General features: G+C 43.1%; 11 protein-coding genes across 23 annotated transcripts; 6 read left to right on the top strand and 5 right to left on the bottom strand.

Moving 5' to 3' along the window:
* The first annotated feature begins 4409 nt into the window (after positions 1 to 4409).
* On the top strand, positions 4410 to 61646 carry pde10a (phosphodiesterase 10A). 6 transcript variants are annotated; one of them, XM_070977044.1, is made up of 23 exons: positions 4449 to 5269; positions 5372 to 5545; positions 36397 to 36528; positions 45680 to 45708; positions 46980 to 47103; positions 48112 to 48161; positions 48281 to 48421; positions 48956 to 49111; positions 50257 to 50307; positions 50875 to 50933; positions 51232 to 51283; positions 51976 to 52118; positions 52530 to 52622; positions 52829 to 53015; positions 53947 to 54089; positions 54299 to 54382; positions 54474 to 54624; positions 54722 to 54877; positions 55256 to 55428; positions 55579 to 55690; positions 55904 to 55984; positions 57174 to 57262; positions 59163 to 61646. In XM_070977044.1, the coding sequence occupies exons 2-23, from the start codon at positions 5476 to 5478 to the stop codon at positions 59260 to 59262; spliced, it is 2376 nt and encodes a 791-aa protein (XP_070833145.1). In that variant the 5' UTR covers positions 4449 to 5269; positions 5372 to 5475; the 3' UTR covers positions 59263 to 61646. The 6 variants fall into 6 exon arrangements, with proteins under 6 accessions (XP_070833146.1, XP_070833145.1, XP_070833151.1 ...); XM_070977045.1 differs by having other exon boundaries at positions 4410 to 5545; positions 46983 to 47103; XM_070977046.1 differs by having other exon boundaries at positions 4471 to 5545; positions 54722 to 54878; positions 55260 to 55428.
* Positions 61647 to 64295: 2649 nt separating this feature from the next.
* Positions 64296 to 67433, top strand: LOC139341514 (uncharacterized protein C6orf118-like). Its single transcript, XM_070978069.1, has 6 exons — positions 64296 to 64535; positions 65930 to 65989; positions 66369 to 66493; positions 66589 to 66650; positions 66938 to 67122; positions 67281 to 67433. The coding sequence occupies exons 1-6, from the start codon at positions 64296 to 64298 to the stop codon at positions 67431 to 67433; spliced, it is 825 nt and encodes a 274-aa protein (XP_070834170.1).
* A 2464-nt stretch (positions 67434 to 69897) lies between these two features.
* Positions 69898 to 71169, top strand: pla2g12b (phospholipase A2, group XIIB). The gene is made up of 3 exons (XM_070977052.1): positions 69898 to 69927; positions 70724 to 70889; positions 71051 to 71169. The coding sequence occupies exons 1-3, from the start codon at positions 69898 to 69900 to the stop codon at positions 71167 to 71169; spliced, it is 315 nt and encodes a 104-aa protein (XP_070833153.1).
* Positions 71170 to 72393: 1224 nt separating this feature from the next.
* On the bottom strand, positions 72394 to 84249 carry oit3 (oncoprotein induced transcript 3). The gene is given in 9 exon segments (XM_070976939.1): positions 72394 to 72552; positions 72724 to 72823; positions 73652 to 74064; positions 74175 to 74335; positions 75359 to 75481; positions 75582 to 75704; positions 77281 to 77391; positions 77541 to 77915; positions 84201 to 84249. Coding segments are annotated over 9 exon segments (1614 nt in total).
* On the bottom strand, positions 82470 to 139504 carry mcu (mitochondrial calcium uniporter). Its single transcript, XM_070976942.1, has 9 exons — positions 139359 to 139504; positions 114890 to 115003; positions 91962 to 92025; positions 88879 to 89049; positions 88416 to 88520; positions 88106 to 88266; positions 87361 to 87564; positions 86542 to 86658; positions 82470 to 86340 (listed from the first exon to the last, which is right to left on the bottom strand). Exons 1-9 carry the CDS (start codon positions 139473 to 139475, stop codon positions 86260 to 86262), a joined length of 1134 nt encoding a protein of 377 aa, XP_070833043.1. The 5' UTR covers positions 139476 to 139504; the 3' UTR covers positions 82470 to 86259.
* On the bottom strand, positions 129725 to 209594 carry slc29a3 (solute carrier family 29 member 3). 2 transcript variants are annotated; one of them, XM_070976941.1, is made up of 8 exons: positions 209458 to 209594; positions 207718 to 207831; positions 207195 to 207624; positions 206384 to 206466; positions 205597 to 205823; positions 204864 to 205026; positions 203821 to 204448; positions 129725 to 129740 (listed from the first exon to the last, which is right to left on the bottom strand). In XM_070976941.1, the coding sequence occupies exons 3-7, from the start codon at positions 207516 to 207518 to the stop codon at positions 203824 to 203826; spliced, it is 1422 nt and encodes a 473-aa protein (XP_070833042.1). In that variant the 5' UTR covers positions 207519 to 207624; positions 207718 to 207831; positions 209458 to 209594; the 3' UTR covers positions 129725 to 129740; positions 203821 to 203823. The 2 variants fall into 2 exon arrangements, with proteins under 2 accessions (XP_070833042.1, XP_070833041.1); XM_070976940.1 differs by lacking the exon at positions 129725 to 129740 and having other exon boundaries at positions 203042 to 204448.
* On the top strand, positions 145197 to 176350 carry micu1 (mitochondrial calcium uptake 1). Of its 2 annotated transcripts, XM_070977093.1 has the most exons (14): positions 145197 to 145342; positions 149920 to 150084; positions 151854 to 152049; positions 153907 to 154069; positions 156790 to 156833; positions 159931 to 159942; positions 160583 to 160585; positions 167634 to 167751; positions 169101 to 169183; positions 169546 to 169746; positions 171605 to 171742; positions 173291 to 173399; positions 175196 to 175285; positions 175454 to 176350. In XM_070977093.1, coding segments are annotated over exons 1-14 (1488 nt in total). In that variant the 5' UTR covers positions 145197 to 145340; the 3' UTR covers positions 175618 to 176350. The 2 variants fall into 2 exon arrangements, with proteins under 2 accessions (XP_070833194.1, XP_070833193.1); XM_070977092.1 differs by lacking the exons at positions 159931 to 159942; positions 160583 to 160585 and having other exon boundaries at positions 167637 to 167751.
* Positions 182545 to 189335, bottom strand: nolc1 (nucleolar and coiled-body phosphoprotein 1). Of its 2 annotated transcripts, none has more exons than XM_070977966.1 (14): positions 189168 to 189335; positions 188803 to 188858; positions 188209 to 188372; positions 187976 to 188085; positions 187775 to 187874; positions 187546 to 187670; positions 187301 to 187409; positions 186597 to 186722; positions 186429 to 186518; positions 185964 to 186332; positions 184357 to 185622; positions 183958 to 184085; positions 183738 to 183821; positions 182545 to 183629 (listed from the first exon to the last, which is right to left on the bottom strand). In XM_070977966.1, the coding sequence occupies exons 1-14, from the start codon at positions 189333 to 189335 to the stop codon at positions 183471 to 183473; spliced, it is 3054 nt and encodes a 1017-aa protein (XP_070834067.1). In that variant the 3' UTR covers positions 182545 to 183470. The 2 variants fall into 2 exon arrangements, with proteins under 2 accessions (XP_070834067.1, XP_070834068.1); XM_070977967.1 differs by having other exon boundaries at positions 187775 to 187862.
* On the top strand, positions 189697 to 192132 carry mrps6 (mitochondrial ribosomal protein S6). Its single transcript, XM_070977965.1, has one exon. It carries the CDS (start codon positions 189829 to 189831, stop codon positions 190159 to 190161), a length of 333 nt encoding a protein of 110 aa, XP_070834066.1. The 5' UTR covers positions 189697 to 189828; the 3' UTR covers positions 190162 to 192132.
* psap (prosaposin) lies at positions 192928 to 202663 on the top strand. Of its 2 annotated transcripts, none has more exons than XM_070976938.1 (14): positions 192928 to 193050; positions 196424 to 196557; positions 196741 to 196815; positions 196928 to 197053; positions 197890 to 198108; positions 198207 to 198350; positions 198468 to 198524; positions 199571 to 199756; positions 199879 to 199971; positions 200077 to 200260; positions 200608 to 200771; positions 200852 to 200932; positions 201141 to 201248; positions 201892 to 202663. In XM_070976938.1, the coding sequence occupies exons 1-14, from the start codon at positions 193017 to 193019 to the stop codon at positions 201925 to 201927; spliced, it is 1641 nt and encodes a 546-aa protein (XP_070833039.1). In that variant the 5' UTR covers positions 192928 to 193016; the 3' UTR covers positions 201928 to 202663. The 2 variants fall into 2 exon arrangements, with proteins under 2 accessions (XP_070833039.1, XP_070833038.1); XM_070976937.1 differs by having other exon boundaries at positions 198468 to 198530.
* A 5154-nt stretch (positions 209595 to 214748) lies between the features above and the next one.
* On the bottom strand, positions 214749 to 259796 carry unc5b (unc-5 netrin receptor B). 4 transcript variants are annotated; one of them, XM_070977716.1, is made up of 17 exons: positions 258964 to 259790; positions 227473 to 227703; positions 226999 to 227142; positions 226435 to 226538; positions 225148 to 225328; positions 224797 to 224964; positions 224137 to 224301; positions 222159 to 222191; positions 220134 to 220328; positions 219355 to 219720; positions 219155 to 219242; positions 218560 to 218734; positions 218237 to 218476; positions 217094 to 217243; positions 216373 to 216537; positions 216104 to 216282; positions 215029 to 215311 (listed from the first exon to the last, which is right to left on the bottom strand). In XM_070977716.1, the coding sequence occupies exons 1-17, from the start codon at positions 259049 to 259051 to the stop codon at positions 215146 to 215148; spliced, it is 2838 nt and encodes a 945-aa protein (XP_070833817.1). In that variant the 5' UTR covers positions 259052 to 259790; the 3' UTR covers positions 215029 to 215145. The 4 variants fall into 4 exon arrangements, with proteins under 4 accessions (XP_070833818.1, XP_070833817.1, XP_070833815.1 ...); XM_070977717.1 differs by lacking the exon at positions 222159 to 222191 and having other exon boundaries at positions 214749 to 215311; positions 258964 to 259796; XM_070977714.1 differs by having other exon boundaries at positions 216104 to 216537.
* Positions 259797 to 261063: the final 1267 nt, after the last annotated feature.

Here is a 261063-nt window from a genome sequence, read left to right as displayed (position 1 = left end):
CAACCAGATCTCTGGCCAATTTATTCCCTCCTTCTATACAGTGTCTGGCTATGGACTATGCTCCAGTGGGCATTTTTGTAATTACTATCGGCACGAGTGGTTCACAAAGTCAGGTCCAGTGGAGGCCCCCACTAACATAAATGACAGTTTGATTTGAGTGTTCATGGGTTCCTTGGGATATAAAATTGGGTCAGTGGTCTAATTACAATCTCATTAGCAGTTCTTGATAAGATTTCCATTGTGTCTACAGAAATCACTGGGTGTTAAGTCCAAAGCACCTGTTTTGTTAAATAATCAGATTAAATATTAAAAACACACACTTTAAAATCAACTCAGACTCATCCCAAAAGCCAGTTCCTGCCTTCTTATGCCTGTTTGTTGGCTTTGTCTCTCTTTGTAAGGAGCGTTCAGTCACAAAATGACTCCTCTCTCCAGCAGTAGCTGAAAAGAACAAAACAAAAAGATCAGAATTAGAAAATGCACTTTAAACTAAAGTGAACATGATTTTCCAAAAACAGCACGTTGTTCAGTGTTTCTGTTTTTCATTTCAACATAGGCTACTACTATTTCCGTATGATGTTAAAATGTGAAAATGTATTAAAAGTGTAACTCAGCTCCTCCTCCTCCTGCTCCCTCTCTGAGAGAAGAGGAGTAGAGAAGGAATACTTTGCACACATGGGTGAGAAATGACATCCATGTACATCTGAGGATGGGGGAGGGCTGCTGGAACTGTATAGACTATGTTTGGATGTCTGGGTGAGAAACCCCAGAGATCAACAGTCAACTTTGGCCCTCTCACCCTGTTTCCATTCACACCTCCTTGACATAAAAAGCAGTTTTCCCCTAAAGGATGTTGGTGACACAACGTATGTCAGATTCTTTCTAAAGCTCTCTGTGTACGTAAATATCTTCACTTCACACTATTTTTAGCACTTTTCACAAACACTATGCATTCAGTATCTGCTTATCCCAAATCTAATTGACATTTTTATGACTGCACAGTTTATACTATATGAAACACTACTGATAGCTTTTGCATCCCTGCAATTAAAACGTCCATTCTGCACACTTTTAACATATTTGAAACACCGTCACCTTAAATAGAATTTCAAATAAAGTTAATAAAATGCAGGAAACGTACTCACTTGAAGCCTTTAGTCAAACAAAAATAGTGTTTTAATTTGCAAAACTATTTACTACATTGAAATTACAGAACTGCACTCTGTCCTATCCCCCTTTCAGTTTGCACAGAGATGTTTAGCACCATCCTCTCATAGTGCGAGTCCAGACATGCATTTTATTAATTAGGAGAGAAAAGTCTTGTTAGTACTGGCATAACATGAAAATGACCTCAGACTTACTACAATGTGTTTTTCATGTTCTACTGTTATTAAACTGAAACCTCTGACACATTTTAAAAAGTTTTCTATGTAAAGTGGATTCACAACAATATGCCTTTGTCATTTACTAAAAACTAGTAACTTAATAATTTCTGAGCACCTACAAATTCTAACTCTAAAGGGTATGACCATGTCTTCATCTTGCTGTTGCATCTTTAACTTTGGGTGAACTGTACATCTGGGTCATCTGCAATATCAAATGAGAAGCTTCTATAATTTTGGCCTTAGAAGTTATACTAAGTTTGCTGTCACAGCAGGATCAGATCATTTGGAATTTCTTGCCTTAAGTTGAGTCTGCAGTTCCTGCTTCCTTTACTACCTTCTTTACTACAGTTGATCCTTAACAAAACCATGGCCATGATACTGTGGTAGCCTAAAGGGTAGACAGGTGAGCTTGTGACTAGGAGGTCATCAGTTCATTCCCTGTATTGGCAGGATCAGTCTTGGTGCTCAAAAAAAAAAAAAAAAACAGCGCTTGTTTATTAACACTGAGGTGCCCTCGAGCAAGGACCTCAATCCCAACCGCTTCATTGTACATCAGCAGATCAGACTGTGGTAGTACTGGGAAGCTTCCAGGAGTAACAGTGTTAATGTGATCAGGGCATTCCTGAAAAAGATAGGCTTACTCTCAGTGAAAACTTCCCTGAATAAAAAAAAACAAAAAAAACTAAGCTAACTAAGTTTAAACACCGATAAACTATACACATACATAACCACATTAACAGACTTAAATAGAGGCTGTACACAGCTTGACAGTACACAAATTGTGCACCTCTGACTAAATTATATTTATACCATGAAATGCACAAAGTTATTGGTACATTATGCACAAGTCCTGATTTTCTGTAAACTGCTGTGTTGTCTCCCATACAGACGATATCCATGTACATCTTCATGGTGTTTCTGATGGCGGACCTTATATACCCTCAAGTGACTGGAGATGTGACAGGTAAGTTATTTACAGGTAATCCAAATTGTTAGCAGCACACTACGATACAAGGTAGTCTCCTTCCTCCTTCCTTCAGCTGAGGTGAGCTGTGGGAAAGAAGTCTTAACCATAGACTGTATAAAACAGTATAAAGCATGGATGTGGTCTCTGTGACAAGGTTTCTCCAATATGGGAGTCTATGGGGATTGATTCCCTTTTGGCGCAAGCCTCAAGTGGCCATTGGAGGATCTGCATTTTTTTAAACGTAATTTTTATGTGCAGGAGGTTGCTGCTTGGTATTAGCATAGCATCTTTTAAATTAGTGCCGTCAAGCTCAGGACAATGATCCAAGCTCGTGTCCCAAGTGGTCATCATTGTCTTTCAAAATGACATTTTAAAAAATTGGCAGTGTATATGTTTCTGCGTCTTGCCAAGAAAAATACATCATTTTCAGATTTTTGTCATTGCTTGGAAGGTTTTGTTTAATTCCAAGGAAATTTTATTTTAAAATTTGTCTCTTCTTGCTCTTTTTCTATTATTTTGATTTGTATTTACACTTAATTGAGCTGCCCCTACCATAGAGGTTTTTTTTTCTATACAATTACTTAAAGAGGAGACTCAACGTACATTGTACGTGCAGACTACATAATCTGAATATTAAGACAGAATGACACAGAGTGCAGTTGAGCTGAGAAAGTGTACAGAACGGCATTATGGCTGAAGTGACGTGAGACAAGTCAACAAGCACAAGAGCCCATTCAGCCCAGAAGATCAAGGTCAGTGTGTAAGGACATCATGACATCCTCCCACTTGTACAAGCAGCAACAGACTGACAGGAAGGAACAGACATCTAATCTGCTAAATCAAATACACAACCGACTGCCTCACTGATGTCTCACTATCAACCCTGGAGTCTCTTGCTATGTATATAGACAATAAATACGCATCACTGTCAAATAAATCAGCAGACAAGGTGGATTATATGTCTGGTGATAACACCAAACAAGGTACTACTTTCCTCAGTTTTGTGAAGATTCAGGTCTATAAACTCTTGTTTAGATAAATGCAGGATCTTAATGGCCATTGGTGTCATAAACTAATACAAATGTAATTGAAAAATTGAAGGAAAAAGCACCATCGTCATATTGTGGAATGATATACAGTCATTCAGTCCCTGTGATGTGCTGTAAGAGCCAATTATATGTCTTAGCTCCTTTTCTTATTAGAAGGAATAATATTTAAAAGCAAGAAAAGATAATGGGACGTCTATCAAAAAGAAAAAAAATCTAAAAAGCCACGAAGGCAGGGTATTTCTCTAAGCCTAATAATCCCATTATGATCCCAATGAAAAAAAGCTCTCTGTCAAAGCAGGGAGCATTGACGCAAGCATGTCTTGACGTCAGTAGCTGCAGTGAATGAGGGATGGGGAGGGGGGGCGGAGAGAGAGAGAGAGAGAGAGAGAGAGAGAGAGAGAGAGAGAGAGAGAGAGAGAGAGAGGCGTGTTTGCCTTCAGAAAATACCACGAAATACCAGCGTCACTGGCATGAATGCAACTGTAGCGCTTTGCAAGAAACCCGCCGCGGATGTGCGCATAGACGCACAAAAAAACCCTCGTCTTTTTAATTTCAAAGCTATTTGCCTTGACATCCAAGTGACACATTCTGGAGAAACAGTATAGGTGGTGCGCTGGAAATCTAAACCAGATGTAGTAAATGGAATATGATCCCCTGACCCGGGAGTGTCCATAAATAAATCAGCATATGAGAGAATGAAGAGAGGAGGAGGGGGTGGGGGGATAGAAGGGGGGTACTTTTGCTCAACTGGTGTCAGGCACCCATCTGTGACTCTCCTAAGAGAAAAATGAATGTGTGAAAGCAGAAGTCATTGATAATCTGAGGAGGTTTCTGCAGCTTTATCTCACTGGATATCTCTTAAAACTCCCCAAGCATGCACACTCCTCTGCTGTTTTTTTCTTATTCTCTGGCATTCAGAGCTGAGTCGACCGGAGGGGAAAACTACCATCAAGCAGTTTGTAAAAGCCAGACCGGTGGCGTCATTGCCTCCTCTGTAGTACGCGCCACACGGCGACTCTCCTGCTGCATTTATTCAAAGCTTATTCTCAAGTTGCTCTGTGGCTCCCGCACACTGAAGTGAAAGCAAAGCTATTCCTCCAAGACTGGTCCTCATAACACAATGCGTGTTTGTTCGATTTATGTCACTCTGGCACTTGGATTCGGAGGTTTTGCGCAAGAAGTGTCACAGACAAATCGAGTGTTTTCTTCTCGTCGCTGGACTGATGGTGTAGTAAAAGAGAAGGTACTGTACTGCGCACTCCCCCTAAGATACTTCTGTAGTACAGTGTCTCAGATTTTGCGCCGGGGAGGAATCCTCTCCTCCGTCACAGATGTTGCCGGAGAGCATTTTCTACCAGCAACTTAATGCGCAGCTCACGTTGCTAGAGGAACGCATGCTTTTGTGCACTTTAACGGGCAGATCACGTCCAGATAATCTCCGTTTACATTGGCCTATACTCTTCAAGATACTCAATAGTTCCCGCTGGGTCGGCTGTGCGTCATCCACGCCTGATTAGACTTATAGTCTGACGTCGCTGGGAACCGTTCAAGTAAAACACCTCATACAAGATTGAAAATCTATACTGGCTTCTCAAAGAAACAGCCGGGCGGACGGAAACCACTTTTATCATTAAGATGTGGATCAACAAGTTGTCTCGAGTGCGTAATTTCCATCTGAGCGGGGTGCAAGCATAATCCGCGACGCACGTGATCGACAAATCACTCAGATGCAAATATTTCTCATCTGTCAAGAGAAATAAGCCTCGGACCGTCCGTGAAGACACATCTAGTCCGATTACGGTGGGAATCGTGAGGAGACCGGCTCCATGCCTCACTGCGTCTCCAGATGCTCGGCTGGCCACCACATGGTAACTTTGCGCACACAGCACGCTGGAAAGAGGACATACAGAGAGGGGATCTGAATGAATGGGACTGAGATTTATTCGCATTTCTCTTCTCGCCTCCCGCAGACTGTTGTATGCGTTGTGTACCCTGCCGGTTGAGGGTGTCTCACGTTATCAGCAGATATCGATTCAGCGGTGGGTAGATCCATCACTCGAATAGGGAGCAGCAAATGTCGAAGAAACGGAAAAGTCCTGACGACCAGGACTTTGAGGAACCGCCTGCAGGATGCAGCGACCAAGGTAGGAGTCACGTTCAGAAATGACAGTCTGAAAGTTGAGCTGTTGCCAGAGTGCAGGGGTGTGATTTCCTCAGGGACTGTTTGATGGACTCCATCTTCACAGATTTCTACGGAGCGTTTCAGAGTAGGAACCACTGGTTTATGAAGAAGTCAGAGGCACCAGGGCTTGGTCATGCCCCCAGAATGCACAGCCACTATAGCTGCTGCATTGATTCTGAATCCTCACAGTATTAAACCTGTGCAGTGACATGACCATGCCGCCATGCAATCACCTCTCAAATAAGTATTTTTATCCCCAGAAAACAATCTTGTGTGTTGCTGCGGATTACTTTCTATAATCTCTCATCAGTTCCCAGTAGAGTCACATTGTGTGACATTAGATGTGGTTTCACCACAGACTTTCATTTTCAGCTACAGACGGAAATCTAGGAAATGCAAACTGAGGCATCAGAGTTACACACACTGATGGGTGAACTCATCTTGGTTTGTAGTCTGGCTGTCATCACTCAGGCGAAGGACCTGTTGATTCAGAAGCTGGATTATACACATATGCAGTATAATGGTGGTTCATCAAGACTGCTTTTTCCAGTCCAGTTGTAAAATGGAGTTGATTTATTGATATGCACAGTGTGAATTCAGAGGGGTTGTTTTGCATCTCTTTCTCTTTATTTAGAGTTTGTATCTCAGTGTCTTTGTGGTCGTTTTCTGTCTCTTTATGGTCATTTTGCATCCGACTGTAGTCATTTTGTGTCTCTTTGTGGTCATTTTGCGCCTCTTTATGATCTTTTTGCATGTCTTTGTTGTTGTTTGACTGGCTTTCAGACAAGATATGACAATAGTCACTTTGTACAGAGGCACTGGTCCATAGGTACTGGACTTGTAGGTCTGTTGAGTAATTCATCCATGATACTAATAAGTCTACTACCTATCACCTTCTGACTCTGGCAGGGGGCTCACCCTAATCAAGGGGCCTGAACAGCAGCAAGATAAATCCCCCATGGAGTCCAGACATTGGTGGTGTTGGTGGCTGTTGACTGATAGGCTTATGAGGATGATGAAATGAGGAAGCTGAAGATCTGGGAGGTGATGGGAAGATGGAGGGGTTGGCCTAACAGCAGCATGAAAGAATTAAGGCAGAGTGAGAGTCCTATTTAAAAAGACAGCAGCAAGATGATTGGCTAACAGTGAGCATGTGTGAGGGGAGTGAATGCAGGATGGTACGAGAAATACATAAGAATAGTTTTCTTATTATTGTTCAAATATTTTTTATTAATTTTTCATATTATACACTCACAGTAGTACACAATACCCCAAACAAGAGGGAAAGAAAATACATAAATAAATGCATAAATAAATGAACAATAATAATAATGAAAAATAAATAAATAAAAAATCAGGAGAATAAAACCGAAAAATTACCCAGTATACACAAAGTAGCTACACGTACACACAAACACATATACGCATATGCACACATAACTGCATATACAGAGTTACATATAAACACAAGAAGGGGAGGGGACTTTGGCTACACTATATTAAGGGAAGGGAGTTCATCCACAAAATACGATTGAAATGGTTGCCAAACTATAATATCTACGGGTAGTGCCCCGAGCAGTGTATTTAAGTTCAAGTTTGAGACATCACCTCCTCCACCCATCGCCTATGAGAGGGGGGTGTCACCTTCTTCCAGCTAAAAAGTATTAGACGTCGAGTCAGTAGAGTAGAGAATGCTATAGCCTCAGTCTGGTGCCTAGTTATTGGTGTCTGATAACTTTATTACACATATATGAAAATGTATCAAATATGCCTGTCCAAAATAGAACCAGTTTTGGGCAAAACCAAAACATGTGTCTGAGGCTCACTGGGTCCTGCCAGCATCTGATGCAAGTTGGGTCTAAACCAGGGCAGAGTTTGGCTAGCTTACTTGCAGATAAATGTAACCTGTGCATACCCTAAATTGCAGCAACTCATGTCGAATACATATTTAGGAAGAGTGTAGCAATGTAATTGCTGCCTGCCCGTTTACATCTGAAATGGTAGTTCTTAATTCTTCCTCCCACAGCCTTGCTAAACGGTTAAGTGATATGACAGCAACCCTCTGGATATTATCATATAACACAGACACCAGAACTCTGTCAACTGGGTCCATGTTCAAACATTCATCTATCCATGCACATGTAGGTATCTAAAGAAATGTGACTGAGGGATACTGAAGTCTTACTTTAGCTGTTCAAAGGAAATGAAGTGCCCTTCCTTAAAAAGGTCCATCATACATCTTTTTGTCTTTCCAAATATTCCTTCCGTATTCGGGGTACTTTTTTATTCTGAATAAAAGTAGATATGAGCTTATTTAAGTCCTTAAAAAAGTATTTAGGGATAAAGACTGGTATTGCTTGGAACAGAAATAAAAATCTGGGCATGATAGTCATTTTTACTGAGTTTACTGAGTATCCTTCCGCCAAGTGACAATGGGAGGGTTGACCATCGCTCCAATTCCTGTTTGGCCTTGTTAAACACCGTTTTGAAATTGCTGTCAAACAGATTCCTATACCTGTAAGTGACACAAACATCCAGGTAAGTAAAACTATCATTACTAACAGAGAAAGGAAAGTCCTAGAATGACATCTGGTGTGCTTTGTCATTTATGGGGAATAAAACGCTTTTAGTTAAGTTCAGCTTATATCCTGAAATTTGCCCGAACTTGGTGATGAGCTCAAGAGCAATTGTTATAGTAGTACATGGGTCTGAGAGAAAGAGGATAAGGTCGTCTGCATAAAGTGAATAAAGTGAATGTCCTGCTCTTTGCACTCCAACCAGATTAGTAGACTTCCTTAACATTATTGCCAAGGGCTCAATGGCAATATCAACGCTAGCGCTGTGAACAGGTAGTTATTCAATCCTGTCGAACTTTTTTGTGCATCCATGGACAGTATATGATGTTAAATTCTCAGCAAAGATTGCTTGATAGTTGTCTGCCTACAATAAAAGCCGTCTGATCTGGATGAATCAGTTTAGGCATAATTACCTCAAGCCTACCAGCCAGTACCTTGGTTAGAATTTTATAGTCGCAACATAATAGGCTGACTGGACAGTAGGACTCACATATTAGCAGATCTTTATTCTTTTTTAATAATAAAGAGATAGAAGCCTGTGTCATAGTTGGAGGAAGACTTTTTTTAACCAGGACCTCTTCAAATACCTTTTATAGTAATGGTATTAATTTAGGACCAAATGTTTTAAAAAAAATTCTTTTGGAAACCCATCAGGGCCGGGTGCCTTTCCGGGTTTCACTTTTTAAATTGCGCTATTGATCTCTGATTGGGTTATAGTCCTTTCCAATTCTGATTTATTTGATAGCCATGTGCCCTCTTGACTTTATGATGACTTGTGCACTAATGGAACAAGTACAGGGGATATAGTACAGTACATTCCTGTTATTAGCCTGCACAGTTACATTCAGCCTTAGACTGGGCTATGCTATTAGGGTAGAGTCAATACATTCAAAGGCAGATGCACAGTAGGCTACAGACCCTCCTGACAATATTACCAACATACGCAAGAAAGTGCAAAGGGGTTTTAATTTTTGGCCATGTAAGTGTCCTGTAACAAGTTACTTGGTTCAGTACGTAACGCTGAAACGTAACAAGTTACTTTCCCATAGCTGTAATCTTGTAATTTAATGAGTTACTTTTAAAAGTAATGTTACTCTACCCCTGGTCATGCCTCTGGACCTGTCACTGACAACAGACTGTGTTGTTACAGGCCAGGTCTCTTTAGGGGGCAGGTAGAAATCTTAATCCAATCATGGAGATGATCACAGTGAGTAATTGCAATATATAAATGTGGGCAAATTACTGCATCATCATTGGATGGTAATCAAAAGGCAGAATAAACCAAAATCAGTCCTGTTCTTAGGAACGTTATGCTTTACTTTCCTCAAAGTGCCTGTGGTCTGCGACCTGTATAGCTGAAAACACTGGTTCAGCTCATCCTTCAACTTGACCTCCAAGCATTCTTCTTTTCAAGAGGCAGCTTTTGAAATACCTTGATCGGAAGTATGGCTGCTATTATGCCTGCAAATACACGACAGGAGCTATAAGTTCAAGGCCAAGAACAGAATCACCTTCACAGAGTCGTGCCTGCCTGCATGAATAGTGCTGTAGCAATGGAAATAGCTTACATGAGGACTAGGCATGCGTGGTGTTTCAAATTCCTGATCATATATGTGTGATCATGCAAAACTGCATTTGTCATGGTTAAATATGGAAAATACAAAATCACATACTTACCTCTGAAACTTACTGAATCTACTCTTGTTTTGTCCTACGACACCTTTAAAATACAAATGATGAGTTCACCCAAATTTCAAAAGAATCAATGTATTTTTCAGGTTTTTAGATATCCATCTCTGAGATCTATGCCTCTGCCCCAATACAATGGAGATAAATGGAATGGAAATGCTTTTTGCTGTGCTCAAAGCACTGAATTTCTTCGGTAGAGAGAAATTCCAGTAAAAACTGTGTGCAGTGAAGTATGTGGATTATCTTGAGAAACATTTATTTAAGAAAAAGATATTGCTGTAATAATGCTTAATGTAAATTTTCTGTCTTTGGATGGAGGCAGAAATCTCATGAATGGACGTCTCAAAAATAAAACCACTTTTATCTGCAGGGTTAGAAGCCACTGGAGGTAAGCATTTTGTAACTTGCCCCCCTAAGACCTCAGTGTAAACTCACAGATACAGTGCAGGACTTACAGTGAACATTATGGCTTCCTCAGGCATGCAGACTTGTTTGTTTGCACTGAAGATGTGACCTGTTTGCATCACAGTCTTTGGCTCTGCATGTTTTTGGGCCGACGCCCAAACGAGAGTTTCCCTCGGCTAACGCGGAAGGAGAGCCGGGCGCTTCCTTCCCCAACTGTGCCTGGCATCTGTGACTACTTAGGGGGTACACACCCACTGAACCCCTCCCACTCAAGATTTTGCCAACCTGCATGCTTTTATGCACGATGGCAGAGACACGTTGCACATGTTCAACGCAAATGTAGATTTGGTCACAAGTGATTCGTGAAGGAAGCAGAGAGTATACTGTAGCTTCTCCAAAAATCCTCTTTTTGTAAAAATCAGGCATAATCATTTGCATTTATATATTAAAAAAAGAGCTTAATACCACAAATTACCCATCCGGAGGATCTGGCTCTCAACTATCTGTCAGATAAATGCTTTAAACAAAATCATCCTAAAATGAAATTGAAGTTAAACCATTTCATGATACAATTGTCTGTCCAATACAACAAGCAGACAAAAGCAATAAAGCTGTGGTATATTTGTGCATCATGAAGAGAATCTGGAAACTAGCACCAGTCACTATGGTACTGATATTGCACTGCTCCGTTCACTGTTGCCTCTGGGTGCCTGAGCTCGTATTTTCTCATGGAGATCGTTTTTGTTCGCTCAGATATCCACAGTGAGGCCAGAAGGGGAGGTGTAGAAACAGGGGCATTGAGATTCATATCAGGACCACAAAGCATTTTTTGTCTTGCCTCTTGGTGTGCGGCCTGGACCTGTCGATTACAGGGCCACTCCTGGGTGCCCCCTCCAGCCCCCCTACCCGCCAACCACCACCACAGCTGGTCAACAGCCTTGAGCTGTGGAAATGGTCAGCTCTTTCCATTACAGTATGATAGCAGTGCAAAGCGAGGCATGAACCTTGATGTCTGAGTGTACTGCTAATTTGAATTGTTCTTTTTTTCTCTTCCATTGTTCCTGGTGAAGTAGCAATGTGGAAAAGCAGAGCTGTAATAAGTATTAAGGTAATAGACAATAATGAAGACAGTAATCATAATGATAAAGAATATATATAGCTTATGGACTGGATGTCCTGCTTCTATGTACATTAATATACTGTAAATACAAAGAAATATGGAGATTTCCTGTAGTGTTTTTTCTAAAATAAGTCATGAAAGAAACAATAAAGTCATGCGAGAAAATAAATTTTACCCAAACAGTTAAGAGGTTATTTATGTATTTGTCGTTAATTCAACTGCATTGCTAATTTAATGCAGCACTTGTGGGTGCAGCGGAACAACCTGCAAACACAACATTGACATATTATACTGTGTGAAAGTTTTTACGCCATACCTGTTAGCAAACAGCGTCCTGTTTACGCATCCAGTAGATAGACATTCATTTGGAGTCATGTCTCTGGCAGTCCAATGAATATAAGTCCAATATCTACTCTCTTTTTAGCTCTGTTTTCGGTCTCCACCAGTTACCCAGTCATTAACTTTGTCTATATTTGAGCTTTTTTACTGAAAACAGCTGTCTGAGAGAGATGAGAGTGAACCAGGTCATAAAATCAAAACAAGGAGCTGAAAGACACTAAAATGCTTAATTTATCTGTAGAGTTTGGTGATATTTCTCTATATGAATGGCCCCTTTCACAACAGAGATAGCAATTTAATACATGTTGATGTGAAAATATTGAATAGTGCATCTTTAATGGTTTTTATATCATTGGATGTAGTAGTACAGTAGTATAATGTAGTGCATAATAGGTTTTATACAAGTTTCAACTGAGATTCATCAGCTTTACACAGAACTTTATTGATCAATAAAATCAGCAGATTATTTTTCTTAAAAGGAGTTTATATGCTGAGTAGTGGTGCTACTGTCATCTTTGTTTTCCTCCATCAGAGCCTGTATAGAAAATAGTTTCCATATAGCCTCTCCATTGTAGCAATAACGCCACTCCCACCTCATTAACAGTACGTCAAGACGAACATTGCAAAATGGCCTCCACTCACAGGAACAAGAAGGCCCCGGTCCTGTGAGACAGGAGATCAGCGTGGTCAAGGCCCGTTAGAGTTCCTCTTTCATCTCTTCAACAGTCCCAGATATTGTGGAATTGTTTGTTCTCATAGATTAAACTGAGGAGCAGCTCAGCGTCATACACTAGCATGGCTTTCCAGCGGTGCGCCATGTGTGTCTCTTTAGCTTGGCGTTGTGCCTCTGACACTGACAGACTGTGGAAGCGCAGCCGTGGCTCACAGGGTTGTTTGCCACTCTTGTGACGCCACAGAGCACTTAGTGTATAAACCCCATGCAACCTCACACACGTTCAAACACTCACATATCCCCATGAATATTCTCATCCATGTTCTTCAATGTTGCACAGCAGCATCACTCTGAGGGTCATAGCTGCAGACTGATTGCAACAAGCTCAACTTGTACAAGAATACCACTTAGTGGTCTTAATGCGTATTACAGGTCACAAAAGGGCAAACAGATTTGTACAAGGAGAGATGACACAATTTCTTCATTTTGTTTGTTACATTTTTACATTTATACCAATTTGACCTCTGTCCTCTCTTTAATTTGACAATAGTCTCCAGATACCTCTCAATGAGTGTCCTCAGACAGACAGACAGACAGACAGACAGACACTAGGTGGGGCTGAAGTACAAAGATGGAATGCAGGGTGCAGCGTCACAGAAATTAAAAATGGAGCACACAACCATTAACTCTGGATTAACATCTTTTTTTAATTTCTTATTATTATGTGCACACGTGATAATGACCGCTGAAAGGTTCCACAAAATTATAGATTCATGTGATCCTCTGGTGTCAAAAGAGGTGTCAGCATCACAGTTTTATGTGAAGTAGAAGACGGCAGAAAAAAAAAAGGAAGAAAAACAATTGAATTTTATTGCTGAAGTGAAATCATTGTTGTTGCATTATGATGAAGTTACTTTCAGTTTGACTGCAGACTGAAAAAGGTGAACTCTTCCCATGACATTTTTGAACAGAGCAGTTGCATCATAGAATACAAGAAATCAAGAAAAAATATATATTGAGCATGACTATTGTGCTACAGTTTGTGTGTGTGTGTGCGTGCGTGCGTGCGTGCGTGCGTGCGTGTGTGTGTTCACTTCATGAATGGATTGTGTCTATGTGTTGTCAGTAAACAGGCAGACCTGACTTCTGGCTGCTCGGCCGTCTTGGCCTGTTCTGATGTCTGCTGTGCAGAGCGATTGACAGGTCTGTACGTCAGCACCCATATTTCTCACCTATGATTCATACTGACTTTGTTTGGCTTCTGATGAGGGCTGCAGGCAGCCACTTACACTCCCCCCACCCCCCTTCTCCCAGCCACTCCCCAAATTCTTTTAGCTCAATGTGGAGCTCTCTCTCTCTTTTTCTCTTCTTTTCTGTGGCACAAAATTGATTTATGTCAGCCCGTACACATTAACAATAAAGTCAGCTACATTTCTTTTACCTTCTTTCATTCTTGCATTAATCACTGTCTTTTCCCCCGTGTGTCTTCTATTAAGACTGAATGAAACTGAAAAAGAAGAAGAATCAAAGCACATTTTTATTTCGCATTTTACATGAGACTCACAGCGTTTGCACATTTTGTATGACACGTTTATGACAATTTGATATTTGTTAAAGAATTTAATTGTAGTTTGCACCGCTCTTATTCAGCTTTAATCATATTGTTGAAATATTGCTGAAATAACAGAATAATAATTCTTCTTTGTCCTAGCAACATAAAAGTTTGGGGTAAAATCAGACAGGGTGAGTACAAAAAGACCAAACATTAAAAAAAACAAAAAACAAATACTAATATCTACATTTTTTAAATTTTGTTCCCTCTTGGTGTGGCCGTGTGCTTGCACAAGGAGCAGAGTCAAACAGTCAGTCGGCAGCACCTCACTGTACACACACTGTCACAAGAAACACACACTGACAGGCTGTGTGACATCACTCAGCTGTAAGTAATGATCCAGCCGTGTGTGTTTAAAAGGCTTCGTTTTATCAGGGCGCTGGTAGCATGTCAGCTCAGAGAGCAGCACACGTGTGATCCACAGGCAGAGCAATAGCATCGTATGGCACTGAGGGTGTTTGCCTTTTGTAAAGCCAGCAATGACTCCACATTGTGTGTGTGTGTGTGTGTGTGTGTGTGTGTGTGTGTGTGTGTGTGTGTGTGTGTGTGTGTGTGTGTGTGTGTGTGTGATGTAGAGAGCAGAGTGATGGTTTGATGGGGAGCTGATGAGGTCATGGCTCATGTCTCCTTGCTTGCATCATCACCTATAGGATGTGACTCCCGCCAGCAGAGCTGCAGCTGCTGCTCTCCTTGTTGTGACAGAGTCAGAAGCACAAAAATACGAAATCTGAGTCATATTTTGGCCCTCATATCGATAAAAATCATCACACAAGCAGAGCTGCGGCGGAAAGCAAAATTTCCCAGATGAAAAGAAGCTGAAACAAGAGAATTCGTATTTATACATTTTTGTTGCAGTTGGACAGCATTTGCAGCGGCCCGTGTGTCTATTACACACGTGCCTGCTCTCATGTGCACATGCAAAGAGACACATTTGACCTCCTATTTTGCCTGCAGTTTTACAAGATTGCACAGTGAAGCGTTTAACATGGCTGAGTGACGTCAGCAATGAGCAGTGTTTGTTTTTGTTTGTTTCTTTCCCCTCCACAGACCTCTGACCACATGCTCATCATCATAGTCATCCTCTGAAATTACGGTTGTGATAATCTAGGTCAGAAGTGGTGCCAACGGAAACACTGCCCGCTAATCTAAATAACCAGGATTTGCATGTGTGAGAGATGCATGTGTGTGTGTGTGTGTGTGTGTGTGTGTGTGTGTGTGTGTGTGTGTGTGTGTGTGTGTGTGTGTGTGTGTGTAAATACTGGGCTGTGTGTGTGTCAGAGAGAAAATATAAAAAAATCTACTGTATCTTTCTGTGATTTTTTTGTGACAAAAATACAGCTCTTTGATCAGCACTGCCCCTATATTTCTTTTTGATTTTATTATCAAATTCTACAGTAAATCTGCATTTTCTGGAGAAATCCCTAATTAATCATTTAATATTTAAGTACACTTCAGAGCCAATCCTCACAAATACAATGTAATGCTATAATAATATGGCATTAATAGAACACATAACATAATTATATATATTATGTGTTGCTTTATTTGAAATGCATCCTTTGGTAGTGATGCAAGGAACCCATTTGTTTCCCCTGGAAAAATTAGCACTTGCATCAGCTATCAGGCTACATGCTGCCTTTAATGAAATACAGAAACATTAGATTGATGGTGAAGAGCTTTATGTTATATAAGGTACAAAGAATAATGCAGAAAGATCTTCCTCCATTTTCAGCTCTGTGTTGTTGTTGTTTTTTTCAGAAATAAGTCAAATCTGACTTAGTCAGATTTATTTGGCATAAAACTGTTGTTTTATTTTGAAGGGAATAAAATAAATATCTGATGGTGCTAATTTAAATGTTATTAAATGGCACGGTATATGTGTGTAATGCACATAAATTACATTTTACTGTGTGTGTGTGTGTGTGTGTGTGTGTGTGTGTGTGTGTGTGTGTGTGTGTGTGTGTGTGTGTGAGAGAGAGACAAACATTCAGGCAGGCATAATTTGTGCCAGCTCTGTGACGTAGAGGACATGAGGCCCAGGCGGGTGCTGTGAGTGGCAGTAACAGCGTCTCCTGCTCGAGCCTGCCCCATCTCTGACTTCATTGGCTCCAGCTCTGACGCAGATACACCCACCAACCCCCTTCCTCTCCCTGCACACTTCTTTCATCACATTTTTTTTCACCCATTTAAATGTTTTTTTTTATTCATGTGCTTTCTGCAGTTCCCTCCACTGCAGCGCTCCACACAGCTCCACATCACATATCTGCACCACCTGTCCGTTGTATGCTCTCTGCATGTGCTTTCTTTGTTTTCTCTCATACATTGATAGAAACCTTATCAATATTTTTTTAATTTGTTTCTCGCCATATTATCCAGGTTAATCCTCTTTCCTTTTGAATTTAATTGTGCAGTGCGAGGTCTGAATCGCAGTCAGCCACTGAGAGCATTAGAGGTGTTATACGGTGACATTAAATTTGTCAGCGTGATGCACAATGCAGAAGAAGGCTTTCGCTGGTTCATGTGCTGCATTAAAACTGTTGAAATGTACAATGAAATATGATCATCATGGATCATATCATTATGTTTTCTCCACCAACTGAGCAGTGTGGTTTTGTTGAGTGCAATCATGTAGTAAACAAGCTTTAAAAGAACAAAATACTGGAGAGATTAAAAAAAAACTAAAAATATATATAATTAGGTAACAAAAACTATACTCTAAGATTAAAATGCCCTGGCAAGCTCAGGCTTTAAGAACTGTGTTTTTATTCTGTACGAGTCATTTAGCATGATACCATTTGGCTTGAGTTGCATTGTAGCACATTTGTCCACACTGTCTGCTAACAGTGTGTCTGACGCTCTGAATTTAGGCAGAGCCATTCTGGCAATGCTCCGAATTTACAAATGCTTCATTTTGCAGTAATAAGAGTAAGCTTTGCTGCTCGGAGTGCTGCCTCACAAACCCACGTCATTCATGTTTGGATGTGATACACAAGAATACCCATCAGCTTCAAGAGGCACTACAGTTTGCGTTGATCTCTGACCTCCATGATAAATGTGAACTTATATAAGACCTTCCCTGCAAATTTGAAATAATTTAGCATTCAGAATAATAATTGCTAATGAAATCATCATAAAATTAAACATTTTGTTGTTTTCAGAGATAAGAGTCATTCTTCTGGTGCTACACAGTACAGTAATAATTAGGTTACAGTAATCATTGTTGAATTATTACAAGAAACAGTATGTTATACATTATGACAGTGATATGGTGCCCTTTTTTCTGCCCTTTCTTGTTCTGACCTGTACACAAATAAATACTGTTTTAACGCATATTTAACTATATTTTTTGTAGCTCTGGCCATCCACTCTCTTGGTTACAACAAAATTGTATTCCCCAAGCTAATTGCTGCAATCTGGGATAAAGTCCCACTGACCAATAAACACAGCCCTATAAAACAATGTCACCATGTTCAGTGGTCATAGCAATTACTTGATTGAGTGGTGGAACTGATGGCCAGAGCTTCAAAGCTGTACTGGTGCAGGGACCAACCAGTAAGAGTCGCTAGAGCAGCAAAAAGGACATGATCATTTGCCATCATTGACCAGATTCACTGATTAGGCATATATTAGGCACATATATTGTGTAATGATGAGTGTCAAGACTCTACCTGACCTGTGCTAAAATACTAGACTTAGATACTAGTACTTTCAAACTATGTGTTGAGTAAAATGTGGACATCACTTCTGCATACTCTTGATCAATACATTTGTTGCCAGAAGCAAAGATAATTTTGCAAGAAGTATAATTGCTGTTGTTTTTTGCTTGGGCTTGACTGATGAATGATGGACCAGTCATGCAGTTTTGTCCTGAAACTCTGGGACACCATAGGCAGATAGAGGGTAGCAAAGATGGAGGGAGTCCAGCTCTGTCATTTTGGGGATCCAGACAGCCACTCTTCATGTTACCATGTAAGCTGTGCTGGTAGAGCAACACAGGAGTCTTGTCATACTTGAGCTGCTGCATGTTTAGAGGACTGTTTCCTTTGGCTGCTGTACAGGGCAGCACAATTGTTTTGTGTTTAAGATAACTGCAGAGGAAGCAGAGCAGCCAGCAGAATCCAATATCACATAATAGACCATAATGGGAAGAACAGGACAATATTACAAGTAAGATCAGTCATTCAATCAGCTCCACCCCAAATGAAAGTTAGGACCATCATCCTCCTCAGGTTCCCTGAACATGCTGTTACTGTCAGTGAGTCCATAAAAGGCAACCCTCACCAGATCAGCCTGCTTCCTGTTGACAAGCCAGTGCTGCGCCTCTTCTGAAGGGACATGCAGGCAGCTGAAGAGCCAATTTTTATTAGCAGATACTTGCCCTTGGGGACACACCATATAATCCCTGCTGTGCAATCTACACAGTACTTCCACTGACGTGACAATGCTGACAAAAAATCAGCCTGTCTTTAATTGGTTCCATTGCACTAATTTCCTGCCACCATGTTCACCACATGGAAGGAAGTCCTCCATGACACTGTAGACAAGTAACTACATGGACTCCCACCTAGAGGAGATGGAGCTTCAGAGATGCAGTTGAACTTCACGGCCCTCATAGAGCGGACCTTTCGCTGGACAAGATAGCTACTATAGAGTGGATTATTTTGATCTATTTCTGATAAGGATTGGATGTTGCACTGGAATAGGTGGAGCATCACCTATAAACGCCTGAGTTTTTAGATTTGGGTCTCATTGAGAGCTCGGATCAAGACTCAAGGAGGAAATAATCAAAGCTTCTCTTGCACAATTGAAAGATTCCAAGAATCATCTTGTTGAGCAGAAAATCATTCTAGTTCAACCAACAACTGTTCCCCACTTTTCCTCTCTCATCACAGTCAAAAGCATCACACATGATAAATCTATTGGATACACATTTGCAGTTATCGTACACTCAGATCGCTTTGACACTTTCTAAGGGACTTGTGTGTACTTGCCCTGTACAAGATGGACCAACCAGGTCAGCGCCTGTTCAGGTAACCTGATTGATGCACCATCCACATCCCCCTGGCAATAAAGACTGTGATAATCCAACACCCTTTGAGTGGACTTTCAACAGAAATGGATGCCACTATGCTGACATCACACCAATCCACATGCACCCAGACAGGCTGAGTGAGGAATCATCCCAGGAGACATGTCATGCATAGAGACGGCTTGCCACCACCACATTCACACTACCTTACATTCTCCCTTTTAGTTTCGATTGCCATTAAATTTGAGAATCAATAGCAGCAAATCACTGATTTAGCCAGCAAGCTAACAAGCTAATGACAAACACTTTGAAACACTGGCAGTATGAAAATAGTGAACAAGTGAGGTGAGACATGAGCGTTTCACTTCATGCACATGAATACAACACGTTATGCTTGATATACTGACTGGCTGATTATTTTAAATATCATTTAATTGGTTCATTCTGATGAACATCATAGGGCCAGATGTGGTTTTTCAATCGCTGGTGCTGCAGTGAGTAATTCAACATTTTTGAATTTTTGATTATCTCATCTGACAAAGTTATTCATTTGGAGTAAAAATCCAAATGTACAATTTAAAACCTGTTCAAGTATTTTCAAAGGACAGCCTCAGTATATTTTCTGTACTTTTATTCATGATTAGTATATTCGAGACATAACCATACTTAATTTATATTTAGCCCCTATTTTTCCTCTTACTTTTGTGATATCTAAACACACACACACACACACACACACACACACACACACACACACACACACACATAGACTGATCCAAGAACACAGCTAAGACCACAGCAACACATACAATATGTGGTTACCGACAGACGGTAACTACGTTACATAATTTTGCTATAGACAATCTCTGAAAAGGTGAGAGGAGGTGGACGAGAGAGAACAATGAGATTAATGCCTGTGATTTCCCGTTGATGTCTTAGAAGATGAAAAAAAAGCAAAAGGTTCAGAACATTGAGCAGTAAACAAAGATGTCATTTTTTTCTCCCGGGACTGTGAGGATGTCTGAGCGAGCAACAAACCTTTCCTCTGGGTATGTCTAGTATACTACAGTCTGACAGCAGTTATTCAACATGGCAATTATTAAGACGACAGAGGGCAGCTAATGATGTGCTCTGATTTGTATTTCCATTAACCTAAATTATGCACCTATCTCACATTTGTCCCGATGGATCACAGTGCAATGACGTCCATTGACGTCACGTTTCAGATGATCCGCATTGCAGTCGCATGCAAATTTGTGCATGCCAGGCTTTGTGTAAATGGAACCTCTTTATTATTATTATTGCATTTTCCAACAAATAAGAGTAAAGAGAGGCAGTAATATGCTCATTGGCTGTTGAACTAGTTGCGAGCCAAGCTGTGAAGATGTGCATAACTCCCTCAGCCCCCCAGGGACCCTGTATTTTCATGGGCCTGCCTCTGACGTCAATGCTCCGGCTGTCCTGTGGATTGTCAGAACAGACTATTCAGTTGGGGGGAGGGGACTGGAAGTCTCTGTGGTGTGTGTCTGCCGCATGTGATGTGTGTGTGTATGTGTGTGTGTGTGTGTGCCTACGTGGATGCAAGTATGCTCCGGTGTGTATACGTGTTCATGTTTGCGTGTGCTTACATGTGATCTGTAAATGTTTCACTTACATCTGGGGTGTGTGTGTGTGTGTGTGTGTGTGTGTGTGTGTGTGTGTGTGTGTGCAGCGTGCAAAAAGCTCGTACAGTGCCTTGAATCAGAAATGTGCTTAAGTGGATGAGGTCTGTAATGTGGGGGTAGGGGGTGAGGCTCCGTGTGTGAACAAGCACACACACGTCTGAAGATGTGCAGCTCTTATGTTGGGAGACAGAGGCCGTAGTCATCAGGAGGATGTTTGCTAAAAACAGCCGAGAGGGCAAGAACAGTTAAGCATGGCTGCCGACCACTTCACTCTTCAGTCAGCTGTTGATCCCCCAGCGGACTATACTAAAGCTGCTCTTTCACCAACAGCCATAGGAACCTGCTGCATGTGACACACACACACACCTCCCATTATTAAGACAGATGAGATTTCAGCTTCTTTCATCATCACCTTTTTGATTTCCATAAATTTCCTTGTAACACACATGCTATCCTTTCACAGATGGATATGGGATTTGGTGGCAGGGTAATGTTGACAGAGAAAAGAGTGCGCACTGCCTGTCCAAATTGATACAGATCAAGCCGGAGAGAGCCCTGGCGGACATTTTGAGGTTTTCCTGGGTCTGTGGTGTTTGGTTCATTTATTTCAACTGTGCCCAAAATAAATAAAAAGATACTGTGATACAGATTTAGCCACAAAATCCATCTGCTGACCTGCATGACTGCCGATGATCTATCCTTCACTGTAAAGCCATATTCCTCAGCACAGTCACCCAGGACCAGCGGTGGAATGTCACACAAAACATTTACTCAAGTACTACGCTTAACTAATACTTTGAGATAGTTTGCTTGAGTATTTCCAATTGCACATTGTTCTTTTACTCAATGACATTTCAACAAGACAGACAGTACTTTTCACTTCAATTATTGGACAGCTAGAGTCACTTTACGTATGATGGTCTTATGAAATATGAGTAGAAACCACCCGAGCTTCTAAAACATGAGAATGAAGCTGCTTCTCCTTCTCTTTAACTGAATAATTTTGGGAGTTGGACTATTGGTTGGAATTAACCAGCAATCTGAACAGTGGAAGGCTGCTTGCGCATGAATTTATAAGGCATAATAAAGCTTTGGATACTTTATGTACCATTGGATAATAACACTTACGAACTTGCACTGAGGTAACTATGCAGGACTTTTAGTTGTATAAGTTATTATTACATTGTAAAATTACTTTAGCTGAAATAAAGTACCTTAATGCTTCATCTTCTATTGAGGTTAGAATATTACAATGATTTGGAATTAAAAGTAGTTGGAAATGTGTTCATCAAAATCTTAAAATGTCAGGGTCAGAGTAGCGATGCCTCCTTCACTTGCCCACCAGAGATGCCAGGCGGCTCCCCAGCAACAATGTGTCCCTAACAAAGTGCAGCTTGCTTTGTGCACTTAAAATAGTACAGGAAACATCTGACAGCTCAAGTTTTGCTGGAATCGTTCTGCTGCTTTGGTATCTTTTCCAAACATAAGACTCCTGTGTCTCACATTAATGTGTTTAATTGTGCGTAAGGGCAACAACTACAGCTTTCTGTGTAGATAAAACCGTTGCAGTACATCAGTACAATTCATCTCTTTTTCTCTGAGAATTTGTCAGTGCCTTAGGTATATTTCTTACCAAGTGGACTAATCTAAACATAGTCAAGCTGGTCAGTTACTTCCTGTTATGTAATAATTATTCAAACATCTAAAAAACGGTTGCTCCGCTGCTTCGCAGAGCTGCAGATCAGTAGGGTTCACTGATGGGTCACAGACAGAGTTGTGGCATCCCTTGTGATCTGCCGCATTTCCCCAGAAGTTCTTCATCCATAACCGTCTCACATAAGCTCATAAACTTCCAGTCATGAACTTTGCAGGGAACGATTTAAAGCATTTGTTTTATATCTAAATTTCCATGCATAAGCCACTTGGAGTGCAGGGTGGATGCACGGAGGTGAGCCCTGAAGGAGCTGACAGAGCTCTCTGAGCTTCATCAAGCCAGAGCTTCTTCTCATTGGTGTTACATTTGACGGCAACTTTACAAGCTCCTTTATTTATCTTACAAGTGTCATAATTCAAAATAAAATAGCATTAATGTTCATATAGGATTAAAGCCATGGAAAAATGAGTTTTATGTGAATTTTCCATATCAAAGTGGTAAAGTAGGTAGGATGTGCGTCTATACTCAAATAAAGGCTGACAATATTTTGCATGTTAATTGCTTTATTTCACATGTATGCATGCTCAAGTGTGATATAAACTGGTGTAAAATGCAAGTTGTTTCCTCTTTTAAGGGCTTTTCTCATCGGCCTAAAATGGAAGGAAAAGCGACAGAGTGTGTCAGAGAGAATCCATTATGTTATACATGACCTCTGAATGGGCCAGCTGCTCGAGAGTGAAGGAATGCCAGTGATTGATAGCGCACATGCTGACGTAACCCGCCACAGCTCCCACACCTCTCTCGCTCTCTCGATACGATCAGTATGTAGTGCTGCAGCCGTGAGGGAGTCTGGCACACTTTATGCTGTATCATGTTGCCGACTCAGAGCTGTTTAAGTCCACCGTGCACCGATAACACAAGCACACATCTACAAAGGTTGTAGCGATAGGGGCCTCACTTAATTTGTTACTTGATGTGAGATCCTCACTTAAATTATTCACACAGAAAGAGCAGATTAGCTATTTAAACAGGAATAATTTACATGCATGTTGATACCTGTTGACATTTTGTGCATTTAATCTGAACAAAGGTCTTTATTTGTGCTCCATATTATGTGTAGTTTTGCAATTTATGGCACAAATGAGTCACACGTCCCGACTGTTTTGCTCTACAGTGTCTTGTAAATGAATTATGTGTCTCCTCTCTACATGGATATTATTAGTGGAAATATAAACATAAGTGGTGATACATTCCTTGGCGAGCTTTAAGGCAGAAATTGTACAGTTAACAGGAACTAAATGTGGCCTTAAAGACGTCAGAGAATGCTCAAACTGATACAGGAAGTCCTCTGACTAACACTAATAAAATGAAGAAGAGAAAATCTAGCATTGTGGTAATTCTGTGGTTCAACATCTTAATTGTGCCAGTTTCTAATTCTAACCCTGTAGAAGCCAAATGATTGTTCAGCGTTCTTGTTACTGTGCATCTGTGTGTTCAGCTTCCATTGTTTTTCCTCCAGTTAGAGCAGAATGTAAAATATTCATCTGGTTGACCTGAATTTGAGGTTAATTAGATTACATTTATTATTATCACTATGGGACTGGATATTATTATGATAGGATTATAACTCCACGATTCAGTTGAGTGTGCCTAAATATTTCACTTGCACTGCAGATGTGCAGTCTTTGCCGTTGTTTGTAGAGTTCGGCCTTTGCTAAAGGAATGGACTACGCTGATGTATTTTATGGTGCCAATTCAAAGCGATATTTACAATTATAATTTATGCAAATGTACAACTGAGTTAGCCTGGTGAAATAAATCACTTCAATACATTGCTGTAGTACATGCAAGTCTGCAGATATTTGTAGTCAGGAGCTTAAGTAGCAGAAACAGTGATCCAGAAAAAGGTAGGAATCTTATTTACTTCAGACAAAAGAACCTCATGTAAAATCTCCATTAGATAAGACATGAATTAGACCTTGGTATGGTCAGTGTTAAGGCTGTTGTTTAGCCTGCTTGCTTGCTTGCTTGCTCGCATGCACACACATTGTTAAGTGTTTTCTGTACATTATATAAGCTTCTCTTATGCTGCACAATAAGGAAAGGGTGTGTTCAAATGGTTGACATTTATTTTAACCTGATAGATTGTGCTTGAATTCATTAATGGTTCTCTTGTTCAGTCTAATCTGAATGAAGGTGCCTGCTGGACAGGAGCCATTCATAAAAGGCTTTGCTCACACTCAATTCAATTCAATTCAATTCAATTCAATTCAATTCAATTCAATTCAATTCAATTCAATTTATTTGTATAGCACCAAATCACAACAGAAGTTGTCTCAGGACACTTTCCATATATAGCTGGTACAGACCAAGCTCTTTTATCTACAAAGAAACCAACAAACACTCGACCTAACTCTGCAGACTGATCCCTGTTTTTGATCTTTCTCTGCTCAGAAGGTCAGAGGTCATGGTCGGCTCTGGCACCTGAAGCAGGAAGGAAAGCCCGCACAGTGCCTTGCTAAAGGGCACGACGGTAAAACAGCAAAGACGCTTAAACCCGGGATCTGTGCTGCGCCTTTTCAGTCACTGCGTGCGACAGCTGACGCTCCATTGCTTTGTTCCGTCCTGCTGCGAACGTGGAGGCTCTCCTCCTTGACCACTCAGTCGTGGATCAGGAAACAGCAGCGTGTCTCTGGAGAGTGCCGGGCATGTGGCTCGGCCCCTTTTACGCAGCCAAATTCAGGAACAGGAACAGCAGCTCAGCAGCATCAAGAGCGCGCTTCTCAGACGCGTCAAATGCGCAAAAACACCGGAAATACAGAAGATTAACTCTTCAAATTAAAATAACTTGGTGGGAAAAGAAATGATTGAATGAGTGTAATCTTTGGAGATTTTGATAATATGTTGATTTGTGAGAAGATTACACATTTTAAGTGCTCTGTCATGGTGTTTGGTGTCTTTGTGAATATTTACAGGAATATGTCACATGTAATGTGTGCCATAGGCATCAAGGCTGTATGTCTGTTTAAAAGAAAATTGACTGACAAATATTGTTTAATGTACTACTGTACTGTACTGTATTTTATAGCACTGCGTTCATTTGATAATCACCACATACCGCGTGCGGCCTTTTGGTTTTTATTTTGAAAATTACAAAGGAAGTCGCGCTTGATGGTTGTGGCTAATATGACACTGGCGCGCTCCTGTCTTTCCCTCTCTCCCCGTGTATGTGTGTGTGCGCGCGCGCGTGTGTGTTTACTCCCATTTCTCTGTGTCTATGCGTCGTCGTCTGTGCTCCACCAGTCTGCTGCTGCACATCCACAACGGAGCCACCACGCCGAGGAGGCGGGCCGACTGTAGCTACACCTCGGCCAGCGGTGCTGGGTCATAGCGCTGGTGGAGGGGCGGGGGTGGGGGGGCAGCACACTGCTCTTCTTGCCCTTCCTAAACCGTGCACAGCCTGAAGCACTGAGGACACCATCACCTCAACGCGTACTGGAATAGTTTTGTTTTTTCCCAGACGCACCAAGTTGCAGCTGCAGAGGCGCACTTTTCTCCGTGGCTCCTCTCTCCTTTTGCGCTCACAATCCGAAATGGAAGATGGTCCGTCTTCAACAAGCTGTTTCAGAAGGTTAACGGACTGTTTCCTGGGTGCAAGTAGGTATTTTTGAATAAGACTGTAATATAATAAAACAAAAATCATCGCTTCACTTTACGCAAAATTAAAAAGGCTTTGATTTTCAGTAGCAGGGCAGGACATCGCGAAACATGGACAGATTCTGGTCCTGCAGGCGTTCGTTATTTGCCCATGTGTCTCCCCAACTTTATGAATGACAGATTGATAGCTGATCTGGATGGGTGGGGACTTGATTGGAGGGGGACCGCGCCGGATTGCGATTAGGAAAATGTCGCGTGTGTCTCTCCGGTCTTTTTTTTTATTTTTTATAAAGCATAGATCGGCTTTAAGAATCCCATCTCGGACATGAGTCGGTCCGATCTGTCATGGAGGGGACAGTCAGCAGTGGTGCAGTGAGACATGGCATCAGGGAGCGAAGCGCCGAAGTGAGGATAGAGAGTGTAAATTCTCTTTTTTCGGAAAAGAAATCTTAAGAAATATTCGGGTAGACGTGTGAGCTCACGGTTATTATTCCAAGAGAAATGAGGATATTATTACAATCATATTCATTATTTTTCGCATTTATTCCAATATTCCAATAGATTCAAATATTCATATAACGCTCACAATATTCATTCATATTCCATATCTGTGATATGTTTCCTATTAAATTTCATTATGGCTTTGCTCTCAGCTTTTTTGTTTGTTTGTTTGTTTTTCAGCACAATATGATTTTAAATGTCAGAGGCAGGTACAATCCACAATTAAACATTTTTACTGAAAAAATAATTATATACATATTATATTTAAATAAGTTATTATTCTAAATTGGTGCCAGCATAAAGAAAAAAATACAGAAAATTTAGTGGATGTGTTTGAGATTTTCTGTCACTGCAGTGACTATCCTCTATTCACCCATAATAAACTTTTATTTCCTTTGCATGTCTGTGCTACTCAGTGGTAAATGTACAGTCTTTGTTGCATGTTTTGGCATTTTCTCTCTTTTTTTAATCTCTTTGTGATATTGCTGTGGGCGCTTCTACTTTAGGAATTAAAGTCATTTTTTATTTCTGTGATCGTAACTGGCACACTGTGTCTGCTGCATGAATAACTCATGTCAGTGATTCCAGTTGTTTCAGTGGCACCTAAAGTGACCTTTAGTGGCAACCCTGTAATAACAAGTTAGCAGTTTGGGGCCTGGGATACTGAGTGATGCCAAAGTACACACATAGCAGTAAACTGCAGTCATGGAATGTATTATTGAGGTACAGTTAAGTATGTAGGTATCCCGCCCTCGTGCTGACCAAAAAAGGACAAGAATTTCAGATTTCACAAAGCTTCCACACTTTTTGAATTTACGAAACAACAGTAGATGTGGGTGGCTGCAGCTGTCAGAGTCAAGTACCACCAAGTACCTCATATACAACATCTACTGTCGGATGAGCTGGAATATTCAGCTTGTTTTTATCAACAAGTCATTCACAAATAAGTTGACCTGAGAAAAAGTCCATCATGGATTTCCTGTTTTGCTATAATTGCTATAATAATTGCTAAATTTGCTATAATAATGACCCTTATGTGAGTATCATAGGTCACGTTTATGCTGCTCTCTCTTTTTTTTTTTTTTTTATCCCGGATGTTACAGCTGTCAATTAATCTGGGTTAAATGCAGGATTAACTCGACACACTATTTGCCTTCTCACTGCATGTTTCCCTGTGGCTGGTGTGAGATCAGGGAATAATTTGATTATGCCTTATCTGGGGCTTTTTGACACATGAACACATATATTTCTGAACTTGAATACGTGTGATTATCTGCTCCACGTGTTTTTATTGCACTATTTACATGACTGCTCTCTGCAAATATCACACATGTGATAGATCAGTTTGAATGTATCTGACACACAGGAGTGGAGGCCTTGTTTTTGTGGTTAAAAGAACTGTTTTTCTTTCTTCTGGCAACTGCTGGCATGTTTGTCCTCCTATCACTGTTTGTCCTCTCTGACTGGTTGCTGGACTGTCCAGCAAATCCAGTCCTCTCCAGAGGAACAGACTCCAGTTTGTGAAGACAGCACGCTGGCTCGTTCACTCCCTGGTTGCTCACATAATTCTAAGCAGTCTGGGATGTCGTAGCCGTTTGTAGCCTCACGTTGTGGGAAACTCAACATGCATACGTGTGTGTTTGCGTGCATTGTTTGTGGATACTTCTGGTCAGAATCGGAGGACAGTCTGGGTGAGCCTAATGTGATCTCTCAGGCATTTTCAAAACCCAATTGGTTGTCGACGAATTGCTTAACTCAGTGAAGAAGGCTGCATTGTCAGGCAGGAAGTGCTCACGCTGGACATTTCCTGCCCTACCGCATGCCCTCTGTCTCACACAGCGAGGACTTCTCTTGGCACAGTCAATGAATATGTAAAAACATATACTGCTTGATATGATTGGAATATGAAAATTAAAGCTTGATTCCAATTTGAATGGCTAAATAATTCCAGACTGGGCTGAGCACATGCCAGATAGTCCCTCTTTGCGATTTGTCTTTGGTGTTTATTTAAACTCTCAGGAAATTCAAGCCAAAGAAAATGAGCTTGTTACACCGTTTGAACCCTTTTTTATGACGAGATCTGTGCAGGACTGGATCAGTGCCAGGGCACAGTGCACAAACTGAGTGGTGAAACAGATGACATTCTCCTCAAGGCGTCCATTGACCCCCTCGTCAGCTTGTCGTGGGTTGGTATCTGAGGGGATGGGAAAAGGCCACATGCATGTAGATTTCTTTACAACTTGTCCTCGTGTCAAGGCTCATAAAAGAGCGAGGCACTGGAGAAGACGCAAGGATCTGTGGTTCTCATTACCGGGTCCCCACTGGCTCCTCTGCAGAGCGGCTGCAGAGTTCAGCATCAGTCCAGATGTGGAGCAGGGAACATGACCCCTGATCACTGATGTGGCTCTGGGGATGGAGAAGTCGGGTGGGGTGGGGGGTGGGGGGGTCGTATGGGCAGACGCAGCAATACATCAAACCACCAGTTCGGCGAGATGCTGACTCCCAGGCAGCAACTGCAGCTTTACTGTTAACGCTCACAATCATCGCTGTCGTAGGCCATGTGATCTATCACCTCTGGCTGTCGTTCAGTTTCCTTTCGCTGGAGGGAAATGCACGAGAAAGTTTGGAGTTCATAACTCAAGTTTAAGGTAAAGGGTGACCCGCTATGTGTCTGTATCTGCAGTTTAAGTGTAACTGCGTGCCTGTGACCAGACTATAAGGCTGTGGATCAAGGGACATGCCTTATCTACATCTCAGTTTGCCATTTATAGCCCCTACCCTTTACGTCTAATGACCTGGACCATGGAAGTGGAAATAATGCAAATTACATTTCCATGGAAATCTCTCTCTCTCTCTCTCTCCCTCTCGAGTGTGAGGTGTGAGCTCGCATGTTTGTGCAGCAGTGTTTGTTTTCACCATGTGGGGGCGTGTCACTGGAAGTGATGGGACTGCAGTTTTTAAGTCCAGTGTGAAACAGCGTTTTCTTCATTTGATACCTTTTCACCGACTGGTTGTAGCGATTTAGCCGCACCAGTCACCTCACCGTTGGCTGCTGTGGAATGTGGTGAGGGGTTTATACAGCGTGTGTGTGTGTGTGTGTGTGTGTGTGTGTGTGTGTGTGTGTGTGTGTTCACCTGCATAAGGGGACACTCACATACCCAGGTTCACAGGCTCAGTGAATAAATGAGGTTAGCAGTGGGAGAGGAGTCAAAGCGTTTTCATCTTCGGCGTTGGCTCTTTTTTTTCTTTCTTTGCCGCTCGCTGAATGTCAGTATTGGACGCTGTGCTCCAGCCCTCTCATAGATAAGATAAGAACCACATGCTCTTCCCACCTCCTGGCAAGGGAGTCCCAGGCGGACCTGCTGACGCACGCACCCTGCAGCCCTCCCCCCTCCCCTTTCCTGCCTCAGCCTCATGTCAGGAAAGTGAAAAGTAGTACCTTGGCAGCTTGCCCTTGACTCTCGGCCAGAAGGAGTGCGCTTCAAGAGAAGTGGTCTTTTCCCTTTTTCTCTCATGTGCATTTTTCATCTATGTGTTGCAGAGGAGGAACATCTTGCTCACTAAACATCGGCACTGCCGGGGTCGGCCTCTGCTGTCGACATTGCCACTCGACAGCGTCTGACAGGAGCTGGAGACACACGTTCACTTCTGCTCAGGCGCTATCACACAGATAGCTTACTGCTTCGTGGGGAGCAGAGATGAGTGATGGAGATAGGGCGGAGCTGGCTGTTGTTCTTAGCATATCTGAAAATGTGCTTTCATCTGCACGTGTGAGTTCGTTTCAATTAAAGCAATACTTTCCTTTTTGCAGTCCCTGCAGGAATTTGAAATCTTGCAATACAAGAATTAAAAAATCAGTCAGTCCCCATATCATTGGACAGAACTTGCACTTTGGTCTAATACTTAAAGTTTGGAAGCAAAACATAATTGCAGAGTTATCAATTTTTGCCCTTTTTTGCATAAAAAACTGGTGACCCAAATAACAACGCAGGTCAAAGGAAGTCACACCTCACCCTCAGCTACAGTAACCACCTTCCCTCCAGCTGAGTCAATGCCTCATCAACTCTCTCTCAGCTGAGAAGCCTTGTTTAACAGCCCCTACCCCCATGTTGTGTAATGTCTATTGTTGGAAAAGAGTCTCACCTGAATTAACCTGACAGGCTCAATTCAGGGCAGAAAATATTATGGAACATTTTCAACTCTGCGGCCAGCTCATGAACGGTTCATATTTATAAATCAAATATTTTTCTGCACTAAAACCTGAAAAGAGAACTTTTATTAGATTTAATTAGTTTAATTACATGTTATGATTATCATACCAATCATTCTTTTCCAGCCGAAAGAGATGTTTTAAACACCACCGCAGCAATGAAAAAAATGATACAAAAATATTGCAAATTGCATATAAATTTTCATTTTGGCCTCCAGGGATTACAGTGGACAACAGTTTTGATCGTCCAATACCAAAATTATTTAAAGAGCAACTGAACACCAGGCATCACTGATGGATGGGTGTGCTCTGAAGCGTGCACCTGTAACCACACCAAACACTGCACACCTGTACAATAGGATCAGGATGCAATAATGTCATAATGTAATTTCACCTAAATTATAGTGAGATGCCTGCTGGGGACTGCGCTTTGTTGTATGTGAGTTTCCCCTCATCACAGACACTGAACAGAATCCTTCAGGTTAAAAAGAAATAAAACAGGAAGTTTGAGGGCAGTTGAAGGCATCCATCTCTGTTCCTCAGCTCTCAGATGAAGACTGAAGTGACGACATTAAGCGTGGTGTTGCATCAAAACAGTGACAGAGAGGTTGTGCAGGCTTGGATCAAACCAAATGTACATGGTAAAATAAGAACAGACGTGTGGGTACAGAGAGAGAAATGAGACCTTGCTTCACAGGGTTTTTTTTTTTTCCTAATCTCTGAAGGAGATGTAACGTCAGAAATACTCTGGGGCCTTCCCTCATGTGTGCCATTGATAAATGTGAACCTGCAAAAGTCATATTATGACTTTACTTGACTCATATATACGATATCTTATCGCAAATGACGCAGTTTCAATGCTGATACTTGTTTCAATACTTTAAAGTTGCTATACTAATACAAAGCATGAAAAATATTAATTGAAAGCACATTTTATTACATGATGGAGTGAATTACTTAGTTTGCAGCATCTCTACAACCCATTTACTTTTCCATATAAAATCAGGCCATGCCTAATTGATTTCCTTAATAAAAATGCTCATAAACCTGAATTGTAACAATGAAGACTTTACTATTTTGAAGCATTTTCAGGATGTTTTGATGCCTGAAATTCCAAACTAGCAGCACAAACTGGTGCTGACACATGCAGGTATTGCTCCCCAGCCCATGCTGTAAAGACATTCCCCGTCAAACAGGAGCGTGTTCGTACTGAATGCTGGATGTGAGACCCAGACAGACTGCGACTGGTTTGGCCTTCCCTTCCCAGTCCCAGGGTGTGGTGTGCTGTAGTCAAGATAAGTGTTATGCAACAATACCTCACTGCATGAACTCAGGCCTCAGTTTTTACACAGGAAGCCCAAGTGTGAGTCAGACACCCAAATCTCTGCCAACTGGGCTTCAGCTACTCACAAACAGGCTGCACACCAAACTGCTTCCTGCCTAAACGTTAGTTTGAATGAATGTTTCACTCAAACTCATGGAAGCACAGAGTTGGCAAGTAACTATGCCCATTTACATCAGTACTGTATTTAAGTGCAATTTTAAGGTACTTGTACTTGAGTCTTTCTATTTTGTTTTGTACCTTTACTCCCAACCTTTTTGGTTTGTGGCCCCTCACCAGAAGTAGCTTCTTGTGGGGGCCCCTTCTCACAATTTAGATGTCTAGAGAGATTTTACCTTCAGACCTCTCAGATCCAAAATTTCTCAAAAAACAACAAAGAAAAAAAAAAAAAGCAAACTCTGAATACAAATTTGTAAAGCAAAGCTTTGTTTTTTCTTCTTCCTGCTCTGTTAATCATCTCACGACCCCCCAGATTCATCGTGTGTCCATTTGAGGGTCTGACCTGTGGCGTGTCTAGACTTTTTAGACTGGGGTGGCCAAAGTGGGTCACTGATGTATGATGATGTGCACGGGCACACACACACGTCAGAATACCATTTATTTACCATTTCTCATATCTGCTTTCAATTAAATGTTTAAAAATGAATTTATTGAGTGTATTGAAAAGATTAACCAGATTGTCCTACCAATCACAGCACAGCGGAGTGGCACCAAACAAATAGTAATAGTATATATAGTATATAGTATATAATAGTAATAGTAACAATAGTTCTCATGAAGAAACTGCACCTCTAAAAGTTATATACAAAAGAAAGTCAATCAAAATACTCAACAGTCGCTACAAACTCAGGTGCCACCTCTCACTGGGCAGGTAGCCAATCATATTTTAGGATAATGGATGGCACTTGGGATGGCCAATCAGATTTCATGGGGGACCAGCGCCAACGCCCCTGGACACGTTCCTGGGTCGACCCCAAAGTTGGGAAACACTGGACGAAACAAAACAGGAAAATGCTACTTTTGCATCATTAATAATATAATAGTTCCATGCATAATAATACATCAGTCACAGGGGACATTTTTCTGCAGAGCCAATACTTTTACTTTACTGACATTGTACTTATTAGAATACAATTGAAAACAACTAGCAGTGTTAGCTCTAACAGGAAGGAAAATGTCACAGAGGTTTGACAAAATAAAAGAAAAAACTCTGGTCAAACCAGTGACCAATCCATTACTTCCACCACAGCTCGCTCTCTCTCTCTCTCTCTCTCTCTCTCTCTCTCTCTCTCTCTCTCTCTCTCTCTCTCTCTCTCTCTCTCTCTCTCTCTCTCTCGCTCGCTCGCTCGCTCGCTCTCTCTGATTGAGTGAGCACATGTGGTTCCCAGTGGGGTTAACCATTCTGGACCACAGCATGTGGGACAGATCTGGCTGCACCTTTGATTAGCCGTCATAGTCTCAGGCCCAGGACATTGACGCATATCCCGCAGCTCTGAGTGTCACTGCGGTCACATTAGGTTGAGCCGTGGCTCGAAAGATTTCAGAAGGAATCAGAGGGAGAGTCTGTAAGGTCGACAGAAAGTAGCAGGAATGCTCAGAAAAAAAGCACCATCAATCACTATCATGCGCCATATATAGCGGCTATTGGTTCAAACCAGGCATTCCTCTGGCATTCAGAGCGTTTTAATAGAGATTGATGATATTTACATTTTTGACTTTTTCCAAAAACCAGTCATTTCTTCTTCTAAACTGGTACATTACTGTGTCTAGTTGCCACCAGTGGAGTTCACCTGAGTGAACTGTGAAGCTTACAGCAGATGCAGACGCTGCTTTGCGAGCATGTGTTTTGAAGTGCCTGCACTCACTGAAAGAAAGGTTGAAAACATGTAACACTGATTTAACACTTTCAAACATCTTTGCTCTTACATTTACTCTGGAGGAAGTGGACCCTTGAAGGCTTTCCTGTCATGTGCTCTGCCTTCCGTTAATGCATCAGAATATTGTATTACTTGATTCCTCTGTGCAATAGAGCTCCACTGTCTTCACTGTAAAAACACATGAGTGAGCCACACTGTGGCAGGGGGTGACGTGTTCCTTCATTAGGATGAACATGGACCGTAGTTTAGTTTGAATCAATCCCAGAAACACCATCCTGCTGCCTGAAGTAATCAGAGCACTCGATGTATATTAATCCGCAGCTGAAAAGAGTTCCCAGCAAATGCACTATTTACTGCAGCATATTGAGAGAATATGTTGTTGGTTTTGGTCTTTTTGTGTGACTTGTTGACAGTAACAAATATACAGAATAAGGCCAAGTCTCATCCTTTAAGCAAGCACTGGACTGGTGCTGATTAGCTGACAGATATAGTGAGGTCTCTACTCTCAAAATGTTTGTAATCACAAATAAGGTCATAATTTGACATTCATCTCAGCTAAAGCAAAGGTTAAGGGTTGAATTCGGAGTCAGAAATACAAAATTCTTTGTCAGTAAGGCTTCATGAAACTCCCTGTTCTATATAATTTTTCAGTCAATGTAAGTAAATGTAAGCTCACGGTTGAACCCTGAACACCATTTTATCAGCCACTATATAGCCATTGCAAAATTGTAATCACTGCAGTATGTTTTTACCCCGTGGAAAGAGGACATTTGACTATTTTTGTTCATGTGCACACATATGATAGCTAAATAATTTTCAGAGCCCCGTCGACACAAAAGTTGTATTCATAAATTGATACAGCGTCCTTGTTTTTTCATTTTTTTTGTAGTGTCACTAACCACAGTGCCTTCTTTGTGTTTCAAATAGGACAAAGTCGCAAGGGTCTTTTGCAGCGCTCCCATTTTACTCCTCTCTGTGTGTCTTTCTGTCCCCTGCAGCCCCCCCACCCCCACCCCCCACTCCAACTTACTCTGATTTATTAGGCCGTATTCTGCCGATGTGCGTCAGAGCTGGCCAGGAGTCTCGTGAGGCGTTCCGCTCCTGAAGATCTGTGTCTCGTGTCTGGACAGCATCAGACCGCAGCGTCCTCCACCCCCCAAACCTACCCCCACCTCTATTTGCCTTATTTGCTTGCAACCAAAAGCCTGCTCGACCTACAGACACGCACACACGCAGCGAGCAGATGATCCATCGTAACTGAAGAGTCAGGAGCGCTTTGATTCTAAAATTAAATCAAATTAAAGATAAAAGTAATTCTTCTAATGCAGGTTTTAAACCCTTTTTTATAGACGTGCAAGAGTTACCTGCCGCTGAAGTGGATTCTTCTCGCTCCCTCATCTGGTTATATTTTGTCATCTGACCAAGCAGACAAGTCTGTGCTACCCTCCACACACTGCTGTCTGAAAGTCTAACCTGATATCAGACAGCATTTCACACACCTCAGTTATATTTTCATGCTGTGTGTGTTTGTGTGTCTGTCGGCAGAACACATGCCTTCCAGCTGCATGTCCTCCTATGATTCATTTTTGAAGGGAGTCTACACAGATGCTGCTGATAACCAGACATTTCGTGAGAAAGCCGTATTAAAAAAAAACAAAAAAAAACGAACAGGTTGTCTAAATTCAACGGCCCTCTTTCTACTCTTTGACAAAGATTTAGTTTCTGTGTACCATACCATAGAATGTAAATTTAGCGCTGCCTTAAGATATTTTTTTCCTTTTCTAGTAAGAATTACTTGTGATTGCATTTCATGTCAGCGAGTTCAAGGTCTCATGATAGGATGACGTCTCACGGCTGAATTTAGACAGCTACAAGTCTTTGTTTTAGACACACACTCCATTTACTTGAGTGACCTAAACATGATGGTTTCCTAGTGCATCATGATGGTCTGTCAGACGCCAGCGGGCATATTAGAAACAACTTTCCCTCAACGATGGTCTGGCAAATGGCTTTTTTCCCTGACAACAAAGACAGTAAACAGCAGCACTTAGCGAGCTCTCAAGAACCTAATTGCCTATTAAGCACATTCAAGTCCTCCTTTATCCTGCTGCCTCTGTTGGGGGCTCCTATCCCTGGAGACACAGCTTTACAGTAAACATAAGTGAGCTAGCCCAGCTATCTGAGAGCTTATGCTGGAACCTGCTGCTGCCGCTCTCACCTCACAATGCAGAGAAAGAGATGACCTTCGGCTGTTTGTGGCCTGTACATTTGTTTGGGTGACTGTTGGGAACACCTCGCGCCTTTGGCACAGTGTTACATGGCGTAACTTCCATCCTCTTATATCTTGTGTTTCTCACTTCCATACTTATACCCAGCGTCATTTTTTTATTTTTTCACTTTGCTCGGTCATGAATAAAGCTGTGTGGCGCATGATTTAAAAGATGCCCTGTTTCTGCACTCTCCAGGCTTGACAGATGAGAAAGTGAAGGCCTACCTCTCGCTGCACCCGCAGATGCTGGACGACTTTGTGTTGGAGAGCGTGAGTGCAGAGACGTTGGACAGATGGCTGAAGAGGAAGACCAGCAGCAGGCCTGCAGGTATACCCACACACACACACACACACACACACACACACACACACACACACACACACGGACAAACATGGAAACACAGGCTGCAGCTCTCTGGATCACTGACATAATGATTGGATCAGCGGATTTCAGTATATTGACGCAGAGTTGTAATTTCAGTAATATTTTACTTTGGTTAAATGTTTGTACTTTTTTGCTCACATAATCCCATATGAGTTCCCGACTAGTCAACCACAAATACAGGCTGCCCTGAATATCTGCAGCCACGTCAGGCGTTTGCTTTTATTGCACTGAAAAGCTAAAACGCCGAGCCGAGTGTGCCTCTGTGGTTTCTATTTATTATCCTGGCCATTTGCAGTACAAATCACTCATCTTCACATGTGTCTCCTTTAATCGTCAGTGTGTGTGATAGACAGAAGAAAGGCAGAGGGAACAGGCCTGTTGGGTGTTTACGGGTCATTAGATGTGTTTGAGCGGGCCGAGTTGAGTCTGTGCCGTGCGCTCCACACACAGCGGACTGTTTCTCAGACCAACCGCATCCATCAAGGGCCCACAGGGCTGGCACTCTGCCCAGTCGAGCTGCTGACGTCAGAGGCGACCTCCAGAGACATGCAGTCGACTGAAGGGGGCCCAGGGGAGGGGTAGGGATGGTGGTGGTGGTGGGGGGTTGGGCTGGCTCAGGGTGTGGGTGTGTTGAAGTGAAGGGGGAAACCAGCGGAGGATGGATTTGTGACATTTTGGAGCTGCTTTCTACATGAGGTCCACAGACAGCAGTGTTCGTTGCTGCCATGCAGAGACGTCGATTTCACAAGTCTGAGCCTGCATTTGAAACCATTTCCTGTGTACAGCGTGTGTGTGTGTGTGCGCGCGCGCATGTGTGTGCTTAGGTTGACAGTTACCAAACAGAGGCCCTCATGTTAATCATTCTTGCTGGCGCCAAGTAGGAATAGCTAATTTCACTCATGTAGTCAGAGCAGATGAAGCTGAACGCTGATTCACAAAACTTTATTGCAGAGCAGAGAGGCGAAAGATTTTCGGCTTCGATTTTTTTGTTTTCAGGCATCATACGACTCATGACACTAAAGTCCCTCAGTAGTTTAATTGATTTCATGATTTAAGGAGCCATTTTTTAATTACAAATTGCATATATTAACATATCTGCTGATGCATGTTTGTAGCATTTCAGATTTTTTTTAATCTCGCTTTTATTCAGCCACTGGTTTCCATTTATTTCAGATGGGTAGTAAAATCGACTTTTAGGGACTCGACGCTTGCTTCGGTGGCCCATAACCATGTCGCTGGAGACAAACTCAGAAGTGCTGATTGATCTGAAAAGTCTGCACTGCATTACCACACAGCCATGACATAAATCCCAAAAAAGGCAGACATGAATGGTCTTTATGATGGATTTCATGTTTCAACCAAGTTTCAAACTTCATTGTTAGTTGTTGTGGTGCATGCTGACCACCGGCCACCTTCCGGCCTTGAAGGTGGAGAAAGACTGTCTTCAGGAGAGGAGGATAAATTTCCTCAAGTGATGTCATTCGAGTCAGCACCAGTTGGGGCTGAAAACTACAAGTTAGAAAATGAAAAAACTCTGGATGGGTGGAGTAATAAATGAAGTGAGCTTACCTCTGTAGCTGACTCCTCATCTCGACTGGAGGCTAGCCGCTCCAGGCTACATTAGCTGCTAGCAGGACATTCACGACTGTTGCATTTGTAGTCATCAGCTACTCCCAACAAGGAGTCAATCAGTCGATTAATCATGGGAGATACTTTTTTTTTCACACAATTATAATTCTAGTCAAAAATCTCTCAAATACAACCAGTAAAGGGTTAACTAATGTAGGCGGGACCAAACTGAGGGTACGTGAATTAGCACTCCTTGATTGGCTCTGAGAGGCTGTTTACAAACAAGCATTCTGATTGGACTAAACCCCCATTTGACGGCAGTAATAATGCGACTGCTTTCTTGCAGGGATAGCCAGAGTCTTTCCTTCTGTAAATACCTTAAATTCTGTTTGTCAAACATGGCATAACGTAGAAAATGATTGTTCAAACAAATCTATGTTCTATGCTCTGATGAAGCATTTCCTCACTGTTGATTGTAGTTGAGCACAGGGACATGCAGCCATGTTCCTTTCTGCCTCTTGCTCTTGCTTCATGTCTTCTGCTTTAGTGCTTCACTGCACAGTGTTAATGTCACGCATGATGACTGACTTGTCAGCAACCACTTCTGACAGCGCCCCCAGCTGCATTGCTTTATTACTGCACCTTGCTAAAACCACAGATGCACGAATAGTCTACAACAATGCACAGTGTCAACTAGTGGTGTTAATAGTCAGTTAGTTGAGCATTCTGTGTAGTGGTTAGCGGCTACTAGCAAAGCACACTCAAATCTCAGACCAAACTGTTGCTGGTTGAGTTGCCTTATGGGTAATGCAGGTGTCATGCTTTGACAAGGACAAAGAATGTGTGGAATAAACTGTACGTTGCAAGTTCAACAATGGTAGAGGAGTGCAATACAAACTCAGTGCAGTATTCTTTTAAAGGGACTCTTTTTCTTCTAAAAACACAAGGGTATATTTCTATTCAGTGTTCTGTGTCCTTGTGTCAATCCTACGTGGACTTGGTGTTGAGTGTTAAGTTATATATAGATTAAAAAGACTAATAGTGACTTACAGTAGCCATATTTTCACCCTGCAGTTTTGACCGTCACATTATTAAAATGGCTTTTATGTATTCTGTCGTGACCACCCCAGACTCACACTGGGCTTGCTGAGTTGGTTGAAAGTTGTTGGAGTTCTCAGTAAAGTGCAGGTGTTGAATAGTATGCAGCCATTAGCTCAGCGCAGTTGGGCTCTTGAGCTGTACGAAAGGCGACCAGAGTCAGGGTGAAAACATCAGTAATCAGCCTTACAGCTCTCTCATTATGCCACACGTCTGTCTCTGTCTCTCTGTGTTGATCTTTACATCACATAAGTAATATCACTCTGAGTCCACTTCCTCAGTTGGACCACTGTGAGCAGACACTTAGGCACCACTCCGAAGCCTCTCTCCATCTCCCTCTCAGTGGCTGTATCCACTCAAATGACAAGCACTGTCTAATTTCTGGTTCATCACACAGGCTGAATGGTCACTGTGTTGCAATGATGGCTGGAATCTGACTTGTAAATTTTTATATGACACATTGTACTGTAAAGAAGCTTGTTTTTTCTGTGCATATTTGTGCTGATAAAAGTAGCTTTTTATCGAATTCAGTGTCCATTCTTGCAGTGACACCTTCTAGAGATCAGATAGGTCTTATAGTCTTTATGAGTGCAGGAGCAGCAGGACCTGTCATCATGTGATCATCAGGGAGATAACTATTGCTTCCTGGAAGCAGTCCCTACAGCCAGTCCCGTTCTCACTTATCATGTGATAGGCTACACTGGATAAGTTTGTTGGTACACATACACACAAGTGTGTGTGTGTGAGGGTGTGTTTGTGCAAAGGTTGTGTTACAGCCTTTAGTTTCAGAAAAAAACTTCTTATACTTACACAAATGAGCCTTGTCTTAATTACAGGATTGTTCTTTTCTTGTAGCTTTCTCTTCTTTTTTCTGTACTTTATTGCTTCATAGATGTATTTATATACCAAGCCTAGCTTACAAGGCAGGTGTTGGAGTGTCATAACAGTGTGACAGCAGCATCTTACTGAGCACCATGTACAGAACACAGTTTCCCAGAATCCCTGCTGATTTCATTTGACCATCACACCTCTCTTGACCACTGTCCCACTGGCAGTGTTTACTTCACACCACACGCTGTCACGAGATAATTAATATAAATCCCAAATCCTCTGCTGTCTCCGGAGGCCCCTCGTTACTCATCTACGCATCTGTGTCTTCTGCAGTGTACACACACACACACACACACACACATGCACACACAGCGCACATGAAACAACTGTGGCTGTTGGACTGTAAAGCCTTTTTAAATTTCTGCTAATGCAAAGAGAGTTGTGGATGAAGGCTGGATAAAGTCTGCAGTGTGTTAAAGTTTTCTGCTAAAAGTTGCACAGATTTTCCATGTTGTGTTTCATTCATGTTCTCATCGTAAATTTCTTCATTCCCAAAATTTGTGAGCAAAGAAGAGCAATTCAGACACAGATTAATCTGTGAAAATTAGATTACCTCTGAGTTAGGACTGCAACTAATTAGTATTTTTATTGCTGATGAAGATATCAATTATTATGTAAATAAATCAATGTCACAAAATAGTAAAATATAACAATTTCATGTTTCCAGAGCCCTGTTACATTTATATATTACTTCATTTGTCCAAACAACAGCCACAATCCTTAAGATATGCAACTTAATCCCCTTTTTTTAATCTTTAATTTAATCTAATTTAATCTTTGACCAATTCTGTTATTATTATTGTTAGTAGAGGTAGTAGTAACAACAGTAATAATAATTTTGTTAATAATAAAGTTGAGTATCTCTGACAAGTTGGGGCTGCCTGTCCGATTAATAAGGGAGAACTTTGTGGAGGAAGTCTGACTGAGTCTCTGTGTCTTTCTTGCTTGAGCTCCAGAGGGCAAGAGTTGGGCTGAGCTGTAAAGCAGCTGATACTGTGTCTCAGATGTGTTTGGATGGCAGTGGCAAGCAGACAAAGATGTGCTTGTGTAGCTGAACCTCATACCCCATCACTGTGATAAGAGCACTGTCTCACCTGCAGGGCTTTCCATCAGGAGGGGGCAGGAGGCCCCCCTGCACAGCACTCAGTGGCTGCTGGTTAAAATACTGGGAAAAAAAAACAACTTTTAGATTTGCTGTTGAAGTCTGTAAAACAAAAGGTTTTGGCTCTTAAACAGCTTCTTCTCACCCGAATGTCGGAAAATATCTTTCTCAAAGTTGTTGAGAAGTCTCCAAGATGTATAACCACCTGACAGGAAGTCTCAGTGATGTCTCTATTTAAAGAGCATTGGGATAAAAATAAACAGTAAAAATGCAAGTGGAGGGCTAGTGTGGGGGGAAAACAGGGAGCCGCATGTCCTCTACGGAGCAGGTTGATGCAGCACTGGGTCAACGCATGTTGACTGCTGAGTCACTGCTAGCTGACCGTCGTGTGTGTGTGTGTGTGTGTGTGTGTGTGTGTGTGTGTGTGTGCGTGTGTGTGTGTGTGTGTATCTGTGGCAGCAGATCAATAAAGTGGCCATCAAGTATCATGCACATTAGACCCAGCTGACTGGGGGAGAATTCCCCAGTGGAGAGCCTCAGCTCAGGGCCGCTGATATGTTGTGAGTGCGTCCTCAATTCATTATCACCATCAGTTCACCAGACCTCTGTGCTTGTAAGTGAACTATTATTATGATTATCATGATAAAAGTCTTAAAAGGTTTTTTAAATGTCCTCACGTTTTGTTGTGGGTATTTATGGAATTAGGTGAACAAATTCTCACTCTCACTCTCATAACTATCAGAGCGACGGCAGCAGATCTTGTTTTCTTACTTACAACCACACAAGCAGTGTAATAAACAGTAAAAACAGCATGTCAGGCCTCTGATAAGAGATGACAAAGAATCAATATTTCAAAATGATTTATCTCCTAGCTCTCCACAGTCAAGAAAGTTTTGGTTGCAGACTCAGATGAGTATCAGAATTTATTGGTTAATTTCCACAGATATTCTGATGTGGTGCTGCTATTATCTTGGTGTTGGAACTAGAATAAAATTCTACATTGACACTTAAGAGAAGGTTTTTCCTGTCTGATGTCATGCTGATCCATTTATTTTAACTGCTGTTTGTTCTGTTTTTCCAAAAATGGTCTGTGCGAGGGTTTTCTCTTTCCAGCCATAGCTGCCTGCTCCTCTGTGTTAGCTGTTAACCTCGTGCGAGATGAGAACAACTGATGTGCCAAGACAGGACTAAATAATGTGGAAATAGTATGCATAAAAAAAAAACGAATTATGATTGGTGATTAACTACATTAACCATGCAGCCCTGTCATTCTGTGAGCAAAGGAACTTTGCCCACAGAGCATTGGTTTACGAGTAGTAGCCCATATCCAGAACTGATGCTTGCCAACATAAAGCTGTGCATCCCATGGCTGCACGCCTGACAGAAATTTTCACTGAGGTTGTCCCGGTTCAGAAAAAGTTTGGATGGAGTGACAAAGTTCCTCGATGAGGTCTGGTTAGCCTCTGCTGCTCTCAGGAGTTGCTCGACAGTTGTGTTCAGTGTTCACTGCTGAGTGAGCTGGCAGTGTATTTTCTAAGAACATGTCGGCCCTCTCCTCCTGTGTTTACTGAAAGCACAGCAGTGTCCCTGAAAGTATGGGATGGCATTAGAACAAGCTACTTGTCCCTGTCCCTGTGATGACGGCTGACCACATTGTATGGTGATAAAACACACACATGCACACACCTGTAGACATACAGCGCCTTCCCTCTGCCCCAGGGGTAGCTGTATCCTTATGGTTAATCCCCAGACTAGTACCTGATGAAACAGAGATGTTTTTGTTGCAAAACATTAACGGGACATGCAAATTGTCATTTTTATGTATTCTGGAGCTTATTTTATGTTAGAGCTGCTGGACCGAGAGCATTGTCCCACCAGGAAAACCAGCAATATGAGAGTCTTGCTGGACCTGCGCCTGCTGAACATGTGCGTGGCCATGCACGCTTACTTTAAAGAAACTACAGGAACTGGTCCAACCCAGCAATTGGTCAAGCACAAGAGATTTAAAGGGCACTTGCTTTGGTATCTCTGGTGGTTCCCAGGCGCAGGAGTGTTCTTTTCATCTTTCATTTCATCTTACAGGGTGTAAAGCCTGCGAGTACAACCACTTCCTCTCGCTTTTTGGCCCCTTAGATATTTTCAGTGTGTGGACACGGTGCTCAGTGCTCTCCCTGCGGTTCCACAGGGACTGCTACACATGGGATGCCAGGAGAGAAAGAGATGGTTTGCCAGACTGTAATTGGACCTGCAATACCACAAACAGTGGCTCGTGAACGTTTCCTTCAGGAGGGACTTTGAGTGCTGGGGGGGACCCACAAGCCTTCGCAGAGGGAATACTTCTGTGAATGGGAGAGCTCTTATGTAGGAGTGAGATATGTGATTGAGATATTAGTAATGATATTTGTCTAATATGCGGTGCCCCCCCTGCACCTGTGCCATTCAAAAAAGACCAGATCCTCCTTATAAGCTGTAGTAATAGCATGTTATATTTTTGCACTCTCTGCATCACATCACCTGTTGACCGGGGTGTTTGTGTTTTTGCTTGCTTTTGGTTTTGAACTTTCCTCCACCCTCCTCTCCAGTGAGCGCTCACTCCCGGGGGCAGGTGCTGGTGGGTCAGGCACTGGTGGGGCAGTGCTGCTTGTCCCTTTGACAGCCAAGTAGGTGGGGTTGGGCGTGTGGGGCATGAGGCACTGTGCACACTGCATACTACAAATGAAATAATGTGGAATACGTAACAATCCAGTCCAAAAGAGTGAATATTAAATGCCCTAATGTCCTCCAACATTAGTCACTATGCCATGTACACATCATATACTACATCACATATGAAATTGATAGTATAGTATTGATTGTATATAAAAAATGCAGACCAGGTATCGTACTATATTTGTAAAATTTATCTGTCAAAGGGGTTCATGTGCATCAACAAGTCATTATAAAAGAGATTGTGCGTGTATTTTTCCTTTTTTTCAAAGGGGTTTGAAGTCTTTTTCAAGTGCAGCTCCCTGTCCTCTGATTGACGTCATGCCTGGCCAGGGGTTCACACTAAAATAGCTCTCATGGCTAAGTTAGGAAACTCAGAGCATACTGGAAGAATGTTTAAAACAACAAACAATGTAGCTGGCTGTGATATCTCCCTTCACATGTACAAAGAGGCTCATTTCAAAAGAGGGTCAGCTCGAGTCAGCACTTCAGGATATCTGCCCACTTTTTTTGCATGGTGTGATCACATGAAAAGTTCCCAAAGAGATCTGAGCAGTCACTGTTCTCGTGTGCTGTTGATGCATGTGTCATGAAGAGCTGCTTGAGCTGTGTGAATGGCTTTATTTTTCATCCCAAGTAGCGCTGCCAGACCCGCTCCCAGACTTTAGATCCAGAAACTGTTACGATTGGCTGAAGTTTCATTATTATCACATACTTTAGTGTCTGCATCCAAAGACAATAGTCATATGTCTGCTGTCTCTCCAACAGCCTGAAATCACACCAGGAATTTGACCTCAACACCACAAAATTTTGCACTTGTCAAGTTAAATTAAAGCTTCTCTTAATTCTGTTTTTTAAGGAACATAATTTAAGTCGATCAAAAGTAGATGAAATATTCCTCCACACATCCGTGCGTAAAAAATATTAATGGTTTGGGTACTGCATATCTTCTTGTGTTTGCTCATTTATCATTCACCTGACGACTGTTGAGGACAACATATGGTTTTGTTTATCCACCCAACCTTCAAACAACCAGGACAGATTACCTTCTAATTTTGCCTCCATACGCTGTTTTATAGTTTATAGTGTGTATTCTTTTATTCTTTTAGTTTTCTGTACCTCTGTTATTTATTTATTTGACTTTTCACTGTTACCTGTACTCATTTCTGTCATTGTGCTGCAGCTTGAACCGAATTACCTGCTGGGGATCAATAAAGGTTTATCTTGTGTGTGACTCACCCTGTTGCTTTTTAATGCAAAGTTGATTCCGTCTCTGGTTGCTTATTAACACAAATAACACTTGTGTAAAATCCTGTTTGCTAACCACTATTAATTAAAACAAGACTACAGTATGTATTGTGCCAAACAACAGCCACTGTGGTCACATAATGAAGTAATTCATTAATTGTAAATGGAAAAACATAGTGTAGCAGCAGATAGAAGAGTCCTCAAGTCTGTGAATGGACTCTGTAATGTCAGTTATATTGCAATATCCATCGAACGTTTGCCAACATTAGCCACCATAAGCTGCTGGTCATACCAGACCAAGTAGGCTTGTGCCTGAAGTATCCTATCCAAGTATACTGAATACTGTCAGGATGCATTTTTATTTCTAAGCCATTAAAGTTTTGCAAAAACAGTTTGTACACAACTTGATTCTTCATGCCTCAACCACCTGTTAGCTTTGTTTGGAGTTGTTTTCTAACTTTGTGCTTTTTCTCTTTACAGATGACACATCAGCTAAAGAAGTCAGCAGGGTAGGTCATTGCTCAATTTTATGTGTACGTATTTATGTGACAATGCACATTATTATTATTTTTATTGTTATTATTATTTTGTTTGTTTATTTATTTATTACCTTGCCCCTTAATTCCCAAAGCTAACTTAAGTGACTAACTGAGTTCTTTCTCAAGAATGGACACTATGGCTGAACTAATTCAAGGACAGCACAGCACATAATGTCCTTCAATGACTGCAAAAATGTCCTGGTGTGCTTCATTAAGATGCAGATTAACTATGCACTTTGACAACACTTTTGATTGTCCTTGCTGCTGTGGTGCTTACTTTCTTCAGAACAGTGCCATGGCGACTTTGTCACATTTACTGGAAAAATATGAACAGCAGCGTGAAGTAGTCCACAGATCCATACCTGTGCATTCTTTGCAGCACAGTAGTGATGCTTATGCCTGGAGTTGTCCAGAAAGGCTCTGTGAGTGTTGAGGTCAGCAATGATTAACAAGATTTGCTTCACTCGTCATGTGTGAGACAGTTGGCAAGAAGGTCATAGGAGAGAGAAGATCTCCTGTGCTCCACATACATATGTTCACACCTTTGTCATCTTAACACCATCATGCCCTTAGGAGGCCAGGTGTCAGTGCCCACAGCAGGGCCCCAGACCTGGGACTTCACACACATACACACAGACATGGGAGAAAAAAAAACAACAAAAAAAAAAAACGAGGGCGACTCGACCCCTCAGTGCGTCATCCATACGTCTGTGCAAACAGGATGTGGGAGGATAGAAGGCATCCCGTGGGGGAGACTTTCTAGTGCACCACTCTCCCTGCCGTCCTGTCCTCACCCTCTCTGCAGGCGCAGAAATAGACGGCTCTCTGGCCCCGTATGAGGCAGGAGGTCTGCCTCTTACATAACCACACTTTTAAGCTGAGGCTGAGAGACAGCGCTTGCCAGGGCTCTAATCATAGCTGTGGGGCTCCGGTGGCCTCCTCTCGGGACTGTGAGGGGATCCCTGGGCTAGAATGCAGCAGTGAAGGGTGGGATGGAGGGTAATGTTGTGATGAATGCCTCTGCCTTTGTGAATGGCAGTGAGATAATCCGGTTTCATTCAAAAAAAATTCTTTTTGAATCAGTAGCAAGCTGCTGCAGTAACATTAGACCAGATGCGGTACAGAGCGCAGGTCGTTGTCACGTTTTTGTCTTTGCCGTAGCACTTGCTGAATTTTGTAATTCAATCTCAGTATTTGCCGCAAGGCTGTAGAGTTGCAATTTCTGTGTGTCTTGTGTCCAGCAGTACCAGGACACAAATATGCAGGGTGTGGTGTACGAACTCAACAGCTACATGGAGCAGCGTCTGGACACTGGAGGAGACAACAAACTCCTGCTCTATGAGTTGTGCAACATCATCAAAACAGGTAAATGTAGACTAGATGCAGCGTATTGATCCTCTCAGGTTTGGTTCACATCACTCCGGTGCTGCAACCCAAAAGTGGCACTGACAACATCTATTTTTATTTGGGGAAAAAAAGCGTCATAATGACAATGTTTGTATCAGCATCTCCCTCTGAGAGAGGGGCCAAAGACTCAAAATACCATTCACATTAGATTTATTTAAAGAGGAGCAGTTGGATTCAGTTCAGTGAATGATACAAGAAGAGTAGTTTTCTTAGATCAGCTGAGCTGCCCGCTGTGGTTAACCCCACCCATGTGCTGCTCCAATAAGAAAAATAAATATAAAAACTTATAAATAATAATGATAAATATAAAATCTTCTTCTTCTTATAAAACATAAGAAGCGAGAATTATGTTGAAATGAATGGTCATAGTTCTTCTCTCCGTTCAGGTTGTTAAACCAAAATGGAATTAGTTATAAAAGGGTATAAAAAAACTAGGAAACTGGATCATATGACCAAACAACAGTATAATATTAGAATCTTTCTTAATGCCCGATATTGATAAATTTGAACTGGTCCAGGACTTGTCTCAGACAAAGTCTGATATGTTGCATTTTATGCATTGGTCATGCTGTCAAAGAGTTAAACCAAAGGATCATTTCACCCAAACCCACTATTCATAAACTCGATCATCTGGCTCTCCACCAGTCTCTCCGTTGTCACAGTGTATGATAACATGACCCATATATCAGTGTGAAATGGGACTGGAAAGGCGGACTGGGAATGAGATGAACTGGATGGCAGTCAAAGCCCTCGGTCAGAGTGCCCTCGTTGTTTTGTGGGACATTGTTAATAGATTATTAGATTGTAACTGGATTGTTGTCTCCTTGTCACACTTTTCCTCTCAGTTATACCTGCCATTTATTTTTGGACAGCATGAGATGATGTAACATGCACATGCAGCTAGCATCAGGTTTTACTGGACTGTATTTAAAGCACATGTGACCTGTTTGCCTCTTATTTCTACAGCAACAAAAGCTGATGGATTTGCACTTTACTTCTTGGGAGAATGCAACAATGTAAGTGCAGAGGACATTTGCTGAAGGTGTTTTATACACTAATGTTTTTGGGTGCATGTATTTCTCATTTTTTTCTGCGTTTCTTTGCTCTCTCTGCTCTTGTCTATGCTTCTCAATAGAGTTTATGTTTGTTCACTCCAACGGGGGCCAAGGATGGCCCTCCGAGCCTCATCCCCTCTGGCCCCATCGCATTTGGGACAACCATTGCCGCTCATGTTGCCAAGACTCGCAAAACACTGCTAGTAGAGGACATCATGGGGGTAAGGCTGTTTGCACGCAAGCAGCGCAGATTTACTCATCATAGGAATCTATCAGTTCACTGCATAGCTGTGATGTTTGACTGCAGATCTCTTTATGCCCTCTGTGTACTTCATGTTTCATCAAATCACCACCTGGTTCGATGCACTTACGTAATAAGTGAAATAGGGACTTTTCAGACTGGAGGCCCAGTGTCCTCTGATGCTTCACACTGTGAACAGGAGGAGATGTCCAAGAAAAAAGCTTGAAAAATCTCTGGAGGACTTTGAAATTAAGGAAATTTGGAGCAAGGTTGATTTGCGGAGAGAAACATCCAAGCCTCAAAAAAGCGAAAAATCAAATATAAAACAGTAGTTCAAGTTTTAATCACGCTACAGCTGGTTAGGAGATACAGCTTCAAACGCAGAAATGTCTGCCCTGCTGACAGGCACATGTTGTCTTCTTTGTCATCTACATTAGTGGAAGTACTACCTACACTGACCTGCTTTATGAAAGTCCTGGTGATAGCGACCTTCACTGACCTGTGTGTGTTGCAGGACGAGCGCTTCCCCGACGGCACAGGGCAGGACTCAGGGATCCATGTTCACTCTGTCCTGTGCCTCCCCATCCTCACTGCCATCGGGGACCTCATTGCTATCCTGGAGCTGCATCGGCACTGGGGCAAGGAGCCCTTCAACCTCAGCCACCAGGAGGTCAGTCTGACCCAGACAAAACACACCAAGAATGGGAAGCTGGAGCAAGGCTCACAGAACTACAGTTAGCCTGGTATTCACCTTAATCTGGATCTGTTTAAGATCTCTTTTAGATTTGCGGGGTTCGGTTCAATGTGAAAAATAGTTAATAACGCTGTTGTCTTCAAGGACTTTCCACTTTGTGCAAATGAAATACATTCTCTAAAAAGACATTGTGCATTGAGCTTGAAAATTACTTAATATACAGGTTGCTCGAGCAAGTCTGTTCATGTTAGCTTTCCAATAAACAAACCACCTCTTGACAGCATTTTCAATATTACATAATGATTTCCTGATTCTGTACTATTTTTACATATGTTGCAGCATTTTTGGTTAAATCTCAAGCAGGTATTACTATAAATAAATGTCAGGTTTAGAGGAAGAATACATTTAGAATGCATTTTAGACATTTCATTTAATTTTATACAAACCTGCAACAACTGATTTCTTAAGCTACTTGGAGGTGTTGAGATGAAGTGATACGTCAGTTATTTACACTTAACAGCATAGGCAGAGCAGCATTAGCATTAATTCTCCTGAGGCTCTTTGCATTGTATGTTTCCCACTGTGTTCACCAGCTAGTTGCTCACCTTGTCTGCATTTGGTTCTGCAAGTGCAGTGTGTTTATCAAACAGCTGCAGGAAAAGAGGTTGATGAGATCAGTGAGAGTGAACGAGAACCTTTAAGTAAGACCAGGCCATAAAAACCAAAGTGAGCTGAAAGACATGAAAACGCTCTTTAGAGCTGAGGGGATGCAGAGCTGTGTGGAATTCTCTGTGGCTTTATCAATGGGAGGGCCCCCTTTCACATTTCACATTTTTGCTTAAGTCTTAATCCACAATACTAAATACAACTGAATAGCAGTGTTACAGGTGTGAGTCTGTGTCCATAGAGGGGCTCTGATTCTGTAGGCTAACTGGCTGTTCTGTGATTATGAGAGTGTCTGGTGTGCAGAACAGATAATTGTGTTGAAATACACAAAAGAGGAAATTTCATGAGAACCTTAAAAATGTGTGATAACTTGTGTTAATTGGGATTTCTTTTTCTTTTCTTTTCTTTTCTTTTGGCTGCGGTTCTTTGGGGCTAACCTTCGCTTTGTTTTTCAGGTTGCAACAGCTAATTTAGCGTGGGCATCGGTTGCCATTCATCAAGTACAGGTGAGCAAACTTCCACTGAGAACTGATTTCAATCTGAAACTGCACATTGTAGCCGCTGTACTGCGCTGTAACACATTAAAGACTTGGAACAAGGTTAAGCCTACCCGTCCCACTTATTATGCTCTTGGATGACTTTGTTTGTTCTGGTTCTGCACTGGTGTTTTTAATGGGGAAATCCACTGTGTACAGGAACTGGGTTGTCACTGGGCCCAGTCCAATCAACTAAGCCATAGATTCAACAAACAGCTCCCCGAAGACGTCATTACGCCCCAGTGCTGTTCTTATAAGAACAAATAGCACAACACCTCGGAGAAGCAGCGTCCCACTGCAGCACTGGCCACAGTGGACCTGAGGCCCAGTGAGCGGTACAGCACTGCAGCACACTGAACTCCTGGGTTAGCTGCAAAACACTCTGTTGTTCCTGAAAAACATGATGGTGGCCCAGAGCCAAGTGTGTCGACAGCAAGTCGGTTTGTTTACAGTACACGCAGGATGCTGTATGTGTCCTGTGAGAGACGTGTAACACATGTGAGTGCCGCATTGTTACCGATTTTTCTTCGTTTCTAGGTGTGCAGAGGCCTCGCCAAACAGACTGAGCTCAATGACTTCCTACTAGATGTGTCAAAGTAAGAGCTGCTGTTGAGTTTTCCTAACACCAAATTAATGCTGATGAAATCAGGTTAAAAGTGTATTTACACCATGTTCTTATTCTTATTTTAGTCTAAGTGTAACTCTGAAGTGAGTTAGTGTCTCATCTTTTCTCGTGTCAGGTCGAATGTTACTGTAAATACAACTTTTTTGCTCACAAAATAGGGGAAATGACTGCATTTTTAGGCAACGTAGCCTTCATGTCTTGAATGTGAACGTCATCAGAGCTTCCCATTTGTCAAACATCTCAATGCGCCATTTCTTCTTTTCGCACAGAACATACTTTGATAACATTGTGGCAATAGATTCTCTACTTGAACATATTATGGTGAGTGTGATTTCTGCAAGTATGTGTTCATTCACATTGTCTTCAAGGCTACACATCCTGGGAGTGTGTGTTAGGTTATGTGTGTTAAAAGGAGTAGCAATGCTGCTGCTGTAATACAGGCACACACAGGCCTGCTCGTGTTTCCTGACAATACATGCTTGTAGGCATTAATAATATGTAATAACAATAGAAGGACTACCTCTTATGATAATTATTCATTATCAGTATGACAGAGACACAGACATAAGAAACACATGTTCAGATTTGGCTTGCAATATTTGTTCTACTTTGCAAATCTGAAACAAATGTGATCTAGATGAGTGTAAAACATGATTTTTCTGTTTCTTTTCCTAAAACTGGCCTCTCTGTTTATGTGTACATATGTTGCCTTGTGACTGTGGTGTCATCTCAGGTCATTCAAGTCATCTGGTTCAAACACTGAATAACTAGAACGACCTGTAGTTATACTGTGTGTGTGTGTGTGTGTGTGTGTGTGTGTGTGTGTGTGTGTGTGTGTGTGTGTGTGTGTAATACTCCACATTTAACTGTTCCATGCAAATGAAACAACTTAAACTTCAGTGATGTATCTGATGTAATGAAGCTGCTGGTGCTAGATTTAATTTCAGTGCTTTTTCAAGTCTTTCAAACATTAGTGTTGCTGATAAGGTTCTGTCCCTGGTGTTGTTTTGCAGATATATGCAAAAAACCTGGTGAATGCGGACAGGTGCGCACTCTTCCAGGTAGATCACAACAACAAAGAACTGTACTCTGACCTGTTCGATATTGGGGAAGAGAAGGAAGGCAAACCTGTCTTTAGGAAAACCAAAGAAATTAGGTGTGTACGTTTTATATTTTTCTCTGATGTGTGCATAATGGTATGCTCTTTTCATTTTCAGTGTCTGTGCTCTTCATTGACTTACATCTTGATTGAGTCTCACATGTTTCAGTCAAATACTAGTTTATTTACATTATTTACTGTAGTGTGCAGCAGAGATGGTCATCTTGTGACAAAGACAGCAAACAAAAAATGCTCTGAATAATTGAAAATCAATACAAAGATGGAAAAATTCAAATGACCTGCTGATTCAGAACATTGTCATTTTTCTCTCTGTGTAAAAATGGTCCATCTCCACACTATTTGTGCTGTAAATAGCATTTTTTTAAATCAAGTTTTCACATTATTGATTTAAAATAGATTTTTCACCCAGCACAAACCCAACTCCTGTCCTCTCTTCTCTCCCTGAAGGTTTTCTATAGACAAGGGAATAGCTGGCCAGGTGGCTCGGACAGGGGAAGTCTTAAATATCCCAGATGCCTATGCAGACCCACGGTTCAACCGGTAAAACTCCAGCAGACGCTGCAATAAGCCATTTTTACTGCTCTTTTCCATCATATGTGATTATCAACGAACAGGTTAACTTTCTTGAAGTTGACTTTTTTATTCTGCTGCGCTTCTTTTGCGTACTGCACATTCTAAACTTTAATGAGCCTGTGATGGATGTCAGACTGATCTGGTCTCATATTTTTGGATGTCTTCCTCAACAGAGAAGTGGACCTCAAAACCGGCTACACCACGCGGAACATCCTGTGCATGCCCATCGTGAGCAGGGGGACCGTTATAGGTGTGGTGCAGATGGTGAACAAGCTAAGCGGAAGTGCCTTCACTAAAACAGATGAGAACAACTTTAAGATGTTTGCTGTCTTTTGTGCTCTGGCCTTACACTGTGCAAACGTGAGTGAACTGAATTATTCTTAAAATCCTGAAACAACTAATTGATCTTCTTCAACAGCAAAAACATCATCCATTATCTGTCTGCACAAGCCTGCTCTTTATCTTTTGCAGTGTATGTAGATGACGTGAAGATTATATAACACCTCATGGCCATGAATGCTGGATCCTGATTGGCTTATTTTCAGATAACTGCACCTTTGACGTAGTGGCTTCGCCCTCGTCCTAAATTCACCCTTATAGCTGGAAGGCTTGTTTCAGCTGTTACTAGGCTGAGGGCTTCCCTGTTTGTCAAAGTAGTAATTTCTTTTTTCCTCCGAGGTTGACGAAGATAGTGCCAACAACTTGTGCATTGCTCTAAAATATGAATTAAAGCTTACTTTCTGGCAGTGGCGATAATTCCTTACATGGAACACGCAGCCGTTTTATGAATCATGCTAACTGTGGAAGCTTGCGCTGTGTGGTCTGTCTGTCAGAGCCTCTCCTCTCTGTGGGGCCTGACTCACCATCATCTCGTGCGACAAACTTACGCAAGAGCAGCGTCACAAAGTTGGTTTTAAAATTGATGAGGCATGTTAATATTTTAAGACAAGCAGTCTGCATCCGTCCCCTGACAGGATTTATGTTTAGCTGTAATTTATGCCTCGTGTCTCTAGGAAACTCACTTAGGCCCGGCTCCTGATTTATGGTGATTTATGGTGGAAGGTGTGAGGCTTGGCACATGTACCTGACTGTTTTATTCCAGCCTGTCTGGGATGGGGACAGGGATAAAAACCAGATGTGGAGACATTTTTTGGAGATAAAATAATATCTGTTGCAGATAACTTTGTCTGACCCTTTTGGAAACTCCAACAGTGATACTTAAAGAATTCAACATAAGATGGTTTTTAAAGCGCTAAGCCTAAAGACTAATATTCCCCGTCCATCTCTGCAGATGTACCACAGGATCCGGCACTCTGAATGCATTTACAGAGTGACAATGGAAAAACTGTCTTATCACAGCATCTGTACGTCAGAAGAATGGAAGACCCTTACCCAGCTCAACCTCCCTGCACCCATTTATAAAGAGATCGAAACGTGAGTGCCCTTTCAGGTGCAGACTCAGAGCAGTGTGTTCTGTCGCTATCTCTGCTGCGACCCTGAGTGTAGTTGGAGTGCAGCCACGTGTCTGTGAAAGGGACGATGACAGAGTCCAGACCTGGCCGCGTCCCTTCTTCTGTCCCTCTGTGTGCTGTACATGCTAATTTAAGACTCTCCTCCCACCCCCACCCCCACCCCTCCTCCAGGTTCCACTTTGACATTAATCCCTTTGAGGAGATCTGGCCTGCTGTCTTTATCTACATGGTTCATAACTCCTGTGGAAAGACCAGGTGAGGTGTCGCTGGGCTGTGGCGATGTCAGTGTCAGTTCCTCATCAAAGATTGGGATTCATTGTTAACCGTCCTTTCTTTTCACGCGTAGCTTTGAGCTGGAGAAGCTGTGCCGCTTCACCATGTCTGTACGGAAGAACTACCGGCGTGTGCCCTACCACAACTGGAAGCACGCAGTGACGGTGGCACACTGTATGTACGCCATCCTGCAGAAAACCTCTGGGATGTTCACGGAGCTAGAGGTTTGCTCCTTGTTGGGACCAGATTTACTGATAATAGACAAAAATAAGTGAAATTCTTTGTGATTTTTTTTCCCTGTTTTCCCACTCTGGTTTACAGAAGAAAGGTCTTTTAATAGCCTGCCTGTGCCATGATCTGGATCATCGGGGGTACAGCAACACGTACCTGCAGAAATTTGACCATCCGCTGGCCGCTCTGTATTCCACCTCCACCATGGAGCAGCACCACTTCTCACAGACCGTCTCCATCCTGCAGGTAGAGCTCCACAATGCAGAACTTACTGTAACATTACATTTCTTTCCTTATTTGTTGTCCTTTAAGTGACGTCACTTCATCAGCAAAGAAGAAAGCAGGTCACAATTTGAAGCCTCACAGTTAAGACAGATGGCCACAGATGGAGCAATATGATGCCCTCAGTTTTTGCAAAAACACATAGCTTTAAAATCTCCTTCCTCCTTCTTCTGTGTAAAATAAGTAGCATTTCACTCACCCTCTTGTGTAACGTCCAGGATCTGCTGACAGGGCGTGAAACCCTGACATGAACGTAAGATTGCAACCTGTTGTAGTCTAGCTGAGCCGAACGCCTCATAAGTGGAGCTTTTGCTTTTTTATTGATCTCTTTGTTTCTCATAGCTGGAAGGGCACAATATTTTCTCCAACCTGAATTCCAGCGAGTACGAGCAGGTGTTGGAGATCATCCGGAAGGCCATCATCGCGACGGACCTCGCCCTGTACTTCAACAACCACCAGCAGCTGACGGAGCTGCTGACCTTGCATGCGCTGGACTTGAACAACCAATCACACAGGTCAGGTCACGACGACTCGCACCGGTGAACAGGTCAGGTCAGGATCATACCGGGTCTTGTAGCGTCACACAGAGAAACATAGGCCTGGCACACATAAATGGCACATTGAGTTTCTCCACACAGCTATAACAAGCCTTTGCTCCCCTCCAGGGACCGTGTGATTGGTCTGATGATGACAGCATGTGACCTGTGTTCTGTTACCAAGAAATGGCAAATCACACGACTCACAGCCAACGACATCTATGCTGAGTTCTGGGCTGAGGTACAGTGGGATACTGCTGCAGCTGAAACAGTTTTAGTATCATAATTGTGCCTCCAGTACAACAATCAGAGCTCTGTTAGCACTTGGAAATGCTGCTACACAGCAGCATTTCCAGTTTGTGAGGTGTAAAATAGTGCCATCAAGCAGTCAGACGTTTTGGCACGTAACGCAAACATTAGAGGAAACTTCTCTTTTCATTTTGTTCCTCCACAGGGAGATGAGATGAAGAAGATTGGGATGCAGCCGATTCCTATGATGGACCGAGACAAGAAGGCTGAGGTTCCTCAAGGCCAAGTATGAACAGCGCTTTCACTGAGCCTCTAACTGTGCTTACATTGCCTCACATTCTGACGGTGTAGAATCACGACTAAAGGGAAACTAGTGGTCCTTTAAAAAGTTTGAGAAGAAGAAAATAAGGAAAAGAAACTACAGATACCAGGGTGGAAAGAGAACGAGAATATCCTGCTTAAGGAGAATTAATAGTTGACTTATAGTATAAATAATGAGTCAGTCACTAATAAAATATTATGCATTTTAGCATAGCTTAATTTTTACCATTCTTATAAAAACATCACACAGTGTAAGCGGCCCCTACAGGATGCTATGGGTATATGTAGTTTAATAAACTTTAGCTGCCATAGTAATTACAGTAATTTTAAACAATAGCCTGACAAGGGTATTGTTAGAATAACAACATAATAGTGTTACAATATAATAATGAAGTTATAATTTACATTTTCAAACTAGCAAGGTAAAACAGCAAAAAAGCTACACACACACACACACACACACACACACTGACATACGCAGTCCACCCACACAGGTTGCCTGATGAGACTTCTTCTCAAGTCTGCGTGGGCGTGCACACACTGTTGATTGACAGCTGCTTCACTCTCTTGTTAGTTTTGTAGCACCTGTTTGCAGCGTGACAGTTTATTTGATGTCATCATGTCATTTCCAGCAGAGCTCCACCTTCAACGGCCGCAGCTCTAATCTAACTGAAAAACAGTGGGTGGGTGTGCAGGGCCGTTAACTGTAAATCAGTTAATGTACAGTATGAATTTTACAGTGACATGCAGTTTCTAAGTTTCCAGGAACGCTGTCCTGCTAATAACTAAACTGCCATTTGAAACACTTGATCTTTAAGGGTTTTTTGTACCTTTTAAAACAAAATCTTCTTTTGTGGGAATTTCAGAATTTTAGGTTTTAAATAAAAACTTGCGTTTTTTATCAGCATTTGCTGTATTTAAGAACACTGCCACACATCATGCAGTCGTAGGGCCACAGTTCCTCATGGCCTAATAGCCCCTAAACACGGTTCTTGACAGTCACAAATAAGCTAATCACCAACACATCATGGACAGCACTGAAAATGATGTGTTGCATTTCTGATCTGATTCTTAAATTGTTTCATAATGTTAACACAAACTGCATATAAACTTGCTCCTTCTGCCTATGTCTGTTTTTTATGTCTTTCTTTAAGGTGGGATTCTACAATGCTGTTGCAATTCCATGTTACACAACACTAGCGGAGCTCTTCCCTCCATCCAATCCTCTTCTAAAAGCCTGCAAGTGAGTATCCGGAGCTGCTGGGGAGGGCTCATCTTTCATTTTGTGCTTTGACAAAAAGCCAAGCAAGACTTGGAGGTGACAGAGATGTCGAAGAGATATGTTTAGGAATAAAAAAACCTAAAAAAAATATACTTTACACTTCATGTTTTTGAAATGTTTCAAAACATAAAGCGTGAGTTCCCTCACACATGCTGATTTCACATGATATGATATGACTTATTTTTATTTTTTATTATTATTTCCTTTTTAATTTTTGTTTTCAATTCAGTTTAGATTCCAGAGTGGGTTTTGTTATTTAAAATGTTTAGTTTTAGTGTAGTTTTTATTAGTTCCACTATTACTTTTATGTTGTTTTATTATGATATGGAGGGTATAAGAAGTTCAGTATCCCAATACAAACACAGCACTTTGTGAAGGCAGTTGACTCACAGTCATGTAGACATCCCAGTCTTAATAATCTTGTGCAGCAGTGCGTCCTCGTGTTTGTTGTATTGATAAATTTGACCAATTGATGAGACTGAAACTAAAAATCTGCTGTATAATTTATTTCATTTCATTTTGAAAATATACATCAGTTAGTTTTCCCTTTTTTGAGTTTTTTCAGTTAACTAAAATGTTTTTTCACACCTATTTTTATTTTTTGGTTGAGATTTAATGAACTCTAATAACCTTGTGCTGTACAGATATTGGATTAAACAAACTTGTTCTCTGAAAACATTCAGACACATTTCAGGATAGAATACAATGTTCTAATAGGAAACTGTTGCTCTTCCTAACTCATCCATATGTGTGTGGGGTGACACTGTGCGTTGCATTCGCTGAGAGTATAAGAATGTATTTATATGTGTATTTTCTCCTGGCTAACAGCATCATATTGCTCATTTGCCTGCCCTTCCGGGTTAATCAGCTGGTTTTTAAAATGCTGTGACCTTGATCTGCAGGGAATGCAAAGAAAGTGAGCAGTGTAATATTTAAGCCCCGGCTGTACGTCAGCACTGGGCTCTGGGTGGGCAGCAGGCCTAGACCCCGCGGAGCCCGGCTGCTTGTTGTGGGATCTGCCACAGACGTGTAAACTGCATCAGGCAGGCTAATTGAATGGAATGGCAGCAAAGGGCAGCACTTTCAGCACTCGTGTGTCAGGCTTGATTATAGCACAGAGGGGAGAGGTTACCTTCATGACAACAAGAACTGATGCGACCGCAACTGCAGATGACTAATGTATTACACTGCTGCTGCCTGGCTGTGGTGACGTGGTTACGTTTGTGTCTTGAATAAATCGCCAGTGTAAATCAATTGTATTTAGCAGTTTAGTAAAGTTTTGTTTGATTTAAGGCAGCTTTTACGTAGTTGACTGATAGTCAATTTGTTGACATTTGCTATGGGTTTCTTCAGGACCATGATCATGCTGGTATTTCCGGGTTTACATCATTGCTACATTTGCACATTTTCAGTCATGTATTTTAAAGTGTCGCTGTGTCCAACAATATCATATCCATGCCGTTTTAACACCAGATGCACACCCTTGTGGCAGCAAAGTGGTATAATGTTGTGCGCTAACTAGCCAGCCCCATCAAGCTGCAGATGTACATTTAATGTTCATTCAAACAAGAGATGTAAAACAGCAGTGGATAAGTAACAAATATATATCTGATAATAGCTGAATCAAACCAAAAGGCTATTATTAGCCTAATATAATTAGCATTTAAAAAAAATCTGTTTCATTCACATTTAATAACTTGTAACTAATTTTGTTCATGCTGACACGATCTTATGCTCCTCTTTCAGATTTAAAGCCATGTCTTTTTAGTAATAAATGAAGTGTCTCAGTTAGTAGCACTGCCCTGATTGTAACCCACAACATGCAGAATCTGAAGGTGATGGAGGTGCGCTGTGTTTGCAGGGAGAACCTGGGCCAGTGGGAGAAGATATCTCGGGGAGAGGTGGAGGACATCATGCCCAGCCGGCCTTGTGATTCGGGCCCTGTCAAGGTGGACAACTGACTACCAAAGGGGTTGCTGGCTCACCAAAGGAATACAACCAGAATCCTGCCGCAGACCTGGTACTCTGTAGGGGGAAGAACCCACATCCTGTGTCAGCAGGAGACGGATCAGCTAAAGGCAACTTGACTTTGAAAACACACAGTTACCTCATTGGGTGACGGAGGTGTCAACACTGACGGTTTCACCGATCCCAGAGACTGACAGACAGCTGATGGGGAGGGACTTAAACCCATCACCCTACATCCACTCAGCTTGGGAATTCATTTGGTAGAATGGACTTGCGCCATTTTGGTTGTTTTATTTTAGCTGTTTTATGTTATTTTATGATTTCTTTTATATTTGAGCTGATTCTTTTATGGTCTTGTATTTGCAGAGGCCTTACTCTGAACCTTTCACAGGCTACAATATGTGAAATCTTGTTGTCGGTTCAGGCTTTTTTTTTTTAATGGTACTGTTTGCCTTCTGTGGTAGGTTTATCGTATGTGCACTACTTCAGCAAGGTATTCCCAGAGACAGAAGGAATGTGTAGAGCAGACGTATGGTGTAATGCCACCTTACTGACAAGGTGGATGTCAGAATGTTTTTTTTTATTACTTTTTGAGCAAAAATCCTTTGCAGTACTTGAATAAAGACATACAGCCTATTTTAGGTGGAGATCCCTCGCAGCATATTTTCTACAAAATATGGATGAACTGTGGCGAGAGGAGTTAGATAATGTCGACACTTGTGAACACAGTCACGAGAGAGTCATAGCTTTTCTCCCTGAAGTGGACCCCACAGCACTGTCCTGGCCCCCGGCATTTAGGAACCTGCTGCATAGTACAGAGACTCCCTTCTGATTAACAGGATCTGATCCCAGGCCAGCAGAAACAGTAACGAGTTGAATTTCCACTCTCATAACGATTTTCACGTCACTATCACATCATGAATTATTTTACACCACAATCTGGTTCCTCATTAATCAGTAATCATTTCTACTCTCATGATTAAAACACAAGTAAAATGAGGTCCCAGCGGATTTTAGAGAGTATAAAGACTTGTTTGCAGTGACACAACAAACTTTACAGGTTGACTACTTTATGTAACATCCAAGCAGCACCATCATTTATGCCACATGGTGAATTATTGAGGTATAAATGAAAGAGTGAAGTGTGGAATAAGTCTTGGCCTATCTCTTTGAGAGAGATGGGCGCGTTCAAATCCGTAGTGATGACACTGAACTCATTTTGCTGGTGATGTCAGGAACAGCAGCTCAACAGAAGTCTCAAGAGCAGTCGGCTTCATATTTTCCCACAACGTCAAACCTGTTAAGCTAAAGTGCATCGTGTCTATCTCTGGGATTGCAACTCAAGAATGTTGGCTGACTTTTTGCAGGTGTGTAACACAAGTTCCCCTCACATCCTAAACCTGTGGGAGGAAATAGATCCTCCTCCTTTACGCTGGCTCTCCAACATCATGCACGGGGGTACATTTGGACTCTTCCAAATGAGTTTCCGAGATCTTCCAAAAGACAATAGTTTTGTCTGAAACTGTCATTCCAGTGGACGTTGTCCCTCCAAGACTGAAATTACCGCTCAAATAATTTGTTTTTACGACTGGTACTGTGGCCCCCAATGGTGTGAATGTACATTTTGATGAATGTTTTGTTGATTGCAGATCCTCGGTGGTGGCAGTTTTCCATGATGTGCTCTGTCTTACTTTTCAGAATTGCTTCCAGTAAGCTTCAACCAAGAGCAACAATTATCATGCACCTAACCTGAAGTTTATATATAATTTTGCATATACGGAAATAGGTGTATACTGTGTACAATCTAGGAATTAGTTTGTACGGACTGAGATGTATGCTCTGATGGTGCTAAACTGAATGGCAGTCGTGCACTTTCTGACTGGGTGTGTACACTGTGGGTGGGTGTGTGTGTGTGTGTGTGTGTGTGTGTGTGTGTGTGCGTGCATGTGTGTATGCGTATGAGAGATAGATAGAGAGAGAGAGAAAGCTTTGACTGTCTCTTCCCCCCCTCCAACCCCACCTGAGAACATGGTTAAGTCCATAACACTGCACTGTCCCTTCTACTTTTCAGCACCAGTTATATCCCATTGTCTGCACTATGTTTAGCTTTTGATCTCTATCATCATTATTATTGATGATTATTATTATTGCTATTATTACTATTGTTATTTTCTTAATTAGAGTTAAATTTAAATTAACTTATATTTTTTATACAAAGAAAAATAATGTTGGCCTTTTTGTTTTGTACAAAGTAAACATTAAGATAAACAAAACGGTCTAGACATGTTACTGTTATCCAGAATAATTGCGGAATGTCTCAACTGTAAATGTAAGAGCAGTAGCCCAAATGACTTTTATTAAATACCTGAAAAATACACCTCTGTGTCTGATCAGCCTTTATTTCATGTCTTCTTTTTTTTTTTCAGCTATTGCACTTAATTCAGTTCATTTGTCTAATTATCCCAAAGATATATCACAGTCAATTCTTAATGCATTTTTTTTTAAGTCAGGATATAAAAATCATAATAATTAATTTATGTTGAACAAACTGAGGGGACTGGAGTCTACTGGAAAATGTTTAGCAGTGTACATGTAGGATGTAGAATATAGAATATCATCAGTGAAAACAAGTGTTTTAACCCCCATTATGTATTTTATATGATGTTATAAATTATAGGCAATTCTAAAATAGCAGCTCTTTGATGCTTTATGGAGTTTTTTTTTTTTTTTCTTTTTTTGTCCAATGGCATTCAAGCCACCAAGGTGACTGTTTTTGTATTTATTCATTTTTTAAATGCTTTTCCAATGGAAATTGGCATTTATCAATCTCTTTTGGCTCTATGGCTTCTCTGTTGTATAATCATCATCACTCACCCTCTAAAGAGATATTATCTAATTTGTTATGTAATGCATAAATCTGGAAATGAACCTTAGTATTTCCTGTTCACTGTCATCAGCAGCAGTGCATTATCAAACTTATTATAAGCAAACTTCGGGGATATTCATCCATCCTCCGCTGCATTATTTTATTTAACGTCGTTGCCACAAACATTAATGAAGGACACAAGGATGCAAATTAATGCAAACTCTATTGTATGGTCCTACTTGTTTCAATGAAGCATAACATGTTACACTGTCTCTTCCCTCATGCTCAGCTTTGCCATCTGGGTGCTTTCCTATTCTGGCCACTCGAGCCCGGAGGCCGACTTTCACTCGCCTTCTCCTCCTCTCTCTCTTTCACTCTGTAGGCTACACTCACTGCTGTGTGTTTACTTGCACACGATAACCCAATTATACTGAATAACCAGATTAAGATGATAGTTTAATTAAAGTATTTACGGGAGTTTTGCAGTAACCAGATTTCCCCAATAACTGGTTTACACAATTTGTCGGGTAATTAAAGGATTTGTGTGAAGCCTACAGGAAACATTGAAGTGTCACAAAATAAGAAAACCTGAGGAAATAGAAAGAATTTGTTGGAGCTAATTATTTTCCACAGTTAAGAATTTATAAAGCACAGTTCTGGTATTTGCAGCCACTTTTCAGCAAGGTCAGACACTGTCTCTGGCTCATTACTAAATTCATCATGATCAGCAGCAACAGTGATGAGTCAGCCGACATGCAGACCAGTTTTTCAATAAAAAAAAAAATAATGTAATGACATAGATAATTAAGATGAAACCTTGTAAGTGATGTAGCGTTTCAGTCTCACAGTATTTGGGATTAGCTTCATTCTTTTTTTCTTTTTTCTTTTTTTTTGTCAGACCACATCCTTACTGTAAATGCATAATCCTCCACTCAAGGTAATGGCTAGGGGAGCAAAATAGAGTGGAATGGGGTCATGGGAAGGTTAGGCTTGAATGAACTGGGATTTGGACTTCAGGAAAGCTGTTGCTATCTTTTGCTCATGGCCTGCAAATATTCCAATCCGCTCATATTTTGCAATGAATCCAACACTGATGTTCACTTTGCACAAGGTCAGATGTCTGAACTCGTCACCCACACGTATTCTCTGCCCTGATAAGTAATGCAAACTCATTTCTCTTTTTAATGTTTGTGGTTTTGGTTTATGTTTACTGACAGTTTGGAAGGAGAAAAAATCCACGGGACAGAAAACGGAAACTGAATGACTATCTTATGAGTCAGTCTCTGCTTTATTAAATGATCTCACCTTTGTAGTCAATTACAAGGACCGAAGTCATGTCCATGCAGATTATTTTATGAATAGGCCACAGCTGTGACATAGATTTTTAGTGCTTGTCTTTCCACAAACATGAACCTACCGTAATGTCGCCATAAATAAGTGTTTATGGTCGAGTACTGTCTGCTCTGTACACTTTAACGTCAGTCATTTGCATCAGAATGTACAAATGAGATATGGCCGCGCCTCATGGAGAACCGGTCCGATTATTACCAAGACCCTGAACGCGACGCAAGCAATACGCGCTTCAGTCTCCATGGTGACCGACTCAGGAGCAGACAGTAGGAGCTGTTGTGAAACTTTGTCACTTGTTGCGATTCCGCTTCAAAGTACAGTTAGCTAAGAGGTGAGCTTATTATTTAGGTTAGTTTCTGTGTGTCTTCTTTGTCCACATGCGTCAACCACGTATTCGTAATATATTAAAGTGATATGAAAGTAAAAATACTAACTTGCACTGTTGGGTCTTTGCTAAGTGCTTCACGGTCGTGGAAACCGAAATTAGCGTTAGCTGTGAAAGATTGGTGTGCCCACTGTCTGGAGTTACAAAAGTTGACAACAGTTCAGCATTACTTTTCCACACTCTCACAGAGTCGTATTTTTAGGACAGATTTTTCTTTTTCAGACACACCAGGTTGTTGAGTTCACTGTTATTGAACGTGCTGTTCAGTTGTGAAGAGCTTCGGATAACAGCTAATTTTTGGTTCGGTGTATTTAATCGCAGTTCTGCTGTGTCATACGGGAAATGTACTGTACTTGAAGTGAGGTCAGTCGCCTTGTGTGTCTTTTAACAAAGTTCACAGTAGTATGTGTTGTGCCTTCGTAGCCATGTCCGGCAGCTGTAAGCCAAAGGCCAGCTGCTTCGGGAGCGACATCCACAGGATGCTGCTGGCTGCTGAAGCTGGTCAGAAGGCCGATATCAAGACCTACTCCTCAGGTCATCTGGGGCCCCGCAGCCTGATCCAGAGTCAGCCTCAAAAAGAGAAAAAGCAGGCTTTCTGGGGGATGTCTCAGTGCCGAGAAGAAAACCCAAACCCTCTGACAGTCCAGCAGACTCAGCGGACAAAGGCACTGATCTCCATAAAGAAGAATGAAATGAAAGCATATCCCTCTTTGTCCACTGGCACGACTGTTTGCTCATCACATGCAAACAGAAGAGATAGAAGTCTTCCTGAGATAGTTTACAGTTACTCAAACTCTTTGCCGGTCCAGCTGAGAGCCTTACCCCTGAAAAAGTCCAGCCCGTCATCTCATCCGGAGGAGAATCAGCAATTTTGCTCGAGCCACTCCGACCAGGAAGGCCTGAATAATGAAGGCCAGCAAAAGGCGAAACAACAGTTTGGCAGCCAAGTCATAGCCAAGCCGGACCTCTGGGCTGGAATAAACATTGCTGAAATGCATGAGAGGAAACTACAAAAGGTGACACAAACCAGAACATCATGCAACAAGTTTTGTAATTGCACTTTTCTTGAATTTTCAGACTTTCTAATACATTTTTCATGAGATGGCAATTCTGAAATGCACTCTCAACACTTGCCTTGCAATGGCGCATGAATAAAGACACACGCAGACACTCACGCACATCTTAACTTTCTTACGTTGTGTGTGTGTGTGTGTGTGTGTGTGTGTGTGTGTGTGTGTTCATGTCAGGAGCTGAAGAAGCTGTCAGCGCAAAGTTGGCCCAGCAGAGACCACCTTGTGGTGTTCAGTGACGTCTTTGATGATGTATGTGAAGGCTCCCCAGTATTTGGACGCATCCTGAGGGAAATTAAGGTTTTTCCATTTCCTCTCTACCCACTAGCACATTTTTAGCATGTGCCGTCAGACGTATTAGAGCCAAGAGAGTGAGTCCCTGGTGTAGGAAGCGGAAGTAGAGCAACCACTGGAACCTGGTCATGATGCACCACGGGGCAGGTCATTAGAGGGCAATGGCTGGATTAGTGCTCATTCATAAGAAATATCTTAGGTCGTCCATGCATGTATCTTTTTTGCATTTTCTGTGCACTATCGGTAAAATTCACCTTCATTTATTGGAACAAGTAATTTATTGTAATGTGTTAACAGTGACATTAACATTGTCATGCAGCAGAAATCTTGGTGTTGTTTGACAGCATAAAACTAACAGTGAGTCATTTTGATTATACTTGATGAGGAAACAAATACGCTATGAACATAGCATATATTTTGACAAATTAAAAATATCACAGTAACTTGGAAAATTGTATTCTTTGTCAAGATAGCTGGATATCTTATACACAAGATCTGTAGTACCGCCTGTAGTACCCTGGCGGTCATCTTCATTGTAAATGTCTTCAGCTGAAGCTTGTCTTAAAATAAAGCCATGTCACAAGCCCGTGGGCAGTAAATTATTAGTATACGCTCTCTCCAAGTACATTGATTTCATACAATAAAAATATCAACAGAATACACAGAGTGAAATAATGTTTTCTTTTTTCTTCCAGACAGATTATGATTTATATGTCAACCACCTGATGGCTTCCCAATCATCACTACACGACACGGTAGAGCACATGAATGTCTTTTCATACTGTGTAAGGATCGAAGACAGCAGAAAGTGTCTTCTCAGATGAGAAACATTAGGACAAGTATGCCATTGTTTTTTTTTTAATACAAAATCAGTGTAATGCAACAAAAGTGCACCTGGAGTTAAGTCACAGTTCAAATGGTCAAAGGTAATTCTTATCACAGGGCCTGTCATTCATTTTCATGGTCACTTTTTTTAAATGAAAGAGTACAATGTCATGTATTTCTAACAAAGCAGAATATGTTTACTGGACTCGGAGAGTTTTGCAATAATCAAAATGATAATTTCTCTCAAGCATATTTTGCATTTGTGTCAAACAACATAAGTCTTAATATGTTTCTGTTGTTGCATCACAGTTGCTGAATGCTTCACTCAGAGAACTTGGCAACGGCAAAGAAAGGGAAATGGAGCTGGAGGATGCTGAAAAGGAGGTTTGCAGGCTGGAGCAGGAGGCCAGAGGAGCTCTAGAGGAGAATAAACGGTACTGCAAGAATCTGTCACACGAAGAAAGTCTACATTTTTATATACTGTACATTGTCAGCAGTTGAAGCAAGTTTGTTCTTTTTTTGACCTCAGAGCCCGAAATGAATTACAGAATGTTCCAGCTACCCTAAGCCCAGAGGACAGCATCATGAAGAGTAAGTCTAAAGACTACAGTGCTATATTTAATCATTGGTGAACCACATCTCAGCATTTGCTGTACATTATCCTGCAGGGCAACAGCACATGCTAACTTTGAAATATTTGGTGCCGACAAACTGAACAAATAATCACTTTGTCATGACAACGGGCATAAAGAGAGTTTTGTAGCGTCAGTAAGTCAGCTGTGAGTCAGTAATGCCTGCAGAAATGTGTACTGTATGTACAAGTACACATCACTCTTCACCTGAGTGCATTCATACTAGGCTCCTCTGTGTTTGGACAGATACATCTCTGTCAGGGCTGCAAGACGTGGGGAATGCCATTGGGCATACCAGCAGTATCCAAGCCAAGAGGCTTCAGGTGTCGAACACGGGGAGGGAGATCCGACAGCTGGAGGAAGAGATTAGAGAGAGGCTTGTGTCCACGGCCACAACCACAGCCACCGAGAGGCACATCAAAGATCTCAAGGTGCTGCTATATTAACTTTCTGCTTATCCGCACACATGTTCTGCTGCTAAGACTTTGACTTTTTCACCACATTGGACATCAGTTTTGCCTTTGCTGTCTCTCAGAAGCACGCATTTTGCTGCAGTTTTTGCTCAGCATGTTGTTCTGTTTGCTTCCAGACAGAGATAATGAGACTGATAGCCTCAAATGAGCGTCTGAAAAGCATCAACAAGGCAAGGGAGTTTGACCTTTACCCTTCCATATCATCATTTCTGAAGCATTATAAATGCATGTCCTGCTATGTGATAGTGGGTCTTGCTTTTTTTTTATAACTCTGTAATTTTCCCTCAAGGATCTGGAAAAGAACATCAACATGGTGTTGAACAGAGAGAAAGCAAGCAAGGCCATAAAACGGTACATGTTAAATTATAGCATATACTCTGTGTGTGTGTGTGTGTGTGTGTGTGTGTGTGTGTGTGTGTGTGTGTGTGTGTGTGTGTGTGTGTGTGATGCTTGACTGGGAGAGTCGTGATAACGTTCTTACTGCTGCTTTCCTGTGTTTTTACCACTAGGATGTTGTGGGACGAAATACGTTGTGATATACAAACAGATCGAATAGCTTCATCGGCAAGTAAAGGAGCATCTCTTGAGATGGATGTGTCAAAGTGAGACCATATACACCAGATAAATGTGTCCAGTGTGCCATAAAATGATGGAATAAGTAATTAATACACACATCTTTGACAGCCAGGAAGCAACTCCATAATGAGATGGTCTTATCCTTGTTGTAGCCCTTCAAGAACACTAGATCTCAGCTTAAAACTACCACTGGTATCAGCAAGCAATAACACGATCTAAAAATACTCCACCACAAGTCGAGATCATAGATCATAGCAGTATTTTGATGTTGGAGTTGACATGAAGCTAATATTATACACGGTTGGATAGTTTGATCTATACTGCATCCTATTTTAAAAGATGACCTTGTGTTTTAGTAACATTTTGATTTGCATATTAACTTGCATTATACTTTATTGTGCTAAAACTATGTCAAATTAATGCAGTAGAAATATAACATATAATAAAATGAAAAGACTCAGAGATTACTTACAAAAATACTTGACTTACTTTAATACAGTTTTAAGTCATTGGATTTAAATACTTTCTTCTACTGTTAGCTTTTGCTGCACAACCGTCAACAGTCTCAAGCCTTAAATTATGAAAGTGCTTCGGGTGCAGTGATCACATGCACATGTGGTGTTTCATAATAGAGGATGTCAGGTTTCATAAGTTTGCAGTTAGCGGTTAAGGAACAGCTGTGAATTTGACACTTTGCACATGTTGTTTCTGCGGCCCGAGGCAGCGCAATTAGTATTTGTCAATATGAACAACTTAAGGTTGGAATCGGAGAAGTTGTGGAATATGTACAGCCTGGAGCTCCTCGACTGTTCTGAATTGCAATGAGTTTCAAAGCAGAAATAAAAGACCTGGATATTGTGTTTTTTTCTGAGTTACACTATATGGAGCGATGCGTGATAATCATACCACAGAAGATTGCTCTGGCTACAGGAGACAGTAGTCAGTGTTCATTTGTACAGACTAAATAAGGCATCAGAAGGAAAAACATGCAACGCCATATCATTATTCACAACAGACACAGCATTGGAACACATTATGCTTCAAACACAAGAGGGCAGCAGTGACATGCTAAATGAATAAGATAATATTTGGGCTTATTCTGCTCAAGTGTCAGTGTGTGACCTTTATCAAAACACAGTGAAGATTGTGTGAAGTCGGTGATGTCCTGAAAAAGGTCACAGGCCTGAAATGCCAGCATTAGATATGTCAGATGTTAAAGTGAATACAAAGAGGGGTTTTCCTCTAGGCTCCAGTTCCATGTGACTTTTGACTCATAAAAATCCAATTATAGCTTTGTGAATAAAACTGTGATGACATTACTCATTTGATGGGTTCAAGAATCACACACACTGAGAAGATTAGAGGATTTATAGAAGCTTTCTTTGAATTGATATGGAAGTGACCTTTGCCCCCAAAATGAGAGTGCCTTGCTGTCTGCTCCAGCCTAATCAGAGGTCAAAGTCTGCTCTATGGCTGGCAGAGGCAGTAGGAGCGCAGTGTTTTTGTTCCTCACTCTCCACGCTCTTCTCACCCTGTTAACAACACCTCGCCTTCTGGAGAGCTTCCTCTGCTCGGATAGTCACCACTTCAACACCATGCTGCTTCGGACTGTGGTCCTGCTCCTCCTGAGCATCTCTGCGAGCACGTGTGCCACTTTAGGCCACTACCAGACTCAAGCAAATGAGGACGAGGCCCCCACGGTTACTGATGGTGCTGTGGCAGCTGCCTCTCTAGATGCAGCTGAAGAAGGTGTAGCTCCTGCAGATACTCAAGCGGGTGATTCGCCTGCAGCTGAGGAACCTGCAGTTAATTCCCTTTTTGGTGACAATCTACTAGCTAAAATACTTGCAGTGGATAAACCTGCAGCGGATGTCCCTGTAGTAGATGGCGCAGCAGCGGAAGAGCCAGGGACAGACAGCGATAGGCCTGCTGGAGACGGCCATGCTGCGGAGGCTCTTACTGCTGAAGCTGTCACCCACCAGCAACCTTCCTCTGAGGAGGAGGAAGGGAATGACATCAGACCAGTCCAGACAAACCGCTCCCTGAACAAACCCTTGGCACATGAAGATAACAGCTGGAGCCTCAACTCAATTAGAAATAGTTTCCAGACTGCGCACGGATACTTTGACTCCCTGGTGGAGCTGGTGGGGGGGCACAATGGTGTGTGTCAGTACCGCTGCAGATATGGTAAGAGCAAATCTCTTGAATTAACATACGTTATGTTACTGAGTCTTTTAGTCCGGGGTGGGGGAGGGAGGAGGTCAGGGGTTCAGGGGTAGCTGGAGAGTCAGAGTTGTTGTCGAGCTGTTTTCAGAGGAGAAAACAATTTTTATCAGTTCATCTGGTCGCCAATAGGTTTTGAAAAGATCATTATGTTGTCCACATCCACTACTCCGTGTGTTACTATATGTTTGCTGAGCTCACTTTAAATCTCAAATCAATCCCTCTGCTGTCATTTTATTAGCTACACATGTTTTGAGCCAAGATAATGCGTTAGGCACTCAGGCTGCTGATAACGAATATATTTTGGTTATCAGTCTAAGAGGTCGGCCCACAGTTAGGTAATCAATACAGAGTTCTCAAACAGAAGTTACATCTTATCTGTGACATGACCCCCATCCAAGAACAGAGATACTGTATGCTGTGGATTCTTGACTCATGAGCTCATGATGACATTAGTCTGTTCATATGTCTCCACTGTAGTTTAACAATTAAATGGAGCTTCTCTGTTTTTTGTTTTGATTGTTTGTTTGTTTTCCAGGAGAACCTCCTCAGCCTCGCCCTGGCTACCAGCCCTCAGAGCCTGATGGCTGCAGCTCCTCTCTGGTGGGATTCCAGGTGAATGCAGCTGTAGGTGGCCTGTTCATAGCGCCCACAGTCCAGAAGCATCATTAAACTCATATAATGGAACAAACCACAACCATAATGGCTGGTTCTGTCTTAGGAAACTGTTGTGACATGATGCAGCTCTTTCTCTTGACAGCTTGACCTTGGGATCCCTGCTATGACAAAGTGCTGTAATCAGCTTGACGTGTGCTATGACACTTGTGGGACAAGCAAGTACGACTGCGACTCCAAGTTTCGCTCGTGTCTGCACGGCATCTGCTCAGACCTTAATAAGAGTCTGGGCTTTGTGTCCAAAGTACAAGGTGAGATATTTGCAGATATTTGCAGATGTTCAGATATTTTTCTCCTTTTCCTGGCTGTTGTGCCATGGCAAAATATATGGGATGCTATGAATACGACCACCGGAAACACCTCACGTGCTTGTTACTCTGCCTCTCTCTGCTCGTCTGTTGTCTCTCCTCAGCCTGTGAATCGATGGCAGACACTCTCTACAACACAGTGTGGACTCTTGGTTGTAGACCTTACATGAACAGCCAGAGGGCAGCGTGTGTCTGCGAGGGAGAGGAGAGGGATGAACTGTGACACTGAACACTGTGGACTCCTGCATGCTCTCATAGACACATAACAGAGCCGTGGGTATTTGTACAGATTATACTGTATAGTTATATGCTTTTTTTTTTCTTTTTTTTTTTGTCAAAAGAGATACTTCACAAGAACCCTCTGAAGACTCCTGAAGCCTGGGAGTTAAAAGACACATAGAAGGGGAATGCAAATGAACAGTTTCTCAGGTTTTATTCGTAGGCGGGAGTAACAAATATCAGGTATATGAATATGACTTTCAGAATCTTAATTAATTGCTTATGCATGTTATACTCTCCTTACTCCATTTCATTTTTGGCCATTTTTAGGCCTCCATGACTCCATTACCATAAATTGCTTTGATGACTCCAAAGAAAGTGCCTGATGGGAAGGATATTGTACTTAGATTAATTTCCTTTAGATAGAAAGACACAAGATAATTGCCGTAGCGCACACGGCTCGTCGTGGTCTGCTATTTATCAAGATTGCTTATCTGCTCAAACTGCAAGTCAGTGTCATGTAAATGTAATGCCTATTACTACTACATTAATATTTGATCTAAGTTATTTGGCAGTTATTGGTTATTTTTATGAATAAATGCATGACTAATTGCAGTTTAACTGACATGATTAATTCTAGATTAATTGTCAGAGCGATGATGATTTTCCACGACACACTGATGCCTCATTTCCACCACGCTGGAGTGTGTGACGTGCTCCCCAGCCATCGATTACACAGACCAAATGAGACAGAACACGTCACTGGATGTTCCACATGTGTTTTTCAAGTCAGTGATGGTGTGAAATATCAGCCGCTTTTACAAGTCCACTACCATTCTCAAAGCTGTAATCAAGCCCGAGGAATGCCTGAAAGTGTGACCTAGAAAAGCATCCTGCATGTCGTAGTTGTTATAAATTAACTGTGGCCTCTCGAATGATTTCTAATAGAAATGTCATTCGTTTTAATGTCAGTGAAATGTGCTGCCAGGCAAAGACACACAGACTTGAATGTATTAACCAGAATTCAAGGGATCTCCAGCACTGTGACTGACACGAAGAAGAGTGTACATACTGCATGTATATATGTGCAGCACGACCGACTGCTCTGTGTATGTCTGGTGTTTTAAATAGTAAATAAACTGAAATGCTCAGATCATCTTTAATCTAAATGCTACTGCATATGTTTGGCGTTCTTCTGGCTGTTTGTGTTAATGCCTTTACATGAGCGTCATGGCTCAGGCAGGATGAAGATGGGGCCTCCGCTCAGCGTGTGCTGCTCCTGAGGTTCACCGGTCCGAACCTCTCGGCGGACACGTCCTCGACAGCGCTGAGCGCAGCGGGAGTCTCCTGCCCCACATACCAACACCTGGCAGTGGAGGAACACTTGCTGTGAACAGAGGAGAAAGACAGGCTTGTTTTGAGCAGAGACGGAGAGGAACACCATTACAGTGTGCCGACACCGCTGATGCTTTGAATGCAGTCCTCACAGTATAGTGCTGCATAGACATAAGCCCACACACACTTGCCAGCTGGCTCCCAGCATGCCTGCTTTACTCACTCGGTTGTCCTTGCCGATGAACTTGAAGACTGGGACCTGGTAGTGCTTAGAGAGCTGGTCCTTTGACGAATACTGTGTCACAGTTTCATCAGAGATGCACCTAAAAAAAGAAGCCCAAGAGGGGAAATAGAGTCACACATGTGGTTGAGCTCTTTCACACAGTACTCAATGATCCACATTTCTAATGAGCCACTTCATCAGGGTTAGCTGCACTAATGTCCTGAAACTCTGTTATATCTTTAATGGGAAATCGGCAGAATAGATTGTAGCCCTGCTCTGTTGGTGTCCATAGAATAGCGAGAGAAAATCTCAGTTGAGAGGAGAAACGGTGCCAAAAATGAGCCTTCCCCAGATTATAAGGCTGATCTGTTCGATTTTCCTCAGCAGAATTTTCTTGTTTTCTTTCCACATTAAGAATGCGAGGCCAGTGGCATTTTTCAGTTGACATTTCCTGGAAGCAGTGGAGATTTCCTGTCCTATAACTGTCAAGCAGCTGATGTAAGGCTTTATGCAAACACAGCAGCAGCGTCTGATCCCGCTGACAGTAACCAGCCTATAAGGACTCTTCATGTTGCAGGACCAAATATGAGCCTCATGTTAATGAGACAATATTAAAAAGTCAGAATTCAGCAGTTTTCATTGTGAGCGTGAGCAAAACACTTTAGTTCACCCAAATTCCATAACACAGTACCATACATCTTTGTTTTCATTCACCCAGGTTATTTGCAATATCTTTCACTGAGATCTCTGCCTCTACCTCTGTACAGTGCAGGCAAATGAAATTTCATCAGTGGAGCTTATAGCATCAAAAAATTACATTTTAAAGATTTATTAGGCACATAGGACTCCAGGAATCATTTTCGCAGACTGTGTCACGAATCCAAAGACCTCACTGTCAATAAATTGATGAAACACCCCTATTATTCACCCGTCTTTTATGAGGAAATACTTGAGGGCCTGGTCAGCTTTGGGCCCTGGTGTCGCGAAGCAGCTCTCCACCAGTGCAGAGAGGCCCTCCACTCTCTCCTTTGGCTCCACTCCAAAGAACAAGGAGTCGTGGAGGCGGAGCTGGGGCGGGGTGCGGTACGGCTCGGAGAACTCTGAGTTCTTGAAGAGCTCCAGGAAGAAGGGGAAGACTCCCTCGCTGTGGCCTGCCAGCTCAAGGGCAGAGCTCCGCAGACTTGCCTGGTATTCGTCTGACACATGGTACTCCCTGGGGAACTCACAGGTGACGGGGAGCACTAACTTGCTGGTGCGGACTATCAAGTCCCTGCTGCTTCCTGGGCTGCTCCTTGGAAGGCCTGTCACCAGGTTAGTGCCCACAATTTTGTCATCTGTCACCTGGGGGACAACATGCAGTTTACATCTCTTTAACAGCTGGTGACAAGCCATTTTCAGGGAAAACACCCTGAGCACATTCAGTCTCAAAAAATTATCCCAATGCCTCTGACCTCCACCACTGTACCACAGGTCTTGAGGCTGAAGCTGAGGTTGATGTGTGTGCCATTGGAAACACCTCGACAAGAGGAGTTGGTCAGGGAGAGCTCCAATCCTCCTACAAGGTCTTTAGGAACTGACACGACAATAGAGCTGGAGTCACACTGGACTGGCACTGCAGGAAAGGGAGGCAACAATGCCATATATTATTATGGTCCCACAAAATTACACCAGCCATGAAACAGTGCACAGATATAACGACAAAGAGCTGCATCATCATGCCAAAGTCATGTTTATTGGATGAAACATACGACTACTCCCACTGGTAGCATCATTAGCAAACTGACTGATTCATGATTTCAGTCATTTCTGAAACAAACGTACAGTACCAGCTTTCACTGGCTACAGCTTCTTACATGGTTCACTGCTTTTCTCTGGTTTACATGACTGCAATTTGGAAAGAGTTGAAACAATTAGTTATTTAATTGCTTAGTCCAAGAAAACTAATTGGCAACTAATTTTGGTAACGTTTTCATTATTAAAACTAAATATTTACTGCTTCCAGCTTCTCCAGTGTGAATATTAGCTGCGTGTTTGTTTTTGTTATATGTTATCTTGTCCTGTTGGTCAGACAAAACAAGATATTTGATTTGAAGATATCATTCTATCAAATTCGCAGACTAAATGATTGGTGGATTATTAAGAAAGAAATCAAAATGAATTAATCAATAATGAGAGTAATCAGTGGTTGTAATGGTAAATTTGAATATCTGGGTTCAAAACTGTTCTTGGTTGTAAAGAACATGTCACCTGGACGTTTTGCACTATTTCCTGACAAACTGTAGAACAAGCTGTTATCATGCAGATTTTGCCACACGAGATATAATCATTAGTTGCAGTCCTGTACAATCAAAACAGACACTGACATTAAAAGTCTGAAAGAAACATTTGTTTTAACAAAACAAGTATTGGCCAGTCATGTTCATCCACTGCTAATGAAACAAATAACCCTGCAATGACATATAAAAAATATAACTCATGACCTGAAGAAATGCATTTTGGTCAAACCTCTACATCATCTAACATCTTCTCAGATTAAAGCAAGCATGTGTCTCTGTGTCAACTCGCCTTGCTGTCTGACTGATTAACTTCAAAATCTACCATTCTCTTACACACATTCACACATACTGGTACTCACCCTGACATGTGCGTTTATCCTCTGCCAGCTCCAGCCCTCTCGGACAGTTGCACTGATAGGAGTCCTGCAGTGAGGAGCAGCCATGGCTGCAACCTCCATTGTTAACATGACAGCCTGCTATCTCTGCATGAGGCAACACAGAGTAACGGTAAAGATGAAGACCACCATGTAATTCCTTGGTTCTCTGCACATCGTTACCTGGTGTGTCAGAACATGGATGTACCTCTGCAGTTGTGTCCATCTTCGTCCAGCACACGGCCTGGCCCGCAGTCACAGCGTCTGGAACCTTTGGTGTTCACACACACCTCTGCACAGCCACCATTGCTCTTCTCACATTCATTCACGTCTGAACATAGGACACACACCACCCCCCGAGTCAGACATTATTATTTAATTGACTAAGAACCCAGTGGGTAGGGTTTATCACCTCAAGAGAAGGCAATTCTCTTAGTGGTCCAGGGTGAGGGATAAATTGAGTTTAAAGGACTTTAAAACTGCATTTACACTGAGAGGACAGGTTAAAAAAACAAGGTTAAAAAAAAAAAAACAAGGGATGAAATTAAAAGAGGGACAGAAATGAGGGTGAAGACAGAGAGTGACTGAGGACGGCGATGTGAGGAGTGTCATTTCTGAGACAGGGAAAGCCAGATTTGGTTAATCAGTGATAATTAACACACACACACACACACATACACCTCCACCATCATACAAAAATCAATCATGTAAAACTAGTAAGAAGTCTGCTGGAACAGTGATCTTTAAATACATCCTGCATATACTCAGGAAAAGTCAAATAATTAGATTAAATGGCTGGGACAGCAGCCACAGGGCTGCGGTAAACTGCGGTCAAATTCTTGTTTTTGTGTTATTTTATTGGCACAAATCAGATTCCATAGTTTAGATGTTCTTTTGCAAACTTCTGCTGAATTTGTGGTGAGGAGGCAAGACAGATTTTCTTCTGATGACTTTTCCATGAAGGTCATGTTTGTGCAGGAGTCACTGCACCTCCAGTCCAGAGTCTGCTAAATTTCCCTGAAGGTCTTTTACAGTCAAGTAGAGGTTTGATTTGTCAGAACAAGTTCTTTCTGAAAGTTTTCTTGGACTTACAGACCTCAACTTGACCTCCACGGTTCCTGACATTTCTTAATTACATCACAGACTCAGGAAAGAGCTACTTCTTCTTACAGCCTTCTCCTGCTTTGTGGGCTTCAATTATTTCATTTTTCAGAGTGCTAAACAACAGCTGAGAGGAAGTTTGAGGAGTCACAGTATTTATAAAGCATGTGCATCACCTGGCCTTGTCTAATGATAAGTTTGAACGAGCCATAGACTTAACAAAGTAATTAAGCTCAGAGACCTTGGTAAAAGTTATCTGAGAGCTCAAATCTCTTGGGGTGCCCAATCACACACACACACACATACATATTGAATTACAATAAAGGTGAATCTAATCTAAGAGGACATTCAGTTAAAATACATTTTTGTCAAACTTCCATTTAAGGTCAAGACTAAAATAAAGGTAAGCCCCCTTCAACATGAATGAATGCAAAGCAAGTTAGCTATCTCTGAAGACAAAAGAAAATGTATAATACAAATGTACAGTATAATACAAATTTAAAGTGAAATTCTCCTGATGAAAGACTCCATCCTATAGGGTTTTGCTGTCTCTTCAGACGCTGCCCCATCTTCTGAATATCCCATTAAGTGAACTAGATATGGATATTTTAACAGCATAAAAACAGCTTATCCAGAAATACGAATGTCAAAACAATGAATGAACACACTGCAAATCCTGTCTGATTGATTTCTCATGTCATTGTTTTTCAGAAGCCATTTCCAGCTTATCCATCCTCCGTGTTCTCCTCATTATCAGTTGAACAACTTATCTGTCCCCTCTCTTCCTCCCTCTCTGTCTCACTCACCCAGGCATGTTTGTCTGTCTGGTCCCAGGACAGTTCCAGGTGCACAGCGACAGTCAGACTCAGGACATCTGGGACCTGCACAGTCCACCTCATCACAGATATCATAGAAATCTGTGCAGCAGCACACACACACACACACACACACACACACACACACACACACACACACACACACACACACACACACACACACAAACAGTTATCAACACAACAAAAGACAAAGAAAACGAGAAGTAGCTGTATGTGGTATTCTGACTCACGGCCGCAGTAAACATGGAAGCAGACTGAGGGTTTGGGCAGACGATAGACAAAGTATCCTCCTGTACAGGCCTTCACATCTACACTGGCGTTCCACTGGCAGCAGTTGTCATTGAAGCTGGCACAGACAGGCACGGTGACAATGCCCTCGTGGAGCTCAGGGTGCCTGCCGTTGAGCCAGATGGGAGCATGGGTGCCACAGTGATTCTCAGAGATGCAGAAGGTGGGCATGGCATCCCCGGCCATGCCGGTGAAGCGGTACCATTCTCCAGACACGTGGCTGTCGCACAGGGGCACGCCAGATGACTGGTTGACGTGGTAGTCCGTGTTCCTCCAGGGTTCATTCAGGCTGATGTAGGCAGAGCAGGGGTCCAGGGCTGAGGCATGTGGGTGCGGTGGCAAAGATGAACAAGACGTAGTTGCACGTTTGCAAAAAAAACATGAACATGATGTGAATGTGTGTTTTAAGGAGGATGAACCAGAGAGGAAGGAGTTTGGGCTGGATAGTGTGCAGAGTCGCAAAGGGCATTGGTGGAAAGTAACTATTTACCCAAGTACATTTTCTACATATTTTACTTGAGTATTTCCATTTCAAGCTTCTTTATATTTCCACTAAATTTCAGAGCTAAATATTGTACTTTTTTTTTTTTTTTACTTTTTGGACTAATTTAAAACTTTAGTCTCTTTAGTAGAGTTTCTTTTCAGTTTAGTACTGTACATACAAAACATATGATGTTCACACATATATGCTATTGGAGGAAGGAGGTATTGGAAATTTACCAAAGGATTTTCCACGATTGAATCAGGCTTTCAACTTCAGTGTTGACAGTTTTAAAATGAAGCGTGAGGATAAGTCTGCCCATGTGAGACCAGACATTCAGTATCTAAAGGTACATGTATCTGCATCTATAGAACAGCCAATAGGAACTTTTGATGCTGTAAGCATATTGTGCCACTAGTACTCAGACTTAATTAAAATTATGAATGCAAAACTTTTCCGTCTATAGGAGTATTTTCTATGGTGGTATTGCTATTTTCACTTATTAGATCTACCAGCAATACTTCCTCCAAAACATATTTTGTCACTAATTTTTGTACAGCCATATACTACAGATCATTTTTCAGGTTTTGAAATTTCTCCCTCCATATCAATAAAATGTAGGTGAAATTAATTTTTGCTTCTGTTTAATGTTTTGCTTCTGGTGCTCACAGCATTGAAAAATCCCATTTTAAAAAAAAACAAAAAAAACAAAAACAAAAAAAAACCCCCACCACAACAGCCCTGGTCTAAGACCATTGGGGACCCTTGCTGCCAGACCTCACCTCCAATAGCTCTCATTAAGGCTATTTCTTTAGTTCAAAGTAAGTTCAATGAAAACAGAAATCTCATAAACAAAAAATATCTGCATGGCAGGGGAGTGCCTCTTTAGCATTGTGCACATTCAATACCATTAGTTACTTGAGCAAAGGCTCCAATTCCTGCTGTCCATAGACGAGCTCTATGTCTTTTATCCCTGCCGTGTATCTGTACTGGCTGCTTGAGCAAACTTGTTACCATGGAGCCAACCTTTGAACAAGATAAACTGTAACACTGAGTCAATTCTCATTGAACTAAGAGCCAACAAGGCATCAAGAAACCCTTTATCCACTGAGCTCTGTCAGTGGTGACTCCTTTCAGAACAGCCAGCTTTGCAGAAACATGAGAACAACTGAACAAGCAGAGTAAACAAAGAGCAGCAAAACAATCAATAGTCTCCCCTCCCTCTTCATGCCTTCTCAACAGTGTAATTAAGAGGTAGATGTAAAACAAAAGGAAAGGAAGGAAGCATGAGGGATGATGGGAGTGGGCAAAGTGAGCAAGAGTGAGAGTGTTAATTACTGAGAATCAGCAGGAATGAAGAAACAGCAGGAGGCTGATCAGCCCAGCAGTAAAGCATCTTCAGTGACAGGCCAGAGCCAGGAAACATGATGGCTGACAAGGCGGACATAACAATTTAGTGGGGCAGTAACCAGCACTATAACCAAACTCCAGCCTTTGCTTTTAGTTGGATTGCTCTACATAAAATAGCCACCTTTATGCTTTCCCATATCTTGAATGAAAAGTGCTTTCTGTGTGACCAGAGACAATAACTGTTCCTTTCCTCAAATCTGCTTTTACAAGTAAATAAGAAAACACACAAACACGTACTCCCAAGAAATATTAACTGACTGGACCTCAGTGTATGGGAGCTATGAAAAAATATTTGTGTGAGATGGGACTAATATCGTGACTATAAATGACATCACCTCACACATAATTTTCTCCTTCCATCCACTAATGGACTGTCCGTCTTGTCACTACCTGCTGCTCGAATAAAAGCAGAGGGATCAATCCCTGACCGGGGCCCGCTGACAGCATAAACGACCCGTTTTGGAGATGTACGACTGACCGACAGTGTTCCAGCTCTAGCAGCACAGAAGGGGCAGAGGACAGAGCTGACTCATGTGGGTGTATGGTAATGGGAGCGTTAAATCTTCCAGATGGGGCTTGAATAACTTAATATGGTTATTAAGGGAATGTGGAGCCACGCCTGACCTGAGTCAGACTCCAGCCGCTCATCTGTACAGATGAAGATGAAGGCTAACAGCAAACAGTGTCCACCCTTACTGTTCTCCATAATGAACATTATTTTGTAAAGCTGGCAATATCCTATTTTTTCTACCTTCAAATAAAGCCAACAATGAATTAAACCTACTAAAAAATGTACTCCCTGTGTGGCTGAAGTCTGATACATCTTATTCTAGACCCTAGTATTGTCCAAAAAGTGTCAAAAACAAATGAATGAGCCACACGGTTGCACTGGGTGACATATTCCCTCATTATAATGAACCCACACACCAAGAAATTTACCCTGCTGTGAGGAACAGTTGAGTTTTCTCAAAAACTGAATGATCCACCGTCCAGCTGTTTAGAAAATGATTGAGCTTTTTTTTTAAATTTTTTTTTAAAGAAGTATATTTGTGACCTGTTTTTAAAGATTTCATCATCATTTCAAATAAATAGGTTAGGTAAGTCAAAAAGTATTGGAAAATGGACTAACATGTTAGTTTTGGTGTTTTCATTGGATTTGTTGACAATAACGCAAACTCATAGCTATAGAATACTTCAAATATAATCTTATTGTTGGAGATACCTGCTTATTTTTGGGAAAATATAAGAAATGCCACACTCACCTACACCAGCAACCCCAAAAACCTCCTGCAACAGACTGGTAACCAGCAAAAGCATCATGATGTCCCTTCTCAGTTTTGGAATGATAGTCCAGGTCTGAGTGTGTGTGTGTGTGTGTAGCTCTTCTGGTTCACCCTTAGGGGAAGCCTGTCTTTAATAGGTGCCTCTTATCTGTATGTGTCATATTGTCATGTGTTGGTCTCACCTTGACCTCTTGACCTTCTGCTCCACGGGTCCAGTGCCAGGACCATCCTCCCATTGTTTCTGACAGTCACTCTTCTCACTCTCCTGCCTCCATCCTCTTACACACAACCTTAAACTACTACAAACATCAGCTTTTTTTCCCGCCATGCGGTTAAAAAGCCCGATCAAGGCTTTTAATACTTTTACATTTCTTAAATCTTTCCTTCCTCATCAGTCTTGATTTAAAGGGCATGGAAAAATGGCCAGTGATCTAATCTGCTCCAGCATTAGACCAATATGATTAATCTGCTTAGTGTCGTGTTGGACCAGTTTTCACTGCGAGGCGATGCTGAAGTTTGCACACTCAGGATTTACCGCAGACCCACATCAGGGACTCACTGCCAGAGTGAATATGTTCTCATCTAGCTCATTACTTGACCACTAGTACAAGCCAGAAAACATCTAAAGCTTGGCCCATTCCATTGAGAAACCGCGCAAACTAACCTGACGCTTGCAGTTTTGGTTTCTCATATGTAATTAAGTCAATGGAGACATTAATCCACAAGGCTGTTAGAAGAAATGAAGTGGAACATGCATTTTTTTTCTTTTGTGATTACGCCTGGAAATAAGACACTGTGGTACTACTGGCTGCAAGTCTCTATGGCACAGGCAGATTGAATCAGCACTTTATTACATTACTGCCTCACCATAGCGTGTATAGGAAACCCATACAGTGTATACAGCTTTTTCACTTCAGTCACCCTCATTCTCTAATTACATGTACATTTTAGGTTGTGTTGGAGTGTCATGAAGTGCGGAACAGAAGTTCACGTTGTCCTCATGATCAACTTTGCTAATTGCTTAACTTTTCATAAAGGTCATCAAGATCAAATTTTCAAATTGTCCAATACACTGAAAGGAGGCTAAATACCTGCACAACCAATGAAATTCCCCTCAGCCTCAGCTGTACTTTGTGATTAGTGCGAATTACATAATGTTAGCATGCTAGCACTCTAAGCTAAGATGGTGAACATGGAAAACATACTTGCTAAACATCTGCATGTTGGCAGTCACTGTGAGCAGATTAGCTGATGTTAGCATTTAGCTCAAAGCATTGCTGTGCCAGCTACCAGCATGTCACACTCTGCATATGTTAATGATTTCTTCCCTGTTCCAATGATCCAACCAAGACTTAAGAATTGTTATTTTTACAAATAAGTTTTAAACATCAGATCTTTTCTTTTTCTGTTGCATGTTTTATAAACATTGATATTTTTGGAATTAAATGCCGTTTCAATGGACCACTGTAACCATGTGTTGTTTCATGCAGCTACTGTATACAAACAGTTTTTCCACACGGGCCTATCTCATAGGATGTCCTGTACAGGAAGAGCTGGAGGCCAAGGAGAGCCGGAGGAGGTGGACAAGACCTTGACAAGCTGCTTCTTGTAAATCTCTGTAATGTGTCCATTAATCACTAAGTCTTCACTTCCAGTGAGAACAATAAAAAACCTCAACTGGACCACTGGCTCCAAAAACTGGATAAGGATTTTATTGATAATTGAATTACATATCTCTTTTATACATATTTCATAAATGATACAGGATTTTACATTTTTCTTTTTTGCCAACATTACAGCATCATATGTCAACAGAAGAAAAAAGACAAGAAAAACTGAACAAAACAAGAAGTCAGAATGGAGTACAAGATCATTTCAATCCTATGTTCTGCTTCACTCTTTAGGCATTTTAAACATATCTTATCGTAAATGTACACAAACAAGGTATTCAAAACATAACACATTCAAAACGTAGAAGAAAAACGTGACTTTGGAGAAAAAAGGCTGAGAGTGGATGAAAATGACAGGAGAGAGGGACGAGAACGGGAGGCGTTCCCCGATATGCAAACAGAGTGCGCTTGACGCTCTCCCTTTGGACTCAAATCCAGGACGTTTGAAGCTGAGGTCAAGAGGTCTCCTCCTTTACAGGTGCATCGAGGATGGAGGGTGGTTTTCCATTTACTGGGGTACTCCCCCAGATGCACACTGAGGAAAGGGTTTATGGGAGTAAATAAGGTAAGGATGAAAGTGGGGTCTGATGGGGTTTGAGCACTTGGTTGGCTGGGACTGAAGTCAGATTTGGCAGGGCAGATTCTAAAGACGCAGCCCTGTCCACTGCCCCTTTATAACTAGGAATCTCTACAAACAACGTTCTTAAATTTTCTTTGCAGTTTTTTTTTTTTCTTTTGATAAATCATCTTTTTTTTATTTTCACGTAATTTCTCATGTAAACATACATTCATGCAACACCCTCTTTATAATAAAGTTTCCCTATATTTGATATATTTTGTTGTTAGAAAATAAAGGAGAAAAAAAAGGCAATAAACGGTGGAAGGCGTGAAGAAAAAGGAGGAGGTGATGATGGAGAGAAGTGTAGAAACGGCAGAGGGGAGGACTGGACTGCAGACAGAGGCCTCAACTCTCTCACCTCCCACAGTACGTCTGTGGAAACACTGCCATCACTATGTGTGTGTGTGTGTGTGTGTGTGTGTATAAGGTGGCCTGTTTAGGAAAAACAAGTTTAAAGCTAATGACTGCAATGAAGTGGGATGTGGACGGATTGATTTTTTTTTTTTACCTCTATTGACAATGTGGTGACTGGGGGCAAAGGACTCATGAATATGGGGATGTGACCTTTGCCCTCAGAGCACCTGCTTCTGTCAGCATGTGGATTCACCAAACACGCATGTTCACAGACGCACAGCAACACTGACTTCAACGTCCGAACATTCAAACCGAACCCTCCTTTATATGAAGGCGGCATCCCAAATAAGAGATGAACTTTCTCAATGATCTTATCATTTCTGTTCACCAAATTGCTACATTGTCTGTCCCGTTAACATTATCAATCATCCAAAAGGCACCGTTTCCCTTTGAGATAAAACACACACACACACAGCAAAAGATTAGACCGAATCCTGCCTTGAGATCTGCATGGCTAACTTTTAATTTGACGTAAAATCATGCATTTTAATAGAAAATCTGCAGTCAAACACAAGGATCTCTCAAGTAGGATTCAGCTAACTGTCCGCATGAGACACACAAGCAGGAGGTGATCTTGAACTGAGTCTACGTGCAGGGATGTCAAGTCGTTGTGCTCCCCCTCTGCAGAGGTGATCTACAGCGGTTCAGAGTGAAAATAACTGGCTTTGAGACCTTTTTTTATTCTAGATATCATTTGGGCCGGAGAGGGGGCCACCAATTCTCACCCTGAACAGAAATCTAAGTGATGCTGACAAAGATTTATTCAGTGACCATCCCAAAAAAAGGACAACATAAAGATATGGCTTCTACAACCTTTGGGGGGGGGGGGGGGGGGGGGGGGGGTGAGACTTCAGCTAGATGCGGCAAAGAAAAGCGTCCAGTTAAGTACAAAGTTGCAATAATGCTCCTACACATTCACAAATTTCTACTGAGGGCATACCACAGCATGCAGTCTACCCTGCCTTGCCATCGCGGGAGCAGGGGGGCATTACAGCAACAGTGGGAGGAGAAAACTCTGACTTTGTTTCAGGGTGAAAAAGCCTCTGTGAACCAATGCCATGATGCTTTTTTTAATGTAAACCTTTTGTTTTGTCTGAAAGCTTCATGGGGACAATTAGAAAGAAATCTGATAATTTACACCAAGGACAGGACTCTCAATTGGAAAAGGAAACAAAAAAAGCCCATGATACTGGGAAAAAGGGATAATGAACTGCAGGCAATTCTCTCAAACTCTGCTCCTCCTGTGTACTGCAGCCTTATTTTTTTTTAAAGCCATTCAGTTAATCAGATATATTAAGCTCTAACATGCTCGGGGGTTTGTCTGAGGCAATGATAATTAAAAATTTGAACCCCTTCATTATGTTAAGCATTTCAGCAGCAATCTCTGTATTCATGAGATGATTACAGAGGTGGAGCATGGCGTTATCCACATACATATTCTGTGTGGGTCAAAAACAGTCAATTCCAGTCAAAGCCATTTTCACCCTGATTTGGCTTCAACATTGTTCCCCCCCTATTTGGTGCCCATGCGCAGGAGCCGTACTTCCAAGGTAGTAAATGTGTACAGAATAATGCTCTTTGTGTGTGCGTAAGTGACATGGCGTGCGTCGGACTGTTAGCCGGGGGTCTTTCATTTCCAGATCTTCAGAGGATGTATATGGGTTTCTGATGAAATGATGTTGTAAGAGAGTTCCTCCCCCCACTGAAAAAAACTAGCCTCTGGTCATCTGTTTATTTGATTGTATACATATATATATTTATATTCTTTTCATAACAAATATACTATGGCTTTCAAAATAAAAAGTGCCAAAATATTTTTTTTGGAATAAAAGAACACACAGTGATGTTGTTGTCGGTAGTACTCTCAGACTTGCACAGACAGACCGGGCCGCTACAGGACATCAACAGGAAGAGGAAACGAGGCGTCGTCATGCCTATATCCTGCGAGTCGAGACAGGCTCCTGACAAAGGTCACGCTGGGAGGGACAGCTGTCTGTTACCTGGAGAAGGCGCGGCCCAGGGAGGGGGAAGCAGCAGAGTTCAGCCACAGGAAGACGACGGTCCCCCCGATGGTGCGACTGCAGTTCGGACTTCCTTGTAAACTTTAACATGTGGGATAGAGACTCTCCCTTGAGCCTGCCCCAACCATGGGTAGGTGTGTGTGTTGACAGTTTGACTGCTAGAGGAAGCAGGACTACACTGCTTTGTCGAGCTGCAGAGTGGACCAGGGTCAGTGTCCCAGAGTGCCCTGAAAGTCCCACACATACACACACACAGACACACACACACTCAGCAATGACTGCCCCTCTGCATGTCCTCTGTTCTGGAGTGTCTAGAGGTGTGATAATTCCTGTTTGCCCCCTGGAGTTCCTTGCAGGCTGTCCCTCTGGAGACTTGAGGCATATCCATAGTGCCCAGTTTCATCCCATCATCATCATCACTGTCCTTTTCAATCATCCTCGCCATCCTTCGGCTGTGAGAGTTTTTCAGTTCCTGCTAGTCTCACCATCCTTCTTCGGTTTTTCACTTGCAATTCCAACTGGAGATTTCAGTCAGGAAAGTAAAAAAGAAAAAAGGAAACAAAAAAAAGAAAAAAAGGAGAAAAAACTAACTCCCACAGTCAAGAAAGGGGATGGGATTATTGGGTGTGGGAGGGATGGGGAAAGGAGGAGTCTGAGGAAATAGTTGGGAGTAAAAGGGAAGGGAGAGGGTTGTTGGACATCAGGAGGGAAGAGAGGAAGCGGGGGTTGTAGGAGCTGAGAGAGGAGGGAGTTGCTCTTCCTATCAATTTTTACTGGAGGTGAGCTGCTGAACTGGGAGCTGGAGCTGCAGCGGGTCCCGAAGACGCTTCAGATCCAACTCCACCTAGAGAGGGTCGATAAGGAGAGAGAGGCAGGCTGGAGTTAAAAACACGAGAGGAAAGCAAGCGGGGAATGCTATGAAAGTGTGTCTACGCACAGATGTTATAAATCCAAGTATTGAACTGTAAAATGTGTGAATCCCCAGCGTGTCTACGGTGCTCATTTTACACCACAAAAACATCCAGCTTCCACTGAGCGACTGTACCTCAGCAATATCATCCTTCAGCTTGTTGTACTTCTCAATGTCGAAGCGTGTCCTTTTCACCCCCTTGTGGAAGAACAGCAGATACTGTCTGTCTCTAGCGTCGGGGTAAACATACTCCTGCAGGTTATTGGGAGACACAGACGGAGCACTTTGTAAGAGGAGCCAGTTTATCAGATACCCTCCATGTTCTGCCTTCAAGTCCGCAGGCCAAGTCACACTGGTGTGAAATCCAACATCAAATGGACTCCATGTCCTTGGAGTTAAAACTTAGCGGTGATTTATAAATATTGGATTCAATTCTGTGGGGCTGCAGTGTCGCCAGCACAGCCTTTTTAATAGCTAAAAAGATTACAATTTAATGCAGAGTGCTGCAAATAGAGGATAACCAATAGATTTTGTGAATGTAATGCTTGGTTCTCTGCTTGCTAAGAGTCTCTGCATAATGTTAAAAAGGACAATTTGCCTGAAAGCATCAATGGTCACATTATTTGTGACAAAAAAAACACAAGCACAATCAGTGTGCCCACTAGAGATAAGGTTATTAATATAATTAATCTGGAGATAACTTGTATAATTAAACATTGAATTGTTTAGTCTACACAACATCAGAAAACAGTGAAAATCACACACTCCTTGAGTCCAAGGAAATATCTTCACATTATTTACTTTATCCAGCAATAGTCCAAATGTTAATCAATTAAAATACAAGATACATAAAAGAGGGAAAATCATGAATACTAACAAATAATAAACACACTTTCCTTTGAAAGAATTTCTGTGTATGTATTTGTATATTTGCTGCGTTTTGCTGCGTCTTACCTGGCGTGTAAGCACAAAGTAGGCATACATGGCCATGGCTGTGCCATAAGTGATAAAGTAGGTGACGGGCTCCATGATGTCCCAGGAGTACTCCCACCAGGTGAGCCTGGCCAGGATGCCAAATTGGGTGGCCATGTACGCCATGCCGCCCCACAGCACCCAGGTAGTACGCCGCTCTGCCTTCTTACTCAACTCCTCTCTCACCTGCACAGAAGCCAGGAAGACAGCAGACAGTCAGCCAGTTGTGAACATGTCCTGAGAATCTGATGAGGAAGAAGGGCTGAAGTATACAGGCTGAGAGCAGCTGTGATAACTGTTTTCAGACCCTTTTCTCCAGATTAAGATGTGCTTATTATGAAATTAACTGCTGTGTTGTCTGATCATTTGTTGTACTCACATATTGTACTCACATATTATTTCATTACTGAGATAGTAAACTCATTATTTTGCCAAGTTCCCTCCTTTACAGCTCTTTACCCATAAACAAGATGGCTGAACTGGTCAGAACTTTCTTAAGGTCTGGTATCTTAAACTAATTATCTATGTTTTATAAGATTATAATATAACAGGTTGTCAAAATTCAGAGCAATGACAGCTCTTCTTGGCTTCCATGGTAAAGTATGAAAGAATATTCCTATTATTTAATTTCAAGGTCACACATGTTTTACTGGTCAGTTCTTGGTTGGAAAGGTAAAAACCATGAGGCGATTTGTGTTTAGAGTCAAACGTGTTCAGGAAGTTATACCTTCTCCAGGGGGCGGAGTTGAGAGTTGAGGTCCTCCAGTCGTCCAATCAGCTCACGTTCTTTGCCGAGTTGGTGCTCCTCGATGCGCAGTGTGGTGTAGAGCTGCTGCACCAGAAACTTGACGTCATTCAGCCTTTCTGCCTCCTCATGGGGCAGCAGCTCTGAAGCACAAACACAATGCAAACAAATAAACAAAGACAGGCTTTAATACAATCCACTTTCTGGCAGTGAAACCATTTCTTCTTCATACTGTAAGGCCGTGACTCAGAGCAAACAGCGCAGGCTCTGCCTTCGCTCTGCCAGGACTCACCTCTCCTTGGTGGCCGCACTAGGTGTGTGGTGTCGTTAATGACGAGCTTGAAATCATCCAGCAGCAGGATGTCGATGCCTGTGGAGGAGGCGACCCTCGCTCCATCTGGAGAAAGAGGCAAATGGGAGGGGAGGCAGTAAGAGAGATGGAGGGCTGATCAGTAGTCACTTCAAACGCCACTGACATTGCTTGATAATCAGGCTTGTTGCCATCTGACTGTCATCAGATGTAAAAGCAGATGCACTTAGACACACAGAGTAAGATTTCAAGTATCAGCTGTTCCTGTATAATGAATCCTCTGTGCTGAAAAATCATGTCATTGTGCAAGCAGTGGTATTAAATTCAGAGCTATGGGAAGACTTAACAGCATCTAAATACAAGCACTTGAAAGCATGTAAGAACATGCATATATATAGCCTGCAGGGGTAAATGCCTGTACATTATTCTTTCTTTGTGAACGTACCCATAGAGTAGATGGCTACCCGGTCGATGCCTCTGTCCTCTGCCTGGAGCTGTTGCAGAAAAACTCCCACACAGTCACTGAGAGGCTTGAGGGTGAACTGACAGCGCTCTCGCCTGGACGGCAAACTGACTGAGATTACCGGCAGCCCATTCTGATACACCACTGTCACCTCTGTGAGGGGGTTGCAGGCAAGAAAACAACAGTCAGATAAATGTCACACAAGCAGAAAATGTACGATGACAGTCTTCAGTGAACCAAAGAAATGCGCTTTCGTGTGCTCTGCTCCCTCTGAATGAATGCCATAAGGATGCATAAGGGGCAGTATGTTGCTCATTTTGTTCAGTACAAGTTAGTCTTAGCATCTCCCAGATGAAACACAAACTGAACCGACATTGTCCACAACAAAACACAGCTGTTTGATATTCTGATGGTTTTATGCTAACTTTAAGCTAACTTTTCTTGAAAAAGTAAAGCCTTATTTTGTGTGTGTGTGTGTGTGTGTGTGTGTGGTTTGAGTTCCAGTAGGGGGCAGTATGACAGCAGCTCCATCTGTTGCCAAAAAGAAGTTCCTTTTCCACTGTCAGGTCCTGAAGATCAATAATGTTGGTAACCTTTGGTAACATTACAGAACTGTTATGTTGATTTGTTGATGCCATCTGTTGATATTTCTTAGTCTTACAGAAGGGCTAAAAGACCTCTGAATGATGCTTGTGTGGTGGGACTGACAATCAAAAAGACCTTGAGGTTTACATTGCAATTTCTTCAGGTTTTCATAGCAGCGGAAAATAAGCAAAATAGAATGAGTCAGTGCTTCTTGGACTACAAAATACACTCTGCTCACTCTACAATAGGATCTATTTTGCAGTTCATGGTGATTTGGCGTGTTTCAGTCTTTAGTGTGCTCTCATCTATACTTCGTTTCATAATAAAAATTGTAGGGCTGGGCGATATGGCTGAAACCTGTATCACGATATAAGGGTTTCATATCTGCCGATATCGATAATTATTGATATTTTTTATTACCTATTTAAAATAAGGACCAGGAGAAAAATTTTCAATTCAATTCAATTTAAACATTTTTATTTTAAATTTAACCTTCCTCTGATTATAATCCCCTCAGCTATCAAGGCAGAAAGGAAAGGAAATGTCAACACAACCATGGAAAACACTCAAATAATAAATGTAAATAAAAGTGTAAAAATGTAAACAGAGAGAAACCTGAGAACTTTTTTTTCTGCAGGTTTAGTGCAGGAAGTTCACAAGCTGATTCACCTTCTGCTGAATAAAATGTTTTCAAATATGTGCAGTGTTTTGTAAACATAGCAGAAACTGAGGTAGACATGACATCTGTAACATACAAACAAACAAACATGATAGACAGTACAGTAACACTGACTGAACTATAAAACCAGCCTAGACATATGAATAACTAGTCATTTTTCTTACTCTAAACATACATGAACTATTCAATTCTATTTTTATTGCAAGTGTGTTTAAAAGAAAAAAAAAAAAATGCCGCTGCCTCCGTTATACCTTCATGCCTTTTAGATGATCTGTCATCAGGCACTGAAGCAGATACCTCTGCATGGTGGTCAGCTGCTTGTGCGGTGGTGCTGTGGTTGGCGGACGTTGGCGAATACGGCTGCGCTCCAAAGAGTGAGCACGGCTAAGGTGGTTAAATAAGTTTGTGGTGTTACCGGTCTTGGTGGGGACGAAAGTCTTACATAAGTTACAGACCACATTGGTCTGACTACGGTCCGACTTATAAAATCCAAAAAACTCCATACTGGCGAGCTGAATTTCCCTGTTTAATCAACAATTTCTTTGCTCGCTGCAGGACTTTCTATTTCTCATCTCGCAAAGCATCAAACACGAGACGAGATGGCGCAACCGAGCTTGATACTGTTACGTGATTGGCGTGTTAGCATGTCACTCCCACTGATCAGTGATTACTCCCTACGTTGCTCGGTTACCTGAGAGTGAGTGCCTTTGTTCATGCAACCAACCTTGCTTCGCAACTGTTTCTTCCGACGAAGAAAAAAATTATCGAATGTTTTATCAAACGCATTTTTTATTGATCTTGATTACGTGTCTATCGCGAGACATATCGTTATCGTTTTATCGCCCAGCCCTAAAAAATTGTCATATTTGTCCCAAACAGCTGAGCTTCTGGTTCTGCTCAGTGGGACTTTATTTTTCTAGCATACTAATAAAGGTCTGTAACCGAGCTCTATTAGTCCGTAACCAAACTCTGGTTATAATGAGCCTGTGCAGCTTATACCATTACAATCCTGAGTGGCCTCTAATGGTAGAGCCATCAATGCAGAGGGCTGTGAGTCCACAGCAGAGGTGAGGCAAGCTGCCTTGTTGCTGCAGCTGCACCCAACAACCTCTGCCTCCTGCTCAGGACCACTGCAGTGAATCAGCAGATCTCTGCTTGGGCTCGCACCAAGAAGTGAAGGATCATCGGCTGGTGCAGGTTGCACCAGCCCGAGCTCGGTTTCCACAGTGTCTTGACTGTGTTCAAAGAGGCAGAGGTGCAGACATTTTATTTCACACCCATTTCCTCATTAAAGTGACAATTTGAAACCTTGCCCTGAGTATCTGAGCTGTTCTCCTCCTGCACCTGCTCCCTTCGCCCTCCACTATCCTGTCATCACAGGCACATTGCTAAAAGTGCCAGGATTGTGTGTTTTTCTCTGCTCCAACCTCACAGCTATTAAAGCCCTCTTTAAAATCAAATCAGCATCTTCTGCAATGCCGCTGCCTTCTCCTCTCAGCCTCCCTACCTTTCCCTTCCTCGCTCTGTTCACGCTCTCCAGCTCGCTCGCCTCTCGCACAGACGAGCAGATGCTACCCCGAGACAGAGTCCATATATTAACGACTACTGGCTGTTGACTCCAAATGAGCCTCCCCTGTCTGATCAATGCAGAATTCCTCGAGGTGCAGAACTCATTTGTCTCAAACAAAGCAGAGGCTGGATTTGTGTTTTTCTTTCTTCTTTTTTTTTAAAGGGGAAAACCCCGATACAGCACATATGGTCAGGAATAAACTGAAAGAAGTGAGAGGAGGTGAGGACTTACCCTCTGGAGCAGCGGAGGAACACAACAGTCTCTGGCCATGCCATGAGGGGGCGCCCCTCCAAACCTGCAGACAGGAAGAGAAAGGGCAACAAAGTGGTTATTCCACTTGTACACAGCTTTCTCTTATCTACCATTTCAGTAACCGGAGGCCAGTCGTGTGACACTCAGCAACATGACGCTACCCTCATCTATGCCATTTACTTCTCTAATTGTTTGTTTGTAAGACTGACTAAGTATCATGTTACAAAATGGCTCCCTCTGTTCCAGGTTCTAGACATGTTGCCATATACAGACTGAAGCCGCACCCAAGAAGCACAGACGAACAGATCCAACTGCAGCTTCCTGGTCATGGAAATATTCTACAATGGGATGACGCATAAAAACACACATGGCCCCTCACATCCAAACACGTCAGTATCCAGCAGCAACAGCCACCACTTAGAGGAAAACACCACAGTGGGAGACACAGAAAGAAGGCAGCCAATGCAACTATGTGGTTCAGCATGAATTCTCCAATTGTGTCACAGTCTGGAGGGAGGGAGGGAGGGAGGAGGGGAGGAAGACGAACAGAGGAGCAGAGCTTGGGGAAACCCTCATTTTTTTTTCTGTTGCTACAGTATGCTGTTAGCCCAGCAAGGTAGGAGTGTCCATACGCACTGCATTTGTTTCAAATTACATAGCTCGTCACGTTGCTGCTGAGACAAGGCAGTCGAGCCTTTTAAGGCATGAGACTGCCTGTCAGATCTCCTCACATTTATACAGAGCGCACAGGGGTGAGGATGAGACATCGGAAATCAAGCAAGAAAGAGTGCCAGGGGGCAAAAACCGGGCTTTTGTGATTTAAGTTTTAGTTGTGCACACACACACACACACACACACACACAAAGAAAATATGCTTCTTCTGCACCACAAATAAGCCTCTGTTTCTCTGCTGATTACATCCTCACATGCAATAACTGCTGCCTGAAGACGTGAGAGTTGTGCCACTGTAGTATTGTATATTAATGTGCCCACTGGATATGCATATACAGTATGTTCTCCTGAATCCCACACACATTCATTAATCTGTCAATCTCTGGAGGCACAGGATGTGTTTCGCACTGCCACGGCTTTCAAACAGACCTGCTTGCATGGTGCTCACTGTGTACGACTGCTATATTACATTTACGATATGCACACAATCTCTGACCCTCACTGAGCCTCACCACAACGACAGAGGTTCGAAGCTCTCACAACTTCTCCTTTATGACTTCACACTGATGGTTATGGTGGGAATATCTCAGAGGAGAGCAGGTGACTGTCCAGTAGGCGTGTGCATTTATGTGTTTATGGCATCGCAGCAAACATTCTCTCTGGATCTGCAAGGCTACGATAAACACAAGAACAGTGGACGTCTGTCTATTAAATCATTTCTAGGCTGTTACCCAACAGTTCAGATATCCTATATGCAATCAGTACACAATCAGAACACGATCACACAGAGTTCAAATTTAGAGATTTTAAGTCTTTTCAGTCAGATTTATGGTAACTGATGGCCGTCTGAACTTTACCGCCACAGCCTCACTCATGCCGGCAAAAGAAACGCTGCAAAATGAAAATATTATTTTGTGAGAGGACTGGGCGAGCATCAGAACTACCCGTAATCTCAGTATCGACCTGACAAACACGGCAGCCAATCCCTTGATTAAATGTCCCAGCTGTCAATCAGGGAATGTGACCACCAATCACTTCTCCGCAGTCATCTAATCCAGCTTCCAGCCTGACAGTCGGAGTCAGACCGCTGCAAGCAGTCACAATGTTGAAGGGATAAATGTTTCGATTAACACTAACAATGACAGTTATCCACCGCTTGCCACTCCGAAAATTACTGTGGATTGTGGTTAGCTGAGCATGACTGACATTAATTAGTGATGAGGTGCTAACCAGTCTGTTGTCAGCTCTGGATCTCGGCTGCTGCCTTTGTTATAAAAGCGAGTTTGTTCCCTTCAGGCATGCACAGCAACACTGACTACCCACCACTCAGAGGCTCAGCGAGGGTCCACAGATGGAGACCACGCTGAGTGTTCACTATTCTGCCGTTCTTGCTCAAGCCCCCAGAGGAACTAAAAACTTGAAAACTCAACTTTGTGTTCTATTTTTCAACATCTGCAAATACAGGGGGTGGTGAGGAACAAGTTAGAGAAGCCTGAAAACATTTAGGAGAAGTAACTGCTCCCACTGCAGCAGCAATGCAGGACCTGCACAATGAGTTCCTCTGTAAACTGAACACCACCACAGGAATCAGAGGGGTGTATACGTGCTTGTGCGTCTACTCATCAGGACTGTAAAACTCTTGTTTATGGCACCACCGGGCCAACGATGAATGATTGCTTAAGTGACCCCATGGAGAAATGTGTGTGTGTGTGTGTGTGTGTGTGTGTGTGTCCTAAATGAGAACACTGATTACTGTCCCATGGTCGTAGGTAGAGCCCAAACACTGATTAGGCTGCTGATCAGATGACATGCTGAGAAAGGCCTTTTGGCTGGTCTGGAATAACTGCACAGTCTGCAGAGAGCGGTCCAGCTTGGCTCATTCATTAACTTTAGCTGCTTGAGGCCAGGAGGAAAGATTTCACAGCGATACCCACATCACCACCAGCACCAACCCACGCACCCTGACACAGGGCGGCATCACAGACATATGCAAATATAGCTCTGGCATGTGTGTGCAGATCCATCAGTGGAATGATATGTACGTGTGAGTGTACCTCCGTGTCTTTGCAGGTTGCATGTGTGTATGTGTGTGTGTCCACCCGTCTGTTCACCAGCCTGTTTGCCAGCGGTAGTTGCAGAGGGACTGAGCGAAGCCCCCACCCTCCCCTCCCCTCCACTCCATTCCCCTCCTCTCCCTCGGCACACAGCCACTGAAACGCTGCCTGAAATATTTAACAGCGTAGCAGCAGTCAATAGCACAGCAACCTTGGAATCAATGTCATACTGCTAAGAGAGGGAGAGAAAGAAAGAAATGGGCATCGAGGATGGCTGAGAAGATGGACGGATGAGCTGGAGGAGAGAAAGAGGTGTGGAGAGGCATGGAGGAGGAGAAAGAATGCCAGGATAAATGGAGGAGCAGCAGGGGAGCGATAGAGATAAATGAAGGCTGGAGTAAAACGGCGTGAGTCACGAGGGCGCTTGCATTTTTACCCATGTGCTGCATATACTGTACCCTGCAGCAGACAGTCCCTCCCAATTGAAACGTGACTGCATGTGTGTGTGCATGTGTGTGTGTGCGTGTGTGTGTAGCAGGCATGGTGGCTAGAAAGAGAAAGAGAGAGGAGGGAAACAATGGAAGGTGGAGAAAGAGAGGGAGATAAGAGAAAGCCATGAGCGTGAGGAAAGGTAGAGGGAGGGGGAGGAGGAGAAGAAGGAGGAAGGGGAGGAGGAAGAGGAGGTGGGGTGAACTGCTGATCACTGCAGTAAAGGAATCCCTCGTCTAGAAAGGGGGGTTGCCCCTCGACTTCACCCTCCCTCCCTCCCTCGATCTCTGTCTTACTCACGCTGAATCTTGATGTGCTGGTTTTGATCTTCTCTCAATTCTCATCTGCACTGCGCTTTAACTTCAGCTGCGTTTCATCACACCACGTGTGCATTTTCCCTCAATTAAAATAACCACTCCTCGGTTTAAAATCTCGCCTTCAGTGTGGCAAAGGCAGGGACCCAATAGATCACACAGTTTACTGTGGGAGATGAAAATAAATTTGATTCACTAAGGAAAATATAAGGCTTCTTAGCAGCAGCCCAGGCTGTGTGCTACATACTGAGTCCTTCCCTGCTCTCCCATAACGTAGTAACACGTGCAAGAGGTATGATATCGACCTGCAGTGAAGATTAATCATCCTCACACAGTATCACTGTAACAATATCGCAAATGCGTGCCAGCCAAAAAAGAACACCACGCATTCATAGTGAGGGAATCGACACACAACCTTTGAGAGTGTCTGCCTACTATCAATACCTCTCCTATGAGCAGCCCTTTGCTGTGTTGCTGTGTTGACATTCTTGTTCTCCTTTCAGTCCACATTACGCATGTGGAGAAATTTGCAAAATGCTAATCCTCGCACAAATTCACAAACTGTTAGCAGAGCTGCTATGGGGGTGGATTAACACTACTGCCAGTGTTGTTCAGCCAAAGCACTCCAGAAAACTAAAGAAACTGGGTTATTTTAAGAGTTCTGTGCAAGTGACAAAATGACGTCTTATGATCTTCATTTTCTGTCTGACTCCACAAAGAAACCACTCCGCATACAGTACATCAATGGAGCCGACCTCTTTTGTCTCACGTACCTCCACAGCCCTGTCAGACGAACTCATTGACTCCACCCGTCACGTTCCAAAAGTGTTCATCTAAACTGATCTTATAGCGGATGTTCTCTAACACCAGGTGGTAATTTGTTACAGAGGTGGTTTGGTGTATTTTCAGCAGCACAGATGCTACTGAATGATCATAGAGATGTTATAGGAATATAATAGGAGTCCTGCAGGCAGCAGTGTGTCTCTATGATCCTCTCGCCTCCTCGACTACACATTGTCACTTTTATTATGAAGATAACACTGCTCTATAAAGCACTTTGGCTGTAATATAGTACAAAAATGAGTATTTACAGCATATAGTTTGGAGAACATTAGAGATCCAAGATGAAACTGACAGAAGGGCGGGACTGGGAGAAAAAGGCCCAATAACGAATCCATCCACTACTTCAGCACCACGGACAGCACCATGGATTTCTCCATACACAGCACAGATAGGCTGCTGGTACTTCAGAGCCGTGGTCCGGTCCATAGATTCTAACTTGCACAAACCTCAGTCAAATAAAGCATCAGTGAGTCAGACAGACTAGACTAACATATTCAACTAAACAGCCCCTCTGCCCCTGCTCTCTCTCTGGGATGGAGAGGGGGGTGGCAGGTTAAGAAGGGTGATGCGTTTTTGTCATTTTGCTGACAAGGGCGATGGTATCTCTACTAAAATGGTCTACTACTCGATGCCAAATATAGAAGTGGATATCTTGTTAGCTCACAATAATGTTTTCATAAATACTGCATGAAATATATCGACAATCCCCGGTTGTTGGGCTGATGGTGGCTAAACACTCATCTATTTCGTTTAATTAACTATTTCAACCAGTTATCTATTTGCTAACTAGTTAATTCATCTGTCCATTACCTTTAGCTAACCACCAACTGTTTACTCATTACTTTTAGCTGTTTAATCCTTTCTGTTCAATTACTAATTAGTTTTTACTTACTGACCACAAAATGACATTGCAGTTTAAAAATCTTTCTCAGAGCACATCCTCCTGACTCCAGACACACCATAGTGAAATTCTGAGTACTGAGTATGGCATGAAGTGTATCTGCGGTTGACACCAGCACTGAGGAATAATGTCACTGACATAATTCCCATTTCATGGTGCCCTCCTCCGGGAGTGGAACCTAACTCTTCATTTATCTACACAATGACTGCATCCATCTATGTGGTAATGTGCTGTCCTGGGCTGCTGCTAAGGACCAGATAGCATGGGTATTCATACAGTCATTCATGAAACCAGTCATGGATAGACATGCTCGTATAAACATCACCTCATGTCAGTGGAGTCTATAACCATGCACTCATTCTAGGCATCATTGCACACATGCATCTCCATCTTTTAATAATCTGCTTGAAATCTTTTTAATTATCTTTTTTATTTCCAATTCCTTTTCCTGGTAGAAGTCGTAACGTATGGAGAGATTTGCAATCAAAGAAGCTGTGATCAATTTCCCAATGGCCCAGCCATTTGATAAGGGCTAGGTTCAAGGAGAGGTACAGCACTCCATCATGCTTCTATGACAGACAAAGCTGGGAGAGGAGCACATGGTCAAGGTGGGGTCAGTGGGAGGTTACTGTGTGTGGAACGACTGTCACGCTGGTATTGATCAATAGGAATCGAATCTCGAGGACAGGACAGACAGGGGCCAGGCAGTGAAAGTAGCCTTCCTTCATCCAAGAGGTGTACCCAGAAAGACTCCAGGTCTGGAGAAGGCAGGGCGAGGGGTCAATGTGTAAGAACAATGAACTGAAATGAAACCGTTCTAAAACTGAACACAGAAGAGTTTACAGTACATCACCAATAATCAGCTGTGACACCCTGCTGACTCAACTTTAAGGACTATTTCCACGTGGATTGTTGGCGTAGGCAAATGAGGTTTATGAGCTATTAAATTGGAAATACGCCGTGTCTGCTATATTATCCGCTGCTGGAAGGAGCCTGTGTGGACGATGCTCTCATTCATTAGCCCAGTGAGATATCTGAGTTTTTTTGTATCCTTGTGTTTCTAGCTTTATTACTCTTTTATAGCACATTAAGAGTCTGCTGAGTGAGGCAGTTTAAAAACTCTCAATTCGAGTGATGTGCAATACATTTTATTTTCTATAAGAAATAGTTCAGTATCAACTAAATTATATGAAAGCACCATTTATTAGACTTGTATTCTGTTAGTTTAGGTGTATTTTTACTACCTTGCAAACAGTAAGACATGTTCTAAAATATCTGTTTAGATTCAGTATTATGATTAGTTTTAATTAGCGATGCAAATACAGTCAATTCATTATGATATAAAACAAAGAAAAGCAGCAATTATTATTGATTTTATTTTCTGTTGACAAAGAATGGATTAATAGACGACATGCAATTTTTGATCTGTAAAGGTCACATTGCAGTGGTGCAGTGAAGCTCATATGTCCATTATTCTATCTATTGGCTGTGCTGCATATCACCTCCTGCTCTGGGGGGGACAAGGTCCTGTCCACTCAGCTCCTTGCAGCCCACACTTCCCCACTGTGGGCTTAACAAGTTGAAAAGCACAGCTGCGCCCCCTCACAATCCCTGGCACGCACACACCCACATTCTCTGTCCCCTCAGAAATAAGGACAAAGCGCATGCACACCTAGATAAGACGGGCACTCAGCAATTGCTACAGAAGAAAGTGGATTTGAGTACAGTGTGACAGTAATCATTGTCATTTTTTCCGCCTCAGCGCCGTCGAGCTTATGTAACGAAAGAAAATGCTGCCTTTTCTCTCGGTTGTGTTCCTCGTCTCGTAAAAGCCATTAACAGATATGAAATCTGCAGTCATATTCTTGAACGTCACAGTATTAAGTAATCTCCGCTCACACACTGGGAGGGAAAACCGTGACAAAGCACAGCGCACCCCCACGGAAGCCTGTGCCAATCTGACCTCTCCACTGCAATGCAGAGCTGATAGTGAAAACAACCTTCCCCCGATTAGGGCTATTTCGAACATCAAAACCCCACACCAGTTACAGCAAGATATAAATAATTCCAGCTTAATCTTTCATTCCATTTCAATAAATTGCATTTCAGACCCTGGAAATGCTTTGATTAATTAATGCAAGCTCGTGGCTTGCTTAATCCATGGGATAAGATCTCAGCTGGGACTGAATCCGTTTCCATGACACGTGATCTTACTTCAGAAGGGCCAGTTGGACCCTCAACCCCTCACCAGCCCTGACACCAACCCCCCAACCCCTCCCTGGGACAAACAACACTTGGACCTGATGAATTATTAAACAGCAGTGCAGGCTTTTGTGCCTGAGCTTAGAAGACGACCAGCGCTCGGCCATTGTGCCTCACAGCTCCGCTCCTTGACAGATTCAATCTGGCCGAGGAGCGGACTCCGCATTTTCTAACTTACTTGTGTCACTTTTGAGATCAGAGCCATGCAGAAAAGGAAAATAACGTTTGCATGCATAATGTGTATCTGTACAGTGTGTGTGTTTGTGGGGTAAGACCCTCTTTGATTGCTCATACAGCAGATGGCACTGGCTGCTTGTGTCAGTGTTCATTTCAGTGCAGGTCACGCAACACTCAGCTCCTCACCTGGACGAGACAAAGAAACTTCTCCTTGCTCTCCTCTTCTTTTTTCTCCCTCCCCCTCTCCTTGACTCCCTCTAGCTAGTTTTTTTTCTCTTGAGAGTAATGAGACCCCACTGACATTCGTGTACATGCATCGAAGGAAGGCATGCAAATCCAGCCTTGCGCATGCATACTATGCAAGCTCACTCGCCCCACACTGGCCCTGATCTGACTGGTGATCCTATAGGCCTGATTAAACCTCAAGAGTGTGAAAAGGTGGAGGCCCGCAGAGCCTTCACATCACACAGAACACACACCAATCAATGCTGCTGAATAAGCACTGTTTACTTGCATTATCCTTGCTTTCCCTCTCTTCCCACCGTCTCTCGTATACATATGCTTGCGACTATCATAGTTATCCTCTTTGAGAACACACCTCTGAGAGCAGAGCCACATTTTGCGCCAACATTTGACATTGTTTTTGGATTCATTAATTAGACTCGATGATAAAAGACTTGAGTTGAGAATTAAAGTGCCTCCCATTTGTTCTCTCTAAGATAGGGCAGTGGTCCTCTGTGACCACTGCACCACATGTTCCTGCTGCAGCTGCTTTAGGCAAATGGAGAAACGATGAAATTCTTCAGAGGTTTATCCAAATGCTTGGCCTGGGGATGATTTCTAGGTGTGAGGTATGACTGGTCCATTAAAGAGGCCCGAAAACAGTCTTTCAAAGGATTCCTGTGGTAAAAAACATTCCCAAGTTCGTGATCACTTTTATTAAAACCCACGTTGAATAAAATATCATGTTCTGAGCATGCACATTAAGACCGGCTCGTCACCAGTTTATCTCTCATCTGTGACACTGAAGGGTGCACGATGCTCCACTTTTCCCTCTCCTGCTTCATCTCTTGCCTTGCTTTCATAATCTGACCCTCAAGATATGTTTCAGCAAGGAGTGAGATACACAAACTTTGCTCATTGTGATTCATTTAATCATTGCACACTGACATACTTTTTCATTTTACAAAACAAGTTTTAACATCATACTGTCGAATCACAATTCAGGTACATAATGTTGCGTATTCTAGGTTATTAAGTGTTTCTCAAACTTTTGCACGAATAAGTTTGAGTAGCAAAGAAAGGTTTAGGTTTGAACTTATTTTTTGTGAAGAATTTAAGGCATCATTGTTTTTAGGCTGCTGGTCAAAGACTGCCATAGTATCAGTCAGTATGCAGGATAATGCAGAGTTTGAACAGACTAAAGATACAACATAGCAGCAAAGCTCAGGTCAGCTCAGGTTAGGTCACATCAAGCACTGCCAAACTTCAGGAAATAGTTTTGTGAATTTCATTTGCAAAAATAAGCATTTTCCATCTTAGCAATAGACAGCATTTGCTTGAGCCACCTCCTGAAACATGAGAGCCTGCTTTTGATGGGAGGGATGGGCCCTTGTTCAGTCGGAGCAAACAAATATCGGCAAATCACTCCAGTATGAAGTGCCTGGCTTGAAAGTAACTGTAAAAATGTGGTGGTCTTTAGTTTGGAGCTGAAGGAATGAGGCAAATTTATTATTATGTATGTAAAGACAGCACAGTCTCCTCTGGCCCCCGTCCAGCTATACTCGATCCATCAGCGCTGGTTTGAACAAGTGACTGATGCTACAGGGGTGTGAACGGAGACATTTGGCAGTCCAGTTTTTTTTTATTCAATTCAAAATCTTCATGGAGTTTCTGAGAATGAAGTTATGAGAAAGTGCTTTGTAGGAAAGCTGCATGCACCAGAGCGGAGGTTTCCAAAACTGACGTCCATGGAAGGGAAAGTGGGTGGTAACTAATTTAAAAGGACAAGTCAATAGAGTGTTAAACAACTACCTGGATACCTGGGTGACTCCTGCTTCCTGTTGCGAGAGCTTCTAAAGCAATATAAAGAAAGGAAGGGCGAACACGGATCACACTGTTTAGTATTTGTCTGTATTAGTGAGAAAAGAAGATCCGGGATCAGAATAAATTGCTTTGACAAACTCAATAAAAATCCTTTTTTTCATTAAGTGAATGTAGTGTATTTAAAAGCAGATGAACATTACGAAATGAAAATCTACCAGGGATAAATGGGCCAATCAGGAGGTGCAATTGTTGAGATATGATGAGCCAATTTTGTGGCCAGGACTTAAGTTATTACCTTCTAATTGTAATTAAAAGAGCAATGGGTCTGTAACTTGCAGCGTCACTTAAAACACACAAATTTTTGCTTCGTTTCGAGCCTCTTAATTTCACTGAACCATTCACCATCCTTAACATGAGAGGGACTATTTTTTTCATGATGAGTTCACAGCCAAAGCCATCTGGGCCTGCTGCTTTTCCGGAGGGGAAAGCTCGAATGCCATCCAAAAGGTCAACCTTAGAGACGAGGGCGTCAATGTCACCTCTCGAGTGGATGCTTTCATACGGATTACTTTGATATGGAAGAAAAATTATAAACGGATCATTCTCAGGCAAGTTCGGAAGTTATGAGGAAAGTCTTTTCTCTAAAATCTCCAAGCAGTTTTATGGATGTTTAGTCACAACAGATCCTTGGAGTGACGCTGTCGCACTGAAAGAAAAAAATATGTGCATCATGTCCGTCTGTTTTGGACTGAAGTTAATCTGAAGAGTAATCAATAGATGAATGAATGAAAGTAATTGCTGGTAACAGTACTACATTTAGGTTTGCTACAATACAGCCTTTCTATTACCTTTCTGAAAGTTTTTAAGGGTTACACAAATGTCAGTCACCTTCCAGGTAGTCTCAAGTCTTTATTTGAGTATTTGAAAAGGTAGAAGAAAGAGGTGCAAAGCTTTTCACTGGGCTTGTTCAGTTGAGGGACTGACTAATTAAATGTCAGCTGAGACAAAACATGCAGTAAAATGTCAGATTTAAATTTCAAGGCAGGCAGGTGGCTATTAATCTCAACTGGGGGTGCTGTTTTTTTTTATTTTTGTTGGGTCCTTCCTCCAAACTTTGTAGTGAGCGATTTTCTCTAATTAGACAGAAGAGCTGTGACTGTGCTTTAATCTGCAGGTGCTGAAACTACTCACACAGTCAGACTAAGGGTGGATGGAAGAGAGTGATCTGAGGACTGGTGTGATATGGTCCATTTTTCTGGTGTTTGTAAGGACTCATGCAGCCGCATTTTGAATCAGCTGTAGTTGGGTGAAATGCACATGGCGGATTGATAAATCATGAAATCACTGTGGGTGTGTGTTCTTGGCTGTATTGTAAATAAGCTCTCCATGAAATTTAAGAGATGGTATAATGACATCATTCCTTTCATATGACTACAGATACATTCTCTCCCTGCAAACTGAGAACCATGAGAAGACTTGGGGTAGTCGGGATAACCTGCTAATTGTTGGTTACAAAGACAGCTGCTACCATAAATAGTCAAAAAGCAGCTAGTAGAATAGTTTCCCCACTGTTCCCATGATGCCGAGCTGACCCTGGATGCTTGTGTCTTTGCTCTCTGACAGCATGTGAGGTGACCTTCAGGGCAGCAGCTGTTATTTACGGAGACGCAGGCCTGGGAATGCTCCCTTTGAGGAACTCTGACAGTGCTGCCCCTCTCCAAGCGTTTGTACTATGGCCCTGCATGCCTTGAACGCGACCATAGGAGGTACAGATTCTACGAAAGCACAGCCTAAAACTGGCCAGAATATCAACGCTTGATCATAGCGAGCTCAGTGCTCATCTACTAATTTGCAGCATTAGTTGTCTAGCCTTATCAGCGGTCCACGGAGAGGAGGAGGAAATCTGGAAAACTGAATCCACAGAATTGTAACTCTGTGCCCTCTTGGCTGCGTCAGCAAGTCTGTCTGAGTTTCACTCTGCTGCGTCCACATGGACATATGGCATGCAGACATGCCAGAGCTAAAACTGGGCTAATGAATGCCACTCAGAGACAGACTGGACCAGACACTGCTAAGGGAGCTGAGGGGAGGCTGCAGCACAACAACTGACTCATAGAGAGCATGGGTACACACAGCTCCACTCATGTGGACATTTATTGTAGCGAGACCTTTGATTTATGGCCTCAGTTTTTCCTCAGTACGATGACAGTTTGCTAGTTTAGAGCTACAGAAGTGGTCAACATGACAGACAGACATGATTTGGATTGGATGGATTTTTTTCCAGGATGTATGAATGACAAGTCTCATCAACTGTTGCTAGTTTTCACTCAGTACCACAACACAATCAGTCAGTGTTTCATATCACTACCTCTTCTATATGCATGAATAATAAAGAAAAAAAAAAAGCTTCCCCTCACAGAATAAATAAAACCAAACCTTTGACTGCTAGTTTGAAAATGGAGTGGAAAGTGTGGGAATGTTTCACATCTAGAGCCAAGTGCACAGCAGTGTAAATGTTCCTCCACAGCAGCATTAAATCAATATTTACAGATCTCACAGATGTCACACAGTAGTTGTAAAAGGTATTCATCATACCTGGCTTTCAGGGCAGAGTAACTTATCTTGACTAAAAGCGTCAAATTCTGTATTCTACATACAAAACTCCCATTTATTCAGATAGAATCAATCCCTGCAGCACAAACAGAGTGTGAAGCAAATCAAAGTAGGACATGTGATCACTTTTACTTGTGGTATGTCATAGAGAAGTAAGCACAGTGTACTGCATCTTTTTCTATTACGTGCTGGATAAATAAAGTTGTGATATTACTATCTTGTAAAGGTAAAGTGGCATATAAAAAGTGCACATTTTATAAAAGCATTAAATGATCTGAGGAAATCATCTACGGTGATGTACAACAGTGACAGAGATTTCACTGCACTCCCGATCCCTGTTAAATTAACCAGTGATGATAGAGGACAGTCACATGCAATGAAGAGAAGTCACTTTTATTCAAGAAGATAAAACTTTTCGGCCATTTTCTTCTTACTATTCTTAGCAATAGAGGGTACATGGCTAACTTAAGCACTGGCCTTTGAGGGAACTGAGAGCTGGCGATTCCAAGACAAGCTAGCATAGCTTATTAGCTGGATCAACCACAGACTTTCACCCAACATACTTTCGCATGGGCCGGGCACCATTTAAGGTTTATGTATCCATAGAAAAACAGTGCTGTTTGTCATCTGTATGGGAGTAGCCTTATGTTGTTATTTAGCATTTCTCAAGCTAATGCAGTTTAATCAATGAATTCTATTGCATGAACATCTGCCCTCTTGTTAGTTAGCATAAAAAACATCCCACAAAAAGAAGCCTTATTTCCACACAGTCATGATACAGAGGTTGAAGGTTCAAATATGTTTCTTTAGTAAACAGTGTTAACTTTTTCGCCCATTAGCAACCAAGCTAGTTCAAAGGGTGATTGTGACTCATTAGCGTTGTGTTCATATTCTAGGCTAGCTTGTTAGCGATTAACTCGCCACCTTCAGTGGTTGACCAGTGAGCCCTGTGAGCCATGGATACAACTTCTGGTGTGGCTAAGGCTTTATTCCTCAGTTACAACTATCTAACCACAGTTCTACTAAATATCAAATCAAAATGTAATGTAATGTTTTCAAATGACTACAAATATTGCACTGGAAGACGGTTCAGTGAATGATTTTCAGATACACTGTATTCTTAGGAAGACAGGATTTCTTTCTGTTGGGTCCTATTTGTCGGGTTGTTAATAACAACAAACGCTTCACTCCAGGCCATTCACAACAAGCATCAAATATTCACAGGTCCTGTGCCATGTGGCCTTGGAGGGAGCAGCCCGCTCTCCTGCAGACGAGGGACAGAAAGTGTGCCAGAGTCTGTGAACCGTCCATCATTCTGCCCACCTGCGGGGACGGGGGAATGGAAGTCAAATAAGCAGACAGCCTCGACTTTCTGATCTCAAAGGCGGCTTGTCATAGACTCCTGCCAGCGTGTGATGGGACGGCCCCTGCTCCACCAGTTATGACAAACACCACCCTGACTCAGACCACACAAGGCGCAGAAGAAAGGACAGACAACACTGAACAATGTCTAATGAAGTCAGCTGATATTAACACTGGATCACACTGCAGGGCTAAAGACAACCTTGTTCAAGACTGTCCCGATCCCCTCGTCTCGCCTCCAGCTCTTCCTCCCATCTCTGCCCTTTCATCTCCCCTAAATGACATCGTGGCCTAAAATTAAAGTGAGCTCATCCGGCTTCCTAATGCTCTAACAAAAACTCTGTCTCCATATCTCTCTGTCCCCATGCTCCCATTCACCATATCTTAATCCTCATCATCAGAATGCTGCTCATTGTGCCGCCCTGCCTCCTCGATTCCTTCCAGTTTGAATATGATTTCGTTCTCCATCTTTCTCAAGGGCTTACCCCATCACTCGACCCCCCACCGCTATTGTTCCTGCTCACCCCCCCACCCCCGCAGGACTCAGTCGAGCTCGTGTGTTGACGAATGAGCTCAGGCAAGGGCACCCAAGTACCCCCGTCATGTTGCCTCCCACAGCGGACTGGCTGCTGCAGCGCTGCTCGCTCCCAATGGCTGGTTCCAAGATAATTCAAGTGATTCAGGCACCTTGAAACAAAACATTGTCCCTTTCAGTAACAGATGTTAATAATATGTATGTTCAGCTAATCTCTAAGGACTACTACTATTACAAATTAGAGGTTTAATAGCTTTATTGTGATCACTATCTCTTAGAGTAGTGCCTTATGGTGTCACCTCTGGCAAGCTGCCAGACCCAGCACGGCCCCGGCATGATCACCCATGTTAACTGGAATGAAGAAAGTCCTTCGATCCCACTACAGTACACCTGTAAATGCTTAAAATACAACATTTTCAAAAACTATTTGCTGATAAGGAATTCATTTTTGGAGATATTTCCTTGTTCGTTGTATTTTGGACCTTCATTCAAAGCTGATATGTTGTCAGACTATACCTTAAGCAAAACAGTGAGCTTAATAGATCCTAGATTTTCGTTGCTGACTGAAATATCAGCGGTAAAAGTCACCTTTTTCTCATCAGTTTCTCAAACACAAAGTAAAGGCCAAGGCTCTTCTGTAGACTCATCTTTTTGCAGACTGTGTCTACATTTACACACACATAAATAATCTAGTGTTAATGCTGTTAAAGTGGTAATGAGGGTAAATACCATACTCTGACTGTGTGATTAGCGTATAAAACCACTTTCGACTTACGTCAAACGCTTCCAAAGGGAAGTTATTCATATTCAGATTGCTGCTGCAGCACATCGCTACGCCATGTCTGGGTGGCACATTTGCATTACAGGAATTCTGTACTTTCAGCTCACACCTCTGAGGTTGCCAAGGAATTCTTGTGTTAAGATTATTGGGAAGCAGGCTTGTCCTTTCACAACATAACAAGGCCTTTAATCCCTGAGACTGTGGTTAAGAGAAAAAAAAAAAGAGATCAATAAAGCAGCTGTGTGCGGCATATGCCTTTTATTGCAATATAGAGAAGATGGGCAAAAAAGAGATGAGGTGAAGTCAAATAAGAGAAGGTAAAAACAAGAAAGTAAGATGCAATTAGTAAACCAGAACTTGTTAAGGCAGTTTTAAATATATTACACTGAAAAGATAATCACATTAAATGACCAACTCAGCCAATATGGAAAGCCTGAGAGAGAAAATAAAGACAGATGGACGGACGAAGGGCTGAAGGCACAGTAGATATAGTGAGGTGAGTGACTAAGCTTAGCTGGAAATGCTGATAATATGCAATGTTACACATCTAGGATTGAAGAGGTATAACTGTATAACTGCTACAGGGCTATTTGTGTATTCATTAGTCATTTGGTGTACCAGCCAATAAATGACTCTCCTGCATAATCGTTGCAGGGCATTCATTTCAGCTAACAACTGTCTTTTGATATTCTCAGGCCAGAACAATATGTGAAATATGGCATCCTTCAGACAAATCCACCTTGATACAACAGTACTGACACCGTTAATGTTGAAAGATTTCACAGGATGAAAGAATTGCACAGAATGTGGTTCCAGCTTCAGTTTCTGATTGAAGCATAAGATCAAACTTCTGTTCATCTTTTTATACCATGAAACACATTATAGTTTCATGGATACCACCAGCACCAGTGTATGTGGTGCTGGAAAGTTCATCTTCATTGCTGCATCATCCATCTTAAAAATTTAAAGATCACAGTTCTTAACTTAATGGATTTTTCTCCATCCCTACTGAACAAGTGTAAGAGTGCCTGAGGGAGCACTAAGTCGATGCACCAAGCAGCAGTTTATCATGAATTCCTGCTTATTCTTTTAAGACTAAGCATAAACTTTTATACAGTAATGATGACTCTGATGAGTTAAGAGCAGGTTACAATCAATGAAAGTTTAAGGTGTGAACATCAATGGGCTTGTTCAGCTCTGGCAGAAAGTGTCCAGAAAAGGAAATCTGCTTTCTTCTTGAAATTCTTCATATTGATTTTGTGATCAATCACAGAAATTCACTGAGAAGCAAGGAAAAAGAACAATCTGATGTATCTGCAGAAGAAATATTGACAAAAACACCATTCTAATAGTTTCATAAAGTATTGTGGTGAATAAGACATCAATTTGCAAGTTTTTATAGAGGTTGTAGGTGTTTTGCAGCCTAACAGAGTGCTGATATTTCATTTGGGAGTCACACCATCCTCTTCTCACCCTTCTCACCCCTGTCTTTTATATTCCAACTTCACTAGGATATTTAGCAATATTCAGGCTGCCTTTCTTTACCTTCACCCTGCAGACCCACCGTCTGAAAATGTAAGCCAAAAAAAGAATCTCATTATGAAACAAGCTCTCGGTTTGCTGCAATCTTATTGGTGCAATATCTGCGAAAAGCAGTACACAGAGAAATAGATCAATAATGTAATTAGACACAGTGATAATATCTCAGGCTTACAGGCTGTTTTAAGCTTTAACAAGCCAACCAGTATCTGTGTTTCATGATGGAATATCAATTTGATTTGAAGGCAACAAACTCAGCAATGCAAGAATTCGTCACTGCACTTCTACAAAGCTTTTGTTTTTTTCATATCAGCTGACAAACGACACTTGAAATCTGATAGCAACTGTGATGACTCCTCTCGCTTTGCACTGCCACTCAAAACAGACAATTGCATGAGAATGTGCTGAACAACATCCTAATTAAATGCTTGGTTAATTAAAGCTAAACAAGTCTGCTAGCGCTTCCCAGCTGTTCAGGTGGAGTGGAGGATTACACTTGAGTTTGCACTGGGTGAACTTTGGAAAATCCATCTGTGAACACCAGTGGGGCAATTTTCTAAGATGCAAACACATTTAGAACAACTGTGCTCTTCCTCATTTAATTCTCTTTGCCTTTTACCTGCCAGTCATAGAAAGACGAAGAAAATAAAGAGCTTTGAAACCACAGATTTAGCTCACTCTTCCTTCTGTCCCACTGGGAGAGTCAGGACTGTACAGACCAATCAGGACAGGCCTTCAGCACAAGCAGGCAAGTCCCATCAATCTTTTGTTGGTTTATCAGCTCCCATTATTGGGCTTTGAGGCAAGCTGTACACGCCTTTATGTGCAGACTCTCTAATGTATCATGATCAAATAGAGAGCTTTGTAGGCAAACGTTTCTGGCATTAGGAAGGGAGTGGGAGTGTTTTGCAACTCCGACGTAGTTGGTGACATGTGAGGGTGTGTTTGTGTGTCATAGGGCACAGTTAAAATAACAGCCACTTAGGTCTACAGTCTCCTTCTGAAGGTGCAGCTAAGACAAGAGACAGGGTCAGTTTAAACCAGGGGTTTACAAAGTCTGACGCTGTGGACCCCCCCAACCCCCCACCCCCCCACCCCGAAAAATCAGGACAAGCACGCCCCCTGCATGAAGGGATGAAGGGAGAGAGGCAGTGTTCCAGGAGTATAAGAACAATGGCGATGGGACTATTGATAGTGCAGCATGGACAATATTCTTATTAATGGTTTTGTCACACTTATTGTTCTTACTTCTATTTGGGGGAGTAAGTCTATACAGTCCATATCATTTTGGGGGAAGTAAACAGGAAGTATAATATTGTCATGAAGTCAGGATGTGAGCGACAACTTCAGCCCTGTATTTGCTAGCCTCTAGCTGTTCACAGTTTGACAAAGTGTCAACATTAAAAGTATGCTGAATTATCTATTAACACTTCCTCTTTGCAATCCAACCACGAGTATACAGACAGCTGTCACTGTATCACTTTGATACTGAAGAAAACATAAAAACATGATGATCCTCAGGCAAGTTCTGGAGTTCACCTCTTTTTTTTCCCGACAATTTCTAAACGCATTTATTGACATTTATCCCTGATGGGGATAATGATATCCTCGGGAAGTGTAACTCACACTGCATCTAAAAATACGAGTATTGTGTCTGTGTGTTAAGATGTGACTGAGTTATGACTCAGAGACGGAGTAAGGATTTTGACTCATATTGCAGCAATTCACCTCAATTCACCCGCAGAATCTTCCACTCATGTTACACACTCCCTTTCTCCGTTCCCTGCAGTGTCGGGGAGGCACGCCTTACACTTTGAAAACCTCTGATCTGAAAACTAGGAAAAGTAAAAGCGGGGCGGTATATGGGCCTATAAAAGAGGATGATTGTTGATTTGTTTGGAGTGAATATCTGAATCTCTGAGAGCATGGGCAACTAGAGCAAATACCGTTTCTATACTGCTCTATACTTCTTCGTCACATTATACAACTAAAAATAAGACAGGTTTTCAAACCACAAATGCAAACTAAATCCCTCTGTGAGTCTGACTTTGGGGCAATGACATACAAGGTTGGACTAGCAACTCCACACAGTTCATGGCCAATCAAAACAAATGGACGGTATGGCACAAACTCCTGCTGACCCATAAAAGGAGAGGGAGACACAGAAACAGATGCACCCTGACAGAAGTTAAAGGGAACTCGTGCTTCAGAATGAAGCAGTTTGTTTAAGGGCAAAAGGGTGTTGGGCAGTTCAGCGTGTCATTTAAATAGAGTGACAAACTGTTCTCATGGCTCTATTCGTAACACACCTGCCTGCTGGTGAAAACTCAAGACATTATTTTCAGTAACTGGCCATTTCCCAACTCCTCACCGCACTGATGCAAGCCTGTACATTGAGCTCTTAAAAACGGCTCATTCTGCTCTTGAACTACACCCACCTGCCAGAGATTGGACAATGCTTGATTGCACAAGTCAGTGTAGATTACTGACAAAATTCACTTTAGAAGAGAGAGGAAAGAGCAATAAACACTTGAACTGACTGAACAATGTTATTTTTCTACTGATCAATGTCTTCCCTGCCTTCAGGAGGAACATTAGACAGGCCTGATGCTTTCTCAGGCAAAAACTGAGATCCTTTTAACACAGACATGGTTTGGTGAGGACATGAGTCAGGGAACAGGTTCAAAGTGCCTGTCAAGTGTGAGTTGCTCAAGAGTTCAGTCACAACGCCACCTCTCCCTGCACTACCTTAATACTGCATCCTTATCAGCCGCAATCCTGACAATTTCTCCTTATTTTATTTCACATCTTTGCTGCTCCGTCTATCTTATCTCCAATTCATCCACCGATGTACCCTGCAATTTATTCTTGCGTACTATTACACACTGAGTAATATGAATTGGCTGGTTTCCAGCGAGGAACCAACAACTTGTTTTCCTCCTCATTTAGATTTCTCTCTTCATGCGTCAGCGTGACATTTGACAACTTCTCCACATTGCCGCAGCTCCCATCTGTAGGAGGCTGAGTTGCAGATGGGTCGAGAGGTCCATGCACGAATAGTGCTGCCGAGAATGGCTCTGTGTGTGCGTGCCTGTGTGTGTGCGTGCCTGTGTGTGTGCGTGCCTGTGTGTGTAGCCGTGACCCATCAGTCCTCGTGGGAAGCTGCAGCTAAACTGATGGATGCCAAGGAACGACAGAGGGAGGAGGGAGGAGCGGGGAGAGGAGGGAGCGCTGGCAAAGCCAAGTAGAAGACAAGTGCCTGTACTGCAGCAATGCAGGAGTGAGGGAGAGGGATGTCAATGAAATGAGGAAAGAAAAAAATAAGTGGCAAGAAAAGAAGTGCTGACTGAAAACAACGCAGCACACAAATGTCACCGGCGGGCGCGGCGGGCAGGGTTTGAGACGATGCGTACAAGGCTAACAAGTTTACACAACCTGATTTTCATTCTACTGGAGTTTCTGTACGTTTTGCTGATGTATCTTCCAGCTTGGACAATATCATCCTGAGACCTACCTATCACAGACAACAAGCCCTGGCAAAGCAAACAGTCCCTGCTGAGCCCCCGTGTCTCCTCCCTCCCCAGCCCTCTGAACAAACAGCTCTCCCTCTGGAGACTGCGTGGCAGGGAGAGGGACACTTGGGACTATCGACTAGCTCCTCAGTGCTGCTGTTTCAACCCGTTGTGAACGAGGCCTCGCTAGGACAACCCACTGCTGATGTTTTTACTTCCCAGCAGCGAAAGTAATGTATACATTTCCTCTGCTCTCATTCTCCGACCTTCCCCCAATGCCTCGCTGTGCGGCCTGCTGCAGTAAAATGTAAACACAGTACAAGGGAAACCTCTGCTCATTTTTCACCGTACAACCCCCCCCACCCTGTACAAACCCGTGCCTGCCTTCTCCATTTCATACAGCCCAATGACACATAAATGCGCATGCACCCACCAACACAAACAAAGCGCACTGAACATACACTCGCTCCGATGCACGTAACTGCACAAACACACACACGCACGGATGGAAAGAAGAGGAGGTGAGCTAATGCACTGCTATCCACAGCAGAAGGATTGCATGCACTCAAAGAACAAATATCCTGTTCTCATCATAAAATTTTTATCCCATGCAAGCTTGCTGGTGGGCAGAGCGCATTTCCTGGTGAAAAATATACACACTCAACCTTGAGCTGATCTTTTTAACATAATGCGTCTGCTTTATTGGATTCTAGCTGGACGTTACTCCCAGGAATACCAAGTGAAAGGACTTATGGTACAGCCAAGCCAAGTTGGAGAAGAGATGAAGGACAAAGTGGCAGCGCAGAGAAGTCCTTCAGCAGGATCTTATGACTGGACATCATGTTCTACTGGAAGGACAGTGATAAGACACCTTGAGTCAAGAATACTGCAAGTGTTGTACGAACCAAGTGAATTCTCACGTATGTACTGTATAAAGACATGCAGACATGCACGGGGACACGCACTTGAAGTTTACTCTTTATATTGAATTCAGCTGCGGGTCGGAGACACTCAATATCACATGATCATTTTCAGCAGTTGGAGTCATGTTGTCATGAGTTTCAAAGATCATTCTGACCTTGGGAAAAAACACAGAGGGCAAAACTCCACCCGCTGATGAAGATGATGTGACACGATCAAAAGCTCCAGAAGAGGCTCCTAAATTCACCTTGTCAATTGCTGCTTCCGAGGTCATGAACGGGCTATAAAACTCACTTTCGCAAGCACTGCAGATTCCAAGTGAGACCAACAATAACATGTAACATGTCGATATCATTGGTATAAACCACACAGACTACGCTGACTACGCAAAGCAACAGACATTAAAGTACTTTCAACGATTTGTTGCAACTCTGTTACTGCACCACAACCCTGCAGAAAAACAACAATGACACAAATGAAACTGGATTGCACCACAATGTGATCTAAACACAGCTGGCCATAATCAATCAGATTTATAACTGAGGAAGGAATTAATTTGGCATTGATGTCACGCTACCGCGCCCAGCAACACAATAACAGACTCATCTATTACAGAATTCTGTCAGATAACAAATTCTGATGTGAAAGCCCTCTGAGTACCAGACAGCGGAAAGTCAAATTTGCTGAAGTTAAAAAAAGAAAAATAAACTACTACCATGTGGGATTAATTACTATTTGCAGCACACACACAGCTAATAGGTTTCTGCCTCCCACACGCGGCAGTGCTGAGGTGAAACGACACGGTGGGACACTTTGGATAAGTTTGCTTTCACATCAAAGCCGCATGTCACAGAAACAGCTTGCTATCCACTATTGCATGGCACAAAGCATTTGCAAAACTTGCTGCCATTATAATCCAAATGCATACTTGTCAAAGTGTTGCTTTGCAAGCTGCATTAAGGTTTGATGGGAAACTGGCTTCATATGGCAGCACACAATGCTTCATGTCAACAACAGTGTGTCAAAGCAACGACACGACACGGTGCTGAGTTTGCTTTGAACGGTGGGATTTTTGAATACATTTGAATAGATTTCTCCTGGTAATGGCTTTATCAAAATGCTGCCGCCCAGTGACCTCATCAACCTTCAAAGGATTCTCCGCTAAATAGGCCTCTCATGCTAATCACTGGTAAACTGAAAATGATAGAAACAACAACAGATCACTCCCTGCAGCCAAAACGGGGACAAATGGCAAAGGATTATTTGGATTTGGATGACAGGAGTTTTAATAGTCACTATCAATCCAAAAATACATCTAGACTGAGGCTGCCAGCAGACAGCATTTTGAATTGTGGAGGTTTAGTTGAGTGTTATTTTTTCAGCCTTTAAAAGATCACATAGGAATAAGACTAACCGTTGCTACTGAAATTCTCAGGGTAGTCGGCAGATTCTTAATCCAGAGTGACGCAGGTTGCGCTGACGGCCAGCGTCCGGGTGGCCATTATTGATCAGATCTCGACAACAATCCGAAATCTTGGCCTCATAATGACACAACAACATTCAGACTGACCTTTCCAAATGACTTTAAAAACTCCAACAGGGTGATGAAGGTGTCAGAAAGTGCTGACAATGCTGCTCCACATCAATAAGACACACACACACACACACACACACACACACACACACACACACACACACACACACACACACACACACACACACACACACACACACACACACACACACTCACACACACACACACACACACCTGACCCCTAATGACTACGGCTTGCTCTAGAGGACGCACGGCACAGAAATCATTCAATGAATCTGATTATTTTCTGCTGCTTTACGATGCACACATACAAGCATGAAGGCGCACTAACCTGTGGAGACAGGGCAGTGGGAGGCTGGGTGAACAGTGTGGAGTGGGCTGATGACCGTAGGCCATGTGCTCTCCTGACAGTCTGACGGCTGAAAGGAGCAGACAGTACCTCCTGCTGAAGGAAAGACACAGACAGACAAAAATGTCAAGCTGGGGAACATCATCGCAAGCTCAAAGTGAGATAATCACAACCCAAATGGAAAAGCCTCACGCTATTTTCCAAACAGCCAGCGTCAGGAGCTACAGTACGTTACTATGAGCTAAAAAGAGGCTTAAAATAATGAGGCGTGAAAGTGCTGGTTTTATTTTTCTATTCCCGTCAGAGGCCGGGGCAATTTCCTTTTCGTGATTCCAAACTTCCTGTCCGTGCCGAGCCTCTGCTGCTGCGGCCGTCAATCACATGTGAAAGATCTGACCAGCCTGCAGCTGCTCCACACCTGACCCTGGATTAGCAGCATGCTATTTATTCACTATCCATGAATCAGGTCGCTTACAGGCTGACTGTTATCATAGGAAAAGCACAAAATACGGTTGCTTTGATATTTCTGGATGAGAACGTCTGTGGGCTTGTTTGGGGAAAAAGAGAAGCGATTTTCGACTCTGCGGGTGTGTGCGTGTGCGTGTGTGGGCAGGTGTATGACAGAGGGTCACGGTAGACTGGAATGACTAAAATACTTTCACCTTCAAGTTAGTGCGTGCACTCAGATGTTCCCTGCCTCCCAGCACTGAGGAAAGATAAGATGGAGATGAAAGTGGGATGCTCTTCCATTATAAACACTGAGAGCACCTTGACTGGACACATTTTCCAACAGCCCATTAACTTCTCATATTAGACCCATGTATGTAGACTTGTTCAGCCTCTGGGGGTGGTCTGACCACTGACACTTTTACAATACATGCTGCTTAGCACTTTTACCACTCCACAGAACTGCTCCTGGCAGTCTACAGTAAGCAATAACAACCAGAAAGGTCAGGCATGAAGATTACATTTTCAAAACCAGCCACCATGGAGGCAACGCTGTCAAAAATGAAAGCGTTACAACCAGATTTACTCAGATGCAAAACAAGATGAGTTAAGCAGAGTTTGAGAATAGGTGGAAGACGGCAGATGCAAACGATAAAATATGCAAATACATAATTTTCTGCACCTGCATTTAAAAAGGAATCATTTAGTTTGTCTGAGCAGATATGAGCTTTGACTTGTCTTTTCTTTGGCATACTGTGTATTTGTCAGCTGTTCATAATTGAGTCACACTGGGATTACATGTATGATGTAAAGGAATAGGCTGACATTTTCAGAAATACTCTTATTGCTTTCTTGCTGAGAGTTAGATGAGAGGATCGATAACACTCTCATGTCTGTATGCTGAATATGAAGCTGCAGCCATCAGACAGTTAGTTTAGCAAAGACTGGCAAGAGAGGAAACAGCTAATCTGGTTCTATCCAAAGCAAAAATAATCTGCCTAACAGCACTTCTGAATCTTGCTAATTTACATATTATATCTTGTGCAAAAGCATAAAAATACTGTTGTGATGTTCTGGAAGTTGTTTTTAAGTGTAAGCTGCTTTTCGGGATGGCGGTAAGACTCCCACACACATGAGGAGAACATGCAAACTCCACACAGAGAGGCCTCGCGCAGCTGGTGGATTCCAGCTGTGACGTGACAGGACTAACCACTAAGCCGCCATGCTGCCATTAAATGTAAGCTATACATTATTTAATCAATAGTAATCCTTAAAATAGCATGAGGCTGGCACGATACGCTCTGGGGTAGCAGTGATTGTCTAATGACATATCTGCTGTGTCCTTCCTGCTATCAGAGCTCCAGTCTATGAATGGACGTCTGCGTAATGTCTTCCCTCTCTACATGTTATTACACACACAATTACCTTTCCCTCTAATGACTGTCAGAATCTCTACATTACGTTTGTCAAGCAAAGACAGAGGTTGTGTTATGCCAGACTGAGTTTTTATCAGAATCATGAAGATACTGTATCTTTAAACGAGGAACACTTTGGTAAATTAGCTCTGTGGCTTCTCTCTGATAAATACTTTCCCTAGAAGACTAAAGTGTGCTTTAACTTTTTTTAATTTCATTTTTTCTTCTCAGCGTGCAGACGTGCAAAGGTTCAGGACGAGTCAAGCTCTCACGAGCCACCCTGGAGAGGCTCTGTGATAAGCAGCAATGAAGACATTTCTGTCCCTCCGGCTCTCAGTTTTTACAACTGCAAACAAGCAGAATTAATTCTTGAAACGACCATTGAGGGCAATGAAATGCACTTTCTATTGTTAATAATTGTCTCACATAGACTTTTTTAACACAAACTAGAGCTTTCAAAGACTTTCAAACACAATGTCCACACCATTAAGGCAATGGACTTTGGTGCTAAGATAGCATGTTGCAGTGGGGTTATTGCCTCTTCCTTATCAACTCATAGGAGTGGTCTGTGATCGAGACTCCAAGAGAGTCTGCTCAGGTCTGTTACTGTGGAGGAGGAACAGCATTTGTCAAATTGTTTGAGGCTGTTATGTGGGATATTTACTGAAGCTAGGTCCCTGCCAAGCAACCAAACTGACTCATTTTCATTCTGGCAGTGAACTCAAGCTGCAGCATTACAATCACAGACTATGGCTGTGTGGGTCAATAAGCTCCCGTTAAAAAAAAGAAAACCCTACAGGCTTTACTTATTGTGCAATAACTGTGAGCCTAAGGTGTACAAAATCAACATGGCAACATTAACACTGGAAAAAGAGAATTTTTGGACCAACTTAAGCAATTACCTCAATTGGTAACAAACACAAACGAATTTCAATCAATTTCAAAGCGATTGTGTTAACCTAACTTGTTAACCTGATTTGAAAACAATTCATTTGTGTGTTACAAACACACTGGAGCTGTCAATGAATATTCTGAATTTGAGTATATAATCAATTGTTAAAGAAACAAAACAAAACAGATTCAAATGTGAAAATTTGAATCTTGGAAAAAAGCAGAATTACTGCAGCCGCTCTTGCATGGGCCTACCAGAGTTTCTGTAATCAGGTTATTACCACGTTTTTATCTGGAAAATCTGTTGAAGTCTGACATATTTAAATCTCTTCGGTCTGTCCAGTGAAAATAATTCCTGAGCTACATGTGAAAACATGTCGGCTCTACAGGCTGTTTTTGCTGCTTCTCTGCTGTCCGCCCTCTCTCTCTCGCTGCATTTCAACCAGACCAGAGTTGGTGGTGATTGTTGGAACAGCGAAAGACGAACCAAGAAAGGTTTGACGAGTTTCATTTTGTTTCTGATGAATTCGAATGAGGAGTGTTTTATGATGATGAATTACTGTTTCTAGAAATGGAGTCTGGTGGCTTTGGTGAGAGCGATGTAGCAGCTCTTCCTGGTTAAGCGCAAAAACACCAAAAACATGGAAAAAAGGTCCATAATCAAATGATATTGGGATATTTCTTCCCATTTGTCCAGGATGAATGGGATGAAATCTTCCAGAGCATGTAAACCAGCACCTCTGCACACACTTTCATTGATTGAAAATGTAATGTAGGTCAAGCTGAAACACGCAAATAATTCAACATAGGACATTATTAATTTATTTTTTTTAATGTGTAGATCACAATTCAAGGATTCAAGCATTCAAGCATTCCCACAGGCATTGATATCATTAAAAAAGTGACAAATTCAAGATTTTCTGAAACTAAAAAGAAGAAAGAAGTTGTTGTGACCTCTCTGCATTACTGGCCTGCAGCCCGGGGAGGGGAGGTCCCGTCTATTTCTGTTGATTAGATTGCCACAGAGGACAACAGCTGCTCTCTCTAGATACCAACTACAACACACCCAGTAGGATCATACAGAATGTATACGCAGTCAAAAACACACTTTATTCTCCTGACACGAAAACACACCAGCTGCTTAAGCCCCGACTGACAATGCCTTTTCTTTGTGGATAAAACACAATAAACAACAAATAGGTGAGAAGACTTATTCTCTGCCTGCAAAGCAGCAACTCAAATGGAACAAAAAAAGGTAGCATCCCATAAGTTACCCAAGCAGCAGAAGAGTCCTTTTCAAGTATTCACTACTGACTGGAGTCAGACATACAGTATGTAGCTTTGAGTAACTAAAACAAGTGCTGGCTAATTAACCGGCAGCAATAATTAGCAATGTATGTATGTATGTATTCTTCTCTATTTTAATATATAATCAGTTAAGTATACAGCTATATTTTCACATGAACCAGTGTGACCGACCCCATGCTGCATAAGCCAAAGCGTAGGATGAAGGCCAAGTTAGAGAGTCGTCCCTGTCACTGCACCAAGTGTCAGTTTCCCATCAATTCAATCAATGAAAAAATCTGAGATGAGGGCGAAGATTCACAGACCTGGAACCAGGACAGCATGTCAACAAAGACAGAATCACTCAGTTTCGTGGTCGGGTACTTTTAAATCTGTTTCTAACCAATGTTTTAAAGTAAAACTGAACCCTCTAAACTCCATTAACATCAGGATAATGGAAAAAAGTGTGAATTCAGAGACAAGCAATGCACTTCAAAGCAAAGACTGTGAAATGTAAGTACAAACAGAATGCAATCATATGTCACAAACATTAGCAAATGATCACATTATGTTTTAATTGTACACTAACATTTTACAATCAGGATTGTAGAATAAGTGGCATTTCCCTCATTTTAGGTGAGATCAACGTATGTATGAAAAGTTGAGCCACATCATGTGTGACGCTTCCAGGCCTCACTCAGACAGGCTGAGCTTCCCTCATCACAGTGAGAAAATAAGCAGCGACTGGCTGCCACGTATTGATTTACCGATTGACTTATGGCATGGTGTGTTATGGCTTGCTGCTGCTCGGGGACCAATCTCCACCGATCACAGACACGTCAGACCTAAACTCTGCAGGGCTCGCAGTCTTCTCAGGTAACTCAAATCACACCAGCTCTTTATCTGTCATGCTTCACATGTTGTCAGTCTGCTGCTTTTGACACCTGAGCATCACCTGATCCGCAGCAGCAAATAGTGGGGTGTTTACATGAGCTCAGAGCCAGACCCCAGCATTCTGTCACCTCTGCACATTCCCCCGTGCCTGAACCCACATGATCCTCAGCAGCTTTCATTACTGGAAAAGACTCATCAGCAAGCAGCCACAAGACTCAGATGTCCCCTCATGCAACATATCTCACAGCTCAGATCAGCTAATGGTTAATCTTAGGTGTCACAGATGCTAAGTTAAGTGGGCCTCCATGCAAGAAAAGGCCTGTGGGTGCGCTCATCACGCTGTGTGCTTTCAGTGCTGTCTATCCAAGAGCCAATTAGCCATTTCATTTTTAAAATGATTCCCTACACAGTTGGTAATGTCTTGTATTCCCTTGACAGCTCAGCTGAGCGAAAATTCCCCCCAAATTTTATTCCAACATATAAAAGCACCAACTGAAGTCTTAAAATACAAGAGAGGGCAGAGAGTAGAAATGCTGAGCACCTGATAGCTACTTTATAAATGGCCAAAGATCCAAAAGCCCAAAAATCATGCATTAAATCAATTCAACACACTGCAGCACTTCAGTGGATCCAGAGGGAGAATTATGTATAAAAAGCAAAAAGAGAGCAATCCACGAATGCCTGGACCACAATCTTACAAAAAATGTCCTCATCAACACCAGCTCAATGCTTAAGCCTTGTCTAGTACACGGTGAAAACTGCTTTTGAGGTGAAATAATGAACACTGGTTCGCCATCAGCAGGGCTTTAACAAGCTTCTCGGTTATAGAAATAAAAAATAACATCACAGAGGGGTCAGGCAGGTGTCAGAACATGCTGTGTGTGTTGGTGTGTGTTGGTGTGTGTGTTTTCACACAGCAGATCACATCAGCCCAGCGGATGGGGGAAGCTGCTGAGAGATAATTAATAGCAGGCGATGTAATGCTGGTAATGCTATCTGCTCCCAGTTAGTTTACCAGTACGGCAGATGGTAAATGAGAGACATCCCATGGAGAGAGGAGTGTATTTAGATGCACAACGGCCATTTCTACCTACATCATATCCTCTTGTCCTCACGTGTTCAAATGCACACAGCTATTAAATATTGCATGTTGAGTAGTACATAGAGAGAGCGGCATGCAGAGGCCGTCGTCTGTGTGTACTGTGGTTTCTCTTTGAAGTCCTTTGGTCAGCAGGCAAAGCTACAACTTTTCAGCGACCCTGCACCAACATTTATTGTCAATCCAAGTGATTCACACTCTGGTCCTGCCATCTCTCTCCGTTCCCTTATCTTGCTCTCTCAGTTCGTCTTCCCACCTTGCTCATTCACCCTCTCTGCATCTCTGTCACTAGCAGGAGAGAGGCAGTCGGCCCCAGGGAGGTGGGGGGGTGGAGAGTGGAGAGGGAGAAAGTGGGGAGGCTGCAGGCAATCACTGTCCACCGAGAGGAGAGATGAAGAGAGGGAGATGGAGAAGAGGGAGAGGAGAGTTAAATGAAATCGCAAACACATTAAGCCCTGTTACCCAGTGCCTGCACATATAGGGTGAAGAGGGGTGGAGGGCTGTCCACTGGAAGCCGGACTGATCCAGATGCAAAGGGTTCCCCTGGATGTTCCCTGATGATATGCAGAAATATAAAGACAGAAGCTCTAAGATAGACACAATCACGCCCTGTAAGTGAAGAGGATGTGAAGGACTCGTCACATTCACAGTGAATCCAAACATCGACCTCGCCTCTCAAGGACGTGTGTGTGTATATGTGGATGTGTGTGGTTGTTTCTGCAGAGCTGGACAAAGGTATTACTGTGGCCACGCTGCAGGGTTTCTGCGAACCAATAAAAAGCAGAGACAGGGGGAGTGGGCTGAATGGTCAGCGTCATCACCATTTATCACCCGAGAAACATGAACACCCTCACGTATACGTGACGCAACCATGCGCTACCTCCTCTGCCCTTTATCCACCGTTCATGTGGGATACACACAGATACGCAAAACGGGGTCATGAAGGCGGGGTGCTCGGAGAGTGGGGTTGACAGCCTGGTGTCTCCTGCTGCAGCAGAGATGAATGGGCGGGCTGAAAACTGTGACGAAGGCTGCTGGAAGACGGCAGTGAAGCAGCTTCATCCCCAGGTGTCTCGGGGACTGTACAAGAACAGACAAAGAAACAAAAGCGGGGGAGACTATAGGACAGAATGGGAAGGCTGTGCAGGCAGCACGAAGGCTGATACACACGAGAAAAAAGTCCAACATCTACCATGAAAATATTTTCCTGATTTATGGCCCCAGGTGTTCCCCAAATAAAGCTTAGGAGGGCAGAGAGAGCAACGCCATAACATTGCTGGTATTGTTGGAAAGCGGGACTGGCCTGGAAATGTCAGAACAAACACTGCTTACTTTATCACACTTTTAAAGATCTCGCTCTTCCAGCTAGCTTTTAAAGGAAGGACTCAAGGTCCTGTAAACAAGGCTGAATATGGATAAGTAAGGAAGGACAAAAAGGATTTAGGACTGCGGTGACAAGGGTCGAGCCAGTGGGTGGAGGGGAAACCAAAAGTGCTGTTTGAATGCTGCTTGCTGCTTTATTTCATACAAAAGACACATATTGTACATAAAGCGATAAAGCTGATGATCAGCAGCACAGCGTAGCAGCGTGGGCGTGAGGGGAGGAAGCACAGGCTCATGAGAGAGAGAGAGAGAGAGAGAGAGAGAGAGAGAGAGAGAGAGAGAGAGAGAGAGAGAGAAAGAGAGAGAGAGAGAGCATCATCAACATCAGAGAGGGGAGGAGGGACTGTGCAAGAGTGTGTGTCCCTGTGTGTGTAATCATAATAAATAAAGCACTCACTCATTGCAACTGCGAAAGCTGTAAATAGCAAGAAACACCTACCCGCACAACTCTGTAAGGAAAGCTGTATTAAATCATAATACTGGAACAGAAAAGGGCACATTTTCAATCTTTAAAATGTAGCAGTCAATACCAACAGGCACTGTTTGCACAATTAGGTATAACATCGAGTAATACAGCCAAAAGTTGTATATATTAAAAGAAAATATGACTTATACTCACTACTGGCAGGTTCCCAAACTAAGTGGGCCGAATTCTACACAGCCAGCAGAAAAAGCTACGAGGGTCTTTTAAAGTAGTTGCTTACAAGAGTCAGCTGCTACATGGCAAGCGCACAAGACCTGCACGCTGTGTGTCTGCAGGTGAGTGTCACACAACCATCAGCCCAGCATGCAGCTCAGCTTTGACGACAAGTTCAGCCTGCATCGAAACTCTAGTCAACCACATCCATCACAGTTTTATGGGTCGTTTGTCTGCGGTGAAACTTGCACATCACGCTAACGCATACAAACATAACCAGTCGAATTTAGTTAAAGGCAGTGTTTGGTGAGAATCTGAAGGTGTCTGTGAAATACACTGAGCCGGCTGCATCAGCTGTGAAATTCAAAACGCAGGGTCACAAATATAGTATCAAGGCATGTGGGTGACATGACCTGCAATGCTAACAGCACATGTTGAACTGCTTACACAACCCAGCAACCCTTTTAAATAAGAATCACATTTACATTGCAAAGATTTAACTGGTTTACTTTGGCTACAGGATTACCCACCACTTCTACCCACACCACTTGACTGAAGGGTTTGTCCTCTCACCCACAGTATATCCTACTTAAAGCAGCTTGTTAACACACCTGAGCATGTATCATTTCCAATGCACCCACACAGCAGGGAGTAACTGTGCTGACCTGCAACACTAAGGCCCAGAATAAGAGCAACTGTGCGCTAGATGTTATTCGTGCAACCTCAACACTTTCTGCCGCTCCATCAAAAGTTTTCCATCAGCTACCCACTGCAAGGCATTTATTGTGAAGCAGCTTCTGGAAGTAATGACGTAGTCACCAAGGGTGCTGACTCGGGGTGAGCAATATGGCCCTAAAATAACATTAAGATATTTTAGCGCATTTCTGTGCTGGTGGTATTCTTGACGATATCACAGAACAGAATTAGCCAAAGCTTTGGCAATGTTATGCTGAGTCAATGCAGTTTGTCTGCTTGGTTTAGAGCTCAGAATAGCTGTTGAGCTCCACTCTGGGGATTTTTGGCTCTCCTCGTACTCAGTCAGGCTCACGCTTGAGGTGGTGAAAAAGGTTTCTTGTACTGCCCCCTTTTGTAGCTGCTGTTCTTCTTCTTCCTCTTGCACTTCTCACATATTACTGTGTTTTTTTTGTACATCTGATCTTTTGAAACCAAACCACTTCCACTCTCGTGTAGTGGTTCCCTCTTTGAAACTTCTCCACTACAGAGCCAGTAGTAATGTTACTGTTGCTTTCCGCCATGCTTGCTGTTGCTGTGTGTGACGGTACAATGTCATCATGGCAGTAAGTTGGAATATTTCCATTATCACTATGTGAATTTTTTTTTATCATATTATTGTGAGCGATATGATACAGCGCACCCCTGGTGCTGACTAACCACAGGTCCTGACCACGGCTGCCAGTGACACGGTACAGGTTTCATAGTCCAATCAAAACTCTCTCCCATTTTGTCCATTTTTTTTGTCAACAGCAGCAGCTCCACCGGACTCCAGGAGGCACAGTATTGGTTATTCTGATCAATGAATTCCAGTCTGTTTGTATGAGGCTGTGTGAGGGGGACAGATTGCTGAACTTAACATACTCCAACACTCCCACTTCCTTAGACATGCAAAATGAATTTTGGTGTGTAGGAAGATGTCAGCTGAACACAAGGTTAGGAGAGTCATGAACTACATGGAAATAAAGCACCAGACTGCATAAATGAGACTTCATGCATTTTTTCCCCCTGTGGGTTTTTGTGACTATTATAAAATAAGATAAAAATTGAGCAGCAGCAACTCTCTCCAAATTATATTTGGCAAAATGATTTATTTTCAATTTTGCATTCAGAGGAAGTATAAATTTGAAGGAAAGCCTTATAGGCACTTCAATAATTCAAGACTGGGCTGAAAACTGCCCGAGCATCGTAGTGTTACATCTACTCCAATGAGGCGACTGAATGGAAGGAAGTGAGGAGTGCGGCAGCCCAACAGCCGAGTTGTGAAGAAGGCTTTCTACTGAGTACATGTCTGCACAGAGAAATGTTGTACTGTATGCTGCTAGATGAGATATGTCACGACTGGAGTAGTCATTTTTACATCAGAGGCAGAGAGCAGGAAACAATGAGATGGACAACCTTCAATTCTCTGTTGGAAAAGGGACATTTTAAAAGTGTTACCCAGGCAACAGCAGCGCCCGGACTCTTGAAAAGCTCCAGTAGCCTGTTTGCTTCCCCTAGCCTCTGTTAGTCACACGCATGTGCACATTGTGGCCTTGACTTTTGCAAGGAGACTTTCTCACATCTTCCTAATGCCGGTGTGAAATACCTGGATTTACAAGACAGCTCAATACGTTGTAACTTTAGAAAGGCTGCCTAAGGCTGAAGACAAAAAACTTCAATTGTATTGCTATTACCTACCGAAAAAGGAGACACTCATAACCTCCGCTTCAACTCCCACATTCTCCCCCTCTCGCCTCTCCATACCTGCTTTCTTCTCCCTCCACCCCTTTGCCTTCCCCTCCAGTTCATGACCAGGATAGGATTTCCCCAGGGTTCACCTCAGGACCCTGGTCGGTAAAAGCTCAGTTGCAGGTACATTACTGATCCGCTCTGATGCTAAGCTCAGCTCATCTGCCTCCTCACTGCCCAACTATTTTCCCTGGGAAAACCACAGCCAGGTAACTGTCAGGCTGAGTGACAAGCATTTGATCTTCATGCAGCGGCTGTTAGGAAGCATAACTCGCAACCTTTCTCTGACAAGCAGGTAACTGTCTTCTCCCGGCATATAACTGGGAAGTTGTGGGGCCTTGCTGCTGATAAGCAAAGCACCACAGAGGAGACAAAAATAACAGGATCAGAGAGATGTGTATCAAATGAGTTTTTCCAGAGTGGAAACACAGAACCTTTTTTATTCTAATGCCTCAGGAATGAAGAACAGCCCCACCCACCCTTTGATCGATACCCCGGAGACAGCGGTTACACTCGGTTACACACATTAACAGAACAAGGAAACAACTGAAGCAAAAGCATTCAAATAATTCAATATAGCAAATGCTGGACATGTGACCACATTTAAACACCTTAAGAGCAACATAATGGAGCACAATTATATTGAGGCAGACACATTCACACGCCTCCTGCAGGCTGCCAGTGGGACGTGATTGCAGTGTGATGCAAAAGCCTCAGAGACTTAATCTGTGCAGGTGAGTCTGAAGATATTTTACATGCATGACAGGAAGGACAGCACTATATTTGCTTTGCATATGTGCGTGTGTGTGGCTTTAAATGAGGAAGAGTGGTGTGCACTTTATGAGCACAATGGTTTGCAGGAGCTTCAGTTACATGATGTTTCTCAAGCAAAATGGAGATGCTGCTGCTGCAGTAGTTGCAGAGTTGACTCATGTGCAATAAGCAAAGAACAAGCTTGTTCTAATTTGACTTTCCCAGCCAGATATGGCAACACTGTCCCAACAACTGGATGGGGAATGCAAACTTTTAGCTAAGCTAGCCCAGAATCCTGTCCTCCACAATGGCTCACTGACTGCAAAGCCAAAGCCCAATGAAGGCTGTCTCCATGGAAATGCATCCTCCAACAAAGTCTCCCCTCCACCATTTCCTCAATCCTATTTATAGAATGGTGGCGCACTAGCTAGCTGGCAAACGATGAGTAACAGTAAGAGTGAGAATGGAAATGTCTAGTATCTCCACCACTCCGTGCTGCCCGTCTTTTTGCTCACAGCTTTATTTCAAATCACAGGCTCTGAACGAGCGTTCACACACACACAGCTGACTGACAATCCCCAGCGCCACAAGAGAAAGCAGATTCTATGTGTGTGCTGATGCAAGGCCCGCAGCGTATGTGCACACATCCATGCCATACAGCATTGTGAAGACAACAGGCAGCTGGGTCATTGCTAACCTTCTCTGGCAGAAGGTCATGGGACCCTGCAGTCTGCTGCTTCTTGACCTCCGTGTGTGGAATGAGGATGAGGAAATCACAGGTGTTTCCGAGGTCAACAGCATCTTCCTCAATCTCCGTCACGAAAAAGACGGGTATGCACAAGCACACGCACAAAGAATAATCAAATAAAGGCAGACATTTCTCATTTCTCTCACAGGCTGGACTGGCATACCTATAGCACACTTGAACTATAACATGTGCCAATTAAGTGAGCAACAGAAAGACTTGGTGCCCTGAAAGAAACAGTCACAGTTGAAAAACGCTGTTAGAGCTCAGGGGAAAAGTCCTCCCCAACCATTCTGATCATGCAAATTAGTATTAGCCTACTTGAATGTCATACTTATTAATACCACACTGCAGCTGCACCATGAAGATGAGGTCCTGCAAACAGCTTGGCATTAACTCAGTGACGGAGAACAACAATTATGGCTGTTGGCTTTCATTAACAAAGACACTCAGTCTCAATGACTGCTGACAAGACCACAGGTCGCCATCATTTTAACGCTGCTGCTGCTGCTGCTGTTGTTATTATTGGATATCCCTTGTTAAACTGATGCACTGATACCACTGCTAGTCAAGAGTTAAGCACTCTTTTAATCCAAAAACAAATGAATTTCAGAATCTCGGACTGTCACGTCATCAACAAGGGATTATTGCAGCAGAGCTATTTACATAAGCAATTTACTTACTGCCCTGCTTCGCAGAGGTGCCTTTGAGACAAGATTGTATCTCTCACACTTTGTCCCCGCTAAGTCCTCACTGACTTTCTCGCACAGGAAGACAGCGCACCACAATACAAGGCAAGTCACAGAGTAGCCCATGATGGATTGCCTCCTTATTATATTGGGCCAAATGACAATATAAATTCAACTGTAAAAGATTTTTCTAAATGCTTTATAATGGGTACGAGCGATCCCTTTGGTACAGCATCTCTGGCTGTTTTGTGGTCAGCGTTGAAAACAATGGGTAGGAATGCTTTATGCCAATATTTGATTTGCAGCACAACAGTACAAATTACCTTCATTTTTCAGGTGGCTTTTCCAATTGATTTGATAATTCACAGCCTCTATATAATCACTACACAAAATGACCCATACCATCATCCAGTGCCTATAGTAGAGTTGACATTTTGTCATTCAACCAATGAGCCATTCGTCAAAGGAAAAAACCCAAACAGATATACTGCAGTACAGTCCACAATAATACCACATAACATGCCTTCTATATAGTCAAAACTGTGATATGATCATTTGTCCATATTTCCCAGGCCTCGCAACATTTGCTTCTAATAGGATTATCTGGTCAAAACCTCCAATCCTCACAGAAATATATGGAATATCATTAAAATGAGTGGTTGGTGTGAATAAGGCTCCAAAGTGCTGAGGCAGCAAAAGGCAGCCTTAACCCCCAGCACCACGATAATGCACATTTGACCCCTCCCCACCTCTTCTCATGGCCACACAAGCTTAACTCGGCTCTCTGAAACAGGCATGCTCATACCATATATGTCTCAAACCATTGATCCACTTGCGCTGATATAGGAGTTAATTAAAAGAGACAAGGCTCAAAGCCCAGATGCCTGATTCATTTAGAACCAGCAGTTAAGTCGTCAGAGGCCCCTATCAACAGGAAACCTATTAGAATCTCCAGCTTGCGGAGCATCAAAAAACTAATTCATGCACACTTAAAAAGAAAACCGTGAGCTATGTTATGGATACGTTAGTTATGTTTAAGCCTGACCTGACATGTGCCAGACATGTTTGTCTTGTCTCTCTGGACTAGATAATCATTACCAAAAAAAAAACAATGAGACTTAAGGGCTTATGGTCCATTGTTGGACAGAGGTGTGCACCTTTGTTTGTTTTCTCCACAGTGAATCCCCTGTGTGTGCTTTTGTCTACCGTGGCCCTGCTACAATCTGGGTAATTACAGAGCAAACACACTGGGCGTGAGGCCGAAAAGACAGTCGTGCCTTCTGGGCCTCATTGACTCCCTGGATGTGCTCAGAGTCTGATCAATCTCCGTTCTTGACTTCTGGTTGTGTAATGAGGTTGTCACAAGCATCATTCAGAGAGCACAGGCGGCTCATTTTAGGCAGAGAGCGGGCTGGTGCTGGAAAAGTGAAGAGGGACAACCAGAGATGGTGAAGTTTTGGGAGCTCATGTAAACAGGCCTTGAAGCTCCTGGAGACACAACAAGAGACGAGAACAGCTGAGGCGGTTTTACTCTGTGCATTACGTTGTCTGCGGGTGGCAGATATCTCTTTTCCTGTCATGAACTTTCAGACCACACGCCATCTCTGAGCAGCTGCCAGGCAACCACTTGTTCCTGTGGCCTCACTTACTTCATGTTTAAAGGGCTCATGAAAAGCAGGCAGCTTCCTCAAACCTGGTAATATGTTTTTTTGTGACAAGAGCACTGAATTTTCACGACTGAAGCTATGCAAATCCTTGAAATCATTGATGTCAGATCAAGGCACCAGTGTCCCTGTCTTTGCCCCATATTGTGTTTCAGCTGTTTTCAGCCATTTTAATGCCTACATGTTGCATCTGGTGGTCAGCCACAATTCATAGATCCTCAGTTATATACATAAGTGTTGCTTTAATGGTTATACCTGTCAGTAACGGCTTGAAGTTAATAGTTGTGGTTTACCAGGGAACATCACTGATTATTCACAGATATTTTCTTTAGACTTTCTCTGGAAAAAAGAAAACAGTCTTTGTTTTAATGAACACGGTAGGCTGGGAGCAGGATCAACTGACAGTGACATAAAGTGACTGTACACACAGTTTGCTCACTCAAAACAGTGAATTTACTGCTTAGCTGCTCTTTAAAAGGTAGCCTGTGGCTTTGTCCTGTAACTGTAACTTGCAGTCTTCTTCTTCCCTGCCCAATACTTCACTGTTTTGGCACATTACTGCGACCAGTGGATGAACGGTGAAATAGTATGAAACCACAGTAAAGAATGTTCATCATGCACACACAACTTCAAACAACAGCAATTATGCTACTGCATAAACAAATGTACATTTTTAGTAATTCAACTACGCACTGATCAGGGAAACTTGTGATGACAAGTTCAATATCCTCAAAATACCCTTTAAGGAACCACGTCAAATCTGCATGCCACTTTGACTTGCTCTTGGCACAAAGCGTGGAGTGGTAATATATGCATGCAAGTTTAAACAAGCTCCATTTTGACGGCTGTAACTAATGTGTACCAACCACCCAGGGTAAAAAGGGCCAAAGTGAGCTGATGCTAAATGGGAACAACAAACAGCAGCCGGCTTGGCACCACGCCTCACTAAGCCACCATGGAGAGAGAATTCCTCTTGAGTCGACACACACTCCTCCCAAAAGCCACAATGACCTCAACACAAAGATGATGTCACAGTTCTCTATACATCCTGTTTGACCATGACCGGTGAAGCCTCGTGTCTCTGGTAACCCAACACCAGCACCTTTCACCACGCAGATAAACTCTGAAATGCATGCAGATTTCCCTCCAGCAGAGCAGCCACATCTGTCTACACTTCTGAGATCAACTGGCTTTATCAGAGGAGACAGTGGCCCGTGCTCTGAAATCACCAGGACACAAAAGGCGTAACGAACTTGAAAATGCCAAGTCCTCCTGCATTAACCCAGTACATCGATCGAGCAGGAATAGGATTACTTATGAACTTGTGTGTCTGCATGTGTGCGATTAGAGAGCCATTAGCATTTTTAAATTTGCAGGGGTCCTCTTTTGAAAGTGAGCTGCTTTGCAATTTGTGCGTTTTATTTGTTTTTCACGGTTCGTCTCCAACAGGTTTGTCTCTATTTTGGTTAAACCATAACCTAATGGAGCAGACTTGTGCTCTTAAATGCTCAGTAATGTATTACTAATTCTTCCAACAGAGTGTCTAAGCGACTTGTATGCATGCATAAATAATTTACGGAGCAATTATTCTCAAATCAGTTGTCGGGGATCTTGCATGCTCCCATCATACATGATAGCTCTCATTTAAATGTACGCCCGTGCTCATTATGTTTTGGTGCTATTCTGAAATTAGTATCAGCAGTTCTACCCAGTAAAAAGAGAATAATTTGATCGGGGAGTTTTCCCTGTGTGTCGACTTATTTTGCCAGAAAGGGGGTGATGGTTTTCTGAGTTAAAAACTCCAATTTCGAAGCAAACTGTGTTCCGTGGTTAGACAGATGCAATAATCCTTTTGGTTGTGCTGGCAGTGAGATGGGAAAGCTGTAATGAGAAGCAGTCCTTCTCACCCATTTTCGCTTCAGTGAAAGAGGTGAGCCTGAGGCCGAGGGAATCCTCACATCACACAACCCCAACATTCCTCTGAACATCTTCCCAGCCATTAATCCAGCAGTAAAACAAGACTCATTCATACATAATGCTACCAATTCCAATTATGAGCCGCCTCACTGTTGACAGCTAAGCCGGTTTCTTCTCTCCTGCTTGCCTGTCTTATAGTGATGCTTCTCCTTGCTGCCCTGCCCTGATATGATTGTCTTCTGCTTTTCACTGCACAATTGTAATTTATGGATCCGCCAGATTCAATATACCATACTGTTTTCAATTCAATAAAGCAGCGCAATGTAGATAAGTGGGAGCATGGCAAGAATACTGCTGCGTAGAATGCAGCTGATAGGAGCTGTATACACAATAATCTGCTTTCACTGTCATTAGGATACAAAGTCTGTCTAATCTTGACTCAGTGTGCGAGCTTCATCTGCAGCTTGGGAAAGTTTAAATGAAAGGGCCAAACATTCAAGTCAGAGGGTTTTACCTCTGAGTAAAGGTATGGACAGACCTGAATTAGCAAGATGATTTTTTTTTTTTTGCATGCTTTGGTAAAAAGGCAGGTAAGACAGAAAATAGGGCTGGTAAGCAATAACTAGTTGCATGTATAAGTTGGCAGTGCTAGCATTCACAAGTAGAAAATGATGTGTGGACTGTGCAGGAGGACTGTAGAGGAGGGGCCAAAGCATTTGCACCTGCTAAGAAGACAGGTCCTTTGGAGTATGTAGGACACTGTTAAAGACATTGTATGGCACATGTGATGGCACCTGCAGTTTTCCATTCAGTGGTCTGCTCGGGCTGAGGAAGCCCTGAAAGGGACAGAAAAAGACTCACTGGTCAGGAGAGCTGGTTCTGTCCTGGACCGCCCTCTGGACACCATCAAGGAGGTGGGTGAGAGGAGGATGTAAGCCAAGCTGACATCAATCATGCACAACCTATCCCACCCCCTGCATGAGACGGTGGGGGGCTTAAGCAGCTCCTCAGTTACAGCCTGCTGCAGCCAGTGTGTAAGAAAGAAAGCTACTGCAGGTCCTTCGTCCCAACAGTTGACATCATGTCATGTAGCACTGTGTTGATGCTGTCTTTTCCCAAATTCTACATCATAAACCCACCGTTTTTTGCATTACTGTTATCAATGCTAATATATGCTCACATTATCCATTACATCTGGTGCAATTTCTAATTTGCCGTATGTTTTTCTAAACTGTGTAATAACACTGTATTCACTGTCCATTTTGGCAAAAGTATTTCTATAAACTGTTTGTTCTATATCCTGAATACTTTTAATCTTGACCCTTTGGTGCCACTGTTTTTGCTTTTTTAATACTTTCTGGCTGCAATGACTTAATTTCCCCAGTGTGGGATCAATAAAGTCTTATCTTATCTTATCTTATCTTTATTCATCAAAGCTTAACTGACACTAGCCACTGTCAAAGTCCCTGCACTCAGCAACCGTCCTACTCTGCCGCTTGCATTAATTCACCGTGAACTTTTATGATCAATCAATACACCCTGACAAAAAAGGCACCACCCGATTAATTATCAGGATATTGGAGAGTCTTGATATTTTGGGGGCCAAAGGTCAATCAAATTGAACTCTACACAGCAAACTAGGGGGAATCAATTTACAACAGCAGAAAGGGACACATCCAGCCAAAGAAAGGTCAACAAACACACAAGTGCACTCAGGTGAGGTATTAGCAAACTAAAAATCAGAAGCATGTGCGGTTACGGCTGTCCTATTTTTAAGATTGTCTGGCCTGCAGATACAACTGACCCTGTCATATTATTCCCTCATTGTTCTTTTGTTGTGTCTGCGTAATTTCCAACTGGCCAAGGTTTTATGTAAATGAAGTACAAAAACGTAATAAATGAATAAAACATGCTTTTCAAGTCCAAAGGAGACCACAACACAAATATTACAGTATCTGAACTGCAGAATCAATACTCAGACGATGATCACAAGCAGCATCATATATGAGGCTGTTCAGACTTTGCCAGTAGATTTGCAGTACTTTCACAACTGCCATCAAACTGAAGTGCAGTATGTTACAAAAACAAAGCCATTGTCATGCTGGTTTAGGTGTGGAGGAGACAAACCTCAATTTGGAAATGCTTTCACATAACTGTCACACATTCTTTGACAGATTTGGGCATGCCTGACCTTCATACAAGCTAAATATGCGCAGTCTGATTCATACTGCTCACTTGGACCCATCATTGCCACAGATTAGTGTTGCTGCCACATAATGAACCCAATCCCAAATCTAATAGCATGAAAGGCCAGGCTGAACATGACCTTCATAGGTTGTAGCAACAGCCTCACCTGCCCTCCTGGCAGAGGACGCCACCAACCCGCATCCTCGAGATGGGGGGTAACCAAGCGTTGCTTCCATCCATCATCACATTACACACGTTGGCCTAGTTTAATGTCCTTTTCAGACTTGACTGGAGACACGCTGGGCCACACAGAAACATGGGAAGCAGCTAATTAGTCTATGCCAACAGCAGAGGTTCACCAGCCATTTACCACTTCAAGGGTGAAATCTCCTCTAGAGTACTAATGAGGACTTGGTTCATCATAATAATTTCATCCATTACAAAACAGAATCTCTATATTGAACACTGTTCATCAGAAGCATGTAGCCCCTCGGCCTAGTAAGGATTTAAAGCATGAAAATAATACTGTACAAACAAGGGGGGTTGGGGACATTTCAGTTAAGTGTCTAATACTTCCAGGACGGTGCTTTTGACCACAGGGCAAACAGCTGGTGAGCATGAGAAAGTTACTGAACTGAGCAGGTGCTGTAATGTGATTGACTCAGAGAGCACGGGGAAATGAGGAGAGGAAAGCACAGGGGAAACACGACACGCACCAGCATATGTGTGGAGATCTAGCAGAACCTTAGAGGGAGAAGCAAGGAGAAAGTTTTTCTCCCCATTGCTATGAATTAGCTGAAAATACCTTTTTTTCCATATAGTGACTAACTACACAGCTGTTCATGGAGCGCGTGTCTAAATACCTGCAGTAGACTCTGTTTTTAAATGCTGTCCCAAGAGGGGTACTTCCAGCTACAGCAGCACATCAAGAAGTACCATGAAATTTTATAACATGATTATCACTGTACAATACCCAACACATGCAATATACTGAACCACTTTAGTCAATAAGATTGCAAAAGACAGTTGAGAAATGTTAGTTGTTCCTCCAGTCCGATATGAAATACTGCTTCTTTCACCAATAACTGTGTCAACACTCCGATGTGATGAATCCCATCTCAGGCTTTAGCTCAACCACCTCCCAGACTTGTCAGCCTAATTGTAATGGAAACAGTGAGAAGTATGATGGAGACTCTGTAGAAAACTGTCAAAAAAAAGGTGGAGCTGAACAAATGCACCACTCTCAGTTTCAGAGCAGAACGCCTGCCAGGTCAGCCATACAGCTCCCGGACCGTGGCAGATGTTGGAAATTACTCTGGCTACTGCTCGCCGGGTTGATCGCCACTTGAGCTGACAGAAGCTCTGTCAGAAAAAGAACCACTAAAGCAATCAGCCTTTCATCACTGCACCAAGATGACAACACACACCGAAAATGCAAGTCTCACAGGTACAAATGAGACAAACGGCTCTGTTCACCCAGATGTTTAAGGTAGTAACGGCCTGAGTACACTCCCAAAGGGACGCATACAGTACATGGACAGCTGCACATGCAGTGGTTCTTTTATACTCCTTTGTTGAGTCCTCTTGGAGGACATATTCCCCACGTGTGGAGACGTATTCCAAAGGTTGTTATAGCGTAGTAGACACAATTTTAAACCCCCTTGAAATTCTTGGTGAACATCAATTGAGGCATGCTGGCCAATTAAATATCAGCAGGATCTTGGTTGTTTCTTGACACAACTTTAAAAATAGTGTTGGAAAGGCAGAAATAATATGATTGTGTGCTTAGTGTACCAGCCAGGTTGTTCCAAGACAGATAGCAACAAGAAAAGAGTTTTGCCTCAACAAATAGTAAATGTGAGGTAGATGGAATTTAAAAGCCTTTTTTCTGTCATTGCTGCACATTTAGCAAGCACCTGTTTTTTCCTCACAATCTTACTTTTCCACTGCTGGTTGCTCATTTGATTATCAAATGACGACTATGTTCTAGGAGTCCACCTTTCGCCTTACCTTTTACCTTTATCCCCTGGCCATGCACAAACAAATGAGAGCAAACAGCAGTGTTAAAAGGGACACAGCGCTTTACTAACAAAACAAAGGATTTAACGCTGTGGCAACGTGGCCTCGTCTCCGGAAAAAACGTTCCCTGTGCAAACAATGCAAACACATCGGTCACAGCTTGTGACAAATTCAAGATTTTACTGGCCACTGGAGTCCTCCGCAAGGGCAAATACATCAAGGGGCAGGCATTCTGTATCTAGACATTGGTCTAACTAAGATAGGTTACCACTGACGCAGAGTGCCTGGCCTGCTTGCTTGTACAAGATTGGCTGCCTCTCCTCTATTTCCTGTTCATTGCTCTACAGCTCACTATCTAAAACTAATTCAAACACTGGAGAAGGAAGCAGTCAGCAGTGGAGTGAGCGACTCTGTTGTTTGGCTTTTAGTGGGGATAGATATAAAACTGGCACTTTAACGTTTTCTGATTTCTGAATGATCATTGGTCCGAGAGCAGAGTTAGCAGACCAATGTGCAAATTGTTTCATTCAGTCTTCTTAATAGTGATATTCCGTTTATATATTCCATTTCACTTTCTTTTTTCTTTTTTTACAGGGGGTCTTTTGGAGTTTCTCCTTGTCCTTAAGGCTTGATACAACTTCACTGAATTAGTTCTTCATGTCTTTTACTATAAAGCAACTGCCACTGCCTAAGCCAGTTTATGCTAATGTGGAAATTGGGAAGCACATAACGATCAACAGCAGGGTGCGGGGCATGATATATGAACTGAATGAAATATCCAGCAACAAATCAATCTTTTTTTTGCTTTTTTGAAACTATACCTTTGGCTGCCTGAAATTCTATATCTCATATTATCTCGCATGAGTGTATGAATCCCCCCAGGGAATCTCAGATCAATTTTCTCACCCACTAAAGAAAACCCTCTAAATTGCACTTCATGCCCATTAAAAATGCCTCAGTGTACAGATAGTAATCCAATATCAAAGGAACAGTACAGCCATGCTGACCAGAGCTTATTAAGAGCTCCAGCAGAAGTACCAGATATGATCAGATCTGAGAACAGACATGCAGGTTGTCCTTTCCCAATATCAGGAAACACTTGATGTAGCTTCTGCACAGAAATACCATCAATTATTTTCCACACATGAGAAGAATGCAATCATTCATGAATCTTTCCCACGACTGACAGCTAATGTGACAGGTCATTCTTCATTTCATGTCAGAATGTCAGGTCCTCCATGCAACAAGCCTGCCTCCACTCTCAGTCATACATGTAAATGTGAGCTCATGAATGGAGTAAGACACCAGGTTGTCCATAAAGTGCAGGATCACATTAATGAAACCGGCAGCGTGGACAGGTTTATCAATCATTCAGCCATCTTATCATCTTTAAAGCACACCACAGCTACAAAAGCTGACAGTCACTCTCTTATCGCACTAATCCGGATAACTTCAGCACTGAGCCCGAGAAGGCAGCAGGGATAAATTAGTTTACTCCTCCACTGATTGGATTAAAAGCTGGGAGTGGGCCTCGACCCCCTGGCCCCCGAACACTAGGGCCACCAAGTGTTCAGCTTTAATGAACATGTTGACTTAAATGGACATAAATAACCAAAGAAAGCATTATTTCATTTCTCACTGTGAAACCCTATATTTTAGACACAATATTTCCAATAACATGGAAATATTCACTTGATGTGCTCATTCCACAGAAAACCTGTGATTTATAACCCTTTTACAAGGAGTGGTTATTTGCAATGAAACAACTCCCCTGCCACCGCATTTTATATGACAGCTGACTCAATAGTAATCCAGCACAGGTTAAATGTGAACCTTGGAGCTCACTGTCTGCTTTGCACGCCTGGGGAGTTCACCCATCATGTCTGCACCACGTTACACAAGAAGCAGTCAGAGCTGTGACTCTGCGGGCTGCATGAAACTGAGCTCCGGAGAGCGTTACTTGTGTCTTCTGGGGAACACGTCCCGATAAGAGACACTGCATGTTTAATGGCAGTTCATAAAAATGTGTCCCACTGCAGCTTTATAGACACAAGTCAAGAAAGCGAGAGTTCCCACACTGCAGTGAAGGGCTCACAAATGAACACAGAAGCTTGGCTGTCACACTGTGACAGGGCCGCGTTAGGAGCGGCAGCAGCAACGCTTCGATGGACGAAGACACAATATGACGGGCAAACAAAACTACAACCTGAGTGGACTGACATAAAATGAAAACTTATTTGGGCCAGCTCTGCCGAACACAGAGAGCTGCAACTCACTCTGGAGAATCACTTAAGGTTTTAAATAGGCCTACCTATTTTAGAAGAGGGGAGAATATTACCTCTCCACAGGGGTAATGTGCTCTATTGTAATAGTTCACAGTGGGCGACAGCACCAAGGGCCAGTGTAAAGATGTGGACCAAGTGAGTGTATTCTGACAGCTACTTAACCTCCAGGGCAGCCTGTCTCACAGGAAGGAGAGCCTTGTTTAACTTCCTCTAAAGTCCTGTGGGAAGTGTGTTTGTATAAGGTAAAAGTAAAAAGGGGAAAACATGACGAAGACAGGAAGGTTACTGCAAAATAAATAGAGATTAAGTAACAGAAGAGAAGGAGAGAAAGGGAGTGGATCACGTGTCAAAGGGAAGTCTCACAAAATATCACAGCATTCCTAGCTACAGCGAAGGGGGGCTGGTCTCTCCCGGCCTGCAATGACTTCCTCATTCTTACGGATTCAAGTCCATCCTGTGCCTCACCTCCCTCCTCAGGCAGCTGCTGTAAAGGCTTGCAGTGTCACCCGAGGGAGTGGGTCACAGAGGCGGAACAAGCTGTGCAACTACTGCATTGTAGTGATAGTTTTGGAAACACGTTTTTCTTCCTCTTATTGTGAGCATTTTTGTGACTGCATCAATACTGTGTAAAAGACCCGCATCAGCTTGCAGGAAAACCCAGGATCTCCCAGCTGAATGGGGAAACACCCGCAGGGAGGGGAGAAAGAGCAGGCTGGCTGGAGAGTCTGACATCATCCAAGTGTGGACTTCCATGTTTCTGTTAAGTCCCCTATGTATGTGTGTGTGTGTGTGTGTGTGTGTGTGTGTGTGTGTGTGTGTGTGTGTGTGTGTGTGTGTGTGTGTGATATCTCGTTCTTTCTCATGTGGTCACACAAGCACAACTGTAGTTTCCCTCTCAAGCTCTGGGCAGACATTCATTATTCTGAGTTTCTGCTACTGCACCACCACACAGACGCTGCAGCTCACACACCGTGCAGAGGCAGAGTGAGATGAGGGGAACCATCGGTCATACGCTGTCAACCAAACCATCAGGAAGCTGCAGCCCGAGAGCTGCTCACACCACACATCCTCACTGCAACAGCGCAAAAATAAGACACCCATCCCCGGCCGTCGGCAGTGAAACCAATCCCAACATCTGCTGCAGAAATAAAGCAACACCTTCAACCGGATCGCGTTCAGATCCAACACAACGATCACAACCAGCGCTGCCTGGGAAAAAAATATGCACGCAAAGTTGAAGGACGCGGGAGAAAACATGCGATATGAGGCTTTACGTGAAAGCAGGGCAGAGTGTCTGAGGGCTAGTTACAGTAAACGGCGGGGCAGCGCCAGCGGGGTGTTGATGGGCTTCAGCCAGCGCTCAAAAAAAAAAAAAAAAAAAAAAAACTGCATTGCCTCTGTCAAAGCTCCACGTCCCGCTGTGGATTAAAACAACAACACGATCCCGGGTTGGGGTACACATCATGACTCATCCCGTGCCTCACCTCTTCCGTGAAGCGCAATCTGAAGAAAAGACATGAACGGAAAATCTTGAGGCTAGTTAGCTTTACTTCCTTAGCCAGCCCAGCCCGCCGCCGCCGCCGCTGCTGCTTCTCTCCCTGGTCCAGCCCGCCTGCCTGCCTGCCTGCCCGCCTGGTCCTACACCTCTCTCCTGCGCGCACAGATGTCCTGGGACTTACCGGTCTTATGTGCTGATGATGTCGCTGTGAAGAGACAACAAGTGCGGGGAGGCTGCCGGCCACCGCTCCGCTGCTCCGGGACAACAGGAGTACTGATCTGCACACTTTCGCAGCCATCTCTGTAGTGAAACCTCGCCGGGAAGGAGACTGCTGCGGGCGGACCGAGACGCACCAAGGGGAAGAGGGAGGGTGGTGGGCGGGTTGCGGGGCTGGACTACGGCTTCATACACATGCCCAGTGCTGCACCAGTACGCAAAACATAAAACACTTTGTATGCTGGCTTATTCAAAACATGCACAGTCTGCATGTCATTTGCCGCAACAACAAACACATGCATCACTCAGTAATGCTACTGAAGGTCAGGAAAGCGTGATTGTCATATAATAAACCAGAGCGTGCCAATGGGCCAGTGGCGTGTTTGGAGGGGGGCGAGCTACATGAGTGAAAGTGTGATTTCACCACATTTCAGTTTACTCGAATTATTCAGTCAAATCCACAGAGTGGAAGAAGAAACTAACCAAAGCTTCCTGACATCATCTCCATTACAATCTCTATTTACATTATCTCAGCGGAGTAATACAGTGAGATAAATGTGTTGAAGAGTTTAAGTAGGCATTACAGTGACACAACAGGAGATTAAATAGCTGTCACTCCCAATAGTAAAGGATATATAGGAGATTAGAACAGCCTACTGTAAACTCAGCATTGAGTTACTCCTCAAATTAATTCTCAAAGTCTCTGTTGGATTATAACAGTGACTTGTAACAAAAAAAAAAAAACATGCAGACTTAAATTCCTTTGCAATAGAGCTATAGTCACGGGTGTACAGCTTCCTGATTTCTTTTTATTGTTTGTTTTGTTCTTTAGCTTTTGCACACTCTAATTAAAACAAGTAATCATGGGTACAGGTATACAGTATAGGAGATGATGCTCAACCATTACTGCGACAAAAAGGCATCCCTGAAACTGCAGAGCCGACTTACACTTCAAAGATTTCCTGCTTTCTTGAAAGAGGCAGACACAATATCACTTGTCTGAATGTCTCTGTGTTAGGGCACGTCTTGGCAGACTTGCTGTCACTGGCCACACCATCCATTCCCCAATAACTGTGTCTAATATTAGCTTGTCCTTCAGTCACTCTTGTGACTATGTCCCAAAAGAGCAGCGTACAGGATCAAATCTAATTGAACTGATCTTCAGTGACTTTTAAACAGCACGGGCTGCTTCCTACAAGCACTTTGATGCATTTCAGGGCTTCTGTCCCTAAATGGCAGAACATGAGGGCAAGCATTCAAGTATGAATGGTTTTGTTTTTACCAGAATCACTCAACTAGTGCAAAGGTAGGTAATAGGAGGGGTAACGGGTCCATTTGGTCGATGAATGTCAAGGAGACTCCACTCTGTGGAATGTGGGAAACATGTTCTCTCTCATCTGTGACCAAGCCTGTCAAATAACACAGCCTGACACACCTGTATTGGTCAAAGAGTAACCAGATAACATGCACTAAGTCTTTAATTGTTCACATGAAAGAGCACATGCAAGCACACCTTCACCGCAGTAATTCATATGACAACATGGCTTCATGAGATAAGAAATTGAGATTTTTTTAATAGAGATTGTTGTTGATTGTGCTTGCCTTCTGATATGTTATTGCTCCAGAATTCATCCCAGTTTCTTCTGTACTTCCTCAGGTGCAGTGCATCAAACTGTGTGGGCGATGCAATTTAAATGCAAATTCTCAGCCATGGACAAGGACCTGCTTAAGGCCTCACGGCTGCATTGATTCACAAAGCAAATCTTTGTGTGGTGCCAAATACTACTAGGAAGCGGTTTCCATAAACCTTAACAGTACTGCTGTAACTACACTATGACTGTGCATTTGCACATGGTGTGTCGGCTGCGTAAACAAAAGAAGCTACAGTAAACTGAAAAATACCTGGATGTATTAGATTTCATCAAGTCATTTAAGTTATGAGAGACTTTCCATGGTTTTGTTTGTACTGTGAATTGTGTTTACAATGTTAAATCAGTGTAGTCATCCATTGGTAAGAAAGCTATACAAAGGCAATATCAGGTTTATCTTATCTACTCAACATCAAATTATCATAGTATTTTTTAATGGGTATATTTAACAGGATTCATGAAAACTAGCAAAACTTTAATACAAGCATCAACTGCATGACTGATGTTGTATGAAACATAAAATATGAAATAGGTAGAGACAGTACAGATGCAAGACAGTAAGATTCCGTTCTGGTGTCTCTATTACTCTTAAATGTTGTTGAGTCAGTAAAAATACATCCTAGAATGGTCGCTTTCACCTGAAAAACAAACAAGAGTAATTCACATTTACAGTCCACAGTTAATTTTAGACAGACGCTGATTTTCATTTCAAAATGTGCCACATAAACTCCAATTTCAATCATAGCAATGTTCTGAATTCGGGCATTCAAGTTGAGCGTGACGAATTTAAACAAATCTAAATGTAAGTAATTCACATATAATCTCTGCAGACTCTAATCTTTTTGTGTACAGTTGTCCCCCATCTGCAAAATCAAAAAACTTAAAGAGAGACAGAACTGCTTTGAAAAGCTCCCTGCCCCCATATCTCAAGGTCAGAGATGAATGAATTTAGCAGGGTACAAAAAGGGGTGTGTATGCATGCTAGTGTGTGCATGAGTCTCCTAGCAGCACAAAGGAGCCCCTCCCATGGTTTTACGAAAAAGGTAATGCTCAAAGCAAGCATGGGTGTGTAACTCCTATTTCATCACAATACCAGCACATACTATAAACACAGGCCTAATTAGGCAGAGTGTGCTGCCTGTCTTTTCTTGCTTACCCTTACACACACAACAGCTCACAAACGCCACACAGCAGTATGACTGCTGAAACTGGAGCCAGCTTTTGTCTGCAGGTCTTCACCTGAGCCATCTTTCACCATTACACAGAGGCGCAGCTTGTGGATCAAGTTTCATCACAGTTTTTATTGTGCAAATCAGCTCAGCTGGAACTTGTCTTGAGTGCACAGAATTGGCTGTGGTCTGCATAAAACCAGTACTCCACTATGGATTCACAAGTGTACTCTTAGCGTAGCACTCAAAAACTGTGACACCCTCTTAAACTTAACACAAGTCACAGCGGTAGCAACACTGTCGTTATGTACTAAAAACAGTTGAGCTGTGGAGGCACTCTTGTGGGCCTGTCTTATCTCCTGCTCCACCTTTGCACTGCCACAATGGCAGGATGAATGGTACGCACAGCTATTGTATTGTGTATTTCAGTACAAAGGCTGCAAGACAAATAGTTATCCTACACACTTAACCTTCAGCCCTAAGACTGACTAAGCGGGAGCGCTACGGTCAGAGAGTGGAATGTTGACTAAGAAGAAGACTTGATTCTTTTAAGGTTTACAAGACTGTTAGATGGTCCTTAAAGATTCCCTCCAAACATGTTTTAAGATGTATTTAAAAACTGTATTTGACTAATAATGTGTTTCTGACATGATTTATGCACAGAAAAGTTCTACTATTTTGTTAAAATCCTTAAAATCACATCTACTTCTTCATTAATTTTAGAAGACAGGGACTTCAAGGCCTAATGTCTAACAAGCATGGACAGTGAACCCTACACCACAACCAGACAACTCCAGACATGGTGACAGATCTAAAAACAGTCCGGTCATAAGCTATTTAGCAGCTATTCCTAACCAACTGGTTCAGACTGCTTATTAGTGTGTGTTTTGAATGACATTTGAATGTGTCATGTGTCTATTGTGTGTGTTTTAGGTGTGTACTATAGGGCTGGCTTTTGGGGAGCAATTAGCTCCAATCTCCATACTGGTCTTTTGCACAATTTAAAGAACTTATTTGCATGTTTATGAGAATATTAAAAAACTGACACAGAGTTTGTGCACAAGATTAATGGCTTTGAATTAGAGACATAAGCAATGCCATTGTGGACACCTGCACTGAGATTATTACTGTTGCAAAGCTATTCAAATTCAATATGAAATTTCAATAGCTGACAATTACATATTGCAGGCTCGTGATAAATTGCTCGCATTAATGAACCTAGCGCTGAAGGCACAGTCATTAAGTGGCCTCCCTTATTAGTGAAAAGGGGGAAGGGGGGGGTCACTTAAAGGAAAGATGGTGGGAAAAGACTAAGAGATTAGTATGGATGATAATTTGCAACAGAGAGGGTCAGTGGAGATATTAGCTGTAATGTGTGTATTTGGTATTACACTACCGAGACAATGGGTGCCTCAACTTCACTGAAACTATATTGAAAACAGTAACTCCTGTGTTACTCTATGAAGCAACTATAAAATGACAAACAAGTTCACAGAAAACAGTGACAGGGAACTCCAGATGCCCCCAACCTTTTGGACCACAGGTCCATTTGTTATTGTAATTGCTGTGTTGATTAGGCAATATATTGACAGGATGCTCAGATTCTGGCCCGACTTGTCAGGACAGAATTCCATTTATAAATGCATCATATTGTGCTCACTCATGGAAGGGGTATCCTCAAAGGGGAAACATTTGTCTCCATTTTCACTAAGTCATAGCTTATGAATCAATCTAAAACCACTAAAAACTTGTGACATTCTGCACTGCAACGAAGTGTCATGAGAATTTGATGACCTGATACTGCAGAGTATTGCTGTATTTACATTATGTAGTTTCAGAGAAGTTAATATTAGAGGGATGACGTTTAAAGAGGGTGCTGTTATAAACAGAATGCTAAACAGTGTGCAGCTGGATGCACACAGAAGAGGAGACTGTGAGCAAACAAGGCATGTGGCTTTTTCCAGCATGCCTCCTCCTGTATATGGACTGAGATGTCTTTGTGTATTCGAGTGTGTCCAGTCATGTCACCTCGCCAAAAGCTAAGGGGTAAATATTATCAGGTTGGAACCAATGAGAATACAGCTTGACAGGGGCAACTGAGGGTGCTCAAAATGTTTCTTGTCGATTGGAACTTTATGGAAAATCAATAGGTTTTTTCACCTTTTGTTTGAGGAACATGAGTATGAATAACAGATAATGATTTAAGAAACATGAATCTATACATCGATCTCATTGTACTCATCTATGTATTCTGTCTATCTTTACTATAACCTCTTTAACACCTGCACTATGACTGGATGTGACATGTTCCTGCACCCCTCTGTCTTCTATGATACGTCCCACTTGGTTCAGCAGCTTCTCAGCTTCTCCTTTCACATTATGCGTTCAGTCCAGCAGATAAGCATTCAAGGCAAAAAGTATAACTGGCACATTGCAAAGAAGCAAGTCATTTAGTGCTGATACATTTTTATGCTTGAGCTCTGTCGAGGCATGCATGGCCGACAGCGGAGACTCCCTATCTCCCACTTCAGTTCAGTTCCTTTATTGAAACGAATGTTTAGAAAACAAATCAGAAACAGACATGCCAAAGCTGTAATCACATGGTATATATTCTAAAAAACCACATAAAGCGGTTTATTCATTCAAACCATACTGAGATGCTAAATATTCTATATGTGAACCTGTGACATACCACGAGTTTCTAATCAATCTAATAATCTAATAATCCTATTTAATATGTAATAATAATGTGATCTGAAAAAAAAAAAAAAAAATTGGTCAAACCCGTATAGGTTAGTATTAGACTCTTGTTTATGGTGAGAGGCTGTGCTGAATATGAGCGTGTCGTGCAGCTGAGCAATAATATGATATAAAATGTGTGATAGGCATTTGATTTTATCTATTTATACAGAACTTGCGTCCCCAGCAGAGGTGAGGAGGACCCCGTCTGAACTGCATGGGGCGGGGTGCTAAAGCGTTGCCCCACCCCGCCGTCTGCACGGTTGTTGCTGAACACGGAACTGCTGCCTGCGCTGTGCTCCATCTCTACAGACACAGGAGGGAAAGACGTACTCTGAAACGCCGAGTACATTATCATTTTGGACTGACTGGGCGTTTGTGCTACCACTAATGTGAGTAAACCCGCCGCTCATTTGCAAAACCAGCTGTCTAACGCAGGAGTGTGTAATGTTAGCTTTACCGATGAAAGTAGCTTCCTAAGCTAACAGTGGACATTTATCCTAACGTTTACTGTTAGCTTGCTAGCTGGTTAGCATTATCTTCCCTGCGAAGCAATTAAATAACTGCTGGAGTCGATAGCTTAACATGTCACATTGACAGTAATTAGTAAAACAAAATTAGGGCTGACGTTGAAAATATTTAACGTCAGTATACACAACCTACTGCCGTATTACTGCAGGTTATCAACGAGGGCAGTTTACGGCTAAAAACAAAACATTGGGGTCACTTGCGCATCATGGGAACACGTTTTGGGGTCCACTTTTCGGCTCTGACAAGTCACACATAGCGCTAGCATTAGCTAACATGGCGTTTTTTAGCCCAGTGTATCTGTCAGATAACCCAGGCTGTTGACATCAGTGTACCGTGTTAAATGTTGATGACAGAGACCCCGACTCACCGGTGGGAACCATAGAATCATGTCAGCCACACCCCACGTGAATAAAGAACGATTTTATTATCTTGGGTGCTCATCTGGGGATGTTTTTGCTAACGTTATATGATTATAAAGGTGACAATTGGGAGAATAAAACTTGTGATCACTGATGGGCAGGCGTGCTAACTTCAGCTGAAAGTCACTCCTCACATGAGGACGCTAGTAGTCTTGCAGGTGGATCTTTGGGTGTCTCTGGACCCCAGTTTTCGGGAATTCTTGGGGTCTGATCGCACTGAGCTGCCTCGTCAGTTCAGGCCATCATGCCACTTGATTTACCAATTTGTGTCACCTTTGCTCAAATTTTGTACCATCTCAAACCCCTTTAGGAGTAGTTCACCTGCTGCACACACTCCATCTTAACTTTGTCTTTTTTAAAACTGATAATCCATTTGAGCAGTGAGAAATAACTTAGTGTCTTTTGAGTCACCACACTGTCAGAATGCCCCAATCTTTGAGTATTATTGCTGGTTGTCTGTCTGTCCGATACACTTCAAGTAACGATCCCAGACAGTGGATAGATTGATTTTTCCTCATTTTTCTTTTTTCAACCTTAGTTAATGAATTAGCTCATAAACTTGTCATAAGCCATAAGCAAGTCACCGACCTGCTTAGAGATATATGCAATATCTGAATGTTTCCAGATGAGATTCTGCAGGTAGAAGGTGGACATGCAGACTTTTCTTCATTGTGCTCTTGGTGCTCCTCACAGTAATCCCCTCTCTCTGTTTATATTTACCGCTCAGAAGCTGAAGACTTCCATGAGCTGCAGAGGAACTGCAAAATTTTGCGTCTTAAAACTGCCAAGTTTACTGTTGTTTGAGAGGAATGCCTCACTAGTTTCAACTGAGGGCATAAAACATCATTTGTAGTGCCCCAGGCTGCTGAGGTGACACTGTCCTCTCATTTTTTGTCCTGTTTGGTTTTATTAGGATGCAATCGTCCAAGTACCAAGTAGTGTTCACATAGCATAAATACTTATGTTTCTCCTGTTGGCAGTTCAGCATGTCACTGTCAGGAGGTGGAGACTGTTGATGACAAAGAGTGATGTTGATTTATTAGGTCCCAGCCAGGTCAGCAGGTCCCAGTGTACCTTGTCACCAGATTGAAAGGGCTGAATGTGAGCCTGGATTGTGCTGTTGGACTGGCTGGACTGACTGCCTTTGTGATAGAGGAATGTCTTTAAACACTTGGCTCATTGTGAAAGGATACACCCTGAGACATCAATATGCTAAACAAGGGTCCTGCTTTCTTATGTCAGGTAGGCAGCATTGGATTTGAAATATAGGCCTACATGTTGGAGTCAACACAACCTTTGTAGGGTTCAATGATTTGGACAATATTTTAATTATTATTTTGAAAGCAATTAATAAAAAAACTAATCAAGAGATGCGGACAACTGCAAATCTGTATCATAAACTGTTGGATGATATTTTAATATGGCAAAGTGTTCATGTTATTATTAAGACTTAAAATGTTGCACAGTGCTTCATGGATGTAGAACAAAGAAGAAAGTGTGGATGCAAGTGACTTGATCATAGCTGGGTGTTGTAGGGTCAGGGACATGTGAAATTTTTCCAACCAGTCACATCAGCCCAGAAACCAGTGATTGATGGTTTTACTGAGGCAGACCATTAAATTCGTGAAATGAAATGACAAAAATCCCACAAGTTTTAACACAACAAATCTTATCTAGTGATGCAGTTAGATTTGGTTAGGCCAGTGCTATGTAATATCAAATCGTCCATCTTTGCTCACTACATCTTCGCCTGTGCATGTCCTGTACATATGGCGTAATTGACAGTAAAGTTGATATTGACGTTTACATAAATTACAAGTTATGAACTTCTTTTTAAGATAGAGATGTCTCCACTGAAGGAAGTGAGTTACCATACCACATGCATGCATTTATTAAACTCATAACATGGTCCTCTCCACTACTCTGCAGCTGAGGGTCTGAAACTGTAGTGTGACTCACAGCATTTTCATTCAGGATAAAAGCTTTCAAATTCCCAGTGTCCCAGTTGATGAGAGCAAAGAGAGCATCAGTGTGTCTCTGCTATAAAAAAATCTATTTTCTGTACAAGCTCCAAGCGTGCCAACTGGGGTTTTCACACATCATGGGGCAACTGTCACTTTGAAAATGATTAATTTCAGCTCGGGTGACATATTTTAAAGGCCCAGGAAGACCTTAATTACACTTACCTAAATGGGTGGACCTCAGCTTGCAGCTCGGAGTCAAACGGATCAAGAAAAACGGGTCTGTGTTTTGTTTTCGTCCCATTTCTTCGTCTATATGTAGACTTGATAAATGTGTGTGTATTTATGTCACGCTTTTGTTGGGACAGAGGTGAAAAAAAACTTTCTGGACTTCCAGTTGAGCAGCCATGCAGGTAGCAACGCCCTTCAATTAATATCTAAAGCTCCTATAAGTTGGTCAGAATGGTTTTTACTGTATTAAAGTTATAGTAGGGCCACATAATATGTCTCAGAGCCAGCAGAAGAAGTTGCTGTGTAGTAAAGATCCCGACAGTAGAACGTGAATGACAAAGCCCTGACAGACGAGTGTAGGGCTATCACTAGCCAGCTAACCACAGACAGGCAGCAGGCAAAAGAAAACATGGCCAACTTGGAAGTGATCCTTCAAGAACTGAGAGACTTTTGCCAAGAAAACAGTGAAACACTGAGGGAAATCAAGGAAAAAAAACTCTTTTCAGTCAAACATAGAACATTTGAAGACTGTTGAATAAGATCTGATCAATCAAGGCTTCAACAAATTCTCTTGGGTCAGTATTTGAGACATTATTAAGAAATTATGGCCTCAATTCTTTGTTTAGTTATTTACAGATATGACTAATTGTTCATTTTGGTATGTAATTATATTTCATTACATTACATTTATTCGGTAGATGCTTATGTCCAAAGTGACTTACAGGAAATGCATTCAAACCAGGAGCACCAGGCAGGAGCAAGAGCGCGATATCATCCAGAAGGGGGGAGTGAATCCATTCTAAACAAATAACTAAAATCATGTTCAGCTCTACAGGACAAGTGCTTAAAGATTTTTTGTCCTGTCGACTGTCATTGAAGTTGTTCTGTTGCACTGAACAGATTTTCAGTCTCCCTGGTGTCTAGAATATCTTTGGCACTGGGCTTTTAGCATCAGGCTGTCCCCAGCTCCACAGAAATGGTGTGCATGCACGCTTGCTGTTTCCCTCAGTCCCCATTGTCAGGGGCTGCTGAACACTCCAATTAGCATATCCCATGTCCTCTTTTATCTCTCTGCAGAATCAGTTTGACAATTGGTGTCTGAATTGTTAATAGGATATTGACAGGTGGCAGCTTCAGGCCTCAGTGGGATGAACTCCTCCATCCTGTCCTGTGTGCACACACGGGAGCTACAGATACACACCAGTAGCCCCTTACTTAATTGTTAATCATCTTTCCGTGACACAGATGAATTAAGCAACAGTCTGGTTAAAAATGAAGTTCTGGAGCTTAGCTGCACTGGTGGCAATTAGTTTTATCCTTGATTTCTGTTGTTTATTAATAGAGGTGTGAGGATTCCAGGACATAATGCATTGACTGCTGAAGGTACAGTTTTTTTCTGCAGTGCAGTATGAAGAGATCCCACGAGGGCACTGCTATTGTCCTAAGCTTTGCCTCTTGAGATGAGTGTTAATTAGTTTTATGGGCAAATTTTCCAAATCCTTACCTAAGATTTACATGGCTTATGACTGGAGTAGGAATGTGCTTAGCACGGTGTAAGCAGTGTGCCCACTTCTTCAGGCTGTCAAAATTGACCAAATGTTATGTTTGATGGTTCCTTCTTAAAAACACACACTGTAGGTTGGACTCATTCAATATCTATCGGCATTATGTTCATAAGAGGGCAAACATATCTACTTGTGTAGGTATATTTATTTCAACATAAACATGTCTCTTAAAAGATCTACGTACCTACACTTTACAAAATAAAGAAGTAAAATCTGTCATCACATTCTGCTTCATCGCATCTTTATTCTTTCCTTTCTGCAGGATGTTCCACTTGCGGGTGTTGTCCGCAGTTTCGGTGGGGCTAACGCAGTTGTCCCGGCGTTACCACAGTGGAGCGGTGCGAGGGTCCAGTCGTAGGAGGCTGATGCTGGCAGCCTTAGCTGGGGTCACTGGTGCGTCTGCCAGTGCTGGGCTGCTCTGGACGAGGTGGGACTGTGTGCTTCTCTGTACTGAGAAAAAAATAATGGCCTTCTGATACTTCAACTGAATTCAGTTAAAAATACTTTATTTGCCCCTCAAAGGACAAACATAAAAACACAAGAAGGATTCATTCGTACTCATAAACTAACCAAAACTGCAAAATATGTGAGTGTAAAGATTTTAAAGAGCAGGGTATCTTGTTCACGTCCCGCAAACAGCGATGTCATATGATTGGGTTTTGACTTTTATCATCTTTTGAGCTGCATTTTTCAGTTTAAAAACACACCTCTCTCTGGAGTTTGCCCTCTTGTGCTTTTCTGTAGACAGTTGCTTCTTTTCACACCATGACTTACAAGCTCCTCTGTGTGGTGTGGTCCCCATTAAATGAGCCTGGACCATGACCTACATCGAGCAAACCTGGATTTGCTTGCATTGCAGTATTCAGCAGCAGTTTGACTTTTGAGCACATGCCAATTTTGATTCCCCAGTTACACAGCTGTTGGGAAAACCACCCCATCAAGTTGCTGACCTGCATTTCTGTCAACATTCAAAGTCACCACCATGGTTGGAAATCACTTTTTTGTCCACCAATCACTGTGGCTAAACTGATGAGACAATTGCAGCATTCCTAAACCGTATGCTCATCTTCTCCAACTAGGCCATCTTCAGGCTGATTCGTGCCTTCATCTTCAGCTGTATCCCCTGAGGCTGATTTTCCCTGTCTATATTTTTACCTGGATGTGGCATTTAGACAATTTGTGGTATTTTCTGGCTTCCAATTTTAGCTTCGTAGTCCCAGTAATGAAATTGTTAGTTCTCTCATTGCCACCTGAAGCGAACAGAACATTGCCTGGCTTGTCTCCTCGTGTACTGACTAATCACGGGACTCTCCATTGTCAGTTTTTCTCAACTTCTCATTCTGACAAAAAAATGAAAACATTTTTGTGACAATCGCCTTTTTGGCCTTGGGACATCCTGGGAGTAGTGCCACATTGTTTGTCTGTGTCTCCTCATTAAAGTGTACAACTGCAACAAGCAGACTCGTGATTCAATCTGTGTTGTGGAATTTCACAAATCGCTCTGTTATGTTGCTTTTATTTATCTGCCACTGTGGCTGGTAGGTTGAGCAAATTGACCCGCTGCTACACAAAATAACCGCATTTGGCAGGTGGCGGGTGCTTGTTTCCAACTCTGGCCACCACCCCAAGGGTGTCACAATGTTTTTATGGCTATCCATTACTAAGGAGGCTGGTGTTTAGTTAAGGTAAAGCAGTGGAGAGGGTGTTGATGTGAGAGCTCTACGGGGACAGAATGACTGTGCTGCAGGAGGCAGTGATGGATGGTGCCTCAGGGCGTTTGAGACTGATGGGACGAGACTGTTCCAGGCCTTCACCCCAGGCTTCATTCTCCTTGTGTCTCATTAAACTGAATTATTCAGCCTGCCCCAGACAGACTCAGCTATTTATTATTATTATTCCAATTTTCAATTTAGTCAGAAAAATGGTCAAGTGGGAGTTTGCCATGGTAAATCTCCTTGCTTTGCACAGTGCAGCACATAATCCCTCTCATTTGCTCATATAGCCACAGTACATACTTAGCTGCAAACACAGTCAGCTACATACCTCTGCTGATTCTACTTGGCACCAGAGAGAAAACAAATACACACAAATATTGCAGCTCTAAACTTTCTCTTTTCTTTATATATTACATAGAAATGTCCCCCAGGTGTTTATCTGTTTCTAATCTTTTTTTTTTTTTTTTTTTTTCTGAACTAGAGCGTATGCAGATGCAGGGCCTTCCGTTCAACACTCTGAGCAACCAGGCAGAGAGGAAGCGGATTTTATGAGGGATACGGATTCTGAGTCGGAGTCAGAGAAATCGGTGGAGGCCAGCAGTGGAGATGAAGAAGCAAAGGATGAAGGTGGCGAGGGGAAAAAGAAGAAGCCACGCTCTGGATTCCGTGACCGCAAGGTAATCAATAAACAGTAAACATTCAGCCGTTCAGTCAGTCCAGCATTTAATTCACCTTCAGAATGGTGTTTTGAAAGCCCTCCCAATCAATGTCCAATATGCAAACGCCGGTATATTTTGACAGAATATTTTACGGAGACACACAGAGGAAATGAGCATATATTGCTGCTGTCATAAACAACAATATACCACCTGTAAATTTTATTGCTGTTAATTAGTCAGCAGATGAGAAGAGAAGCAGATAAAGAACAAAGGGTTTGATACGATGCCAGATAAACAGTTTGCAGCTCTGCCTATTGTGGTTGCAGAACGAGGGAGAAGGAAAGAAGAGCTTTGAGCAATAGAAGGAATTTTTTCAAATGAAATGTAATGCAATGGTACGTCTGACTCAGGGCTATAGATGGAAAAATTACACAGTCACTCTTGCCTCAGCAGCAGCCATGTCTGCTGAAGCATAAAGATTTCTGGGAAGCAAACAGTATTAGTCAATCACAGCACCACAGCATTCACTAGCGTGTTTGTAAAAATATGTTGTTTGTGCCAGCTCACTCACTATGTCAGGTAAAGAGTCTACGTTTGATAGAGCGCACTGAAGGAAATCATGTGTGTGTATACAGTATGTGTGCAGATGTCCTTACAAGTCCATCAGTGCTCCAGACCTCCCTTGAATGGTCATATTTTGAGTTTTCAATCTAATATATGTTTCAAAACTCAGTTCACCTTCTTGCTTTTAAACCTATTTGCCACTCTGGTCTCAGATGTTGCACAGCAATCTTTAAAAAGCGTGAGGGGAAAAAATGAGTAAACAGTTGGTGTGACTTGAATTTTACCCCACGGCTTGTGTATGTGCATTTTTTTGTTATGGAAAGAGAAAGCATAAATGGCTGGAAGCTCAAAAGAACAGGCTTGACTCTCCATCAGTGTTGGTGACGCTGAGATCAGTAGCCTGTAAATCTGAGGAGATGAAAGCCAGAGAGAGATGACAGCGCAAAGCACCCAGGGCTTTCCATCACTCAGGCTCTCCAGCATTTCCACACGACTGTCCTATAACCTCTCATCCATACGCTGATGGTTGCCTCTTCTGGGGGACATGCTCCCGGTGATTTCCCTAAAGACCAATATGGTCTGCTAAAGAGGGAGAACCAACATGGAAGCACGTAATCATAGCTACAGGATCAAGACGATCTGGTTTGATCAAAGTCCGTGTTTCTTTCTCACTCTTTATGTTATCAATTTAAAGTAGATAATGGCGTCAAAAAGTTTAAGCTTTTTCTGCAGGGAGCTTGTTTACAGTCGCTCAGCGTCACATGAAATAACCGCCTGTGTGGATTACAGCTGAGCACAGCTCCCAAACAGACACCGCTCTGTCAATTTCTGTTTGAAACTCTCTGTTGAAATGCAGATGGCAGTGTCAAGGCAAACATTGATGTGGCTAATGTGTTTATCAGAGCTGAATAGATGAGTTTTTTGTTGTTAGTCTTTGCCAAAGCGTTGGCCTTTGGCATGTCAGCGGTGCCATGCTGACATCCAGCTTTGTGTGGCTGTGAGAGTGTTGCAGTTGCTCTTCAGACTGATCCTGAAAAACACTATTTCCTGTTTTGATTATGTGGTCGTTGTGGTAGCCAGGAGGTTAACACACCTCCCCATCAGGACTCACATCCTGTTTTCCTGCCGCCGCTTACTTCTTTATTCTAGTCAGTCCTTCACCCTCTCCACACTCTTAACTCTCCCTCAGATTATTTACCTCTCAGGACTGGAATACTGCTGGGTCTTTGATTTTGATTTGAGTTGAGTGGTGCTCGTGCCTAATGTGTGAGAAGTTGTGTCATTAATTGGTGTTTCCTGTATGGTTGGCAGGTGATGGAGTATGAGAACAGGATAAGAGCATACTCCACTCCAGACAAGATTTTCCGCTACTTTGCCACACTGAAGGTCATCGGCGAGCATGGAGATGCCGAGGTCTACATGACGCCCCAGGACTTCATACGCTCCATCACACCGAACGAGAAGCAGCCTGAGAGTGAGTCTCTTCCCTTTCCTCCTACCACCTTTACTTCATCAGTGACTTCTTCACCCCCACTGGCAGTCTCCAGTTGTTTTCTGTGATTTTCATTCCCTTTTTCTTTATTTATTGGGTCTGGTTCTGGAGACTCAAGTAAATGTATGCCAGTTTCCAGTCACTGTGGTATGGAAATTGACAGCTATCATACAATGTACTTTTGCTAATCTACTGTATTGAATTCTGCTGTATTAGTGTCATAAAATATATTGAATTTTGCAGTATTAGCCTTATTATAAATATATAGGACAGAATATTGTGTGAGATTATAATAAAGTGTTAGTTCAACCAAAAGCCCTTCTTTTTTTCATCCCTTTAAGAGTCATTCAAAGTACTACTACTACTAATAATAATGGTAATTGCGTAATACTTGCATGCAAGTAGTTTATGGTCATCACTATCCAGGGTGAGATGTTTCCTGGTAGAGCATTACCCAGCACAGCCCCCTATACCGCTACAGGGATGGTTCAGGACTTACGACAGTTCCTGGTACAACGATCTCAATGACCATGTTCACAAGTATGAAGCGAGGTGGGGAGGGAGTGGGAATGACAGGGCTGTCCGATCACACTGAGTTGAGTGAATCACAGCACAGCAGTTGTATCAATTAACGAGTTCAAACCAGAGCAGATCTCAGGCGTCACGCATGGAGCCAGTGAGAGATATTTGATCTTCAGCCATGGGAGGGGTGGGATGGCAGGGAGCTTAACTTGGCATAGACATGTTTCAGCACCACTCTTGTCTTTATCTGTCACTGTCGTCTGGTTATTCAACACTAAAGTACACTTTGTGTGACATTTTGTCGTATGGTGGTATGTTCACCTCCAACAAACACTTGTGGTTGAATACTCAGCGTCTGAGTACTATTACATTCTGTGCATTCGTCCACAGTAAAGGAGCCAAGCCTGCTGTTAACACTTAATAAGGACTTAGCTGGGCCTGTCACGTCTGCACTTCCTCTCCTGCTCACCTCAGCACTTTCATCTGTTAACCAAGACTTGGCCTAGCTTGGCCCCCATTGGCCTTCCTTTCTTAGACCCGGTACCTCTCCTCCTTCTTGACAATTGCATAGTTCCTCCATTTTTTATCTTGTCTTCAGCCCTTCCAAACTGGATTTAAAGTAATGATGAGCTGAGATCTGTTGGACAAGAGAAGTTTCAGCAAAGCAGATGAAAAAAGTCCAAGAGAAACTGCAGTTCACATCATAGGCAGCCATTTGAGGCTCCTCTCAAAGCCACCAACCCAAGTGAGGTCAAACAGCAGACTCTCTGGTGAAGTTGTTTTAATGCTCTGCAGATTTTCCTGCCCATTGATGATGAATAACCCATGGATCTCATAAAAAATGTATAAGTTAGTTTTGGCCCCTGTTTTGTTTTGAATTTTCTGTTTTGACAGGGTCTGAAAATGCATACACACATTGATGGATAGAACAACTGCGTCCCGGTTCAGAGGCCAGATGCACAGAAGGACAGGGTACACATAGCTTCTCCAAATCTGTCAGTCCAGTGTCTGGTCCTTATTAACTTAAGTTAAAAATGTGAAATTTAAGACTAAATTGTTGTCCATTAAAAACATAGATTGTGGAATAGTAAGGCCTTCTGGGTAAAGCAGTTGTGTCCTTTCAGATTTAAAACAAGGCTGTGCTTTTCAGGTGCATTTGAAATGGCCTTAAATGGGACAGACCTGGAAGTGTGGGCGGAAACTCAGGGATCATCCCCTCAGTCGGGAATCTCTGGTGATTTTGGTAACTGACCTGAAGTTAGAATATTAATGACTAAGCAGAGGAAGGTGGTCGGCTGTTGGCAGAGGTGATCTGTAATGCTGATGAGGACGCCTTCATACAGAACAATGTTAAGATACGATGTTCACTTAATTATTGTTCAGTTTAATGAGATCATACCCAGCTGTCGCCCTCATAGTTAATCTGATTTGAGACCGTTTCAGTAGGTCAGTGTGCTACTAGTCTTTCATGGTGATATTGAAAGCCTGCCTGACTCTTGAGATATTTCTTTGCTTCATTTAACTGATGAGAAGTACTGCCTCACACGAGGGTTTATTTGTTTGAATTACATTAGTTTGGAAGCAACATTGCCATTTTATGTAGTATATATTATAAGTATATTCGATTAGGTTTTGTAAAAAGTGGAGAAAATCACATTTCATATCATCTTTGCTGGGAGTTGAATCGTACTCTGTTGCAATATGAATTGATGCCTTTTGCATACAAAGACATGATAGAAATAAACCTACAGTAAGACTGACAGGACAAAAGACCAGAGCACAATGAAGACTGCTCATCTGCGTGCGCTTCATTGAAGTCATTCATTGTGGTAGCATGATATCGTGGTGTTGATTTCAGATGAACTCAAACACTTCAAGATACATAAAATATGTAACTGTGGAACTGATGATCAGAGGAGTCGAAGCTGAGTGCTGAGGATTGTGTACTTTAAAGAATATGCAAAATGGAAATGGATCATTAATGACTAAATTAATCTTACGCATGTGTCAGTCATTACCACAGATACAGTAATGACACCAAGTAAATACATTTGCACTGCTTCATGATGGGCATAAATCTTGATGCCCCCGCTGTGTAACCAGTCTGCCTCACATCTCGTTTGTCATAATATTTGTCTCCTAAACTGTACGTCTGCTTATTTTCTCTCTCTCATTTTCAGATCTGGGTCTGGATCAGTTCATTGTGAAGCGCTATGATGGGAAGGTAAGAAGTGGGCACCTTTGTGGTAAAGAGGATGCAGGGTGAACTTAGCAAACATTGAGGTCAGCAGCAGGTTTTTCCTTTAATTCTCTCTTAGAAATGTTAATGTTGATGGATTTCATAAATATACTGTAAACTCACTGAATGTTGCATTTCTCCAGAGAGCCGTGTTCTGAAACTCTAAGAGCTTATTTTATTTAGATTTATTTTTATTTATATCAGAAATCTATCCTCTCACACTTAAATATCCTCATCCTATTTTCATACAGAAAAAATGACATCTGCACTAGAAGATTACAGTAACAGTTTCTGTTCATTGCTTGGATTTGAATATGCATGACCAGAGCAGATTACGAGTGAGGCCTTGAAAAGTGTGGTCTTAATTCAGTGCATTCAGTGCTGAACCCCGGTCATATTGAATGTGGTATTTTATGACGAATGAAATCCTTCTCTGAAATGCAATATAAAGAGATGAACTGCCGCATTCATCTCATCTTCCGTGCTGAAATGATATTGACAAAACTGGATAAATAGAACTGGAATGATGTATAAACTAAGGTGATAACTCAGTGTCACAGAAATAAACAAATGCTCATCAGGGGCAGCGGGGTTACAGCATTTTATCAAAATATGGAAAGACATAGTGGAGAAAATGGAAAACATCATCATGTTCTGTTTGCAAAGAGTGTAGAAATTGTTAGAAAAAAATCCAAATAAGACAGCCATGAGATTGTTAGCTGGCGTTTCTGGGTCCACTTTGCTGTGTGTAGGTGTATTTTACCTATTTCTGTTGATATTTGGCTAAATATGCACAAGCTGCTGTCTCACTGATGTTTCCATTCCAGGTGCAGGTTTTATAGGAGAAAAAAATGTGAATGACACTGACCATCCACAATGAATATTTTGATATTCATATAATATTTTGTTTTGTTTTTCACAAATCATACCTTGTATACTATGTTTTTATTTGCTTATGTCTTTGCTTTGCTGTCCCTTTCTCAACCATCAATCATAGTAAAGGAAATAAGAGCAGGTGACGAGAATATCCTGCTTTCCAAATATTATTGGAGCTCAGAAAAAGGTTTCTGTGATACTAAAGAAGTCTGTTGTTTTTCCCTTAACTACCTGCCTTCGATCTCAAAGCATCCAGCTAGTCAAACCCAGATCAGAAAAGCCTTCCTCTTTAACAGAGCAGCTCCACACTTCATCATTACGAGGGACTTGTACAAAGTGGGCCTGTCTGGTGCATAATGACCTATTTAAAGACAATGATAGGTGAACTTAGAACAGGCCAGCCCCCCAGCACACACAGACATATTGACTTTAAAAGGAGCTGGTCTCTGTGCCTTAAATGCCACCATTTCTGTGTCCACAGTCAGGAACATAAAGGCCATCAATATCAATCACCAGCATCATTATTTTCATTACTGCATTCCTTGATATTGATTTGTGACCATTACTGCCCTCTCTCTGATACCAGGGACCACCTCTCACACCCAGTAACCAACCATCCTCATTCATTCAGTATTCGCTAATCATCATTGTGGTGATAGAGGTTTCTAACCTCATTACAAAAGCCCATCAGCCTCCAGGCTTGTATGTATGATGAGGAGTATGTCTGTCCCCCATCTCCATGTTGTAGTCAGACGAGCCACACCAACCGAGTGAGGATAAAGGGAGAAGTCTTTCTCACGACTCCATCTTTTACTGCCTTCTGCAGCTCAGCCTTATGTTATGTGAGAGTCCCCAGTATTTCACTCGTATTTCAAAAGCACATTAACCAAAGAGCTTGGGCTATACATTAATCAAGATTAAATGTGAAATTCTGTGGCGGCCTAAAATCGAAACGGAGCACTCTTCATTTATGGCCCTTGTCTGCTTATGTAAATAGGGTCCCTATCTCCAGGGCTCGTGTTTCCTTTATTTGCCAGGCAAATCTCAGGACACGTGGTTTCTCTGATGCTCTATTTAGCTTTGGTTGTCCCCTGAGATTTTCCTGCCATGGCCAGAATGGCTTGAGTGCTCCCCTCCCTCCTTGGGTCTGCCCAACCCTGAGACACGTGCCTCCTCCTCATTGGCTTAATAGGCGCCCATAGCTAGTTGTTAGGAGAAATAAACCAATGCTGTTTCCTGCCAAGAAGCCATGAAATCTAGTTCACATGAAACTCAAATGTGCATTGAATTATTCCTAGATGAAATGGTCAAGGCCTGTACAGCGGCGCAGTATCTGTAGAGTGTAAATCAGGAAGTTGATGGAGGAAGTATTTCAGCTGGAGGATGGTTGGTAAACTGTGATGAAGGCTAAGGCTGGTGGCTCAGAGGATTACAGTATTGTGTGAAAATAACAACAGAGCTCTCTTAAAATGCCTCTGTGTGTTATTTCCCATCGAAATAGCCAAGCCGACCAAGAGATTGGTCACATACGTACTGTTTGGCCGCTTCAAGTGCTTACAAATGTTGGTGTTATAAACTTCTGACTTATACCCCCCTTCCCCCACCCCCTCCTGCTGACACTAATTTGTTCCAGGTTCAGTCTGTATGTACACATTACATGCCCCATATGATTGTTTAACAGCTGTCGTTCATATTGGCTCACCCTGTTTGTTTTCTTTTTATTTTCCTGTCCAGAGGAACATGGGTATTTCAGAAGTCTTTAAATGAGATTGCTTGTATTTGTTCAGCTGATTGTTTCACTGGAAATTTCTCTGCTGTTGTTTTACTCCATCTCTGTGTTCTCTCCTCCCACCCGAGTCATGTGGACATGCTTTCAGCTGCTGTAATCTTATGTTGATGTGACCTGACGTTGTCATTGTTAGCTGTTGATGATTCTCTCGTGCTCTGAACAGCCGTCGTCTCTCATTCACGTAACAAGTAATTCCTCCATTTTCTCTCTTTTCTCCTCCTCGTGAATAACCATCGTCCTCAACGCCCCGTCTCCCAAAATCCCTACTTTTGTCTGTCTCCTCCCCCCAATCATTCCATCTACTGAATCCCATTGTCAACCCACATACTCCCCGTCCCTCCTCGTCCTCCTCCTCCTCTCTTCTTCTGTCTCCCTCCCTCCTCATCTCCTTCCCGATCTGCCCCTCCCTCTCTGCAGGACTTCTGGCAGGTATGGGGTGTGTGCCGAGCAGCATGTGTGCACCTGAATGAAAAACTGCACTTTGTAGTCACTATCTACTCCCTCCCTCTCATTTCTACTTTTTCCTCTTCTTCCTCTTATGTCTCTGTTATAATCTTTCAAATACTCACTTCCCTGTTGTAATATGGCTATTCACTGCTGTTAGTCCAGGGGAACAGCTTACTAAGTCCTTTTTCTGTATTTGCCACATCTCGGCTTCAGCAAGTGTGACAGAACCAGACTCAGCTCAGTTTACGACTGCAGTCGATAGGACATCAGCTAACTGTGGCGTTAAAGTGTATATTTTCTAACCAGAAATCAGTAAACTGACGATAAAATGTTGAATTTACATCTGGCTTTTCTCTCACCGTGTATATATGTGCTGTAGGTATTACACACAGCCTGATGGGGGAAGTCAAACAGTATGAGCAAGGAAGTAGAACAAAACACCACCGTTGTATTTTCTTGTACAATGAGGCAGATTATATCATGGCCACAGAAAGAACTGGTTGGCTGGTCAGTAATTTAACCACAGTGCCAAAGTACATTAAAACTACAGATAAGCTACCTGTATTTATATTGCTAACCAAGGTCTATTTGATTGTCAGCCATTTTTAAACAAACTTTAAAGATGGTTGATGGTAAGTGGCCGTGGTATAAGCACAATAGTTACGCTCTGAGATGTCCCAATATGGAAAATAACAGATTTGGTCGAGGAAACGGCACCCATCTTGCTGGTGTGGCGTTCTTCACCTCTGCTTTATTTGTTAATTTCATATACCAGGACTCTTAAGTGGCTTCTGTCACTTCATAAATGTGTTTGAGTTTGTTCATTTTAGCATTTACGTGCTCCAAGTTTCCAGCGATGCTCCAAAATGTTTCACCAGAGTATATGGGAGAAACCTTTTGTCATTCAAATGTTCTGATGTACACATTTATGTTGGTAAATGTGCTAAATGGGCCCTGACCTATGAGCTTTATCGACTAAATGATCTGGTCTGTAAGCAGGTCTGAATGCCTCCGTCAGTCAGGATGACGTGGAGATAAGCCAAGCGCAGTAAAGGCAGGTAACAACCTGCACACCCTCTAATGACAGGGAGTGTCCAAAACCGAAGCAGGCACACAACCCATTGTGTGCACTTGTATAAAATATGCAGTCATACACTGTAATATTATCAGACGTTGTGTTGGAGACTGCCCCAGTGCCCTTTGTATAGCTTGAGACAGCTGCTTGCCGTGCCCTCCCTGCTGAATTATTGAAAGTGAGGACTTAATATTTTGCCTGTACAGGGATTAGTAAACGCTGCAGCACTGCTACAGAATTTATTTTACTTTACTAGTCAGTACCTCAAAGTAAAGTTCATGCACATTTACAGTCAAACTTTAAGGAGAATGTCAAGTCTTACAAAGCTGAGATGCAAAGATCATCTGAAATGAGTCACTCATAAGGAACTTGTCTTGGTCAATGCCAAATCATAGCAGTGCTGTTCCCCTGCGCTCCCTCTGTCTTGCTTTATAAACCTTTTCTCCTCATCCTTTCATCTCTTCTAAGAAATATCAGCTCCAGCTTTCCACATGCTTTGGCACTCTAGCCTTTCTCCCCAGCATGCACTGCTCTACTGCTTGTGTCTCACAGAGAAAGTAGCTGGTGGTGGCGCCCCCTCTCTGCGCATGGTGGCATCACAGGGTGGTTTTGGTCCCAGAAAACGGCTCTGTTAGCTAGGCTGTGTTGATGTGCTTGATAACCTTCACAAATCCATCCTCTGGATTGTCCGGATGTCAGTGCTGCATGATTTCTGTAGAGCATGGTTTAGAGTCACTGAAGACAGGACTTTCTCTGTGCATCTAAAATGTCTCCAAACTGTTCCTCCATGCTGTGGCCCTCTCTGTATGTAAAGCTACAACGTCTGCCATGTGACCTGCTGCGACTGAGAGCGTACACCTGTCACTCAGAGGGAGTGGGGAGAAAACAAGCCTCTGTTGTCATGTTCACTCTTTCTGATTTCACAGGAAGCTCCCAGGGGCTGCTGTTTGGACTGTCACTGCCCTGTTCCTCTCTTCTCCCACCGTCTTCAATTCTGACACACTTTCTTTGCCCTCTCTGTCAGTGTTCGTCTCTATAGAAGCTCACACACACTTAATCTTTCTCTATCTCCCCTCCTGATGGACAGTAGCAGAGGTTGGGTTGCTTGTACACCTGGTCAGCTAATTCGGTGCCGTCTCTCCTCTTGTGAGACAGCTGCTATTCCTCAGTGCAAAAATTTGTTGATTGAGCGTTCCACATCAGGATCCATTATTCTGATTGTGCTCCCAGAATAATTAGGAGTTATTAACGGTGCACCTGCTCTGCGTTTACCCCTGGGACTAGAGGTGGAAAGCCAATATGTTAGAGTTCTCTCCACCCGCACCCGCCCGCTTGCTCACCTACAGACTGTGGTGCTTTGGTTCCAAGGCATCATCATAAACAAGGATATGATACATCTCTGCCTCTCTGGTGGTCTGGGATGGACTTTGGGTATGTGTGTATGTTTTCTGTGGTGTACCTACAGAGTTCCTACAAAGTCTTGACTGCTTCATTTTAACTGTTATGTTTTCAAGGTTAGAAATATGCTTGAATTTGAATGTACTCCTTGAAAAATACTAAATTTTCAACAGAATCCGGTGTTTCATCGACACAATCACTCATGCGACCCATACATTTTTAAATATTTCAGATGAAAAAATCCTGTCATATTTGTTTGTCTCCTGGTGTCAAAATAGGCAATAGTAACAATTTAGATTTCATGATGAAGGCTTTGAGAGTCTGTACATGTTTGGCTCAGGTACCTTAAAGTGCTTAAAAAGTGTTTGAATTTTACTCTCACAGAGCTGTACAAACCCTGCACCTCACATAGAATCAAGCAGTGTGTGTGATTTTCTGTGGGACTTGGATGGAGACGGTGCCCTACTTGTATGTGTAGCAGCACAGGTGCACTTGCACCGTGACAGCTTTGAGCCACCATTGAGAAATGTCAGGCTCAGACGCGAGCTGACTTTACGCCTCAAGCAGGTCATCCGCAATTCTCTTTCCCACGAAAGTCACGTCTTTCATTGTGCCTGCCAAAGTGACATCAGCCCCCAGAGCTACCCCACCACACAAAGCGGCATAAAGGTACTGATCCATTTTTAATGCATTCATCTTGGACCCCCCCCACCCCACCCCATCTGTCACACTGTACATCTCTCTTTTTGGGGAAAAAAAAAAAAAAAATCAGCATAGCCCCACTGGTGTAGCTCTCTAGTACACCAAGTTCCATTGAGACTCACGTGTACAAAAGATGAGCGGTCGCTCGGGGACAGGCATCACTCAAGCGCGCACACACACCAAACATGAACGCACTGACAAAAGAAGTGGGCACAGATTTCCTCTCTTCACAGCTTGAGCATTTCATAGTCAGCAGCAGGTCGCGTCCCAGACCCATAAATTCAGATCGTTGTCGTGACCCTCAGTGGAGACCGCGTAGACAACAGAGTCACATGAAAAAAGTCATTTTGTCTTTAGTCTGATGATTAATGTTTTAAAGCTTTAACACAGACTATGCGGCATTTATCCACGTCTTTCATCATCAATCAATCAATCAATTTTCCTCACTCTTGTTATCGGGCGTCTGCAGCTGCAGTGTTGGACAGGGTCACAGATCTAATCAGTAACAAAGCACTACAGTCAGTGCAGTGGTATTGCAGAGGGCCAATCTAAACTGCCATCAGCTCTTAAGCCAAGTGTATGGCCACACAAAGTGCTGCTGGAGCAGCATAAATAACGCCGACACTAGCAGAAAATGAATGGGTGGCACATGACATATTTGGAGTATCCAAATGTTCACGTCTGAGGATTACACTATAGTTTGTCGAATTTTGTGTCATCGCAGTCGCTTTACCAGCTGCCTGTTTTCTTTCATTACGACATGATAATGCGAGATGTCAGAAATGTGTGCCTCCTCATCAGCACAGCTGTGATATAATTGAACCCATCAGAGCAACACTGCCATGTGGTTGATTTGATCGTTTAAACTTGTTTATATCCTATATTTGTTTGGAATTAAAAGAAAGTAACAAATGGAGATCATTTGTTAAAGCGTTCATCGTTTGTTGAGAATTTTCTTCACTCAGCGTTACAGTAGTTATAGAAGCTAGGCATATGTATAATGTGTCGCTACAAGCATATAACGTGTCAGTTTAGGGTTTTAACGATGAAATGTGAGAATCCTGAAGACCTACTTATGCATTCCAAGTTTTTAAGTATGTCGCTTTTCCATTGTGTGCCTAGAAAGTGTTTCTCAGCGGCTCATGTCAAATGAGCAGAAAGAGCTTCAGCCCCATTTGCATGCGCGCCTCTGGCTGTGCTTGACTTACATGAGTCTCATTTGTTGGACTCTTTAAGCTTGGGCTAGTTGAAATTTGGCCAGGGCAGCTATCAGGGCTGCTCTGTACCCGGGTGCTCTGGAGAGATTAGCCCGGACCAAACCCTTAACCCCGCCTGTGTGTGTATATGACAGCAGTGCGTTTGACTGCCCCGCCGCCAGGGCCGTCCAGCCGGCAGCTCTGTCAGCACTGCGTTTCTGCCTCAGCTCACAGGCTAGTTGGTTTGTTCAGCCCGTCATCTGGACGCAGCCCCTGGACTTTGCCGCTGCGTAGCTGACGCGCACATACATCTATGAACACATGAGCGGGCTCAGGGGAGAAATTTAAAAGGAAATCATGCTCACATGCAAACAAGCCGCTACGAAGCTGACACTGATCGACAGACATGCCTGCTGACAGAGCAGGCTTTAGCTGTTAATTAAATTGACTGCTGCAGCAATTAGGATTACAGTCATTTGAAGATCAGTGCTGTGGGAAAAATCTACGATGAGAGTTAAATACCGGCTCCAACGTAGTCAGGTCATTTTTAGTGATTGCAGCAGCATGTTTTATTGGTGTAATGTCCTTTGGGTCGATGAATCAAAACTGATGAAGGACAAAACTGATGAGACACAGAGCCTAATTCTGTCAGGGGAATTAAGTGACCTAGTAGGTGCCTCTTGAAGTTAAAATGTTTTTACCATTTATCTGAATTTCACATGTATTTTCTTACTGTTGACTGGCTTGTTGCTGGCGCACCCAATATGGCACAGCTTCAGTGTGATGCTGAGGTTTTCACCGGTACCGTAAAGATGGAGGATGATGATAGCACACGATCTTACAGCAGAGCCACAAGCTCCTTTGAAGAAAGCCCAAAAGCCGAGATTAAACCCACAGTGCAGCTTGATATACACACTTGCCATACCTCTGTGTCTGCTAGAGAGAGTGCACAGTGTTACATCATACATCTGTTGGAGAGATGTACAGTGGGATAGCACGTTGTGTATGTGAGCGAGTGAAAGCTGTATTGTCGGCTCAGCAGTGAAGTCGGTGGATCCCAAAAGAGAATTTTGTTCTCTTCTGCCTGGGACACAGGGAGCATCAGAAGAGACTCAAGGCTCCGTGTCAGTCTGTTTATTGGTTAGTGTGCCTGTGCACACTCTCAGGTCTCTTCTTTCATCAGCCAAACATGCATCTGCTTCCACTCTTCAGCCACTATATTTGGACTTCAGTGTCATGTTGGCTTTTTTTGTGGGGGCATTTTTGTCCTTGAGTCAGGACGCTGTAAAAAGTGAGTTAATATGCATAATGTGCTCTGTGCCTCCGTTCTGATCATCATAATGAGGCCCAATGTGTTTATGCCTCTCATGTGTGTATTTGTGTAGCAGTCTGTGTGGGCATGAGTGCGTGCCTGCCCATTGAAATACGCACTTTGTGTTTTTTGGACTGGCATCAGGACTCTGGCTCACCTCAGGCCCCAGAGGGCTGAGCGTCATCGTCCAAAACTCAGGGACCAGTACCAACCTCTTTTACTCTCAGCCACTGTCACGTTCTCTTTTTACTCTTCCTCTATGTTCATACCTGTCCCTTTCTCTAATCTCTCTCAAACACTTGAATGCCCTCAACTGTTATTGCACCAAGAGTAAAATTTTTGCCTTTTTGGTATCTCTCTGTTTCCCAACCTTTTAGCACTGCTCCAGAAATAACTCTCTCACCTCCTCCTCTCTCTCCCACTCCCTTCTCTCCTACTGTAAATGAAGATATTGTCAATAATAAATGTTACAGTAGAAACCACTATTGCCTATATTTGCATCACTGACATTTAACAGTCCAGAATTGGGGCGAGTGGTGTGTTTTATGAGGTTATAACAGTTGTCTTTAGCAGCCATTATACAGTCTGTATCTCATGAGGAGGGAGTTGGTGTATGGGGAAAGAATTTGAAAGAATTTGGTCATCTTATGCTATGAAGGGGGATGCCACTAAATTTCAGTCTTCAGATATGTGTTTTTTCAGAGTTTAAGTCTTTGTCCTTTTCGATAGACAACAATGGACTAGCTTTCATATGCAGCATGCACTCAGCATACAGCTCCAATTACAATAATAGGACGACTAACAGGAAAGATCTAAATCTAAATATAATATAAATGATTGCTATGACAGCCTTTTTGGTGGAGCTGCATCATTTTGTATTTTGGGGAAATCACTCTTTCCTTGACTCCTTCTAATTTTGGCAGACATTGTTCATGCGTGCTGAAAGGTAATTACAGACTGCAGGGAAGGCAAGACATATTTGAATCCTTAATTTGAGTGGTGTCCCCCAATTATCTTGTTTTGAGCAAAATGTTTTTTGTGTGTGTATATGTGTGTGCGTGTGACAATGTGAATTCACATGCTTGTCTTTGTTGTCCAAGGCCCTGCTAAAGACAGCAGGGGCCACACTGTTCTCTAACGGTTGTTTCTCATCCTTCCTCCTCCTCTGAATTGGACCTCTTACAGACGGAGGTAACTCCACGTGGGCTCAGCGTGGCCCAGTACCCCCCACCCTCCCCACCCCTAAAGGCATGCTCTGTCCGTCTGTCCACTCTGTTTGATGGAGCGTCCTACCAGCGGGACACTGTCTTTCAAGTCTCTATCGCTGACTGTATAGTGTGCATGTGGTTAAGTCTCACTTTCATGCAATGCTGCGAATATACACATGCTAACAGGTGAAAACGTCAGTTAAATGTGTGTCTGTGTGTGTGAAAGAGACAGTTAAAGTCTGTTTTTAATGATTAATACATTTGAGGTGTATTACAGATGTGGTTCATCAATAGTGTGTGTTTGTGCTACAGTCTCTCGTGATGTTTTCCCTCTCTTTGTGTGTCACACTGTGAGTACAGCCTCTGGTGGATAACGTGTTTTGCACTCGAACTGACCACAGACTAATTGTTCATCACTACCACCATCCTCACCTGCCTGTACGGCTCCATGTGTATGCAGCATGTCTGTCTGCATGACTGTTATTGTGATGAGACATCTTTCCATTGTCATCCTTATGCACCAGGGCTACTTTTAATGTGCGTTTGTGTGTATGTGTCTGTGTGTGTAGGTTTCTGTGTTTGAGCACAGCCAGTCTCTGAATGAGCTTCACCCTCAGACACATACACACACACACACACACACACACACACACACACACACACACACACACTTGTTTTCTCACACACAAAGCCACACCTGGGGCAGCTGTAAAAGCTATAGGGCTCATGCTGAATCATGTGAAATGTTTTAATTTAACTTCTCCCTTTTCTTTTGGGATGAGCAGAAGATCGCCCAGGAGAGGGAGAAGTTTGCAGATGAGGACAGCATATTTTACACACTGGGAGAATGTGGCCTCATCTCCTTCTCTGACTACATCTTCCTCACCACTGTGCTGTCCAGTAAGTATATTGTCAAAGTGTACAGACATCCTGTTCCTCATCCTTAACATGAACATGAAAAGGACATAAATGTTACAACTTGATACTGTTAGCCAGGCTATGAAGCTGACTGGATGATGTCCAGCTTTGTTAATAATGTACCAAGCTAGCTGGCTTGGAGATGTTGTGTTTCACAGAATCAGTTTGTTTAAGCTGCTCCTGGAACTGGTGGTGGACACAGGAAGTCAATTTCACATTAACGCCTCCTTTCTGAATGTGTCAAAGATCATGGTAATGAAATTGAAGCTTTGACTCCTTCCTCGAGTAAACTTTTATCCCCCAGCTTAGCTCCAACATTTATTATAATCCGTTCATATGGAGAAAGCCTCTGGGGACGTTTTCAAGGACAAGTCATTTTTAAGCAGACAGGGCAGGGTGCCTTATGGTTGGTTTCAATCCATTTAACACAGCCACCAAAAGGAGGAGGACGTATTTTGCCTTGCAGGACTCCTGGTGGTACATACTGCTTTTGTACAGTCTGAATCCTCAGACTTAAGAGAAGACAAGATTAATCTTTAATATTTCCTTTGAAGGAGTTGGACTGTTAAAGCAGCAAATGGTTATGCTGTTGCACTGTTGTAAAAAATGAAAAGAATTTAACAAAGAGATTATATAATGTTGTGTCGCAATATTTTTTGGCTCTGTAAATTATACGGCTGTGTGCACAGTCCCACAAAACCACAAAGAATAGAAATATGTGAAAATGTAACAGAACCTTAAATATGATGACGTAAATTAATTCTTAAGTGCTATCTAAGGTGTAAATGTAGTAGCAACATGAAATGTATGCAAGTACTTAAGGGCCATCCTCCACATGAGTGCTACGCGGCTGGCGATTGATTCCCATCAGAGAAGGGGATCTTCGTCTGTGTCTGACATGCTGCCAAACTGCAGCAGTGGGGTTTTTTTGGGGACCAGTTCGCTTGCGTTCACCATCTGTTGTTTCTAATTCTCCCTTTTGAGGAAAAGCTGTCGCATGATGCACAATTACGATTGGTTCTAACTAGTTAAATCTTTTTTGACAGGTTATTTTTTTTGACAAATGACATTGTTTAAAAAAGTTCTGTCATCAGTTCCAGCAGTCATGTAGCAATCATTGTGCAGTCTGATGGCAATTTGACTCCAAAAAGAGTTTCTTTATCACCCCATGTTGCACCACTGGGGAGTAAGATGAAGGCTGCTGCAGTTTGTGTGTAATGTCTGAGTCAGTATTGAACTCCTAAACTGTTGTTTGGGTAAATCCAGTGTGACATTGACGTTGTTTTAATATTGTGTTGTATTGATTTCTGAATTTGACTTTTTGTGTCCAGCTCCCCAGAGGAACTTTGAGATCGCCTTCAAGATGTTTGACCTGAACGGTGATGGAGAGGTGGATCTGGAGGAGTTTGACCAGGTGAGGCTGTGATCAGCAGTCACTCACAAACAGACACAAAATCAACAGATTAGAGGAGACACAAGGTCAAAAGAGCCAGCCCACACTTTTTTTATACTGTGCTTTATTATCTGAAGTGCTGTGCTCTGCACTCCATCTGATAGGGTTCATTACATGTATAGTATTATTTAGATCGATAGATTTGATTGCTTTGTAAAATGAAGCAACCAAGTAAATTTGTTTGTATTTTATATCAAGTTAATCTTCCACAAACCTGATAATTTTTTTTATTGTGAGTAGTTTTAAACTTTTTTTAAAACAGTTTCTCTGACACTTTTAATGACTTCTACACCCTCATCCTGGTTGACCATCCTCATCTTCAGGTCCAGAGCATCATTCGTTCACAGACCAGTATGGGCATGCGACACCGCGACCGCTCCACCACAGGAAACACCCTGAAGACAGCCGGCTGCAGCTCTGCTCTCACCACCTACTTCTTTGGAGAAGACCTGAAGGGAAAACTCACCATCGGCAGCTTTCTTGAGTTTCAGAGGAAGCTGCAGCATGATGTGCTCAAACTAGAGGTAATGGAAAAGGAAGGGGAATGAGTGGAGGTTATTCATCTTGAATGTTACAGCTTTGCTGAAATCTGAAATATTAGCCTCCTCTGCACCCACACAGGCAAATTGACAGCTTCTCAACACAGGGGAGGTAAATTAGTCCCCCTGTAAACAAACAAACAAATAAACCAAAAAATGTTCAAGAGCCAGGGGAGACGCAAGGAGACAGTGACAGGTGAGCTTTATTCACAATACAACGGAAAACAAGGGCAGGAGATGACAAATGTGCTGCGTTGATTGTCTGTCAGCGCCGGTCAGTGTCACTCTCTCAAAACTGTGACAGTGAAGTATAAAAGCCATCGTCTGTCTCTTCAGAGTGCCACCAGAGCCCCTCCCCTACCTCCACAGTAACAGCAACTCATCAGTGTAGTTGAGCATATGGTTTTTCTAATCTATTTAATCAGCGTGGGTGGTGCCAAACTGATACACGGAAGCCTAATGAAGTGCCATCATCTGAAGCTCCAAGAACAGGACTCAAGTTGGAGCATTTGCCAGAAAGAAAGCGCTGTCTGTCAGGTCTTAATGATACCACAATGAAGAGAGGGAAATCATCGCAGCACAGACACGGCTGACACTAACATTGGTAATCCAGTTCCCCAAGTGTTACTGTCACATGCCGGCCCGCACTCCTCTCTTTATCTGCTGAGGTTGCAGCTCACCCTGGGCTATATGTCACCAACTGGAGCTGTTTTATCAGCAGTACCAAACTCCTTTTCTCACTTACTTCTCTTATTCTTGTTTTTGTAACTCTTACTGTACCACTTGCTCATGAATTCCCCAGAAAAGGTGGAATTACAGTCTGGGTTCAGAGCATAATATACAGGTTATACCATTTTCAAAACACAGGGATGGACAATTTTATTATTAAGCCTGTATGTCCAAGCATAATGACAGAAATGTCAGAATAACCAAATAATCGATATCTTTAGACAGATGTAAAAAATGATCATGTAACAACAATGTCACAGCTTTACTGAGCTTTATAGTTTAGCTGCCCAGACCACAAATTTACTGTTTTGGTTTGCTCTCACCGTCTCATAGGGCTGTTTTTAGTAGCTACAGACAGCTGTTTTCAGCAAAAAAACCCACTGTGCCCTCCCTGCTCAGCACCAAACAGCAGACAGACACAGTTAGCGACTCGCTGGTGAGCACAGTGGAGCACTAAAGAGCCCGATATTTCCCTCAGGAGTTGGTGGAGACCTAAAACAGAGCTCAAAGAGAGTGAATATTGGATTTACGCTCGTCAGGTGTCCAGAAACACCAGTTCGCCATATCAAGTGAAGAGATGCAATAATGTCAGTTTTGTGTTCACAGCTTGTTTCTGCCGCCTACAATTGCCGAAAAAATCAGTTATTGCAGGTTCAAAGTGACTTCATCTCACAAAAGGAAGATCCTCTGTAGGTGCATTGAGTGGTAAGGTCACCCCTGAAATATTCACTCCAGGCGTGTTTTGGCCTAGTCATGAGCTGCCTCTCGCAAGTGGAACAAATTAACATTTTGAGAGGTCGGTACGTTCAGAGAGGAAGAAGGGAGGGGAGCCGTGTGGCTGTTGGGACAGTCTCAGACATAAATTGACTGGATTGACCTGACACAGCCAAGGCCCACTGCTGTTAAGCCATGCTCCAGTGGGACATTGTAGTAAAAAAAAAAACATGCAGATTTAATGTCACCAATGCCAGCTCCAAGCATGATTCAACTTGGAGCCTGATGCAAGTATTTACTGTTTCCCATCTCAACATGCCCCCCTCCTCCTATTAATTTGTTTGTCCCTCTGCATAGCATTCAATCTTCATCATGTTTCTCTCCCCCTTCCCCCCTCCAGTTTGAGAGGAACGATCCTGTGAACGGCAGAATCAGTGAGAGACAGTTTGGGGGCATGCTGCTGGCCTATAGTGGCGTCCAGTCTCGTAAACTCAAGCAGATGCAGAAGGGCCTGAAGAAGATGTTTAAGGATGCACAGGTAGATCTCTCTCTGTCTGTGTTCTTATCCCCGCTTTCCTACAGCTCTGAGATAAGTGATGGGTGCTCTGTGGTCATGTGTGATGCTTGATATGGTGATGTGAGTCTTTTAACTAATTGGCCTACATGGAAGGACGCATGACAGACGGCTTGTGCCTGAGGGAAAAGTGCTGACGGCGTGTGCCGGGACATTGAGTGTGTGAGAGACGGGATGAGAGATAATACATCACCGGGAGAAGATAGCACATTCGAAGGCTGATGTTACCCACCTGACCAACACTCACTCTCGCTACCATCCGCTATCTCTGTTTGTAGTGATCAAATACAGAGCAGCCAGTGCTCAGCTACAGGGCGTAATTAGTCCTCTCTCTTTGAGCCTTTTAATAAACAGCTTCGTAGTCTGTGATTGTTTCAGGCTTTGTCCTCCTCATTGGCTCTCGAATCAATCAACAACTCCTTCAGTGTAGTTTACCTCAGTTTGTACAACTCCATTGCAAGATTTCCTACAAAAAAAAGAGTTCTGACTCTCCTTCGCCTTGTTAGTCTTTCACCAACCACCACATGACTTACGCAAGTCAAATTTCTCCACTGGGACAGACCAAACGGAGGAAGAATGGAAAAATATTCAAGATGCAGAGGGCTTGAAGCCAACTTCAGTATATACCTATTCCTTTCCTATTTCCATTGAACCTTGCTTCCGTGCTGGTTCTGTCTCAGTGTAATGAGCCCCATCAGTCAATTGATTGAAGTTACACCCATGCATATTCTAACCCCAGAGGTGTCGCAGCAAAATACCTCCATTTTCTTTTTTTCTTCTTTTTTTTTTTTTAAAGTATGCGTCACATAATAGCTTGTTGGTGTATATTAAAGCACAGCAGATGCCAGACTGAACTATGATCAGGCAAGTTTGATGGTTAAATGCAGTGACTATCCGAGAAAAGAAGCTGAAAGCAGGACGCTGCTGTTCCTCCCAGGCAGGAGGAAAAAGAAATGAGGCTGGGTGCTGCCAGAGTTTTTGTTTTCCTCAAAGGAATTGAACTGCAGTAAGCGTCTCTCTCTCATTCTCTTTCCCTCTTTTACTGTTTACCCTCTCTTTTCCCATCCTGCCCTCTGTCTCTCAGCATTGGCATAACCTGTAATGTAAATGCGAAAAGTGTTATTTACAGCCTAAGACCAGCTGCTCACTTTTCTTTGCAAATGAGCTCATCAGCAGCGAGGCAGCTGTGTGTCTCTGCGTTTGTTGATATGTGTACATGTGCACGTGTGTCTTAGGCCGTCTGTTCTCCTTCCCGTGCACCCATGTGTGTCGACCGCTTCTGCCCACTTTGTGTCACACTGCTGAGCTACTTCCAAAGTGTCATTGTGTAGTCGCAGCTCTTGTCATGACAATATGTGGTCGATTTTTTACAGGATTGCGGTGCTCCAATGGCTCAGGTGAAACTGCAGGAATGATTTGCTCCTGATTTGTCACTGGCTTTCTCACCCAGACTCTTTGTGTTTGTGTGTGAATGTGTGTGGCCGCGTATGTGTATTTTCCTGTCTTGTGCAGGGCATCACATTTGAGGAGGTGGAGAATTTCTTCACTTTCCTGAAGAACGTGAATGACGTTGACACAGCCCTGAGCTTCTACCACATGGCTGGAGCCTCCATAGACAAAGGTACACCCACGTTTGCCCTTTTCTTCTCACATTCTCTCTTTCCTCCTAATTACTCCCCTTAAGACTTAACTCTTGTCACTTTTGTCTTCTCGGAGCTGTGAACACTCAGCCAGCCAGATGCGCTTCCCTCATCTCTTTTTGCTAGGCTTTTGGCCATCCATCCATTTATCTGCTGCCTCTTCCCTCATGCTTAAAATCCAAGAACCATCCATCCATCTATACACATATTTCAGTGACTGTAGAGTTTAACCAACACAAAGTACCCTAAATCAAGACGTTAGAATTGGAATTGAAAGGTTTTCTTTACAATAAAAGCCACCTGCTGTTTAGCCAGTTGAACGCTTTAATGTGAAGCAGCTGCAGTCGGACGCTCCATTTGCCTTAGCAGTAACTGAATAAAACATGTTCAGAGAGAAAACACTGAACTGAATGTAAATGCAGTGAATGCCCACTGCGGAAAAAATGCAGCTCAGAACGGGTGTCATAAATTGGGTTGATGAAACGTTAAGGATTATGATATCAGACAGATAGTGGAGTGTGGTTGACCCTGCATTCTCACCCCTGAAGAACGGTTATTCAACAAGACAAATTACTGAGTGTCCAATCAGTCATTAAATTAGTATGATGTCATTTATCTTCGTCAACATTCACTTCTTTTTTTTTTTTACCGGATTCATCTGCCTGTCTGACCCTAACAATGAAAGTCAATTGAATGTGAGAGCGGCACAGGCAGTGAGGACCTGTAGCTTTTATAGTATGGCAATTGCTTGATGAGTCAATGTTTTCTTTATTTATGGCAGAGATTCAGCCCTTCAGTAGGCCTCCATATGTTATCTGTCAGCACATCCATTAGTTCTGACTCACTGATGAAACAGCAGCTGCTTCAAGGGAGCGTAAGGTCGACCCTTAGGTGCTTGTTTCCAGCAAATGGTTTCAGCTGCATGTCTACGCCAACTGTCTAACAAGCCTTGTATGTGTGTGCTGTGGAGGGGTTTTGAAACATCAGGCTGCTGTGTGTTCGTAGAGAGCTGACAAATTATGTGCGTTGTCACAGTGAACTCGTCTCCCTACTCTTCAAACCTAAAGGAGCTCTCATATTTCTTCCTTGTCTTTTCCATCTTGGTTTCTCTTTTACGTCTCTCTCATCTCACTCTCAAGTCTGATGTTTTCATACCCTTTTAGTACACTTTCTCATATGTGCGTGTGCGATCTGGAACCGCACAGTCTTTCTTAAAGGTAGGCAAGAGGGCCGCTAATGAGATTCTTGGTGGAGTGATTCAGCTGTTTTGTTTTGTTTTGTTTTGTTTTGCCATTTGCAGCAACATTTGGTCAGACATTGTTCTTTTCATCCCAGCCCTCTCCTCTGTCTCCTACTCGTCTGTTTCGCTTTGCTACTCCACTTGTTTGCCCTTTGAAGTCTGATAATCAGTCAGTCTTGTTGTTCATTTTTCTTTTTTGTCCTCTCCTCAGTCCCACTCCTTTTCTCTTAGTCTCTACACCTCCATCCCCTCCTGCCTTCGAATTTTTTTCTCATACCTCTCAGCCAGTCTCATTGTCAGCTGGATGTCCTCAGCCTCGGCCCCTCAGCCCCTTCTTTCTCTTTCTTATGTTCATCAGATAAGAGTCTCCCCGGTGAACGGGAGCCCTGTCTGCTATTGATCGCGAGCAGTTTGGCTCGCACACAATGTCCTCCACATGGGCCATTTATGAGCTGGCTTGTGTAATTCGCACCTCTATTACTCTGTCCCACACATGGTGAATCTCTCTATCTGTGCTTCCCTCCCTCTGTCTCTCAGCTACCATGAAGCAGGTGGCCCGCACCGTGGCCAAAGTGGAGCTGTCGGATCACGTGTGCGACGTGGTGTTCGCTCTGTTCGACTGTGACGGTAAGTACCTGGCTGGCTTGTCATCGCTCTTCTCTGGAAATCATCAATAAACACAAGCCTTCTCCTGCTCTTACTTACTCTTCCTCTATTATTTCATCATCTTTCCCCCTGTCCATCGCCCCTCTCTCCCCTCTCCTCTCCCTCCCTCTGTCTGTCTGTCTTCCTCAGGGAACGGCGAGCTGAGTAATAAAGAGTTCATAGCCATTATGAAGCAGCGGCTGATGCGTGGGCTGGAGAAACCCAAGGACATGGGCTTCACTCGGCTGGTGCGCGCCATGTGGAAGTGTGCCCAGGATACTGCATGGGACTTTGCCACACCAAAGACACAATAGAGAGCAGGAGAGAAAAGGTGGCATGTGAATAAAGCAACAACACCAGGAGCATCAAAGACACTCTCCTTCAACAGATGGCGAGAATTTAAATAGACAATTAATGCAACAGAGTCATTAGGACTGCAGTGCTGAGGGGCATCATCAATCATTAAGGCATGTCGCTGCAGTTTAAACTATCAATATAGTGACTGAAGCATGCTGACGCAGCGCCGTGTGTCCTGAAAGGCTTTGCTAGTTTGCCTGTGCAAGACATCATGGATATTTGTGTATCTTCAAATATGCAAAGTTTGTATGTTTATTTTTGCCATATTCAACAGAGGAATGCAGTGCCAGCAGGTGAGTGTGTGACCCGCGGTCAAACGCTAAAAACAACACTTTTGTATTCATATTAAACACGTTGTACTCCAAAAGACAAGACAAGATGTGGAATAGATTTTATTTGACCTCCAGCTGTGTAAATGCCGCGGTATGTCTGTTCTATAGCGACAACAGACTCTTAGTTATTTCTTTGGTCGGGCAGCGAGCAGAAGTCTGCAATCTTGTTAGCATCTCTTCATTCAGTCTGCTAGCGAGCTGCGTCTTCACTCCGAACATTCTGTGTCCAGAAAAGACCAATGATGCTTGTCTTGCTCTGCAATGTACTGTTCAAAGTGTGTATCCTAATTATTGCTCACTGAAACACTTTATATATGTTCAAAGAAATGCTCTATTAAAGATGTTTTGAATAATGTAAGCTGATGGAGCTCTGTGAGCGACTGTGTTCTGTTTGACTTGTAAATGGGATTGTTGACCCGTCGTGTTTTCATTTTTGCTCCTTGGCACAGCGGGGCACTAGCGAGACAAATCAAGGGCCACCAGAGAAGTCATTTGTCATGTGTAATGGAATGGGGTCTAACATTTTTTGGCAAAAGTGCAAAGCTGATTGTATGCAGGGCCTCTGAGTGTGTGCCAGAGGAAGAAAAAGATGGTAATGTGTGTGTGGAAGAGCAGTCAGCAGTTTTGTCTAATTGAAATGGACAGGATGGCCAGTGCTCGGCATCTGCTGCCCCTTCGTACACATTCATTGGCTTGCTCTCGTGCACACACTGTGACTGACAGACCGAAGTGGTACTCTGGAGTGATTGCAAGGCAGGAGATTAGGTTTCAGGGCCTCTCATCAGTATTCCTCAGCCGTGTTCTTTCCAGACCTTAAGTCTGGCATTAACAATCACATGCAACCCAAAATAATTTAAAAATGTGTGAAAACCATCCATCTCCAGAACACAGAGAGGAAAAACAAGCTTGTTTCATGAATGCATTTTTCTACACTATTCAAATGTCGTTTTAAATGGTTTGTTAATTGTAATCGTGAAAAATGCATTCCTTTTTATATCCAACCATCAGTCCAAAAACCAAAGAAAAGCAATGTACAGTGATTTAAAACACAGAAGAGCCGCAAGTAAGACCACTGAAGAAATGTTTGTCTGATCCGTGACTTTAACGATTGCTTTGTGATAAGAAATGCTCATTTTCTTGTAGATTTCAGTCTGCCACCATGCAGTATAACCTCTCCACAACCGTCCTATCTGCACTGAAAACTTGCCCAGTAACAGCTCTACAGTGGCTCTCAGTTCCCTGCTTGGTGAGCACTGAAGCAATGCTCACCTGTTAGCTGACATGGAAGGGGGCCCTCAGTGTCAGACTCGGGTTTGGGGGGGGCAGGGGTGAAAGAAAACTAAAAGGGCTCTAGCTGCATGTGATGGCACGCAGAGTTGTGTGCGGAAGCCGCTCCAAACCCTGGTAAAGATTACATTTGTTTAATTTTGTGACTCAGATTTAAAGTATGACTGCCACACAGGGAGCTATGAACTATCTAACCGTGTTAGGAGGCCAACTCATTTTATTGACAGCCGGTGAGCCTCATGAATTTAGTAGATTCTGACTGAATGAGTTTGACATTAACACGCAGTCAAAAATGTTGCAGTCAACTGTATTGTGTACACTTCAGCTTTATCGGTGCTGACTGTGTGCTTATGGGCTTAATAACTTGATAGCAGTGTCAATGTGTGCTTTCACACCGTACCAGCAACATATGTTGAAAGTAAGACATGAAAGAAATGCATATTTGCCACTTGACTATTTCCTTTTTTTAATACATTGTACTTATTTGGAGTTGTTTATTTTTGTCATCACTGGGCAACAATTCCACAATAATCTTTCAGCATAGCTGAGAGAAAACTGGATTTCTGCACCTCCTCTCGGTTCTGCTTTTCAGGCTTCAGAAAAAGTAGCAGTCACTTCAGAGAGAGGGAGTTCCTGTTGGCTATTCTACACACGCAGATGGCTGCGCACAGACCTTCAGATAGTGAAAGCCCAGTGTCACATAGCGAGACCTATCCTATCCCCACACCTCGTTTTAGCCCCGGAGAAAGTAAAAGCTTCAGTTAAAGGTGGAAAATCCTGCAGCTTGTGATGAATTTCAAACACCTCCTTTGCCTACAATGGTGCATAGTACAACACGTGTTTCGGGCTCATTATGGGGGCTGTGTCATAGCCTCTCATACTGCTGTTAGACGCTATTGCAGCTGCCTCTGAAGCCTGGGTCCTCTGCCCTGGGGCCATGAAACATTGCAGGGCTCTGAGAAGACCAGTTGCGGCTTGAGGGACCGGGGTCTTTCCAGGGCTCACGCCATGGCGAGCGGGCCCTATGAGGTGTGAGCAGCTGACTCCTGCTTCTGTTTAAACGTATGGGTTTGGTGGAAGTTTTTCGGTTGTGGCCTACTGCAGCTTTCATGGAGTATTACTACATTAAAGTATTAATACTTTCAATTCAGTATGTGACATGATGACTTTTCCAGAAAGTTATAAACAGTTCATACATGGTGAGGAGAAGTGGTCTAACAGATGTCTTTGTTTCGACCTTCAGATGGACCTGCACTACACGTGAACAGCTGTCCTCATCCTCTGTAGGATCTCAGCACCAACCTCCAGCAGCAGCTCCTCACCCCTCTGACCCTGACTCCTTCACTCGCTGTCACAGCTTTTCCCCTGCCTTCTCCTCCAATTCTTCCTCCTCTCGCACCTCCTCCTGTAGTCCTTCTTCTGGCACCTCCTCTCACTCTTCTTTTAGCTCCTCCTCTTGCTCTTCCTCAACATCTTCCCCCTAAGCTTTCCCCCTAGCTCTCCTATTCCAGGGTCAGAGGAGGAACACTGGACTCGTGTGCCATCAGACGATCTGACCAAGGTCACCCTGTGAAAGCTGCAAAGAGCAGTTTCCTCCATCCAACCTCAGGCACGCAGTGAGCCTTTGACAGCATGCCCTCTTAAAACACCTCAGGCACCCAGTGAGCCTCGGCCTTTGTGGAGCAGCCCTGAGCCAGCGTGGGTGAGGAACATGAGGCTTTTGAAGAAGAGACTAAATCAGTTTTGCAGCAGGTGGCGCAAGAGAGCTGCAGAAAGCACTTCTGCTCTTGAACTTCAATTTGAATTCAGTTTTTGCTCCTTGAATTGAATTTCTTAGAACTTATTGAATTTTATTTGAATTGAATGCGTTTGAATAGCTTTGAATTTCATTGATTTTGTACTAAAATGATTTACATTGATTTAAATTGATTAGACCTTCATTGAACTGAATATTTCATGTCTAATTGGACTAAAGGTCCATGTTCTGATGAAAATTCTGTCCTTGCCGCTGCACCATGACTCAGGCAGGGTGTCTACACAGTGAGTGAGTATGATCTGCAGGGTGTAACTCCCTCCTGAAAAGGCACTTCAGTGTGTCTTAAGATTTCGTTTAAAGGTGTCTCAATAGATTTAGAGCCCTCAGACCTTCAGGAGGCTGTTTTGGGCCATAATCAACAAAGGCGGCCCCTTGCATGCCTTTTAATTTTGCCCTCTGGAACAATCAAGAGGTTTGAGTCCAAGGATCTAACAGGCATATGTCTTAACCATGTCGGACAGATAAGACAGGGCAAAGCCATTCAGTGATTTAAAAATCAATAAATTAATTTTAAAATGAATTCTGTGACAGACAGCTAACCAATGTAAAGATTTTAAGACTGGAGTAATGTGGGCTCCCACGAGGCACTTAGCAGCATTGTCTAAATCAGCGGTCAACCTCGATTTAGCATCTTGTGTGCTCGATTTAGCATCTCTTGTGAATTCAGAAATAAATCTGAGATTGTTCAGAAAATTAAAGATATGCCCCTGTCCACAAAGACTGTGAAAGACAGGGCCATAAAAATGGCAGCAAACATCACCAGTCAATAAATCGAGGACATCAATTCAGCTCCAGCATACTCAGTTGCCTGTGATGAGTCAAGTGATGTCAACGGACCGGTACTGGTCTGTGGCCCGGTGGTTGGGGACCGCTGGTCTAAACCACCTGTAGAGGCCAAGCTAGAAAGTGAGAACTGTGACGAGGCCACAGGATGATCAAACAAGAATGCACGTGTCCCTCAGGGCTCCCTTTTCTTCATCTTTAGTATCAAAGTAGACATTATAGATTTCCAAATCCATTCCATTAAAAAAAATCTTGGATCCTGGAAATCTTGGATATTTATCATGCTGGGAGCTGACTGAAGGAAGGAGGTACTAGCAGTTTATTTGGAGTCTATTCTCAAGAATGAAGGCGTTACTTTGACCTCAGAGGCGGCAGTAAACACAGTGTAGTCTGGGTTTTTAAGACAATCCTGTTTGAGCTGCTGGGCCTTGGAGCCAGAGAGCAGGGTGAAATGTGTGCTGAGGTGGGCTTTCTGTTTCCAAAAATGCATCAAAGCAATGGAGAAGAAGTGTAAAACAGCAGACCCAGATGCTGTTAATCTGTGGACACTGGAGAACCACATAAGATTAAGGTCAGTGCCCGTAGCCTGACATCCTCAAAGCTCTACGCACTCATGCATTTTTATCTTATTTTACATGATCTAAGACAGCGCTTGGAGTAAGTGTAGAATTTGTCTGTGGTGGATCAGCCCTGGGCAGGACCATGTGCATGTTTCTTGAGCAAATTCTGTACAGCACTTGTTAAACATTCGTACATCTATAAAATGATAATTTGCTAACTCTGTAAACATGTCATGAGAGTCAATATCTAGTTTAAAACCTTTATTCATTTAGGTAACATGATGCTCACATGCTGGATATTCCTAGTTAAGAATGAATTTAATGGGAACTTTAAGGCAAGAGGACAGACACGTCGAGCAGAGGGCGGAAGGTGGGGGTTGTTAAATTGTAGGAAGGCTGCATGTAAAGCCACACTCATAAGGAGCCGTTCATATAAAGACTGAAACCAGACATTACAGCAGACAGGTTGTATTTGGAGCGACTGCAGACTTCCCTAGCTTTTTATGTGCAGGCACAGAAATGTGCACAGCGTTTCCTCAGTGTGGGCACATAAATGTATGGACTATATGCTGCTTGTTAACTGTGCATACAAATGAAGCATTTTCTGCACAGTGAAGTGAGTGGATGCTTCATTAGGCCATGTGTCGTGTGCCATCTGTCATGTAAAAATAATAAACCTTATTATCTGCGGCCAGGCATGAACCTGGAGGGGATCGTACATTTGGTCATGTGTGTGCATGTGTATGTGTGACCATATATGTATCCATCCACAGCTAATGTCATACGACCGGACCCATCAGTCATCTAAAATAATTTCACATTTGCCTCTGCTGTGCTGTAAAATGATCTGAGACATCCACTGAACATCCCCAAGGCAAGGCTGGTTGGGCTGGCAGGCTTAGTGGGAAGCAAAGCTGAGACATCATTGATGTCAAACTGAAACAGAATTTTGAGATTGACCCATATCTCAGCCTCTGCTTCACTTTCTGTTTTCAATTTGTCTTGTCACATCTCCCAGTGTTATGGAAGTGCAAGCTAAATTGGCTGAGTGTCCTTTTTAAATGAGTGGCCTTTTGCCATCACTGCTCTACCTGCAACTCCTGACAGGCCTCTGCCTTCTTTATTGTGGAGCAGAGCATCTGTCTCAATAGGCAGCGTGCAAGTAAATGTCACTTACTGTACTGTGAGTTTTTCAACTGCGACTGAGGGTCAGTCCGGGAGCGAAGGTACCTGACTGCCATCTAGTGGTTTGAATGAAAATTTTGCTCGGGTCATTGTCAAAAGCAACTTTCAACCCGATTCCAAAAAAGTTGGGACACTGTAAAACATCAATAAAACTGAATGTGATCATTTGCTAATCCTTTTGACATATGATTGAAACTCAATTGCAAACAGTGCAAAGACAATATGTTTAATGTTTTATTTCATCAGCTTCATTGATTTTTGTAAATATCTGCTTATTCTGAATTTGATGTTTCAAACAAGTTGGGACGGGAGCAACTAAAGACTGGGAAAGTTATGGAATGCTCCAAAAACACCTGTTTGGAACATTCCACAGGTAAACAGGTTGATAGGTAACAGGTGAGAGTGTCATGATTGAGTATGAAAGGGGTGTCCTGGAAAGACTCAGTCGTTCACAAGCAAGGATGGAGCGAGTTTCACCACTTTGTGAACACATGATTGTATTAAAGGATATTACTACATAGACTCAGGAACACCGTAAAACCGCTGCCAGTAAACAGTTCATTTACAAATGACTGAATTGTTTTTATTTACATTTTACACAGCGTCCCAACTTTTATGGTATCGCGGTTCTATTGACAGTCTGTTTTATACTTAAGATACGTGGATTGGACCTTTCCTGCACTCTTACTGTTTGACAGTAGGTGTGTTTGTGACAACAGATGGACAAAACAGCTTGGAATTTGTGGAAGCCTACTAAAAACATTGACTTTCTCCACATTTCTGTGAAACACTACCATCAACTGAGTGAACACAGCTCAGCTGGAAACTGCCCCTGCTCCACCAGATGACAAATTAGACATGTCAATTTGTCGGGAACAGCTTACAACAAGCCCCAAAATCACTCCAGTCACACCAATATTTAATCTGTTAGGTCTTTAATTACCACTATTAGAATCAACAATAAAAAAAAGAGGTACTCAAAAGCTCATACAGTAAATTCATACAATTGAAACAAACATGGCTCTGTTACGTTTGTGAATGATAAATTTCACACCACTGATGAACAGATCAGGTTTGACAGGGCTGTCCTAACATTAGAAGAAACAATAGTTTCTATGCAAAATGGATCGAGAATAACTTGAGATGGCTTGAAAGGTCCTAAAGGATGAAATGGAATAAAACTTAATAAATACACAGTATAAAACTCACTTTCACTCTCCAAATGTTGTGTAATGTAATGTAAAGACAGAAACCCCAGCATAGACCCTCTCCACATTCAAATGTGGCCAAAGAAAAATCAACTAACAACCAAACAAACCTCAAGAATCCATGTGATTCAAGAAAAAAAAACCATCAGCCTTTTCTTAACATAAAGAACCTGCTGGGAGGTGTGGCTGTCATTAATACACAGAAATGAAAAATTTCTTGTACAAAGAAATGACAAGACATTGACATTAAAGTAAAGTTAAAGGGGGGAGCGGCAGCAACATGTTGGCTGGTTACCATTACAGGTGGCCTGCAGCCACCTAGTGGCTATAAGTGGTAATGTCACATGGATGTCAACCTTACACCTGCAGTCACAGCTGGAAAATGCCTCTCCTGCTGTCACAGCTCCATAAACTGTAGCTTCAGATCAGAGATCAAACAAATGGTCTCATTACAAAATGAAGGGTAACTAACTAATTGCAAGTGCCGGCTCAGCTCTATGGGTCGCTTTCCTCTGTCAGTGTGCTGCTGCTGCTGCAGCTGGGTGGTAATGATGGAGGGACTGTTTAAAGTGGGAGGAAGCAGACAACTGATAGTCCTGATCACACAGCTAAAGCACAGTTCACATAGTAGAAAGGTCCTCAGTCACTGTCAAACTTAATGGAGTTGACTGTGGTGGAGATGGCTCCGCCACGGTAGCTTCCCCTCTTCTTCTTCGTCTTTTCATGGCGGAATGACTTGCCTTTTGTGAACTTGAGCACATCATTAGCTTTCTGGCCCCAGTCCCCCACGGCTCCATGCTGGAATAGCAAAGACAAATTAACCCGTTGTTAAATTACTGGATCAACCTCAGCAATCTTAGTGCGCGGTGCTGCTGCAGCAGTGATCGCACCTGTCCCTGAACTCACCTTTGCATCAAAGGAGTTGTCTAAAAGACGGGGATCCACAGTTACTTCTTCCTCTCTTATTCTACGGAATGGTACGTTGGAAGACTGGAAGACAAGTTATTTCTTATCAGATTATGGCTCTTTACCCTTCAGGAATACAATCGCCTTTATCCAGCGGCCATCAGTACGACATCTGACACTCACTGGCAACTCAGGTTTAAGACCAGCTTCCAGCTCTTACCTTCTTGTTGGCTTTAGGAAAAGTCTGTGGTGTGTTTGCTGCTTTCTTATTTTTGGGTGTCTTGACTTCTGTCTCTTCCTCATCACTTTCCGATGAACTTTCATCTCTTTCTGCCTTTCCGTTGGTACCTGAATGAATCAGGGGAGAGAGAGTGATTTGTACTCATGTTAGAGGAGAATAATTGTGTGCCAGTCACTGCTACAAGTGCTCCATCAACCTAAGATGCATTCAATTACATCACACTTGGAAAACCAATGAAGTAGCAAAAATCTCAAGTAGTCATGATTGGAGATGAAAATAGGAACAACCTGTCAACCGTAAATGGCCGTGGGATCCATCATGCCGTTCACTCATGAATGTTAAATGCCTACATCCCGTTCAGTACTTGTTGGGACTCACCATTTGTTGCAGGGGTGGTGGGTGCTGTGGCTGCTTTGCGTGGTGCTTCTTCCTCATCTGATGAACTGTCTGAGGAGCTGCTGCTCTCTTTAGCTTTAGCTGCTGAGCCTTTCTTGGCTGTTGCCGGTTTTCCACTACTTTTTGGGGGCTCTTTTTCCTCTTCAGAGCTGCTGTCACTGGATGAGGACTCCGCTGGGGCCTTCACTGCTGGGGCAGCTGCCTTGCCGTTGGTGACAGCAGGCTTAGCAGGGGTAGACTTGGTCTCCGTCTCTGAATCAGAGCTGTCCGAGGAGTCTGAGCTGCTCTCCTCTGCCTTTTTTGTTGGAGCTGCAGGCTTGGGTACCGCCACTGCCTTCTTGGGTTCCTCCTCATCACTGGAGCTGTCATCACTGGTCTCTGCAGGGGCCTTGACGACAGCAGGAGCAGATTTCTTGGCCACTGCTGCCGGAGCTTGTTTCTTGATTGCAGGTTTGGCTGCCTCATTCTCAGAATCTGAGCTGTCGCTGTCAGAGCTGCTGTCTGCTGCTGGCCGAGGCTTTGCTGCAGGCTTTGCTGCAGGTTTTGCCGCTGGGGTCGCTGGTTTAGGTGCTGCTGCTTGCTTTGCTTTCACGGGTTCTTCCTCATCCTCTGAGGACGTGTCAGAGTCAGAACTGGACTCTGCTGCAGTAGCAGCAGGCTTCGCTGCAGGAGTGGCAGGCTTTGAGGACGGTGTAGCTGCTTTAACTGCTGCAGGTTTAGTCTTGACTGGTTCTTCATCTTCAGAAGAGGAGTCAGAATCTGAGCTGCTATCTGCTGCAGCAGCAGGCTTTGAAGCTGGGGTAGCAGGTTTTGAAGCCGAGGTAGCGGGTTTAGCTGCTGTTGGTTTTGCTTTAGCGGGTTCTTCCTCCTCAGAAGAGGAGTCAGAGTCTGAGCTGCTCTCTGCTGCTGCAGGACGCTTTGCAACAGGGGTAGCAGGCTTTGAAGCTGGGGTAGCTGGTTTAGCTGCTTTAGGATTAGCTTTAGCTTTAGCTGGTTCTTCCTCATCCTCAGAGGAGTCGGAGTCTGAGCTGCTCTCTGCCGCAGCAGGAGGCTTTGAAGCTGGGGCAGCTGGTTTAGACACTGGCTTGGCTTTCACTGGTTCTTCCTCCTCCTCAGAGGATGAGTCAGAGTCAGAGCTGCTCTCTGCTGCCTTGGCTGGAGGTTTAGAAGCAGCAGCAGGAGGAGGTTTGGCTGTAGTTTTGGTGGCAGGCTTTGCTGGAGCCTCATCTTCAGAGCTGCTATCTGAATCTGGGATGAAAAACAAAAAATACGTACTTACAACATTTTGCAGGTAAACAAATGAATGTACACTCAGTTGCCAGTTTATTAGGTACACCTGGTCCTGCAATAAACCATTGTCATGAAGGCATGGCATGAAGTGTTCATTCAACTGCACTGGACTGAACTGAACTGGAAACAGAGTTTGTAACAAAGCAGGGATAAGAATAGAATACTAGCCTTGATCCCACCACAGGCTGGTAGAACAGGCATCAAGATTCACAGGGATAGAGTAAATCAAGGTCCAGCAAGAAATGATTCACTTTTACAGAAATGCTGCGCTCACATGCTAAAAACCCAGTATGCCTTACCTGAGCTTGAAGACTCGTCTTTTTTAGCTGGGATAGTCTTGGCAGGTGCAGGTTTAGCTGCGGGCTTCTTTGCTGTCTCCTCCTCCTCCTCTGAACTGGAATCCTCCTCTGAGGATTCTTCTTTAGCAGGTGCAGCTTTAGCTGCAACGGGTTTAGCCGGAGCAGCCTTAGCAGGAGTCACCTTTGCTGCAGGTTTCTTCACCTTCTCTTCCTCCTCTGAACTTGATGAGTCTGAGTCTGAGTCCGAGTCTTTAGCAGGTGCAGCCTTGGCTGGGGCGGGTTTGACTGGGGTGGGTTTAGCTGGGGTTGCTTTAGCTGGGGTGCCTTTGGCTGCCGGCTGCTTTGCCTCCTCTTCATCTGAACTTGAATCTAGAAAGACATGGACATGAATAAAAACATCTGTCTCGTGTCTGGCGCCTGATCATGCTGGCATAGAACATGAGTGAATGGGATTGTGATCGTTACCTGAGCTCTCAGAGCTGGATTCCTGCTTCTTTGCGGCAGGTTTGGGAACACCAGGTTTGGCAGCAGCGGTCTTTACTGGTGCGGGTTTCGCTGTGAAGATTACAGTTCGGTTAGACGTGCCATTAAAAACACTGACACTTCAATTTGAGGAAAGTGGGCACCTCTTACCAGCTACTTTCTTCTCCTCTTCTTCATCACTGCTGTCTGAAGAATCGCTGTCATCGGCCTTGCTGGCTGCTGGTGCAGCCGGAGCTTTCTGGACTGAAGCAGGAGGTGGGACCGCGCTGTATGCTCCTTCCAACACAAAGGAAACTGATCAGCACCATAACACGCAACAGAGGCTTTCGGTCAATTTTATAATATTTTAAGCAATCAGGACCAGGAGATCAGCTCCGTCTTGATGTCTTTGACTTCAGATAGAACACACAGGTCAGGGACATGGATGTGAAATGCAACTGGGAGGAATGAGCAGTGTTAAGGAGAAGAGGCTGTGATGTGTCAACATAATCATGGCCTCCAAGAAGTGTTTCTGAAGAACATTATGACCGTGAAGTTGACCTTCGGGGTATATAAACGGTAATTTTATCCTATTAAAAATGTGTGTGACCTTTTGTCATTATTAGCGTATGAATTCTTGAATAATGACCACAAATGTGTTTTATGAGGACACAGTGACCTTTGACCACCAAATTCTAATCAGTTCATCTCTGAGTGACCATTTCGGCCAAATTTGAAAAACTTCCTTTAAGGCGGTCCAGAAATATTGCCTTCACAAGAATGGACCGGACATAATGGCTTGTATCCAAACATTGTCAGGGTGTTATTCTATAGTGAGTGGAAACAAAAGAGTGGAGGCAGGTATAAAAACACACCTGCTTTGGCTTTTTTGCTCGGCGGAGCCTCATCTTCAGATGACGAGTCTTCACTGGTTGATTCAGCAGCAGCTGCAGCAGCTTTTACCGGCACAGGTTTGACTGGAGCCTATCAGGACAGGAGAGCAGTTAGCCTGCTATGCACATTTAGTCAGGATGACTGAGCTCATTCTGCATTATTCTAAGCTATGGAATAAAGATGAACAAAAACATGTCATAACATTATCTTATGGCCAGATTCATACCTTGGCTGTTTCTTCATCTTCAGAATCAGAGGAACTATCTTCACTGGTGCTGTCCTGCTTCTTCTGCGCTGCACGTTTAGCAGGAACAGCTGGTTTGGGTGCTGCGGCTGCACCTGCCTTGGCTTCTATTATTCAGGGGTAAAACAGATAAAACATATTTTGTTTTGAATTCTATTTTAGTTTACAATGAAAGATTTCCATTACACAGTAATAATGGCTGTAAGCTCACTGGATGCAGGGGCTTTGGCGGGCTGCTCATCCTCAGAGTCAGATTCTTCACTGCTCGAGCTGCTGTCTTTCTTCCTTGCAGCAGGCGACTTTACAGGAGCCTACAATACCAAAATTTGATTTTAAGAAGCGGATAAGCGTCACAAACATACCAACAATGACTAGATCTGGGATGGATATGTAATTTGAAATTTCCTCCTACCTTTACAGGAGCCTTTGCAGGTGCTTTCTCCTCCTCAGAGTCACTGGAGTCGTCACTGGTGCTGGACGCAGCTTTAGCAGCTACTGCTGCTTTAACAGGCGCCACCTTGGCTGTTATAACAAACATTAAAGAGAAAGGTGATCTGATCATGCTGATGACTTTTCAGAATGACACATTACTAACAGAAGTCAACCAGATGTGTTACTTTACTGTGTCAAATATGTGGATGCTACCTGCAGGGGCTGCCTTGGTCGGTTTTGCAGCAGCTTCCTCATCGTCGCTGCTCGAATCTTCGCTGCTGGAGCTCTCTGCCGTGATTTTTGCTTTCTTGGCCGATGGACTGTTTGTATCTTCAGCATTGTTGGGAGTTGCTTTTCGTTTCCTGGCTTCGGGAGACCTAGGAGGACCAAACAGTGACATTAAAAACGTAGAATTTGCCTTAAATGTCATTTGTAAGTCCTGGAGAATGGAAAAAGCCTGATGATAACGGGACAGAGGCAGTGGTGATTTTACATACTCATTTATATCTAGAGGGAAAACGCACAGGGATTGGCATCACTTCAAATTGACTAGTTTTAACTGTTGTCAAACGACCAGAAGTTAAATTTGCTATTAAAGAGCATTTTAATTGGATGTGAGGATATTTTGTTTGGGCTTTGCGGATCAAGTGTGTGTATAGCCAACAGTGCAAGCAGCATTTGATAGGGGAAAAAAAACCATAAAGTCGACTTGGTCGTGTTTGCAAAGTTTTTTTTTCCTTAATATTAGAAGAACCTACATAAGCTTAAGCATTTAAAAAGGAACGAAAAAGACAACAAGCGACTCACTTCACCCAGAAGTTGAAGATGTTCACAAGGCTTTCTTCATTTTGATCTTGTTGAGTCTGTAGATAGACATGGAGAAAATCCAGTAGTTTTTATTTTACCTTTATAGAATTAAACAATCGTTTGCAATTCCCTGCAATGCACTGTGTGATTCCCCTTCACACTCCATTAATGGGAACATTAATTTATTAGTTCTGGATGAACAGCAGCTGAAACACAACTTGTGCTCGAGCCCCGGACGTTACACGTGCTAAGTTCACCGGCGCAAGTAGCTGTAGGTGAACGCAGTCCTCGTGCAGTCCGTCTTAACTTCGCGAGACAGACAGCACGTCCAGTGGGTTGTCAACCATACAAGGTGAACCTCTTACCACTTTAGTCTGCTTCTGGAACTGCTGAGCCGCCTTGGTGAACTTGTTCTCCAGCAGAAATGAATACACGCATTTGAAGAGATCACTTGGTGTCGACTTCGACGCCGCCATCTTCACCACGCTCCTTCTGGAAGGGAAGGAAGTGAAAAAGATCCCACTTGTGGGCATGTGCAGGGGCGCATAATGATGACGCCACACTCGTCACATTTAATCGCTAAAGAAATTGCCAGATAGCAACTAAGTCCACCGACTGTTTTCTCTAAATGGCGTTTGGCATAAAGAAAAGCTACAGCTCTGATATTAGATGGATATTTGGGTTTGGTGTCACCAGAAACTCGTGGAAGAATTACTTTAATTTACTCTCGGGATTTAAACAACAATGAAATGTTATTGTTCAATCAGTCCAGTAGTGTACTGATTAAGGTATACGTCGTAATTGGTTTAGCGCTACGTTTGCTACACCGCTCATCTCATTTTAAACGTTTAATTATCCACCTATGTCGTTGTCAATATAGGCGCGTGATTTATACGTCATCACTAAAGACCTTCCTGTCCCTCGTGTCATAACATGGTCGTCTTTCAACTGGGTAATCTGGCATTGACACGAACCTAGTGCCGGCTAAACTGAACCGTTTGAGCGGAGCATTTGTTCGTTGACGCCATGCCTCGTTACGAGCTGGCCCTGATCCTGAAGGCGATGCAGCGGCCGGAGACAGCAGCTGTTCTCCAGCGGACAGTGAGGACTCTGATGGAGCGGGGCGCGGTGGTGAGGGACCTGGAGAATCTGGGGGAGAAACAGCTTCCCTACAAGATAACCAAACACAATGAAAGGCACGTCCGAGGGACTTACTTTCTGGTCGACTTCTACGCACCCCCCAGTATCGTCACAGGCTTACTGGATCACCTGCACCGAGATGTGGACGTGGTTAGGCCCACTGTGCTGAAGAAGGACGCCCAGGGTTCCGCCAGTAACTGCTGTGGCCTCCAACAGTGATTAAATGTAAGGATTGTCTGGTTTGGATGAAGCCAAGTGCACCTAGTACCACTCACCGTGCACCTGCTGAGAAATGAAACCCACCGCTTCTGTATGTCATGTTTTCACCCATGTTGGGATTCTTGTGTCTACACATGCAGCTGTTCCATGGATGGATTTGGGGCTTCAACTATAGATTATTTTCATCATGTATTAATCTGCCTAATGGATCACTTCATTTCTTTTGTAGAAGAGCTCAGAGTGATTAATATTCAATGTGTGACATAAAACCAAGATTAAACAACACATTACGCTTGTGAAGTTGTGATATCCAACGTTTTGCTGCTTTTTAGAAATCAGTTGTTAAAAACACAGTAATTGGAGTTAACAGATTTTCTGTCAGGGGACTAACCAATTAATTGACTGATCATATCAATACATCCTGGGTTATTAAGAAGCAATGCAGAAGAATCCATCATGGATCCACTATGGATGATATCAGGCAGCAAGGCTGTCCATGAGGGCTGCCCCTCATGCAGGTGTTTATTTGCAGCCAAAGAATTTTAACACCAACAGATTAGATTGGATTTACTATTATGTAAAAATCTGTGATTTTTTTTTTTTTTTTTTTAATTTCCAAGCAATAATATCCATTAAAATATTTGTTAACATGCTAGAACCAAAAGGAGTGCAGTCCAAAACTACAAAAGCAGTTGTAAAATTAGACAACTATAGAGACAACTATATAGGGGTGAATTTATTATATAACTCACTTTTTTGAATTAAATTGAATTAAGGGTCAAAGTTATGTATAAGTATGGGCATGGCCACTGTGAGTGACAGTTAGCCACTTGGTTTCAGCAACCAGGCTTCATTCAGTCTGCCTCAGCTCCACCCATGCTCCACCTGTTCCCATTAGATTAGCTCTTTGGCAGAATCAGGCACTGGCAAAACGGTGACAGCAGGAACCACTGTCACTGAGCTTCACAATGACCTATGGGTGATGGCTTGGAGACTAAGTCCATGTTTTATACAGTTAATGGGCTCAGCAATAACTTTGAAGTGGTTGCCAGGCTAGCAGCCAAGTATCGGCTTATTGTTGCCCAAACTGATAATATGTTTGTTGTATTTAGTCACCTGTTAGGTAATCAAGATTCTGTGCAGTTATACATTCTGTCCTCGACCTGCCTGCTCGTATTGCTTTGAGCTCCAGTGCTTGTCTATCCTTGTGCTCCTATACGATGTGCCACCTTGAACTAGTGAACTAGATACGTCCCTTATTGAGGTGTGTGTGTTGCATAATTTTCCAAAGATTCCCTTTCCTTTTAGTTTTTAGCTCAGGTTAGCATTATTTTTTTGTCAGGTCATCAATTTGCACATTTGTTCATGATGTTGATGCATTATTCCAGGCAAAAAAATGTGGTTGCCTGTTTCTCAGAATGGCTGCCAATGACAGCATGGCAACAGTTAGTGTGGAGCCACTATCAGCACAGGCCAGTTCACAAGAAGTTGCCGTACAGAAATGGTACAGCTGTGTTTATAATATTTTATTTCGCTATTACCTAGTTTGTCCACCAGAGGGCACTGTTTATTTTTCAGCCGTAAGATTTCATCTTTGTCACAATTCTTTAAGAAACAGCAGCAGAGCTTTAACAAAAGCTGATACATCATTATTGTATTTTTTTTGTCAAATTCCTAAGTATTGATGTTGATATCAAGCTCTAAAATGTCATCGTGCAACCCTCCAAAGATTTGATGAAATGTGTTCATGCCGCCGCTGTCCTTTACCCTCTGTTTATGGAGATCACAATGTGCTGACTGTGCTGTAACTTAACCCTGTGTAATGGTTGTTCCCTTTGTTTTACAGGTTTTCACAACTCCACAGCACATATCCAGAAGATGTACAGTGTGATGCTTCCCTGTTTGACATACGAGATATTTGTTGGCCTAAATTTGGATGTTATGTCATAATAAACAACTTTTTTCTGTCTTGGCTGCAAGTTTTTCTTGACTTATTTAAACATTTCAGACATCGTGCTCCACATGATGTTTGATAATGTCATGGTGATTTCAGTTCCTAATTTCATTCCAGACCTCAGTGTGGTTTATGCAGTTTTGCATTTCTTAAGCGGTTAAGTAGTAGCCAGCTTGGTCACTGTCCTCTGAGAAAACACTGTTAGTAATACACAGCTATGACACTGCCACTGAGCTTTTAAACTTGGTTGAGATGTCCTCAGTGGATCAAAATGAATGACATTTTCTAAGAGATCAGGGTCACTGATGTTTTTTCCACAGACTTGTTGATCTTTGTTAGTTGGCTGAAATGGCTTTTATATTGTGGAAGTCCAAACACACAGTAATCACAGCATGCGTTTATAGACGAGGGATCATTTAAACAGTTTTAAGTGGGTAGAAATTAGCACTGAATCTCTTAAGTCTCTTAAATGGCTTTCGATTTAGATACTTAGAAAACATGACATTAACCTGACATTAGACTTGATAAGCTAATCAAGTGTAATGTAAATATCCTGGTGTTCAGTGTGGAAACATAAAGCTGTAGAATAATTAACCCACAGCTCTCCTCCAACAATGCACAACGATTAAAAACAACACTCGTCTCACAAGCATGGTACTTAGATATTTGTGCATTTGAATGAAAATGTCGTTCGCTTTGAGAGACTCTTGAGTCAAAGCCACTAATTGATCATCAGACAGCAAATCCGAGGCAGAGTCACATGTCTCGTTGAGGAGTCAGCTGACAGTGAGACATAAAGGCGTCAACAAGCGTCGCTGCCTGCATTGCAGTGCTTACCATTCTCCACTGAACACCATCGGCCACCGAAGAACAGACAGACGAGCCCGGAAACAGCGGAGTCATGCTGCTTCTAGCCCTACTTTTCGTGTCTTCAGGTAATGTCAACACGCAAGGAAAAACCGAGTGGTGTTTTGTAATCCGGCGGTGATACGATTCAGACAGCTGTCAGCTCACACAGTAAAGGGTCTTTGCTTGTGCAACTAAGTGCGTTTCAACATGGAAACGCGGAAGCGTTTAAAGCAGCGTTAGCTTTGGTAAACATTAAAAAGTCGGCTAACGTTAACTTAAACAGGAGACGCTGGTGTATACCAGCTAGTATTCAAATGGAGACAAACTCTGGTTTTGTGTCTATAGATAAATGTACTAAAGTGGCAAAAAAGTTGTGATTCCTGAATCTTGACCGTTTGTCTTTGAGGGTTATAGGCTTTATTGTTGGCCCGCTGGCTCGCCTCAGTCAGCAACGGCTCGGCTAACATTAGCCTGCTAGCTAATGCGAGTTGGCTAACTAAATATTACGACAACGTTAGCCTGCAATTAAAATTTTGGCTGCATTGAGTCAGTATTTGTTCTTGTAGATATGTATGAACTGATATTGAAAGCATGTTACACGAGCCGCTAGCTAACTAACACTTTCATTTCGGTATAGGTTTGTGTTTTGTCATCAAAACAAATCTCTCAGATCCGCCCTAATTTACCTGTTTCAACCACCTAATGTGTGTTACTTTAGCGGTGATGTTGACTATTGGTTTGGATGTACGAGGAAGTCCAGATAAGATTTGCTAAACCAGACACATTCATTTCAGCTTTTACGTAAAATGTCGGTTGTTCTCGGTTTTTGTTCCTCTGGATTTGAGTAGTGATACCTGTTTCTGTCTTCATGCGCACTTGTGCAACAATTGGCCTAGCTAGCTTATCTTTATGGTCAAACAAAAGTGGGTCAGTGAAATCGACAGAAGTTATTGCTGAAATGAGGTAATGTATAACTTGCATACAACAAGCTTTTCTATACGATTACATATTGGCTTGGCCTTGATGACATGGTGGAGTGAATGACATTTTATATTTCTTATCAGAGCACAGGCGGTGGTTTCTTGCAGTCTATTGACAATACTCTTTTCTTACAGTATGTGTGCTTTGTGTATTTACCGCTTATCTTCAGTTTGTCTTCTGGTTAAAAAGGATTTTACATAATGTTCACCTTTGCACTTTCACATTCTTACACGTGCTCGATGCAGTCATTTCCAAATAGTTCCTATCACAAGCTTTGGGCACAATCATTGCTCAACAAGTATGTATACTCTCTGCTAATCCGTAGCTGTTGAGTTAAACTGACGTGTAGCTTGCTATACTGAATGTGTTTCATAGGACGCTTGCTGTTGTTGAACAATGCGATCTGAATCCTATTTACAGCCTCTTGGGCAGAGGTGTGTCATGTGATGCTGATTCACTCACATTATCATGAGTTTTCTGTTTCAGAACCAGTCACAGAAAGTGAGTCAAAGATAGACCTATAGATGTTATAGCCCTTTTTGCTGATTTCTCAGAAAGTAAAAATAAACTTGTATTCTTTAATGGATGACTGTTTTTTCTTTTTTGGATGATTACAGAAAGCCAATAGAAATATACAGCACATGACATATGTGGCTGTGTACTGCCTTGATAGCTGTAAATGCTTTACTGCAGTGCTAAAATCTTGTGCAGAGATGTCCTCCTCATTGGTACATTGTGTCTCCTTGAGGACAGCTTGTTATTTTGTCTGACTGATCATGTGACTGAAGAGGAGGGTGGGAGTGCCCTGCCTGCACTGTAACTCTGTTGGTAAGAATGATAAGCAGGGGGGGTCTCACAGTGGTGTAACTGGGTGATATGAATGTTTGTCAGTGCCAGCTCTTGATCGTTATTGCCAGAGGCTATTCACTGGACTTGGGTGACTCCTATGCTGCCCCCCCACCCCCCTTTAAGCAGGCTTTAAAGAAGTGGTCGTGAAAGCAGGAAACAGTGCTACGCACTATTAGGTTCTTTTCCACTTCAATAAAATGGAGAACTGTGAACAATTACCTCTTTTTTGCATTTACCCAGAAGATAATATGTACACTAACATCTGCAACTGTGATGCATGTGTAAATAATAAATTTCCCTGTGGTGGTTTGTCATGGTCTGTTGCTTTCTGATTTGTTTGGACAGTCTGGTTTTGGGTGGTGGTGAATCATACTAGAGAGGCATATGCTAATGTGACTTAGTGATTTGAGCTGATAGGATTTAGGGTGTTTTCCTTTGGTGCAGTTATGAAACAGTCAAGAGTATTTATTTATCTATCTATCGTGTTCAGTGTTTGAACAACTTCTAGCTTTGACAGGGCAAGCCCCACTGATTTTTCTTGGGTGGAGTAGGGCTGGAGCATACTGACAGGGCAGATGATTGAATCTGTCTTTAAGTGACCTTAATGCCAAATTTAAGAAGTTCATGTTTATCAGACTTGGTAGCTCAGAGGTAAAAGTTCACTTTAAATAATTGAAACATCTTAAAGTTCAGTTGACTTTGTTTCGGTTGACCTTTTTGCCCTCCTTTCCTGCAGAGGTTTTTTTTTTTTTCTCAGAAATCTGCAGAACAGAGAGTGGTCATAGTTGAAAGTGAAATTTTATCAACTTCCTCCCATGTTAATGTTTTGAGGAAGTGTGTTTGCCTTGAATTTCCCCATCTGGTCATCACTGACATTAGGTTTGATAAAACCATCGTGTCCACTCTTAAGAAATTCATTGTGATAAAATGTTACATGCTCTGTTCTTCTTCCAAAGAAAAGCTGGGACGCTGCGTGAAAAGCAAATAAAAACAGACCACAGTCCTTTTTATACGAACTATGTCCACTGACACAGTGATGAACCTCTCTCCATCCTTGCTTGTGAACGACTGAGCCTTTCCAGGATGTCCCTTTCATACCCAAACGTGATGAACCTGTTCACCTGTGGAATGTTCCAAACAGGTGTTTTGGGACCATTTCACATCTTTCCCAGTCTTTAGTTGCACCTGTCCCAACTTGTTTGAAACATGTTGCTGAGATCAAAAAAATCAATGAAGTTGACGAGGTAAAACTTTGAATATATTGTCTTCTTACTGTTTTCAGTTGAGTATACAGTATTTCAAGAAGGTTTTGCAAATGATCACATTCTGCTTTATTTAAATTTTATACAGTCTCAACTTTTTTGGAATCCGGGTTGTAGATAATCTACAATCTGGATGACTTTCTAACATGTCTATTCTAGATACGTCAAACAAAAAGATGCAGTGCCTCCTAAAGGAAGAAACGGAACTTTCAATCTGAAGAATCTGCTTTAACCTTATTTTCCTCATGATGGAGTAATAACCTCTCCAGGAAAGTGGTTTTGTCATGTGATGGTTTTCTGACCTCTGTAGTAAAGGTCTTCACAAATATGAAATTTGACTATTGAAATTTGACTGTCTTCTTTGCAGCTGTAGCAACCCCTCTGCTTGGCACAGAGGAGTGCGCTCGTGGTCCCCCCTACTGGTGTCAGAATGTAAAGACTGCGTCTCTGTGTGGAGCTGTGACTCACTGCCAGCAGAACGTGTGGAACAAGCCCCAGATGGTGAGACTTTTTTTTTTTTTTTTTTTTTTTTTTTTTTAATACCAAAGTATCATTGAAATGTATAACTGACAGAAGGCACATGCTTCTCTCTCTGTTTCACAAATTTACTTGTGTTCTGGATATTCTGTATATTTAATAAGTGGAATTGTTTTCTTATATGCACACCTAAATGTCTGCTTTCAGAAATCAGTGCCATGTGACTTGTGCAAAGAGGTGTTGATTGTGGTGGAGCAGATACTGAAGGACAATGCCACTGAGGTAAGATTTTAAAAAATAAAATAAATCTCTGAACATTGGGATAGCCAAATGAGTTGCCAGCAAATATAACAAGAATGTGGAAGACTCATACTGTTTATCTCTGTGAGTGCAGGCTGAGGTTCTTGGATACCTGGAGAAGGCCTGCCAGCTCATCCCTGATCAAGGTTTGACTGCAGAGTGCAAAGAGATGGTGGATAACTACTACCCCATTCTCATGGGAATTATTAAAGGAGAACTGGTGAGCACAATCAACCTGTTGGTCCAAGTCTTAGCCTGTTGTCAGTTTAAATGTAGATCAAAAACCTGTGGTGGAAGGTCCAGTGTCGCAATAGTCAACCAAAGTATCAGACCAGGCACATGAAGATTGCTTCTTTTTAATGGTGCCTTTACAAAGTTAGCATTTAGTATCATATTAAATGCTTTCAAATAAGTTGGAAACAAGTTTTGACAAAGATTTTATTGAAAGTTAATGAAGTTCAGCTTCATCTAAGACTCTTTAGTAAATGGTTCATCTGCAGCTCTGTGTCAAAAAAAGGCAAAAGAAGTGGCTGTGAGCAAAGTGCAACGAGCTGAATAAGAGCTATTGATGGGGAAGCCAGTCCAAGTCTAGTGGGAACAGAGTCGTCGTTGTGCAATACTGAACCTCATGACTTGGACCACTTGCTGTGGCTTTGTTTCACCTCTCACCTGCTACAGCCACTTGGGAAACAAAAGATGCAGTTGTTCACAGATCCTATCAATACACATATTTGACCAATTGAACTTTGCGCATCCTGTTGTATACAGTTTTTTCCAAATTCAACTTGCACATCCTTTTGTAGCCAAATTGACTTTGCACATCCATTTGTATTACTTTGCACACTCATTTTGTATATACTTTTATGATATCTTGTTCAAGCTCAATTTCTTTTTAAACGCATTTGACTATATGGGTCATCCAGGCTTTAAAGCAAGGAGTAGTGTATTTGCTTCAGGTTACAGCTAACGTGTACAAGACTTTTTAAATACAGCATGATAATGTAACTTTAAAAATGTGCCAATTATTGAAGTAATTTTAAATTGTGTTTGTTTTAGGAGGATCCCAGTGTGGTGTGTGGCGCCATGGGGCTGTGTCGGTCTCAGCAGGCAGCCCTGGCTAAGGCTCATGCCCAGGAGCAGCTCATGTCCAATGAAATCCCTGCCATTGACCTTTCCCAGAGAGTGGTGGCTCCCTTCCTCCTCAATGTGCCTGAGCTCCTCTATCCTCAGGAGAGCCCCAAGGAGGAGCCCCCCAAACCAGAGTCTCCAAAGAAGGTACACTGCTTAACTTCCATCTGCACCAGCAATATGCTTCCCACCCACTGATGATGCACATCGTCTTCATTTGTCCCTGAATGTTACCTTTCCTGTAGGAAAGTGACACTGTGTGTCAGGACTGCATCAAGTTCCTGACTGATGCCCAAGCTGAAGCAAAGGCCAACTCCTCATTTGTCAACTCTCTCATTGAGAATATTGAGAACCAGTGTGACCTACTGGGGCCAAGCTTGTCTGCAATGGTGAGAACACCACACAGGTGGAGGAGCTTTGGTTAATGGATGTTTTTAGTATTGTACTTTTGATAAAATATCCCCCATCTGAAAATGCTGTGTATTAACTGTTCTTCTTCACTGTAGTGCAAGGAGTATGTCGGCCAGTACGGCGTCCTTGTTGTTGAGCAGCTCATGTCCATGGTGAGTGTTCTAACCCTCCCACTTCTTATTTTTAAAAAGTTCCAAAAAGCCTTTTTTTGTTTGCATATTTAAGCCATATTATAACATGAATGGCCATTATGTTACTCTAATATTCAATAATGAGCTCAATGAACATCCAAACTAATAAGTCTGTGGTAATTTGTGCGCTTTGGTGGTGCTAAGCCCATATCCAGTCTTACAGCACCACCTGGCCTGCTGACTTTAATTTATTCACACCTTTGAATCACTTTCTGTCTTGTAATTTTTTTTTCCTTACTTTCTGCTGTCTTTTTCGCCTGTGTTACGTTTCTCCCCTCCATTCATGTTGTCTTGCTCTGTTTTCTCCTGCTCTGGGTTTTGTGTGCCGCTCCCCAGGAACAGGTAGGTCTCTCTGTGTTCAGCCTGTAGCCTCTTAACCCTTAGCTCTCGCTTCTTGTGCTGTCCGCTCCTAGCGCTACTCACCTGTCACTGTACATACTCATGTACATGATAATCTAATTAGAAGTGAGACGACTTTACTAAACCTGAACACTCTTGTTCATCTGGCTGATGTTTTGACACTTATGTGCCTGTTGGATCACTACAGCGAAAGGCCACATTAAGATTCTCTCTCGTGCTCTCACATTTAAAGAAGGCTTGTGATTAAAGAAGGCAGCTGAGGGATGTATTCGTCTTCACCAACACTGAACAAAAAAAGTACCATCTTGATTGTGCTGTATGTGGCTGTTCTTTCTATAACAATGTGGCTGATCTTGTTGGATGCCTCATAGTCAGGGCTGCACAAGTAAACGTTTTTTTTTGGGCAGTATGGGTCTATGTTGCTGTGTGTTTGGTACTGGAAAAAAAAGACTGCATTAGATGTTTTTGTTTTGTTTTTTTTTTGGTTTGTTTTTCTCATAGAAACTTGTGCATATTGCATGGGTGGTAATGCTGTGGAATGGTATGCAGAGTAGAAACACATGGTTTATGCTAACAGCATGCAGTGTGGAAGGTTTTGCAGACTGTTGGCTGTGTATCCTGAAGTAATTGTCTGTTTCTTTTGTCAGGAGCCCAAGGATATCTGTGTCCATGCTGGCTTCTGTACCGCTATGAAGAAGTCCACTCCCATGCTGAAGCTGCAGCCTGCCAAGACCGTACCTGCTGCCAAAACCGTACCTGCTGCCAAAACCGTACCTGCTGTCAAGCTTTTCCCTGCCACCAAGGTGGAGTCTGCCACTGACAAGTCTGCTATGGTAAGTCATGGTGGGCACCATACTGCTGACTCTCATCAGGACTAGATAATGATGCAAGATAGAAATCAGCTTTACAGCACAGTATTGTAAATGCACATGAGATCGGGCTCTTTGTGTTCCAGCCCATGGTGCGTGTCCGTGATTCCCCACTGTGTGCCATCTGTGAGTTCGTGATGAAGGAGCTGGAGGCTAGGTTGGAGGATCAGGCAACAGAGGTGGGATGTGCGCTACTAGCAGTATGCCATATCGCCATGAAAATCCACAAAACCACTGCCACTTAGTTAGAGGTGCCAAGCTGATCTATTTTTCTTTGACCTCAGGAGGAGGTCATTCAAGCTGTGGAGAAGGTGTGCACGTTTCTGCCCTCCTCTCTGACTGGGCAGTGTAAGGACCTGATCGAAACCTACGGCCAGGCCATCATTGAGCTGCTGTTGCAGCAGGCTGACCCCAAGACTGTCTGCACAGTGCTGGCACTCTGCAACGGTGCCAGGCGCACATATGTCCGTAAGTACAGCAGAGATGCTTCAGAGATGTAGTGCGAAAGTCATATTTAGGAGCATTACATTTTGCTCAAAATGCTCCATTAAGTGTGACATCTCAGTGTATTGAAGGGTTAGGAACAGAAATTCAGTTTGAAAATAAAACTGAATCCAAAATATCAAGAAATGGGTAAAATCTGAACAGGAAAGACAGCAATATTTCATTTATTTATTTTTCAAATAATATTGGAATTGATATGTGGAATTGATGAAATTCAGAGGAAACCCCACCCTACTGTATGGTCTGTTATTTGCTGGTGAAGCTGAAGGTGTATGGGTAACAACAGTGGTTTCTTTTCCAAACCTTTGCAGCTGCACTTGACCGTAGTCGCTTCAAGGCTGGTGGCTACTGCGAGGTGTGCAAGATGGCCATTACTTATGTTGATGAGATTCTGGAGAAGAATGCTACTGAGGCACAGATTGAGGAGGCTGTGAGGAAAGCCTGCAGCTTCCTGCCCGACGCTCTCCAGGCCGAGGTGAGGAGTTGTCTTCTTACCTTGTGGAACTTTGACCTGTCCTCAGCCTTATATTAACCTGTGCTTGTCTGTGTCAACAGTGTGACCAGCTGGTTGAACAGTATGAGCCACTGCTTGTCCAGCTGCTGCTCCAGATGCTCGACCCAGACTTTGTGTGCATGGTAAGATTAATCCAGAGCTAAATAACAAGACAAGTAATGTGAACACTTTGTCTACCTTACCCGTTTTTCCAGGAAACATGATTACTCACTTTATCCACAACAAGTGAAGTCATTCCTGATGTTGCAGCTAATGTCAATGAACACTACAGTCCTGCAGCCGGTTTAGCATCTGAGCTGTGTTTGTTTGTTTGTGTGTGTGTGTACACAGAAAGTGGGAGCCTGTCCTGAAGCTGAGCACAGGCTGCTGGGAACGGAGCAGTGCAGCTGGGGACCTGCATTCTGGTGCAAGAACATGGAGACCGCAACTATGTGCAGTGTGAGTATTTCCATCATACTCTGACACCCAAACACGTGTCTGACTGCAGGCGGTCGAGGATGACCGGGGGGATATATGGAGTGAAACTAAGCTGGATCAATATGACTGAGTGAATATATTATAAATAATATGATCCTTTTCATGTCTCCACGCCATCAATGGCTTTTCAGATTGTCTGTCCCTCCATTCCATTTGCATGAGAGCGATATCTTAGGAACTTCTTCAAATTTGGCACAAACATCCACTTGGACTCAAGGCAAACTGATTAGAATTTGGTGGTCTAAGGTCAATGCGAGTGTCAGGAATTCAAGAATTTATACCCTGATTATGAAGTTTCACACAAATGTCTCAGCAGATTGTGATCATATGTCACATTTGGTCAGTTACTGAATTGTAGACACTCATCTTGGGTGTCCACCTTGAAACTGTAGAGCATGGCCTTTTTTCAGTTTCTGAGAGGAGGCATGCCTGGAAAAAGGTGGCGACCTACTCGTTTTGGCCATGACTGCAGAGACTAATGCTGCCCAATAGATGATTCTCTTGTAGCTGATTGGATACCACAACTGATTCCTTAAACTAATTAACTGATTTTGTAAAATTTTTTTTTTTCCCCAACAAGTAACCACTTGTTTCTGTCTTTCAGGCTGTGGCTCACTGCAAAGACCATGTGTGGATATAGAGGAGGAGGAGCACAAAATGACCTGTAGGGAATTAAAAAATACTGTAGTGCTGCTTCCCCCTTTTAATTTTTGTCCTGTTTTTCTTTTTTAATGGACTTTCGTGACCGCAATTTCTGTTTAAATTCCTTGTGATATTTTTGATGATGTCATGGTGGAAAGGGACTGGACTTCTGTTTTTTTGGTTGTTTTTTGGGGGGGGTATAGGTGAGGAGTGATTGTGTATGGTGGCCTGCAGCTTGGCCTGTTACTACTTCACTGAGCAGACATCCAAAAGCTTCGCTGTAGAGCTTATCAGTTTTGCATCATTTGGGTTTTACTTGCTTACATTGCTTTCTGGGTGAGGTGTGTTAGAACACTTTCGAGTTGTTGTATAATGTTGACACAGCACCAAACGGCTGCTGTTCTGAGTGGTCTTCAGAACCCCTGCCCCCCGCTAGATGAGATGGCTCAGTGTGTGAAGAATGACTGGCATTACTTTTAGCAGTATGATCCTTAAAGCAAAATTTGTATTTTGTAGAAACTGTTTGTGTTCTTGTTTTAAGGAGCTGATATGGAGGTTATTATTCTCAGTGCACCTCCCACTCGCCTCCCATTGTTTGCACTCTTCCTACTGTTTGTAAATCACTGCGTTTCTAACATGCAGAAAGCATCACAAATTCGATTGTTTGCTTCCAGTCCTGAGTCGACTGTCAGGTGATCTGTAAATTTTTAACAATTAAAACGATCCCAATCCACTGTTTCATTTTCTTCTTTTGCTGTCCTCTGATTTCAGATCAGTATTCTTATCAAGCAGGTCATATAAACCTAACTAGTTCCTTGTTTATTACAGGTTGATCATTTCTGCAGTCGTTTTCAGGTCATTTTAAAGAACTCAACACTGTGCTCAACCTTTGATATTCAGTGCTTTTGGAACAAAACTGTTTTAGCCTATAATCTGCAGATTTCATAAATTACTGCTACCATCGTTCCAAATGACTGTGCACAACAAATCTCTAGACTAATTCCTCCAAGGCATTTGCATCCATCTTGCTACAAGAGGATGATCAGTTTATGGAGGATTAAAAAGTTGCCTCAGATGGCTGCTAGCCATTTTTTACATTATTTGTAGCTTCTGAGAACTAAAGGAAAAAAAAAAAAAAAAAGTGCTACTTACAGGCCAAGTTGCAAAGATGCTATACAACAAAAAATCTAAATATTAAAAATGCAGACAAAGGTTTATAGTTTGTGTCGAAAATTTTTTTTTAAACATTAAATATTTACAAGGATACAGTGGCTACATCACTTCCAATGGACTGCAGCTCAAATGCACATTTGAAAATGACAGAAGTTACAGGAAATATTGGAGTTATAAAGTCTGCTCAAGCTTGGGTAAAAAGTCTTCAGATGTATGAACCACAACAAACAATTATCAAAAAGTAGCCACGTTTATCTGACTACGCCTCGATCAGGTGTGCTGCTTCTTTGCCGTCTGTATTGTTAAAGTTGAACTAAAATGACAACCACCCTCTACACATCAACTTATTGTACACCACAAATTTTCACCCCTTAAACCAAATAAATTTGTGCAAAATGTGTTTTTATGTAAGGAAAAAAATTAAAGCTTTGTTGTTACATCAAGTGTCCCTTTTGGACTGCACGGATCGCTAATATGTAGAAACCAAGGCAGACACAGCCCTGAGGCTCACACCATGAGCCCACATCTGAGTAAACATGACACATTAATGTGAGGTATGAAGGAGTTAAGACTCTATGGTTAAGAGCAGCATTTTTCTCTCATGGCAGATAACTGGATTTACCACTTTACATCGGTGCTCCGAGGTTCTGGTATTCACCATTGTCCAGGTACCGTCTGCTGTATAGCTTCACTTTTCCACTTTCAATGACCAGGATACTGCTTAGATAAGGTGCACGATAAGCACGGAGAAGGCCGATCCAACAGTCAGTCCCAGAATGAGGAAGAAGGACATGACCACTCCTGTGGCCTCTGCCAGCTCCCGAGGTACAACCTTAGGACCATAGATCATTGGCAGAGTGCCTAGGTAGCCATTAGTGAGGCCTAACAGGCAGTTAAAGACTACAGGGAACACGTCATGGGTGAAAAGCACAGTTTGGATGTGGTGCCTTGGCTGGTAGTTACACAACATGAGGAGTGGCACCATGACAGAGCGACACAGCACCAGTACAGGCAAGACTCGGCTGGTGGGACCGGGAACCTGCAGCCAAGCTGTGGCCTGCCTCCCGCAGAAGTCTGCCATGTTGTACAGGAGGAAAGTGGTGAGGGGCACAAAGTAAGTGGTGGTCCATGGGCTGCCGCTGTCTTTTTGGACAGACAGGATCCCTGAAGATACTGCAGGGAACACCATGATAGAGATGCAGAAGACGTAGAAGACACTCAGGCCGAGCACCCACGTCTTCCTGAGGATAGTCTGCAGTGGTGGGACGGACGTTGTGCTCCCTGCGCCTGCTGCTGCTCCCCCCTCACTCATCACCTGTGGATGTGTTGCAGCCAGCATGTAGTGTCTAGAGAGAAGCAGAATGCACTTTCAAGTGACTTTTTCAATTTCACCAGTCCAACTATGTTAAAGGCAGAAGTAAATATTGCATGTAAAAACTACAACAGTGATTTCTTTAATAGAGTGCACGGCTACTGACCCGAATCAAACAGCAACTGTGAATTTAAAATGCAAAAACAAAGTAACTGGAACAGGTAAGTTTAGAATCTTTATTCCAATTACTCTGACGTAATTTGGCACCATCTGGTTGCACATAATGCACACTGTTCAACTCCATCATCTATAATACCCAGAATCAGAAGAAGTACATTTTACAAGATACAAGGATGTTAGCAGCACCTTCATTTGTAAATGAAAACATAGGTTTGATTGGTGGGGTACGTTTCTATATAGGAAGCAGAACATATATGGCTGCTACTGACCGCGAATATCCCAGCCTGGGCAGCAGCAGATACATGATGATGCAGAGCAGGATGAAGATGTCAGCTGTCAGGAAGTAGGCCAAGGCACTGTCTGTCACATCCTTTGCCAATGCAAGGTCCGTTATTGATGCTACTGCACTCAACGTGCCTCCCATGGCCTGGCCTGAGACAAAAAAAGAAAAAGAACAAAGACCTCAGCTTTTGAATTATGCAGTCTGCTAACAAGAGACCCTTAAGCTCCCTCGTGTCCCACCATAATTAACTCTATATATGAAATTTAACTATTCATCCATCTTTTTTTTTGCCTTTCAGACAGCTGACAGGAAATGAGGGACTGAGGGAGATGACATTCAACAAACTTTCCCACCTTGTGTTTAAGGCATTAAGTATTTTGAGCAACATCACGGATTGTTCATTAAAATGCAAATATATGCTACAAGGTCCTCCAAAATGAAGTCCACCATCTGTTCTATAGGGGGAAGCTACGTTCTCACCAGAGTGTGTCCACACACACAGATGCCATCATGACAATAATGTGTCCCACATATCTTTTACAGTATAGATAGTGAAGAAAAGTTATTTTGTCACTAAACCCTTAATGAAGCTGCTAAATAGTTCATACTGCATGGATTTCAAGACAGCGGAAAAGGTATATGTATGATGGTACTGTATAAGAGCTACAAACACCAAAGTATAGACAGGATGACCTTCCTGACCTGGATGAGGACTGTACCTGATATAAGGGCCTGAGAAATCCTCATGGGGAAATGGCCACTGATCCCGAACACGCTGCCAGAGAAGAGGTTGGAGGCTCCGCTGATGACAGCCACGCTGGCCAGCGTGCCGATGAAGAACTCCACCCTGCAGCCTGACACGTCCACCTTCACCAGCACTGTGGTCACCACAAATATCAACAGGATGACAGAAAGAGATGACAGGATCCGCACGTTTGAGGACAACCTACAGGCAACGCAGATGTACTGGGATTAGGTGGGAGTTTATCAAACAAACAAAAAGAAGCAGTGCTGTTGGAACAAGTCAGAAACTGTTCATTGAGTACAGTCTGTGTACAACGCATATGTGTGACACTAAGTTCTTAATTATCCATGTAAACGACAAATATAAAATGTACTCTCCTCCAGAGGAGATGTACTAAATAACAAAACATCCCCTTTGCTCCGTGTTATCTCAGTCAAGCACTGACTGACCAAAGTCCAGAGAGAACTGAAAGAGAAGCAGAGCATTTCAGCTCACAGAGTAAATGATATTACTCTTATCTGGAAAGATACGACATATAGGCCAATGGAAAATCCAAACATCTAGAGACAAAACAAAAGACAGAAAAGCACTAAAGACACTTTCTGTTGTAAGTACATTATGGGGAGCAGCATGAGACTCAACAAAGTCAAAAACCTGAGAGGAATGTCCTGTGTGTATGCATATGTGTGTGTGTGTGTGTGTGTGTGTGTGTGTGTGTGTGTGTGTGTGTGTGTGTGTGTGTGTGTGTGTGAGGACTCAACCTGTTAACTAGGAGATAGTTCAGTATCAGACACAGCACAGAGGGCACCGTGGAGGCAATGACCAAATAACTTTCAAAGTAGGCCTGTGAAGTTGCAGAGAAGACAAAACATTTAAATTTGCTTGAATATGAGAAGACACACTCACACAGTGTGTAAAACAAAGCAAGAGGAAGTAAGTGGGAGAGGAGAAACACAAAAACAAAGTCTTCCTTTCCTTTTCTTTGCCTTGGATACTAAATCAAATCAAGCATTGATCTCAGAATATTAGACATCTACAGAATTCATCTGGACCATTTCGTGGAATTATCAGACTTTCTTTTGCTCAGCAATCATGAATCAATTACATCTCCTCTGCAATGGCAAGCTTTGCAAGGTGTGAGTACAGGTAGAGGCAGAACAGCTGCCTCTAACTTAGAAAACAAAGAATTCATTATTCAGATGTGAAGGTGTTTTTTTTATGATTTTTCACTGTTTCCTGATGCTGTGAGGTTCTTTCTGCTGACAGATATCAAGAGCGTCTGCTTCCTCTTGAAAAAAGTAAATAAATTCCACATATTTTGGAAGCATATCTACTTGACCAGCCTGACTCTAACTCCCTCTACATTGAACTGAATTACGATAAACAAGCCTTTTGGCCTGTCTAATTGCAAACTTGTGCTGCAAGAGATCGCTGTCAGATGTGAAAGTACGCTCAGTCCTCACAACAGGATCGTCACAGTAACATGACAAGCATGCACAAATGTGCCTCTGCCTGCGTAGACAACACAACAATAAACATAGAGCAGAGGTATTTAGTATCCTTCTCACTCACACTGAGGTCTGAATGTTGCTCCGCACTGCTGCTGCCATGAGTGTTATTACTCAGTTTGTAGAGCCAGTAGTGTTTGGCTGTTATGAAGAAATTCCAGGGCAGCAAGGAGCCGATGCCCATCAGAAAGAAGATGATATATACCAAACAGTAAGAGTCCTCTGGACAGTAGCGCACAGCCAGAGGCACAGATGACTGCTTGGGCAGAAGCGACGCAGAGGGATTCTGGTCCTCTGTGTCCTCATCCTCAGATTCTTGGTGGCTGTCAAGAGCAGACGGGATGTAGGAGGAGTTGAGACTGGGCTGCACCGGCTCTGTGTCGTCCATTTTCACAGACAGAATACAGGACGCTCACAAAGTGAAGACGAGAGAAGAAAAAGGGGAAGGTCGAGACAGCAGAAGAACAACGAGACAGGAAGTGTTGAAAAGAAAGCTGTGAAGGAGGAGAAGAGGAAGAAAATCATGAAAAAAAATCACTGCAAAATGATTATGTTTTTGGAATAAGTGGCGTTTGGATGATGCTTACGTTTACTTGTCCAGAAAGGAAAAAACAGACTGTGTTTGCTGCAGAGCCATAGTCTGGAGAGACCTCTGTGCTGTCGCTGGTAGAGACCTGTCCAAATGTCCAGATCCTGTGATGCTGCAGTACAGAGAATTATCAGTAAATCCTAGACATACCGACGGATATTTTGCAAATGTATCGCTTTACAGATACACAGGTAAAATAATGCAAGACACAAAATGGAGAATCTGTATTTGGTTGATGTTCAACATCAAACACGAAACATAAGCTGCTTCCTCAATGGGGACAGAAAGCTAGACAATTACACAATATGATCATGATTCCGATGTGGAAAGTGACATGAACACATTGTCCTTTCCTCGGTGTACCAACAATATCAGTGGGGATGTGTTAGAGTTAAATATTTACTCTCATCTCTTAATAAGCTACATGCACATAGTAATACAATCAACATGCCCTTCAGTAAATATAAGCTGCACACACATAGCCACACAGGCAATGTGATCTTCAGTAACCTCAGAAAACACAGACAACGAAACTTAAGATATCTCGTGTCAGGTAACACATAATTTACATATAGAGGGGGGGTCTAGCTATCTTCTCTTTCAGGGCGCTGTCTCCTATGGATTGGATGGGTCGTGTGCCAACAGGATGGGACCAGCCTGTGGACCAAGGAGGGAGCACTAAACTCTTAACCACAATGATCACCACCTGTTTTGACCAATCAGATAGCTGCACATTTCTTTTTAAAACTCTGTATAATCGTAAGTCAGGCATTCTCATTCTGGCGGGTGGTTGCAGCTAACTGCTTGCAGACTGAGACTGAGATCCATGTACATGTTCTCTATTTTATCAGTGTGTTAATAAATATCCTTAACTGAAGACAGAATATCTCCTGACCTCTTTCTGCAAAAACGACCACGCTCACAGATGCTGGAATTGTTAGCATTAGTCAGCAGTGTGTGGATGTGAACCCTCTGCTCTCCCACAGCAGGAATCAGCCCTCTGAATGAAGAAACTGCAGGTTTGACTACAGCCACACACGGTGGGGTTTTTCTAAATGCTCCATCAGATAAAGCCACTCGGCGTTTACCACACTTACTCTCTTGAGGCATGTGATTGTTTGACACATTACACGGATTTTCAGCAATCTCACATTTCTCACGTCTGAAAGTGTTGCTCACATGTAGTGAAGTAAATGGTGCGTGGAGGAACAGTCACGAGATACAGAGCTGCGGTCCCCAGTCCTATTTCTGCCGCTGACAGAAATAGGCTTGCATTGGCAGATCTTGCTTGCACAATATGAGGCTATTACTTCAACTCTTCACTGCGACACGTCCGTACAAAGCTGACCTTGCATCCGAAAGCATCATGTGTGCCACTAATGAGGAACCAGAATTCACATGATGCTTACCCAAGGAGAAGCAATTAACGTAACACACTAGAGCTTCAGGCGTGTCTCCCACCACTGCACACAGCTGCTTCAAGTTTTTGTCTCTATTCGTGGCAAACATATTCCGATCTTTATGTCGTGGTCTTCATTATTACGGTCTTACGGAGAATAAGCATTGCACATTTTACTTGTTTAACACCAACATAAATAAACATAACATATAAGCTAACGTCAACTAACGTTCAAGGCTAGCTAAGTGGCTATTGCAGCCTTGTATAAAGGAACTAATTTAGCTAACATACTCGACATGTGCCAAATGTTGAGCCTGTTAAATAAAATAAGAAACATACCTCAGTGTTGGAGACTCACTGGTGGTTGCGTCTTTGTTTGTTCCACTACCATTAAACTCCATTTCACAGCAAACTTCACTTCTGGTCAGCTGACAAACAAGTTTTTTCAGCCTGTGATCCAGCAGCCGCAACAACACGAATACTTCCGGTACGGATCCTTCAGAATAAAATTATTATATATATCTATGCAATTCTAAACCACACTGACTGAAAAAACAATGCAATGCATGCACTCACTATTTCTTCAAGTCCAAGCCCGAACAAAATGTAGGAATTTTAAAAATCAAAATGAAATCTTGAAAGGAAAAATAATCCTACTCAGATCGGGAAATGGCAAGTTCACGCCAACCCACTCACCGGAAGTCTTAATTGTATTGACGGAATAAATGACAGCCTACTTCCTTTACAGCAGCGGTCTCCATCCTTTTTTGGACCACGGACGGGTTTCACGTAAAACAATAATTTGCCGGACCGGCATAGAAACGAATAAAAACAAATTATTAAAAATACAACTCCCCATTACGCTGAATGTAGTTGTAATTAGTGAGAGCCCTGCGCTTGTTTCTCTTCAACGAGAAGGCTTCATTGCCTCATTTGCAAGCTTGGTGCGTGAGAATCAGCTGAAGCGCTCAACCCGTATTTTAAGTAGGACTGCTGATACTGTCTCTTAAATGCAGCTTTCATTTCATTTCAGAGGCAGAGAAGTGAAATACATTGACTTGCCATTAACTTACAATATGTCCTTTTTGAAAACAAACAAACAACAACAAACAAAGAAACAAACAAACAGAAAAAAAAACGCAAAACAAACAAATAGTTGCAAGGTGGAAATCTACTTCAAAATGAAGATAGCAAAAATAGTTGTACTTGCATGTTCCGGCAAACATTCAAGAAATTTATTTACCTCATTCAAATGTACAGATGATGAAAAAACTTCACTGAACAAAGCTTTCTGCCTTTTCAGAGAAAATAGTTGAATTTTAAATACTTCTACATTTACATTTTATCTGTGGAATCAGACTCTATAATCCACTAATATTGAACTTTCAAATCCTAAAATTTGTGGCACACCCTTAAACCCATTAGAAACATTCCCTGAACACAGAATGTTACATTTTAATTGTTTTGTGTCGAGATTTCATTGGACCACATCTGCACACTGGCAAGCATTAGTTCTGAACAAAATGGAGGATATCGTGTTTTTGGAGATAAAGTACAAATATTTCCGAGTAATGTCCATTGCTGAAATCAACAAAATGATGATAAAACTAGTGTAGTGTAAGAAATGCCTGAGTAATGATACTAATATATTATTTACAGTCTTTCCTTGATCAACCATCAGATATCACATGTAAATCATTAGACCACCAAGAGCTATTAGTGCCACAAAATTTTGTTTGTCGACAAGAAATGAATGTATCTGCAAATTTCCATTGTCTTTGATTTCTTTAAAAAAAGGACAAAGAATAATAAAAGTTGCTCAATAATTTGTCAAAACTAATAAGTATGTAAAATTTCCATCATATTGTAAATGATTTCTGTTTATTTAAAAGACGCCACAATCAGTTTTGTTTGCATTGCACCATACTGTGTCCTGACGTTTAAGAGTGGGTAACCCATCATATTTACCAGGAGAGGGCACCATAGGACAGCATGTCTCGCAGTGTCTTACTGCGCCTCTCTGAAATATGAAAACAATGAAATACCTGCAAGAACAATAAATAAATAAATCCTCTTTACAGTCAAACAAACAGTCTTTGACTGGAGTGAGTCTGCACAGCTTAGGTTCTCTGTGACACGTGAGTCAACATCACTGGACTAAACATATCATTAACATATGAACCATTGTCCAAATGTGAAACCTATGCAACTCACAGCTGCTGAACTTCTGTTTCACCAACAAGTCTAATTTTGCAGGACCAATCTGCACAACCAGTATCCTCCATAATTCATTTTTTGTTTCTGTGAGCCTAAAATCAAATACATGCTTCTAGTACTTATTCTGCAGATTATAATTCAAAGCACTGATTAGACTTCCATTTTGTCCCTTTCTCTTTGTGTACCATACAAATCTACGCGCATTCTTTTTCATGAGGTGCACGGATTCGTATGGCACACATACGCATTGCGGTGTAAACCTTAGATACTGTGCGTCTCAGTGCACATGGTCACATATTTATTTTCATTTTTGTTCAGTGAACTCAAAAACTGCACTCATCCTTTCATAATGCAGAGGAAGAATACGGGTTGTAAATGCTGTATATCATACATGTGTAATGCAAAGCATGTACTGGCATCATATGCAGTATGCTTCTCAAAATAGGTTTTACACACCCTCAAAATAATTTCATTCTCACTGCTGATTTATTCATTAAAGAATAACAAAAATGTCCTGAGTAGAAGTGAGGGGTTGGGTTGAAGCTGCAATCAGAGTCTATACTGTACCGCCACTTCATGTGTTATAAAAGGTTCAATTAACTCATGCACTCAAGTGTGGCATATCAGTCCTCAATTAGCAGTACACTTAATGAAACAGGTGCAAAGTGTTGCCTGCCATTAAGACCATACTGCAGTGCATACTCACCACAGATGACTCACTGGGATATTTGCTCTTGATATAAGAGCCTAATCTGACGAATCCCCACATATCCAGCTCTTATACAAAAACAAAAAACCTGAGGTTAGACTGCTTGATCTAAGAGCCCAGAGTCAGTCCTTGAAGGCCACTATTACTGTCTCTAAAACCTTGTTAATTTGAAGGCCAGACAGCCTGCCAGTTAAAAGCTTTCTAAGCTAAATGGACCTAAAGGGAATTTTCCAATGAGGTGTGAGGAAAAGAGGGACAGGTTGAGTAGTTCTGCATTCTCTGTGAAAATGGGGTGTAATTGATAAAAACACAGATGCCATTTAACAGTGATTTTTGTCCTGTGAAGGAGCTCCAAACAAGCCTGCAAATTGGACTATGGATTTTATGCAAAGTGCACATCCAATAACAACAAAACACACACTATTATTAAACTAAGAAATATAATTTATTGCATAAAAATTATATTTAGTTACAGGTAAGAAGGCTAGACCATTTATTTACAATTGGTACTTTACAGAGATAAAATAATGTCACTGAATCCATTTTGTTTTTTTTAAAAATGTCTGTCTTCTTGAACAAAGGCTAAATTCTTCTCTTTCGTGGGAGCAAGGAGGAATCCAGTCCAGCTCCAGCAGAAATGATCCAGAGCTATGGCCAAAGATCCAACAGATACTTGAGAAATCTGGACGAATAAACACTGTATTCTACAGCTAGCCAGTCTCTGTAACAAGATTTGAGAAAAGAAAACAGTCCTGCAGTGTTCAGGGATCCAAAGTACTGAACTGGTCGTGTTCAGATATTTCCTCACGGTCAAAGACCTGCAGGGCACGAGTTCATGATGTTAGTCACAACTTGTCTTGTAGCCATTGCACCACACTTTGTTTTGTTCTCCCATATGTGCTTTTTCAGTTTTAGCTTCTGTGGTCAGTGATCGAATTCTTCTGATCCAGATGGAGAATACCGTCACCAAGAATGCTGAACCACTCTTGAACCACTTTAGGATACAAAATCAAAACCCTGTCAATGCCCTGATCTGAAAAAATAGAGTTACTCTTCCAGGAAACAAAAGAAGTCAAAATGCTTCGCTTTTCTTTTGTACTTGCATAGCACTTACAAAGAGAAATGACAGATCTTTAGTGTGTGCATATACTGCTTGTGCACACCCACCTGCCCAAACACACTCATTCACTCGACACACTCACACACACACACGCTCACACATTTTAAGTTCATTCACGCAAAACAGTGACACGACTCACTGCTGAAGAGGAGGGATACTGCCTGTGTTTTGGTTTTTGTGGATTCAAAGATATGAACACTTTTCTTTTTTTTTGCTTTGAGGGAGAAAAAGACTCAATAACACACAGAACTTAAGTAATGACGTTACAGATGACAGCATTTCAATTCCCGTCGAACAATAACTGACAGAACAACAGTGACAATGCAAACAGCTTGAGGACACTGACCACAAAGCAGGTGGCTTGGTAAAAAGGTTAACAATGTGCTATCAAAGTGAGAAAGGGAGACAAAATGAGTTGATGGATGGACAGATAGACACATAGATAAGTGGTGGACAGAGAATCAAAACATAATGCAGTTAGTGTTGAGGTAAATTTGATGGTCCCTTGCTGCCTAATTATTCAAGGCAAGGCTGATCTATTCTGTAATATTCATCGCTGAACAGCAGAAACTGCCCTCAGTCACAGCAAAGCAAAATGCCTACAGTATATTCACCCGGACATTTGACCACCTCTAATCATGTTTTACAGGTTATACTTTACATTTTGAATAGATACACAGTATTAAAAATAACAAATACACATGGTGTTATTATTCACAACTGAGACATCCACTGTGTACCTAACTCTCCCATTTGGCCTGCTCTACTAGAATCAAAAATAAAACACAGCAGCTCCGTAGCCTAAATAAGCACACACGATAGAACAGGTTCTATATGATCGTTAACAGCACTGACAATGAAAAAAAAAAAATACAAACAAACAAAAATCCACAAATATGGATAATAACTTAAAGAGCGTTCCCCAAAGGAAACTTTTATGGGATGACCAGAAAGCTCTCCTGCAGTTTATTCTCAACAGATCGGAGGAGTGTGGCGGAGCGATAGAGGAATGCGAGGAGAGATGAAAGAGAAACACCCCTGTGAGTCGGAATGATATGCCAAGGCTTTGAGGCATTTGTTGGTACAATATAAAGAGTCAGTCAGTCTAGTTATCCGCCAATTCTTAAACAAACTTCAGAATTCACCCTCCTACCACAAAGAAGAGGCAGCTTTTATTTTCAGCACAAAGCATACGCTCAAGCCCTCAAACCTTGAGGGTTCGGTCCTCATATGATTTGTCGACAGTTGAAGCAGTTAGACACGAAATCCTAGCCTGTGTGATTCAGAGCCGGTTAATGATCAGTTTGTCCGCTCGAGTGTGTGCGTGTGTGTGTGTGTGTGTGTGTGTGTGTGTGTGTGTGTTGCAGTGTGTCTGTAGCCTGAGGAGGTTGCAGACAGGTCGGTGCTGCCTGTCATTCACTGCACACACAGAAGGATGATGGAGAAAACAAAAGCCCCTGCCATAAGGTGAGACGGTGTTAAATCATGCACTTTCATGCTGCTGCTGAAACATGGGTAATCCCCATGTTAGGGTCTGTGTGCACGCGCCTTTGCGTGCTGAATACATGGATTTTTTTTTTGTTTGTCCCAAAGCTTTGTATATACAAGAATAGCATCGTTTCAATCTTTGAAGAAGACAGTCAACATCACATATGACGGATTACTTAACACCCATTTTACGCCTTTGTACCCTCAAATTGCTTTCACATCTTGCAGATGCAACATTGCTTTGGCGGATTCAAGCAGAATCAGGTTCTCAGTTATCATGGGATGGCCCGTGTGGGAATGGGCTATGGTGAGTATGTAGCTACCGTGGCTGATGAAAAGAAGGATGAGGCAGAGGTAATACAGTACATGTGAAGGAACCAAAATGCTCTATGGGCTTGTGATTTGTGCATATTCATAGGCAGGTATTCTTAGTTTCATCACGGCGGTCGGAAAAAAAAGAATGTCTTGCTTGCTCTCTCCTTTCCTTGACCAATCAACAATCCCCATCTGTTGTCATGACAACTAACACCTCACTTTTGCCCATCTCTTCCAGCGCGGTCGCCAGAGAGACCAGGTCTGCGTCAGCTTGGTGACAAGCTTCCCATAAGTCCAGTAGAACACCTGTGGGGCTGGGCTTTGTTGCAAAGTAGTTCAAGTACCTGAGGGGAAGAAAGACAGGGCAAGAAGTGAGAAGATGAGGACAGAGTACCATTATTGATTCCAAACATTCAGTCAGTAATACTGTATGTTGCAAATGCTGCTGGTACCACTTTATATGGCAGTCTAATATGGATGCACAGCTAACTAACATATTTCAAAAAGCAGGATTAGCTCATTAGCAAGATGAAATATCTTGCAAAGGAATGCAGGGCTGAATCATAATCCTGAAGTTAATATTCAACTCATGCTTTCAACATTGAAATCAGTGCGGCCAGGATTAAACAGAATGTTGTACAATTTTTGCATGTTAACCTAACAAGTGCTAATTTCATAAAAAACTTAACCAAAATCTCTCTTTATTTTCACTGGCAAAAAAAAGAGGACACAAAATATTGCAGACTGTTTCGATGCCGGTTCCTGTGCTGCGTGCTCCATATCAGGACAGCACACAATGAGCACAATCAACTATTCTACAGAAAGCAAGACATGTCTCTTCAGCTATTCTATAGTCTCATTGTCTCTCTTCTAATAAAGCAATGCCTTAGTTTTTTGTCAGCCTCATTGTGACGAAAATGGGCCCAAGTGTCACCCAGTTTCTTTCTCCAAAGCCCTGCTGGTGTCATTGTTAGCTTCACATTAAACCCAGACCAGACGCTTTCTCCAAATCTGCATTCTTAATCATTCAACCTGTGGTTTCAGGTCATAACCTGCATACATCTCAGACAGTGAATATCCACATGCCCCGTTACACTATTATGAGTTATCACTTGACAGCAACAGGCAGATCTGACCTGTCAAAGCCCAGACTGCGTGCTAGTAGTCTCCAGTCACATCCTCGAGCACTGGGTGCATCCAAACTGGCACAGATCTTCTGGCGGATGGAGTCAGGCAAGCGAAAGGCATAGGGTCCCACCTGAGAGGAGGGCAGGCAGGTGCCTCCTGAGGGGAGCGGCGAGTGTGGCGGTAGAGTCTGGATTGAGAGAAGGACAGAAGCCAGTGTTTTTTGGCATAGTTGTGCAGCTTTCATAGCAGCTTTATCTTTTTCAGTGGTCACCCTTACCTCCTGAATATCCGTGTGCAGCTGGAATATCTGTCCCTCCCCTTCTACCTGTCGGACACAGATCTTGCAGGTGAGCTGTGACACCGCCAGGCTGCCCCTCTCCAGGCTGAAGGTGCAGTGCAGGGGTCTCTGGCTGCCGCTCCAGATGTGATAGAAAGGAATCTCCTGTTAACAAAGCAAAAGGTTAGGAGGGAAAGCTGAAAAGAAAAATGCTCTCTGCACTTTATTAAAGCTTTGTCCTGAGCAGCACAATCAGGATGGATCTAGACCACTGAAGGAGAGTGCAATATGCTTTATTTTGATACTGAGTATTTCCTCCAACTGGGTATCTGTGTGTCAGAGGACAATTTGTTTTTAAAGCGCATGGTCTATAAATTAGGACCACTATCAGATTTCAGTTTGTTTATTCAGAGAGGGTTCAGACTGCTGCTGCCGCCAAGAGAATGAAGCAGATGGTTGGATGTTTACAACACCAGTGAATAGTATAAAGTCCACTAGCTGTATTTTGTGAAAAAACTGCTGTTCTACTGAAGTGAAATCAAGAGTTTGTCAAGAGACAGTTTTTACTCAGGAGTTATTGCCTCTTAGTTTTTAAGTTTGGCTGAAAATTCATCAGTGGATTTATTAATCTACATTATTAAAGCTGCTGATGATTTGTGCTCCGTAGACATGAACATCTACGGGCTGTTTTCTACTATCTGCTGCGTTTGGAGTGTCTCACCTGATACTTTGCCAGTAGTTTGCTTCTCCAGTGAGTGTGAGGAATGTCGTGGATGGACAGGCGCAGGTTGTGGTAGCTGTCTTTAAAGAGCAGCGGTTTGGGATCCTCCAACAAAACTCCACCTAGACTCCTCTCCAGATCCAGCACCTCCTGCTCAGAGAGAGAGAGAGAGAGAGAGAGAGAGAGAGAGAGAGAGAGAGAGAGAGAGAGAGAGAGAGAGAGAGAGAGAGAGAGAGAGAGGGAGGGAGGGAGGGAGAGAGAGAGAGAGAGAGAGAGAGAGAGAGAGAGAGAGGGAGGGAGAGAGGGAGGGAGGGAGGGAGGGAGGGAGAGAGAGAGAGAGAGAGAGAGAGAGAGAGAGAGACCAGCCTTAGGGACATATTTATTTGATCAGTTTTATTATGGGCTTATCATTTCAAAACATGCGTTCAGAAACGTCTAATTTAAGCACATCGTGCATTCTCTAAGTTGGTGTCTCCAAGAGGAAATGTGTGAGAGCTAACAGTCTGAAAGCTGTTTGAACTTTAGTAGCCAGAAATCATGTAATGTGATGCCAGCAAACCGCACGCAGCACGCTCATGTTTACTATCCCGGCTGCTCTGTGAACACTTCATACAAAAGGGACTGGGAGAGGGAAAATATTTAACGTCAGCAAGTCCAACTGTGTCTGGATGGAGCGCGCGCTTGCTGTTGAGTATGGAGTTTGTATTGTGCTGTACTATTTTGAGTCGTTGCTTCGACCAGGCAAAGAAGATTCAATATGTGATACCAGAATTGGATTTTTTGTAGGTAGGGTGGATCTGCAGGGCCTCAGTTTAGAGTGGATAGGACTCCTCTATTGGCCAAGACAACTATGGAAATTCAGTTATTCTCCTGTGTAACCCTTCATATTTCATTAGTTCATAGTGTATTTTTTGTTTTGTCTTTGGACAAGTGTGCTATGTGCATGTTGTTCATGACCAAATCGAGCTCTATTTTCAACTTAAGTAAATTACCAGTGATGCACTTATTAATATTTACACATTAACTACTGTATTGCCAGATTGACTCACACGAGAAGCAGTCTATTTCCCAAGAAACAGAAGAAGAAAGGTGAAAGGTACACAGACATGTTTACATAGAGAGCGGCAAACACACAAGCAGCACCTTGAGTGCATGTGGGGTGTCATGGATGCAGTAGATACGGAGGCTGTAGTCCAGGGAGAGGCAGGGAGCTCGGGGGGCAAACAGGGCCAGCTGAAGGCGTTTACAGGCGGGCTGTGGAGGGCAGGACTGGCCCACCAGGCCGTATGTTCCCAGCTGCTCCATGAGAACATGGCAACACTCCTCCTCCAGCTGCAGGTAGCATGGAGACGACAAAGTCTCCTCTCCTACTGTCAGCACCTCCTGCAAATAAGATAAAAGTTCACTGATGCCACATCAGCTCAACAAGATATCTATTGTTTGGTAAAAGTCAGAGGCTGTCCCACCTCCCAAGCCCCCTGGTGTGTCTGTGTCTTGAGTGTGAGGGTCCAGTCGGGAGTAGGTGTGTCTAGCTGGGCACAGTGGGGCAAAGTAAGAACCACTGGGCGATTCAGCAGCATGCCGGATGGGCCACAGCTCACTACAGGACTTAGTACAGTCTGACTGCCTTCAGACGGTAGCCTGTAAATGTCACACGCACCCATACACCCACCCACACACACACACACCCAGACAGACGGAGAACACTGGGTATTTGCAACAGTTGCCAAAACATCACACTTCATTTATAAAAGAACATCATGGCCATGACACGCTTTGGAACATGCTGGTATTGATGTATTTGATGCCCACTGAATATCAAACTTCCAGAAAATTGGCAAGAAATTAATCCAGTCCAATTTTAGTGTAGAAGCTGAGACAAGATTATCCGTTTTTTATCCTCAGAAAAAGTGATAGAACTTCCAAATAAACTTCAAGTGGTTCGCAGTAGGTGAGCCTTGCATGCAAAAACTTCTGATTGAGGTGAGGATGAGGTCTATGCAACCTTGTGGTTGCAAAACACAGGAGTGAAATAGAGGAATAAAGATGAAGGGCACTCACGTAGTTTTGTCCCACTTGTTGATAATGAGGTACATCTCATAGAACTTCCCCTGGGGGATTGTGCCTGGGGGGACCAGCAGACTCACACCTAACGGGGGAAGGTGTCATGACTATCTTGTCTTACATGTGATTAACTGAATGCACTGGTGAATATGAATTCTGGGTTCATTTGCATGTGAAAAGGCAGCTGCTTGTCTTACCTGTATTGGGGATCGTAAGGCGTCCTCCCAGGTTACCCAGGGTGGCGCTGGTGCTCAGCCCAGGCTCTCTGGACAGGGTGTGGCTGTGGTAGTCTCGCTCTCTTCCGACAGTACCCACCGACTTCAGGCTGAGGATCTCCCCGTCGGAGCAAATGTCCGCGGGGAGCTCCAGGGAGGAAAGAGTGGAGGAGTTATACACCTTGATTTTGAGACTGGGCAACGGGTCCAGCAGGGGAGAGGTGGTCATGGGGATTTTGTGGGGGCTGTCGTTGACCCCGTGCTGCAGGGAGAAGAGCGGCCCGCGGAACGCCCCTGCTGTGGCTGTCAGATCCGGAGGAGCCGAGGGATGCAGAGGGTGGGGGTTATCTGTGGACAGGGGAGAAGAGAGGAGCTGTTCTCTTATCACCAGAAATGACACTGGCAAGGCTGAGAGTGCTAAAAGTGATGCCAGTGAAATGGATTAATGTTGCTAATTAATATTTGATGGCAAGAACAAGAGAAGGAATACCATGACAAATGTTTCAAGTGTAATGCAGCAAAGAATGGAGAATGGACTAAGCGACAAGAGATAATGGTTTGAAGAGAATTAATTTATGGGATGATATAAATAGCAGTGTGATAATGAAATGAATTGAGAAGTGCTTCTGTGACGATGAGTGAAAATAAGAAAAGTTGTGAAAATAAACACAATGATTAATTGTGTGTGAATGTGTCCTGACTGATGTTTGTGAACATGCGAGATAGTACGTGTGTGTTTGTGTGTGTGTGTGTGAACCTACCCTGTCTGGGAGGTTTGTAGTTGCCAGGGTGGAAGGCGGCGGTGAGAGCAGACGAGGAATCGGTGATGTCTCCGTGGAGATGGCGGCATCTGCGGCGATATGCGAGCACTCCCACGCACAACACCAGTATTACACACAGCAGCAGGGCCCCCACCAGACCGGCGTAGACTGCTACATCCATACCTGGAGCCAGCGCTGAAAGAGGGACAGAAGGTCAGGCGGTCAAGATGTCATGAAGAGTAATTAGTTATTGCAGTCATGGAAATGATTCGTTGATTAAATGATAGTTGATCACCTGAATATTACATCACACCAGAACATTTGCTGGTTTCCGCTTGTTAAATGTGAGCGTTTGCTACTTTTTATACCATTGGAAATTTAGTATCTTCGCAGGCTTGATTTGAAGACCTCACCTTGGGCTCTGGGAGAGTACATGATTAAATGAAATTTCAATAGATGAATCAATAATTAAAATAGTCAGTGGTTGCAGCCCTGTTTTTGCCTGGACAGCAACACTTTCAATTCAAGTCTATCTTAGAACAGCACTGACTTGACCATATGTACACTGAATGAGACATCGGTCACTGTAATTATTCCTCCTGTCCACACCGATTAGATCCTTCCCTTGCATGACTCCAGTGATCCCTGTTCAGCTGAAGCTAATGTGAGGCTTCAGCAGCCTCACGTTCCCTCTGATTCTAGCTGTGGTTAAAAAAGATCATTCAGGAAAGTAACGTTAACAAACAGTTTCTCCCAGTCTGCAGGGGGCATATCTAAGAGCAGAAGTAGGCCATAACTTCACCTGCTGCCTGCTGGGCTGGGCTGCTGGGTGATTGACTGTCACTGGTCAGCAGGTCCACCACAGCCTGCTTTAGCTCTGACTCCCAAATATTAGCAGAGCCATACCCAGCCCTGACACATGAGACAGCGACACCACAGCAGAAAAGAGGAGAAGACAAGGAGCAAGGGAGACAATGAAGTGCAAAAAAGAGGGACTAGACAGGCTGGATAAACAGAGGAGGTGAGAGCTGGAAGAGAGGCAATTTGGCAAAAGGAATAGGAAGGAGTTAGATAAGGTTGTGATTTGTTGAGAGGACAGACGGATTATAAGTGTGGTGAGGAGGAGAGAGGAGATAAGGATAGCTGTGCTTGAGGAAAAGAGCAGCAGAGAGTGGGGAAGAAGTTGGGAGGAAACCACAGACACTACAGAGCAGCAGTGAGGGTAGAAGTAAGAGGGGAGGAGAGGAAAGCCGGAGGCACACAGGCTGGCAGAGTAGAGCTCCCATGCTCACGTGGCGCGATGGAACCGAATCCGACAGCCGTCCGCACTTATTACCACAAACGGAACAATAGCGAATTAGGTGCATTACTGCGACTGCTCTCCCATGAGCCCCCGTCACATTGAGCTAGAGGAATTACCATCACTTCAAAATGTAAACTACTGTATATCACAGATTAAGCGAAAGTCAGACAGAAATCAACTGTTTTTCTCCAGTCCGTGCTGCACTTCCACCTCATAGCCTATGGATCAAAGAGGCTCAGCTTACAGGCCTGTCATTTTGCTGCCTTCACAGCACAGCTTGCAGGTTTTTTTCCCCCTGACATGTTGGATTAGAGGCAGTTTTTTGGGAAGTTTGTTTAATTACACCAACATCTATTAATCCCTTTGTTGTATCTGTAGCTTCTCATTTTTTCTGATCTACAGCTGCAGCAAGCTGTTATGTAAATGCTGCAACGCGCTAACGTGGAGTCAGCTCAGAAACCTATGTTACGCTTAGTCAACATGGGAGACAAGATGGAATAACAACACTCATAAGCAGGCTGGACAAGAAGGTGAGGCATGTCTTCACTGAACGCGATGGGAGATGACAACAGAGTGTGGACAGACAGGCTAAACGCACAACGCCGCATTCAGCCCCACGTGCTAGCACAGATGTTAGGACTCCCAGTCTGTATGAGTGCGCGCACACAAACACAAAGAGTATGAAGCAGTGAAAGAGTGAAGTCATGGGAAGGTGAACTTACGATGGCTTGCATGTTCAATAGAAACCTTTTTATCTGTGTGAGCGGGAGAAAAAACAAGAGAAGAAAAAAGAAAGAAACACAACAACATAAAAATGGATGGACTAGTCGTTATGCAAATGAAAGATACAATAACAATACAAAGCAGGAATGGGAGAGCAAACAATAGCTCATCAATATGAAAACAGAAATGTAAACATAAAAGGCACAAGCAAGAAAACAGACTTTTCTTCTAATAATAACCTCGTCTACAAATGTGTGGCACTGTGAGATGAAGTTCAGCATAATTGTTTACATAATGCACAAGGACTAAAAGACCATTAGAAATGACTGTGACTGTGTCATTGGGACGAGAGTGGCAAAGGTAAAGACAGTTTTGAAAATGAACAAGGACGCTGGTGTCGTGCGAGTACTTTATACACCCCACAGGGTACGTTACCGCCTTCATCCTACGAAAAAAAACCACCATCTCTATCCTGACAGGAACAATCATTTGCAAGATAACGCCAACGTGAATCATCCCTGAGTGGTTTGATGAATATCAAAGCCATCTCTCAGAATCGTGTCACTTACTATATCTCAAACCAAATAACCTTCTCTCCCAAGCATCATCAAAACACCAAATGGATTCCCCGACTTTCACTTTCATCCAGCGGCAATTAGACTCTACTCGGAGGCAGTGAAGATGATGGTTTGTGGTGTCTCAAAGCATTCTACATTTATGATGGGGGTATTTACCTGATCCTCAGAGGGATTAACAATGAGCGAGATATTACAGTCAGCTTCTATTGTTTGATTGTCTGAAGCATGTTAGGAACGCAAATGCCATCAGGACAATTTGTCTGCAGAACAGTCACGTCAATGTGCTGGGAAAATAAGGCAGTCAGTAACCTGTAGTTTGCCAAGTGACACATTCACAGATTTTCTGCAGCACAGTGCTTCCCATCTTCCCCCTCTATCAGAGCCACTTGAGTACATGTTTTCCTGACAGCCCCCTGAGAATGTACTCCACTCTGTACAGCCAAATCAGACAGTGTATTTGTCTAATCTGGCTGCTCCGTGGAAGCCTGTTTATGTCAGGACTCGCGTGTATTCCTGATAGAGTTGAAGCACGGCGTTGATCTGAGTGTGCGTATGATCCCCCCGTTGCACGTGCATTTTACAAGGTTTGCATGCATTGGGTGCGTTGGTTAGTGAGCCTGTGTGTATGTGTTTTTAAGTGTGTGCTTGAATGTGTCTCACTGCCTCTGTGGATGTGCGTCTCTAAGATTCTAATGCGCTGTCAGCTGGATTCCTCCCAGCTCATCACGGGCTGCACATTGGGTGTCAGTGTGAGTCTGACTCACTCTCATATGCTCTTCCCTGTGCTAATTTCTCAACTTGGCCGTGTCATGCTCGCTTCCCACTCCATGCGCTCTCTTAGCTTGCACTTGCTCTCTCTCTCACTCTCTCTCTTTCACTCTCTTTCCATCTGTGCTCTTTAGATGTGGATCACTTACCTTCTCTCTTTGTGAACCTAAATTTTGCCTCATGAAACATCTGCCTGAGATTTAGCTGTTTTGCCTTTCATCTCTCTCCACATCATATGCGCTCTCACTACGCTGCCATGGCTAAACACCTTGGGAATACAGTTCTATTCAAAATAGCTTTGAAATGCAATACACCTTATAAAACTGTGAACTATGAGCAAAAGAAATCACTGCCTGCCAAACGTGCTGTTACTTATCACCTCAACAAGCTACTGAAGCAACAAATAGGCTGTTCGGGAACTGACCCCTATAGATACCTCAGAAACACCTTATTCTTTCACTATTAGACAGAACTATGAGCACCAGTGAACTCATCTCAGCATATGCTTATCTATATCAAAGGGCCAGCTGAAGAATTATATGACATCAAGAAACATATACGAGCCAAATATTGACTCTCTTTTGACATTTAACAACGATCCCAGCTCAAACACTTTGCTCAGGTGACTTACTGCGAGCACACAGCCCCTCGGTGCAGTTCTTGCTCTCCATCATGCTGCCGCTGCAGTGCTTTCCTCCGTTCCTGGGTGGGGGGGCTTGGCACTCGCGACTGCGCCAGTGGGTGCACTCTGTCCCACAGGCAGACCACTTTGCCCACTCTGTCCAGCCGCCATCCACTGGAATCACACAGGAGAGTCGAGAGTTTTTTTCACAGCTGATCGAATGACTCAGTGGAATTGGGACGTGGCGTTACAATCTGGCTTGATATGTGATGGCATAATTTTGCAATTAGCAAAGTGCATTCTGAGCTTTATTGTGCTTGTTTTGTCAGGGTGGTCTGACACATGGGGCAAAGCAGTAAGTGTGAGAACAGTGTGTAAATCAAAAAAACATTATGTTCCAGATGTAGATGACGATGTTTCATGATGAAATCAAAGCAGTTACATGACCAACATGCTATTCTGTCCTGCTTGGATGAAAACTTGAGAAGCAGCCTGATTTTATCTAAAGTTAAAGCTCATGTACGGGAACACAGTGATGCAGTGAAAACAGCATCCGATGTTTCAAAATTTATCCTGGCACTTCCTGCAAAAAGGCTCCCTTGGGAAATTTCCTGATTTTCCAGTGCGTAACGACTTCACCGTTATAAATACGACAGACGAGTATGTCACCTGGGCACAGTGTGGTGCAGGTCACTCTCTGGAAAGGTGGGCCCTCGCAAAAAGCTCCTCCATTCAGAGGGGCAGGATTGGTGCAGCTGCGTGTTCGTCGCTGCCAGCCCCGCCCACACCGAGCATTACACTCTGACCATTCAGTCCAAGAAGACCAGCCTCCGCTCACTGACAGAGACAGACGGACATAGTGAGTGACTTTAACAGTGATAAGGATGTAGACACAGATGCAGCCCTGCTATCATCACAGCATGCAGTTTCACCACTGTCTTACTAGATTTAGGTAGGGTTGCTAAAACGTAAAAAATTATCCCAAAAAAACACGACTTGAGGAGCAGGTGTGTGTGTTACCATAAACAATAAGAGTAGCCGTGCTGCTGCGTCTTTTAGCCACCACGTTACGAGCCACGCAGGTGTAGTTGGCGGTGTCTGAGAGTCGGGCCTGTTTGATGATCAGATCATGATCGATGGTGATCAGGAAGTTGGAGTCCTGAGATGGATCTATGACATCCTCATTCTTTAGCCAGTCCACCTATAGAGAGGCAGACACACACACACAAATACACACCACTCATAACTAAAAGAAACCTTCAGTGTGATCCAACAGAGTGATGAAATCAACCAAAACGGGGAAAGTTTCCACAGCAGCGAACATTTTAGTCGAAAATCTCGAAAAACATCTGCACATCTGAATGACGGACTTCCTCTAATTCTCTTGGCAGATAACTCTTCACATTGTACAAATCAGCAGGTGTGTATGCATAAACATGAGTCAGCACACCACACACACACACACACACACACACACACACACACACACACACACACACACACACACACACACACACACACACACACACACACACACACACACACACAGATCCATTCAGTAAACACAATAAACCAGCAGAGTATCAAGCCATCACGACACACTTCAATGCCACATGTGGTATTGATCAAACGCTGCCAAAATTTGATCAGAGTGTTCAGGAAAAGTTTGATTTGAGACTTCTTTTGGTCAAACTCACTTTTACTTTTGACATATCCTCCTCACTGACGGACATAATATAATAGCGAACAACCACAAGCGATAAAATTAGCATTTATCATAAAAGACATTCTCTAAACAAATGCAGTTAAATGCTCTCCTTTATTCACATAACATTAGCTTTTACATGCACTTTTTATGTCCCATAATAACATGTTATTCAGCTATCAAAAGGAACAATAAAGCTTGACAGAATGGGAATATTTACTTCAGAAATAAAAATGTACATTTAATGAATAATTTTTCTTTTTTAATAAATTGTTGTCCTGCTGTTTCATGAGGGAAATAAAACTGTGTGATATAGTGCTGTACAGTTAAAGCAGCTTAGTGTTAAAACATGAGATAAAGTGGATTTATGCACAGTATTTTTGCTTTAATGCTTAAATAGGAGAGCATATTAATTCTGACTGTTAAATGTATCAGAAAGTTCTTCATGGAGCCACATACTGTAGGTTTTGCTACGTGGACTCCAGATATATACAAAATATAAATGATCTTGAACTATGATCCTTCAGTATCAAAAACACAAATGTAATCCCCAAAGTGTGAGAAAAAGCAATGAAAAGGGAGATGAGGAGGGTGAGATCTACCTCGGCAGCAGGCATGCCCTCCGGGGGGCGACACTGCAGAAGCACCTCCTGCTCGAGTCGCACCTCCCGTCCCAGCGGCTCCTGCTCAAAGTTCTTCCTCAGGTCTACAGGGGGCGACACAGATGTAGTCAGCAGTTAGTGAAGGCTGCCCTGTGACAGCAGTGACACCCTGTTTATCTTAGTGACATTGGCTGTCACACACACACATACACTCACCAGGCAAAGCCCCAAAAAGCCTGTCATTGTGCCGTGTTTTTATTTATTTATTTATTTATTTTCACTTTATACCCTCATAAACATGCAGAGTGTCAATCATACTACGCCACACATTACCACAGGGGGCTGTGATGGAGCGCTACAGCAAATTCATTTGCATATATACTTAAGCTGACACATATGACAAGCAAAAAGTCGGAAACATTTGCCCTTCTGCTGTCTCTCCTCCATCTTTTCTCTCGCTCTCAAACACACACACACACACACACACACACACACACACACACACACACACACACACACACACACACACACACACACACACACAGTGGTGCCAGTAGTACTGACATGCAATGCGAACATAGGCACGATTGCTCTTGGTGGTGCCAGCCGAGCTCCAGGCCACACACTGGCACCAGTAGTCCTCCAATCCAAACAGCTCCTCCACCTGGGTCCGAGACACTGAGATGTCCACCTCCCGGACCACCAGACCTGCGCAAGAGAGAGAGAGAGAGAGAGAGAGAGAGAGCGAGAGAGAGAGAGAGAGAGAGAGAGAGAGGAGGGGTACAGAGAGCGATTAGAGGGGCATATTTTTCACAGTGCATATAAATAATGCATTGGCTGCAGGCCAAATGCAGTTAACGTGCACATAAAAGCCTATGGGAGCTAATGGATTATGTAGTTGAAAATGATGTTTGTAATTGAGCATGATGTTTATGTCTGTGAAATACAAGGTGACATTACTATGTGTGTGTGTGTGTGTGTGCGTATGTGTGTGTGTGGTTGTATTTACAGTACACCTCTGCGTGTGTGTGCTATTACCCGTGATCTGGTCCAGGCTCTCTCTGGTGACGTGATCGTTTTGATTGACCCATTCTCCATTACATTTGAAGTAGATCTGGGTGGCCGGTGATGCCCGGCAACGTAGCTGGACCGGCCGGTTCTTTACGATGAAAGCGTCCTCTGGTTCCAGCAGGAATTCTGGGAGAGGTTCTGCTGGCGCTGAGGGGAAGGAGTCGGGGAGAACCTCGGCCTCGCTGTAGTCGCTGCTCTCTGAAAACACAAAGCACACAAGTGATAAGAATGACTGTCGATTCAGTGGAGAGACCTCAGTTTAAGAGGTGTGCTTGAGCAGTGCATGGAGTCTCCATCAGTATTTTGGATGGCTGCAGTGTGGCTGATCCTGCACTCCCACCTCACTGGTGGGGAGGTCAGAAACAAGCAAAATGATAAATGTCCCACGTGGCTCAATAAGCTCTCACATGCCTGGAGGGAGTATATGTGTGTGTGACAGCTAGTCTTGTGTGTCTCAACCCAGCTTTAGGGCACGTGTAAACCAATTTGACGGCCGTGTCTCACTGTCTACATTAACGCAAACATGTCTGTGCATTTCAAGAGGACATTTAAGGTGCTGACAGTTTGCACTGTTAATGGAGGGGCACGGTGACATTTTCGCCTCCTTCTACTGCCAGTAATCTGGTCTATGCAGGCCTCCTGCCCTCATCTCTCTGGGAGAGTCCATGCCTCTCAGCTGGGGAGGAGAGCTGTTGACCTTCCACAGACAGGTCCTGTTGATCACACATTATCCCATGACATTTTCTATGTGACACATCCCTCCTGGCAATGCTGCCAAGAGCTTCTCCTGGCAGGAAGGACACGGCATCTCTGACCTCTTCACTCCAACTTGTTACTTTAATAATGATGGGTGGATTCCAGGCAGTAAATCAATGCTGCAATGGTGTTGACTACTATACAGGTTTTCACAGCAGCAGATAGATTTTAGTAACTTTGTGTACTATTTTTTTTTTCAAGGGTCAGCACGTTTGCTGGAAAGCCTGTTGAGTAAAAGGTCTACATAAATAAAACTATTATAGTGATATAAAGGCATAAATTGTCAAACACATCACTTACTGCTTGCTATTTCTCCACCGTTAGTGTTGGAATTGTACTGAAACATTCTGTATCAGTCATACTTGTTTGTTTACAGGGCTGCAGGGTTGCAGACTATGATGCAAGCTCAACCCTTGCCACAACTCATGTGTATCCGTCAACTGGATCGTATCCTCGTGTACTGGAGCGAAGCTCTGAAGCAGAGTCAGACTGGAGAGGAGCTTGTGACTGCAGCAGCCTCTGCCATGAGGACTGAGGTGGCCGCAGTATGGGTAAATGCAACGATGCACTTTGTTAAAGTGTGTTTCAAAAGCTACTGTAAGTCAGCAGCTGGCAGAGATGTTCTTTCTCTTTTTATGCAATGCCTTAACGCCATCTACTTTCAAACTCCCATCATCACTTTCTAACTTTTCCTTTCAGGTAATCCGGGTTCTGAGAAATTGTTAATGGGTCTGACCTTCCAATTGAAAACTTTGTTCTGCTTATGAAAATGATCTAAATTCAATGAACATTAAATGAAAGACTGGAGCGGGCTGACAGAGTCAGCTCCAGCCAGGAGATGCAAAAACAGTATGGGCCTATGCAGTGCAGTGCACTTCCCTTTACACACACACACACACACACACATACACATACACATACACACAGGCATAGGTAATTGTGCTTTTCTTAAACAGCACTCTCACTGCACTACAGTTTTAAACCTCTTTCTCTTCATTCAGTGGATAAAGAAAGACAGTGGAGGGCAGATGCAGCCGCTTTTCCACAATGAGACTTGACCCTAACCCAGACAAATCTGCGGTGTTCAGTTTTCAAAATGTATCGAGCCCAACCGGATCAGTTATTCCACAACCAGGGAACAAGAGAAACCACTTAGAAAGATACCGTCTCCTATTTTAGGAACGTGAGCACTTCCCCTCCCTCATCCCACTGTTCCCCTTGACAGTCTGAGACATTAAGGGAAAGCAAAGAGGAACAAGCAAGAAGGAAGTGGGAGAGAAAGTTGTGGCACGATTCAATCTGAAGCCAGCAGGGATTCAGGAGGACTACACCATCTTCAGATACAGGGATGGAACAAACTTTTGACCCAACTCTCCCATCCAAAAACAGACTGAGGCAGCGCTGCCTGCAGCTCAGAGCCTGGCAGTGCTGTGGCCACAGGACAGGCAGAAAGGGCAACAGCTGCTCCAGGCCCAACAGCCATCCAGGATGGACCCGTCATCCTTCATCTGTCTCTGCATCTCTCCAGCCCGTCTCTACCGCAAACATGTCCTCATTCTTCTCCAGTGACTTCCTCTTTAAAGCCACCTCCACCAACCTTTATTCTCTAACCCGTAACCCCAAAGTGAACCCTCAGCACTGCACGCATTTACGCTGTACTCCACTTAGACGCCAGTGCTGTGCAGTAAAAGCAGCAATGCTTATTCTGGCTTATGCTGCGATCGCACATTTAAAAATCATAAGTATTAGAAAAGAAAATAATTTTTCTTGCACTGAAATGTTCACTTCTTCAGTGTAGCAACAATAATAGATGTGCCAGGAAAACTTCAGTGCTCACTGATTTAGAAGATTTACGTACAGCCTAAAAATTAAAGCTGTAAAATTTTCATTCAGTTGGTTAAAAAGCCAACCACCAATCAAAATGGTGAAATAAAATGATGACATGTTTTCATGACTCCTTTTGACATTTTTCATTGACCAAATTTACTCTTTTTTACTTAGTCTCTTTTTCAAAGATGATGTACACGACGTTTCACCATTTTTAATCCCGCCAGAGCTGCTGGCTTCTCCACCTCAACCAGTGTTCAGGTCGCTCACTGAATATTGTGCATTTACAGGTCAGGATTAGCTGCTCAGCCAAAAGAAATGAGCTGATTTGGTTGCCTTAGCCTGAGCGGGTTTCAAAGAAATCCCCCTTAAATGTGGATGGACAGAGACACAAACAGGACATGGTGTTGGATGAGCGTGGCCACACCCTAATTCAAACCTAAATCTCACTTCAGTGAAACATCCAAATTCTAATACCACCTGTACGACATGACATGTAAGGCGTCTCTCACAAGCAACAACAAACACACAAACGTGCACACATATCCATCCACGCAAGGCACATGCACAGGCTGCACCCTAGCAGGGGTCCACTCTTTATGTCATTTGTAAACACTCAATTAAGCAAGTACAATACCGCAAGTAGGTACACACGCAGGTAAACACAAATCAATAGGATTAACACATTTCAAAGTGATGTTAAACCATGAACACGAATCATTCATCATTCATCGTCGTGCCTATCCCCCAACCCTCTCCTCTCTGTCTGTTTTCTCTCCTCATATCCTCTTGCTCTCCTCTTACTAAGCTGTCGCCTCCACTCTTTCAGACTTTGAATTCACTGTCAATAACCAATTGTGCTGCCCCTCCCCACCCCTCACCCCCGCTCTTTCCCTTTGTCCGGCATTGATCGCTCGGTGTTCAAACATCGGCTGAAAACACAGCCTGTCACTCTTCAGGCACGATGAGAGGGGGCACGGAGAGAGAGAAAAGAGGAAGGCAGAGAATGGCAGCAGAGACAGACAAACGGAGAGAGAGAGACGGAGGTTCACATGGAGACAGAATGGGAGGAAGAGCATTTGGAATAAACCTCTCTCTCTGTGTAGTGTATCTGTGTGTGTGTGTGTGTGTGTGTGTGTGTGTGTGTGTGTGTGTGTGTGTGTGTGTGTGTGTGTGTGTGTGTGTGTGTTCTGGGCCTGCAGAGTCGCACAGTTTAATTAAAACACTTTTGGATGACAGAGGTAGGAGACAGACAGCTTCTCTCTCTCTCCCCCTGTGTCTCTCTGGGATAATGGAGCTGGGGGTTTTAAGTGGAACCTGTGTTTTTGGGCCAGCATACAAACATCCATCAGAGCTCAGCAGCCGGCAATTTGTGCGGAATGGAGGAACCTTAAAGACAATAACTCCTCGCCGTGCAGCACAGCAAGTCTTTTATTACTCTAATGACAGACAGCAGACAGCTAGAAAGCAAACACAGGCTTCTGGGTATTCTTTTCTAGAGCACACGATCGCACGAACACACACACACACGTAGACCCAGACACTAGATGACAACCTCTGCTTTCTCACCCGCTCTCATGTATGCTAAACTCAAATGGTGTAAGTGAAGGAGTCCCCTCCTTCAGTGACTGTGTGGTGGAGTGCAGCGCTTCAGTACAGTGTAACCGAGTCAGAGTGACAGTGGTGGAGCGAGGCCGCAACTAGAAGGCAGGAGAGAGATAGAGCGAATCTGGACAGAGGTGACAAGATGGGAAGACGGGGAGGCTGGCCAAAGACAGGTCAGGAGACACTAATAGACAAGGGGCGAGGAGAGAGATGATGGAGTACGCACAAAGTGCACGCACACACGCACAATACCAGACTGCCATAATAGCTGGCGAGGAAAATGAATCATGGCAATGTCTGTCTTTGTCTCTGCCTGACTGCGAAACTCTCTCTGGTGTTCTCTCTGCCCTCTGTCTTTCTCCACCCTCTCTTTTCTCTCGCCTCTCATTCTCACACACATGGACGACTGTAATTTTCTTAGCCCCTGCGCCTCTAGCCAGAGTGGAGTCTAAAGCGTCTGTACTTTATCATTACCTTTACAGAGTTAGTCATTACTGTCCCCTCCAGTGCCCTCACTATCCCAACACTGCACTCAGACGTGGGGGAAGAGAGAGCAAGAGAGAAAAAAGCATAGGAAGGAGAAAATCCAAACAAAAGAGAAACACTATAAATAACACAGAGGTCAGGTTATGTTTGGCAAGATCAGAAATCTTTTTTTTTTTCTTAGACATCCTATGAGGTCAAAAACAAACAAACAGCAGCACAGCGTCCCACCTCCTCCCCTCTGCCTTCCAGTTTGGTGGCTGACATGGCAGTGCTTTTCTTCTTCTGGCCCTCCCCTGACTCTGCTCCTCTTTCCCTCCAGCTTGCTGGATTCAAAGCACTTTGCTCAGCACCAGTAGACTTCAAATGACATCCTACAACCTTAAACAGAAACACACGCGCATAGAGAAAGAACTATGGCCCACAGCTATGAAGATCAACCGGTTCGCTGAGCCCGCTAAGAACAAACAGCTGTGTGGACAGACAGTCAACAGCACTGCTGGTGACAGAGGAAACAAGGCCAATAAATAGAGTGATCGGCAGGCATGGTGCAACATTGACTGGCTGACCATATCCATCATCCTCACCCAATCTACATCATTATCATCATTCTTGTGAGGAAGCCCCGAGGTAGAGTCACGCACGGCACGCACACACACACAGAGGCAGGTCGAAAGAGACAGAGATGGATGGCGGGAGACAGTCTCTCCTTGCCTTCCTTAAAGGACAATTATAGTGAGTGATTGATATTCAGACTGACCTCATCCTCATCAGCCTGCAAACAACTCGCTACAGGAGGAAAGAGAAGAAACCAGCGAGGAGGGAAAAGAAGAGACATGAAGGCTGGAAAAAGCAAGTGTTGGGATGTAGATGGGATGTAAATGTAGACGGATTTGATGGAAAAATCGCTGAATGTGTGAGAGGGACAGTCCCACTGTGTGTGTGTGTGTGTGTGTGTGTGTGTGTGTGTGTGTGTGTGTGTGTGTGTGTGTGTGTGTGTGCCCATGTATTACTCACATTGTGGGGACAAAAATCTGTTTATACAGTCACATGTGGGGACAAAATACAGGTCCCCACAATTTAAATTATTACATTTTAGGGTGAAGACTGAGGACAGGGTTACAGGTTAGGTTAGGTTAGGTAAGGTCTCTAGGAAATGAATCTGTCTATGTAATGTCCCCACAAGTGATGAAAACCCCCTCTGTGTGTGTGTGTGTGTGTGTGTGTGTGTGTGTGTTAGCATGTATGTGTGTGTTGGCATGAGGCAGGGCATGAGTGCAGGTTGGAGCAACACAGCATCACTTCTCACATCAACAATGCCAGACGGGGTGTGAGGAGTCATGCAGTTCACCCATCTGACTTAACACACACACACACACGCAGGCACAAACACTTACAGTATAGGCAGCTCTTTTGAGACACAGACGGGGGGGAAAATTGGTCATCTTTTAATAGGAAATGTTGTTAATTCACCAGTGACTAACAGACACACCATTATTTTCATTTCATCATGGTAGCTGTGAGGCGACAGGGAGGCAGGAAGCACAATTTGATGTCCTGCAAAGAGTGTCACAGATCCATCGTGTGCTTTCTCGTAAAGCCTGCAACACGTTGGCCTTGAAAGTTCTTGTTTGGATATTTTGATATTACCACCTAGACGTGTACCTGCGGCGGCTCCACATGGCTCTGGAGCCTGTTTATTTGTACTCACCATGGTGGCTCTCTGACTTCATCTCTCACACAGGCAGGCACAAGTTTTTTTCCCCCTCTAACAAGCAAAGTTTCTTTTTTTTATAAAAAGACCCAACAGTCTGATATTTGAGAAATACTGCTTGCCATTTTGCCTGGAGTCACATTTGTGTGTACAGCACTGCAACTAAGATGTGTTTTAGCTTTCATTGTTTGTTAAAACAGACAATGAAAGCTAAATAGAGAAAGGAGCTAGGCTAGCTCCATCCTTCAAGCGACTTACATATTGTATCTACTGTAAATAACAGCTATACATCTGAAGCTTTTTCTTGTCTGATCTATGTTAGGCTAATACTCCCTAGTCCATTTGCTCTATTGGATACAAGGGTGAAAAAACACTTCCAATCAATCAAGATTCACATAAGATGCATAATCTTGTTTGTTCCAAGAACTTGCGAGTTGCAACTTGTTGGGAGTTCATCATTACAATGGAAATGTCACACCTTTGATTGGTTCCAACATGTGAATGAAGACGCCTGCAGACTGGCTATTTCTGTGATGTGTGAAGCCACTCCTGTTTCATCAAGATATGAGCGTGAGCGTGTAATTGATTGTGCAAGGCGTGTGCAAGTGAGTAAGAAAGATGGAATCTGTGTGAGCTGGAAAAAGACAGAAAAAGGGGCAGAAAATGTGCATGTGTGTGTGTGTGTGTGTGTGGGTGTGTGTGTGTGTGTGTGGGTGTGTGTGAGAGAGAGAGAGAGAGAGAAAGAGGGAGGTGACAGGAGGCTGGAAAGCAGATTGGCAGAAGGGGAAGGCCGAGCAGGTGATGGAGATGCAGAGTGACAGAAATGCTTCGCTTGTCCGTCCAGCATGTCCGGGTGGCAGGAGGAGAGAGCGCACGCCTGAGGACACGGTCACACACACACACACACACACACACACACACACACACACACACACACACACACACACACACACACACACACACACACACACACACACACAGCAAAGGCAGAGGCTTGCAAGACCTCATTTACAGATCTGCTGTAAATAGAGTGTTATTCCACACTCATAGCTGCAAGGTGTGTTACCCTGCAACCCTCTAATTGTAAATGAAGTGTCACCTGCCCTTTTAAAAAATACTCACCTTCTCTCTCTGTTTTTTTCCTACAAGCTATAAGTGTGTTAATGACATTTAATCAGCACTGTTTAAGGGTCTTGCAGGAGGTAAACACACTGAAACACACACATGTAAACATGCTTTCAAACTGCATGGTCCCAGACTGTAAATTCGGCCCAATGACAGCAGGACAGTCAGCACTGTTTTTTACTGATAACTGCTTGAATGTTGCAGAATTTTGTGGCGGCTTCACATGGACCCACTCCACATTCATACTGTGTGTGTGTGAGAGGTAGGGCGGGCATATTTGTAACAGACTATGGATTATATTTACCCAATGTGTATGCGAGGGACAGCCTACTCTAAGCGAGATTCTGTGACTATGTTTTTGAATGTGTGGGTGAGTGTGACTGCGAGAGTGGGAGCGCTAAGAGGATTTGCATTTGTGTTGTAGCTGTGAGCCCACTGCTGATACTGGTGCATTTGAATAGACAGAGGGGGGCGGCTGCATCGTGGCTGAAAGTGTGCTCTGTCACAGCTAGGGGGCGCCACCCCCCACAGAGCTCATTAATCATAGCCCATCAAAAAGTGGCCCTGTGCTGTTTGTGTGTGCCCTGACGACCACCTACTGCATGGGAACACAGGCGTACACAAGCAGCACTATCAATCACTATCAGAGGTGGAGAGAGGGAGAGAGGGCGAGACAGGGGTGAGGAGACAGAGAGAGAGCGAGAGAGAGAGAGAGAGAGGAGGGGAGGGTGGGAGAGGAGACAGAGTGGGTGAGACAATTTTGTTTTCCTATTATCCTCTCGAAATTATAGACCAATGTCACAACTATTACTTGGAGGTCAACTCATATGGTAGAGTGAGACTCCTCCCCTCCCTGCATGTGTGTGTGTGTATGTGGGGTGTAAGGCGCCACTGCTTGTCTGCTCCAACACTGTGCAGCTGCTTGATGAGAGTTGCGCAAATCTACCCAGAGTGGCTGGTTGCCATGGTGGGTATTCACATGGAGCCGGCTCCTCTAGAGGCCTGCAGACTACACAGCCATTAACTATGGTGCACACACTGCAGCTACACACACACATATTGTCTGCAGTCTGTCTCTCCATCACTCTTTCTTTTGCCACCTCACTTCTTCCATTTGGAAGTCTTGTTGAAAATGTGTCCTTTGTCACTGTTTGTCTCACTGTGACTTTGTCTGTGTGTGTGTGTTTGTGTGTGTGTGTTTGCGTGCATGAATAGGTGAGCAGTACAGTGGGATGAGTGTTTGGAAGCTGGGGCCGTTTAAATGGCAGTAATTACATGAGAAGATGAGCTGCATTCCTTCCTGAGGGCAGGCTGATTACAGGCCTCTCCTCTCTGGGCCCCTGTAATTACCCACTCTACCCTGCCCCCCCATCCTCACCCCCATGCCTCACCCTCCATCCCACTGTACTTGCATCGGCTCTGCTCTGCCTCGCCGGGCTGCAGACGAGTTCACCCCCCTCCTCCTGTCCTCTGATCCACCTCTCTCCCAACTTCTGCAACACTCCGCCTCCCATTCCCCTCACCAGGTCACTCTTGTGTCCTCTCTCATTGCTCCTCCAACTGATTGCTACACGCACACAGGCTCACACTTAGAGACCACTCAGAGGACAAAGCAGCTGTGGCATCATGCACAAAGTGCACACTGCCTTAATTTTCTTGTATCTTTGCATCTTGTATCTTTTCTTTGAATCTTAAAACAGGAGACAGGATTCTGCATTATTGATACAGCAGATTTGACAGTAAGTCAGAGTCATATTTGTCGGTTCTTGATGTTGACTACTACTACCCCTAGTGGAGTTGTATTTCTTTATGTGTGTGTAAATGTATGCAGGCAGGGGGGTTGCTGTCAAATGGCATTCAATACTGATGGCCACTCCTGGAGACAAGACTTGACAACTCCTGCCTCACAGGTAAATCTCTGCTCACTCTTACCCCACACACACACACGCACACACACACACACACACACACACACACACACACACACACACACACACACACACACACACACACACAGTAAGAATGGGGTTGCGCTCATGACCTCACACAAACACAAACCTCAACAAAACCAGTAAGTCCACCCCAGTTACCAGGGATTCCGGTAAGACTGGAGACACACAGACAGTCAAATTACATGTCCTGCCCCCAAACACCCTCAATTGTTGCAACAACCAACAGTCTGAGTCCCTGTTACCCTGTCATTTGTGTTCAAGCACATATTCAGTGTGGAACTCATTTACACTTTGTCCATTAAAGCTCTCAGAATTCTTTTATACAAAAAATGTGACTTTTTGTTGGAGATATTGCCCTGTGGTACCGTCACGTGACAATGTGCTAAGTCAGGAGGCCGTGATTGTGAGAAGAGTGGGCAAAAGGCGTCATAACATATGTGTTTTTTATTATTTGATATGACAATGTGGCTCCCTGGTGACAGGAAGATGACTGGATCAAACTTCCTGAACAAATCACATCAGACACCCTGAGCAGGTGATAACGAAGAAGGAGGAGAGTGTTGGTGGGGGGTGTTTAAAGAGCTGGAGAGAGAGAGAGAGAGAGAGAGAGAGAGAGAGAGAGAGAGAGAGAGAGAGAACTAAAACATCACAAGGAAAGTTGGATGGATTAAAAATGAAAGGTCTTGATCTCTTCGAGCATTATGAAGACAGAGAGCAGGAGGATGGGAGACAGAAATAGTTGGGGAGCGAACTTTAGGAAAAGGACAAGAAAATGGGAGTGATGGAGGGGTAAGTACAGGTAACCTAGCTAATGTAAGGTGATGATGGAGGGAGAGGGGGAGGAGGAGGGAGGAAGGAGATTAATGACAAGGCTGTAAGCTTTGCTGTAAGTGGGCAGCTGTGCTAGAGGAGAAGGAAGGAAAGATAATGTGAATGGAAAGAAGAGGGGAGAAAGAGAGGGAGAGAGACACAGAAACACTCCCTGGGTACAGATCAAGTGCAACTCTTGATTGGTCCGAGTGTGTGTGTGTGTGTGTGTGTGTGTGTGTGTGTGTGTGTGTGTGTGTGTGTGTGTGTGTGTGTGTGTGTGAGAGTGTGTGAGTCTGTGGGCATTTTCTATGGTTGCCACGATTGCCAGTGCTATTAGAGATGCCTGCTGCTGTAATGTGTTGTGACAGGGGCTGATTCTTGTGACTAACTGCTTTGGCAGGAGAGCTCCTCTGTCATGCTAATGAACAGATGAGGAGATGAGCTGGATTGACAGCGGATGGATGGACCGCACACATGACTTCCCATACACTCATGCACAGATGCAAAGGGTTAGACGGCATACGAAGACAGAGCAGAGCTCGCCGTAATGAATGTGGACGGCACATGACACACTGATGCAGACATCCCCACTCACAAATGACTAGTTACCAAGTCAGTGCGACAGAGGTGACAACACATGGACATAAAAAAACCCCCAAACACATGTGCATGCACAGACGCATGATCAAATCCCACACAAACACGGCGGGGTTGGCGTCACTCTGTTCCTTCATTGCGTCCCCTTGCATCAGAGAAATCCCTAGATATGCAGTACACAACAAGCAACATGCTGTAGGCCAGCCTCTGTGTGTGTGTGTGTGTGTGTGTGTGTGTGTGTGTGTGTGTGTGTGTGTGTGTGTGTGTGTGTGAGAGAGAGAGAGAGAGAGAGAGAGAGAGAGAGAGAGAGAAAGAGAGGGAGATTGTGAGCTTTGTACATTTGGCCAAAAAAAAAATGTGAAATGTACCGTTTAATGTGCGTTTGAAATGATGAAAGTGCATTATTATTCCTCAAACAGGCTACAAGCAAAAACATTTGCAAAACTTGAGGATTTGCAAAAATTAAATACTGACAATGATATCAAGTTGTTGGTTTATTTAATAGACAAGGCTCGGGAAGCACTGTTAACAAAAACAAGCCTGATTTTAATGAGATATTCTAAAATAAAAATGAGAAAGATAGGGATAGAAATAGACAGATAGCGAGGCGAGACAGAGCGGTAGACAAGGCACAGGAAAGATTAGGGCACTAATAGGCAGAAAATCCATGTTGGAGGAGATAGATGACGAGGGGTGATGTGGCGATAGCAGAGGAGGACAAATGGAGAGGCAGAATATAGAGGTGAGATTCAATCTCCTCACCCTGCAGAATGTCGGGGTCTTGTAAGCAGAAGTAGTCCTGTGCAGAAGCTAATGGCTGTTTTATCCCTTTGATCTTTTTCCCTCACTCCTTTTATACCTCGCTTCATCATTCTCTCAAAATAAATTCCCCTCTCTGCCGCAACTTGGACACACTTGCTCAAATCAGGCCAAAGGAGAAAGAAGACATTTCCATCCGAACCTCATGTTTCAGCGAGCCAAATCTGGATCTACTCAGCAAGTTTGTTATCCCATTTTGATTTTAAGTCACTATGGCTTACACTTTCAAAAACATGTTGCAATTTTCTCATAGTTATTGTGGTACTCTTTGTTTATCCAATCCAGCAGCAGGCAAAGAAAAAGAAAATCGAAACCCAGGGGAAGTCAAACGTCGGAAGGAAATGTGCGGTTCAAGAAAGGATGTGAAAAACACACAATTCTGTTTGACTGCCACGTAATCTCAGTGCAGTGCAGCGCCAAAATATAAAGTAATAACTAAACCACAAGAAACTCACAGACTATCACTTTAGGCAAGGCCAACTTTTCCATATCTGGCAATCTCAGCTGTTTACAGATTATGAAACGGTGAGAACTGATAATGCTGCATTGCACAAAGGGACTGGCAGCAATGCTGCAAAGTTATCTGCAACCTGGCCTGTGTGCATCTCCACTCTACAAATGTAAATCTTGTTATGTTTTAGGTCAAAATATTGGCTTCTTTCTCAGTGTGATGAGTCAGCAATCTGCGCATCAATCATTCATGAAGCTTTGGTTCCTGCCTGATGTCAAAGTTTTTTGCTGCTCTTCACTGCAGCTACGGGAACGTGTCCTTGACCCGGGGACAGGATGGGGACCGGGCTGGAACGGAAAAGAGGACATCCCACGGCCTGGGGCCGGAACCAGTATGACTGGACTGGCAGGAATGGCGGTGATGGAGAGCAGTGATGAAGAGAGCATGACGAAAATCCCCTTGGCGTAGACAAATAAAATAGGCGGCTGCGAATGAGAGAGAAAACGTGCATGTGTATGTGGGTATGAGCTGAAATGGGGAGAGATGGATGGATGGAAGGAGAGGCAGAGTGTCACCCGCCAGACGCCCAGGGCCAACACAGACTGATGGTGACACTGAGTGGCCAGAGTGTGTGACACTGTGACAATAATGATGAGAGACTCTTTCCCGATCTCTCTCAGGCTTCTTCTTCTTGTCTCCCTCTCTCCCCCCTGTGTTACCCCCTGCAGCGGCCTGGTGCTTTGATCCACACCCTGACTGTGTTTCCTCCTCTGGCCTGGGTCAAATCGCATCGCCAAGCAAAGTCTCATGCTCCTCCAAACCCAATCATGTGCAACTCCTCAGAAGACAGAAAAAAAACTAATAAAAGTTTTTCCATGGAAACAACACGTGAGATATTGTAGGATGTTTTTTGGGCTTGTGGTGAAGCAAAAGTGAGATACATCCATGTTGTGAGAAGACTGCCAGAAACAGAAGAAGTGCAAGCAAGTTATCAGGAAGCACATTATCATTTATTCAACAAGACTAAGAGTCTACAGCCACGCTTGTGACTCTGTGAGGCTATACTGAGGCACAGCAGTGGTTTGAGCTAAATCAGCATGCTAACCTGCACACAATGAAAATGCAAACATGCAGATGCTGAGCAGATAAAATGTTTACCACCTTCACCATATTAGCATGCCAGTATTTAAGCATTTGCTCATAAGCACTAACAGTACAGTACATTGGTTTTGCAGGTATTTGGTCATAAATTAATCAACACATTAAACATGTGAGCTGATGACAGGCCTAGATGTAAAAGTAGGGGGATCACCAAAGTTATTACAGTACCAAAGTTCATAGAAATCCATCTAATGGCTGTCAACACATTTCATTAAAAAAAACACATCACTGTGCCACTAGAGGAAAAGTCAATGGTTCTCCGGTGTCAGTCAATCCCATAGTTTTTGAAATATGTCAGTCTGGAACAAAGGGGCGGACCAACCAAATGGGCCTAGAAATCAAATGGATCGGCATGATCAAAAGTATAATTTGACATATTTCTGTCCCTTTACTCTGGATCTATGCCAGTGGAGAAGGGGAGCACATGGCCGTGGCTCCAATGGACAGCAGGACATTAACTCTCTGTCCCAGATCCTAATGGCGCTGGCCCACTGAACCTCTCAGCCCAGAGTCACGACTCCTCTGTGCTGCCTCCCAACAGCATTGTTTTGTTTACACTGTACATTTTTCTGACCTGTGCACTTGTGTATGTTTTCAGTGTGGTCCTTGGTGTGTGTGGCCCAGCTAGTCACTCAGTGGTCTCTCTCTCAGTCTCTCTCTTTGGCTTCACCCAGCAGAAGCCATGGCAGCAGTGCTGGTTAAGAGGTTTGTGTATCCCATTAGGATGATGAAGAGGCCTTTCATCAGTATACTCCCTCCGGCCAGGCGCTGACAGGAGCTTTACCTCGACAAGCCTCTCAAACACACCGCTCGACATGAGACAGCACCCAGCAAAGAGGTCCGCAGGCGGTACACATACTCACTGACAAACACTCACTGCTTCTTCCACAACACACACACAGACTGTGAGCAGAGAGAAAAAAAGGGAGGACTGGGACCTTTTGCTGCTAACTTTTCACTTTCAATCTTATATCCATTTCTAACATTAGCCAATAGAGCTCAGTGTACCAAGGACGGGAGACAAGAGGAGGCTGGAGAGGAAGAAAAGTCTTGACTAATTCTGACTCGGTACTCTGATCTATTTTTAATCAGTGCCACAAGAGGACTAATAGTGTAACGGCCGTGCAGGGCTCTGTCCAGATGGGCAAAGCAATTTTTCAGGTGGGGGAGAGCGGGAGGAGGAAGACAGACTGTGAGGACAGAAGAGGAAAAAAGAGACAGGAATAGAGAGGAAGACGACAAAGATGAAGAGAGAGTACAAGCGAAAGAGGAAGAGAGGGAGTGAGAGAGACAGAGATTGATAAAGACAGAGTGGGAGAGAGAAGTGGAGACAGGGAAGCCACAGGAGCCGAGATGACCTGGATTCATAGGACCAGTATTGATTACTTGAGGATGAAAAGCTGAAGAAAGCGTTCTGCTTACAGACTAGATAAATTAAGTCACATGCAGAGACCTGGAGAGACAGAACTGGGTGAACAAACAAAAGGTACACATCATGAGTTTTTCTAGTCAAACTATTGTAGCTGCTTTGCCTTAAATCTGACAAGGTGGAAGCAAGTCAGCTGCTAAATCCATTGCTACACTGGATAATACAGTCTGACAGATAAAGCAGTGTGACAAGTACGGGCCCGAACTGTTTGTGTGTAGATTGAATGTACACACAAACAGCCTTAACAAGAGCACATATATAGCATATGGGAGAATACATGATCTTATTAGATTTTCCTGTGTGGGATTTATGGGGCACTCTATGGAATGTGTATAGATGATGGATGGGGGTTTGAAACCACACAGACAAACAACACTTAGGCCCATCTCCTATTTGTAGTCTGGATTACTCTGCTTCATGTAGATTAACTTTGTATAATCGCTTTGAAAATTCTGAGCTTAAAGCGCTGACGACACCCAAAGATGCACCATGAAAGACTCACAGCACAATAAAATGAAGCACAGGTAGCACACATACTCCTGCCAACCAGAACGCTCTCCTCAGCTCCACAAACACAAGCTTTCATACACAGAGCCTGACAGTACCAGTGCTTACGCTTCTATCCATTTCACCATCTGCAGAGACAATAGCTGCACTGGGAAATTAAGAAAATTTCAAAGGGCAGAAGTTGTTGAGCAGCAATTAATGTTCAGTGAACAAAATGATTTTCACACTAAACTTGCATTAACAGATTTTTTGGGTCATTTGGGGGCAGTGGAAAGCTGAAAGCACAACACTGACATGTCATCAGCTTTAAGTTGATATGGCACATTTAGCATACATTGAGCAACATTAGCTTTATTTGGAGTCACTTGTCTGTCAACCTGATTAATTTAAGTTGATTTGGTTGGCATCTAACCTGACGTGCCACATGGTTTGTTACACAGAACCATTTTGGAGGTTGTCAGTGGATATTGTTTGTCTGTCTATCACTGTCTATCACAGGCTGATTTCAACCAATCAGATGAGCAAACCACACGACAGTAGGAGAGCAAAATTCTATCTATCTCTATCTCCAGTTCTGATTAAGCATTGTTGTTTTTGAATGACCAGTCGTTTCTCTCACTGTCGCGTCACCTAAACAACAGCCATACCTGCCAGTAGTTCCTCATAGGATGCTGACTGGTCCAGTCAAACTCTCATCATGTGATTTTTACTGTTTGCTGCTTTACGCAACACAAAACTAAAGACAATTTAGTCTGGTTTTTGTCAGTGCAACTTTGTTTTTGTTATCCATTTTTAATTCTCATGTCTTCTAAGCCTGTTGAGACTGCAGCTGTCACCATCTTTGTCATGTACTGTTACCATAGTTACAGGTGTTATTCTCTTATTATTCTTATTATCCTCGATACTTCTTGTAAGGCTAGTTGAAAAGGCCCTGTTTACTTGTTCGCACACACAGTGTCCATGTCACTCTGCTCTGCAGTAACACAACACCCTGAATCCTCAGCAAACCCAGTTGTAATTTTCAAACTCTCTGATGCTCCTGCTGCTCGCCCTCCATTAGCATTAGCATTACTGCAACTACCTGTGCTCTCCACTGCAGAGCAGTCATTCACAAGCTGTATTCACTCGCTGCTTCACTATAATGCTGTTCATTGACTAGGTTTAGTTCAAGAGCAAAAGCTAATGGATAACACAGTGATGTTCCTAGATATTCCTAGAGGAAGGCCATAATCCTGCAACTTAATGTTATTAGATCCTTTTGAGTAACATAAATCATAGCTGACTGAAAAAAATGTTACATCCACAGCACAGTTTTACATTAGCTTAACTTTTTGGAAATGATGGTGTGCTGTCTGCATGTGTTTCTTAGCTGTTTTGTTGCCGCTTCTTGCCTAAATCTCGATTTTTTGTAAAATTAGTGACCAATTAACACTTGGAACTATGACTCACCCCTTTCCACACTGTCATTTGTTTGATTGTTTATCCAAAAAAAGAGTTCAAAGTGTGCAAGTGCTGTTACCTGAGATGTCTTTTCCTAATACTGATGGCTCACAGAGCAACAGCAGTGCAGGCCTTGAGTGGCCACTCTGTGCTGGAAACCATAAGAATTGAACTGCTTGACCCTCATATGGCTGCAGTCACTAAGGTCATTTGTGAAGCACAATGGCAGGCTGCAGACATAAAGGTGTTCATATCTTTCCAACAATTTACAATCTATTCAGCATGACTGACTTCACAACTTCCATTTTCCACAACAAAAAAGAACCAGCTTTTAGTGCAGGTGTGAGTGTGCACAGCGAGTGTAGAGGATGTGTTGGAGAACACATAGGTGAGTGGTGTTTGTGTCTGACCAGATTACAGAAACTATGTGAGATACACAATGCTACTCTGCTGTGTACTATGTATAACTACATCATATGCACAACAAGACTGACTGGAGCTGTTTTGAGTAGTTAACATGCTAGCGCCAGAGCAAAAAGCAAACAGCAAATGATTGATGTGAATGAAATGAGACTCTGTGTGTGCAGCTTCTCTGCAAATGCACAAAATTTATGCCAGACACCACAGCTTTATCAACTCTTCAGCATACTGACGTTAGTTAATAACATTCGGTATTCATGTTGAGGTTTCTGTCATTTCTCACACTAGTGTCCTTGTAACATCAACATTTAAGGTCGCAAATTATCCATTATCCACTACACTGATAAAAGAAGCACAGCTATGAGGGCTGAATGCACATGCCTATGAAATGTCTGTCAGTATTTGCCACAGTCTCACCTTTATGTGACTCTCAACCTCACCTCTCACCCAGCACGCCAATTCTGCGTACACGTGTAGAAAAACAGCAGATCACAATCTCAATTTAATTACCCGACACAGAGGCTCGCTACTGTGTTTTCTCCCCATGAAATATTATAGCTTGCATAACCAAACTATCAACGCACTTAAAGTACAAGCGCTTAATATACAATACACCGTCTCCAATCATTTTAATGGCTGTGGAGACAGTAAAAGCGATCAGTGGAGCGAATAAAAAAGAAGGAAAGCAGGACAGAAAGAAACAGGGAAACAAAGTGGACGGGGTGAAGTGAAGCTACCTGTGTACTTAATGGGTGTGAAGATGAAAAACAGAGAAAGTTGGCTGAGCAGAGGAGGCAATTTTGGATGGTGTGAAATTCATCACGCCATCTTGTCTTAGACTCATCATGTTCTGAGGTGGCCTATATAACAAGGTGTGGCGATCAATAGCATTCATTTACTGAAGTACAGCTCATCTAATCATCTGGCGCTCTGCTGCCCACAGAAGAAGCTGCGACACACACCTGGGCCTCTGGAGGAGAGCAGAGTAATGAAATGTACACTGCAGGCCTGGTCTATCTTCAAGTTTCCAACAGCTAGCACAAACGTGGCCCCCTAGGCCTCGCCTCTCACTTCCTTCATCTCCTCCACCTCCACATATGAACAATAAAGCCAAGCTTCACCTCCTCTACCCTGCTTCTCACCATATTACACACAAGCATGGCCCCATACGTTTGGCTAAAGCTGCATATCGTGTGATCCATTAGGAAACTGAGGAGTGTGAAGCACAGAGACCAAAATATCCACAGCACTCTGTTTCTCTCTCCAACTCATTGACTGAGTGCCTCAGGGTAACATCACAATGAACACTCCTTGTCCCTGCTCCCCAATGCAATTCTATAATTCATCTTAATTGAGAAAAACAAGCAAGCAAAGGGGAGGACTGGAAGGATGTAAAGTGCAGGTCATGTATTTCTGGGACTGAGGGACTAACTGTATGTTTAGTGTCTGTGAAAGGTGAATGTAGGTGCTTACCATTGCAAAAACGCATTCACCTTCCTTCCTCTAATGAGGTTTAAAGCAAAGCAGTGCCAAATCATGCGAGAAAGAACATTTACAAAAAGAGTAGACTTAATGTTCATTTGGCACAAATGCCACAACAGCTAAATAAATTGATGCTATTGATATGAGGCAATAAGAGAATTTGGCAAGAAACTGGAGCAAAAACACTGAAAGTTAAAGCCTCTGTGCTACAAACATAATGGAGGACAGGGGATGTATTTTTATTTTCTGCACTCATTGTGTTTTTACACATATACTGTAATTTATTCAAGGGTTGTCTGGTTCACATTCCAGAGCTTAGAGGAAGAGGTAAAGGCAGATGGTGTTTAAACACTATCTTGAAAATGCAGAGTAAACATGAGAGCTGAATATCAAATTGCTGAGAAACTTCCAGGCCAAGATGGCATCTCCAACACAGATGGAACCGCAGCTTTAGCTGCACGCATGCAGACGCATACAGACGTTCGCTTCAGGTAATTAGCAGAGAATTCAGTCTTTTTTGTTTTCTTTGTGGTTGTTGGAAGTTAAAAGCGAGCTCTAACTGGTTGGCAGAGGCAAATCTTGTGTTTCAGTATACAGTTTAACATTTATGAATAAGAATATCCCTGTGGTTCTAATGTAAGATCAGCGCAGGATAAATGCATGAAAGTGGGATTTTTACTTCAGCTGCCACTCTGCTAAATGTGGAGTCCCACAGTTCTATTTGAGAGTACATGTTTTTGGAATATGCAGTACTGTATCATTTGTGTTTGCTTTCACTTTTTCATCCACTTCCCAGAGCCTGTGCTATCTAGGGCAGTGGTCAGCAGTTTTAATCAATTTTCCAAACGCAGGAGCGCTACGGCAGGCAGGAAATCCCAGCAGGACAGTAGGGAATGGACATAGCAATAATAATAACACAAAATCTAATCTGAATTATGCTCTAAAGAGATTAGGTCAGAATAATCCCCAGAATAAACACAAATGGGGAGGAGGGGAAGGCCGCTTGTGATCAAATGCAGGGAGGGGAGCAGCGTTGTCTGCACGTAGATGTTTTTATTCCTGATGGTGGGATTTGTGTAAAGTTGTGTTTGATTTTGGGTGTAAAAGTGATGAGGGTGTTTATTTTGGGAAATGAGAGTATGTCTGAGGCTCAGAGAGCTGCTATTATTAAAGCAGAATAAAGCGCTTCCTATTGCCTCGTCAAACAAAGAGAGAAGCCCTCAGTGTGATGGATTCCTGAAGGTTTTCAGTCACAAAGCCAAAGAGAGTAGCTTCATTTTCAAGTGGGATCCAGGTTTCAGCCCAGTAAGACAAAGACCCATTAAACACATTCTCCATTTTGGGTGTAAATGAAGTTTAAACAGTGCAAACATCGTGCGTTCCACAAGCCTCCTTTAAAAAAGAAAGATGTGAACGAAGACGGAGTGAATTATAAGGCAGCGTGTCTGTGATATTGGTTCACCTATTTTTACTTGGAGACAGTAACAATTTTCTGAATGCACAGCCAAACTAACTACAAATTAACTAAATAACTACCTTAACATCACTGACTTCAGTATGGTTAGAAGGGCAGAGCTTTTGGCGATGCAGCAGTGTCACACTTATTCCCGTCGAAGAGGATCCCGAACTTTGTTGAGTAATAATTAAATCAATTGTTTAGTTTAATTTTGGTGCCTGTGACGAGTCCAGGAAGTCACTGCGTCTGACCAAGAAATTCAGCTCTAGTGCACACACCCCTCATTAAAGCACATCTTTTTCTTCTGTATAGATAAAACAAGCAAGATACAGCATGTTAATTCCTACAATCTAGAGATACCGGTAGATGATATTTTTAAAGTATGGACAGAGCCAGACACGCTGTTCCCCTGATCTTCAAGTGTTCCAGCTTACAGATATGAGAGTGGTATTGGCCTCCTCATCTAACTCTTGGCAAGAAAGTGAATGAATGTATTCTCAAAAGTGTTCCTTGTTTGCTAGCCAATAGAACCTAAATTGTACACAATAAACATGTTTACAGCTTTTTTTTTTTTTTTTTTTGATTTGCTTGAATTACTGCAGGGGCTCTGCCGTGGCTCTCCCAGTGCTGACTCTGTGTGTTGAGGGTTCAGGGATCAGAGTGGACAGGGCCGGGTCAGACCTCGAGGTCACTGGCTGCCTTTCTGCTGAGCAGGCTATTGTCCAGCAGCTGCATGGCAGCACCACTCCAGGTCTATTCAGAGTCTATTCAGCAGCTTCAGCTAAGTGCAATGGAAGACCCCAGCCTATTGTCTGACGCCAAGTCTGTTTGAGCTGCACCAGAATGCTCACTTCATCTCCCAGTGAGTTCAGAGAAACAGTTAAGTCTCAACGAATGTGGGCGGATATATACAAGTAAAAAGACACGTTAAACACATTCAGGCCGACTCCAGCTCTCAAACAGAGAGCTGCTCGACCTCATGTGACCTTTGCAGAGTATCAAACCACACTGTATGACTTCTGCTTGGTTACCTCAACACAACACACACACACACACACACACACACACACACACACACACACACACACACGCCCACACACACACACACACACACACACACACAGGCTTTAGATACAAACAGAGAAGAGGTGCTGAAGGAAAAAAGAAAAACCTCTTATTTCATACACTTGTCCACTAGATACATGACAAACCTCCTGAATGTCAACACCTATTTTTTATTTGGTAAGCATGCTATATTAGCTAGCTTTATTTGCATTTCTCTTCTGTTGTGCGTATGAAATAAGAAGCCATAAAAACATTATAATGTAAAAATGAATAACAAGAGACCGGTGGCATTGCTAGCAAGTTAGCTATTCCCAAAGCACTGGCTAAGTGTATGATCATGCACACAAAATGGCCATATCACACTCAGTAAAAAAGCCATCTGGAAGCATCAGCACTTCTATGAGCAGAATTAAGTCAGAGTGCAATGACTTTCTCGTTTAAAGTGCCTCCAAAGAGCCCCATTATTACCTTCCCAGAATGCAAATGTGCTTTGGGCCAATTAGAGGTTGAGCCAATACCAATGTAAGCCCATAAAAACCCGCCCTTCCATAATCATTCAGCAATATGACTCATGGGTAAGATTGGAACACCGGCCTGTAAATGTGTCATGATTATGACTCTGTGCTTAAAATGAATGGAGGAGCCGTGTATTTCATTCCCACGGTGCTGGAGCTGAGCCATGCATATGTTAGTGTCAGAGCATCTAATGAAATAAATAGACTTGTGATGGTACTTATTAGGCCTCCATAAGTGGCAGGTAAAGACAAGGGCCCAGTGGTGGATCAAAGGCAGTTAAATGTCTCTTTTTAGATCTCCACCTATCAAGAGGTATTTAGGGAGAGAGGGGGTTGCTTTTTTGTTTGTGGAGACAGACGCCCTCATCCAGGATCTCTCTGTGTAATTACACGCCACAGAAGACCTTCATTCCTCTCCTCTTCACAGAGAGAGATGAAAGACGAGAGAGACAGGGGCATGTAATCGCTCCTCTGACTGAAAGAGGGGGAGAAGAGGTGAGGGACACAGAGAATAGAAGGACAAAAGGATGGTGAGTGGTGGTGGGGTTTTAATAAACCTCCTCTGTCTCTTGTTTACAGAGTCACTCCTACCGCTCCTGATTTCTCTCTCTCTCTCTCTCTCTCTCTCTCTCTCTATCACACACACACACCATCTTTGACTGAGGCTTTCATTATTCTCAGAGTTGCCTGTTCTTTGCCTCAAGACAGATGTGTAAATTGTTGTGCTAATGTAAGGCCCACTGCTGAGAGCTTTAGAGGGAAGGAGATTTACACACTCCACACCACTGTATAACTGTCACTCACAAACTCACACTCACAAGAGCATAAAGGAGGATGCCGACAGCATCTCCGCACACACTCAGCAGACCCCGCGTGCATATGCAAGCGTGCATGCACACACATAGACGGACACGGCGGTACTGACAGAGGCGTGGGCGGACGTTGACATGCACACGTAAATGTTCTATTTTCTTCTGCCATTCATACTCACCAAGTCTAACAAAGGACTCCCTCACCTCATCACAAAGGGCTTAAGAGCAGCAGTGAAGTTCCAATCTGTCGCTGTTCCACTGTAAAACTCCAATATTTTTCCATTGCAGGCTTTATTTACTCTAAAGGGCACGGGGGGCAAAACACCAGAAAGGCACCTGTTAATGATCTCCCTTTGCTTCTGAGGTTAAGCCGAGGTGGTAATCTGAGGGATCTTTGTGTTGGTTTTTTTTTATATTTTGGCAGCATCTGCTGTTCAGAAACAGAAGGGAACTCATCACACAATGCGAGACAAGGAGGGTAACAGGTGACAAAAGTCATCAGGCAGGAAACAAACGCATGATACAACAGTTCGATCATTAATTTAGCACGCAAAGGAACAACTTGGGGAATACACATATCAAGCCTTCTCGCGAGAGTGAGATGAACAGATTAATTCCACTCTCGTATCTGCATGCTAAATCAAGAGATTAATTAATGAAAACAATTATTACTTAGTATATTCGTACTTTTTTGAACTTTTTTCCCCCTGAGTTTTCTAACTGCAGGTCACAACTCTGCCAAGTCTGCATGACACTGGGTGACTGACTACTCCTCTGTCTGTCTGTCTGTCTGATGGCACCTCTGAGGGGTTCCAAATAACCCATCTGCCCAGGAATCTGCCAGTCCTTCTGTCTGTCTGTCTGGCTCTCCACAGGTATGTCTATTTGTCCCTGCGTGATCCATGTTTCTTTTATTAAGCTGTGGAAGAGGAGGGCAGGGGCTGGCTGCAGCGTGAAGGTTGAAGCTATAGACAGAGAGACAGCACTCAGAGTTTAATGACCCACTATAACTATACCTATTCATCTCCCCCTGCAGAAGTGCCATGGAAATGGTCCTCTGCTGAAGGTATTGCATCATGCTAAATCATAAGTCTTGAGCCGGCGCAGGTGTGATTACATGAAACACGTTCCTCCTGCTGCTTTTCATGTGACACAGATGACACAAGGAATATTTCAACACAAATTAACGTGGAGGCAGTTTGACATGATGACGTCAGAGAGAGCATAAACCAAAAAGCGTCAGGTGCTGCAACGCTTCCACATAAACCAATCAAGCAGAAACTTCGATCAACAGACATGTATACGGCTGTCCTCTGCTGGAGTGAGGTGTTTTCTCTACCTGCTGTACCCCCCCCCCCCCCCCCCCCCCACACACACACACACACACACACACACACCACATCTTGTTGCTGAGAGGATTGGAGGCAAGTGAAGCTGAGCAACAGCAGCGGCAGAGCAGAGACACCCAGAGTTAATGAACCCTCACCAGTCAGCATGGCTGTCCATCTGCTTTCATAATCCCCATAAACAGCAGGCCATGGGTGCTGCCCAACCAGCTACACACACACACACACACACACACACACACACACACACACACACATACACACACACACACACACACACACACACACACACACACACACACACACACACACACACACACACACACAGAGCATAGTATCATCCTAAATATCCTACATGAATGAGGGCTGCAAGTGTGCTTTGTGTGTGCATGTGTGTGTGCAGGATTGAGTGTTGCAGGGGGAGGAGGGTGGGGAGGGAGCGCTGATGTGTCCATTATAATGCCTGCGAGCCTTAGTTCAGCTCACCAGCTAATCTAAGCGGAGTGGCGGGGAGAGGTGAGCGTGAGGTCGGCTGCTGAGCCCATCTGGTCAGCAGCAGGTAAGAGGCTTGAAACACACACACACACCCGCTGACACACTTGATGCGTGTGTGAGCTCATACACTTAAATCTAACCTTAATTACATGCAGGTACATCTGCCACATTAGGCCAGACCTCGTCCCACTACTTCACACATGGCACTCATTTAAAACGATTCCTAACTCTTCAGCGACGGATGCCTGGTGGCATTTTGTAGCGTACGCCGCATACACCTGGCATTGTGAAGGAACCAGGAGGATAAACCAGGTTTCCTCCTGTGCAATCAGAACTGCTGCCAGAGCGAGAGAGATGGGTGTGTGCGCGAGCTGTGTGCTGATTGAGACTGGGAGTGTGACCCCACTGTGACCCATGCAGAAAAGGGAGTAATACCTAAGTAATACAGCTGGCTTCCCATCAGCGCGCACCCATCCCACATACACACACTCACGCCAAACACGCAAACCGGGCCAACAGGAGGCTGTCAGCCCTTGATTAAGACCTGCATCCAAGATGAGAACAGAATCTTTTCTGTGTGTTTGGAGGCTCCCAGTCAAAGTCTCAAGAGAAGCAGTACGACTTAAGTCCTGGAGCTGAAGACGGGTGGAGGAATTAAAGGATGGATGAGGGCAGATCTCATTCTTTTCCTCTCCTCTTTGCTATGGTTGTGATCCAAGAGGTTCTGAGTAGAAACAGGGATTATTGCCCCTACTGTGCGTGTTTGTACATGTCTGCATATGTTTTGGGGATGAAGCCAGAAACTGCCTATAGCTGACATTTTCTTTTAGCATGATCTTTAAAGCTCCAAAGTGAGGAGAGGAGAGAAGAGGAGAGGGGAGGAGAGGAGAGGAGAGGAGAGGAGAGGAGAGGAGAGGAGAGGAGAGGAGAGGAGAGGAGAGGAGAGGAGAGGAGAGGAGAGGAGAGGAGAGGAGAAGAGAGGAGAGGAGAGGGGAGGAGAGGGGAGAAGAGGAGAGAAGAGGAGAGAAGAGGATACACCGGGGAAGAAAAGGAAAGGAGACACAGGGGAAAGGAAAGGAAAGGAAAGGAAAGGAAAGGAAAGGAAAGGAAAGGAAAGGAAAGGAAAGGAAAGGAAAGGAAAGGGGAAAAGAGACGAGTGAAAAGGATACGAAAAGAACAGAAAGTAAAGGATGTGAAAGGCCTGCATGTGCCCCTATTGACCTCTGAATAAGTGCCAATCACCACTCCATTACTGACAGGGCCAATGAGCTTAAGAGACAAACATGGTGCTTTAACTCCATGTCAGTCACTACATTAAATAACACAGCAGCGCACTGTTGACATGCAGCCAATCACACAAAACCCACCAAGCCCTCCCTGCTCCCCTGCCCCTCCCCCCCTACAAACACTCAGTGAGCATCGTTTGCCTTGATTTAAAACACAAGGGAGGAAAAAAAAATGTAAGTTGTTTGAAAGTCCTGCTGTTGCCTAGCTGCCTGCCATGCAGACAGAAGGACGCAGGATCATTTCCGTTCCCTCTTTCAGCCGGAGATATGCGCACGAACGCTCAATACGCCCGTCTCTCCAGGGAGGTCTGTGTGTCATTCCCCTACTTTAGACACACCAGCTGCTCGGTGTGTGCGCCGCAGTGTTAAGAGCCCCTTCCCACCTTGCACAAGCCCCCAGTGGCACCCACATCCACTTATACGCAGGCATGACAAAGCTCCCCTCGCTCCCCTCCTTTACCTACCCCATGACAACCCAAACACCCCCCACATTCATAAGTACCCTGAGGGCAGATGGGACCCTAATAAGCGTTACACTCATAGAAATGGGATTCTTCACAGTGCCTTCTAAAGAGCAATTCCCAAAGTCTGCCAGAGAGCTGGCTGGAAAAAAAATGATGGAGTGAGAGAGATATTGATGACAGAGGTTGGTATATGTGAGACTATAAAGCTATAAATACGCCTGATGAGACTATCAAGAGACTGAAGGAAGAGGAAGGGGAAATGGGGACAAGTGAAGGCAATTTATTAATGTGGATGTAGGGGAATGTAGCTTTGTGTGGCAAATTCATAAAAGGAAGTCAGAATAACACTAACTGCCGCTGCCTTCTCTAATGCAGCACATTTCCTCTCCTGATGGAAAGTGTATTATTTAACACTCTTTAAGCTGAATTTTCCTCCAAGTTCACCAAGCCCACATGGCATGCTCAAATACAAACAGACACAAACACAAGCATTACAGACTGGCTGTGGTCTAAGCTCTGAGTGGACTTGGCTCAACTGGCTTCTGAAGACAAAAAGCCTCTGCTAAGAAGATGAGGGGAATATGTGTGGCCTGAAAAACCTCCCTTTTTTAGATGAGGACACATGCAGAGCGCTGGACCACAGTACAGCCAATCAAGCGCTGACGCTGCCTCTGATCTATGGACCTCAGTGCAGTCACTTTTATCAAGTGTGTGTGTGTGCGCGTGTGTGTGTGTGTGTGTGTGTGTGTGTGTGTGTGTGTGTGTGTGTGTGTGTGTGTGTGTGTCTGTGTGTGTGTGTCTGTGTGTGTCTATCTTAGGGTAAGGGGTTGCTCAGGATCTGGCATAACCCCCCGTAGAGAATCCTGATCCTATTGGTCACGATGCTCAGAGTGCTGCTGAGATCTTAAATGAAAATTCCTGCACTCACTCACTCACTCCTCCCAAGTGACCCAGCAGGTCTTCTGCCATTTTACACATAAATGCTACCTCTTCATCAGAGGATATGGCTCCATTTTGCATATGTGTGTGTGTGTGTGGCAGGGTGGGTGGGTGCTGTACTTGTAATGTCAGATGTCACCGAGCATGTCTTAGCAGATCAATCGTCGAGAGAATCAGAGATTTTTTAAGCTGAAACCAGCAGGTGTGATGTTTACCTGTGCATGACTGGTTATGCAACAGCTACATACCTCTAAAGAGACATGAGCGCACGCACACACACACACTTGCAAGTATAGCTCCTGTTGAAGTTGTGAATGAGTTCTGAGTGTGTGTGTGTCCTGCTGCTGCCCCCCTTTACCCCACACAAAGGGGCAGAAAAGGCTCTCTGGAGTCTCCTATTCATCTAAAGCACAATGGAACCCCACAGAGGTTTTCTTCCTGTTTCCCTGTCTGCCCCACCCATCTCCCCCCACAGGGCAGGATGGAGGGGTAGGGGGTACCCTGTCCTGCCGGCCCAGCGGCAACTCAGGTCCCATCTGCCACCGAAACTCTTCCTCCTCCACCCCCGATCCATCCATCCATCCATCCATCCATCCATCCATCCATCCATCCATCCATCCATCCATCCATCCATCCATCCATCCATCCACCCTCTCTCACTGCCACCTCAACTTGTTTAACTCCACTTGCTGGCTTTTTGAAGACCTGTTCCAACATCTTTGTGTTTTATTTAGGGAAAAAAATCACCTTCAAAAGTCACTGACAGAGTGAAATGAATTTTGTGATAACTATTAAAAAAAACTGTTTGACCTTGGGAGAAGAACAGCTCGGTTAAAAACGTCCTCAAATTTCAAACATCAGTGGCTTTAAATGTTTGGATGAAATTGAAACAATCTTGCGTTTCAATGAAAGCACACAGGTAGCACAGACCATCTGGTGACAGATAAACATTTTTAACCAGAATCCAAGCTCTCCATAAAATATTTAAATAACTTCACGTGATGATAATTACCAACAATATTTTGGTCCACTTTTTAAATGACACAGAGTTTGAAAAACTTGGCAGGCTCAGCCATATTGATTAAATCTTTATAACCTCAGATTCTAAATACTTTGAGAGCATATTGTCTTTGCAGGAGAAAATAATGGCATGTGCTTAAAACTAGATTCATCTCCAGTCTGCCGATCTCTGCTCGAAACTTTCTTCTGCTGCTAATTCCTCTTTCCATTCTTTATAGTCAGCTCCCTCTTCCATTTACCTCGCTCTGTCCCTCCGACAGAGCCCTTGCTGTTTGCTGCAGATTTATGGTCCAGTCTAACATGCACAATATTGGCAAAGCATTAAACATGTCTACTCTTAATACTGTGAGCTCTCTCCATCGATAAGAGCCTTAATAAAAACATCCCCCTAGTGGATTTGTGTGTCTCTTTTTCACTTTCCAGCCTCCGCCTCCCTCCTCAACGATATCCTTCTCTCTTAACCACTGTTTCTTTTGCTGCTTTGCTAGCTTTAACCTGGTTCTGCTGCACATCACTCGCCTTCCTCTCATTCTTTTCCACCTATTTCACCCCCGACTCACCGCCTCATTCTCCGGCCTGTGCCAGAGGTTTAATGATGCTTGAATGCCACTGCTATGGAGTTTTCTTCTTTGCTCTTTTCTCATAAAGGATATTTAAAAGCCATGCCCTGAGATCAATCTATCTCAATGTGTCTCTCACAGATTCATTTCTCTTCCATCTCCTCTCTGTTTTTTCCTCCTCACTGTCAGATGGATGGCATTACCCTGCGTCACCCCTCTTGTTTCGTTCACACACATTCCCCTGCAACAAACCACAGGCTGCAAATGGCACGTTCGCTCAAACTGACACTCTTTTATCTAGTCTATAAATGCCTATTGGTACCCTAAAAGCCTCCACTACCCCCTGCAGCCATCCCAGTCAGCTACGCCTATGAGAGCCAAGCAGCTGTTCCCCTCCCACTTCTTTCTCCTTTGCTGTCTCTCATGTCAAGAATTTGAGCATCATAAGCACATTTTAAATATTAACAAAGACCACTTTGCACGTATGAATAATACAGCAGAGAGGGCAGTGGCTAGCCAACGATCCCATCCCCTGCCGCCTGACGGCCATAAAACTAATGCACTGCTCCGGGACAGAATGTGGCCTGGTCTGGTCTGCCAGCAGGACTTGCCTGAGGAACTAGTTTGGCCCATGGCCTGGCCCAAAGAGAGCTGTCTGTCTGTTTATTTATCACAGTGCCCAACCACCTGTCCAAATCTCTGCAGATGCAACAGCCTGGCAGCACTTTTGTTATGACTACATGTTTCAGAGACACTTTAATCTAATCTGACATCTCAATCTGTTGAGCGTCTTTGAAGCCAAATCTGCTTTGGTGTTTGTTTGAGGTTAGCTTTGTTGTCACATTCTTTTCTTTTCATGCATCTAAAATTCATACTTTTAGCTGTCGGGAAATTACAGAGCTCTTCAGACCAAACCGATAGTTCAGCAGTCTTTTAACTCGCTCAAATATCATATTAAAGAATGGGAGTCTTCTTGGAGACTGTTATTCGGGAGCGAGAGGATTCCCACACTAAACACCAATGAGACTGCACATCCAAGACGAGTGTCACGATTCATCCAGCTCTCCATGGGAGTGTCTGACATGTTACGCTCCCTAACTCTGAACACTCGGCTGCTCCTTTGCTACCCTCACCCTCGTTCTCCTCCTGTTTTGACCTCCCAGTCTGGACACCGGTCTACAGTCCCTCCCCCGAAAGCCTGATGTGTCAAAAATAATGTGCAAACACACTTCCCGTATGTCGGTTTTCTAATTCTGATGAAGTCATGAATAATGACAGAGAGAGAGAGAGAGAGAGAGAGAGAGAGAGAGAGAGAGGGAGTGGACAGCAGGGTAGTTACTCCAGACAAGTGTTCCAGGCAGTCTGGGTAATTAATGTGTATGTCAACACAGAAAAGAGGAGCACCGTAGCAGAAATGTGAGCTCAGCACATCGACAATGCAGGCAGAGACTGATACAGGAGGGATCTGAGAGGAGGCAACAGAGGAAAGGTATACACACAATGGGAGAGAAGATAAATGCAATCTGTCCGTCCCATCATGCATTCTCTAAATATATCTCTGCCTCACTCTCTCCCAGACAGAAACTTTACTGGGGCACACTGAGCCACTGTCCCCTGGTGTCCCCCTCCTCCCGGCCCTTCTCCCCTTCCAGGACTCACTTCAATCCTCAACTGTTTATATCAACCTTTCTCATTTCTCATGCAAGGATTTCAGAGTGGTCCACAATTTTAATAAACGTAAGCTGCTTTTCTGCTCCGCCTGTTCAGGGAATAATACACACACAAGGACCTTAGGAGGATGTATGGCAGGGGGTTCTTACTGGCATTCAAAGAAATGGCCACGAACCTGGACAGACAGTCAGCGTGGCCTCCACAAGATTACTGCTGTCATCAAACAGTAGCTAAAAATGGACTTCTTCACCACAGATTTATTTCTTGGAGTGGTCTTTTAGCAAAGCTTGTGCATATTCTGTACTCATTGTTGTCCGCATTGTTCTTTTTTTCCCCGACCGTAAACTGAACTTAATCCACAATCCACTAAACCCTCAGATTTCTGTCTTGTATTTCAATTTGATCAGGCAAAGGCAGGCGTGGAAGAGGTCCAGGCTCGCCTTCCACTAGGCCACACTGAGTGAAACTGTTCATCTGACACTGGAGGTGGGCAGTGTCACCTTGGTGTCCAGGCCCTGTCCCATCACCTCACCCGCACTGACCTGCCCTGTGAACCCAGTGATTTCATCTCCAGAAGAGCTGCTGCAGTCTTTGACGGCATTAACTCTGGCCAATCCACTGATCAAAGCCTGCTCTGTTCACACTGAAATACTGTCTAATGAAGTAATGATTAGAAGTTCAGAAATGTTTTATGATCAACTGGGTGTATTCGGTATTTCAAAAGCAACCCGTACATCCAAGCGAGTGTCACTTAATTTAGACGCTGTATCTCGCAATGAGAACAATAATTACACGAATATTTTCCCCGAAGCACTTCAACTGCTCTATCTTACTTTTGACAAGGTTTTTCATCTTTCTTTTTCGGAGAGGCCAAGAAGGCATGGAGCAAAACCTTAATTACTCCCTGCGCACCGGGGGAGTTTGGTTTTTCCGCTCCAAGTAGAAAAGAGAGTTGTGAGCTCGGGTGAACTGTGAGGTTGCAGTTTGATGAGGGTAAAAAAAAAAAGTGCTGGTCAGCAGGCGACCCCAGACCCCTGCACCGTTACAGGTGTACTATTAAATCCAAGGCATCTATTTTAAATTGGGCCAAAAGTGAGGATGGACACTTTTAGTAAAAAGCCTGAATTCAAAATAAAAACAAACAAACAAAAAACAAGCTGAGTGCGCGCGCGCACGTGTGCGATTTGTAAATGTTGCGCCGTGTCACATGTGTACAATATTTTCATACTGAGCTTTAATATCAAAACTTACCAGTGCCAGACACGACACTTCCCCCGACCAGGAGGAGAAGAACCAGAGGAGCGACTCCTTGGTCGCGCTGCATTCGAACACAGAGCATCTTTTCCGGCTACGCCGTTGCGAAACGTCCCGGTTGTCCACGCAGCGTAACCTGCGGTGCTTTTGACACACCTAAGTGGCTTTTTTTCCAGCAAAGTCTTTACCTGTGAAATATCTCTCAGGAAAGAGTGAAATACCAGCCAGTCTAGTAATAAATGTTAAACGTCGTTGTTGTGGTAAATAGTTCTTGATTGTTGACGCAAACAGACTGCAACGCTCAAAACACATCCATCGCCGAGCCGCTTGTGAATGGCAGAGAAAAAACTGAGAGGGTGTTATTTCCGTCCGTAATCAAAGTTTGAAGAGGTCCGTAGAGATCACACCCTGTGGACATAAAGGAACAATTTGCCGGGACTACTCCAGGGAGATTTCATTTCCAGCAGCACTTGAACCCCGCTTGACTAGGAGCCCTGCGCGCAGAGGTGCCACAAAAGTCACCAAAAAGTTTGATGCATTTCTGCTCTGAATGGACAGATGAAGTTGGATGAGAGAGTCCGGTTCCCAGCACAGAGAAACTTGCTTTGCCACCGTACCAAACAAGTACCACGGGGAGAGATACTCTCAAGACAGCCGCGTCCGCCGCAGACTGGACTGCCGCGTCTGTTCTGGGCCCCTGGGTGTCTTCTCTCGTCCCCGTCCGCAAGGTATAAACAAGAACACGGGGATCAGTGCTGGAGCACAATGCCAGCCTCCGGACTACCAGTCCCCGCCTGGCCAATCATATACCATCCTCCTCCTCTCAGACTGAAGGCTGACCAAGTGACGGTAAACTAGTGGCAAGCGAAGAGGAAATAGATGGGAGGGGAGAGATAGAAAACCCGGACCCTACAGCGCACAGCCCAGCTCTGGATTCAGCAGGCACTGATGTCTTTCTGCAGAGAAGTGAGGATGAGTTTGTGAATTAAATTTATTCGAATCTATCTATCTATCTATCTATCTATCTATCTATCTATCTATCTATCTATCTATCTATCTATCTATCTATCTATCTATCTATCTATCTATCTATCTATCTTGGCTATTTTATTTTCAAATCTAATTTTAAATGCAATAACGTAGACACTTTTCTTTGCTGGCCCCCGACCTAATATGAATAATCTGCGGACAGCTATCCGGAGTCTATAAAAGAAGTCCAGCAGCACCGGTCTTGGTTTATGAGAGCGTATTATTGCCTGTCAATCCATCTCTGGGTCCTATTTTACTCCTGGTGGCCACAAGAGAGCACCCTTTCATAAATGAGCCAATGAGGACGACACCTGACTGGCTCCTCAGCACAGCTCTTCATTAAGAGAGCCGTTTCCTGTATGACTGGATGGCGCTGATAGTGTTTGATTGGTGAGCGGACTCCACAGGAGCCATAATGAAGAGGTGAGCGTTGCCTTAACTGCTTATTTTCAAAGCAGTTGGAAGTACAACTCAGTTCAGCTTCCTGTCACAATTTACAGAGGGGGTGTTTTATTTTGAATATTGGCTAAGTCTTTCCACTTTTTAATTTTTTTATTTTTTTAAAGTTTTTGACAGCGGCAACTTCTCTAAAGTTTGAGTTTCTTTCAGTGGTCCTCTCTTCTTCGTCTGTTCACTATTCAGGCTGACACCTTACAAAGCCATCCCTATAGCCTGAGAGGTCTGCGCTTAATTCACAGAATCTGGAGTTATGGCACACAACTAACGTTTTTCCTGGATCACTTATCACTTGTGTGCACTCACAGGTTTTCTGTGGGATGGCTATGCATTGTTTGATTTGGGATCAGCAAATTGCTTTCATTAGCTGGCATGTGATGCTCAACTGGGTGACAAATCAAAGATCTGAATACATTAAAGGGGACATCACAAGTGCAAGCATACAGTGGGATGGTTTGAGTATGATATGGTGATATGTTATGGTCTTCAGCAGTGTCAACCCTGTTGGGAGATTTTGAACATTGTACCAGACATCTCTCTCCAGCACCGCCATCAAAACACCAAATGACGGAATATGATTGGAGGAATGCTGTTCCTCCTTCCAGCAGACAG

This window comes from Chaetodon trifascialis, chromosome 13 (assembly GCF_039877785.1).
Source record: "Chaetodon trifascialis isolate fChaTrf1 chromosome 13, fChaTrf1.hap1, whole genome shotgun sequence".
Classification (NCBI taxonomy): domain Eukaryota; kingdom Metazoa; phylum Chordata; class Actinopteri; order Chaetodontiformes; family Chaetodontidae; genus Chaetodon; species Chaetodon trifascialis.
Note: the sequence above shows the minus strand (reverse complement) of the source record. Positions and strands in the feature narration are given on the sequence as shown.

What these genes read in the sequence shown, in the direction of transcription:
- pde10a (XM_070977044.1), top strand. Translation starts at nt 5,476, where the DNA reads ATGTCGAAGAAACGGAAAAGTCCTGACGACCAGGACTTTGAGGAACCG. An exon ending in AGACCGTCTCCATCCTGCAG is followed by an intron (nt 54,878 to 55,255) that starts GTAGAGCTCCAC and finishes TGTTTCTCATAG; the next exon opens with CTGGAAGGGCACAATATTTT. An exon ending in TTGAACAACCAATCACACAG is followed by an intron (nt 55,429 to 55,578) that starts GTCAGGTCACGA and finishes GCTCCCCTCCAG; the next exon opens with GGACCGTGTGATTGGTCTGA.
- LOC139341514 (XM_070978069.1), top strand. Translation starts at nt 64,296, where the DNA reads ATGTCCGGCAGCTGTAAGCCAAAGGCCAGCTGCTTCGGGAGCGACATC. An exon ending in AGCAGACTCAGCGGACAAAG is followed by an intron (nt 64,536 to 65,929) that starts GCACTGATCTCC and finishes TTTTTCTTCCAG; the next exon opens with ACAGATTATGATTTATATGT. An exon ending in AGAGGACAGCATCATGAAGA is followed by an intron (nt 66,651 to 66,937) that starts GTAAGTCTAAAG and finishes GTGTTTGGACAG; the next exon opens with ATACATCTCTGTCAGGGCTG.
- pla2g12b (XM_070977052.1), top strand. Translation starts at nt 69,898, where the DNA reads ATGGTGTGTGTCAGTACCGCTGCAGATATG. An exon ending in TCAGTACCGCTGCAGATATG is followed by an intron (nt 69,928 to 70,723) that starts GTAAGAGCAAAT and finishes TTCTCTTGACAG; the next exon opens with CTTGACCTTGGGATCCCTGC. An exon ending in CTTTGTGTCCAAAGTACAAG is followed by an intron (nt 70,890 to 71,050) that starts GTGAGATATTTG and finishes GTCTCTCCTCAG; the next exon opens with CCTGTGAATCGATGGCAGAC.
- mcu (XM_070976942.1), bottom strand. Translation starts at nt 139,475, where the DNA reads ATGGCTGCGAAAGTGTGCAGATCAGTACTCCTGTTGTCCCGGAGCAGC. An exon ending in GGTAGCCATCTACTCTATGG is followed by an intron (nt 88,521 to 88,878) that starts GTACGTTCACAA and finishes CTCTTTCTCCAG; the next exon opens with ATGGAGCGAGGGTCGCCTCC. An exon ending in ACTTTGTGCTTACACGCCAG is followed by an intron (nt 86,659 to 87,360) that starts GTAAGACGCAGC and finishes AATAACCTGCAG; the next exon opens with GAGTATGTTTACCCCGACGC.
- micu1 (XM_070977093.1), top strand. An exon ending in CTGGATTCCGTGACCGCAAG is followed by an intron (nt 152,050 to 153,906) that starts GTAATCAATAAA and finishes TATGGTTGGCAG; the next exon opens with GTGATGGAGTATGAGAACAG. An exon ending in GAACGAGAAGCAGCCTGAGA is followed by an intron (nt 154,070 to 156,789) that starts GTGAGTCTCTTC and finishes TCTCATTTTCAG; the next exon opens with ATCTGGGTCTGGATCAGTTC.
- nolc1 (XM_070977966.1), bottom strand. Translation starts at nt 189,335, where the DNA reads ATGCCCACAAGTGGGATCTTTTTCACTTCCTTCCCTTCCAGAAGGAGC. An exon ending in AAGATGAAGAAACAGCCAAG is followed by an intron (nt 187,410 to 187,545) that starts GTATGAATCTGG and finishes CTGTCCTGATAG; the next exon opens with GCTCCAGTCAAACCTGTGCC. An exon ending in ATCCAGCTCTGAGAGCTCAG is followed by an intron (nt 186,333 to 186,428) that starts GTAACGATCACA and finishes ATGTCTTTCTAG; the next exon opens with ATTCAAGTTCAGATGAAGAG.
- mrps6 (XM_070977965.1), top strand. Translation starts at nt 189,829, where the DNA reads ATGCCTCGTTACGAGCTGGCCCTGATCCTGAAGGCGATGCAGCGGCCG.
- psap (XM_070976937.1), top strand. Translation starts at nt 193,017, where the DNA reads ATGCTGCTTCTAGCCCTACTTTTCGTGTCTTCAG. An exon ending in TGAAGGACAATGCCACTGAG is followed by an intron (nt 196,816 to 196,927) that starts GTAAGATTTTAA and finishes CTGTGAGTGCAG; the next exon opens with GCTGAGGTTCTTGGATACCT. An exon ending in AGCTCATGTCCATGGTGAGT is followed by an intron (nt 198,531 to 199,570) that starts GTTCTAACCCTC and finishes TTCTTTTGTCAG; the next exon opens with GAGCCCAAGGATATCTGTGT.
- slc29a3 (XM_070976941.1), bottom strand. Translation starts at nt 207,518, where the DNA reads ATGGACGACACAGAGCCGGTGCAGCCCAGTCTCAACTCCTCCTACATC. An exon ending in AACTATCTCCTAGTTAACAG is followed by an intron (nt 205,824 to 206,383) that starts GTTGAGTCCTCA and finishes CGTTGCCTGTAG; the next exon opens with GTTGTCCTCAAACGTGCGGA. An exon ending in TTCTCAGGCCCTTATATCAG is followed by an intron (nt 205,027 to 205,596) that starts GTACAGTCCTCA and finishes TTTTTGTCTCAG; the next exon opens with GCCAGGCCATGGGAGGCACG.
- unc5b (XM_070977714.1), bottom strand. Translation starts at nt 259,051, where the DNA reads ATGCTCTGTGTTCGAATGCAGCGCGACCAAGGAGTCGCTCCTCTGGTT. An exon ending in AAGTGTCGTGTCTGGCACTG is followed by an intron (nt 227,704 to 258,963) that starts GTAAGTTTTGAT and finishes TTGTGTTTTCAG; the next exon opens with AGAGCAGCGACTACAGCGAG. An exon ending in CTGCACCACACTGTGCCCAG is followed by an intron (nt 224,302 to 224,796) that starts GTGACATACTCG and finishes GTGTGATTCCAG; the next exon opens with TGGATGGCGGCTGGACAGAG.